The sequence below is a fragment of the Motacilla alba genome, chromosome 6, assembly GCF_015832195.1.
Source record: "Motacilla alba alba isolate MOTALB_02 chromosome 6, Motacilla_alba_V1.0_pri, whole genome shotgun sequence".
Taxonomy (NCBI): domain Eukaryota; kingdom Metazoa; phylum Chordata; class Aves; order Passeriformes; family Motacillidae; genus Motacilla; species Motacilla alba.
The window spans coordinates 25836817-26125174 of record NC_052021.1 but is presented as its reverse complement, the minus strand read 5'-3'; the positions used below and the strand labels follow the sequence as shown (position 1 = coordinate 26125174).

The following is a 288358-nucleotide window of genomic DNA, read 5'->3' as shown; positions in this document are numbered from 1 at the left end:
AACCATCATAGATAACCTGCGCAGGAGCTCAACCCAGATGCACTGGGACTTTCATCAGATACTGGAAGGTCACAAAAAACATGTACAATCTTCTAGCACCCTCAGAACAGAGGTGAAGTCTTTTGTCTTCACAGTTAGTGCAGCTTTGTATAACTTCAATTGACGAGAAAACCTTAAAAGTGCTCTTCTCATAAAAGCAACCACAGAAGAGGTATTTCCCATTTCAGTTCTCAGTCTACAAAAGTACAGAGCTGAGGCTTGCTTATGAGACAGCCCGGATATCTGGAATGAGGTAAGTTTACTAATTCTCCTAAATCATGCGTCCCAGCTCTTCAAAGAAAGCAGCAGTGTCACTAGAGACATTTTAATCACACTACCTTTCTCATGCAGAGGAAAAGCAGAGCCATTCCCCACCAGGTGACCCTCTAAGGGACATCCTGTGCAGACTTGCTGACAGACTCCCACCCCACCTCCAAAGACACCTTGAATGATCCTGCACTTCATCAGTACCTTGTCCCAAATATTGGGCTTGGAGGACACAACAAATAGCAGAGGTTGCCTTTCAGCCCTGGATGGGATACTCATGAAGTCATGTCTACACTGAAAAACAGTGTCGATTGTGTTTTTTTCACCCTCAAACAATCCTTTGAGTTGATCATAAGCCAGCCCCATTCCTGCCAGGACACAAGCGTGTCCCAGCGCCATCTAGCCAATGTGCTTTAGAAACACACAGCAGCACCTGGAGAGCAAACCCCAGTGCAGAAATTATCCCTAAAAACACAAACCCCTCGCCACCGAACCCAACACCCACAGCTGCTCTGGGCCCAGCCTACGCCTTGGCTCACTAAGTGTGCTAAAGGCCTCTTGAATTAAGTTGAATACAACGTTCAGCACCATCCAGGGACTGAATTTCCATGCCTTCGCTACCAAAGGCAAAAAGATAGCAAGGGAACCGTTGTGGCTTCAATGATTTTTTGTTTCAGGTTTTCGTATTTCCTTTGAATGAAAAGCAAGAAGTGAAACCTTAGGGTGAGAGTGCAGTGTAAATCCCCAGACAGATCAAATCAGATGAAAACTGGAGTCTCTCTTTGGCTCCATAATGTGGCCTGACCTGCCTCAAAGCCGGACCTTACTGAAAGAGAAGAATTTGCAATGAACTCCAAGCAGGAAATCTAGAAAGAACTCAAAGGTAGGATGGTTGTAACAGAGATGGAAGGAGAACCAACACAAACACAAATGAGCAGCTTTCATTACAGATTTGTTTCCACCATCAGTTTAAGCCACTCTGAGTCTGCTTCCTCCTTGCCATAGCCTGACATCAGGTCTCTTGTGTGGGTACTGATCATCACAGGGTTAATTGCAGTGCCAAACTGGCCTGCTGATCCAGCTGAAAATCTAAATCCTGAAAAGGAAAAGTCTTAGGACAGGCAGAAAGGAATCTTTCTCCCCATTCCAAGTGTGAGCACCAAGAATGGAGGTGGCAGAAAGATGTAGCCAGATGTTCAGGGGAGGGCAGGACTGCTGCTTTTGGCTACAGTGCAAACCCGAAGCATAAATCCACACTCCAAGCACTCTAGAGGATCCATCTTCATTTGGAATAGCTTGCTAGAGTACATGCTCAGCATCCCCACCGAGCATGCTCACCTCCAAGCTGAACTTTCGTGTGAAACTGAACATGATGTAGAGGAAACCAGAAACTGAACTGCAGTAGCAACATAATAGCACCACCTGCAAGGTGACATGTTTAAATGCTGACCTTTTTTACTGAAAGTTCATTCTGCATCTGTCAGACATAATAATAAAAATAGATATTTGCTTCATCAACTGCAAACCAACCTGCTTTGCATGTACTTAGGGACCTTAACATTGATACAATACAAATAAAAATAAATTCCAAGGTAAAGTAGTTTACTTATATTAACTGAGCCAATAATATTTCAGGATTAATTACATACATAATTATACATTAAAATAAGAGAATCAGTACACTGCACAATTCCTTCTGGCCTCATGTGGGTACAGAACATTAAATTTTAGTGGGGGAAGCTCTGTGACAGCAGATTTTTCCTTTTTAGCAAACATTATGCTGGACATCCATGCATGCAGTTCTGTAAAGCTGGGCTGATGCGAAGCATTGAACATCCCACTAATGAGTTTCTGAGATTATGATTTGTGAATGTTTAATTTCAGAGAATGTGAGAGTGGCAACCACATTCCACTCCCCTGAGCAATGTCAAATAATCTCAGTGTTCTGCACTTCTGAAAAGAATATCAGCCTCAAGTTGTTCCACCTTGGTTCACTGGCCATGAAAGACTGTAGCCTAAATCTGCACGTTGAAATGTGCAGAATGAATAAGTGAACACTTTCCTTCTTTAGCAGGGAAAGCTGCAAGGGAAAAAACACAAACCATAAAGAAATACTGTAAACATCAATTTAGAGACTTGAGCTTGATGTCCTCTACCTGTGGGCTTCCCTGTGCAGCAGCATAAGCACCAGTTGAACATAGGATGTTCCTATAGTAAATATCTCAACCCTGAGGGGATGGTCTCTCCCAGCAGAGACTTAGGAGCCATTTGGACTTTTCCCCCCAGCCCCCTAACACAGATGCCAGGCAGTGCAAAGGGCACAGGCGGTTCCTAGCAGTGTGGAAATAGCTCTCAACTGCCAAGTCATGGGAGAGTGACTTGAAATGTCCAGATTTGCTTGTCCCTGGGGCCACAATTTCCTCACTGCAGCATGTGGACAAGACTGATTTTTCCAAACCTCTCTCCAGAGAGACAAGGTAACTGTTCAACTTTCACCCGTTTGTCTGACTCACCCCATCTAGAAGATTCACTGGACTGGCAAAAAGCAAAAGTATATAATTTACATGGGTTATAACCCATCACACATTTAAGAATTTGGCCTTTTGATTTGTAAATGTACCTTATTTTAATTTGTAAGGATTTTAGTCCAAACTGGAATCTGTGCTATTACGAACACTCGAAAAGCAATAGGCTAAAATCTTCAGTCCAGGCCCACCTCTAGGTCAGAACTTGGTGAAGAAACCCCTGACAGGACCCAGTGTTTCCATCTTTCCATCTTTTTTCAGATCTTAATGCTGGTAAAAACCTTCCACAATGTTACATGAACTTTGATACAGCTGCTCAGTGGGCACAAAGGTGACAGTGAATTTGCAGATCTTTGTTTCACTCTTGCATCACCTGTGCCTGCATTAACCATGGCAGAGTTGGACTCTTCTGTGGATTTTCAAACAGAAAACAAGAATATATAGCTGAGGAATGTGCTTTAAAAAAACCCCCAAACAAACCCACAAAAAGAAACAAACCCAGAAGTTACTGAGCTCAGCACCAGGATGAACTTCTCTAGAAAAACATGTTTCAAGTCTGAAGACCAGCAGTTAATTTCTGTGTTGTAAACCAGGGGAAAGGGAACACAAAAGGGGTTGATTCTGAGAGCGATCAAAGTTCATGCCATTGGAGGAGAAGGAGATGTGCTCTATCCCTGATTCTGCTGTGAATATTGAGTCAATCTGGTCTGCAGCACCATGAGAACCTGGAAATTTCTCCTGGTCACCCATTTAGTTATCAGGCTGCCCAAATCAACACTTCAGGTAGCAAAATGGCAAATGAAGGAGTGATTTGGTGTCACACCATGAGCCAGGTAGGAATTTATACAGGAAGCACTTATTTACCTGTTGGCTATATCAGAGTAAGTCTGTTAGGGCCAGTTATTCACAAGTTACTAAGATCACTGAGTGGTTGCAGAGAGGGACTGATATTTGGGTAGATTCTCTCTATTTATCAAAGAGATACACAGAAGAGCTGGCCTGGCAGCAGCCTTTTCTATATAATAACATGACAGTGACAGGAAATGCATGCTGTTTTCCGGCATTGAATTTCTAATTCTGGCATCTTGCTTCCCTCAAACAATTTTTGTCCTGTATGTAGCTGCACTAAAGCATTATTATCTTTTGAAAGCCTGGTTTGCAGCTTTTTGTGCCATAGTCAGGAAGGTTTTTTGGCTTTGTAAAGAGTAGTACATTATTACTTCATCAATGGGAAATATCAAGAAATTTCTTTTGAGGCAGAGAGGAGTTCTGGAGGGAGAGAGGGAAGAAATATGTCTGTAGCTTGTTATGGGCTTAATGGACACACTCTGCTGTTTTCGTCAGTAGTTGTACAGCCCTTATATAATATTTTTGGGCAATGGCCAGCTCAGCCCCACAGAACTGTTTTGATCAATGTTTTCGGAAAGCAGGAAATGAATTGAATATATCTGATATCTGTGAGTAATGGAACAAAACCCAAAGATTATGCAGGCAAAGCTGCAGGCCACATAAACGGCTTCTAAACACAATCCTTGAGAAAGGGATTTTATCAGCAACTCTTACCTGGTTATGTGAGGCAAAAGTACGACTGAGTGCTGAAAGACTAAGAATTCCAAAAGTACCCAGGACACTCCTATAGAGGGAGATTATATTATGCATTAACCCCAGTGCTACTGGTGGAGTCCCACCTGTACCTAGCAGAGAGGTGCAGTTTGCAGAGCAGGAAGGAAATAAATTGTGTTATATAAAGAAATTCCTCTTAGAACAGCAGCACAGTCACAAGCAGCTTTGTAACTCTTATGTGGAAAACAAAACAGAAGTAAACCACACACCTGATTAGCACAGTTACACCAGTACCATGTTCCCCTGACACCTACAACAGGACAGCAGGCTGGGTCAGATGAGCACCACTGATCTGGCATGACAAATAAAGCATTTGGAAATTACTGGATAGCAGGAATCCTGAGCTGGCCACCAGGGACAAAAGTATCCCTCCATTACGTAATACCTGTATCATTATTATGGTGTACATATTTACCTGAGGGTAAAAGGGAATTAATTCTATTGTGAAATATTTTTCCTGCTTCGAAATGACCGCTGTTCCAGTAAATGCTGCAAAGCCTCTGGAGATGTCCCTGTTGATGCCCTACTCTATTAAAGCTGCTCTGGTGCAGTAATTGACTGTCACTGTGATTACTCCCATGCTTGTCCATTCAGGCAAACTAAGCACATGGCACTGTAATTTTGGACTTGCTGAGCAGATCACTGGTTTGAATAGCCTGAAGTCAGTCTCAGAACTACAGCATCAATATCAAATTATATTATGCCAATGATTCCAGGATACACCTAAAGCAACCAGCTGCTTTCTTGGATAGTCCCCTTCAACTGCACCTTCAACTCCCTCCAGTGCACTTGTGATTGTTCCAGCCCTCATTCTGAAGCCTCGGTGGGACACGTGTGTGCAGGGTGCAGCATCATCAGACTCCTGAGTACCCAAAAGTACCAGCTGACATCAGGAGGGTGAAAGGAAGTGGTGAAAAGCCATTAGTCCTGGTGGCATTAAACCATGAGACTGCATCATGCGAACAAAAATAGCCCCATAAACCCCTCTGTTCCTGCCTGGGGATTTTTGATTTCAATTTTTAATTATGAGCTGTGGCCAGATTTAGTTTCAACCTATGACATTCCTTTGTCATATTTGTTCCCATCTATATTCTTGGTTCATCCTAAATTAGCCCATGGCCCAATCTAGACTGCAACAGTCAAGGACTCAATTACAACTTGTGTTGCAATCAGGTCTGGGAACAAATTATTTCCGTTTTGTGGTGTTGATGGGAACTGTGCCCATGAATACTTGAACCCAGAGAAAGCCAGATGGTCACATCAACTCCCTTAATGGGGGAGAGGAGCAGTGCTGGCAGAGCTGCTTTTGCACTGTTGTGGTGGCCTATTATGAGAGCAAATTTCTTTCTCTGTCCTTTAACCCAATCTCACATACCCTTTTTTGGTGGGTGGCACATCTGGCTCTCAAACTTATTGTTTCTCTGACTGACAGTTGGCAGAGGTTGGTGGGTGATTTTCATGATAAAAGGGCTTTTGTTTGCCTTTCCTTTCCAGTGAGTAGATGAGAAGCAAAGACACAGAAATATTCAATGAACATAGCACAGCTTTCCAGGGATATTTTCTTTTTGAGCCTTTTCTGTAATAAAAATAGCTCCTCCACTGAAGTCTACACATTTCTGGAGAATTTTTATGTCTATCTATATATATAGATACATATACACTATTGGTGTTACTCCTCCAGAATAAACATAGATATTTTAGCCAATCTGCTGGGAAGATTTTTCAGTTTGAGCAGCCTCCCCAAGAGAATCTCAAAAATGCACTGAACAGATTGAACTCAAGTTTCAACCTCAGATTCCCCTAACCAGTCTAAGCAAATTCAGCTCAGGTCTGAATCCTATAAATGTGAACCAACTTCCTCATACTGCTCTGAAATAGGGAATGACTGCCTGCATTATATAAGATTATTTCAGTCTTGCTCAGAAATCTGCTTGCCCAAGGTCACAAGAATATTCTGGCAGAGGCAAGAATAAGAACCTTGATATCTTGTCTCCCAATCTGCCCCTTAGGCAACTAAAACCAAACAAGTACCCTTGGGAAGGAGACATGCAAGCACCATGCCAAATTGGGAAGAGGAGGGGAAAAGAATTTGACATTGTGACAGGACAAATATTCTCTTCCTCATGGGAACATGTATCTCTAAGGCCCTTTCCAGCGGATGCTGGAGCTCAAAGAAAAGGCTGATCTTTATTCTTGTACCTCAGAAGCACTGGGAACCCATAGACAAGCAATAAAACCAGAGCACCAACTTTTCCCATCCCTTTCCTGACATCCCAGGAGAGTTCACATCCAACACCAATCATACCACTCACTCCAGGTGGTTTTCAAATATGTATCAGTAAATATTTAAAGTGTGTTTTCCTTTTTAGCAAATGCTTTTCTGTATGGCTTAAAGAAATGCCCATGAATGAAAGAATAAAGGAAGAAATGAAGAGTCAGAGAAGTGTGTGACTGTTCTCCTGTCCCTCACTTCCCAAATAATTTAAATTCTTGAATTGTGAAACCATTCTTCAGCACATTAAAGCACATTAAATCAAAGCTCAGTTCCATACTTTAGGTGCCTAGTGGATGTCGCAGCCCACCAACACCAGCAGCTGGCACCCATCACCCCAGGTTCTCCCACCATCTCCAGCTGGTGGCATTGCACTGCCCCCTGTGCCACCTTCCTTTCACTGCTGTCCCCTGGCTGGTGCTAAAGAGCAGGCTGCCTTCACGAGAAAGGCCAGACAAACAGAAGAGGGGCTTCTCAGCTCTGACACCCTGGGAGGCATACTCCCCACAGCACACTCACCTCTGCACATCTGTCCCACCCAGCCACCCGCCAGTCCGTGAATCCCACTGTGCAGCAGGGCTCTTGTGAGGCAGCAGGCTGACTCCACTGCCATGGCAGTTTGCAGTATATACATTTTTCTACCTCCCTCTGAGAAAACCTCCACAAAATGACCATGTAGCACCCGGCTGCTGAGAGGAAGAGCAGGTGGTAAACCTTCATTATGCCGTGCTCGCTCAGAAACACCCTTTGACAGAGGACTGATGGGCTTTGGTTTTCTAAATCTGAGTTTGGAAGGGGCTAAGGGTATGCAGTGGGAGGAAACAAATGTCTAAATATGGAAAAGGCAAATGAACTCTAAGACACCATGCTGTCAGGAAGGTAATCAGGACTGGCTTGCCTTGATTACCACTGTTGCAGCAATGCCTAGGGACTGGCCCTGGGCTGAGCCAGCCCAAGCTCCTCCACACAGTGCAAACACAGAATAAAGTCCATCCTTATGCAAAGAATTTAGCACGGGATACACCAGCAGCAGAGAACCACCAAAGCCACTCACCTCCAGCCACTGTCAGTACAATGAGTCCTTCAGGTTAGGGGAAAAAACTGTAAAAGCCTTTTGGGATCACTGGAAAAGGCCCAGAGTCCCTCCTACATGACATGTGTAAGAAAAAATAGGTTATATTGCATTGGCCTCTGAGGATAAGTCCTCATAATAAAGCCTGGGCCTGCTTAACTTAGCAGGCATTAATACTAACAAGAGTTCAGGGTTCATCAGTCGAGCTAATTTGTTCAACATTACCCTGCTGTTGCTTATCTGGGATAATCTTTCCTGCTGGAGGAGGGTAGCTGCAGGCTAATGTATTTGGTCTCCCTTTGCATGAACTAGTTTTATCTTTCAGACAGTGTTCCTGCTCTGTGATAGCATTTCTGTTTAAAAGTGACCAGAAAGAGGAAAAAAATACATGTAGGTGTAATTTTTGTTTCTATTTCCCCATGTGCCAAATAGACAAAGAAGGATTATTCATTACTATCTTTACAGTTTCAGTGGCAGCACTAGAGGGCTGATAACATGAGGAGGTGAAAGAAAGGATTTAGGAACAAATCCATTCTGAAAAGCCTCTGTGAAACTTGTTTATGATAACCCTGACTTTAATTTATTTTCCCAATACACACTTGGGAGAAAAAGTTGTGTAGGAGATACGCCTGACTCTTATCAGGAGCTGAGAAAACTTTTACTCATTGATTCACTTGTGAAATTCCCCAGCAAAAACAACTGCTTGAAAGCTTGCAAAAACACAGACTGTGCAATACTAGAAGGAATCTGAAAATATCTCTTCTCTTCACAAAGACTTCAATGAAGGCAGAATAAATTGTGAGACCAGAGCACTCTAGCAGGGAACCATCAATGGAGTGAGGCAGGGGAACGCTGAGAGCATGTGTTCACTGAAGCATATGGTTACCAATTTGCTGGACATATGTTGTACTTCCCACAGGGCACGGGAGGACTTTTGGATTAAAGGGTGTAAATCATTGGTTATCACCATAGAATTAAGTTCTATTCTAAATGTACAGAGGCTAAATATATACCTTTTTCTCCCCAGAGATTTCTTTCCCTAGTCGCAGCTCAAAAAATCTACCAATCACACTGTGCAGTGCTTTTAAGAAAGAAAATGAAAATAACAGTTCACACAGAATTTCTTCCCTTTATTATAATACTTTTGGGGGGCCAGGAGGGGCAGAAAAGGGCAGAGAGAAAGTAGAAAGACAGAAAAATGTCTTGGGACATTTTATCCCATAATTTCCAGAGGAAGCCATTGATCACAGATGTGCTTTTACACCACAGCAGCACCTAATTATTTTTCAGGACTGTTGCAATACATGTTGAGGAATCTCTGAATAATAGAACCATATGGTAACATTGTCAGAAGGAGAAAAAAAGAACCCAGTAGGCTGGGGGGAGGGAGAAGGCATTAAAATGTGCCGGCTGTAAATAGAAAACAATTTGTCAAACAAAGAATGAGGAAAAAGCAGGCTTGTGAATTGTTGAAGATAAAAAATTTCTTTACATTCTCTGGAGAAGATTCCAAGAGCCTTATTCTTTGTCATTCCCAGAACATCTGTCCTTTGAGACTGGGTACGGAGCTGTCACAAAACTTTTGGAGGACTGCAGAGGAGCTTGGACAGCAAGGCAGGAGACCTGAACATGACATGTAGTTCTGGATGTGCCATAAGTTACGTGAGGACAGGTGTTTCTCTGAAAGCTTCTCCCGGTGTCCTGAAAGATGTCAAAGGAGCTACAGAAGTACAAGAGGCTTTGCCATGGAACCTTTTGCTTGGGACCATCTGCAGCTTCACAACCATATGAACACTGACTTGAGGCATCACACTCTTTCCCAAAGAAGATAAGTCAGGAACCACTAAGGGTTTGGCTCTCACAGGCACACAGAAAGAGCTCCTTATAGGCCCAACAATATCCCCTTTTTCACAGGGCACCTCAGAGGGAAGTAGATATCTGAGTAAGGGATCACACGAGGAGCGGGTAGTCTGGTATGTCCATGTTGGTATCAATTCCATTTTACACACCCTGTAGCTACAGTTCACCCAGAGCCCTGGGCCTTCTCATGCTCTGCCCTTGCAGATGGACTGTGAGATATCCTAAAATCCAAAACCAATATGCAAAATCCTCAAAATCCTCCTGGTCAAAATGCTCATTTAGAAAGAAGAGAGCTGCCTGAGGAATACCCATTCCCAGTAACTGGTAGGAGCACGATGGAACATTACAACAACTGATCTCCTTTCCCCTGACTTAATCTACAGCCTCCTGCAGTGTGGGCAGGTCAGAGCTCACCTTCAAACACAGCCCGGGCTCTAATGTGCCTCACCAGGTGGACAAGAACACCCAGGCCAGCAGTTGGTGTGCACTGGCACAAGGACTCCTGGCCTAAGCTTTCTAGCATCTGCAGCTGGGGTAAGTCTCCAGGGTAAACCTGAACACTGAAGGGGCATGCAGAAATGCAGGAGGAGGCTTTTTCCACCACACAGCTTGAGGTGGAGTGACTCCTCATGCTGCTCATGGGTCTCTCAGCTCAGGAAACCCTTCCATCTGAAATCAAGGCATCACAAGGTGCCTGAGGCTGTGCAGGGTGGTGGAAGGATCCTCTCCTGAACAAAAGGATGCCACTGCAGTGATCACAACGGTCCCACCATGAGGCCGGGGGAGCAGTAATTGTGCAAAGTGCTTTTCATTCATTAACATTCACTGAAGCTGTGTTCTTGAGTGAACCTCTCAAAAAAACATTAGGGCCACTTCTTTCTTGTCCTCAGCAAGGTGCAATTTCCTTTCTCCTTCTGGAGAGTACATTTAATCATTCTGCAATGGACAAACAAGTTTAATTGGCCCATGAACTAATTTTAGATCTTCATTCCTGACTTCAGATTCACTTCAAGTACACTTTAATAATGAGATAAATTTATCAATTTTGGTATCATATTTTTCTGAGGGCCCCAGAAATCTTCACTGCAGCTATATTCTTTTGCATATATAAATGACTAAAGTCACAAATGATAATTGTAAATTATCTGCCTAATGTGCAGAAAGCATCAGGTAGCCAGATCTCCTGAGGGCTTTCACTGCAACCACAGCTGATTGCAGGAACAAAATTGGAAACTGCTTCCCACGCAGAGGCCCATAACATCACTGAAGGATTGTAAAGAGGCAGGAGATATAAAGACTTATGTTCCTCCCCTCAAAAAACCCCAAGAACCTGAAGGAAAGTCAAGAGAAGTAACTTTGACAAGTTACTTCTTACTTCTTACAAGTTACTTACTTTGACAAGAAGCCTTTGACAAACCAAAAATTACTACCAGTGTATTCAAAATAGCTATAGATGACATTAAGATATGTTGCCATCATGTTTGCTTAAATAAGAGTTTCAAAGAAATAAGAATAAACTCTCCATGTTGGTTTTTTTTTGTTGTTGTTGTTGTTGGGTTTTTTTGGTTGTTTTTTTTTTTTCCTAACAATAAAGGAGCTTGTCTGGACACACATAATCTCCCTGCACACCAGGAAACTCTCTACAGGCTGGTTTATTCTGCTAAGACTCCATTTACTGCTGATAAATAAGGCAATGTAATGTTCTGTATTGGCCTGTCATTAATTTTGGCCCACATAAACCCTTCTGGGCTGCCTCAGGTGCTGGCTAAGGAAAGTAGTAAAGTAGTGATCACGTTAGTCAGGTCTAGACTTAACAGTTTTCCTTGATCAAGACCCAGACCTACCACTCTTCCAAACACTTTCCAATTTGACATTTTTGCTGCTTTTGCTTAATCTCCCTGCTCCTTCTGGCTTTCTCTAAAACTTATAATTTTCTAGATTTCTCTTTTGCACAGTATGAATTTTGAATTATTTTCTTCTCAGAGTCAAAACCTGATAAAGCCTAAACTCAATATTAATTCTGCCTACATTTTCAATCCTCTAAAATCAATTTGTACTGTATTTTTCAATGGTGATTTTCACAAAATCTCTCATATCTTGCCATGACCAGCTTTTAAGCATTTTATCAACCTTTTTTGCTCCTAGTAGAAGAGAAATATTTTTAAAGTTTTGGCTTGGCACTAGAAGACCCTGGCACACTGATCAGGGGTCAAGGCATTGCACAGGAAATATGTTCCCTATAGACATTCCTAGATGACAGAGTGGAAGTTACATGTGACAGACAAAACTGTTTTCTTAGTGATTCATACAAGATTTGCATGCACAACAGACACCCAACAAAACAATAATTACATGTCTAAATCCTCAACAAACCACACTGCTGGGAAAGATTTCACAGATGCACTTATCAGAAAAAGCTTCAAGTGACAGTTTCTTCTGCTGCTCTGCTTGCACCTCTGAACACAAACACTGCTTTCAGGCTAAGGGCAGAGTTTCAGTTTCCAAGTCTCCTGTCACCACTACTTAACACTTATTCTTTTATTAGTGAATCACAGCAAGTGCCAACGAAGAGGGTATTTCTGTAGATGTTCATGGGAACAAGACCCAGAACATCTTATAAAAGAAATTAAATACATGAAAAAAGACTTGTTGCTCCAGAGACAATGGGGCAAAAACCCAACAGTGTAGGCTGTAGGTGAAAAAATTCCTTGGGGTACTTTGTCTTATGCCTGCAGAGATAGCCCTGTTCTCTGATTAGCCAAAACATACAAAATTGCTGTAAACCCAGCACCTTAGATAAATCCTTGTTGGACAGCAGTCAGTCAGGGGAAGCCTTCTTAATGATGACATGAATTTGAAAGCACATATTTCTTAAAATCATGAAGGTGACAAGTGAATTAAGTAATGTGATCTACTATTAACTGTCCTTGGCCTACACCTGCTATCAAAATCTTCTGGGCAAGAATAGGCTCCGCGGTGCTAAGGTTGGAGGCTTGTACTCACTCTGAGGATGCCAGTCTTGGAGCTTAATCACACCTGTGCCCAGTCTTCTCCTGCTCCTTGTGTGATCCAGGAAGAAAATTTGAGGCTCAGCTCTTAAAAATGGCCACATAGAGGATGGATGTACTTTCAGACCGTGCTGTAACACGAGTGAGCAGTGGGTATGCAGCAACAGATTCACATTTCCAGCTCGTCAGCATTGCTGAGCATCCCTTCACAGTTTCTTTTCAGCACCCTGACAGAGACTAACACAGCATGAAGCAAGGTAACATGATTGAAGAGCTTGAGAGATATTAAACCAAACCAATTGCAATGAAGTTTGCATCATTCTACGTGCTTTCTTTTCCTTTTCTTGAGAAGAGCACAGGTGGGGAGAAATGTGGTACTTTAAACCAGAAAAGGCCTTAAAAGCACTTCATGGGAATCCTTTGGTGCAGTAACTTGAAAGCTTGCCTTTACCCAAGAAAGTTCCCAGCCATGCCAGTAAGAGGGAGGAGAACAGAGAGAACCTTGATGCCAACCAGGACATTCCCTGTGCTGAGTGTGGCTCTGCCATGGTTCAGTGGAGAAATCCCCAGATGACTCAAGGAGACAAGCAACATGTATTCATTCCAACCTTAATTTTCTGCCCTTAATCCCAAATCTGAATCCACTCTCTGTTTATGATATATTTCTGGTTTAAGTTACTTCAGTTTTCTTACTTGACCTTTTGCTGAGAAACTCCCAATTCCTTCAACTTTAGTATCATAATGACACAGTCTTCCTGAAAGAAAGGAACCCATGAAAGACAGAAAGGACAGAAAGAAGAAATGGAATAAAACCAACTTGCTTAGAAGTATTACCAAGATGTACTTCAAAACTACACAACTGTTCTTAAATCCTTGCATCAAAATCTAGCTATGATTAGCCAAAACAAAGCTTGTGTAGCATTGTTAATGACAATAACAGGCGAAATTACAATCAAGTTTCCACTGATTCCACAGTACTGCAGCTCCATTACAAGGGTGTCTTATTAAAGGAACCTTAGGCATCTATTTAATATTATTTTTTTCCACAGAAATACTCTTATGGGATGTCCATAAAGTTATAAATAATTAACACAATGTGATATTACTACTCCTTTGCTTTCACCAAAAAGGGGCCTGCAATGTCTGTTGACACATGGAAAATAGCAGATTTTGAAAGAAGCTCACCTTCTCATTTTTGTCTCTTCATGAAGTGATTTTCTAACTTAAGCTAGCTTAACATCTTTCTACTTCCTAATTTTTCATGGATTAAAATTTTTAATTCTTGACTGGACACACATTTTTTTAAGTTCCATCTTAACCTACTTTTACACCCCTGATATTTCCAGCTCTTTCCACAGTGTAAAAAATATATCCTTTTTTTGGTCATTCAGAACATCTTCTGGTGCTCATATTGTTCATCCACCTCTTTCAGCACTGACTCATCCCTGTGATGTCCACTATTATCTCTCCTGTCATTTCTAATTCATGCCTCACAGTATTATGACGCATTTTCCCTTCTACACTGATGGACAGATATGGCTCAAAAGAGAGAAGTTATGGGAAGAAAAAAAAAGGACTTTCCTACAGATTTCATGTCAGCTGGTTATTCCACAATGACACATTTTTCACTAGAATCCCCACCAGCACAGGATGAAACCTCTATTCCCCCAAAATAACACCTTTCTTGAGCTGGATGTCATTAATCGCCATTTGTTAATTCACTACATTCCCACTCAGTGCTGTTCTATGCACATTTTTGCACTTGTGTAACTGGAGGTTAAAGACGAGCCATTTCTCTAGGAAATGTCTATCAAACACAAGCTTTTAAAAGGTGCTTATATGTCAGGAATAAGTCCTATGGATATAGGGACCTCTGTTCTCATTGAACTGCTCCAGTTAGCAGACAGCTCATGCCATGCAGTCATGCTCTCATTTACAGTCACGTCGGCACAGACCAGGCACAAAGGTGTGCACACACCATTTCTGGCCCTGGAGCCCCCTGTGACAGTCACCAAGGGTGGCTTAACCACTCAGGGATGGAGGATTTCAGGGTAATTGACCTAATCAAAGCACAATGAATAGCTGCACTGACATGTTTAACAGAAGCTATTATGCCCATCACTGTCCTTGATAGTTTCATGGGTTTTGGCAGAAATCACATTAATGCCCATACTTGTGTGGGTTACCACAAGCCAGACTAACCCAATAAACACTGCTTCAAGGAACAGGAATGCACTAACACAGAAGATTTCTTCACATGAAAAAGATGAGTAGATAACAGGTGGTACTTAACAGCCCAAATGAGTAGTGAGAGAGTAGGATGTGCTAAAAAGGCGTTATTTAGGGAGACAGAAAAGAGACAAATCAAATCATTGGCAACAGCAATCTGAGGACAGATAGCCTCCCCAGGAAACAGCAACAGGAAAACAGCATTTTATGTTGTCACCTCCTGTTGTCCTGCATTCACCTTATGGCCTCATCTCACTGCCATCAGCAGTGGCCCGTGCAGCTATTAGCACTGCTCCCAGCTCAGCGCTCTGCTCCCTGATTTCCCACTTCAGTGCAACAAGCACTTCATGCTCTGATCACAACTCCTGTGTTGCTCCCACCAACACTTCTGATGGAGAACTCCACAGTTCTCCTGGAAATCACATGTGTGAAAGATATCCTGAGTACTATACCCACAGGCGTAAAATTAGAATAATTCCTGATAAAAACCAAGTGAATCATGGTGACCTACAGAGAAGGCTGGAGGTCATCACCCTCACTTCTTACTGGCCTACAGCACTGAGTAGGTAAATTATTGCACACTAACATCATATGTCGCTCTTCTGTGAACTGCAGCAGTAGCAGGTTCCCAAATGTAGGAACAGCAACGGACAGAAAAATAAGCACCATCTAGTCCACTCTCATGTAGGCTGCAGAGCCCTGTGAGAGCAGGTCTGTGATGGGGGAAGCTTCTGACCTCCTGTCTCACACAGCTTGTGGTCAGTGAGCATCACCCCACAGCTGCGCTCTCCTCAGCTTGAGCTGAGGTTTCAGCCACACATTTGTGTTTTGCTCCAAGATTTGGGAACTGCTTGCTGTTTTGGAAATTTGAGGACAAGAAAAGCAGCAGACTCTGCAGACTGGTCAGCAATACTCATTCACACACCCAGACAACTGGACTGATCCAAGACAGACCATGTTTGGGAAGCGGAGAACTGCAGGGAATCAGCTTTGCTCAGCAGCAGGTGATGTAATGTCTCTGGACAGCAAGATGGGCAGAGAGCTCGGAAGCATCGTCTCTCCGTCACAAAAACTGGGGATGGAGAATATTCACACGAACGTGAGAAAAAGCAGAACAGAGGGAGGAAGGAACAAGCAGACGGGGAGGAGGAGGTGCTGAAAACCGGCAGGGGAACCAGCTCTTTCTGGGAGAGAGTAGAAAGGATTTTGCAATGAGGAAAGCTGTCGCCAGTTATTTTTGTACAGATTTAAAAGTTCACCGAACCCAGCTCTGGAAGTTGCATGTTGTGTTTTTGGCTGGCAATATCAACATACCATATGGAGAAGCCTCAGCGTGAGCTTTACAATATTGTTTGGATTTGATATTGACGTATTTTCATTACTGAACCTGCCTCGAACTGTATGTTCTTTTCTTTTGATTTACTACAAATGAAACAAACACATGAAACAAAGAAGCAAAAGCTAAAAACAACAAAAGAAATGCACAGGGAAATACCTGTATTTTGAATTAGACCCACAACTCATTAACTCCAGTATCCTGTCTTTAACAGCATCTACCAGACATGGTGGCTTCCAGACAAGAGGAAGAGGCAAGAAACACTACACTGCTGTAGATACCATGGATGCTGTTTCTCCATCTGTCTGTCCCGTTACATTGGAGTGCTTCCCTATTTTAAGGATTTGCTGAACTAGTGGTGTAAAGGAAGGGAACAGTCTAAAGATATTCCCTACATTTACTAGTGTAATAAGAAATGGGCAAATGAAGACAAACTCTCACCTTCCATGCTCCAAGAAGATCCCTAGCAGAAAAAAATCGGGAAGAAAAAGTTGCAATGGATAAAAGCATAGAGGCTAAAGGGACTGTAACATACAGGGTACTGAAGAACCAGAGATTCCAGAAATATGGGAGCTGCATCTTCTTCTTAGTTTCCCTCCCTGTAAAGATATTCCACTGCTGAAATTGTGCTTTTTGTACTTTGAAAAATCCAGGGCTTTTGTCACTCCTGACTACTGATCACAGCTGCCAAAGGCAAGATGGTCAGTTAATTAATGCCATGCAGCTGCCCTGGTCACAACACTTGGCACTGAAGCCTGGGGACCCCCTAAGGTGAGGAGAACCACCATGGCCTTTAAGGGCAGCCCTGCTAATGCCAGAATGGAGCTGCTGAGAAAGAGCAGGAAAAGTCAGCGGGTAGGCTGTGAGTCTCCAGCCATGAGAATCACTGTTGAGAGGGGAGGATGGCTTACTTTACAGACCTGGCATCCTGTAAAGATACTAATGAATTACATGGGCCTTGGGCACGTGGAATAGGAGAACCACAAGTGTCGTCTGAGCTGCACAGAGGTGCTGCAAGAATTCAAAGGAATTCTAAGGGAGGCTGTCTTCCTGAGGCCAAACCCAGCATCTGGGTGCCTAAAACATGTTTGTGAATTTGTTTGTTTGTTTGATTTTGGTTTATTTTTTGTTGTTGTTGTTGTTTAGTTTTTCAAGAAGTATTAAGATTATAAACTTTTTAGCACATGAGCACTGGTGACTACTTTGCCGCTGTGCTTAACACCTTGTGTCCCTGTGCTGGATAAGGTCACTTACTGCTACTGTAATAAGAAATCCAACAGTATCCAGCAAACACCCTGGGGTAGATTTGAACCCAAGGGCTGTGCAGGGCAAGATTTTGCATTTTCCAAGTCTCACTTCAGTGAGTCACAGGCCCTGGCTAATATTTTTTGCTGCAACACACACATGTTAATAAAACTGTATCTTCCTTTGCTAATTACCATCAGCACCATGAAAGGAAGCAGTAGTAAAAAGCTTTCCCACACATCTGTTCCTCCTCCTTTCAGCCCATACTGCACCAAACCATGTATTTGCATCTTCAGAGACTGCTTGCCTGAAATGTAAATGAAGACATATAACTCATCTGTTGACAGTAACACATCACAGTAATTTCAGTGAGGCTTTAATGACAATTTTACTGCTAACATGGCTATTTTTGATATGAAGTTAAAACAGAAGATGGATGATGGCGAGATGGCCAGAAAACCTGCATTGGGTAAAATAGAAACACTGAAACACTGCAGTATTCTTTGCTAGACAAAAGATATATAATTATAAGAAAAACTATACTGTGGAGAATCTCTCTTTCCCCTTCCTGGAACTCCAGATGAGTTAGAGCTATGTGACTGCAGCACTGTGTGATACCAATCTGTAGCCAGTGTGGGTTGTACTGGGCAAGAACCCTGCTAGACATGATCCTGCTCCAAAACCTCTCTTGAGCATCTCTCTGACAGAGACTTCTCTACTCCCTTCCCTTGGCATTTCTGTCTGACTTGAAGCTGTTTTTTCAGGCTACAGAGTACATCCATCTTCCAGGTAGCTGCAGGAGCCAGGCAACACAACTTCAAATTGCTGCTGGATTCAACTCATGGGAATTTCTACTACTGGTCATGGCCTCTGGTTTGTATTTATTCAGATCTGGTGATGTGGGTATCCCAGCGCTCTGCTGCAGAGCCAGAGACACAAGAATCTTCTTCACTGGTCTCCTCTCACCACAACTTGCAGAAAACATTGTGTTCAGAAAGATTTAGAAAGAAACACAGATAGCAAAGGGAGTTTTGCCATTAGAGTTGGAACCAAAGGCTCCCTGCAGAAACAGTTTGCTCATTACACCAAACACTGGCAGAGAAACTCAAGAAACCAGAGCCAATAGAGAACCAGGTCTCTGATCTCCCTGTAAATATTCAGTGGCTGAAAAAGCTGCATCAGATTAGATATTTTCCTGTACAAGTGGGAAAAAAACAAAGGGAAAAGGCTCGGGCTTATTTTTAATCCATACTGAAGGTCACAATTAAAAACTGAAACTACATCTTGGTGAGGGGCACAAGAGAAAAACTTGATAATATCACTGATATTATTTACCTAAATAAGTTGATGGGTCTGATATCCCACTAGCCTACCTACTTGCTACTCAGTTCCTGACACTCCAGTAGAGCTTTCAAGACATTTTTCCACCTCTGCTTGTGCCAAGGTGAAGCTGGAACAGTGGGAAAAGAGAAAAAAACCTCAATGCTACCACTGTGACTACCACTACCACTCATTTCTACTTGTAAGATCATTAGTGCAACAGTAACCCAGCTCTGTCACCTCATAATCTTTAAGGTATTTATTACCACAGGCACTGCTGAGGTAGGAAGCAATCATATCATCCCCACCATGGGGCAGGCTGAACCTCCAAGGGATCAGAAAATTTTCCCAAAGACTCAAAACAACTTAGGTCTGGCAAACTAAAGCACAGAGCTATGCCACCTTCCACCTGGTTCAGCTGAACTCTGTGTTTCTCTCTTCTCCTATGCTGTCAGAATAGCCATCAGTTAACTTCCAGTTTTAAAAGACATTGAAGGAAGCAATTATTTGAACAAAGAACAATTTTTATCTATCTGAAATCACAGCTGAGCACAATAAAAGTCATTCTATAACCCATTTTCTCATTGAATTTCACAAAACGATTGGTTAAAGTTCTTAAAAATGGGCCATAGTCCAAGTCCTATTAACAGATTACTGCTGTTAGCAAAATTCTTTCATGTCATCACATGAGGGAGATTATAAAGCACTGATGAAATGATGTCGATAAATAGGATACAGCAAACATTACTTAACTACTCTGACCCCATTGCAGCGGCTCAGTTGTTTTTTACAAAGATCTTACTCAAACAAAGACAGCCGGACAACATTGTTGACACTGAGCACATGTGCATAATTGTCAATTAACTTCGGACACTAAATGTACATTTTGGCAAATGGCTATGATGAACCACAAAGAATTTCAGTATAAAATAAACAGCAATCTGACAGGACAGAAAAGTCTGACCCGTATCAGAACGGTACAACTTCATGTGTTTCCTTTTCAAGGAACAAGAGAAGATATGTAAATCAAACAGATAGAAAAATTCTACCAACAGCCTGGAGTTGTCCCATTTAAAAGGCAGCTGAGTGCCAAGAGAGTAAAGCAGCCTTGCAAAACTGACTTCATAATTTTTAGATTGGTGGGTTTTAGTTATATTTTTGAAATATTTTCCCCATCTCTGACCTTCTGGTGAGAAATGAAATGCTAATTTTCAGGAGAAACAGCCAGGTCAACCCTCCTGCACTTTTCCAAACCCACTCAACACATGGAAGGATGGTTAAGTCAACTCAGAGTCAGAGTCTGTTCCCAGCTTTCCCTGCAACCGTGGGTGGCTAAAAGCTATAAGTCATGCCTCTGATAAAAGAGAGGCTGGAGAGGAATTCCATTCATCAGCGCATGCAAATATGCTGGAAATGAGAGTATTAGCATATGACAGTCTCCATGTGCAAACTGTCTGCATGTTTTGGAGGTGTAATTACCACTGCATTAATCAGGTATGTTACTGCAAAGGCAGTCAGTGTGTGCAATAGGATACAATTGAATTATTTGCCACAAAGTTTTTAAAAAGAATTTTACTTAAAAAAAAAAAAAAAGTTACTCATGTGAAAAGAGCAACAAATGGAGGAACCAGCATAGCAGACAAGTCATCACTGCCTCTAGCCTGCAACGTCCATTACAAACACAGGAAGCCCGAGGCTGTGAAGCACAGATTGCTTCAGCGCTATTTTTACCTGCATAGCCTACAGGCATTTCAGCTTCCCATCTCTCACCTATTTACCAATTCATATTGTGTCCCAAAAACAAAGCCCCAAACGCATATTTGAGCTGGTGGCAAGCTCTGCTACCTACCAAGCTGAAGTTGAAACAAAATCAGAGATTCTCCTATAACAAATAAATTGAGATGGACTAAGCCTTAAGATGAGCCAGCAACTGACAGAGAGAGAACTCTCCTTTCACTGTCTCTAATTCTGCAGCACGTATCTGAAGATACAGCTCTGCTTCAGTCCACCCCAGAGTTCATTAGGCAGACAGTGCATGATGCATCTCATGTAGGTGTGTGTGGGAAGGAAACTTCATAATTTCACAAACCATTTTGCAAATGCTTTTCTAAGCACATGTGGTATAGTTTGCTTCAGCTGTTTAAACCTTTGCACTCAGGGCTATGGTCACCAGAATAATTTAAGGTACACAAAAACAATAGTAATTCTAGCTTCATAAATATCTCTGTGAAGAAAGTCATGTGAATTCTGTGCGAGCAAAAGGAACCAAAACTGACTGACCTCTCTGTGAGATCAATTCTTTGGTTTACTTACAAAGCAGTCCAAGAGCAAGGCCAATTTTACTCCTACGCAATACACATCAACTAGGAGGAACTTTCCAGGAAAGACAGGAAAGAATGCACCCATTCATTCAATTCTGTCCTAAAATACCAGCTAATGTAATATAGCTTGGAAGGGAGAAATAAAATAAAAACTCTATATGAGGCAGCCCCCTGCTTGTAATTGGAGTGATAAAGGCCACTGAATTATTTAGATGATCTTTATAGGAATGAACACGAACAAACAAAAGAACAAAACAAACAAACAAAAACAAACCCGAAAACAAACCAAAAAAACACCCCAAAACCAGGAGGCATTCAAACCCAAGCTTTCTAACAAGGAAAGGATAAACTCCTACCTACCATGCCCTCAGATGATTCTTTCAAAAAGAGGGATGAAAAACAGCACAAAAAAATCTTACAGTGGTGTTAGAACCATATGACCATTTCCATCATAAGAGTGCTTCAGCTTCCAGACACATTAAAAGAGAAGTGACATTTATAACTCTTTTGAAAAAAGAAATAAAGAAAAGCAATGAAGAGACCAGTTGTTTCCCCTGCCTTCCTTCCTCTCTTGCCTCTCCATAACTCATATACCCTCCAGGAAGAAAGATTTGACTCTTACTTTTCAGAACAGTTGGCCTGTCTCTAACAAATGAGGTACCCAGAAGAGGAAGTTTTGGAGTGATTGAGCTGCTGAAAGACATAGCTGACCTCAGGGCATCATCTCCCCTCTACTGGAGAAACCCAACCCTTCCTAAATGCCAAAGTTGAGACATTTCCTCACAGCAATTTAGGGAAATCTTTGTGAGATGTATATTGCTAATACTTGTCGTTCTCAAATCCCACTCTCTCTTTCATTTAAGACATGCAGGGACAATCCAGCCACTGCTGTTTTGACCATTACTGAAAACTGCTGTGAGCCTTACCCCCAGGGAGCTATGATTTTAAGTAGAAATTTTAGGGCTGTTTCTAAACAAGCAGTGTCTTCTGACTCCTTTAGAAATGTGTCATTTATTAGTTAGCTAAGCAGTGCTAGGTTTCCCCTAGACAAAGAGAATCAATAATTTCAGATCAGAAAAAGAGCTGCTGCATTTCAAACCAGATTCACAAAAAAAGCTTTCATGTCAAGTGTCGCAACAAGTGGGGAGAGTCCCACCATTCTGCCAAGAAGGAGTTTCATAGTTAATAGAGAGAGTAATACTGATAGCAGGCTATCTGCATCATTGTTCCACATCAGCAGTAGTGCAAACTGAGAGCTACAGTCAGGGCAAGCAGAGGGATTTTGTGTTCATTAAGGGCTGCAGATGGTATTTAAAACATCAGCAAAATGCTGCAAACATTCTTTAAGCACCTCTGTTCAAATAGCAAGCACAAAACACTATGGGAATTGCACATTCCTCAAGTCATTTCCAAAGCACTGGCCTCAGCAAAGACCAGGGGACCAAAAGCTGCCAATGAATGAGCAGATGGGTCTTTGAATGATGCCCCACACTCAGCGTCGAAGGTGGCACGAGATCCACGGCAATGCTTGTCAGAAACGTTGTCCAGCAGACTGAAGGACAAAGGGGAATGTTTTAATTATTATTGACAGCAACCTGTTTTTTAAGAGCTCCTAAATGGCTTGAAATTGTACCCAAATGCCTATAGATTGTCCAGAGAAGTCCCTCTTAATTGCTCCCAACCATAAACCTGCCTCCACTGTCCCTGCATCCACATGGACGACTTGGACAGCATTGCATCGAGTCATTGAACTCTACATCCAGCTCCTATTAGAGATAATTTGAAGTGGCAAATTTCTGCAAGTAGATCTTCATTCTGCTACAAACTGGCAGCAATTGAGAAGCAGGATCTGATCCCTGTCTCCTATTTCCAGCAGATGTGTGAAAAAGCTAGTTTGAGATAATCTTTTGTTCAAGCATGTACTGCCACAACATACCATGAAATTACCATCTAGCAATGACTTAATCTGTGACCTGAGAAGAAACCCCCTGCCCAGGAGGGGAGAGCAAACTGTCCAAAGGCTGTCACTCACAAACCAAGTGTAATCAGCCAGAGACATATTGCTACTGTTAATAACTATAATGAATCCCAAGCAGAGACACCTTCCCTGGCAGGCTGCTGTTTGGGCTTGAAAAAATGTTTCAGAATAAATAAAACAAAACCAGAAGCCATCACATTAGTTGCTGATTTTTCACCTCCTACTCAAGCACTCCACAGAGATCCACTCCAGGCTCTCAAAAGCAAGCAGTTACTCTCAATCAGAGATATCTGGCATGGAGGGAGTGACTTAGTACATTCCTATGGGTGGGTGGGTATTTTTATACTAATTCAGATAATGGAACTGGCTTGCTGAGTGGGAGAGAACTACTCATTTCCAAGACTACCTCCCAGCCCCCCTTTCACTCCATTTCTTGATTTTTAACATACTCCCACTGCTTTATGACTGGCGCATTACACATAACCAGCTCCTGAGGTGACTGCTGCTGGGTAATAGGAGAGAATTGTTCACATTCCAATGTTGGGAGAGCTAATTTCCTTTTTCTTTTTTCTCTTCTCTTCTCTTCTCTTCTCTTCTCTTCTCTTCTCTTCTCTTCTCTTCTCTTCTCTTCTCTTCTCTTCTCTTCTCTTCTCTTCTCTCTTCTTCCCTTCCCTTCCCTTTTTGTATTGTATATAACAACCTATTAAATGTACAGTACATTGCACTGCAGCAACCTCACATTTTTTGCCCCAGCTGCCCTCAAAGCACATGATTTAGAAAATGGAGAATGTCAGGAACAAAGAAATCACAGGATGCCATGATGCAGAAGGAGCTGGCCACAGCTAGTTGGGCACAGCTGGTCTCAGAACGTACCAGTTATCTCAGCCAAAACCAGGATGGCAAAAGAACTGATGTCTGACTTCAGGATGACATTTCTCACCTCTCTGGCCAGGGCTTTGAGCCAATATCCTGGGCTGATGTACAAATGTCTGGGCATATACAAAATGCTCCCCATTTTGCCAAGCCAGCATTTGTATTTCTGGTCCCTTTTGCTTGTTGTCAGAGGACAATGCGAGTCAAGAAAAAGCCTGCACAGGCAAGCCAGGACAGTCCCAGGCACATTTCAGGCATACTGCTGGTACAGGCAGTAATTCCAAATGACAGCCAAGACCTTGGCCCCTGCTTTCCACTTCCAGTTACCTGAAACTCATTACTCCTATCTTGAGCCCATTAAACTGTGTGTAAAATGAGGTTGTATCTCTACAGCCCAGCAAGAATTTGATGGTGTTTGTACACACTCTTCAGTTCTTTATAGCTTTTTATAAAGCCACTTATTTATTGATACATTCTTTTTGTAATCTTGTCTCTTTCATTTCAGGAAAAGAAGCACAAGGGAAATGTTAATGTCATTCCCTAATAAGGCACTCCCCTACTAAGCACAGTAGACCAATTATGCCATGTTATCAGTTATGCCATGTTATCACTGCCAGCTTCTCAGCAGAGGTGCTTTCCTAGAAGACTATTTACTAGACCTACTTTTGTTTAACCCAAAGGTTTGTCTTCCTTCCACTTTTGAGTATACATTCTCCAGAGCAGAACTAGAGAGGTATTTACCCCAGATTGTTGATGACAGAATTAGCTAAATCTCTTTCTGTGCTAGACAGCTGCCAACTGTGTCTGTCTGTGTAATCAAGGAGAGACATTTTCAGGAGCTCTACTGGCAGCACGCTGCAGCAGGAGAGCCTGCAATGTAACAGGGCTGGGGTTTTTAGTACAGAGTACTTCTCTTGCAAAAAAGCACTTCCCTTGCCTGCAAAATGCTGCCTGATGGACACCAACTGCCTTAAGAGCAAGTAAATTAGAGTGGTACATCCGAATCTCAGCACTCACTACAGGGAAACCTTGTGAGCAAGTTTTTCACCATGGGATACATAATACAGTCTTCAAATACATTATCACTAGTAGCAGACAGCTGGAAGTCAAACAGCAGCTCAAAACCCCTTTGAGATATGACAGTGGTACCTTACAAATGGGTATTGTTCAACGCTTGTTATCATTTCTACCACTTTATTTTCTCATCCATTATGAATCACGCTGGTTTCCCTGATAAAATGCACACCCCAAGCAGGTAAGGTAGCTGGCCAAAGAAAGCAAATAGCCCTGTATGATTCCACTATGATTCCACAATTAGTCATATGCTTGTTCTTATAATTTAAAACAATTCAGAAGAAGGGATGTACCTGCCATTGAAAGTTTATTTAGATTAAGATAGATAAGATTTAAAGACAATAGTAATCTTTGAACAATTTGGTGTTATTAACTAGAATAAAGGCAGGACTGCTATGATATATCTTCTTCAAAGATTTGGCATGCAAATAAAAGAAGTTAAGCTGAAGGAGGTACCATGTCTCCAGAATAATAAATTTTTATTAAATATTAAACCGCTAAATTGAATATTGTGCGGATAAATTCTCAGATTTTTTGAAAAACCACAGGTAGCATGTCAAAACAAATATGCAAGAGCAGAAGAAGAAGGAAATATAATGGAGAAGGAAAAAAGCCTTTAAATTGGATGATGCATAAGGAAACAAAAATTACTTCTCTCAACATAGCTATGCTGAGTTTTTCAGTTATATAAATTTAGGCTTCAAATCCAGACTCAGACCTGCATTAGTGACTCCCAGCAGAGTCACTCAGCTGACTGACACAGGCACAGAACTCTCCAACTGAAGAACTTACACCTTTGCCTATTCAAAACAGACACGGTCTTCCTTTTTTTTTTTTTTTTTTTTTTTTTTTTTTACATTTTGCTCTTCTTAGAAATATTGAGAGTTTTAAAATGGCACAGTATAAATGTTATAACACAAAAAATAATCATTTTGGATAAGAGCCAACCTGCAACTGAAAACAAAAGTTACATTCTGTGACAGCCTGGTTTATCTAAAGTTTAAAACCTATTTCACCACTTCTTGTAACTTCCCATGAGTAAAGCTGAAGCCTATCCCATGAATTGTGGTCATGGGAAAAGCTACTGCTGAAGCTCTATGATGTTTGACAACTGGACACTGATTTTAGTGTGAAAGATTTAGAAATAATCCCCATTGCACAAGTATTCCTGGAACTCTTGAAGGCTGAAAGTTCATTAGTTAGTTGTGAAAGATTAATGAATATTGAAAGCACTAACAAACCCGGTCTTTTGTCACTCACTTCAAGAAGTTCTGACCACAGTGGTTACTACAATGATCTCATATCATTATGTATTTAAAATGAAGGGGATTTAAATGAAAATTGCAACCCAATTGTGTATCTCACCACTGATTAACCAGCAAGTTGTCTCTTAAACCACTATTAATAAGCAAAGAGTAGCTCTTTGTCATCCTAGCAGTTGAGAGCACTTTTCCATTAAAGAGTCACTTGCCCATAAATCAGAGCTTATCAGGAGCAGCATTTGATGTGCGTAAGCAGAGGGTAAGAGAGGAGCTGGTGGAGCGAGCAGCCGGCAGAGCGAGCACACACAGCGTGCGCTACGCCGGACCGAATGTGCGCAGCACAGACGTTCAGCACAGCTAATGACATCTTTCCTTGCCAGGCTCTGAGATCCCATTAACTGGTGAATCATTCTACCATCTGCAAAAGGCAGGTCCTTCCTCCCCCATCCCCTCACTCAGGACAAGCAAAGGGGAAGCTTGAAAACAACTTTCAGCTCTCTTTATGTGTCCTAGTGAACGGTTTCATAGTCTCCCTTGGTGGTGTAACAAATGATAGCTCTGCTTCTCTCTCAACAGACTTTATTACAGAGCAATGTGACAACCAGAGACCAACAGGTTTCCAAGCTGCACATACAGCAGCATTCAAAATGTCAACCAAAACTGACACCTTTGATGGCAGCCGCACAGACAAATAGATTGTTTTGTGTTTACTGCCATTAAGCAAAGCAACATTCATTACAGAGCCAGGATTGAAGGAATACAAAATATTACAAGTTGGGAGACTAAATGATAAAAGAGAATCTAGCTACCAGCTAAGCCCCTAGTCATCTTGCAGTTTCCAGAGACCCCAGGAATCTCCTGGCAGGTCAGACACAAAGGCTTTACTTGGTGGTTTGGTGCTCAGATGTCATACAAAAACCCAGAAAGGGCTCAAAGAAGGAACTCACATCACCTGCCTATCTTGAGTTGCTGGTTGATAACCACATGCTAGGAACTGCTTCGCTTCCTTGTTCCATGGAGGCAAATTAGTCACCCATTGGGATGGCCAGACCAAGGACTGTTACAGTAGAGAGTTCCTGGTTCAAAAGCTACCGTGCTTGTGGTTCCCCCAAAATTTCCTTTGTAGCAGTCCCGTTCCCACATAATTCCCACTAGAGCTGGCATGGCTATTTGGACACCCACACTGGCAACTAGACTGGATGTATTGGATGGTTTTTGCTTCCAGATGTAAAAAAAAGCTTTTTTTTCTGTGCTAGTATCATTGGGAACCTGACATGAAAGCTGGTCGACATGACTTCAGCAGCTTTGCTGTAAAAAGCAAAACCACAGACAAATAATCTGTTGTGTCTAGGAAGTTGTGTGATGATTTTATTTTTTAAGGTAATTTTCAAAATATTGAAAGCTGCAATTCAAACTGCATTACACAGTATCTCCTCCCTCACAATTTTTTCTTTTTAATGCTCATCTGGCTTTCAGATCTAAAAAAGAGTGCCAATAATGGTCTTGAAATCAGATTAGGGGAAAAAAAACCTACCAACAAACCAATTGTCAGTCTAACTGATTCCATAATCATTCAGAGAAATTCTTTCAGACTGAAAAACAACAGCTCACAACACTAAAACCTGCTCCCTGCTCCACAAGGGTGGAGGGAGCCACTCCAAACACCCTCCCACCCTAATCTGTTATTCACATTCAGGCTCCAATTCCTATCACGATAAAGATGACACAGGGGTTGGGCTGGATGACTTCAGAAGGTCCCTTTCAACCTGAACTGATCAATTCTAAGAGAAGAGCAACCTAGTGCTTAACACCCTTTTTCCCTGACCATTTCTATGAAGTCCCATATTTAAATAAACAAGAATTGAAACAAGAAGGAGGAGGTTGGGGTTGTAGTTGTGCCACTTTCAAGGTCTTTATGCTGAACTGAACACAACACCTAAAATCATTCTTGTGCACTTGAAGGATCATACCTATCTCAAAAATGACTTTTGCAGACCTTGTGGTTTTGGCACTTTGTTTTTCTGTGTACAGACAACAACTAACTTAGAAGTTGCAGATATTGTTCAGCCAAACGCCCATGCTTCCTTATGGAATGAAGCATCTAATTTTTTCAGTCTATATTGTAAAGAATGCATCCCTGGGATTTTTGTTTTGGCTTTAAAGAGAGAATCATTAAGTGTTGTGCCAAGAAACCTGATTAAGACACTATTCTAACTTGAAAGTTCTTCTAAAACAAGCTTTCATTTGACAGCTTTAAGCAGATGACAAATGAGTTTTTTTAAAAGAACATGTTAAAATCAAAGAAGTAAACCAATTCTATCCTGCAAGAAGAAAAAATTATCAATTTGTTAGACTAGTTTGACACATATTCCATCAACAAAAGAATGCAGATTGTCACAACTGTCTTAAGCAGACATCAGGAATGAGTTATTCAGATGCACTATCCCTTCCTTGATAAGAATTATGCGAGTTATTTTACTACCACTGAGTATGATGGCACTGCACTGACAGTCTCCTGATGATTCCCCAACATCTGCAGCAGCTGGAAGTGGCAATTTTGCACCTTCCAAAAGAAAGCTCCTAAGCATGGGCGGTGCAGGGCTACTGTGGGCTATGCTCAGAGAAAAATGACATACTAAAACTTTACTGAACTCTCCAGGAACCTAGGGGTTCCTGGTTTTCCCTTTTTTTTTTTTCTTCTTCTTTTTGTTTCCTTATTCTAGGATTCCACAAATAATCCATGAATATCTTAGTGGTTTAAGTTCCCTTTCTTGGTAATGACTTCGATACTTCATGGAAAGTGCTGCCAGCAGCAGCTGCTCCGGCAGTTCAGCTGATGCTGTTTGTGCTCTCCGATGGGACGAGCAGCACTGCGCTGCCTGGCAGTCACTCTGAGGAAGCCTCAGTGCCTCTGGTGTGCCATGGGCACCACCACCTCATAGGATTTCTCTTTCCTTCCCCTGCCACCTCCTCTGGTACCTTCAGCTTGGATGCTGCCCCTTTTAGCTTCCAAACAGTCCTCACTGGGGCCATAGAGGCAGACGGAGGGATGTGGGGAGGGGGAGCAGACATCTCACTGCTCTCTCTGTATGTCGGTGAAAAAACAAACACTATTTTATTACCTGCACAGCAGCTCAGGTAGTGCCTCAGTATTAGACTCACAGGATGCCAGAATTACAGAGGTGGAAAAGGATATGAGTAGCTGGAGGAAGTGTTAATATGACGTGTTTAAAGCAGGTCTTTCTGTCATCTTGCATCAGGCAGCTGTCAGTAACCCAACAAATTAAATTTATAATTTTAAAAGAAAAAAAAATTAATTCATTCTTTTTTTTTGTAAAAAAATCTGTTGGAGTCACCACACAGAGCAAACAACTTTCTGTGCAAGTGTAGGTGGTGACTCTCCCTCTGGGAAAAGTTTTATTTTTCCCTTTGTAATTTATCTACCACTCAAACCTTTACATCCACCCCAGACTTCAGCTGCTGCCAGTTCACAAAGTGCTCTGTGACATAATCTTCACGAAGCATTTTGTGACATGACTGTCACCAATGTGTCTCATGAGGCTTTATAATGTCACCTCAACTTTCCACTCTGACCAACCCTCTCCCCCCTATACTTCACACAGGGAAAGAATTTTAAAGAAACAAAAGAGGAGTCAGTCACCTAACCTCACAATGTGTGGCTGCAGCCTGAGCTGAATCAGAGTCGTTTGAAATTGAGTCATTTTGTCTAGTTTGCTCTAAAGTGATAAGCTAGATGGGATAGAAATTCTATATATTATTACACAGAATTATTTCAAACATGGAGCTAAGATAAAAGCAGAGTCCAGGGAGGGCTAATCTGTGCCTGTCAGCCCACACTTTAATCACATGTCGATTACTTTGTTAGTCATCTCTTCATCAGTGCTCTCAACCCACTCCTGCTCCTCCTGCAGTAAACTTTAATTAACCAAAGAAACACTGGAGTTACTCACTGAGAATAGAGAAACAGAAAAATGGAGGAGCTGAATGCTAAACGCCTCTCATCACAAGTGAAAGTGAATCAGTTTGGAGGTAGTGGAAAAGACAACTCTTTAAACCCAAGCAGCAGGAATTCCTCTCTGTAAGCAAACATTTTGAAACAATCCAAAAGGAAGACTTCTGTACCATTGCACTTTTTTGTTTCTTTCCCTAGCATATGTTTTGGGTTAGCAGCTGTCTTTTACAATAAATTAAACTGAGAAAAAAGCAAGTAGAACAACACATGAATCACCTGCATGGTGAGTTCACTAAAATCACTGCTCCTCATCTGCTATGCATTATCCTCACTCTGATGGGACAACTGTTACCTAAATTCAAAAACAAGCAACTCACACAATATTGTACTTTGCAATGATTGTACTTTGGACTGAGCCATCAGTTCTTTCTAATTTTAGTGAGCTAGCACCACCCTTATGTGGTAGGTAATCGTGCAGATTACCACAACAGTAGCAGCATCTGTCATGCCACCAGCAGGTAACATCTGAGGTGTTATGGTTTTGTTGTGCTCTTAGGGACAATAATGATGGAAAGGAAACCACCACAGTAAAGGACGATCCCACTGTACAACAAGTTGAACAAGTTGCCGTGACTTGCTGAAGAGAATCCATGACAGAACTAAGGTGTTCTCTTCCTGGATCAGCATCCTTGCACTGGCACTGCACTCTTCCCCACCACATCAAAGCAGGCAGCATGAGATCTGGAAGGTGATTGGAATTCACTTGTGAACATTCCCATACCAGTTCCAGAGTGCCAGAAACCTATTACATGACCTTAGCTATCAGGTGGCATATTGGAGAAACAAAACAGACTGCTGGATTTTCCAAGAGCAGCCAGTACTGTGAGTCACACAGAAGAGCTGTGCTTTGGACAAAAGCTGCCTATTAGTCTTGCATTCTCATGAGGGATTCTGAGCAGCATCCTGCACCCAGCATGCACCTGGCACATTTGCATAATTTGCAGTATTAGAGTAGAAAGAGGATTATGAAAACAATTACTGAGGCAATATTCAGCTCCAAATGGATGTGCTGCTACTACCTTACCATAGCAGGCTGCTGACAGAATGAGCTTCAGACAGATTTGTCACATCCTTTGCTTTGGTGTCCCTTCATTCTTCTCTTAGCCTCTCCATTATTCCATTAATGATTCTTCCAGCTTCTCTTTCCTCCCACTTTTTACCATGATCTATTCAGCCACTGCACCACTCTCTCCCACTCATGATGATGCCTCTTTTTGTGCCAGTGTCTCTGCTTCAGCCACAACAAACCATGATCAACTGCACCAGGATCCTCCTTTTGACAGCAAGTACTGGCACATATATGAAAAGACAGTAAGAATCAGCCTCTTTTTCCTCCATTTAGGGAGCCATCCCACTTCTGCCCCTCACCTTGCTGTCAGTCAGCCATTGCTCTCATGCCTGATCATGTGAGGATGCAAAAGATCCTAATAACTAGGTCTAAGAGGAAAAGGAGCAAAGCTTTACAAGAGCTCACCATCTGGGCAGTACTTGGTATAGAGCTGTCACTCAGTGCTACATTCACATGTCAAGTCAGACCTATCATTACAGAGATGCCTGTGCACAGGGACCATATTCTCAGCTGAAGCAGGACAAATCTCAAAGAATTAATCTCAGTTTTCACACCTTTTCATCTCAGGCAATGTTGTAGAAGCAGTGTCCCTGATCTAGCATTTCAAGATGCTATTGCTGCATCCCAAACACCAACACAAGCTGTAATTTACTCTTGTAAACCAAGAGTAGTGAGGTACCGCCCTCTCAAGCACATTGTAAAGGGCAGAAAGAATCTTTCCCTGTTACCCTTAAACAATGTCAATTTTGCTGCAGCAAACTGCCATCTCCCTTCCCTAATTAACTCTCCAGAGTGGCAAGTGCACTTGGCCACCTCTGTGTTTCACAGTGTAGGAAAAGAGAATGCCTGTTGTGTTGGCACAGGAAGGAGGCTCAGGCAGCCATGCACAAACTTGCTGACCTGGCACAGCATTCTGCTCCAACACACAACTGTTTTCCCAAGCAACTCATTGTTAGTGTTTAATTGAGAACACTGTAGAAAAGGCCAAGGGATTTGGATGGAGGTTATGGGAAGTAAAGCATGATCTGGAATGCAGTCTAGAGAGCAGCTGGGTAAAGACAGCAGAGGCTGCCTGAGTAAATGGGGAAGGCTGGAACGAGCACCATGCAACAGCCTGTCTCCAAGTGCAAGTAAGACTGGATTGCCACAGAAACCAATTTTCATACCTACTCTCACAGCCACTATAAAAAGTATATAAATCATATCAGTAATAAATCATGTAAGGATTGCATAATTGGATTCAGGGGTGGAGGGAGCAAGGAGAAGTTTAATCTTTCTCATCTTCCTTTCATCTCTGAGGGACCCTTAAGTCCCTTCTGATACTCACATCCTACCAGGAGCTGTAATTTACCATGTCACCCAGCTGAAACCCTCCTTAGGATATTAAAAAGCAAAAATACATGCTTCTCAAGAGAACTCTTGGGATTATCTAGTTGATTTTTAGAAATTAACAATAATAATGCTAAAACATCCAGCAGCCTAATTATCAGCCAATTCTCATTTATATTCCCATTAAATTCACAGCTGCTTTGCAAAGAGATGGGCTGATGTATGTAGACTGCCTTGTATGCTCTCACCCAAGCCTCTTCCATTTATTCCACTGAGAGTGATGACACAAATAACTCAAATGCCTGCTTGGTATTTGGCAGGTGCCATTGGTGTATGACACACTATTCAGAAAGCAAACAGCAAGAATTACATGATGTTCTAAAGTGAAAAACCAGGGCATTTTATTCCTCTCACGGTAACAAAACTCTTAATTTTCAAGTATCCGCTGACTTTTTCACCATCCAAAGGAATTTTACTGTGAGCTAAATCTGCCAGCTTACCTGTCCTGTAATGAACCATAGCTGAAAAGCGGGGAGCTGTGAACACTGCAACTGCTATTGAGGAGTGGGGGGAAGAACTGACAGGCAAGGTGTCTGTGTGACTGGCACACTGCAGATAGACCCCGAGGTGTCACTGTGCCATCTTCCAAAACTCATCCAGCTGGGTTCCTTGGCAGGAACACCACGAAAAGAAGAAAGAACCTGCAATTGCATTTTCTTGGCTTTGAAATATGCTAAATTGATTGAATACGTGTCAGATTCATGCAGTGAGATATTTCAGCATCTCTAAAATGTATTTGCAGGTGTATTTCTAATTTGCAAGGACATTCTCATGCCAAGTACCATGTGGGTACTTACCTGATGACACAAATCTACAGCAAGATCAAGTCTAAGAAATGAAGTAGTTTTGCTAGACAGAACTAGGCTGATTTCAGGCAGGATGGTATAAGGAAACACAGAGAGGTGTATTATACCTATGGATTACATAGAGCATTGGTATAACTCAATCTACCAGTGCTTTAGCCCTGGAACTAATTGTTGCCTGTAAGGTGATCTGTCAAAACTGATGCAGTTTTTACACACAAATTCCTGCCCACTGACATGCAGGCTAGGATTCTCCCATCTGTTTCACATTTAGCTAAAGGCTCCCACTGTAAAATTTTATCTATTGCATATTCCAGCTGGAATAATCCAGATGACCTAAGGACAAATAGTCTAAATAAGGAAGAGACACCCTGATATGTTTTGTTTTCCAGGATCAACTAATCACACCCTGCCCAATAGCTTGATTCAGTGCCTCCAACAAAGGTGAGAAGCGCAACTGAGAAGCACGACTGAGATATTTTCAAGTAATTACATTTTCACAGCAAGCAATTTTATCACCATATAAATTGAAGTTGTTTCTATCCACTCATGCTACCCATAACTAAAAAACCAGGAAAAATACAGAACATGTGAAATACCGTTTTTATAGCAGCCCTCAAAGCTCAAACACAACCTTTGTACTCAGCTGCTGTTTGTCTATTCCTGATTTCAAAACAGCAAGAAAATGGGTTATTTGGGACATATTTGATTTATAGGTTCTCTTAAACAGACTTTTCAAAGCCAGCCATATAATAGCGAATGAAACATTTATCTGAAACATTGAAATTGCTCAATTTCTGAAGACATAGGTTGTATTCAAAGAAGAAAAGTTTGTCATGAAAGAATGAGTAAGCAAAAATGATGCTGGACTCCCGCAGAATACAAAGTAATACAGAAAACATGTTTGACAGTATCAGTTGACATGAGAGGTGACAATGCCACACTTTAGGGTTTTAAGAGTTGTAAAAAAAGCATCCTTATTACAATCAGGGCTGCTGCACTGACAGCAATACTCCCAGTACATTTATCTGGAGCAGAGGTTGCTACATTTTGTGCAGAAAGATCTCGGGGCAGGTGCAGTTTATAAACAACAAAACAACTCCAAACTGCAAGATGCAGGCTTAAATAAAAATTTGCAGTAAATACTACAACTGAGCTAAAATGAGAAAGAAAATTTGCACTTATGATTTGAGGAGTTGATTTAGCCAAAAATTCAACAAAACCACAATGAAATATGGGAAAGTATAATAAGCCTAATAGCTTTGCAGGAAGTTGTGATAAATCAGATGTCAAGTTTGGATTCAGCCTAGAATTTAGCAGGGTTTTTTTTTGGTGGGGTAACCACACTATGAATAATAGACTTATTTTAAGTTCTGTTTCCACGTCCCTCAAAAGACCCTGTGAGTTTCACAGTCTCTTCTAACTAACCTCAGCCAACATACACAGGTTACCGATAACATAAACTTGATGAATTATATCTGGTTTCATCACCATGCAGCTCGTAAAACACAAAGCAGACTGAAAGCGTGTTTTCACAAAATAATTTGCAGTCAGTCAGGTTCCAGAGCTTTAAGATTTTGAACTTGGAAATCAGGAGCCAAACACATGTGAATTCAAGGCAGAGTGTTTACTATCAATGATGTTTCCTCTCTTGCATGGCTATAAACATTTGGGTGGCTTATTTTTGAGGGAGTAAGGAAGAGGCGATGAAATTAGGTTCAATGATTCTGTTTGCTACAAGAAAACAAGATATTTTTATTTACAGGCATATAGCTGAGTGCTCTGGGAGCTCTCCTGATAAATGCTTTACCAGCTGAGTCACAGTGCGCACAGGATTAGTCACGGCTGAGGAAGAGTCCCAAGGTTTCATTTACAGCCACAGATTTACCTGGTGTATATTAATTTCTCCTGTGAGCAGCAGCTCTCTGAAGATGTGTGCTTCAGGAGCCTTGGCTCCGTCATCGCCTCCACGTCACCACACCCTCGAAGACGAGGGCCAGAGTGCCAGCATGCACAGGGGAAAGCGATGTCTGCGGGCCGGGCAGGGAAGAGGAACAGAGGAACAGAGGAACAGAGGAACAGAGGAACAGAGGAACAGAGGGCTCCCAGCCCATACATCAACATATGTTCCGTGGGCCTCAGCAGAGCCGAGCATGCGTCATGCTCACTTGACGCTATTTCAGGCGACAATGGGTAAACGAAATGACTTAGCTGAGTGACCCAGCACACTCCTTTCATTATGTGCTCCAGCAGAGAAGCCTGAACAACCGGCAGTGCTTCTGTGCCTGTGAGCTTGTACCCATTGTGTTCCCACTCTGCACCTGGGGAGCAAGGACAAGAGGTAAATAAATTAGCCCAGGGTTTAATTGCAAATCGCTGACAGAATAAAACCCCTACCACTATCTCAGGCATCCAGGTTCCAAGTCCCCCTCTCCATGTAATCCCTAAAAATCCTCTGCCTGAAGGATCTGACCTAGCAAAGCCTGGCTCTTCCATGAGAGCTGTAAATAACTGCCTTCATTGGCTCACCAAACAAATGCAGGGCATCTCTGCTACCTTTCCTCACAAGCTTGAGCAGAGTCTGAACATGGGTGCATGCACAAGCTGGCTGCATGTCTTCTGTTTTGAGAGGCTCAGATGAAGCAAAAGGAAGACCAAACCTGCCCACTTGAGCAGCTGTATAAAACCAGAAATGCAGGATTCCTAAATGGCTAAAGAGTGTAACCAGCCTCGGAAATCGAAGACAGCTGTGTTTCTGCGCCTTACCTCCAGTTTTCACACATGTATTTTATGGATATGGAGAGCCCTTGCACTGGTGCCCACATCCTCATGCTACCTGTGTGAGTGATGCTGCTTTCCAAACAGGCTGTTCACATTCTGCCCAGGGGATGTCTACATCTTTCTGCATCTCAGAGACTTGTCCCCAGCCAAGTGAACTACAAACACACTTGAAGTTTCTTCAAGTGAAAATCTATCTTAATGAAAAAAACATTGGAAAAAAAAGAGAATTGTAAAGTAAAAATTATTAAAACTGCACTTAAAGGCTATGTTATTACAGAATTAGCATCTAAATAAACTTACAATCACTGTTGAATATATTTTTACACAAAAGCAAACCACAGTGAAGCTGCTCCATGCTGGCTTGCATTGTTTATAGCTTTGAAGACAAATATAGAGGTCAATTTGTCTAATGACAATAAACAGCTTCAGGAGACAGTTCTGTTTCTTTTGAGGTGAATATACATTTTATCTAGTTTAGCATGCCCTTTGGGTATGTGCTAAACATTGGCTCAATTTTGCATTTCTTCCTGCAGCAGAGCACAAATTGTTAACTTTCACCTGTAGGTTAAACCATGCCTAGTTTCCTTCCTTCTATTATTCTGTATTCTCCTTCCTCTCTTCCTGTTTCTGTGCTAAGGAGACTGACATCTACTTACAACAAAATTTTCCCCCTTGCTTCCAACAATTTCTCCAATAGACAAATTGGAACTTTTCAAAAATTTCTCAAATCAACACATTTTTTAGAAGCTTCTTTGGGCCTTGACAGAGAGTTCTTTAATACCCTGTAAATGTAAATATATTGTCTGAAAGCTTGATGAGTTCAGAAAAAGAAGTGATTCAATATCTACCAAACACTCTGTACTAAAATTACTCGTATTATTAATACAACTGATGACAGGACTAGTCCACAGTGATTTAAAGTTTCAAAACCAATAATGTTTCCCTGCTCAGATCTATACAGATGCCCCAAAGAGAAGGAAGATTATTTCCCAACTGGTTTCACGGAAAGAAAAAAAAGGTCTTAACATAGCTGATCTAATACTTCAACCAATTTGCACCACAGTTCCTGACAAGATCTCCCTCAAGGTTAGCCTTAAAATTATATCACAGCCTAATTTTGCCTTGTTTTACATTAGTTTGAAACCAAGCCTAGATTTTATTGAACTTTGATTCTGTTATTTTACATATTATCCAGATTAAACTTTTAATATGGTTTCATGGTTTGAAAAGCATCATCATCTACTGGTAGGGAGTTTTTAGTGCAGCGGGAAATGGAATTAGGAGAGATCCACTGACTTAATGGAAGATGCCACTAAAAGCTTTGCCAACGGCAAATATCCTGCCCTTCTGACTTCAGCAGTGATCCTGGGAGAGAGTGTGGAGCAAACTGTGGTCCACGTACACAACAACTCTGCTGTGGAGGAGTCTCCGATACAGAGCAGACCTCCTGAGGTGCATCACATTTACTGCCTTCAGACCACTAACATTACCAGTGTGATTTTAGGATATGCAATAATTTGATATGGTAATTGTGCTGTGTTGTGCCTGCCAAAGGAAACATCTCTACCTTGTCCACTGCTGCAATGTATATTCAAATCACCAAAGTAACCAGAAAAGGAAAAATGTACTATGAAAACTCATCTAGATTTATGCCAATAGTATTTCTTATGGCCACCATTCTGATTTAACCAGGCAGCTACCATCTTCATTCTATTACAATAAAAGGGAGGTGGAGACCCCACATAAATTCCCTGAGTTTAGGAATACTGACACCAGGAGTGCTAGTGAAATAAGTCTGCCAGGAAATATCTCAAAAAATTAAAAACACAGAAGGAAAAAAAAGCCCTCTTTGAATTTTGCACCACGTTTTTTCTCCGTGTCTTAAGATACCAGTGTCATGACTCACTCTGGAGATTTGAATTGCTCCCTGGGCAACATGACCTTCTCATACCAGCTTTGTTCCTCATGCTAGCAAAAATTGGTCATCCATGAATACTGAATGAAGAAACTTCCTTATTAGTCATCTCTGGATCTATAAAACTAATACCGGAAAATGGTGTTTAAACAAGCCCACTGCTGCTTCAGGTATGTGGCCTTCCAACAGTGCAAATCTAAATAGTTTCATCAGGTGTGGGAGGAAGGATAGAAAAGAGGGAAAAAGTTAGATACATAAGTCATCTGTCTCTAGATAAAATCTATGGATCAGCACTACTTTCAGCAGTTTGGATCTATATTTAGGTTTTCATGTTTATATGCCTGACTGGCAAATCCCTTGGCAATTTTGAAACCAATGACTAAAAAAACCCCAAACTTGAAATCCCACCAAGCCTTCAAACTGAGAAGATTTCTGTTTCACTTTAGCTGGTTAGTTGTCCATCCTCATGTATGTTGCAAAACACTGTGACTTCTCATACTCAAGTGAAAACTGCAGTGAAATAAGATCAAATTCTTCTTCTGAACCCAGGAAGAGCAGGTATTAGTCTACACATGGTCTTGCCTGCACCTCTCCTGAAACAGTTCAGTACATTCCTGACTGCATGAAACTAAAATCTCAGAGGAAAGCATATGCATCTCAATCGTTCATATTACAGGCACATTGCCTCATTCAAAAGATAGTGCACTAATATCAAGTCATACCCACATAATGGTCACTGACAGAAAATGTCACCTTGTTCCCATGGACATTGGCTGCTTTTTTGTTTAAGCTCTCTCTGCTGGTAACAGTACAGGCTCAAATTCCATTGAACATATTGCACTCTCTTACCAAATTATGTGAATAGGATTGACCAAGGTGAGGACAAACATCCTCATGATTGCAGGGGACATAATCAGAATCCATCTCTATCCCTGAGTCAACAAAGTACTAAGCTAAGTGCTAAGTGTTCCTGCAGATCTAAAACTCTGGAAATACTTCAGATTGATAACTACACTGAAGAACTGAAACTTTCTCACATAGGAAGCACAGCACAAGCAATCAAAATCCTCATGGAAATCCTCATTCCAGTGTATGAGACAGCACAACATAGTAACTACACCTTTTCCTCTTCATAACTAAAAGATGTAGACAGCACTGCACTTAGGCAGTGCAAGATGAAACTTGAAAGAAAATTTAAAAAAAAAATCCAACCAAACCCCTCCCATAGATTTTTAGCCAATATTCAATGAGTAAAAATTATCCCAGAGCCCAAACATGGTGTTGAGATCTCTGTATGAACAAGAAGCCAAATCTTGCTGTATCTCTAAATTGTGTATATCTTACTATATCTCTAAATTGTGTATATCTTACTATACCCTTGGCAACCTGTTGTCCTGGTTTCCCATTAAGATGAATACCACAATATGCTTATATTAAGTTCAGCATTTAAAGAAATGTCCACCAGTAGCTCCACTATTTTTTCTTTCAAATGACATGTAAGTAGGAACATCGATAAAAATAGTTCTAAATGCCCATCTGCTACTCTTCTTTTATCAGCAGCCTCTGCAAAGTGCCGTTTGCTGGCCAAGGATCCAATCTGACTTCATTTGTAAACGGCTGTAATGACACGCAAGACAATTTCTGTAGGAGACACTTCAGTTTCATTTTCAAATGAAACATCTTTAGAAGGATTTCCAGTTTCTCTAAGTGTTGGATCAGCTGTAGGATGTAAGACAACATTCTCTGATTACCAAAAACTCTGATTACCAGGAACAGGATGCTAAACCACATGAAAGCAGTCTTGCTGCTCAAGTAGTGACTAACATGATGTAGAAGGAATGTTTAACAAGTTCGTTCATGCAATAGGATGGGTACATGCCATCTCTCACCACTGTGTGCACGCTCCAGAAATTCTCTCACTTCAGGAAAATGTGTCTGAAAGTCTGTCAGTAGAATGAAGGATGGAAAAATTTGGAACAGTGATGCAGATATTTTGCATTTTATGTAAATTGTACATGTTGTGTATATTACATCAGTGCATGTGAATTCTACAGCTACTATGGCATAGTTAACCTTTTTAAAGGTTCATGTACACTACAGTTAGCAAAAATAAACTTATCATAGTTCAGAAACAAAAATGTTAACTGCTGGCAATTTCTAGGTTCACAGGATGGAAGTACAATGTGGCATGAGAAAGCCAGACCACAACAGTCCTTGACACTGCTCTGATGCCAGCTAATCACCATCTGTTTCTGCATCAGTAGATCTCCCTATTTGCCATGGACTCCTTGAATTCTATTTTAGAAAGAGAATTCTTCATTTTCTCACCAGATTTCATTTGGTATTCATCACTACTATGTGGCAGCATTTTTTAATTGTTCATTTCTACAACATAAGGTATCTGTATTACCCTTGTTCTAAAGGAGGGCAAAGAAACAAGTACAGAGGTCCAAAGTTGTCCATGTGACTAATTAAAATTTTGATGTTAACTTCAGAAGAGGCAGAAAATAATCAAAACCCTCTTTATAAATAAGTAACACTGTTTCAAATCTCTTCCTATTTTTGACGGCCCCCAAACCTACTCATATTGCCTAAGTAACACTGATCAGAAGTGGCAGCTCTTCCAAGCCAAGATGCTATGAACTTTGAAAACCTAGGAATGTAAGACAGCTCCTAAAAGCAATCTAACCATGCCTCTGTGGTAGCGAAGTTACCTCCAGATGAATCGGAGCTTTTGCGGTCTGTTGCCAACTACAAGTCCCATGGGGCAATCAGCTCTAAGTTACACTCTTAGCTTTTATTCCATACACAGATCTACATCATTCACAATATGTAGATACTCCTACACAGGAGAATAGACCCAGTTCTTTACAGGGCTATTCAGTAGCCCTCTTGCAAGGCTCTCGTCCTCTTCTTTCAGCTCACTTTCCTTTAAAATTCAGCAAACAGCAATGCAGGACTCACAAACAGCTGGCTATTTTTAACTGCACATTCCTGGTTCCTGTAAATCCTGTGTTCTGAACAGTGCTCAGACCAGGCCCGTACAGCTCCTGTGGGGGAGACCACCAAGGACTGACTGCTGGCATGGAGCTGCAGCTGTGGGCCACAGCAGAGCAGCTCTCCAGCACCCAGAGGCCACACAGCTCGTGGTGGGCGGCTGCTGACCAGCTGCCACAAACCCCAGCCAGAGCGTGGCACGCAGCTGGCACCAGCCCTGTCCTGGGGAAAACACACACAGTCATCACTGCTGTCAGCCGCACCTCCTATCCCCTCCCCTCTCTTTGATGTGCTCTTTACAAGCCGCCCTCTCCCTGTGCATACAGTACCCTCCTGTTTGTCTGCCCTCACTGTGCAGGACTTGGGTCTCCTCTCCCCCGCAGCAGCCCCACAATCCATCCCAGCAGTTCATCTTGTTCCTTACTTCCCAGGTCCCGCCCCACACGCTAACCAAAATACCCCCACGCTGTTCCCATATTAACCTCAAGTTCCTGCTTCCCAAACCTCCCACACTGCTGGCTTGCTGCTTCAGCTCTTCTCCTAACCCTCCCAGGCTCCTCTACCCCCTGCATTGGCCCTTGCTCCCTACTTTCCAAACTTCCCTTATCTTCTCAGTATTCCTGCCACTCAAACACCTTCTGGACGTAAGGAGTCTCAGGAACACAATTCCTGGCACCCCAAGAAGAAGAACCAGCACATCCAGCTGCCTTCTCCTGCAATGCCCAGGCCTCCAGGGCTTACCCTTCCTGACACAGATGGCACAGTGACTCAGAGAAAGACTTGGAATATTGCTCCCAACGAAGGCTCACACAAAGCTGCAAATCCCATCTGACAGTCTGTGCTGTGTAGGCCGGATCAAGACCCAGCAAAGGGACCTGCTGCTTGTGCCAGTAAACGATCACACTGGCGGGCTGTCATTTCCCACGTAAGCTGGCATTCCCACAAGCTGTCAGTTGCAAAAGAATGGAAATCCAAGAGCCTCAAACCCCTCTGAAGAGGATGACATCATAAAGGATGCAAGTTTTCAGTCCATTCTTCCTAATTCTGATATTTTCTTCTTATCCCCATGCTGCCCCACCCTGGATCTTATTCTTCATTGAGTTCTGATTCACTTTTCCTCCTCAGTTTTAGTCACCGTGCCTTTTTCACCAATGGAAATAATTTCTGCTGTAATTCAGAGGACAGAACATATTTGAACTCTCAGTTTCTTTGCTTAGCACCACAATTTGTACTGATTACCTGGGCTGCAAAAAGTCAAATTATCTTCAGGAATGCACAAGCTACCCAACTTCCCTTCCACACAAACTTCTGTGTAAGAGGGCATTAAAAAATCTGACAATTAGGCCAAGTTTCAGGAGAGTAAAATGGCAAAAAATGGAGACTCAAAACACATGAGAAATGTGAAATTCCCCGAGAAATGTTCAGCCCACGCTTTAAAGCAAAGAGGCACTTGAACCTCTCACCAGTGTGTGTATTTTGATCAAGCGCCTGGGAAAGCAGAATTTCTTTCTATAACTTGGTTTTATAAGAGCCAAGCTTTGAACTGCTAAGTTCAGCCAGACTCAAACAGCCAGGGTAGAAAAAAACCAAAATCAAGCCATAGAAATAAATTTTGCAGAAGCAACAACCACAAAATGCCTCATAATGGGAAATACTGCATAATTGCATCTATGGACAAAGTTGACAGTTCTGCTTATAATGAAAATGGTAATCCCCTCCCCCAAAATAAAGCAAATTTTCCTTAGAGGAACAGGACGACTGAACAAAAAAAGCCTCCACCTTCAGGAAAACAATCCCCAAAACTGAAATATTAATACAATATTTTCTTAATCCAAATTAATATACCAATAACTTTCAAGATGACATACTGCCCCACTGACAGAACTATGCCTGCCATGCAGGCAGCCTACCAGAAAAGTCTAAAAAGATCCACTGTCTCCATTCTGGCCTAGACTTGGGTTGCAATTTCTGTCATGAGGACAGACTGGTTTGTTTGCAGAAGCCAACTTTTGGCTGGTGGCGAGGTCTCTGTGCTGAGCACAATAACACATCCATACAAAGCTGAAAAACAGGACATTAAATCATTTTGACATAATGACATCTTCACTGCATTAGTGGCTGCTCAGCACTCGGATTTCTGATCCTTAAGTGCTTCAAGATTTAATGTTTAGGCACGCAGAATGTTGTGGATTTAATCATACTTATTCACCAAAGCACATCCGTGTTTCGAAAGACTGTATAGTCCCAGTTGTCCTCAAAACTAGCTTCCTATATACGCTCCCATTATCTAGCCATGGAAATCGCGCAGCAGTCTGTAAAAAGAGGCGGAATTGTGGATCCGTGGCGGAGCTGTTTCCCGAGCAGCCGGTTGAACACGGCTGGCGATGCAGACGTCCTGCGCAGCACCACTACCACCTCCTGGACGAGCCGAGCGGGCTGCGGGACGCGCCAGCGCCTCTGCCTCGAGGGCAGCAGCCCCTTCCTTCCAAGGCATGCCCAGCCATCCCTGGTACTGCAAACCTCGCCTTCCCACCCAGCTGGGCCGTTCCCAGCACGGCCACAAAGGCTCCAGGTACACCACGTTTACCTCGTTGTTCCTCAAGCACAGCCAGGTCAGTCGGGAAGCTTCCACTGGGAATCGCAGCTGAAAGCCCCAATGCTAATGGCAACAGAGTTTGCCTTTGGTAAAAGGCAATTAAGTTGCCTTTTTTTTTTTTTTCTGTTGCTAAGTTATACGTATTGGGATAAGTAATGCTAATGTGTTACGATGTACATATCCGTCCAAGCAGCAAACATTTAATGAACGAAAACTACATTAAAAAAAAAAAACAAAACTACAACCTGTAAGACAGCAGGAAGACGTCCTCCTTGCACTGTTTTTCCTCAATATAGTATAAAAGAGCTTCTTTAGTCAAAGACAGAAAAAAGGTCTCTATTTTTAGGTGAAGATAAATCCAGTGTTAAGGACACAATTATGAGAATTTTTAATTTGTAAGAATTAAAGATCAGTTGTTCCAAGATCTGGGTCATTTTCCTATATATAGCATATATATATATATATATATATATATATATATATATATATACTATAATGTTAGTGCCTCTTTTTAGATGTCTGCAGACCACATAAAACTCCATACTCTACTATACAACCATAAATCTACTTCAGTATTAACTCTCACCAAACCTTTTATAGAAATAAAATGCCTCTTTATGCTTACTCCTGCTGATGCAATCACAGGAGTGTTCTCCTGTTTGCTGTTGCTGCCTTTGGAGATAGCTGGACAGCGGATGCCTTCTCGGTCCCTCTCAATCCTACAGACACAGCATAGATTTCTTGTCCTGAAGTGTGAAGTTGAAATTGATTGTACTAATGCCCATTTTAATGAATAGCTATACTCACAAAGTCATTAGGATTGCTCTGTATCAAAAAATTTGTGTGTATTTCAACAACTGCTGATCTGTCCACAAAGTCTTATCAGAAAATGTTTCCTTAACTATTTCTAGTTTATTATTGCATAAAAATGAAAGCACCAAAAGAAGGTTGCTGTTGCAATTTTCATTGTTACACTTGGTCTCATCAATCGACTCTGAACACTGTCCAGTAATTTCTGCATTTTAATTATCAAATCATACACCAAGATAAAGAAACGTGCTTCATTCGGGTCAGGATATCCTCGGAGGATATATACCAGGTGCCAGAGATCACAGCAGATATATTTTCCTCATAATACCTAAACAAATCCAATGAGTGAAGTCAGTTCCTGTGCAGCACCATGTGCCTGTGACCATGAGGGGCAGGATGTTTGCGGGAGACACTGATCCTCCTGCTAATATGAAGAAAATTTTTGGGCATCTGCTTCATTTGCCTGGCTCACAGCCAAATTAATCACTGGGTTTCCACCAGAAATATATATTTTTTTTTCCTGTGACAGGCTTGAAGAAGCCACTGAGCTTTTATCCTTTTCCCTCTCCTGTTGCAGGACGAATATTGAAACTTTCTCTCTTCTAGGTTGTTTGGTAGTAAGTTTTGCGTGGTTCTGATGATCATGTAAGTAGCCTGAGGGTGTTGCAGTACTTGATATTGTCAGGAACAAAGATGTGAGAGAGCAAAGCCCCTGGGTCCAGGCAGGGTCAGGGACTCCTGCTTCCGTGCAGCAGCGTGTGCTCCGAAGCACAGAGCCGCCGTGCTTCCGGGAGCCGGTGCTCCGAAGCACAAAGCCGCCGTGGTTCCGAGAGCCGTGCTCCGAAGCACAAAGCCGCCGTGGTTCCGAGAGCCGAGACTCAGGGAGCGGCAAAGCAGGAATTTTAAATTCCCGGAGCCGAGACTCAGGGAGCGGCAAAGCAGAATTTTAAATTCCCGGAGCCGCCCCCCCCGCCTCCAGCCGGCCCCTCAGCCGCGGCCCCGCCCCCTCGCGAGCATGTGGGCGGAGCTTCCCGCCACGTGACCCGCGGGCCGCGTGACGCGCTGGCGGACCGGTTGCACACGTGACCGCTCTCGCGAGCGCCGGCGCGCGCCGGCCGAGGCCCCGCCCCTGGCCCCCCCAGCCCCGGCAGCGGCAGGAGCCGGAGCGCAGCGGCCGCGGCCTGACGGGACCCGAGCGGCGCCCCCGGCCCGGGCACGGCCCGCACCCCGCACCGCCGAGGTGAGACCGCCGGATGGGCCCCGCCGGCCCCGCGCGCTCAGCCCCTGCCCGCTCCGAGCGGCCCTGGGCCTGGGCTGGGCCCGGCCTGGGCCTGGGAAAGGCCCGCGCCAGCGGCAGGCCCAGGCCCGTGTGCTCTCCCGCCGCTCCGCGGCCACGGGAGCCCGGCAGCGCCGGTTCCCGGAGGCCACAGGGGATTTCGGCGCTGAGGCTCGCCGTGTGCGGCGCCCGGAGGGCACACACCGCAGTGCCGGGGTTTGCCGGGACATTTTCTAAGGAGCCGGGGAGTTGCGGGGCTTGCTCAAGGCCCCGCCGCTCGCACGCCGTGAGCCGTGCGCGTACCCCGGGCACGGGCACGTGTGCCAGCCCACCGTTCTTCAGAACTCTCCTGAGAGCAGCCGGCACTGCACAAATATTAGATGAGCGGGTATCCATAGTCAAATTGCTGAACAAATACTCATGTTGAAACTTAATGAGCCGTGTTCCTAACACGTTAGTAACAGCTTTGTTTTGTTGTCGTTTCACCTCACTTGGACCACAAGGCGTGATTAAAAAGCAGCAAAGCCGTTGTTTTGATGTGGGGTCTGTATGTGTGTGTGTTCCTTGTAGATGTCGGAAGACCTTGCTAAGCAGTTGGCCAGCTACAAAGCTCAGCTCCAGCAAGTCGAGGCTGCCTTATCTGGCAATGCAGACAATGAGGATTTACTGAAACTGAAGAAAGACTTACAGGTGAGAACTTGAGGGTAGGTGAAACATCAGGGTCTTTTACAAGTGTTTTAGCTTTCCTAAATATTTGTCCTGCAACAAAAACACACTTGGTGGGCTAGTTACTTTCATTCCACATAGCTTGATATAGTCATGGTAGGCTTAGTTTGGAAAAACCCAAAGTGTGGCCTATTTTAAGTATATTTTTTGATTACTAAAAATGATGTACTAATTTATACAGCAAACTCTTTTTCTATCAACTTTGGCCAGAGAGGTGAAAGATATGCCAGTGCTGTCTTTACTGTGTGCTGGGTTTTAATTTTTTTTCCCTGAAGAACTTCTCAAAGTCATTATTTTTGGTTGCTTTTAGTAATGCTGAAGCCTCATGGTTTAGCTCACCATGATGTTCTTACTGAGTTCTCAAATAACTTGATCCAGAACCTGCTTACTCATTAAATGCATTTGCAGTGTTACAAGCTTTGGAGTGTAGTTCTGAATTCCTTGTGCATCTGACTCCTGATTGTGTTTCTACATAAGAAAGAGTTGTGTTTTTCATTTGTCACAAGAACATAGTGTGTTGCTAACAGCTGAAACCCATTTCTGGTCCTTGGGATGTGGTTTGGTGACAGGAAGGCCACTAGCCTAATTTTAAATGCATGAGTGGTCTTTTAGAGTCTTGTTCATACAAAGACACATTGGCATATAGCAAATCCCAGCAGTGCTATTAAAATCTGTCATGAGAGTGGAGGATGCTGCTTCATTTCTGTTGTGGATTGCTTTAGCCATCAGGTGTGAAAATATATAAAACTACCCAGTGCAAGGTTCAGTGACCACTGCTCTGTATGGAAATAACCGTAATAAATTGGGGCTTCAAAACCAAAACACAAGTAGTGCCTCCAAACAGTGATCTTTAGAATTCCTTTTAAACTGCAAAGGCTTTGTGCCCACAAGGCACTTTATAGATCATCTGAATGTGCTCTGTTGTACACTGTTAAAAGCATGTGTATATTTTTATATTTTTAAAATGCACAGCAAAACCCATATGGGATGATATTTCCGATACCAACACGACCTCGGCTTTGATATGCAGAGATCATTGATGTGAAAGGACAACTTGCAAACTTTTTAATAAAAGCTTTCTGCACAGAATGGGGAAGATCTTTACACTTTCGTCCCCAAAAGGTTTGCTATCCGTATGTTCCACCTTGAAAATGACATAATGTTTTGCAGACTTGATATATGCCAACTAAGCAAACAGCTGTAAGAGTGGGTTAGATGCATCAGTGTCCCAACTAAACAGCTTTTTGTCTGTTCAGAAAGATGGTTACTGTGTTACTGAAACATCTTTTTCCTGTTATAAATACTGATGCATTTTGTATGCTTAGATTATTCAAGATTAAATATTAGAAGAAATTGTTAGAAGTACTTAGCCTTTCACTTTTTGGTTCATCAGAGCATTTCTAGGACAGTGTCTGTGCACCCAAGAACCAAACTTACCATTTGTAGGCTTGATGGCAGCTGTCATCTTCTGTAATTGGAGATGAGATCTGTGGGTGTTGTGCTCTGGAGAGTAGAGCTCTGTCTGGCTTTGTGAAGACCAGTTGGTCAGCAAGAATCTTGGCAAACTAAGTAGTGTTCTCTGTGGGTCACACCTCTTATCACGGGGATGTGGCACCAAGCCATGTTGTTCGACCTGTTTGGCTGTACTGAGCTGCTGTGGTAGTCCAAGTCCTGCTCAGAAATTGTCTTGGAATGATCTCTTCTCTTAAAGACTTGAGAACTGTCTCATGGCTTGCAATAAAATTAATATCTCTATCTTGTGAGCTGAGCATTACGGTATGTGAATATCAGATGAAGATTTTTACCAAAAATTTGGTAATTTTAATAGCCGTGTGTGTGAGGGGCTTTATTAAATTCAGGGGATTCTTGGTAGACTTGTCTGAAACTATTCACATCCAAGTTCTAGAATAAGCCATCTCTGAGGCAAGAATTAGCCAACAGTTTGGTGTTACTGGTAGTTGCAATACCTGAAACACTTGTTTTCAGGAGTGCCTTGTGCCTGATGTGATGTACTTGACCTGCTGAGAGATACTTAGGCCATGATGTCTCCTGGGTTTGCAGAATACAGCTACCTGTATGTTAAGGAATAGTTTGGGATTTTGCACCTGGGAGGGGAAATTAGGCTAATGCTGTATGTTCTCAAATCAGGTAACTTGATTATCAAAATCTGTTGTGCTTCAGCTGTGGTATTAGGAAAATGGTGAGCTGAGTAGTAGCAGTAATTGTGTGTTCCTGTGCTCACAGGAGTACTTATTAACCAGCAGCTTCTCCAAAGCAAAGAGCAAAACTTGTATTAGATGTTGGAAGTTCAGACATTAACATGCTGCAAGAGAAACAAATAGTTAGGCCTTTGATGCTAGTTGTATAGTTTATGAGGTAAAAATGCTTACAAGTTTATGATGTATGAACTTAGTTGGGAAGTGCTTACAATCCTTTAGGTTCTTAAGGGATGATGAACGGCTCCTTTACTGCCTTTTCCTGAGTCTTTGTATGCCCATAGCTGAAGTAAGATGTGAAATGGGGAGGAAAGTTCAGGCTTTGAGCACTGTCTGTAGCCCTCCCCCGACTTAAATGTTTACTGTTTGTTAGGAGAGTGACTGGTTCATGCTGAGGTACTCAAAGAATTGAAGAATTTTTCTTCTTTAGGGCCAGCAAAGTTTCTTTGCATTACACAGAAAGTTTACACGGTCCTTTAGGTGCTGTCTCCTTTGACTTAACCCTAGTGAAATCCGAGAGAGGTCTTGATTGCTTAGTCTTTAATGTAATGTTTACAGGAAATTGGGAGAGGGTTTTGCAAGCTCCTGCTTGCAAATGAATCACGTGTAAAGGAACTGGGAAATTTTGTTACTTTGTCATCTTGAAGTACAACAGAAGGCCTGACCTGAAATCTCAAAGTCAGGGACACTTCTATCCAAATGACCTAAGGAAGCCAGTTCTTTAGTGTGCACTTGGATGCTTTCTAGCAAAATGAGAGGGCTTCACAGCTTGGGAGGTGCTCTGCCACCCTGACTCTGCAGGCTGCAGTTCAGCCAATAAAAGAAATGCTATAAAAAATAATAGGCTACCTCTTGAAAATTGGAGGAGGGCATGGGCAGCTTTACAGCAGTACAGTGAGGACCATACATATTTTTATCTACAATTGCAATTAATGAGTTTAATTAATTATTTAAAAATGAAAGCGAGTGTAATTCACACATCAGCAGTGAATATTATACAGTAACTTACAAAAAAAAACCCAAACCAAAACCAGTAAGCTTGGGGTAAAAGTGGACTTGGTAAGAGGAATTTGAAAAATTATTCTCTGTGGGTTTTTTGTCTTTTTTAGGAAGTCATAGAGTTAACCAAAGATCTCCTTTCAACACAACCTTCGGAAACTCTTGCGAGTTCTGACAGCTCCGCGTCCGCCCTGCCCAGTCACTCCTGGAAGGTTGGGGACAGGTGCATGGCCATATGGAGTGAGGATGGACAGTAAGTGTAGAAAACTTCTCTAACAGTTACATGAAATAGTGCAATGGTAAGAGACTTTCATTCAGTTTGAATTGACCAGGATGACTAAAAGCAAAACGAAATTACGGAGTAAATGTGGTATTAGGTGTTCTTGGACTGTTTATTAAAGGTCAGTATTTTGGGTAGCAAAGAGATGGGGGGCCCTTTTTTTCACTGACCTTATAAAAGTAGGGTAGCTTTTGTAAATTACCATTTGCTGGTGTAATAAATGGTAGATGGAAAGAATTGGTCAGTTAGGAGAGTCTTTTGTAAAGCTTTTGGGATGTGTTATTTGTGTTATTTTTATGACATGATTTGATATATGTGTGTCAGTGTTTACTATGAAGAAAAATTCTTGCTGTATGTCAGTTTATGCCTCTAATTGAAAATTACTTTTCAATTTTTAATTGAAAAAGCTGGGTTTGGCTATAAAATAACTGTGTAATGTAACTATAGAATTAACCTTGTGGGTTTGGTCTCATATATCCTGTGTAGTTCTGGAAACCCGAGCAAATAATTCTGACTCCATAAACTTAGAAATAAACATTTAGAAATTATTTTTCATGCTGCAAATGTGTAACTGTTGCAGCATTAAAAAAACTGCTTATGCAGGACCAATATTGCAATTGTTACCACTTAGAGAGAGGCTCCATTATTGGATGAAGGTGCTTCTCTTAACAATATAATAACCATGTAAAGATATTGGTGTAGCTCTTGATGTCTTAACTAGAAAACTAATCTCAAAGTGAACAATTCTTCTGTTTATTAATGAGTAAAATGTTTTTGTGTTAGAACTTAAAAATTGAATCTCTTAGTCTTAGGTCACCACTGGGTCATTCTTATTGGTCTGATCTCTTGGTTACAGGATCAGAGCTTGGGGAAGAATGTGTCAGTGTTCATGGAAGTGCATCTTATTGGACTTTATTCTGCTTTTTTTAGAAAACCCTTCTGTTGCAGCATTTCTTAAGTGAGCAATGTTTCATAAAGGGCTAGCCAGACTTTTGGGTTTTTGTGTGTTTGCACCTAACTCAGCTCAAGATGTTGGCTCCCTGAAAACACACAAGAAATTAATTTAGTAAATGTTAATTGGAATACTGTATGAAACATTTCCTCATTTCCTTTTTTTCTTTTGTGTGCTCTAGGTATATCCTTTTGCCCTTAAGTTAGACACAATTACTTTAAATATTTTTGGAAGTGTCATTTGTCTTTTTTTTTTTATTTTTCCCATTTTGAGGTCAGTTTGACTAAAGTGTTTCATACGCATAAATATGAAATGGACTGATTACTGTGAAAATTTCAAAAATGCTGTTGTAACTCAACAAGAAAGCTTTTAAGCTTTAAAGTGTTGAAGAAGGAATGTTTTGAAAGCTTCAGTTTTTCTTAATTCTTTGTCTTATGGAGAAAAATGGAACCAAAGCTTTGCACTTCTGAGCTGACATTTTCTAAAACTCCTCAATGAATTCTGTGAATGCAGCATTTTTTTTTCTGTCCCGTGACCTGCCAGAACTAAAACCAAATCAGGATAGCTGATTAGATTGGCCCCAGCATTAATCATTAGTTGTGATAGCTGTGAGGGCACTGCTTGTTGAAGCTAAAGGTCAAATACAGCAGATTCCAGTCTTTGTACCTGTGTCCCTTTGACCTTCTGGCAATAATCTCTTGGTTTGATTTGTGCATTACCCCTGAAAATGAAGGCTGGTATCTGCAGATTTTTCACTTAGTGGCATTAGCTGGCTGATGTAGGTGTTGAAGGGCTGAGTATTAAAGCTTTACTCACATGCTTACAGCCATGATATCTTTACAGGTGTTACGAAGCTGAGATTGAAGAAATAGATGAGGAGAATGGAACAGCTGCAGTTACATTTGCTGGATATGGCAATGCTGAAGTCACACCTCTGTTCAACCTCAAGCCTGTGGAAGAGGGAAGGAAAGCAAAAGAGGACAGTGGCAACAAACCCATGTCCAAGTGAGTAATGCACAGAAGTCTGAATGCTGCTTTGTGGGTTGGTTTTGGGTTGGTTGTTTTTTCCTTTTCTTCCCTCAGCTATAAAAATTGGTTAATGAAAGAGGTGGTTTTTTTTGTTTCTTTTTGTTTTAAATTTACATTTACGCAGTATCCTGCTATGTCTAACACAGGAAGGTATTTGTAAGGGCTGAAAACTTTTTTTTTACTTTGGAAAAAGAAAATGTTACAATTCATCAGAGTTTATTATAGGCAGTGATCCCTTCCCTAAAAGGTTGTTCTGAGGATGCTTCATTGTGGCATAGATTGACTCTTTCAACTTCCTTATCTTCACTGAAGTAATCTTTGTCCTTTTCCTTCCATCCCTGTCCAATAATTGGTAGCATCAGAGTCCTGCAGACCTCCAGAAAAGTTTGGGCTTTTCACTCCAATGGGTTATTCACACTTTGCAAACCCGAGATGTTTCTGAAATGTGGAAGTGCTGATAGGTCCCACTGCACCCAGAAATGAACTGCACCCAGTCCCATGGGTTGCTGTTTGGCATGGGCTCCTCAGGTGTGCTTGGGGGTTGTTGTTATGCCAAGTACATAAATAAGTAAGGTAATGCTTATTCATGCAAAGATTAGGTTTGGAATTTTAGGTTTTGGGGATTTTTTTTACTTCCTAGAGATGGTGAATATTTACAAGCTTTATTTCTGTAATTTACTTCTGGAAAACTAATGTGCATGTCTGTTTTACAGTTGGATTGTAGTTTGTCACAGGAAGAAGCACACATAAAATGTGGGGGGTTTTTTTTTGTTTTTTTTCCTTTTCTCCAGAAAAGAGATGATAGCCCAGCAACGAGAGTATAAAAAGAAGAAAGCTTTGAAAAAAGCTCAGAGAATTAAAGAACTTGAACAGGAACGAGAGGACCAGAAAGTCAAGTGGCAACAGTTTAACAACAGAGCCTATTCTAAAAACAAAAAAGGCCAGGTTTGTTTACTTTTGTCAGTATGTCAGTAGCAACAGGGCATAGACTTTCGTGCAGTACCTTGGGAGAAAGAAGGAGGTGATTTTTAAAGGGATGCAACACGGGGATTTGGGTGTCTTTGGGATTCTGAAGTGTGCATTTTTGTATTTTGTGCATTTCATATGCCTGGTTTTTTACTGGATTGTTTTGGAGGAGTGCTGCTCCTAAGAGGGTGAGCTTTCACTTGGCTGGGAGAACTAGGCTTGCATCAGTTGCCAGCTGGTGTTTGTTGGAGCCAAGAACCTGAGGGCCCCTCTAAACCTCCAAGTCTGGCTTCTTGCTGTGTTTATGACCCAGCAGACACAGTGCTGAGGACGTGCCCTGGAACAGCAGGTGTAGAGCAAAAAAGGTAGCAAGGACATGAAGTCTTATTCCATTTCTGTCGTGGCTTGACCAAGAGCTGCCAGACTTAGTGGTAAAACTTCAGTCTTCCTTTCGAGCAGTTATTAGAGATGCCCTTATGAGAGGTGAATTTTATTCCTTATTGGCCTGACCTGAGATCCTCAGTACCACAATCACATCCAGTACTGAGGTGCCAGAAGTTCCCAGCCCCATTGCTTCACTCAGTGACAACACATCACAGCTGAGCTGGCTGTTAGAACGTGTCCCCATCTGTAGGGTGAAAGTTGAGGATGTTGAAGCACTTCAGATGGTAATGATTGCTTGGTTTTTGGTTTAGTTTGGGTTTTTTTTGCAAAATCCAGTTGGTTAATTATTCAGAAATGGTGTTTTCTGTTTTATTTCCAGGTAAAAAGAAGTATTTTTGCTTCCCCTGAGAGTGTAACTGGCAAAGTTGGCGTTGGAACATGTGGAATTGCAGACAAACCTATGACACAGTATCAAGATACCTCTAAATATAATGTCAGGCACCTGATGCCTCAGTAACAGGTGGAAAAGGTGGAACTTCATCTCTGCAGGGCTTTACACTTACCTTTTTATCATTATATTTTTCTAAAAGTAAATTATTTGTTGGCACATAGTGAGTAGTCCATTTTGTCACCATCACTTTGGCTTCAGCTGATTTGAGCCTTAAATCTCCAGCTATTGATTTGAGCCCCCCCCAACCATTAAACTTTTTGTAGCAGGTCAGTGTTCATGAACTGCTGTTGCCTGGTACTTTCAAAGCAGTATTTGTCTGCAGCTTTGAATCTTTCATTCATACCAGTTGTGAAGGTTTTTGGGTTTTTTTCCTTCAAAAGAAGTGGTGGTATAAAAATGGCACCTTAAGAGCCTCCCTGGTTTCTGCAGTCACGGTGCTGTCTGTGACACGCTCAGCATTACAGAGCTGCTGCAGCTCTGGGAGAGAGCTGACATGTCACGTGGAATTGCTAAGGAAGTTTAAATAACTCCCTTCCAAATCCTCTGTGGTTAAGTTTGTACAGCTGTAAATGAGGGCAGAACAGGGCTGATAGGATCTTTATTACTAATGATCACTTACATTCTAGAAACAATAAATTTGACTTAATTCCAGTCCAAATTTCTTGCACTTGAATTTCAGCAGAGAAGATGCTGTTTCTTGTTGGTTGTTTTTCTTTGTTTGTTGTTTTATAAATACTCATCAAATTATAATAGGAAGTTAATGAAATGTAACCAGAAAACCATAGGACAAGGAACTGTACTTAAGAGTCCCCACCCATCCCCAGGGATCAGAGCTGGCGCTGAGGAAAAGAGTTATCCTGTCCTCCCTTGTAGGTCTTGTAGGTGTGTTGGTGCAGGCCAGACCTGTCGGTACAGTCACAGCAGTGACAGCCTGTGCTGGGCCCCCTCCAGACTAGGAGAAGCACAGCACAGCAGATGTGAATGCCTAGATCCCACTAGCTGTGAGTGAGTAAAGGTTAGCTGGGAGTTTCTGTCCTTACATAACTGACCGGCCCTAGTGTCCATTGTACCTTCAGCTGTATTACAGTGCTGCTGAGCCCCTTCGGTTTTCTTCAGGAATCCACGTGTAAAAGCTCTTGCTTTTTTGTACTCTCTGTGATTTGCTTTCCTCTGTTCCTTGTCTCGCACTTACGGTAGCGATGCCACCTCTGAACCCGTAATGTGTTTAAAGAAGTTAATGGGTAGCCCTGTATACAATGTAGATATTATTTTTGTAAAATCTAGGGCTGAGTTAATGGACAAGAGTACATCAGCTATTTCCCCCATTAAATAAAATGTGTGTCTTGTCCATTAACCCTGACCATTATTTCCCTGTATATTATGTTAATGTAGCTCATTTTGTAATTTGTTAACTAGATCAGGTCACGTCAGCAATTGTTGATGCACTGATTGGTGGAAATGTCCATCAGTTACCTGAGTCACAACTCAAGCTAAACTCTACAAGCAGTAGTTTAGAATCCATACATAGAAAAAGGTTCTCCCTGTAATGGGAGAAGGTGATTTTTATGAATACAAAGTGTGTTAATTTCAGTTTTGTATGTTTAACTTTTATTAAATAAAGTGTTTAAAATCTGCTGGATGTATTTGTTCAAGTGGAATTATTCATGGGGGAGGATAATGGTAAATCATCAGGACAGGGGTAAGTACAGCAGAATCTGCTGGACAGAATGTAATACTCAAAAGTGGCTCTGAAGTACAACACATCTCTGCAAGATAAAGTAGGTGTTGCTTTAATTTCTTATCTTCACTGGTAGTGGGGGGGTTAAATTTTCTTTTGCATAGAAAACATCTCAAGAGTAAAATAATCTGCTCTTTAGAAAGGGAGTTTGTACTGCAGCCTGCAGCTGCAAACGCATGTCCCAGCAGTGACACTGACTGGGTGACAGTCGTGCCACACTTACAGCTCAGTGCTGAGGAAGGTCGCCTGTTGTCTCTCTCAGGTGGCTGTGATACAGTGTCCCTTTCACTTACCCATAAGGAGCCTCCTGAAGTCAGAAGTGACACATGCTAACGCAGGCTGAACTGGAGTTTTCAGGAAGCCTACTCTGAACTCCACCTGTTCTTTTAACAGAAAACAGTCTTAGGAAAAGAAGGCTCAATCCATATCTGGCATGAGCTACATCTGCTTATCTTTAATGTAATAAATGCAATCAATAGACCCACCCAGGGCTATTTATTTGTTCACTAGCTCTGGAGAGCAATAGGGTGAGTCATCAGAACACAATGGGTGGTGTAAGCCTCCCCTGCAAGGGACAGTCCAGCCCAAGTTGTTTTAGCTGAACCTTTCAAAAAATTTAGCAAAACTCGTACCTTTCCACTGAGTAATTTACTGTCACCTCTTGGAATGGGGTTGCCTCATGAACTTTGCTGTAACTATTCTGCTGGACACTGCAAAGAAGTGCTGAAAGAAAGTTTTGTTGGCTTTTTCCTGCAACACCTTACCTGGAGTAAGTGAACCAATGAGACCACTGAGCCCTGGGGTGGTCCAATCCACGAAGAGAATACCTCTCGAGAACAACTTACAGGAACAAAAAAGCTGCCCCACCAAAACTGCTGTGTTGGGCACACAGCCATTCCTTACAGCACATCAAGTTTTTTATGCTCTTGCCGCATCTGCTGGATGGGCCAGTTCATTGTAATCTGGCTTTGGAACACAGCCTTAGTACAGTGGTTTGAGAAACTAATGTAATAAAAATAAATCTTGCGTGAAGCAATGCTTGAAATTGCCAAAACACAAGAACTTTCTTACATTACAAATTCTGAGTTGACCTGAAATGTGGCTGATGGTGTTTTAGTTGGTTGGGTTTTTTTTTTTGCAATTTATTTTCCAGTTTTATTAACTGGTCTAGACAGCAAGAAGCCTGGGCACTCATGCTCTGCATTGGGCCTTTGCACACAAATTACCTACCCCAGTGCCAGCAAATCCTGCTATAGCCAGAGACTACTTAAAAACACTGAAATGACAGGGAAAGTTACTGTAAAAGTAGGGAATTCAAACCCCCCCTTATAGAGATGGAAGAGCTATTTGTCAGAGAATAGAGATTTGTGACTGCCAGATAAGAGTACTGTGCAAAACGACCAGCCTGAGCTGCATGTTTCCTCTTCAACCATTTCCTATAAGGCCTTACTTTTACCTAGTACAGCCTCAATCCTGTGCAAATTGAAACCCATTGTGGAAATTAAACCAGTATAAACCTGACTCAGATCTAGGACTGCACCAGTCAGTTTAAATATTTAGAAGTCTCAAACATTGCAAATTGAAATTCTCATGGTCATGGCAATCCATTTCTCTTTTGCCTTCCCTAAAGCCAGTGAGTGCTGTGTCACTTATTTATGTAGCTGCTCGGTCTCACAGGTTTGTAAATACAAAAAGGGACTTTACCTCAGAGGAGTGCAATTCAAGAGTGGAGACGTTTAGAAAACAAAACCTACAGCAAACTTCTGTGCTTCCCTTTGAGGTTCTGCTCACCTGCAGCAGCTGTGGCAGGGTCTTTGAAACAATCACTCTCTTTGCTAAAGTTACGTGGAGTGAGGTTGCTGAAAACATTCCCGGGCCAGGCCCAAGAGAAGGATTGCTGCCTGGCAGCTGGTGCTGCTCTCTGCGTTGTAATTTGTCCAATCTTCATCTGGGCTCTAAAAACTTTCACTCAGATGCTAAAATAAGGAGGGATATTTGCAGTGGGATGATGGGGCCACCTACCTAAGCCAGCTCTGGTCTTGAGCTGAAGGCTCTGCTACATAAAAGCACTTGCATTGCTTCCTTCTGCAAAGCAATTCTCTTTCTACACTGAACTCACCTCACGACGACTCCTTGGTCTGAAGTGCAAAGCTTTCCCACAGTGGGTGCTGGTGGAAAAAGTCTTGCTCTCACCTAGACCGAAAGGTGCTGTTACTTCCCAAAGAGACATTATCCATGAGGAATATGAGTGAGCTGCATTTTACACCTTACCTGTCGGACTGACCTGCTGAAACTGGGATTTTCTGGGGTTATGAACACTATTTTGTACAGTTCTCCACAACTGTGGAATAGGAAAGAGCTTTTGTATTTCCCCATCAAGGCTTCCAGGAGGAGATCCAAAACTTTTGAGACATATTTTTGAAAGGGGATTAAATGGAAAGAATTTCCTAACCTTAGCTGAATGGAGCATTAGCAAGAGCAGTGGTAGCCCAAGTCATGGCCTAGGCCTGTGTACATTTTAACTAGAAACCACAATATTAAAACCACCATAAAATGCTTTAAATTCCTTCATGGCTTATTCTGCTTTGCTGCAACATCCCTCAAGATCAAAATTAATCCTTGCTGAAGCTGTATCCTTGCTGTATTAAAATAAAGCTTCATCACATGTCTGCAGCACAGAAGTGTGCAAGCCAAGATGTTGGATGACTTGCTAAAGGCCAAACTACCCAGCTCACCCCACCGCTTGCTCCAGGCCTCACTGGGGTACTACAAACCAAGGGACTGATTTTTTTCCAGTGTGATAAAAAAAAAATTGCTACCCACAGCTTTTACAGCATGGCTAATGTGAGACAACTCTACAAACAGAAGCCCTCCATAAAAGGTATTTAGTACCACAGCCACAACACCAGGACCCACAGACTCCCTGTTCCTGCCCCTGCCTAACAACTACACGATCAGTTCCCTTGGCAGGAGGAAATGAGCAGAGAAGCAAAGGCCAGTGCTGGTGTATTATTCCCAAACAACCTGCCTTTCAGTGAAAGGAAATCTTTGTCTGTGCAGACACCACTCCTGTACTCATCCTCCCAAATGTCACTCAGATGTGTTGGCACATTTCAAGAAGATGTGGCAGCACATCAGTGTTCTCTAGGTATTTTGTGTGGACTGCGGAACAGAGGGGCAGAAGGACACACTCCTCTTCCCCGAGGGTCCCACAGGACAATTCAGAGATGGCATTGCTGATGCAGAGGAGTTTCAGTCACTATCAAGTCACGGAATTTCTTACTCACTGGACAATGTGTCCATGGGAGACAGCTCCAGGAAAAAAAAAATCGGACTTTATTCTGCTTTTATACAGCTTTTCATTGTTATCACCAACCTAACCTCAGAATGAAGTCCTGTTTTTTACCATTCTCTTTCAGGAAGTGACCTTGCTTTCTCTCTCCAATGATGCATGTTTGGAGTCAGAAAAAATGCCACAAGAAAAGCTTATGATCCTGGGTGGGGAGGAAAGAGAACAACTATCTCCAGTTAGGGCACCCAATGGATCCCACTTCCACTGAAGCCAAATGTTTCACCCATTCCAACAGGCCAACACAATAAACAGGGAACAGTGAGTACAACAGAACAAAGCAGAAAAGCAGGAGGCCAGAGCTCACAAACAGATGGCAGCAAACAAGCAAACAAACAGACAAAAGGAAAACACAGTCACCAAACCCAGAAAACGATAAGTCTGTCTAGTTAACCCCCTTTCTATTGACCTACAGATTTCTTGAGACAGACAGATGTGAGACCACCTTCGTCACTGACATGCTGCTAATGGAACGGACATTAAAATGACCTTCAAGTGACAACTCGCCACAGGATAACCGTGACAAATGCAGCCAGATAGTCATCTCCACCTTGTCTGCAGACACGAGATGACATTCCATAATACACTTGTGTCAAAAGAAGGAAAATGCTGGATGGTCTTTTTAATGGGTTTGTCTGTAGCAAAGAGACCCACTGGGGATCTAATTTACAGAGGGAGGACTTGACAGAATGAGCTTATGAGGGAGCTGTGCGTGCGTGTGCATGTCTGCCTACTGCATGGGAAGGCTGCCTCAGGAAAGTGCATCCAATTCTGCTTTTACAGGAAAAGTCACCATATTCCTGTAAAATTATAGCAGCTTCTCTAAAAATTGGTTATCTTGAACACTGCAATGCAAGAGACCAGAACAGCAAAGGGAGATTTGAGGAGGATGGCAGCTGTGTGAGGTGAGAAAGGGCAGAGTCCACAAAGCAGAAATAAAGCAGGGCCAGATAACTTTGAAAGGCCGGAGAAATGTTTCATAAGAATCACATAAGAAATTACCAAAACTCGAGCTGAAATCTGCTAGGATGTGCTACGAAGAACCCAGCAGCACCAGAGCAACCAACCCCAGGTCTTTGGAGTTATTAGAAAGGCTCTTAGTTTTGTTTTCTTCCTTGACCTCCCCCGGCTGGACCACTGCTGCTGGCCGAGCAGTCAGGCAGGTGGCTGGTGATGGAAGTTCATCTCCTGTGACATTTTCCCCAATTACTTGCACTTGAGATCAGGAGCCCTTTGAGACCACAACACTAGAAAAGGTAGGAGATACCAAACTGCCCCAGAGCATTACAAACAAACATTTCAAATGCATTTATTCCAACCATAGACATGTCACTGTTTCATACCAACTAGGAGAGCACGGCCGTTCTCCATCCCTTGAACTTCAGTGCTTCTCAGCTGTTGTATTGCTTTCCCAAGTGGGCATTTAACACAAACAGGAATAACAGGAAAGAGGAGGTGCTGTGACAGCTACAGAAAAGGGCTCATAAATAAATAAAACCAACTGGTATCCAACTGCTCAGCACCAGCACTGCCAGTTGTCAACACTTCCAAGGAGAATAATAATGAATAAATAAGACCTTGCTAGAGCTGAAGTTTCCTACCTTTCACCACTCTACAGATTGTTTCAAGCCTTGTGTCATCCAGAGATCATATAGACCCCGAACGTAAATTCAAGCTGCATTTCCTCTTTCAAAGCCCTTGGGCTCCATTTGCAACCTAGAGCTTAATTCACTCAGTGGCAGACTCCTGCTCCTGTCAGGTAACCTCCCAGAAAGAACAGATGGACTGAGACACTGGATTACATGCACACAAGTGAAAACACATTTAACAATTGCAACCAGATGCAAACTTAGTAAGCAAATTAATTTTAAAAAAATCCAGACTGGAGAGAAATCATTCATTACAGCCATGGCAAGATTATTTCTCTACTCAAGCATGTGTGTTGTGCCTCTTACAGGGAATGACACATTTTGAAGGGTGGGGGAAACATCAGAGTATTTAAACACAGGCAACTTATCACAGTGCAAAAGTCTACATGAGACTCGCTCAGGATGTCACCGCAGGACCGAAGGGCACGAGAAGAGCAGCAGCTGGCTGAAGTGACAGGAATGACCAAGATGGAAGAACACAACTCATTTCAGATACAGAAATGTTTAATGGCGTTAAAGTGCTACTTTAATGGGGACCATATGCTAACATTTAAACACAATTCCACTGCACTGCTAAATATGGTTGTCTTTATTTTTTTACTTTATTTTACCTCTTTTTACCCAACCCTATCTAAAACAATAAAATAAAATCTAAAGGACTGAAATTAACAACCCATTCAAATCAGCAATAAGTTATGAATTTTATAAAGCATTTTTTCCTCTTTTTTCTTAGTAATGAGGGGTAATTAAATTACTTAAGGATATACAAAGTTTCAAACAATGCCATAGGTGAAGACTCTATTAAGGTTTTTAAAACTTGGAAAACAAAATAATCCTGGCCATTAAAAAGACAAAAATAAAAAAAGCAAAGCCCTCGAAGTGCAGGTTAGAATGCTTGTCTTGGAGAAAATTAGAAAACATTCGCTATAACAGCTCTTAACAGCACCTGCACAGATAAGGTGGCAAGGCCCTTGGGAACAGGACGTGCAGTCAAAACGTTACACTAACATGAGAGTCGTGCTGAGCTTAACTAGGTTAACTACTGGACTGGAACTTCAAAAGTCAGCAAAGGGAATGATTCTAAAAAGAAAACTGAAGAAACCCCCACCAAACCTGGCCTCTTCCAGCTTAGCACAGCCTTCATCCATTGTGTGCATGGCAAAAAAAGGATCTTTGCATTTCATTGGGTCAAGTGCTTCATCAAAACAGAGATCTTTTCATGGCATAAATTCATATAAAAGACATCTAAGGTTTCATATGGACAAGCTCTAAAAAGATGCATCAGACTTGGGGTGTTTTCCCTCCCAACACATTTACAAATGTTTATCAAAAAATCACTTCAAATAAAAAGGTCATAGTGGCTCAGTATCTGGGCATGACTGTCTGGTGTGTCACCTCTCGAGTGCTGGTTTCGTTCTGCCCTCAGCTGGCCGTGTGCCCGCAAGGGGCACACATCTACCGGGGACCCGCTGGCGCTGGCACAGCCCCAGGCCTGACAGCCCACCCTGTGCTGGTAGATTACAGGTGTGTACCTCTTGCTTCAGCCACGCTTCAGAGGTACTCACTGTTTCAATGATGTCCAACAGAAAGCTGAGTTGAATGGTGTTCTCCCCTGAACATCGCTGCCCCTCTCCCTCTGGGCACAGAATGAGACCTTCATTATCGGCACTGTTATTCCTAGGCTACGTAAGCCTTCTTAGATTTCCTAGTACATTATGACAGCATTAGATTGTGGTAAACTGTAGGATACAGTCCTTTCAGGACCACAAAAGCTCTTCAGAAGGGCCTAAATTAGGGTGTTCAATCTGAATGCAGTGTAAGAAATTTTGACATTTCTCAGATCTCATGACAGAAAGAGAGGGATGAGTTTCTAGTATCCTCTTTCAAACAATTTCAAATAAATTCAAAACAAAGTGTTTCTTTACTAGGGTCTAGATCCAGGTCCCACAGAAACAAACGGATTTCACTGACTGCAAAGGGACTAGTATTTGGCCTAACTTTTTTGCCAGCAGAAATTGGGATTGGTAACATGACCAAATGAACAAATATGGGTTTCTGGGGAGGCTTCCTTTACCCAAAAAGCTTTATATACAGGTCTCTCCAGGCCTAGCTGTCAATATGTCAATTCTGAAAGAGGATACTGGCATCTAGGACCCAGTTTGATCATCCCAGTGAAATCATTCACCCTGCACTGTTGTCTCACTTGGTTCTAGGAAGCAAACGAGAGCTTGACACTGGCGCTGGAGTAACCCTCATCACTCCCAATACTCTGCAAGCTGCTGTGATCATCAATGTCACTGATGCTGGTTGTGCTGATATTGTCCACTTCTCCATGGGAGAACTCTGTGCTTTCAACGTCCACTTCAATCTCTTCTAGAAAGGGAAACGAGAGAAAAGCACACAGGTTAGCACTACACACCCAACTGCCCCCTTCATGCCAGTGAGCTCCTGGGACTCCCCCAGCACAGGGAATGAAGTGGTCATCTGGCAAGTTCCCCTTGGAATGGGATGGGCTGTGGTCATGATTTATAAAAACACTAATACCAGCTTAGAGGTTTTTGTAGGGATTTGGCAAAGGGGCTTCACTCGTCCACATGCCAGCCACACTGTCAGCGTAGCTGAGCCTCCCCACACACTGAGCTTGTCCCACTACCTCCTTCTTTGGACCTCTAATACCCCAGTGTTAGAAAAAAAGAAGAAACAGATAAAATTGAGTGCAAGAGGGAAAATGGAGCATGAAGTTAACCCTAAACATGCTAGCTGCTTGACATTATATGGCCAAAGCCAGGACCACAACAATTACAATGCATTTCCATGTGGATCCGGGTTGCTCTTACACATGCTCAGTGGATTTTGGAACAGACATCGTGTTTTTAAGAAAGACTTTAAAAGCAAACATCTAATTAACCAGGTATCTTGGTTCCCATATTGTTCAGGAATTTTACAAAGGATTTTTGTTTTAAACTACAGACTCACGCCCAAACTACCCATCATCTTCTGGTCTGTCAGTAAATATCAAACCATCTACTGTGCCTAATGTTCTGTCCACTGCAGGGGTATTTTTAAAAAGGAAGTTATCTTAATTCAGTTAGCCATTCAGATGTATCTAGCCAGTTTTGAATGAAGAGGTGAACTCAATGGGAAGTTTGGTAGGGGGCTGGGGGGTACGTGTGTGAAACATCAGTTCCAGTCTTATTAGTATCTTCTTACATTTTCCTCTTCGTGTTGCCAAGAGATTCAGCAGGCCAAATATAACAATGAGCATCTCAACTTTACCATCTCATTCAATGCCATGGAAATCAGTCCAAGTTGACAGCAACAAAGATTCTTCCAGACTTAGAACTCATGCAAAATACTAAACTCTCCATAAGTACGTGTGTGTGTGTGCCTGTGTGTGAGCAGAATCAGCAACCTAAACACCAAAGGCCATGAGAAGGGAAAGCTGAAAGATAAGAAATGGATGAATCTCATTCTTTCACTCAGAGTCCTGGCAATTCCATGCTGGTTCAGCAACACCCACCTCGCTCCGAGTCCGAGTGATCCGAGGAAATGGTAGATCCAATGCTGTCCATTCGTATTCGTTCTATCTCCTGAGGACCCTGTAGCTGTTCCAGTCTTCTCTTTAGGAATCTTTGTTCTCGTTCCAGGTTCTCAAGCTGGTGTTGGCTTCTCCTCTCAGCCTCTTCAAGTTTCTGACAGGATCAAATATAACTCAATAATTGCTTTTATCCTTTTCTCCTTCCCTCCCACCTCCACTGCCCCGCCACCTGCCTTGCTTAGACCTTCCCAATCCCAGAAGGATTTAAGCTACAAGTGCCCTGAACCAAGTTGCCTCGCAGTCTCCAAGCACAATACCTTCTCTCCACATCTTTCCACCTCTCAGGTCCTGATAAATCACACCCATTAGTACAAAGAGTCTCTGATGACTGAGCCTCTCCAGGGGACACACCGCGAATTGCAGCAGTCTGTGGGTGATCCCATCCGGGATCGGGCACCTGCATTACCGCCTCTGCCCACGCAGGGGCCTCGCACCCCAAACCGATCCACTCCAGGGTTTGTTACAAGCAGAAAAACGTGGCCCGGGAGTCCTGTGTTCCTTACTGCATGGTTTAGAAGGATTTCTCAGAAACAGTTTTCTATTCAGTGAGTGATTTACATAACCTACTACAGATTTCTTTGATCACAGCTGGGAAATCTACCAGGGCACTGTTCTTTGTTTCCTACAACAAGCGCATTGCATAAGGAGGAGTCATTTCAGGCTAACTCTGTCCTTTTGGCAGCACTTTTCCTCCCTCATCACCCATCTTCCCTCTCTATATCCTGACCTGCAACGAAGTATTTCAGCCTCTCCCAGATACTGACAATGCTGCATTTTCTTTTCACATCTCACTTTGCCAAAAGTGGAGCTGGAAGAGCTAGGCTAGCTGGAAGGTTCACACATGGAACTCCAGCAAGCCAGACCTGTCTCACACTCTTGTGGTTTGTGCTAATGCTTCGGCAGTGGAAACTCAGTAGCACACCAGAAAAAAAGCTGCATTTCCCATCAAAATGCAGTCACTCAGCAGTAGGTATGTTTTTCCTTAAAGAGATGCAGCTGTCAACAAACGATCACAATACAAACAAAATCCTTGCTCTTCAAATCCATAATTTTTGTAGTTAGGGAGTTCATTATGGACTCTTCCAACAATGTGGCTTGTGGCAATGATAAATGGCTAACCAAGGGGGCAAGACTTGCTTGCTCTTTTTATTTATTTATTTATTTTTTAACAGCGTCACGTTTCCTTCAACAGACTTAGCTCCAGGCAGCGAGGGTGAGCAATTGCATTGCACTTCCCAAGAGCCCACGCTGGAAGCAGCAGGGAAAGGCAGCTCTTACCTTGATATGTGCTTTGGCTTTGTTGAGCAGCCCAAGCGTGGTGTGCCGGGTGCAGTCTGGTCCGAGCGGTATCAGAACTTTTAAGCGTTCTAGACACAGGCGGAGGTGAGCTCGGCTGCAAGGGGAGAACAGGAGGGTAAGAGCCATGCTTTCTGCAAGGGAATGGCACTTCTTTCACTTCTGCCCCCCTACAAGGCAGTTTTCAGGCTTCCCTGTTTCCACGCATCACAAGATTCCCCTCAGGTACCAGCACAGACTGCCACTGAACTATTTACACTTCAAACATCAGCTGCTCACCAATACTTTAATTATTGCTAACCTCTGACAGACACTGTTTATTTTCTTGCTGTCTGAACTGATAATCTGGCCCATCTGGATGAACTTTGTGCAGGGGCAAAGGCACATAGGAGAATGGTACAAGTATCTCATGGATTTCCACTCTCTCTGAGCTACTTGCTGTCTGTTCTGCTGAGAAGAACTTTTGTGAAAGCAGTTTTGAATGATTGCTACCCCCTGTGTGCTTGTTCATTGCTAGCTCAGGGACATTTGCTACGAACTGACCTGAACACCTTCTTTTTGCATGAAATTAAGATCATCAATGAAAAAATGGTCAATTCAAAACACTGAAACAATCCCTGGTGGCAATTCAAGGAGCGAGAGGGATAAGAGTTCCCAAGAACTGAACTCTTACTTCTTCCTGGGCCCAGGTCTGAAATGCTGCTAGGGGTGCAAGGTCTGTGGGAATGAGAGAACCCAAGACCTTCCCCCGGGCAGACTTCTGACCTTGGCTCACATCTACAAAGACAGGCTCCAGCACAACAGCACTGCTGGTGATATGGTCCATTTTCTGCAGAAGATGGCAACATGTTCTGGGGTAAACGGTTCAGGCAGCAGCGACAACACACATCGTCCTCAGGCTGCACAGGAAAACTGTTCCCACTGTCTCCTCCTCTAGATCACATATGCAGAGATGAACAGCAGATTTATGGAAAACTATCGAGTGTGGGTTGCCTTTTTCTCCTCCCTCTCTTTCCCAGACATTAATGATTTATGTCCAAAGTTGTCATCCCAATCAATAACACAATGACATCAGCTTTACCATTCACATGCAAGAAACACCAGTGCAAAAGACTCTTGAAAGCCTATCCCAGCCCCTGCTCATGCACAAAGAAACTGAATCTTAGCCTGATCCATCTCAATGCAGGGGAAGAAAAAAAAAAAAAGAAAGAAAAAAAGAGCATGGACAGTTCATTTCCATTTGTTTTTCAAATGCACTATTGCACCCAGTTTGAAAGGGGTGGGGGAGAAGAGTCTGTAATCAGGCAATTATGTCAGTGACAAGCAAGGATGATTAAGGGTGGAAGGGTCAGGGGTTTTGCTGATGAACTGTCAGCACAGGGGAGTGTTCACTGGCCGTGCTGTAGATGTGAGCTCCTCACGGTTTCTACCATAAATCTCTTTACGAAGGGTTCATCATTCTGTTTCAATAACAGTCACAGGGCTGCATATTACCAGCAAGAGCCTTGAAGAAAGCATGTTTTCCATTAAACATTAACAAATACAGGAGTGGGGAAAGGGAAATCATAATCCAAAAATCAAACTGAAAGAAGAGTAATCACATCAATCTCATCTCTTACTTCTCAAGTTGCTCTAGGGCAAACCTCACTGTCATTAAACCCATATGGTTGACATGGGGGGATTTTTTTCTACCTGGAAGCCAGTTTTCAACACAGAGCTTGGTCAGGAGTGTGCACCTACTACAGGTGTTTGCCCTGTGTCCCATGATGACCGAAAGGGTAAGCAATGAAAAAGTATTGCTGGTTCACACTGGCACTACAGTTTGTGTCATCCCTTGGGAGACTGGACGTTGACTTCTTGCACAGAAACGAAGAGGAGCAGGATCTTGTGGTCAAAGACATTCTGGGGTTTGAAACCAATTTTTGGATATGGCACAGACTTCCTGAATGGCCACACAGGTAAGTCACTGAGTCAGAGCACAGCCATCAAGCTGCAGCATGGAGCAGCATGTGTCTCCTCACAGCACAAGTACCAGCTCCAGCCACACATTTCAGCTACAGATCAGCCCAAGTTAAAAACACAGAGCGAGCAGAGCTCAGATCTGGGGGCTCCACCTAACAGCAGACTGCTACACAGCATCTGCTACAGGCAGGTACTGCAGACCTGGAGGCAGCTCCCAGCCCACGGCGAAAATCAAATTATTTGTGTAACAGGAAAAAAAGTTTGGGGAATCAACATCCAACCAGTGGCAAAGACATCACAGTCCACTCGAATGCAAAGAGAAATGGACAACACACCTACAGCATGAGCTTTGGGCTGATTCTCAGCACTGTTTTACCAGGAACTGGGAAGGTGCTGCACCAGGAACTGCAATTCCTGGAACTAGTGATCAGCTTCAGACAGGAGCAAGCACTGGCTGGATTGCTGAGACAGCGATCAAAAGGGTGGCACTGATCTGCCACGTCAAAAGCTGGGTTATGTGCGGACTGAACAAGATCAACCCTGCTAAGCACCTGAAAGCTACAGGCAAAGGTCCAGACATGTAATAAAAACCTGGACACTTGAAAACCTTCCCATTGTGCCCCAGGACCACGGTGAAGAAGGTTACTGCTTGTCCCAGGCTCATGCAGACCATTTTCAGAGAAGCCATCCTGCACCTGGCTCTGCTGGCTGGTGGCCAAAGGCTGTGGCCTGCAGCAGGGGTGATGGCCTGTGCCAGCACACCAGGCATCAGGAGGGGCCACCTGCCTAGGACACAAGTGTGGTATGAGCTGATAAGCTCACAATGGCACACAGCACGGCTCGGGCTGGAAGCCACTGCAGGGGCAGGTGGTGGTGTTGGCTGAGCTAAGGCAGGTTTCAAAGAGGTCTGACCAAAGCCGTTCCTTCTGTGCTGCCGCTGGATTTTCCCCCTATTTCGCACTCCAAGCTGAGCCACACTGGGATGGGAAGGAGCAACCAAGCCTACAAACTATCCTGGCATGAGAGCACGTTGCTCTCCTTCAGAGAGATCCAACTAAACAACTTCCCTAGCTGTTACCCCTCTGCAGCATTCAATACCTTCCTTACTTTTTTATTTTTAAAATCTAACCCAATCACAGTCCCTGATCTCTCTTAACTTCCAACAGCCCCAGTGGACTGTGATGGGTTCTTAAACTGCAGAGCACACACTGCAGGTCTGACAGACTGGTGGGTGCATCAGAAATAAAACTCCAGAGCCCTGGGAGCAGATGGAGTCACTGCTCACTGAACTGGATGTTGCACAGAGGGCTATGGTCTAGCTGACAAAATGGTGATCAGTCAAAGGTTGAACTCGATGGTCTTGAAAGTCTTTTCCAACTGAAATGACTTTGGGATTCTTTGAAAACCATCACAGAAGACTTAGCTAAAAGACCATTTCAGAGAGAAAGCAATTGCAAAGCCATTAATCTTTCTTATCAAGTCCTGGAGCTGCCTCTGGGCAGCTGTAATTCCCCAGGTCAGGCCATGATGTGAGTGTCTTTTCCCCTTGTTTACCTGGACTCTGCTGCAACGTGGCTTTGACAATGCTGCAGGCTCTTGTTTTCAATGAAAATACCAGCATTGTGCAGCCTCCAGACAGAGCCAGACGGCTTTCCATGTAAACCACTGGATTATGCCAATATTTGACGCATCTGCCAATATCTAGAAAAACAAGTCTAAAAGCCCATATTGTTATATAACAGAGAAACAAGGCAGGCTTGGTGCAAAGGGCTGCTGCCTCTCGCTCTCTTGATCCTGAGGAAGACAGAGGATGACAGAAGGAGAATTCCAGTTTCAGAAGAGGCCGAAGCTTTTGCATGCAAGCTGCAGGGGAGATGGGAAAAGCTGCAGCCCTTCCTCCTGTCAAAGTGGGAAAAAATCAGGCTCTTGCAGCAGCATACTGAGCACATTGTAGATGCTTGATGTGTTGAAAGAGAAATCTGTGAAGAATCTGAAAGAAGGGGGCTCTCCATTTTCCCAAGGGATGAGCCTGGTCCCCTCTTCCTGCTCAGCTTGATGAGAGGGAAAAACTCCTGCTTGAGATTCCCAAGTCGGGGGGCATCAGGATGGCCAAAAAGGAGTAAAACACCTGAGAGGTTTCAGAAACCCAGAGCCAAACACAAGCCTTGTCCCGAAGAGCTGAGGATCACCCTTTATCTTGTTTCACCTAGCCACTCTGGCTAGGACAGAGCCCCTCTGTTGCTTGTGCTTCCTCCCCTGTGTGGGGCCAGAAAGAGACTAGAAGCAAGCTCCTCTGGGATGTGGAGGGCAACCAGGGCAAGGATGGCCTCTCTTCTCTGCCAGGAGCTGCAATGGGCCAGGAGACCGTAGCAGAAGAAGGATGGCAAAGCCCAGCAGCCCCACAGCCCTTCCAGCAGATCCACAAGCTGTAGATGGCTGCATGTGGAGGAAGGGAGTGCTGGCCCTTGAAATGGCAGCCCCAGTGCTGCTCACTAGGCACCTGCTGTCTCCCTGCTTTCCCTTTGTGCCTGTGCAAGAGCTTCTGACTGTATTTGGATTATCTGACTGTATCAGGATTATCTACTTCTACCCCCCCAGCTCCCCTCCAAGGTCCTCTGTCCTGAGCCTGTATCAGAGGGGATCCTGGCTCTCGCTCTGTGCAGCCCCCCCTTGCACTTGGCTCTGTCTGGCTGCAGAGGGCTGTAATTTCACAGCCTGCTCTCCTCTCCAGCTCCCAATGACATCACCCACTCTGATTATATAAAGCACAGGGAGGAAGCCTTTATTTATGCGTGCTTTTTGCTCACAGCTTCAGCTGTCTCAGTGTACAACACACATGCAAATCCCACTGCAGGAACTGGGCTCTCTTTTGCCTGAATCAAAACTGCACTGCAGAAAAAGGTGTGGGTGCAAAAAAAAAAGTCTCTGTTTCCTTCCTCCACACCTCTGAATACATTTTTGAGGAGTTTGGGTAGGAATCAATCTAGCACAACACTCTGCACCATAGCAAGCTGGGCACAAAGCCACCAGCTTCCTCCCTGCTGGGAAGTCCCCAGAGAGCAGAGGGACCTGTGCTGGCAGCTCCAAGCCCTGTGTCTGCTGGTCTCAAAGTGGCTACTCAGGGGCTGCAAACCTAACCCCCTAACAATGCCCAACAGGGTTCCTACAAGGGCCAGCCCAGGGCTGTAAGGCCACTGGCAGTTTCCATTCCTGAGCCCTGGTGGGCTCAGCCAAGTCCCTGTGCAGCCCCTGACATGGGGTGCCCCCCACTGCCTGCTCCATCCTCCTCTGGGCCATGCTGCAGAAGCGCTGCAGACACGAGCCATCCCTGAATGCAGACACTGCCAGAGAGACAGCAGCTTCTTTGCCAGAAGTGGTTTGGGATTTGTGCAGGGTCCTTGCCAGCTTCCATCATGAGCAGAAGCGATGGAAACTGAGAAAAGAAACTTTCTCTGCTGAGGAGGCAGGCAAGCGCGCGCACGCTCGGCTCTGGAGCAGCAGGTTTACCAGACTCAGCGCTATCCCCCCATCAGACACTGCTGAGAGACTCTGCTGAATCAAGGCCTGAACATCTGCAAAACACACACACACACAGACACACACACAAACTCTCTTCCCATCTTTAAAAGATCAAGCCTCCCTCCCAGCAGGAAATGACCAACTCGCCTCCAGCAGCAGTTCAAAATGCTGAATTCTTAATTTTGTATGTTGAAAGAAGGGAGCATCTGAGGGAAAAGAAAAGCATTTCCCAGATATTTTTGTACTTATGCCTCCAGGTCTGTAGGGCTTGAATTCAACAGTGGATTTAAGCATGTGCTCAACATTAGGAATATGCTCAAGTTCCACTGAGGCTAAATCAGACACTTGATCATTGTGAGATGTTAAAAAAATAGAAGCAAACCAAAAGAAGCACCAAAAGAACCAGAAGAAGGAGGATCCTAACATGCAGAAGGACATTATCTCCTCTTGCCTCAAAGCCTTTTCAAAGTCGAATCCAATTTAACCCTGAAATTAGAAACCACCAACTTTGTTTGGATTTCAGAGCCTAACAGATTGTCTAAAAAATTCAGGAGGGATCACTGGTTAAAGAAAGCAATTCCTGGAGAAACACATGTGACCCCACATCAATAATTCAATGTACGGGAATGATTTTGAGATAAAAGTAATGAGAAACACATGCAAAAACCACAGGGCAGGGAAAATACGCTTTCCTTCTAAAAGCAGTTCACAGGTCAGAGGCTGCTTATCTCCAACAGCCATCGTACGACTTGATGTTTTTTCCTTACCCTTGTCCCTGACCCCCAGCCCTCTCAGCGTTGTATCCGCTCCCTGCTTTACCCAGCGCTCGTCTCCAGCGAGCGGGGAGGTTTTTCCAAGCACCTGGCTGCGGGCTGGAGGAGGCAGGAGCGGGCTGGAGGAGGCAGGAGCGGGCTGAGCCCGCTGTCGGTGCTGCAGCGCGTTATGCAAGCGCTGCGAGCCCTCCGGCCGCGCTGCGGCGGCGCCCGGCCAGCCTGCGATGAGCGCACCGAGCCCCGCTCAGCCCGGCTCCGCAGCGCGGACACACGCTTCACAAGGAAATGTGACTCACAAACGCACAGCTGAAGTTAATATTCTCCACCTGAATATTCTCCACCTGAGCTGTGAAATCGCTCGCAACAAACCGGGCTTTTGGATTGCAAATCAGGTTTCTCCTCACGATTCTTATCGTGCGCTTGCTCCCAGTTGGAAGAGGATACTTGCTCATCTGACCCCGTTTCCAGTCAATTTCTACCGATGGCTCCCTGGCATGTACGAGTATTTGTATTCCAAAAGCTAATAAACTCTGTCATGAAAATTAACAAAAAAAAAAATCCTTCATATTTTTAAATTTTTAGATGTAAAGTTCTGCCATTTAAAATAAACAAAGAAATGAAAATTTAAGACCAACAATAAAAAGACCTGACAACATACTATAAACAGGAATTTAAAGGAACAAAAAAGTTCTACAAGCAACATTTTCAACTTTATCTTAACCATGTCAGGTCTGTCTGCAAAAGTTAGAGATGAACATGCACCCAACTGTGTTCTCAAATCAAGGCCAAAGGAAAAACAAACTGCAAATGATGAGATCTATGACCTAACAATGGTAAAACAATAATAGGAATAATAAAAAAAAACCCAACCCCAAGGCAATGCAGTTTTTCAAAGTCACACAAATCAATGTACCTCTGCCTGGTCACAAGCCATGCACCAGGCAGATAAGGGGTGGCACAGTGCATAAGAAAGCAGAGTTGTGATTCAAGGCCGTAAGTGGAAACAAAATACAAACAGCAATGTACTGATGTATTCCACAACTGCAGAGCTTTGTTCAAAGGCCACCTCAGAGACAAAACCAAAACCAGGTACCCTGGGAAAGGGAGCATCTTACCAAGCAACTGAAATACTCAGGAAAAAATGGCCGATTTTGGGGTACACAAACCCTTCCCCCTGTCTGCAACAGAAGCTGCAAGCCTTAAGGTAAGCATAAAGCAAGGGTTTTACCTGCAAATGTACTGCCCACACTCTCCACTGTACACTTTGAAAGCATCCATGCTACAAACCCTGAGCCCTGCGTGGCCTTGCACTGCAGTGTGAGTGTATGGCCACCTTACACAGAAATTACTTCTGCCTCCAACTCTTCTAGATGGGAAGACTCATCACTGATGTCAGCTTTGGAAGAGTTTCAGGTTCTTGGCAAACAGAAGCTGCAAGACCAACAAACCTTGTGCCAAGTGATGTCTTGCCACCACTGGTCCTCTCCAACATGGATCTTTCTAGCCTACTACTGCAGTCTGGAGAAAGACATGCTCCTCCATTTCCCTCTGTATCCCACAGTTATCAAAATCTCTGCATTTCCTGGGATCCTTTTGAGTATAAAACTGAATATTGTTGAGAGGGCTCTCCTAATTATGTTATGATTTTGAAGGCAAATTAATTACTTCAAGGTTCTTAAAGAGGGATGGAGGGAGGGGAAATCAGGCAGCCTCCAATCCTTTGATGAAATATCAGGGATCTGGTTGAAAGATTTGGATTTCCTGCAGAACAGGTGTCTCCTGGGCTGCAGCATGGAGTGGTAACTGAGTCTTGGCTGTATCTCCCAGTGGCTGACCAGTCTGCTCACACTGTGCAGATGTTCAGTGCAAATCACATTGTTCAGTGAGTGCAGGGGTTGGCCTTCATACAATTTGAGTTACATGGACACAGGAGAGAGCATCCACTTCCAGGATTCAAAGCCACAGCACTGCAAACACAGCTGTGAACAGGACACTTCTGAAAACTTGGGAGTCCCATCCTCATCTCAGAGAGCACTTCAGGGAGGATGACTGCTCTCATCTCACACTGAGTCTGTTACCTTCCTTTTCACTCTCTTCTCTGACAGCACTGCAGTGCTATCACTAGCTGCCATCCTTCAGCCTGTCCAGGCCTTGTTTCTGTTCTCTTCTCTCACTGTCTCCTGGATTGGAAACTCTTTGGAACAAGCATATAGTTGTCAAATGCACAGACATTGAAACAGGTTCCCGTGACTGTGCTCAAAATTCCTAAATCAAGCAGATTCCAAATAATTATACTAAAGCAACACTATGATTCTGAAGCTGAAGTGATATATCCAGGACTAATTTTATTCACAGCATAACTTCTGGGCCTTTGGGTCCTATTTGCTGCACATCTTGAGGTTTCCTGCTTTGAACTACAGGACTAGAAGACAGAAGCTTCATTTAAATGAATAAAACAATTTCTAAAAAAGAGAGACTACCTGTAATCTCATGACTTCCAAAACTAGAAAAGGCAATGTCAAAAACTTTTGAATATTGATGCTCACAGTAATAAAAATTATGCCATTTTGGAAGGTTCCTCCTCCAGAATGAACTCACAGTTGCTTGGTAACACAACTGCTCATCCTTTCATAACCCCTTTGATCTTCAGAGGCACTGATGAGACAGGGCTGCTTCAACTCAGTAGAAAAAGATCAAATGCAATAACCTGGGCTTCACAATGAGAAGGTGATGAGAGCAGCATAGGTGGCCATCTGCCCAGCAGAGGAATGGAATCAATCAATGCCTGGCATTTTCTCTCACCCCTTCATTTTCATACAGATCTCACACTGACCTCAGTGCCCGTCCACCACTTTCTCTTCCCAACTCCCAGCTCCTCTTTATCATTCCTTGCAAGAAATTTGGACAATTATAAAGAGATGTCAAATAGCAACAGATGCTCTGGAGCAGACTTCCCCCTGAAATTATATATTGAGGATCTCCTATTATCGATCTTGGACATTATCAGAGAGTATTTTAATCCCTGGTGAATATAATTAATTGTATTTCAGTGTAGCACAGAAGACAACGTCACCAGCTAAACCCCTTTTAGGCTGAGCTGTGCTCACAGCAACATGCTAAACCCAACAGCCACCACAGGCCACAAATGCTCTACATCATGTTCTCCTTCTGACTTAAAAACCCAGCCCAGGTGCCGCTGGTATGGCCACATGTAGGTAAAGATCATTTGCCACCAACTCTTCAACGTGCTGCCAAGCATGCAGGTGTTGCAATTTCCTACCCTGGCCATAAGATATTGCTACAATATGCGTTTGACTATCAGGGAACATGCAAAGAAAGCTGTAAACATCAATATACAACCCAGGCTGGTTAATTATAAAGCCCAGTCTAATAAAAACTCCATCTTTGTTAAAAGGTGGTTAAAAATAGACCTGCTCTTTAAATAGCCAGCGGTGTCCTGTGCCCTGGTTCTCACTAATACCATTGTAATTATCCTTCTAGGGATACACAGTGTGCTCAAAGCCAAGTCAGTGCAGAGTCCTCCTGCACGCTGCCAACATGCCTGCAAAGCAGCTGTGCCATTCATCAGAAACCTGCCTCCTTGCAGAGGAAGCACTAACCTGCTTTGCTGCAATCTACGGATTTTCAGCTTTACTGCTAGAATTAGGTCACCGGCAAAGATAGCCAAGATTTCCCAAACTCTCCAGCTATTCCTGATTATTCTCTTCAGAGGTTTCCTGGCTAAGCACAACGCCTTTGAAATGAAGAGGTATTTTGGACTCCCCCAAGGCTTCTGCAGTCAAACACTGAGAAGCAGAGATGCTCTCACTCCATAATCCTTAATCGCCTCTAAAACTGCCAGGCAATGGGAAAGTTCTCCAGCTCAGATCTACTGCCACCAGGTCCTTCCAGCCTCTCCAGAAGAAATCAAAGACGGTGCACACCAGAAAACAGATCAATTAGCAAGGATCTGCAGGGACCCTTGAAGACCCATGCCTGCACTCGAGCCTGGCAGAAGCCAAGGCAGCAGACAGCTTCCCAGCAGGCAGCTGGAGAGCAGCCAGGGACTGGTCTCCTGCCTAAGCAGAAAAGCTCCCCCAGGTCCACAGGGTGTCACAGCAGTAGAAGCATACACAGTACCTCCAAGCCCCTGTTTCCTTGCAGTGCCACTGAAAGAGACCTTGGACTTTGATGCCTTCCAAAGTACAGTCAAACTTGTACTTTCATTAGCCAGCTGAAAGAACAAGCATTTGCTTCATAAGACAGACATTTGTATATCACTGACAGAGTAAAGGATGCTATTAACTTGTTACTGGGGAAAACATATTTCCTGTTTTTAAAATCATGAGTGGGAAATTTGTCAATACCAAGAATAAATTCTTTTCTGGTACCAGAAGTTCTTTTTGTCACTAACAAATTTTTTTAAATTACACAGGTAAGTTACAGCCACTAAGAATTTTTCCATCACATGCATCTATTTTCTGAAGCTTACCTCATGGAAGAAACTTCCTAATGAAAGTATATTCTAAGAATGTGACCATTTGACATACTTGTTTACACAAAATCTTTTATGCCAGAAGGAAAGCATGTGCTCTTCATCTAATATCTCTACACACTGTCAGAAATATTTAAGGAGTCATCAAATATCTACTGTACCTTTCAGGTATAGAGGGCATACATCTGGAACAAGGGAAGCAGTGCATGTAATTTCACCTTGTAAAATTATTTTAAATTTAACCTCAAACTTCCCAGAGAAAATGAATTACCAGCCAAGGTCATTCTTTGATGTATGCTTGGAAAAAAAGCAGCAGGAAGGAGAACTTAAGACATCCTAGCAGTACTTTTCCTACTGCATAAGGATTTTTGCACAGAAAAACCAGCAATACTGTATTTAAAGAGGCTAGGAGTTGGCTACCATTAAGTAACAAAATGGTTTTAACTCAAGTAACTTATACTTGTTACTCAGGAGGGGAGCCTGAACAGAGCACAGCTCCCAGCACACTGACACAGCAGGTGAGCCATGTCCTGAACTCACACAATACAGAGGTATCAGGAAAAAAAAAAAAGAGTTTTTGAAAGGAAGCACCAGAGAGTGTAAAAACACACCTTGCCTCTGTTTAGCTGGTGTGATGTGCTAATACAAACTCCTTCTCCAAAGAGGAGCCAAGTTTATCGCCTAGAAAATTAAACCAATATAAACTTCAGGGGGAAAGAACAACACAAACCCCCTGCCTTGCCCTTTCCCTTTCCCTGGGCACCTTCCTTATATTTTCTTCCTCTCCTGTAGGAGTGTGTGAAGGCCAAGAGATGCAAGATGGCTCAAACCTCAAACGAGGAAAAAGCATGGAGCTGGCTGCTTGGAAACAACTTCCCTGGGCTGGAAGCAAAAAAAACCAACAAAACTGTATCTGTAAGACATGCAAATTGCTCCATTTGCTTCAGCTCAACTACAAAACTTCTAGTGCTTTCAATAGGGCTCAAAAATCATTATATTAAGCACAGGATGCTCTACCTAGTGAACTTTTGATCAGCTGAAGACCATTACGACCCCTGTCTGGGTCTTCAATGCCACAAATGGATACAAATTTGATTCTCCAAACCAAGAACAGCTGTAGTTGAGTAAACTAACATTTGTAAGAGGATTAGCTGCCTTATGCTTGCTGACCCTGTATTTTCCCAGCAGGAAAAGGGTTAGGACCCCACTTGGAACAAACCAGACACTGAAAGGTTCATGGCTTGTTTTGGAAAGAAAAATTATTTAAAAAGACAAAGAAAAAGAGAGAGGAGCTGGAACACCTACTCCTCTGGTTTGGTGGAAACTGGTTTGCATTTGCTCTGCTATCAGAGCAGTATTAAGAAAATAGCCACATGACCTTAGAGAAATACCTGCAGCAGCACCACTTCATAATCGCAGTCACACCCTCCTTCCTTGCTCTTTCGTGGTGCTTATGTCACTCTCAGGGCCTCGTGAACTTAGGCAAGATTCACTACTTCTTCACCAATCAGATATTTTATTTTCTATGTTGCATCCCATCCTGGGATGACTCCTTGTTGGTTTCAAAAAACACTACTGTTAAAAATTATAGCTAAAAAAACAACAAAAAAGGTAATTTTCCCCAAAGAGAATTCACCTAGAGAGAGCCGATGGTGGGTTTCCTCAGCATGAAAGCCTAACTACAAACCAGGAGGAGGAACTTTCTGACTTTCCTAGTGCTGTGCTAGCCAGGAGCTGGCAGAGCTTGCAGGCACTTTCAGGAAGGGCAAAGTAGCAAACCAGAGATGACATTTCCACATGCAGGAAAGGGTTATGCAGCAGGCAGGACCTTTAAGTGAGAATCAGTCCACAGACAGCTTGCATGATCCCAGGTAAATCCTTCAGGAACTGAAGTACACACCACTCATGCACAAAATGGAGCTAATCCTAATTCCTTCACACAGTACTGCACAGCCACAGCTACTCCTGGTTTTCAGGTGCTCATGCAGCTCAGCAATGACAGTGGTGTGGGAAGAGCCAAGAGACTGGGATTCTCTGGAAGCCAATTCATCCAGCTTCCTCTGGTAGTTAATAAGGCTCAGAGTACAACATGGCCACATTTCCCAAAATGGATCTGTAATTCCTCACTATTCCATATATGCAACAAAAATCTATCTGAGGTCTTCTGTTAGCTCTGTCCCAAGAAATTCTCAAGATGGAATTTCAAAGGAGTTTAGTAATGATCAGGAAGACAAGATGAAGGCTGCATTGTTGACACTGCAAACCACGCAGTCATAAAGCTTTTTACTTCTTTAAACCCTTTAGTTTCTGATGTCCTACTGTTAATCCCATTATGGTTTAGCCCCATTAAAAAATATACACCACAGTAGCTCAGACATCACACTATTCTAAAAAGCAAATGCCTACATAGGATGTTTCCTCTTCTTTCTGTTTTTTAAATACAAAGGGTACATTGGCTCATTGGTTTTATGTGGGGGATGGGAAACACTTAACTCTGGGTTCTGGGTTGCCCCAAGTACCACCAGAATTGTAGGGAAGATTACAAGAGTTGGCAAGATTAATCATATTTTTCACTTTAAATAATAGAACAATTAAAAAAAAAACCAACTCCTTTGAAATAAAAAAATAAAAAATTCTTTAAGCACCTCATGCAATTTGCTTTCCCTGGATGGCTGAGGGAAAGCACAAGCCAGTGCTGTCTGCACAGACCTGGGAGCCAGCCTGGAGGGCTTATGGGAGTCCCCTGCTTCTGCACCACAGCTTTCCACTCTGACACTTCCACTGTGCCCACCACACAGCACAAACCCCTTCCCACTCTGCTCTTTCCTCACCACATGTACTCTTTGCAGAGACCACCACAACACACAACTCAAAGAAACTCCAACAGACACTCATGACTCCAGAGATCCTTCACATGTTTTCATGAAGTATATGACACTAGATATAAGATTTTGCTTCTCCTCTCCTTTTGCAATCCCTTCACTGAAATGTATCCCCATATGTGCTTTTTCCAGTGAATACCAAGCCTGTAAGCTGCTTTTCCAAGCCAAGAAAAGTTTAAAAGAGAGAACAGAGAACAGGCTCTGCACATTTCCTAAGAGGGTCATATTACATAGAATATCCATGGGAGATGAAGTGTTCCCATTCATTTTCCCACTTTTTTTGGCATCAAAGTTGCTCTTTGGGTTAGGTGAAGTGGGAAGTGCATGCATTGGAAAAAGAAAAGATCCATGTTTTTTGTTCCCCACATTTGCCTATCTCAGCCAGAACTCCTCAGTGTACTTTGAGGGTCTAACAGAGTGATTCTTGCTAGGAAAGTTGACTGCTATATTCAGCATTTGGGAGTCTTCACACTCACAGAGGCACTCAGCTTTGGACAGCTTTTTTTCTTCCCTTGAACAATGCTGAAATAATTTTCTTTAGTCAGACGTGAGACACAACTTTCTAGCAGTAACCACAGTTAATCAGGGCCATAGGCTGCACTGTTTCCCTATGCAATCCTGCTGTCAATGCTTTTAAGGCCATGATAGATTGGCACCTGCCAGAAAAGCTTTAGACGGAGCTTATCCTGCCTTGGGATGAGGGCACCAAACGAGTGCTGCAAGGCCCCTCTCAGCCCCATCCCTGGCAGCTTCAGAAAACTCCAGAAACAACAGAAATCTGAAGAACAGTTTCTTGCTCTCCTTTAGATACAGGGCCTGAGCCAGCTGCAGGGGCAGCATGCTGAGTCTCCAGAGACCTCTCTGAGGTTTGACCTGGGTGACAGAGTAGAAGATCTGCTCCAGAGTGGCAGTTGCAGCTGGCAAAGGGCATTAATGCCAGGAGCAAGCAGGCAAAGTAAAAGGGAGGATCTTGAGGCATCTGCAAGGCACTGTTTCCATTAGCAGAATGAGACGGCTCCCTGCAGCACACGTTGGCAAGGAAAGACCAGGAGCAAAGCAAACAACTGGAGGGATTGCAGAGAAGAGGAACCCCCCACCCAAACTGCTGAAACCAGCTGTACCCCAGTTACACAGCTGCAAACTTGGAAAAGGGCAGACAGCTCTGAGGAGCGCCAGGATCCACTCTATGAGAAACACTGGAAACAAACACAGATCAAAGGGAAACACCAAGCTGTATACACAGCTGGGGCTGTCTTCCCCCGTTAAAAAGAGATGGGCACGTAGCTTTTAACTGCAAGCTCTTTGTGAGTGCCTGCACGTAACCGTGCATCTGGGCAAACGCGCGTACTCGCCCCACGCTCGGCCTCCCGGCGTTACCGGGGTGCAGCTAATGGATGGTATTTTCCAAGCTGTATGGAACATTCCCACACAGCTGGGCAAAACCTGACTGGGCAATCCACAACTCAACCCACCCCAGGGAACAAGGCCAAATAGGTGGAAATAAAAGACATGAGAGATACAAAGCAAGCTCTGTTTTAGCCTCTGATTTCTACAATAAACCTGCTGCCCTGCTCCTCCTTTCAGAATGACTCATTTGAACTATTTCATTGAGTTTCCAGAAGGAGCAGAACAATTCCCATCTAAGGGCTGGGCTTAGACCATGTGGAATTGGAATTAATTACCCAACTCTTCAGCAGGTTGTGTCTTTATGTAGTACTGTAAAGTCTCTCCTGAGAGGAAAATGTGGAGGATGCATTGCCCAGAACTTCCTGGGAGAGCCAAAGCAATCCCTCCTGCACAATCCAGCTCTGAGGGAAAGAGGAGATTACGTACACTGCAGCAGCACACGGAAATGCTGGTGGCTCCCTGTTGTCAGGTCCTGGAACACTCTTGGCTGACCAGGCTCTTCTTCAAAGCTAGTGACAGTCACAGTGGGCTCCTCAGGGCTGATCTCACCTCTGAACCTTCCTGTTCTGTTCCTTTTCTTTCCTGGGATGCTCACAGGGAGATCTTCCCATACACAAATAAGCAGCAAAATCAAGTCTGGCATCAACTACCTTTCCACACATCCCTCCGGATGGTTGTATGGCTTTGCCAGCCTTCACCCATGTGGAAGGGTCCTTGCCCTTTTACTACCAACACACCCACTTAATCATGAGAAGAGCAGTGTCTATCAAATGCCCTCCTTTTGTTTTTGCATTATTCAGTGTCCTGGACAGTAAGGAACCCTTGGCACTGCTCCCCAGATGACTCGGCATAACTACGGCACTGTAGAGACAACCAGAGAGGAGCAACAACTGCCCAAGTGAAGGAGCAAGCATTCGCCCGAGAGCCATTAAGAGCTGTGCTTCTAAATGATTCAGATGCTTTTAGATATTCCACCCTGGCTCAGCAACCAGACAACTCAGAGATAGCAGCCTGCATCTGACTTTGCAAGCATGACTAAATTTTGTGCAGCTGTTTACTACCTTCCATGATAAAAACCACACCCGTACCATAGGAACTGCTATCAGTCTGGAGCATGTGTGAACCCGCTGATACCACGCACAGAGTCTGCTTCTATAAAAGCAACGCTGCATTTCAAACTCATGTCCTGTTTCCACTGGTGGCTTCATGAATAAGCTTTTCTGTACCAATCCTTTCCCTCAGCCCCTCCTGTGCAGAAACTCTTGTACAGACAGTTACAAGATCATTCTGTAACTGCTACATCCCCTTTCCTGCCTCACCTTTTGTGAGCTGAACATGCTCATTTGCAAAATCTACCATTCACAGCAATCTGTTCTTCATCCTGAGCCTTATAAGTACTGAACTCCCAGGGAAAAAAAAAAAAAAAAGAAAAAAAAAAGAAGGAAAAAAAAAGAAAAAGAAAAGGCATCCATGCTTTGCAAGAGCTTTTCATTTTTCCCCTAAATAAGTCATGTTGCTTTATGAATGTACTCTCAAAGGTAAATAATTAACAGGCAAGAGGGACAGAAAATCTCATTACATGGCTAATGGGAAGTGATGCTCAGGCAGCAGTGTACCCATAAAGTATAGCTTCAAAAGACAGCCCCTAGGCCTTCTTAATGGGACATTGGGCTGAAAACCTGACTCATGCAGGGATTCCTCTGCAGTCCTCCAGACTCATACCAAATCCAAAATCCAAAATCTTTATCTGAGATTTAGCCTGCATCTAACAAACGGAAGTCTGTTTCACCTCTGAAAAACAAGATACTTCAATTTTGCACAGGCACTGTAAGGAACAACCACAAAGAGCACTAGGCAGAGATGATCTGTACTTCCACACAAATTCAAACTCCCAAGGACTGAAGGAACACTGGCAGATTACACCATCTACTGCTATGTTCTGCCATGCCCCTGTCCATGTTGTCCACTTGTTTCATGTGAGAAGAATTCATGACCCTTGGTTCTACATTGCTTATTTAATTGTTTTATGGTTTTCTCATGCACTGTTTGGGAGGAAACCTGTGAGGTCTCTTTGCCCACAGTTATGCAAACTACTCAGGGTAGCCAGCACCATTTGCAGTGAGACAAGAACCACAGCAATTGCAAGATTAAGCCCTTCTCTCCTTTCCCAGACAAGGTTGTGAACACCTGTCACACACTTGCATTTACCATCACAGCACCCAAAACTAGGAGTTAGACCATCCTGCTGCCTCCCAAAGTAGCAAATAGGCCTACACTGTGTCCCTCTTCTCTTGCCTTATGGGAGAAGGTGTCAAGCAGCACCTCCCAGCCCGGGCCAACACTGAGGGGACAGAAGGACACTGAGAGGGACACATGGAGTGTGCATGAAGTTTTGAAGGAAGGTGGGAGAGGGGAAACTTGCGTGAAGGAGGGAAAAGGCAAGCAGCCAGCTAGAGATGTGGATCAATGAAGCAAAGGACTGGGTCAATGCAACCTTGTCCCTGCTCCTTTTCTTCATCCAGGCACCAGCTCTGTGCATGTTTCTGCTTCTCACCTGGCAGAAGTCACACCAGGAGACACCTGGGGGAGTCCCACTCTTCCCATCTTCCCTTGCAATATAAGGTTAGAGGTTATCAAAGCTGTCATACTTTGGTTAAAATGGGCCACATACAGAAAAGGGAACAAAAACATGTTTCCTTCATTTCCTACCCCACTTCCTTTGATTATTACAAGTCTGCATGGGCTACATTATTACATGTACCAGATGTAGATCAAACACATACAGCTCCAACTTCTGCCCCAAGAGGACACGGTCCTGAAATTTGTCATTACCAGGTGATCTGTCTCAAAATTATGTTCCTAATACCTCATCTTTCCTACAGCAGAAATCCCCAACTGGCTTTTAGCTAACAATGCTTTCAGGCCTACGAGCAACGTTAGTCACTTGAACAAGAAAAGTTGTTGCATCAGGACTGCTGGCTCTCAGTACCTCAAAAAGCACCCTGGGAAAAAAATAAATAGCCAGGCCTGCAGTCTCCAGAGATCTATTTACGAGAGAGATGGTAAGTACAGACATGACAGACTGAAAATGGAGCCAGGAAAGCTGAATGCTTGACTTCCTACTTGGGACCAGAAGTCCAAGCTCACTGATTAGAGAGAGCATTTGCCCAGTCTTTATAATTTTTTGAGGACAGCCATAAATATACAGAACTGGAGAGGGTTCAGCCTGAAACAAAACTATGGCAATGCACCCAAGAAATCTGAGGATGCAAGTTTGGGAAGAGATTCAGGAACCACAGCTGGCAACGATGCACTCAGTATCAGACTGGTGACCTCTGATTTGGTGCAGAGACCTGACTGCAGAGAATGTTTCTTTCGAAGATGGGGGTTTCCTCTCAGGTCTCCCTTCTGGGAGGCAGGATGATGAAAGGATTCTCAGCATCAGACCATTATGACAAGGCCAAGCAGATTGTGCTGACAGTTCTTTCTACACCATGAGGGAAAAACACATCAGAAAGTGCCCCAAACTCGTCTTAATTAAGAAGGGCTTTGTGATAAATATCTGTTTCTGAAAAATGGCTTATAACAGTGATTTTATTGTGCCACATTGTTGAAACAAAAACATTTTTCTTTGTGACAGTTTATCCAAAATAGTAGTATTGTTCTTTTTCCTCTTCATTCTTCAACAGCTATTGGATTCCTAAGGGAGGTGAAGAGATCTGGGAGCAGAAAGGATGACAGGCATGCATACATTCTTCACTGCATCACTTTGAGTAAAAAATAAATCATATTGAAACTAGAAATTCCTATATGAGCAGTACTAAAGGACTTGAAATGTGGATCATTTTGTTTCCTTCAAAACTTGGCATGGAGACTAACTGTCCCTTTGCAGCAGCTGTACTCAGAGTTCAGAATGTTCAGCAACCCAGCCAATGTGAAACAAAGCCTTTGCAGACTTTCAGTTGTAACTGAATCAAAATGCTGCTTCTGCTCAAGAAGGCACTTTGCATGAGCAAGTGTGGTGGTCAGCCTTCCCCAGTGTTACACCAGTGACTGGCGAGCTCTCAGAGCAATGCAAAGAAATAACAAAAGGCAGACTGACACTAAATAATGCTGGCTGGGCCTGAACGTACCCAGAATGAACAGCTCTCTGACAGCCTTACTCCAAAAACCACCAGCTTCACCCTCTCCCTCTCCCTCTCAGGTTAAGCAAAAACAGCAACAGCTCTGTAATAAGTTATCCAGATCTCCTAAAACAGAGAAACATGCTGCAGCTCTGTTGAAAATTGTTAATCCCAGCTGAAAACAGAGGCATCTGTCATCCAAACAACAGAGTTGAAGACAGCTAACTACCTCCAGCTCTTGTTCCACACTGGCCTCGGAGACAGGAGAGTTTAGCTACAGTTCCCACAAGGAGCAAGTTGGATCAGTGCATGCTCTGACCTTTGGATGTGTCAAAGAAAGATGCATGCTCAGCTGTGTTGGATACAGCTTGACTGCTGCAAGGAGCATCACAGGTTCCAAGTTTTATTAATGAGGAAAACAATATGTACTGTCAACATTTGCTACATGAAGTTAGCATGAAAACAAAGCCCACTCCAGAGAACAAATGAAATTTACTGGATTCGTTTCTTGTTCCAACTCTCCTGATAAATAGTACTGAACTCAACACCACAGTGATTAGTTGGTTCAAGACAAACACTGATCGGATTGCCTTGGCAAGTATATATAGCACTACAAAAGCACAATCATCCTTGTCTATTCAGAGTGCAAGGATTCACCATACTTTCATTTCCCTTCCTTCTATCTTTCCCAGCCTAGACAGCTTGTCTGCACTATTTAAAAGCCCTTAAAAAGCTTTTCCTAGGACACACTCAAAGCCCTTATTCTAAAAGAAACAGAACCAAACGGTGCAAATGCTGCAGAGCCTCAGAAGGCCCCCATGTTTCAGTGCAAGCTGACCCAGGTCATTGTTCTCTCCTCAACTTTCAGTAGGGTTTTTTTTTTATCTTATCCACTACCTCAGATAGGCAACTGAGCACAACAGTCAGCTCTGGGTGAGAAACCGCCTTGGAGAACCGCTCTGCAATAAACAGTCTCTCACGTCAATGAAAGAATGGGTGAGGAGCCACAAGATGGGGAATTCTGGTAAGAGTCAGGCTAAAAACCACAGTACTTGATCCTTGCTGTGTGTTTGTCTTCTTTGCTTCTGATCATGTCAAAAGATATCAGAGAAAAAGGATGTTACACTGCTTCACTCTGTGCTTTTACACAAAACAAACTTTTAGCAACTTGGTTTAGAAGTTTGTCTCCTTTAGACTTTTTCCTTTTTCTTTCTAAATGATGTACTTCTGCAAAGCCACTAATTCTGCAAGATATTCAGAAAATTCTATTTTCAGTGATCCTGAGGCCTCTTTACCTCCTTGATCTATCTTTTGTTTGAACTGAATTATTGTTACCATAAGAAAAATATGCTCTCATAACTCATTATTTACCCAATTACTCAGCTTTGTTTTCCTTCCTTCTGCTGCATTACAAAGCAATCATCATCAAAACCTAATAGAATAATCTACAGAAAAATGCTGGTGGTTTTTTAGGTTTTTATTTTTTATTTTTTAAATCCGATCAACAGCATTACAAAACTCTTTCTTGTTCTGTCAGGAGATGTAACTTTTCTGACAGACATCACCGCTGTATTGGTCTACCAGAACTGCCACTTCACAGAGCAGCAGGATGTCACCTCAGAGCTGTGTGTCTTCCCTTAATACCACACTGACCACATCCTCCTAACACTGGCATGTGTCTAAAATGTTCACAGACAACAGCTATCACCACTATCTGTGTAACACACAACATTTACCTTTAACCTGAATTTCAGTTGTTATCCTTTTTGAGAAAATAGTACAACTTGCAAACTTCATCTTTCAGTCACATGCTTTATCTTGTTTTCTTTCAGAAAACAATGAAGAGTGATGCTTACACATCAGGTTTTTTTGGTAGGCGTGTTAAAGGACTAAAAAATATCATTTTAGTTACATATTGCAGCAGATGAGAAGAATGATGGTTTCTTGTTTAAATGCAAGCTATGACTCATCCTGGGTAGAGATAAACTGAAACACATACCCATTAAATAAAATTTTTCAGTGTGAGGATTAATGACAGATAATAAGTATAAATTAACTTTAATCTTTTACAACAAACGAAGTCCCTTGTATAAATGTCACTGCAATCTTTTCAAATTAAAAAAAAACCCAAATCAAAGCCAGAAGAGGAATCATTTAAATATTACAGCATATGTTTGGTACCAAATCAAACAGCTCCTTAGCAGAACCAGTGGAGTGTTCTGGAGCAAAATATTTTCAAGCAGTAGACCTTAAAAATTGCTTTAATATTTTAAAATACATTTTTAGGGGGTTTTCTACATTAAGGAGCTACACATTAAAACATCAGCTCTTCAATACTGAGTCCAAGTTAGATCACATATTCAGAAAGGAGAAGAGCATTTTGTTTTACTAATATTCTCTTGCTACTGCTTAAAACAAACTCTGTGTAATTGCTGAATGGGTTAAACCAAAATTTAACTGAATATAAAAAGACTGCTGTTCACAGACAAGAAGAGAAAAAAACAGAGTCAGAGACCTAATAGTGGACAATTTTGAAAATTATAGTGTGTGTCAATAATAGAGATAACAGTGAGATTCAGTAGGAATAATCTCAAATAATAGGGAAAATGAGCACCTGTCAGCCACAAAGCCATTAGTATCAGGGCTTTTATATTTGCAACAGTTATGTCTGGAGACACTGACAAACTTAACAACACAGCAAATAAAACATGGAGCTGGAGAACAGAGGAAGCAATCCCCATCACTCAGAAAACACTGCTGTGGAGTTTGAAAATAAATGCTTCCAGTATGAAACTCACTGCCCAAATCACTGCTAATGAACACTGCAAACACAGCAAAGGCACCACAGCATCTAGCTGGGTTTGCAGATGTGAGTAGCTGATCAAGCCACAGCATCTGCATCAAGGGACAGACAATCCCAAACCAGGAACATCAGACTCCTGACCAAAGTTCCCAGATACAGGAGAGCACCCAATGTGATCAAATGTGTGCCCTTCCCAGAAGGATGAAAACCAAAGGCTTGTAAAACCATGTCTGAGACAGACCTGGAATACAGTGCCCCGGAATGGGAAGCCCTGGAGGAAAGACCTTGCTGAGAAGGCTGATGGTTAGGAATCTTCAACCTGGAGCAGGTGGGGACTAAGGAGAATAACAAACAAAAGGAGAGGAAGAGAGAGATATTACACCAACTGAAAATGGAAGGACAAATTCTGCAGCAAGCAAACACCTTGTCAATATTCAGGAAAAGGAGGCATAAGGGGAAGCTCAAGTAATAACACTCCTCTCACGAGTTAACACTTCCTGACATGCTAGTCAATACTTAATCCTTATGGTATCCCCACCTCAGATAATATAACTGTCCTCAGTCAAAGACAGGGAATCAAGGCAGAAATTTCCTCAACTCACACAGACAACTGGTACCCAGAACATCCCAACCCCATCGGTCAATAGAGTCCTTAGCTGGACAGTAAGTATGTAATACTGGCTGCTAAGAATTTGAAGTTTTGCTGCTTGCCCTCAGGCTAGAAGAAGATGATCACATATCCATGCAAACTTGGCCAACGTGATAGGTGATAGGACCAGGCTGGTCCAGGGAAAGACGGAGACAGCTCTGCTCTAAAGCTGTACTGAGTAAAAGCAGCATTTGCAGTAACAATTAGATATGCAAATAAGCACATTGAAGATTAGTGACGGTTTACTGTTGTCATGGAGAAAAAAGCACCTTCAGTTCTGGGTCAGACCCAAGGACTGCATTTTCTTTCCCTCACTGGTAAACAGAAGCGGAGCGAGCACTGGAAAATCCAGGAGCCAACACTCAGCGCAGCTCAACCTAGGACTGGAAAGGCTGAAGCTCAGGGAGCAACACAACCCAAAAAAAAAACCTTCCCTGCATCAACCCAGAGAGATAAGACCACAGCAATTCTGTAGATACTCAAAAATACCAGGAGGGAAAAGCAGAGGCTGGAAGAAAACACTCAGACCATGCAAAGGCTAAGCTGCTTCCCAGCATTGCTGCTGCTAGCGGGAGGCAGATGTGGGGGAAACTGAGGGCAACACAATTCATGAGTACTCAGCTCCAATTCCCTTGAAGCCATGGGGGAAGACCTTGTCTGAATGAAAATACACACTTGGCTCAAAGCCTCTGTGTGTCTTTGGCCATCCTCACAGTCCTCCCATCCCTTGTTAAATGATGGCTGCTAAGAGAGAAGAGGAGGCAATCAACCTATTTAGACTCAGCTTTCCTTCCCACTCTGGGAGTTTCTTCATAGGAGCAGCTGGCCAAAGCACCGCCTTTGTTACAGCAGCCACAAAAAACACAGACACCCACCCTCAGCCCCCCTAAAATCCCACAGAAGAGCCAAGATAAGTTTATAATGGAAAGCCTGACACAACCTTAACTATAGCATCCTGAATGGAAGGCGATAATCTGATCTGTGTGTGAACTAGCTCCCCTTGTCTCAATGGTATTTATCTTACTTTAACTCCTGTTACAAAAGGGTTGAGTCATATAGAAGAGCCAGCCAAGTAACAAAACTGCAGGGCTTGCTGAAACATCAGATTCAAGGATAAACAGGCGCAATCCTGGAACAGGTAAGGAGAGTCTCTGCAGGAGCACAGGTAGCCAGAGCTCCAAGCCTCTGGACAATGGTATTTTCTTCTGTGCTACAGAGACTATCACAGCCCAGCGCAGGGCTGGGGGGAGAGGGTGCAGAGCGCAGGGCTCTGCCCTTCTGTTCATGGTAACACATAGTACCCAGCGCCCAAGAAACCTGATCCCGTAGCAACCTCATGTATGGAAAGTGCCCCAATCAGATTTCACTGTGTCAGGAGAAGAACAGTATTTACTCTGCATACAGATTAGTCACAAAACTGGGTCACTTCTTGCCTTTTCAGATAGAGAGAAAAAAAAACCAACCAAAAACAAAGCTTCTTTTTCAGATCTTTTTGTGTCTTCCTCTCAACTTTTAAAACTACATGATGCAGTGTGGTCACTCATAGCTGTCTAAACTGATCAAACAGCACCTGCATGAGTGAGGTCAAAGCACATTACACTCACCAGGCCTACATTTTTTAGAATTCAGCTCATTAGCTACTTACCGGTTCTTTTCTAGTTCGTTGTGCGTAGACCTGGAAAATAAAAAAAAATAAAATTGGATTAGCCACCTTTGACCTCTGAGCACTGAAGTTCAACAGCTGAAAGCTGTACACATCCCCACTGGCACATCATACTGCAAAGCCAACCAGCTACATAGGTTAAAATCTATAACCTCATCCTCCTTGCTGACAAGATGTTCCCTCCCTCCTCCAAAAAGAGTGCAAATGCTGGTACCCTTACTGCTAAAGAAAATGCTCCCTAGAGACTTAAATGCACACAAAATCCCAAAGAGAGGCAATGATTAGAACAAGGGACCAGAGTCTGTTACTTCCAGACTCCTGGCACTGTCATCAACTCAGTACAGGACTGAAGTTGTTTCTTTGTGCTTTAGTTTCTTCATTCACACTACAAAAATATTGGTATCATCTTCTAACACAGCAGCTCATGGAGAATTAATTTGTGCATCAAACACATGGAAACCTTCCTTCCAGCAGAACTGGCCCTGTAGGAACAGCCCCTGGAGCCCTTCAGCCATCACATGCCAGATTTAGCCAATTTAGCAGCATTTGGGCACAAAATGGGATAGCCAGTACTGCCGTGTTTGCAAACATCTTTGGCACTGCATAGCACGTTTAGGATGCCTGGAAACCCCTTGGGAATGGGAACAGCACTGCCACACCACCAGCATGCAGTGAAGTGACCCATAAAGTGACACTGTGACACTCAACAAAGGAGGGGGCTTTGTCTTTATACCTGCCCACCACGCCAAGCACACTGCCAGTATCCCTTAATTTAGAGCTCTGCAGCTTGAAAATGAAACCAGCTAGAAACAAAAGGGAAACAGGCAAGTTCACTCTCCTTGCCTCTGTGATGATACAATGAGCGGCAAAAAAAGTTTAAATCCATTCAGGATTTCTAATCAAACCCAGGTAAGGTTGTTGAGGATTATTTAAAAGGATAGCCGTTTGTCCAACATTTCTCTTTAACAGAAGGTCACCTTAAAATAAGAGTAAAAAGAACCCAAGAGCTTAATAAAAAGGATCTATTTTCTCTAATTTGGCATCACATTTCTTCCGGAGCTCTGAGAAGATTATCCTCTATCCCCCATCTGGAGAATCCCACAGAGAATTCTACAATTAGGGAACTGAATGGAAGATGTGCTCCAAGGGAAACCCTGTCATAATTAAATGCTTCTCCAAAAAAGGAAGGAGGGGTGCCTAACAGGTGTTAGAACTGCATTGAAAATGATTAATAAACTGTGGATGTCTGAAAAAAACAAGGTAAATGAGCCTTAGCTGACCATGGCTGAGAGCAGAGGAAAAACAAAATGTTAGCATATACCTGTGCAAGCCACCCTGCTCAGCAGGACATGGGATGCCCTAAAGGCAAGGCACACTATAGTCAAACTCGTCATGTTGAGAAAACTCCTGAATTCCCTCCCTAAAGTAGTGGATGCCTTCATTCTGGTTCCCAGGAATCAGAAACATGAACACAGTATTTAGTCCAGAAAATCTCCCAAATCAAACCTACCCCCCTGGCCCCAACCTCCCCGAGTCTAAACCAGCAAAATCCATTTGTCCGGGCAATTTGGACCCAAATGAACCCATCAGGATTGAGCTGAGGCCCTTTAGAACCACTGCCCATACATAGTTTGAAACATGCTTATTGTTCTTTTTTACTGTATGTTCCTGCAGGAGACTGTGCACTCTTCTTGGCTATGACATTAGCAGTTATAAGGCCAAAGATATGCAATGGCTTGAATTCCTGTATTATATCGAGCCAATTACCAAGGCCAGCACTGAAAGAACAAAGTTTGGCCCACTGCTGTGAACAAAATTAAAACAGCAGGTTCTCCTTACTCCTCTCACACAGGAGACTCTTTATTACCTATCAGCCTTCTGATGAACAAGACAACTGAGAGAGGTCACAGGCTTTTCACCAAGTCAGGAAATATTCACTGTGACTTTTAACCATGTCTGTGGCAAGTAAAAAAAAGCATCCCCCCCCCCAACACCTTTCAACTGAAGCTGAATGCAAACGAAAGAATCTCAGCAGTATTGAATCTATCCTACAGGGAAGCTTCTTCTCTTACCTGCCTATGTTTTGCTTGGTCTCACTGGTGACCATCTGGAAAAGTTTTAATTTTTTATTTCACCCAAATTCAGGAAAAAGTCCAGCACTGATTCCCACGATCACCATTCACTAACTTAAATTTTCTGTGACAGTTTCCTTTTGCTTGGACAACACATAAAGGGAAAAAGATCCTCTCTCTTCTGTTCATTACTCATTTCACTTTCTATAGCTCCTAATCTAAAGATTAGTTTTTACCCCTCATCTTAGTAATGCATGCAGCCCAAAGATTTATTTGGAGATAAACAAGGACAGTGCTGTCAGTGAAGTGGAAAAAAGTGGAGAAGCCTCTACTGATACAACTCAGAAAAAGAATTGTCTTAAATAGGTACAGAAACAAATGTAATTGGATCTCTTTAACTGAGCTGGTTTTATCTCTTAACTGAGAACTTAAAGACTATCAGCAGACTGAAATCAAGGCCTCATCCTGGTGCACCACCACCAGCTTTTTGATGGCTACAGGATGAACACCACAGCTGAAAACTATCGCCAAAACTCGGGGAACACTCTGGCTGTAGGGCAGCAAGCAACCAGCGTGCTCAGTGTGACACTGCTGTGCTGCTGCTGCCAGTCAGCCACAGCCTGTGCCACCCAGGGAACAAGGACACTGCTGCTGAGCATGGACCACAAACCAGGGAATTCACATCCCTGGCGTCAGGTGGACAGGCAAGCAGAACCTGCAAAGCTGAAACCAGAGCCAGGCGAGTATGGACACACTCAGAGAGGAAAACAAAAGACCAAGTACATGTACCGGCACTGCTCAAAATGTCAGCTGCAATTTAAAAGTAGCTCCAGCACAAACTGTCTGCAGGGTCCTCATTTAAAAGTCAGGTTTCTATAGCAGTCAATTTAAAACACCCAAAATGATAACTACTCCTAAAAACTGAAGAAATGTTATTAAGGAGGAGGATCCTGCTCACTACATTTTGAAAACAGCTTGGAAAAAGATCAAGAATGAGTTTCAGAAGCTTAAGATAAAGGAGGCAAGCAAACAACAACAAAAATAACAGAGCAGTCCCTGTCTATGCAAGAAAAAGTTGAAAGAGGACAAATGCAAGTTACCCCAATTTACCCCAGACACCTGAAACTGCATACAGAATAGGAAAAAAAAGGGAAGCAGAAACTGTCTGTCATTCTAATCTAAGGTCAAATGCAACAACCTTTTTGTGCCAGTTACAGTGATATTGCCTGCAACCTTGCTATCCAACACAGTAACAAGGTGTTGTTGAAACATTAAGCTACACTAAAGTCCCCCAGTAAATGAGAATCTGCAAGTAATTTGCCACTTTACCCCATTTTTCTTTATTTAAATGAAATTTCTTCTACTGTGGCAGAGGCAGCCCGACTTTGCCCAAGCACAGGTAAGGCAACACAACTAACTGCAGCACAAAGGAACAAGCTCTAAAGAGCACTGAATTCATTTGTCATTGGGGTTTTTACTGTAATTAAAATCACAAAGCTGCCACATGACATTAAACACAGTTGACCTTTCTGGTTTACACATTTATTATTGATAAATGGGCCAATACATGCATTTGCAGAACATCTGCATTTTGGTTTGGGTTCTCAGTGAGGTAACTGTTTTCTACTGAGGAGAACAGTCCTCGAGAGCCCTTGTCCTATGCAATACACAGATGGCATTTAGACCCAACGATCCTGTCATCTCTCTTGAACCTGGTCATCTTCCTGCCTGTATTTGGCATCAGCTCCTGGCTCCAGAGGAGTCCACAACTATAAGAGCTCCATCTGCACCACAACAGATATACTCTTGTCTCAGAGGGTGCTGCTGGCCGTAAGTAAGGGGCCTCTTCCAGTACGTCCTAAATGCCTACACAGACCCAGTGCTTCTCCTCCAAATTCACTCACCCCACTCAGCTTTATCAAGAGTTTAATAATGAAAGAAATATCCCACCAGCTTGTGAAAATTAGGGTACAGTTACCTGAATCATGTTTAGCAAAACAAGAACGCTCATCTGCAGACCAGGCCAACTGCCTTCTGTCATTCTTCACTCAGGTTCAGCTACATCTCCTGCTTATGCATCATCACATCATACACAATCTCCTTCTTCTTCATTTTAAAGACCCTTCCCACCCTCAGCTGTCACCCATTCACTAGGCCACTAAATTCCCCTGCAGGAAATGCCTTCTTCCATTCGCCAAGCCAAGAATAACCACTGGTTCTGAAACCAGTGAACTACATTACTGCTCTCTTTTATGCAAGTTCTTCCTCAAAAATGACAAAATAAAATCATGGAAAAGAAGGGTGGTCAACAGCTTTTTTACATTTTAAATCCACCTGTGTCCACAAAACACTGGCTGAAGAATCCCAGTGTTTTGCCAGGGTCCCAAGTGGATCAACACCAGAGTAGCCTGTGAAGCCAGGGCAGAAGCCAGCCTGGGAAACCAACAAAGAACCTTCATCACCAGCAGCAGGTGAGGCTTCCAGCCCACTGGCAAGACAAATGAAGGCTGCACAAGAGTTAACTCTTCCTGCCCAGACAGAGATGCTCAAGGGCTCTTTCTAAGGGAGCTGTGAACCCTCCTCACTTCTGAGAGGCCCAGAAGTTTGGCCCTCAGAGAGCTGCAGGGGAGCCTTGGGAGCACAGCAACTTATGGTACTCAACACTGCCATTTGCTCCCCCTGAGGAGGAGCAAAATGCAGCTGAACAGAAGATGGCACAGCCTGAGCAGGAGTCCTTCTGCTGCCATCCTTATGCCCTCTGCAAGCGGCAGCCTCAAGTCTAACAAGAACATCACCTCGGTCTTGCATATCAGCAAATCTAACAAAACGTTTCCTTCCAAGCAGTACCAGAGACAAAAATTATCTTAAGCCATTACTACTTCATGATCCCCTACACTGTCTGGCCTTGAGGTCCACAGTAAATTCTTCTCCATGAGGAGTTGAGGTGAGGGGATGGAACAGACTGTTTCACCTTCTCACTGACGTCAGTGGAGATGCACCAGATTAACCTGGCCCCAACTCTGGCTAGTTTTTCTGTCGCTCTTAGACGGACACAGTATCAGATTCCTCCTAAGGCTCTGATCAAAGCTGTTTTCCCAGGATCAAGCCTTACCCTTTCCAAAGTTCACATTCTCCGTCTCCAACAGAGAAGAGAACGCAGCCGTACTGGCATCTGTTCATGTTTGTTCATCTTTGGAAAAGGAGAAATGGCCCCACAGTCAGTTTTCAGCTCAAAGAGCAGAAGAGAGCTCTTCCACGTGTTTCACAACTGTAGAAAGCCACCTACCCCCGGGTTTCTACACAGTATTGGGAAAGTCTCCTGCAAGACCCAGTCAAAACAACTTTTAAAAGTATACTGCATACTTCCCTTCAAGAAGTAAATATATTCAAAGTCACCTACAGTATTTACACAGCCTCTCTCAATTTGGTACCTGCTCCCCATAACCATTATTTCTGTTTGCAACATTTCAAAATTAAGTCTTCCATAATACTTTTTATGCAGGGGGACAACACCAACAGAAATTATAAATAATTTTTCCAAGGTCACACAAGAAACCTGTGGAAGAGCAGGGTTAATTTGAGTTCCCTGAACCCTGGGATAAGGTAGCTGTTCTCAGGCATCCCAGAGACAGCTAATATGAACAATCTTGGGTCAAATACCCCCAAAAATCACATAACCTTTGTGAAGTGTAAGTGGGAAAGTGAGAAAAAAGTCCAAACCTAAACCAGCTTTGATGTCTTGCCTACTGTCTGCCAAGTGAGCTAACCTGACTCTCAAACACCACTGTACAAAGTGCTAGAGAACAATCTAAAATGGGAGCCAATGACAAAGCAGTATTAATTTAATGATAAAACCAACAGACATATCAGACATAACCCTCATCTGGGGAAGCAACATTGTTCTGATGGTGCATGTTCTGCTTTTTCAGCACACAGGAGAAAAGAGCAGGAAGACAGCTCCTCCTTGCTGAGCACCACGAGTTTATCCCAGTTCAGAGCTGAGCTCCCCCAAACCAGACTAACATCCTAATAAGCAGCACAAGGTGGCACTCTGCAGGGAAAGGTTTTCCAAGCCAGGCGATAGAACAGCAGGAATGTTGTTTGCATTCAGTGCTGCAGTCTGGGGCCAGCAAAGAAGCCCTCAGCTGGCTTCCCTCCCCACTGTGCAGGCTGGGAGCAAGTGTGCTGGTGCGGGCTTTTTCCTGCACCACCTGAGACCCTACACGCTCATCCTAACCCCAAATACTAGAGGAAAACTGTCCTCATGCAGGGCCCTATACGGCCAAGAGGAACTAGGTTTGCTGAACAAGCAGCTATTCAATATTTTGTTTTCTCTTCATTGTTCAACGCGTGGCCTCAAGCCAAGCCCTGCTCTGAATACAGAACTGGTGCTTTCCTTACAGGCTTTTTGACAGGCTCACCGAGAGCAGTGGCTGGGTTGTTCACAAGCACATTTATCGTCATGCATCCTCACTTTCCAAACTGGAAGCTCAGAAACAGGGAAATCAGAATTGCATCTTCATGTCTCTCTGAACACTTCTGTGAAGACCCCCAAGGACCTTGTTTGCTGGGCCACTTTGCATGTTCTAAGCACCAGCCCTGCTGGTGCCCTCTCTGGCTGTGCACCACCAGCAGCTCCACAATCCAGATCCCAGGTTCTTATCTTGGAAAAGATCAGTGTAAGGAACACACAGTTAGGGTCTCCCATAACAAGCTGGCCTGAAATGGGCTTGCTGACTAGACACAGGGCAGCTGACAGCAGCCAAGAGTGAAGTAAGTTCTCCAAAGTGGTATTCACTGCTCTATTTGTCTGCCTTCTAACTCCTGTCACAACTGAGAAAAAGTCCTACAGAAACCACTTCCTTCTCTTCCCAGCCCAGTTAACCACGTCAAAAGGGGCTGGTACAGACAGATCAGAGCAAAGGCTGATGTATGTTCACTTGCTGAAGTACCTTAGCCATTTCAGCAGAGAAACCCTAGTCCACCCCCTTAGACATGCAGCAGATGACATCTTCTATAAAAATTCAGAACTCAGACAATTCAGGTAGATTCTCACATGTCAGGAAGAATATTTTTGCCTTCACCAAGGCAAGACTCCTGTCTGTGATCCATGATGCAAGGGAGTTTGAGCTTCTTGTAAACAGATTCCTGCCTTTTTTTAATATATTGACAAAATTGTGTATTTCATGATCTGCTGAAGAAAAATGTCCCCATGCACTTGCAAGCTCTCCCATGAACAAGGAAGAGCATGACAAAGAATGAGGACAGAAAAATACAAACACTTCTCCAAGTGGTCTCTGTCCTGCTGACTTCCAGCAGGATATGTGAGTCTCACTACATGGTCAGGGACTTGGCCCCTTCCAAGGCCACATCAGAACCAGTATCCCAGTTGCTGGTACCTGTATTGCAGTGGTTCACAGAAAAAGAACAAAGACACAGGAGGCAATTTTCAAATCTACCTAGAAAACTTAGGGGCTTAGGTCTCATCTTCTTTAAAACAGTTACAGGCTCCAAAACATCTACAGCTTCTAGAAAACAGGATTAGAAAAGTGTGTGCATTACCCCAATGTACAGATGGTGGGAACCATACAATGTGCAGATGGTAGGACCCATGTAGGTCATCTGACGTGCCCAGATCGTGCAGCCTTTCGGCAGCAGACTCAGGAAATGATCCAAGGGCCCAGCATGCCAGGCCCTTGCCCTATAACGTGCTTCTTCCCACACATAACATTACCCTTTTGAGGAAGATGGCCATTTCCAGAAATAGCCTAGGCAGTGCCCTCTGCAGTGCAGCAGTCTGTTTGGGGAACATGTACTTCTCTGCAAACATGCATCTTCTGCCCTCAAGAAACTGCCTTCAGATGCACTGGGGAAAGTGAGGCTTTTTGAGTAAACACCACCTGACTGAACTGCACTTTGTTTGAAAAGAAACTGATGGCATTTACATGGCTGTGGGCCAGGCCAGACTTCCTTCACTTCTATTTAGGCTTGTTAGTTATCTCTCATGTTACAACCATACTGCTGCAATACTGTGCCTGGAGATGAAGGCAGAGGGAAATATACTTTAAATCAGGAAAATGCATTGACTATACTGTTAGCTGCATGTTGTACTAGGGAAACTGAGGCACGAAGCTCCAGGCTGTAAGAAAATCAGGAAGAGAACCCAGATGTCCTTAGGTCTGGGACTGTATTCTGTCAACAGGGACACACTCATCCAGCATTTGGGAGATCCATGGAAAAGAAAGGCTGAGTAAAATGGAAGAGCTTTGATTTCTTCTGTTCTTACAGTTCTGGCTCACAAGCAGCACCAACCATGAAGGCTGCAAGGTAGCTACCTCCCACAGTTCCCAGATGGCCAGGCTGCTTATAAAGCAGTTCATGAACTGCTGCACTTTGTAGCCTCACTGTTAAAGGCAAATCAGAAGCTGTGCCATGTTACCTTACCGTGCCTATATGCTGCTTTAGTGCTGCCCGGACACCTGGGCAAGGACCCCTGGAGCAGCAGCCCCAACAGCAATCCCTGTGTCATCTGTCCTTTCTCACAACTTCTCCCTTCTTGATGGTGTAACAGATGGTAGGAGATAAATGAGAAGCTTTCAGAAAATAATCGACTATTTTATGGAGAGGAGTTTTAATCAAAACTGAGGCAAAAGAATTGCTCTCAGTCCACATGCCTGCTTGTCACAGAGCAAGCAGCAAAGCATAAACAAGTAATTAAGATAATATTGGAAATCATCTAAGGCTACTTCAAACTGGATTCATAAAGCAACAGAACTGAAGTGAAATCACTTTCATATCAGAGAATGAAAGGACTGAAAGTACAGTAGGGAACACAGAAAAGAGAGATGGGAATACATCCAGCAAGATGGAAAAAGCAGGCCTGTTCTCTCTGAGCTGATCAACAAGGCAGCGTCTCATAGAGAAGAGATCCAGGCAAAGGCCAGCCAAGTGCACAGCCCCAGAGACCCACAGCCTCTGATCAAGAGAGCCCAAAATAAGTCAACAAAAACAAATCCTATCTTTGTTGGTTCAAAGAAGGTAGGGAGTAAGAGCCAACACTCTCAGGAGGAGAACAAATAGCAGCCAGTCTTTGAATTTGGGCAGAAGTTTGTCAGGAGGGATCAGGAGATGATGAACAGCAAGAACTCCAACAAGCAAGACAATTAACTCAGCAGCAGGACATTGACCAGTCTGTTTGGGTCAGAAATAGAAATGGATTTGAAAGCTCCATCAGGAGCAGGAAAGGAAAAAGTCAGTCTTACCTACAAACAGGAGAACAGATGGAAACAACACTACAGGTGACAACCCACTCACTGCCGAACACAGCACCAGGTCAGGTTAAACAAAAGCATGAAGGATAAATCCCTGCATGTGTTGTGGATGAAACATTACACAGAGAAGATATAAAAAGGGTACAAATGTGCTGAGATGGGAAGAAAACCAAAACAACTGACAAAGAAGGAATATGACTTAAACCAGAGAATTGCCTGTGCAGTGAATACAATGGGAAGAGAAAACAGGAGAATTGTGGGAACACTTGACCAGGTTTGGCCCAAATATCCTCCCCATCACCCCAGCACACCAAATTTCTCCAGGGGCTGGGTCTAACAAGCCTCACATTTCAAAAGACCCTGAGAACATAAGAACCAAAATGTGAAGTTTCCTGTCATCACAGCAGCACTGTGATCAGTGATGCAAATCAGCCCACGGCAGCTGCAGCACAGCTCTGACTGGGCAGTGCTGCAACACCAACAGCATGAGCCCTGAGCGACTCCCGCTGCTGTAAATCAGCACACTCCTGAAGAGGATCCCCCCAAACCTGGGAGGACAAAGGGATCATGAGCCTTCAGCCACACACAGTGACACTTCACAGCAGACAGATGCTGCAGCAGAGAATTATAGCTCAGTTGCAGATAACATCAACAACTGGGCCTACTTGTAGTTTACACAAAGGCCTCTTTGCACAACTTGGATAGTCTAAAAGAACACAAATTATATTTTACAACTACTGAAAGTACAAAGTATAAATTGAGCCTAGAATTATGAGTTTCTGCATAGACTCCCTGCCACCCAGATATCCCTATACACGGCTATATTGCTAATACACAAAGGAAAACAGGAACTGCAGCTCTGCAGAATCTTCTTCCTTGGAGGCTTATAAAATAAACAGGGTGACAAAGAGGAACACAGTGGGTTCCTCCATGGAAATTGCTACATCAGCTCTTGCACTTCTGGAAGCCTCATTCCTCACCAGGGAGTGGGGTTTATGCTTCTCATGCCATTTGCTGGGCTCACCCCACTTTCTGTGTTTTCCCTGGTAACCTGCCAGCTGTACTGCAAAGCCAAGCACCACTGAGAAGACACTGTATACAAAACCTCACCTACATGGGGAACTTTTTTGTTTTCCAAATCATGTCAGGATCTCACACAATGTAGTGCTGGCAGGTTCAGAAACTCCAGCATCACTGGGAGTTGCTTAACTACACTTGCAGATGGCACTGGGGCAAATGGGCAGAGGGCATGTGGTGAGGCTGAACAGAGCTACGTGAGTACAGACCTACCTGCCAGACTTCTCTGAGCACCTGTATGCAAGCACAAACCTACCAAGACAGTGGGATTTGAATATGGGGTGATTTGCCTCTTGTGCACGGACCACCAATCCAGTTTCCCAGCCCAACATTTATACTGTCATTATGCTTTCTCAAAAAGTCATGCACATACCTCACTATACTCAATACTGCTGGCCAGTCTCCCTCAATATCTCTAGGAGAAAAGCAATCCTTAACAGCTTAGCTTTGTTCAGCTTCCCTTTCTTGAAAAATTAACCAGCACGTTCAGGTATACCCTCCACTGGGAGGCAAGATCCCGTCTCCAAGTACGTCCAGACAAAATTCCAACAGCAAGATGAAGATTCCAGATACTAATCACACTGCTTGAACATGATCAAAATGAAGCATAACTCAAAACATGGCACAGCAGATCTCACACATTTGCAGTTTTACATGTGTGGATTTGTACTCTATGAAGCAAAGCCAGGTCCTGAGCCATGAATAGAGCTTCACTACAAGGCTTGAGGCAGAAAGCAGCTTCTATCCCCCCCGCTATTACACAAGGGCCAGATTCTAACCCACCTACACACAGCGAGTCAAAACTCAACTCCCACTAGCTGTGGAGTGAGATGTGATCCAGTGCAAGAGGATTAAAAAAAACAACAACAACAAAAAAACTCACAAGCAAATAAACAAAGTATCATCCAGAAACAAGTAACAACTGTAGAGCCTAGGAAGCAGGAAAGCTGTGGACAGAAAGTCTCAGCCACGAGGTCTCTGGGACATGAAGATAGGGGTAGGGGCTTAGTGCAGAAAAATAGATTAACAAGAGCTGAGACAGCAATTTGCTCTTTCAGGAATTCCTTACACAAGACAGGCAAACCACTCAGCCACCTGCACACCCTCTCTCCCAATAAAATCATAATTACAGCACTGTCCTAACTCCAGAGGCTCTAAGAAGGACTGAAAATTGCCAGGTACTCAGTCAGCAGCACGAAGTGGGGGGAGGAGGGTGGAAACCTCCTTTGACAGAAAGATAAAATATACTGAAACTGTGCAATGTTCACCAACCCCCCTACTCCTCCCCTGCACAGTGAGGTACAGCTGCACAGCACTGCTGCTGTGGCAAATCAGCTTTCTTGTGCACCAGACACCCAAGGCTGACTCGCAGATTCACCTGCAGCCACACCCTTTGAGCTTCTGCACCCATGTTTGTGAACCTGTGCCACATTAAGCCATCACCTAAGGCACACAGACTACCTAATGCACAGCTACACACCCACCCCACAGTCCTTGCTCTGGGACACTGCGAGCAAACCAACCTTAAAGCTAAGCATACCTGAGGATTTCAGCAGTGCAGTCCCCATATCGACCCTCAAGAGAGAGTTTCAAAGGATATGAGAGCAAAGGCCGACAGAGAAGATTCAGCACAAAACCAAGTGATGGGATTTACAAGTGGGAGAAAAGTTTCATATGGGTAGATGAGAGTGCAACGACAGAGAAAATGAGAAGCTGCACCAGTACAACAGCCAGAAGGGCAAAGAACTCCAGACACCAAGATTTCCAAGATAACATGCCCAAAATGCCTTACCATACTCATCACAGCTGCTGACTCCAAGCTCTGCAAGCAACCTGCTACCAGACTGTAGGTCTGAAAGGCCCTTGGGAGGCAGCGCCAGACACAAGAGAGGATAATGGGAAGAGAGGAAAATGAAACAAAAAAGAAACTGGACAGAGATCAAACCCTCCCCCATGGAACTGAGCAACAGATTACTTGAGAGCCCTTAACAACATGGGCCTCCAGGGAGAGCTGAGGGCTCCCAGTGCTGCTGGGAGGATGCTTGGTATTTCCCCAGGATTAGACCAAAAAACAACAGGCTTTCTACATGCCTGAGAGCCTAAATAAAAACAAAACACAACTGACAATCTAATATTATAACACAATTTCAGTTTTCATTATAAATCTTAACTTCATTAAATTGATGGTATTATTGGGGGAAAAATAATTTAGCAACCCTACTGTTTATTTTATTTCCTGCTGACACAATGATTCAATTGATTAAAAAGTCTTCTCAATTATTTTCCAAAATGTATAAATACCAAGCCAGGCTAATCCTAACTAACTATAATGAACCTTTCAAATAATTGGGTCTATTAGAACTGCACATGTAGGGTCCATTACAGCAGTTTCCAGTGACATTGACTGCAAGTGAATGTACCCACAGAACTGCACTCCCAGCACAGACCACTTCTCCAGCAACCTTTTAGAACTCAGGTTCTGCCCCAGAAACATCTTCTGAAGAAAGTAACATTAAATAAGTGATACTACATGCTGTAACAAATCTCCATTCATTTTTCATCCCATTCCAAAAAACCAGAAGATAATTTTGTCAAGAGTAAATTTAAGGAGGCAATATTCAATTCAAATGTAAAACATGTTGCTTAACTTGGGTCTTCAATTTGCTTGGGTTTTTGCTTTTTTCTATGTTTTAAGTTGGATTTGCTAAAAAAAGTGTTACCCTTGTCTATTATAAACACCAGGTAACAATGACTGTGATTCTCCACTCATTTCCTGCAGGTGGATAATTTCCCATACCAAAATATCCCCAACTAAAGTAAAACTGTATTTTTAAACACATTCATGTTTTAACTCAAACTCGCTATGTCTTTCAAATATCTGCACGAAACACTGCACATTCATGTAGGTAATGATTGCAGAGGCAAGCCCTCTGCAGCAATCTCCATGCTGTAGGTTGCACAACGGAGACAAGCAAAGGAAAAGAGAACCTGAGCCACAACATCCTTCCTTAAAATTGCATCACATGAATTAGAAACTCTGAAGCAATGTTTTCCCTCTTATCTGCACACCCCTACTTGGGGTAGAAAATAATTATTTTGCTGAGACTGTGAGACTACCATAGTTCTGTAAGAATAAGAATTGCTCCACCATTGCCATCCAGAACTGGGCTGTCTGCTCCTCAGAACTTTCTGGGTGTTTGTGCAATGACAGCACAGAGCCTGTTGGGAGGAAATAGCTGTCATGTCTGGGCTGTAAATGCTGAAGGGAAATACTTGGAATTAAAATATTAATCAAACAAGCAACCAGGCTTCGTAAATACCCCATACCACAAAATCATTGATTATTTGGTTCAATAAAGACCATCAACAATGTACACGTGCCAATTTGTAAAAGAATTTGTAGAAGTGTAAAAATAAAAAGAAAAAAAAAAGAAAACATTGTCGCTTTCCCAAGGTTGCTTGAGAGACATTTTACAGGAGGCTGTTTTATTACAAGATCTGCATGAGATCTAAGTGCATTATTCCTCCACACTAATGAAACATTTTGAGACAAAAGCAATCTAAGAAAATCTCTTGTCCACACATGAAATGTAAGTTTTGTTCCTCATCAAGGACTTGATATTTAATTCAAAGTCCATTCCAACTCCACCAGACAGAACTTACTGAATTGCCCCTTTGATTTGAACAGGAAAAGATGATACAGAGTCTTCCTTAAACAAGGCTGATGCTATACTCAGCATCACACAAAAGACACTGCAGTGAATTTGGAGGCACCCTAAACTTCACAGTTGTCACTTCCCGGCACTTCAGCCATCTGGAAGGCCTGCCATCTCCTACAGCAAGTGCAAGCTGCTACGACTTGTGCTAAAAGAAACTTCCATTTCCAACTGTGCCTGTAAGGTCTGAGCACCCCAGAAGACCCGCTCTGGTCCCTGCCTGGAGCAGACCTGACACTCGTCACTCCCTGAGGCTGAAACAACCACAGGAGGAAACGCTCTGGGTAACAATGCTCTCACTCTAAAGATGCAATTTGGTCTCAGTATTCCTTATATAAAGAAGGTTTAAGTAAGACTAGAAAGTACCTCTTCTGCTTCTCTGTTGCCTTTCCCCCCACATGAACATATTCAGCCTGTCAGCTCAAGGGCCCAGCGGGCTGGTGTCAGCACCAGAGCTGCCCCGGGAGAGCTGTGCCTGGAGCTCTGTGCAGGCAGGGCCTGCTGAGCACCCTGGCCCCAGGGACTGGGAGTGCTCTGCATCCCTCTCCAGCCTACAGGCTGCTGGATTCAGTGCTAAGGAGTTCCTGAGGGGGATGTGCTTCCAGCCCTCCTCTGGAGAAGGGCAGGTTGCCATGACAAAGGCCTTTGAGACAAAGAGGTGTGGGATGGAAAAATAGTATGTGGGAAATCTAGAGAGAAAAATACCGACCTCAATTCAGCATTTGCCATCATTTTCCAACACAAAGTCACAGGACTGGGGGCTTTGGCTCACGATAAACAGTAAAAAGCTACAGCTGCCTTCAAATTAGGAGAGGCTGGATGAAGTAGAGAAGCAAATACAAACATTGAGCATACAAAGAGCTCAAGATATGCTGATCCTGAGGAAGAAAACTTCCCCATAGCAAGGTGTCCTGACATCACTTCAAACAACCTTTACTATCAAATGCTGCCGAAGCAGAATCACTGCAAGCAAAGGCACCTTTCCCTTAGGCCTTTACAGGTCCTTCCCAATGGCCTCAAGAAAACCTTAATCACCTGAGCCACCTGCCACCATTTTATGGATTGCACAGGTCTTGCTGCAGTAAAAGCAAGCTTGCAAATGCCTTTTCAAAGGCATACTTTATGTTTCTAAAGTTTCTCTATCCCAGAAGGTCTCAACAAACCTACAGAAGGCAGCAAATAAAAATAAAAAGAACACGAATGAGAGAGAAGAGGCAGATGCAACCACAGCACCAGGCAATAGGCTTAATCCTATTGTCTCTTCTAGATTTAAGAAACAAAAAAACATGCTATTGTATAATAAGAAAAGTGTCAAAAACACGGAGTTCTACAATTACCAAGCTATCAAAAGCTGGGAAATCCCACTGCCCTGAAAGGCAGACTGAAACACAGCTTTGTTTTCCTGAGCTGAATTTTTAACATGTTGTACATTGCAGTCAGTCATCTCCCTCTCTCCCATTTGTTGTAGGGGATCCATTTCAAAACATTTCCTTGCTTCAAATCATGCCTGTCATTACAATCCCAAAGCACCCAGGCTGCATTTGCACTATCCCTTAAAAGCAGTGATTTCTGGGTTGGAAAGACATCAGCTGTATATAATGGGAATAGTTATTGCCTACCTCCTCCCTAAACCTTATGAACAGATCTCCCTATTCCCCTTCCCTCTGCAGCATCTGAGACTTGGCATGGTGTCAGCTGGCAGTGCCACTTCAGATCCAGCTCCCCTGTGTCCCCTCTACTTCCAGTGCTAAGGATCCAGAATGGACGCTGCACTTGTGTGCCCCAGCTCTGAAACCCTCTAGCTGCTCAGACGCTCCCCATTTTTCCAACAGAGCAGGTTTCTCTCCACTGCCTCCAACTTTCTTCTGCAGCTTTGACCCTCAGCCAGCCCTGTCTCCTGTGCTGTCCTGCCCACACCGTACCTGGTGGCAATACTGGCAATGCTGCCACTGCCGCTGTATTTCCGTGCCCGGCTCAGCCTCCGCGTGGGCTTTGGGTCTTGTAGTCCAGGGCTTGGAACTGAGGGGAAGGTCGAGGCATAGCCATGCTCACACTCTGCAAGGGAATCAACAGGCAAGGCATTAATAACAAAAACAAAAACCAACAACCAACCAAAAAAAACCCCAAAAAACCAAAAACAAAAAGGAGAGGAAAAAAGAACAAAGAAGGAAACAAAAAGAAAGAAGTCAGCAGGCAGGCCTCACCACTAACCCGTTGGCCTAGCTGGGGAGGCCCTTATCACAACAGCTCAGGGAAATGACTGAGGATATATTCACTTCACAGGGAAGTGGACTGGGGTTGGACAAAAGGAAGGAAGGGAAGTATAAAGTCTCTGCCAACCCCGGAGGAAGGTCACCACCACTCAAACACTGAAAATATTAAAAAAAAACCAAACCATGACAGTCCAGAGAGTGCCTCATCTCTCTCCTCCTGCCCAGCCTATCTGAACCAGGCAAACCAGATGTATTTCACTGTGCCACTGACGTCTCTGCTGAGCCAGAGCCACCCACCACCATCCCTCCTGCCCAGTGGAAAACTTTCACACCAATACCCCCTTTTCCTCCCAGAAATCACATCCACGTCAATCTCCCCCACTCTGCAAAAGCATTCCGCCTCACCCACCACCTCCAGGAGGACTCATCAGCCCTATCCTTCACCCAGCCCCTCACTGCTGGGGATTTACCACCATCCCACCGGCAAACACCGGCTCTGATCCCTTCTCGGGGTCACTCTCCCCCCTCGGTGGGGATCTGACCCCAGACCCGTTCCCCTCACGGAGGGCACCCATCCTCCCCCCATTACCTCTCTCCCTTCGCTCCAGATACTCGGCCGCCTCCAGCAGCCGCTGGATGTTGATCATCTGGACCTGCTCCATGGCCGGGGGGCTCCGCAGCCCCGGGCCGCCCTCCGCCCCCACGCTCCCGGCTTCCCCGCTGGACACGGGGGCGGCTGCGGTGGGGAGGCGCCGGGGATCGCCGTCTCTGCCCAGTGCCCGGGCCTCGTCACACCGTCCCGGGGGCGGCTCTCCTGGGAGGGCGAGGGGCGGCAAGGGAACACGCGAGGAAATGCCGGAGGAAGGACCCGCTCCGGGATGCTCCCGCCGGGAAGCGGCGAGCGCTTATTCCTGCCCCAGCCCCGACCCCAGCGCCCGGCCGAGCGCTGCCCCCGCGGCCAGCCCCGCTGCGCCCCCGCGCCGGGCCCTGCCGGGATCCCAGCCCCGGCCCGCTCGGCCCGGCAGCCCCGCGGCGGGACCGGCCCCTCCGGCCGCCGCCCCGCCCGCCGCCTCGCAGCACTTTGTTTACCTCTGCCCGGCGCTCACGGGCGGGCGGAGCGGAGCGGAGCGGGGCGGGCTGGGAAATGCAGTTCCCGGGAGCACCGAGGCACGGCCGGAGCGTGTCGGGGGCAGCTCCAGGGGCAGTGGCCGTGTGTCGCCACGCCTGAGGGGATGGCTCCGTGCCCACCCAAACCCCGAGGTGGTGGCGGTCAGGTCACAGAATCACAGAGTGGGTCACGTTGGGAGGGACCACCGTGGGTCAACCTCCCAACTAAGTGTACAGGATTGCATCCAGATGGCTCCGGAATATCTCCAGTGACAGAGACTCCACAACCACTCTGGGCAGCCTGTGCCAGTGCTCGGTTACTTGCACGGTTCCTCATATTCAGGTGGGACTTCTGTGTATCAGTTTCTGTCCGTTGCCACTTGTCCCATTGCTGGACATCACTGAAAAGAACCTGGTCCAACCCCTGACACCTCCCTTCCAACAGACAGACATTAATAAAATCCCCTCACAGACATCTCTCCTTGAGGCTGAACAGGCCCAGCTCCCTCAGCCTTTCCTCTTAAGAGAGACGCTCCAGTCCCCTGATGAATTCTGCAGCGCTCCACTGCACCTGCTCGAGGAGCTCACTGCCTCTCTTGAACTGAGAACCCAGAACTGGACACAGCAGCCCAGGTGAGAGCTCCATGCCCACCCACATGGAACTGGCAGGGCTGCAGCAAGGATAAAGCAGAGAGGCTACAAAAGACAAAGCCACAGTGTGGAAACTTTCCACATCTCACCTGTGGAGATGGACCTAAAGAAAAGGTGCCAGGAATTCCCACCTGGAGTGGCTGATACATTGTTTTTCATGGGAGGTGAAGGAGCAAGGTCCATTTTTCAATGTGCACAGATTATTTAAGAGCACAGACAAGAGATACCACAGGAAGCAAATTCACTATACTTGAAGTAGCACATTAACAGGGCACAACAGTGACCATCTCAACATTTTAACATATGCTTTCAGCATGATCACTCTTTTCAGAACTTTAATAATGTATTTACATCCTGATTTTCATGTAGTACAAACCCTTGAATCACTTCTATCACCCTGAATTCTACCAACCTCAGCATTAGTTGGAATGGAGCTTAAAAACCTGGTAACATAGAATTGTATCATACAGGTCTCTAAAATATTTGACTTACTCAAAAAGGATGCACTCAGAGAACATTCAAGATCAGAATCAGAACATGCATAGTAAATATCTGAATCTCCAACTGATTCTGACTTAGAATCCCCAAAGACTGTTTTGTAGTTCTGACTGGGGTTATTTTCTGAACCTTAAGGCCATGACTGGTTACATTTGCAAACATTCCTCCATCACAATGGGAGACAGAAAAGTACCTTGAAAAAAATCCCAAAAAGCAGAGATTCTCAATCAAGGGCTTATGTCTGGTAGCAAGGGCTTTAGGCAGAGCACAAAGTATCAGGAGACTCGTGATGGAGTTGCAAGAGTCGGGAGCACTCAACTAGAGAAGAGCTGAAAAAAGTGGATTCAGGGTAGCTAACTTTTCTCTACACACAATTTGCTGATTCACCATTTCTGAGGTTTCCTCAGAAAACTGCAGGCTTGCAGCTCATGAAGGTAAAAATACCACCACTATTCAGTTCATACGCAGACCTTTTCATCTCCAAATCTCTAGGGGTTGATTTGTTTTGTTTCTCTTAAGGTGGGATAGCTGAAAAATAAAGGAAGATGGGACACCTCCAGGGACATCCCTCCCTCATTCTGGGAAAGCCAGTCCCAGCCCTTGCTTGGACAGGAGAGTCTCCACTCATGCACCTACACCCAGCCACACCACAGCACGTGCAAAGACTAGCTTTTGGCCGGGGGAGAACTCAGGGAATGAAGCATTCTCTCTCCCCACCTCATATTTCTACACTGGAAACTGCCCATTGAGGAGACTGTTAAAAGCACATGGAAAATTCCAAATTTGAGCAGTCTCAAGGACTACTCATCTTGGATTAGGGAAAAGGACACAGGTGCACAGACATCTCCACAACAGAGAGCATTGTGTTAACAAGAGCATTTCTGGGCTTTAACTGTGCTTCCTTTAACCTACTTCCAAAACCAGCGAGCCATTTGCTTCTCAGGATTAGCAACACTAAACATAAAAAAACCTAAACCACGCAACTCCAACCCCTCAAATTCATGAAGCCCCAAAACCACTGAAAAACAGGCCCTTGGGAGCATCCACTGCCATTAGCTTTTCTGATGGCACATTGGGAGATATGTCGTGCCACTCTAGGGGTTAAAAGGGAAACTCATGGCTGGAAAATGAAAGGGTAGGTTAAGAGCATATCGGAATGTCAGCCTCCGGAAGGTAAAGTTCAAGATACAAAACAAGAGAGGATGAAGGAGGGGGATCCTGATACACATGGTGAATTAAATCAGCCTGGAAAGAAGTAACAGCAGGATCACTTCTGAGTGAAATGATGTAGAATAAGCTCTTGCATTTACACTTCAGCTCAGCTTCCAAGTCTTTGTTTCTGAAGTCAACAATGTAAGTTAGAAAAAAAAAATCTGTGTGAAACAAAGACAAATTTGGGAATAAACTGTGGGAAATTTCCCCAAAGAAGGAGCCCTAGAGAAGAGGCAAGTCAACTCTGGAGCCACAGCAGATCTGTAAAATCTTGCAATTGCCATCCCAAGTGCTCGTGTGGGCAGGTCAGCCTGCAAAATGCCAGAGTGTGACAGAAACAAAAGTGGGTGGAAAGTAAACAGCACAAAGAGGCCCAATGCCATTCAACTGCTGACCAAAAAGCCCCAAAAGTCAGATTTTAAATGTGGTTGAGCAATCCACAGGCAACACTGGGGAGGGGCTAAGGGAAGAGTATTTTAGGGGAGAATGAGATCATTTAATTTAGTGGCTCCGAATGATCTGTAAGTACAGTTTTCTGATTATAAGTGCTTGCTGCTGGCATCCCTTCTGGCAGCTGTGATTCACTTTCATTGTGTGTTCTGCTGCTTCGCCCTTTAGAAAGGGGCTTTTTACATTTTATTAAATGGCACTTCGGCAACCCTCCATTTCCAGACTTAATAATGGATTTGTTAATCTCCCTGATAGCCTTTCCCTCCTCCTTAGCAATAATTTAAATATCCAAGAAGAAATCTGCAGTGCAGAAATCAATTAATATTTACATCTGAAATGCTGCTGTACTATTTTCATCAAGTATAACAGATGTGATCTGTTTTTTATCAACATCACCATCACTTACATTAAACTAGCAACTTCCATCAGGGAAATTTTCTAAGAGCTTTCCAAAAGTAATGCTTTAAGCTTCTCAAACCCAAAATTACTTTAGCTATTTTCTTTCCACTCGACAGGAAGGGAAACTGAGGTGTAAGCAGCATAATTACTCACATGAAGACACACCCTATGTCAGGGGTGGAACAGGAACACGTCTCACAAATCAAGATGCCCAGCCCTCTGCTTTGAACACAAACCTTAGAAATAACACAATGCTTTGCAACGTGGAAGTTATTTTCAATAAGGGCAATCCCTTTGGCTAAGCTGCCTTGTTTTTCATTCTGTATTTGGATTTTGCTAAAATCTTCCTGTTCCCAACCAAGTGCATTTTCTGGGAGGAACATTAAGATGGCAACAGCCATAAGCGCTTCCTTTGCCCACCTTCACACAAACCCTCCAAACTCTTAATATTGTTTTCAAATCCTTGAAATACTTGTGCAATCAAAGCATGAACAGAGATCCCCAATAGGAACCATTTTCTGGCACTCTCACAACAGTGCAAAGATTCAGTGATTCCCTAAATTTCTGGGAACAGCAGATCCACACCATTCCTGTTTCTCTAGTGAGGGGAACAACATCTGAACAACATATCAGCACACACTGTAACAAACAGGTCTCTTTCTTGTAGTCATGACTGTAATAGCTCAGTATTGCAGGACTTGCAGCAGCAGACTGGAGCACAACCCAAGTCCCACCTACTCAACTCCCTCCCAAGGCTTGCAATACCTTCACTAAGGGACCTACAAGTGCCTACAGGACATGGCCTCATTTCTCATCCGGGAGCTTCACTCTTTCGCAAGGCATCAGATAATCCATTTCAGCACTCCCACTGGTACCTGGAACCCATCCACCACTGAGGACAGACATTTCTCAGAACCAAACCTCTGGGATATCCAAGAGTTTGAGCAGGAATAAAGTGCATGCTCTGATTCAAAGACTAAGCTCTGCCAAACAATAAGATAAAAGCCACAGATCTATTGGCTCTTTGGGTCACTTGTTCCTTCTCTCCAGGAGATGTGCTCTGTTTTCAGACCTGTGCTATGCCCAAATTTATACCGAGTCAGTGACTTACTCTGTAACTTTGATTAAGTTACTTAACTGATCCAACTGCAAAATTAAGAGGAATTTCTACAAGAAAAAATATAGAGAGTCCTTCAGCTAAATAACAAGAAGGTAGGGTTCTTCAGCCAGTGGCACAAGGTGCTTCTCTTCTGGCTCTCAGGATGCTCTGCTGACAAGGGATGCGATCGCTTCTCAGCAATGCTTCTGGCACAGTTCCATGGTTCTACCTCTGCCCTATCATTTCTCCTGCTGTGGCTTCCTTCTGAATTCTATGCTGAGGTCCAAACAGCATGAGTCAAAACACCCTAACCTGGAAGTGGCTAACACATGAATCACTGTGGCCAGGTCATGAACCAGGAGGAATGAAAGGGGTTTATTGTGAGTTGGATGAAAAATATATAAATAAAGGGGTCCCACACTGCTCTCTATATCACATCACCATGAGATCCAAGACCATCTACACTGACCTTGAGCCACGTGGTCAGCTGTCATTGATACAATGGGAGCTCTGCACGCAGACCAAAGGCAGCTTCTTCTGCCCTCCGCTAATTACAGGTTTCTGACATTTCTTTGGTTTGTCAGAAAAAGACCCTAAACAGCACACAAACAATGGAAGGAGCCACATGATGAAGATACTGCTAATGCATCCCCAAGGCTCAGTTGTCTTCTCCCTCAGAGCGAATTATTCAGGAGCAAAGGACAAATCTAAGATCACACATTTCTTATTCCTGGTCAGAAGATCAATAAACGTAGCCACCACTTGAAGAAGATCTGGCTGTCTCCTGAGAGGGGCCAAAGTCCACTGTCCCGTGCCTGCACACCTCTATTAGACTTGTGAACTTGTCACCCCCGTTACAGAGACTTGATTGCCTTCATGCTTTTGGAAGAGGATATGGCAACACAGGTCTGTATCTGTAGTGAGATCAGAATGTATTACACACCATGCCTATTACAGATAAGTCATCGTAGCCGAAGGATTCATCACGTGTTTGTGCAACTCCTACTGACAAAAACATGAGTCCACACACACAAAGAGGATGCCTGGCACAATACTAAACCTCAGCTGAGTTTACTCCAGGTCCCTTAAAAAACATCTTCCAAATCCCAGCACTTTAGCTGCTACAGATTTTCAGCCCTGCTTATTCATGAAGTGGCATTTGCAGAGGTTACAGATGTATCAACAGAGCTGCCCTCAGCACAACTTTCATTTCTGAAAACAGCCACTGTAACTTTCTTCATGTGACGCTTCTATTCCTTGGATACCAAGCATAAATTTCTAGAAACAGGTCATTTGGAAACCTGTACATGTCAGTTAGCAAGGTGTGTTGGGATTGGTTTTTGTGGTCTCACCATGAGAACTGCAGCAAGAAGGCAGGCAGCACTGTTATTCACTCCCAGAGGCTCAACTGGAAAAATAATTCAGTTATACTTCAGTAGCTAAAATACTCCAGCTTACCCAAGGAGTCTGATAAGAGGATCTAACCTTCCCTGTCACCATACTGTAACACAGGTAATTTTTATTCTAATATTTTAAAATATAAGTGAATACTGTAAGGGTGGTGCTGAGAGGCCACTCCTGAATACTGCCTCCTCCTGCCATAGCCCTGACAGTATATGCAACCCTTCTCCATGGCTCTCTGCCCTGTGGTTCTGTTTCCACACCACCCAGCCAACCCATGGCCCCTCTGCTATTATTCATGGCCACAACGATAGGATGTGGGACCTATAAATGTAAATCATCATCATCTCCATATTTCTGCCTGAGCTTCAGGCAGGTAGAAAACTCCTGCCTTATCTGAAAGTCCTGCCCTAGACATGGAAGGCTCTGCTGTCTGCCTTGTACCACTGACCTGCAGACAAGGGTAGGTGTGTTTTGGAGGCTGAAAACATCCTTGTAGTTGCTCCTCTATCACCAGAAGGTGTGACATGCACGTCTGGGATATCCAAGCATATGGATCCACAAGAGAAGAGGTTGTGTCCACCTCTCAGGGGGCCCCTCTACCAAACAGCATCTGCTCCTGCTAAGGACAGTGTTTGGAGAAGGTGAATTACATGGCACAGCCACCAAAGGCTTGGAAGAATGAATGAGGACACTGAGTGTGGTTTATCAGAAACTGTAAACCTATGAGGAAAACCACCTGAGCTCTCAGAACCTTAATAGCCCTTCCTTAAATTCCTTCTTTTGGCTACTGAAGCCCTTCAGCTTCCATACCACTGTGATGCTGATCCCAACCAGCATCCTGGTGCTTTACCCAGCTCTGTTCCCTGTCACCCATCCTGGCCAGGAAGAGACAAACATCTACCTGTCACCTCTATTTTTTTAAGACTGTTTCCTTGGGGCAGGGCACCGTCACTCCCCTGCATGTACAGCACCTGGCACGACAGGGCTGTGACTCAACCACCTTCCTGATGGGAGTAACACCAAAATAGCTCATTACACCCTTTGTAACACCGTGGTCAAATGACCTGGGCATCCTGCAGGAAGCAGGCAAGCACCAAGTCTGACTGCAACCGAGTCTGGCAGTCTCCATCACCAAACTTTTTTGAGCTGCCCCCTCTATTATTGTGAATTGTGAGTTCAGAGACTGTAATGAGGAGTGACCATTAGCAACATCTCTGACAGGCTGCCAGGACTGGGTGCACTGAGGAATCACCCCTGCCCCGGCAGATGAAAGGGCACAGCATTCTCTTGGTGCAATAACCTGAGCTCTGCATGCAAATCCCTTCCCAGAAAGGAGATGTATATACATTAGGATACAACCCTCCTGCTTCTGCAGCTGTTCCTTAGTTTAAATAGGGCCAGTAAGGCTCAGAGATTGTTTTCCAATCCCAGCAGCATTTTTCTTTGTTTGGGAGCAACACGTAAAAGCTGCCTGGTTTATGACGGTCACGTTCTGAACAGCACGTTCACCAGCTGAACCTTTGGTTAAATGGGACTTTTCACCCTAAAATGTCCTGATTTCACATTAAAATACTGAAAGGTTTTGCAGAATTTCCTAATAAAAGTGATGATTTTCAACATTATGACCTCAACAATTACTAGTGAAAGCTTCAGTGAAAACAAGTGCTCAGGAATGGAGTTGTTTAGATGCAAACACCTCTTTTAAAAATCTAGCAATAAAAAAATCCTGTATCCTGCAGTCCTCCTCATTTTCCAGTTCCAAACAAGGAACCGTATAAAATGATGCATTTTTAATTGGAGCGTATAAAAGATCAGATACTATCCATCTCAACGGCAAGGAAAATTCTATCTCCCCCCACTCCGAAAAAAAAAGCCATGATTTTGAACAGTTCCCCTTCACAATAAGAGTGCTCGTTGAGAAAAAAACAAACCTAAACCAGCGGTCTCGCACTCAGTTTCCAAACCAGGGACGCTGCTGTTTTCACACGCAAACCCAGTTCTTGCTGGTGTCTCCTGTCATTTTCCTGCTCGCAGCTGCTGCTCTCGGCGCAGCTCAGCTCCTCAGACTCTTGGCTTTGCAGATTCATTGCGAAACAACAATTAGCACGTGAGAAAAAAAAATCCCACCCCAATATTAACTCAACTTTCCAAAACAGAACAGCAGCCCGGATTTGTTCTGGGCGAGCAAAGAACAAGGGCTTTTGGCTGCAGCTTTAGCGGCAGAGCAGCTCCTCCGCAGTGGGATCCCTTTCCCTGGGAGCCTGCGTGCACGCAGCTTTTCCCGCAGAACAAGGGCACCCTATATCTATACCGTCACCTGCACGGGACCTACAGCTGCCATAGGGGGTGAACGGCGAGAGAGGGTGATGGTGCGATGGGGACGCGTGGCGAGGGATCGCTGATCCCTTTGTAAAGTTAAACGGAAAACAAAACGCAGCACATGCTCCGCGGAGGGAAAAAAGGAGGGGGGGGAACCCAAATATGAAAGCGAGGAGGGCAGAGAAAATATAAATTAAAAAAAAAAAAGTAGAAAATAAAAAAAAAAAAAGAAGAAAAAAAAAAGGCTAAAACAAAAAGTAACAAAGCAAAACGAGGACAAAGCGCCGGTGGCGGAGCGGAGCCCGGGCTCCCGGCGAGGTGTCCGTGTGACACCCCCGGGCTCGCAGGTCCCCGGAGCCCCCGGGCCGAGCCCCCCCGGCCCCGCGCCCCCCCCGGCCCGCTCGGCAACGCGTGACGTCACACGGGGGACCCCGGCGCCGCGCATTGGCGGAGCGGGAGGCGCGGCCCCGCCCCCGGGCGGCGGCGGCCAATGAGCGCGGCGCGCTGGCTCCATGTGCGAACCATGTGTCCGCCCGCGGGGCGGGGCGCGCCGGGCGCTGCGCCGCTGGAGCGCGCTCCGCCACTGCGCGGGGTCCGCGGCCGCGCTCCGCCGCGGGCCACGGCCGCCCCTTTGTTCCCCAAGCGCTTCTTCCTCGCGGTGCCGCCGTCCCTCGCAGCTCGCGTGCCCGCTCGGGAGACCGCTCCGCGGGGGAAAGCCGCGGGCTACGCGCACCCTCCGCGCCCGCGGAGCAGGAGGCTAGCGGCGCGGCTGGCCACCGCCCCGCACCGGACGCTTGCCCTGCCCTGCAATGCACTGCTCTGCCCTGCCCTCTCCTCCCCGCCGGCTACCTGGCGAGCGCTGCCACTTGCCTACGTGACTCTGCCCATGCCCCGGCGGGGGGAGCGGGGACGTGTCATCGCCTCCTCCCCCGCCGCTCCGGCTCCGCCACCGGCTCTGGCTCCGCGCGGGGCCCGCCGCCCCCCCGGCCCCTCTCGGTGCCACTCCGAGCCCGCTCTCCCAAAGAACCGGAGATGCGCCCCCCCTGCCCGCGCCGTCCCGCTCCACTCTCCATCCCAAACTTTCCCCCGGGCCCGGTCTCCCCAGTGGCGGCGGGGGTCGCACGCACGCCTCTGCCGCGGGGGGTGCAGGCCGGCCCCGGCGCCCTTTGTCACTGCGTCGCCGGCCCCTGCAGCCAGCCGAAAGTTTGGTTTATTTTTCTTACTCCCCTTGACCGCCCCGCGGTCACGCACACGCGCGGCCACGGCCGCCAGCCCGCACTTACTTTTATTCTCCTTCTCGATCCGCTCCAGGTAGCTGGCGGCCTCCAGGAGCACCTGCACGTTGTAGAGGAAGGTGTCCATGCCCGCCGCGGGGCTCGTGTTGCAGATGTCCCCGAGGGGGCACCGGGCCCCGCCGGCCGCCCCTGCGCTCCGCGGCTCGCTCCGCGGCTCCCTCCGCGGCCGGCCGCGCTTCCCCATGCCCCGCCGCCTCCCCGTGCTACGCTGCGTCCGTCCCTCAGTCCGTCTGCCGGCGAGCCCGGCGGCCGCCGCGGTCCCAGCGCTGCCGCCGCCCGCCCCGCCGCTGTGTCGCCCCACGGGCCGCCGCCGTCCCGCCCCCCCCCGCGCCCCGGCGGGGCGGCCCGGCCCGGCCGCGCCTGCGGAGTGCGAGCGCCGGCGGCTGCGCGGCGCCCGGCGCGGGGGGGGAGAGGCCGGCGGGGCAGGGCCGGGCTTGTCCCGGGGCGGGGGGGACCGGCGGGTCGCCGCTCGGCAGCCCCGGGATGTGTTACAGCTCCGCAGCGGGGAACGGCCCCTTGGAAAGGGGCGCCGGGTGCTGCGGTGGCGGCACCGCGCCCCCGGGGATGGTGGCACTGGTGGGGGCCCAGCTGCACCCGCCCCCAGAACGCAGAGGCACGGCCGAGCCTGCCCTGCCTCTTGTCACCCCGTGTCACCTCCCGCCACTGCCCGAGGGTCTGTCCCTGGTCAGGGACCCAGCGTGACAGGCGGACTGGGGAGCCCATCCTGCGCCCAGCGCTGGAGGCGGTGGGGCCAGAAGTGCAGGCAAACCCCGAACTCCAAAGGGGCCCCTCGGCATGAAGCACTAGCGGTTTAATGTCAAATTACTCGTCTTCTATTATGCAGTGCCCCCCAGAAAGCTCTCTCTGGGTTCAGACTCTAAAAGCAACTAATACATTTTTTTTTCCAAAATAAATCGAAGGTGGAGAGCAGGCAAGGGATGCACCAGCCTCCCTCACTCCCTCCATATCCAACCCTGCAGACCTGGGGTCAGGGCCGGGCACACTACAGCTTGTTTTCCCCTTGTTTTGCAGTCAGGGAGATGAGAAAGAGCAGCTGCGCCCGGAGGAGAGAGCGCAGGACCTGACCCAGACTGAGAAGGGCAAGGATTTGCACTTCCAGAAGTCATTTGCAATCTCAGGTCCATGAATTTTGAGGGGGTAGGCGGAGCGGACTCCACGAGCACCAGGCTGGCAGCAAGTGACCTCCAGCACCCTCCTGGCTTCCCTTCTATCCGTGGCAGCAGCACCTGAAGCACGGCGCTACGTCTGCAGCACCAAGCCCCGCTCCCGCCCGGCCGGTCGGGTTGGGCCGGTTCCACTGAGGAGCCCTGTGGGAGCGGCTGGGGAGAAGCATCGCTCCGGAGATGGGCTGGGGCGTGGGCACCTGCTCACACCTGGCTGCCGTGGGGCTCCGTGGGTCTCGCCGGGCTCACCGGCCTCCCAGGGACCGGAACTGGCTGAGGAACAGGGAAGAGAGGTCGTGGCGGCGTTTAGGAGTGCAGTATTACTCAGCGCTAATGGGGACCTGGAGCCCGCAGCATCACGGGGACCTGAATCATCTGAGAGGGGACGGTGCCCCAGACTGCAGCGCATGCAACGAAATCCCTGCGGCACCCAACTGCTGGGGACCAGCAGGCTATTTTTGGGAAGCATGGCTGCGGGATTTTGTCTGTCACATGCCCTTCCCTCGGCACATGCCGGGGCTGGGCCAGCTCCCCGTGCCGTGCGGCTCAACACAGCCTCTCCCGCGGCCATATGGCACCTCCTCCGTGCCGGCCGCGCCGCAGGGCTGCTGCCACATCAACAGTGCCACGACTTGTCCCATCGCTGCGTTTGGCAGCCCAGAACGGGATGGTGTAGGGGGGAGGGCACAAAGCATCATCTAGATTTAGTTGTGGCCTGAAGAAGACTGAAGAAGGCAGAGCCTGGTGTGCCAGGAGTGGAGCAGGACAGAAGGCCGCTGCCAGGCTCGGGCGTGCTCAGCACCCGCAGGTGACTGGTCATCCCTAAGAGCAGCATTTCAGCTGGGAAAGCAAGGGCTGAGCAGAGGCGGAAGCCAGGCTGGGTGACAGGGTACATCCAGGCAAGTGAAGGACTCAGAATGTACTTGGCTTTTAACTCCACTGAGTAGCTGAGATAAGACATGATTCCTGCTTTACAAGCGGGCATGGGCAAACACTCCCATTAAAACATCAGTCAGAAAGTCTCTGGCTTTCTAATTGTGCAGGGATTGAGCTGGTGGTGGGACTGCTCTGATCAGCCCCAGCTGCAGCCACTGGGGACCTGGACGCAAGCAGCGGTCCAGCTTGGCTGGGCACTGAGGGCACCTCTCTGCTGGCTCACCATTGACCAAGGTTTTCCATGACCTCGCCTTAAAGTACAAGAGGTCATTGCTGAAAGCACACCAAAGGCACCAGAGGCAGCCAGCATCAGATTGCTTAAAAATCAGATGGTTTAAAAATCTCAGGCGCTCTCCCCGAGGATGAGGATGTGTATGGCCATGCAAAGTCCACGCTGTAGATCTTGTGCCTAATGGCAGCATCCTCTGTTACCTACTGCATTTCTTGGTCCTCCTTGTGCACCTGCACAATACTTCTCTAGCGTTTTTTGAATGCTTTGTATGAATTGGTGCTGATGCAGCAGGTACCACTTCTCCCAGCGACTTCCCAGGTTTGAAGCCCGAATAATCATAATTTTGATCCCTCTCCCTTCTAGTTTAATTCCAGGATAATTTTTCTTTAAAGGCACTTCCACAGAGAAAAGTATTCCTGAGAGAATGGTCCAAAGGCAGGCATTCCAAGGGAGCTGGCTCAAGAGGAATGGAGGCTTTGGGGGATGTGGGCAGTGGAAAGCACCCAGAATCAGAAAGGCAACACAGGAGTAACAAGGGAAGAAGTTTGGCAGTATTGCCAGTTCTGCACATTCAGCAGCCATAGTCCAGCACCCTCATCCACTGCAGCCTTCTAAATACAGCCAGTTAAGGGCATGCTCTCTTTATTTCCCTTCTCTTGTACTTTGTTCAACCTTTGAGCTCATCCCAAAGTCTCACTTGTCAATTTTTTCTCTGCAAGGCAACGGGGAAGCTGCTTCTCAGACAAAAGTGGAAGGTCTGAAGGCAGCCCCATGGGCCCACAGAAATGGGAGTTGGGGTGACCTGGGGTGAGCCACTGGCTCAGCCCCACGGCCCACACCGTGGGCACGGCTCCTGCTGCCAGGCACATGGCCAAGGCATCGTGGGACATCCCTGGACCTTTTGTCAGCAGCCTGTGGCTGCAAGCTGCCCTCAGTACAGCGTGGCACAGCAAGGGGAGCGTGGCCCAGGGGAGCAGAGGTTGGGTGCCCGCAGGGATGTTGCCAAATCCCCACCTGTAAAAGTGGGGAAAATACCCACCCCATCATTTGGGGATTGGATTAGATAAGGGATAAGATTGCTGGAGTGCTTTATTTTGCAGCACTGCAGAACACAGCAAGGTGTGGGTTTAGGTACATAGCTGCCAAGTGATGTGAGGTGCCATGAGAAACCCCTGGGGCAGAGAGTGGGCATCCCTTCCCCTCTGCCATGGGAATCATCTCATGTGTGTGTGTGGTGCCTATGTTGGGCTGAATGGAGGAAAACAGAGCTACTGCTGTGAGCTCAAGTGCTAAGTCCCCTTTGGTGGGCGTATTCTGACCTTGTTCTTGTGGAATCACACACAGCAGCTGTTTCCCCACGTGGCAGGTGTTATCCATTCAGTTTGTTCCAGTGGCAGCACCCTGGACAGACCTGGCAGGGTTCAGAGAGGGTTTTAAAGGGTGGGAGCCAAGAGAACCCTGGATTTTGGTCTGCAAAAGCTCCTGAAAGCACCTGCTCTCTTTCCTTTCAGGCTAATCCCAATGTAATCCTTTTAAAATTTCACTTGCCTTTAAAAGTCTGCTGCAGTCCTTTTGAAAGGACTAACTCATTTTCCAAGTGATAGTTGTGCTGTCTGCCATGAGGAGGCATTTCTTGCTGTGCAAGTGTGATACAAAGATATTGAAAAATTGTTTGGATGCTATCAAGTGTCTCCTTTTTTTTTAATGGACACAGTTGTTGTGGTGGGGAGGGGCTAGAGCTGGTCCGGAGCAGCTGAGGACCCTGGAGGGAGAGAAGATCTCTCATAAAACCTGTGTGACTCCTAAAACCTTGATTTTGCTGTTGGACCCAGGAAGTTTTTAGTGTTACTGGCATCACTCCTTATGGCCCCAGCCCAATGGTGAGTGCAGGTATTGCCCCTCTCCTTGCCCAAGCATGATTTAATTGGGGTGCAGAAATCTGCCTGCACAGAGAGATACAGAGGTCAGTGAAATCTCATATCTCTTCTTTCACTAGTCAATAATTAATACATGTAGGTCTCCCCTGGAGCACTGGCTCCAGGCTGTCCTGCCAGGGCCCTGGCTGCCACCTGCTATTGCTGCCTGCTGTCCCTTGTCCCAAGGCGTGACATGGGACCATGATTTACAGCAGGGCCACACATCCTTCTGTGGGGCTGCTAGGTGTTTGCAGCCAAGGGCTCCATGTCCTTAGGGATGCTGTCAGAGCCTGACTCTCACTTGGCCAGACCCAGAGTGAGGGGATGCATCCAGCCCTCTTATGGAGCCATCATTACAATGGTCTTTCACTTCCCCACTGCTCCCTAAATGAAACAAGAGATCAGGATAACTCAGAGGTGCTCCAGGAGAAAGGCCCATGTCAGGGCTTCGGGTGCCTGCTCCAGCAGCTGTCATGCAGGCTGGCTCCTCAGGCTTTGGAGCACTCCTGGTCCTTTGCTGGGGCTCAGGAAGCTCCGTGGTTTCACCAGGTGTCTCCTGCTGCCCAAGCTGCCACATCGCCTCTGTGATCTGTCCTTGATGCTCTCTTTTGGTGTGTGCTTCAAATAACTAAGCTACAAATAGTGGTGATGGTCCCTCTCCCCTGCTCCTGCCTTGCCTAGCCATACTGCTTCTCTCAGGTCCATTTATGATGCTGTTACTTACAGTTTCCTCCTGCTAGTACCTCTAAAGCTTCTACTTAATTTCCTTTGAAATCCCTCCTGACAATCCTGTAAGGATTGGTCCTCCTTGAAATCCTGTGTGGTGCCCCCTGATCTCCTGATCTCAGCATTCATCAGGAAAACCTGAGCTATGATCTCTGCTTTTACAATAAGGTTTTTATTTTACTTCCAGCCTTCTAATTGCCTTCCCCACTCTCCATCTTTGTAATAAATGGTAGATTTTCTGTCTCAGAGCATGAGCTCTTCTCAGCTCCTACTAGTTCTCTGCCATTCACACTTGGCCTTTCACAGTAGCTGCCATGCAATTTTGATATAAAAATAATGAAGAATTTTTCTGGCCCATCCTTAAGGGAAAGCACGCATATGGTCTGAATTTGCCTTGTGCCAGCAGAAAAAAAGCACATCTCTTGGTGGGTGGATTAAATGCTGAACATTCCTGGTGGGTCTGGGTGGCTCTCTAAGGCGTGGATGGGACCTGCTAAGGCAGGTGGGAGGATGGATGTGGCAAAAGGTCCAAGAGTGTCTCCCCTGGTGAAACGAGCCAAGTGGAGGATCTGGTTCTCTGTCTGTTCAGCTGAAAGCTTTACATCACTCCTAGGAGTACACCCATTGATCTTGAGACTGGGCTGGCAGATCAAGAGAAGGTCATTTGACATTGCTCCAGGCAGGAGGATCTTGTTGGATTCTCAGTGTGCAATTTTGCATGCTTCGGCTTTGAGTTTTTATGTTCAACTCAGGAATGCGACATCCGACATTTCTCCAACACATTTCTGGGATTTGTGCTTTCTGGGCTAGGGCTGAGGAGCCATTAGAACAAGCCCAGCAGGATTCACTGTGGGAAGAGAAGAGAAAGAGGATCCCACACCTCCCAATGGAGGTTTGAGCCTCTTCTCACTTTGGAATGCTTTGTGTCCCTCCACTCAGCTGGCCTTTTCACTGATGTCATAGCACACAACCTCCTGGTCCCCCTGTGTTTTGATGCATTAGCTCAGGATGGCCTTCCTGAGGTGGTGACTGCTATGAAACCAGGCATCTCTGAGGTTGTGTACCTGCTCAGGTGCCTCATTTTTCCCTTTCACCCCCTCAGGCCTCGTGTCTTGGCAAACTGGCTGCAGAAGATAAAGCCTAGAGGAAAAGAAAGGCAGAGGCTTTACAAGGGGAAGTGTCCTGGGAGATTTCCAGCCATCCCCACCCCGAGGTGGAGCATGCAGAAACGATGCCCAGAGTTTTGGAGGAGCAGGGGCTCAGTTTTGGCCTCCCCAGCCTGTCCTTCAGCAATTCCTTATTTCTGCTTTGCCAAAGCTTTTGCAGCTTGGACTCACCAGACAGTTTCTACAAAGAGAAGATCCTCATTTGCGCAATAAAATTAGTTTTCTTGGATTTCATGGCTAACCTGGGCTTTGTGGTATCTGGGTCTGATGTCAGGGTGGGGAAATTCATCAGGGCACAGCTGACACTTGACTCCAGCAACAGCAGCAGCTAAATAATAGTGAAAAATGACAGTCTTCATTTTTCAGAATGCTGCTCATTCCAAATAAAAGGCTTGATGAAGGTTTAACTTTAAAAATTTGTTAAACTTCAGAAAAAATGTCATGGGCTAACGAGGTCGTGCTCAGACCTGGAGTTACTGCTCACCTGTAGGCAGAAGAAGGGGTCAGTGCACAGGGAAAGAGTGCAGGAACCTGATGGGCAAAGGCTACTGAGGTTGGTTTGAAGGATGGGAGGCACAAGGATGCTGCTCTTGGCCCTAAAGCCACACCACAGTGGGCAGGGGAAAGCAGCCCCTGGCTGTGGAGCCACAGTGATGGGCACCAGCTGGGCAAGGGAGCTTGGAGGAGACAATGCTTCCAAGAGGAGCTCAGCTTTGAGAGGAACCTTGGGAGCCTCCAGTGCCACCAGCCAGCAGCTCTGCTGGTTCAGTGCAATGCATTGAGAGACAACTCGTGACTCTTGCAGTGTAATTGCTGTTGCCTAATGATTTCCTTCACTTCTTACAAGCATCTCCCTCCAATGCAGCTCACTGTGCCTCTGCAGGCCACTGGCAGGCAAGTTGTGACCACAGAAGCTGATGCAGGAGGGTTTTCTTGTGCATCCCAAGAACAGAAAAAGCACACCAGTGTTTGGATGCAGTTATTCTCATTTTTACTTGCTTGACACCCTAATATTCAAATACAAATAGACCAGCCCTGCTGCTACTCCAAGCACCTGGTGCCATAAGGGGAGGGCAAAACCAGAGGGAATAGGCTGGGTCATTTAGTCCAACTATTCTGAGGAGCCATGTCATATAATCCCCTTCACAAATTTCCCAGTCTCCCAGCAGCCCCCACCACTTAATACCCATTTGTTCATGTGCCAACATTATCTGTGGTTTAAAAGCTATTTTCTCCCCCCAGTATTTCCCTACAGTTTTCACCCCATCTTCCTCTGCCTCCTGTCATTGTAACTAAGGAGAAGGATTGTGCATCCTCCCAGGCTGATCCTGCCATCCTCTGTCCCCACCCTGGCTGTGGTTGATCATTGCACCAGCACCAGGGACCAGTCTCAGCATCCCAGCCCTGGTTTGTTGCCCACAGCGATCCCACAGGATCCAGACTGAGATCCCCACATCTTATGGCAGTCATGTCACAGCAAAACCCTCTGCTGCTGGTCCTGGCTCTTCTTTGGTGCAGGTCCCAGCTGTGCTGAGTGGGGGTGACACCCCCAGCCCTTCTGCTCCCCTCAGCCAGTGCGTTACTCACTTTGCAATCCATTTCCTAATCCTCACCTGCTCTGATTCCACTGATGACGACTCTGACTGTGCTGTCAGAAACCTGTCTGAAGAAGAGATTTGATCTGTTGCACTGCCTGGCCTAGAAAAGTCTCTGGTTGTAAAGACAATAATCAGTGTGACCTGTTCATTGCTCTTTTAACCCTCTGCCCTTCCCTGTGACTGTTGTTTCCCCCAGGACTTGGATTCTGTAGGATCCTCCAAAGAGCAAACCACTTGCAGAGTAAAACCACATAAAATGCCCCAAACCAATGTGCAGGGCAGAAAAGAGAGACTGTGGGTTCCTGATAGGGCCAACCTGGCAGAATACCCTTGCTTAAATCAGCAGCTGATTGTGGGCAATGGCTTTGGCAGGAACATGATAGTTCTGTGTTACTGATGTGCTGCCCTGCCATGGGTATTCCCCTTCCTGGGAACTCCCTGTGCACCCTTTGTTTAGGGCTCACAAAACCCTCTATAAACCCGGGACTGTTGGCTCTCAGACAGCTGGTAACAGCGAGCAGCTCAGATTATCTGCTCTACATTTCAGATGGCTGAATTTGGTGGCAGATGACTTGGTCCACACAGCCAGCTTAAATCCTTGGCTCTCACGAGACTCCAGTGGTGATTTTCTCATCGCCTGCTCCAGGTGCCAGAGCACTTCACCTCGAACATCACTTCAGCGATTCTTAAAGATGCTGTTTGCAAAGGTAGCCCTCTAAATCTACCCAGAAATTCCCTCAGCACCTGCAGGAAGTTGATTCCAGAGATCCTGGTTCAAACCTACCCTGTTTATTTGTATAACACTGAGAAAACACTCCAGGCCACAGCAAAATGGCTCCCTCCCCTAGAGCGCTCACAGCATCTGGGGAGAAAAAAATGATTCATTAGGGTGTCCAGGATTAGCAACAGAATTCGTGGTCTACAAAACACTTGGGGTGATTCAGCATTGGAGACTGAGGGATAGAGATGTGAATGTGCTGTTGATCATGGCAGGTGAAGCAGGATGGGGACAGAAAATCTCACCTGGGGACAGCACAGGAGGTTGCTGGTGGGGTGGTACTGACACAAGCTCAGTGTCAGGAGCTTGGGCACAAGGGCACTGGAGAAGATGCCATAGAAAACCAGGGTTGATTTGATGGGAAACTGAGCTGGAGCACTAAATCCTAGAGGGATGTGCAGGATGTGCCTGCAAGAACAGCCCACGGGGCTGCAACGGCTGCGAAGCAGCTGGAGGAATGCTCTGCAGGGCAAAGCAAAGTCCTGTGACCTCTGGTGACCTGACCCAGCTCCACGCAGGATGGGCACCACCAGCCACTCGGGCTGAAGTCAAACCGGTGAAAACTCACTGGATCCAGGCATAATCCCTGCCTGCTTCCTGCCAAACCCTGCCCTGCGCAGGTTTCACCCGGCCGGGCAGCCAGACACGGCAGAGGGCGAAGCAAAGGCATAAACAGAGAGGTTGATGTTTTCCACCCGTCTGTCCCAGCTGCCATGCAGATTGCAGCTGTTTCTCCCCAGTCACGCTGGCCGCAAGACTCGTTGGGTTGGTGTTTAATTGCCTCTCCCTAACGACGCATTAGGCAGGGTGTAATTTGCTGGCGCTGGTCAAACAGTACAGATAAACCCGGTTTGCACACAAAGGCAGCGGAGCGGGGAAACTCCGCCGTCTGATTCTGCTCCCCTTTGGAGCTGGTGGCTCCAGACATGGGCGGGATATGGAGACACAGACGTCTCGGCCTTGGGGAGGAGGGAGGGAAATGTCAAACGACTGGAGACACCCGCTTGCGCCGCGGCGAGCTGGGGTGAAGTCATGAGCAGCCACAACGTCACCAGGGCTGGGCTGCCGTGTGCCAGCACAGGGGCTGCCCACGTGCTGTTCCAGCTCAGCACATCCCTTTTCCTGGCTTTCCTTTTTCTTATTCCTGAATTTCAGGTGTCAAGATATTTAAGACTTCTCTTTCTGCTCTTTTTTAACCTTAGTGGTTAAGATAGGGGAGATGGCAACTTCACTCCTGCTTGGGAATGACCCAACAGGTTTTTTTTTAACTTAGGAGGCAGAAGGGCTGTCATAACACCTACGCTAGCCCTCAGTGTTTCTCAGGAGACTGGTTTCAGCAGAAGTAGACAAAATGCAACAAAAAGGGAAAGCTTCATTCATACCCATATCTCACCCTGCAGCACCATGATGCTCAGAGCATCCCTGCCCTCCCCAGCTCTGCTTGTACCCCATGCTCCAGTCAGTGGACAAAGATTTCACCCAGATGCTGTGAATATTAGGAGACAGTTAAAAATTAGCCTACCTTTGCAATGCAAGTGCTGAAAAAGCAAAACACGCCCATCCTTGTGCTGGCCCAGGGCACAGACCTGCATTTATGACCGCATCTAATACAGCCATGTATTGCATGAGCAATCCCCAGTATTGATACAGAGAGAAGGGCAGTTATATAGACCATGGGTGGATTTTAGTGTTCCTTAAATATTTACCCAAACAATGGTGGTAACCAGAATTGCTGTTAAAGGGTTGCAAATTGCTAGCCAGAAGTGAGCTTTAAAATGCCTAGAAATTAAGTATCACCATTAAAATTAATTGGGGAATCACCTCGTATTAAACACTCCAGTATTTTTAGGAGAGTGCAGGTGTGATCGTGTCTGGGCAGTGGTGAATCCTGTGGATCACCCATTTCATGCTTGGATTTGAAGGGGCCTGACTGCTCTGCCTCACCCTGTAGAGGCAAGACTTGTTTGGGACAGTACCAGGCTCCCATATTCCATCCCCAGACTTCTCAGCATCCTCCTCCCGTTGCTAACACGCTGCACATGCAATAAAACCAGCTGCTTTGTCATCGAGTTGCACATTAACACCCACACCTACAACATGGGGTAATTTATGGGAAACTGGCAGATAACCCTGTCCCAGCGCTCGGCATCCTGGCACCTGGCACCCGACGTGCGCCCAGGCACAGGCCCTGCCACCGGCGCCTGCTGCGACACGGGCTGGGAGGAAGCAAACCAACAACAAAAAAAGGAGCTGTTTGTTTGAAGGCCTCTGGAACAGGAGGAAATCAAGGGTGCGTCAAAATGGGAAAGCACAAAGACAGCAGGGAAATGGGGTTTATTTATAAACTTTGAGAGGATGGCTGTGAACAATAGGGTGGGTGGTTTTTATCCCACCAAGAGATGGAAGAGGAGTCTGTGTCTGTCAGCCCCCGGCACAGCAGGATGGGCTGGCTGGAGAGCCCTGGCCGAGTGCTCAGCCAGGGGGTCAGGGGGTCTCCAGAATGTGGCTCCACTGCCTTTGCAGAGCTGCAGCCTTGGCAGGCAGGCATGGGATGTTTCCTGGCTTCCTGCAAAGCTCCACCACACCAAAGTCCCTACGTGGGCAATGGCAAAGGGCAGCACAGCACCCACAGTGCATGTTTCTGCCTGGGGTGGTTGGGAGCACCCATCAGTGGGTAGGTTTGGGGGTAGGTCCTGTTCCTGTGCAGCAGTGCTCCTGAGCATGTTTGGGAGCAGGTGATGCAACAGCAAACCCCACTCCTGCTCATCGGCTCTCCGGGAGCTGCTGGTGACTTACTGCACATCCTCACTTCTGATGACTTTTGTCTTGTCTGCCAGGACAGTAGAGGTGAGCCACGAATGGTGGCAAATCACACCCTGGTGTTTCCCAAGTGTTGGGCTGGAGGCAGGAATGGGCAGAGGTTTGGCAGGGCTGTTGGAGCAGCTCCTGTTCACTACGTTACCATCCAAGGGGCCTTTCACCTCTCTGCCCAAGTGATGTTTAGACAAGCTCAGTTACACTCCCATTCTTCCTTGCCGTGTTAAATGCTCTCTCTGACAGCCACAGCTGGATGAACTGGGGTGGCACATGGCATCAAGGAGACTGGCAAGGTAACTCACAGAGACAGGAAATGGACACTGAACCAACAGTGGAACAAAGGGATGAAGGGAGCCACTTGACACTATCCCTGCTGCCTGAAGTGCAGCACAGGGCATCCAACAGCCACTGGCTGGCAGGGAGGAGCATCCTTCCCACCACGGGAGCTGGACCATGGCAATAGCCATCCCAGCTTCTGGCCACAGCATTTTGGTTAACACAGGAGCTAAGAGGTGCTGTCATTCCTTTATGGCTGGAGGAATTGCATTGTCTAAATCCCAAAATCCTAAAATCAATTCATAACTGCATCTATCAAATTAAAGGCAGCTGCCAAAAGTGGCACTTGCACACGTGCTCTTGTGTTGCTCAGAGCCTGTCTGGCTTCGTGCAGTAAAAGCTATTTAATTCATTTGCTGGGCATGGGCTGACACTGGGGAATGCTTCCTGCTTGCCAGACCTTCTCTTCTTATGGGAATATGCCCATACTGGAACAGGAAAGGCAGAAACCAAGCCAAGTGGAGTAAGACAGCCCAAAATATCTGTTTATAAGAAAACTACTCCAATGCCCAAATATTCTCCCATTAGACTGACAGTGGCAGAGAAATTCTGCCCAATGTGCCTCTTCCAGGTCATTTGTGAAGTTAGCTCCATTAAATAAATCCAGGAAGAACCAGCTGCTCCAGCTGAAGGTGAATGATCACATGTAGGTGACATGCCAGCCAGGAGATCAGGACTTAAATGGATGTGGTTACTTATTAGTTGTAAACACCGTTGAATAAATCTAAATAAACTCTACTTATTTATACAGCATATTCCTAATGTTGTTTGGATGCTGCCAACTTTAAAATAAAACTGAAGTCAAGCAGGGTAAATGTTTTAATGCCTCTGTAGATATAATTAGCATGTGTAATATGTATATACAAATATACATAATATATGTAATTATAGGTATTGGTGTTTGAGAGAGCTGTCTAGCCAGATGGAAAGAGTAAGTATTGAAAACACTGAACCTCTGCCTGCTAGAAAGGGGAGGATGCTTATACTCACTGGAGTAAGAAATTGGTAGTTCCTGTTTGGGAAAGGGAGTTATTGTCCCACATTCCCATTCTGCTGAGTGGATTTAATAGCCAGCTTCTGTCTTGTCCATCCACTTAAAGAAGGATTGGGGCTGAAAGTGTCTAACATCCAAGGGCAAAGCACTGTGTATGAACTGCAGCTGCTGCAGTGTTCAGAGTTTCCTGTAGGTCCTTTTTGGCACCCAGCAAAGGTACAACTCAGGAGATGAGGTGGCTTTGGTCCTCTGGAGCACCTCTGAGGCCCCAGCTCAGCACCTGTCTGGGTACACGTGTGCCCCACATGGCCATTGGTGCAGGAACCTGAAGTGTCCCCAAGCTTTAGTGCCACTGTGCCAAACACCAGCTTAAGAGACAAGCCCAGGCACGTCCCCACACTGCCTCAGAGACCCCCAATTTGGCATGTTTATTAGGGATCAGTTAGCTGCTCTTAACACCCTGGACACAGAAATTCAGCCATCTGCAGGAACCTGTCCTCCTCCATCCCAGTGGGGGCATGGAGGAGAGGGAAGGGCCTGGGCTGATAGGATGTTCACTGAGAAATTCAGTCCCTGCAAGGTCCTCAAGCACAGCTAGTTAAAATGCTGATGTTGGGGGCTACATTTCCCCTGCAGTTCAGGGATTATTTGGCTCCCACTGCATCAAGCTGAGGGCTAAACAGCTTGCTCTTCTGCAACTCTCCCTGGCGTGGCTGATTGCTCAGCTTTCCCAGAAAAGCCAGGCCATTAAGTTAAGCACCTCACTTCAGTCGATGTTTGAACTTTCTGCACCTTTGGGAGGAGAGGGATGAGTGCTGTGCCTGGGAGGTCAGAGAGCAGGCAGCAGCTGACATGCCAAAGGTCAAATCCAGCACCAGCTGCCAATGTCAGCCAGGGCTGGGAGCGGTCAGGACCATGCCCAGGACCACGCCCAGGACCACGTCACCACCACACAGAATTTCACTTGCTCCTTACAGAGTTCAACTACTCACCATCCTGATAACCCAGGGCACAAGTTTTGTTTTTACAAATAACATTTGCAAATTAAAAATTTGCAAAAGCTCCAGCAGTGTCCAGAGACATGCAGTTGTATCGAGCTACTGCTGCAAATGCGAAAGGAAAAGTGCCTGGAATTCATGACATGGAAGCAGGTGAGACAGAAGGGTGTGGGAACCTTTGGCACCAGGGGTCTTCTACTGGGGTCTCCTGTGACTTCTGCCCCACCCTCCAAAACCACTGAGAAGTCTCTGGCCTGTGGGTAAGGTTGATAGAGAGAAAACACTGAACAAATGGATATTATTCTGCTTAGTGGAGTGAGTTAAAAAGTTAAAAAAAAACTTCACCAACATTCTTAGCTTGTTGCAAAAGGATGGAGGGGAGAGGAGGAGTCTTGCCTCCCTGACAAAGCCTGCTCCATTGCTGGATTTTGAAATGAATCAATATAGAAAACGAGCCCGGCAGCCAGATGTCTGCTTTCATCTCTCTGCACGGGAACTGGAATAAAGCCCACAAAAGCTCCACCAAAAATACCTTCTTTGAAAGAGCTTTGTTGGTGGCTTTGAGACTGCGGGGAACAAAGGCAGAAAACGCGAGGGTCTGATGCCACCTAAAGGCCGCTTGAATTCTCACCTCCCAGAGGCTCTGCTTGACTTCGGAACTCTCAATCACAATTTCAGAGTGTGAACTCTTGTTCAACCTCCAGTTCCCATCATCAGGCTTTGTTTTGTTTGCGTTTAAGTTGATCAAACTTGACCGAAGCTGTCCGTGCTGTGTGCTGCTCCACGTGAAAACCACCTGGGTGTGTTTGCACGCGCTGCTGGCAGATGTAAAAAGTACAGCTGTTGTACCCCAACACTTCCAAAGGACGAGCCTGTACAAAAATCCGTATTGTATTCTTTCAATCTTTTCTCCTGGAAACCTAAATTACTGCTGGCTTTGAAATTGAGATTAGAAACTGTGGTGAAGGGCTGAGCGATGTTTACATTGAGGATGGGCTTTCTACTATTCCCCCAAGAGTCTGTGCAAGTTTGGCCACGCTGCAAGTGGCAGTTCCTGCAGGCTGTGTGACAGCCAACACACCAGAAGTGCCCACCACCACCGAATGCCGTCCCGGTGCTCCCAGCGTGCTGCCGTGCCCGCGGCAATGCCACGGCCAGGCTGGCCCCGCTCCAGCTGCCCACACACACAGGGCCAGGCAGCTTCTGGTCAGTGCCCTTCAGAGCCCGGCACCTCTGGCAACACGCTGGGTCTTTGCAAGGACAAACACCAGCCCACGCAGCAGCCCCATGGGTGAGGGATGTGTTTCCCTGCCAGTGTGCAGAAAGGAAGAGGGAGAACATCGGCGCTCACGTCAGAAGTTTCCATCAGACCCACGTGCACGGCATGGGACGCCGGGGCCCTTTCTCCTGCCCTTGGCTACATTACAGTACGTCCTGTTTGAGAAGTTTCCATGGGCTCAAATAGTGAAAACTTGACAGTTTTGCAAACTGGAAATGTAGAAAATAGAAAATCCTCAACTACTTGCCCCAGAGATGACAGCAATTTATGCCACGTGCTCAACAGTGTGTAATGGACTCAACAGGCAAGGCAGGAAAATATGAGTCAAAATGGCCTACTACAGCCATAACCAGGACATTGTTCTGTCTCCTTGTGGCATCTAAAGCCTGATACACCTCATTCTGCAGATTCTGCAAAATCTGCTTTGCTATGTAACACATCTCCAGAGCAGCTGGAAGTCTGAAAAAGACAACAACAGGCAATCACCTGGATGTACAGCTTTATAAATACTTTTCAATGTTCTCGGGTGGTAGCTTGCAGGCAATTCCTCACAGTAAACACTGCTTCTCTGTACTGCTCTCTCTTGGGTTCAGCAGCCTAATGACAATAATTATTTCCTATCATATTGATGATCCATTTTGAAGCTCATCTGTCCAAGGGCTCCTACTTCCCAAAACTTGTTTTGTTTATTATGCCTGTTACAAACATCTACTTTATTTCCATGCTTCAGCTTGCAGAATCTCAGATCCTTTGAGTAACGCTGTGAAAGAGTAAGTGAAAATGAAGGGTCTGATGTGATTTGTAGACTCTTGGGAATAAAAAGAACCTGAAGAAGTAAATTATGTATGCCCTTGGCCTTACAGTGGACACTCCTCTGGGTTGATACAGTGTTTACTTTCACATTAGTGCAGCACTAAAAAGATTGTAGATGCTTCTGGAGACAAATTATAGTCAGAAAAATACTAAAATCTTGGTCAAGATTTATTTAAAATGCTAAACCAAAATTATTCTATGACATGGGGACTGAGTTCATCAAACAATCACCAGACTCAGAGGACTGAATTTTGACTTTCTTGTAAACAGAAACAAAAGGCTGATTTGTGGAAGGACAATGAAAATAAACATTTGTGCCGTCCTTAAAGACATTTCACAGAGTTGATACAGCTACAAAAACAAAACACTGCAACTTCTGCAGCTTCACAGGCTCCGACATACACCATATGCTGGCAGGGCGTGACACAGATACCTTCAAATAACTTTGCATTAAGCTTTTTCTATAAGAAAACCTTTGTTTTATTAATAATAATTTTTAAAAGGGTAATTTCTTTGAGCTATTTCCTTGCTCTGTACTTACTCAGCACTAAAACCACCCCAGTTCCTCGTGTCACCTGTGATGTGGTGCTGCAGAGCAGAAGGCAGCCCAGGCTGGGCAAGCACAGACCCTCGTGGGCTCAGAACAACTGCCCGGCAGTGCCCTGCCTTTCACCACAGGCCTGTCCTCTTTCCTCTCCTGCCTTTCACCACAGGCCTGTCCTCTTTCCTCTCCTGCCTTTCACCACAGGCCTGTCCTCTTTCCTCTCCAGCACCTGTGACAGAGACAAAAGCTGTTCAACAGCAAGATCAGGTTGTTTTCTTGCAGAGCTCTCAGGATAAGCACAAGCAAGAAGTCTTCTCCAGAATGAACTCTTGAGAAGCAACGTGCATAATCAAAGCATCTTCTCTACAAGCAAGTGATGTAAGTGCATAAACAAAAGGCTGCTATATGAAATCCATCTATTTAAAATACTGTTTATTTGTGATTTAACATTAATTAGCATTACATCTATGAGCAATTTCAGATAACATTTATATATTTTCCACAGGACACAAGAGTTGGCTGGCTCATTCTTTATGCCAAAGCAAGTAAATAGAGGCATTAGCAAAAGGTGCAAATAGTTCACGGTTGCATTTTAAAAAATATTTATGCACATTGCATTCATTTAGATATATTTTTAAAAAAGTTATGAAAAGCGTAGTTCACAGGTTACTGTTTCTACATATGTTGTAATACAACACAAATAATGTAGAACATAAAAAACAAAGTAAGCAACTGAAAGTTTCCACTATGATTAAAAACACTGATTCCAGTATTTAGTGACAGCTAGAAAATTGTTTCCAGGATCCATTCCAACATTGCATTATCACACTTACACGGTCAAAGCTAACCAGCCCCCAAACATGCTATAATCAACATTTTTGCATGCCAAACCACTCTCCAGCCATATTTAACAATTATATATTGTATAATATTTCAACCGGTAATTTGGGAATCACATGGATCTTAAAAGATGTACTTCCTATTGCGATGACTGATTTACAGACATTTGACACAGCGAAGAAACCCCTATGTTAATTTCTATGTTTAGTTTGTATTTACAATACAGTAAAAGTACTAAAATGACAACACAAGTAAAAATGAGTAAGTGGCAGTACCACCCTTACCCATGGCACTAGGCTCTGATTTGCTCTGGGTTCATCCAAAGGACAACACAGACTCACGAGACCCTTTTACACTTTGAATGAAACTGAAGAAAAAACCCAAAGTGTTGCACTCTGCATGAATCCATACAAATTATTTAAAACATCTAATATGGAAATGTCATTCTGCTGATTTAATAAAAATATCCCGCAATCCGTATCATATATTTAAAAAAAATAATCACCGAACTTTTACTTTCTTTGTCTCCTCCTATTTCCCTACTATTTCACTTTCCCTTTTAACATTTTTGTTTCCTTCATTTGGTTATGTTAAGAGATTATTTTTCTTCATTCATTAGCAATACCATGAGAGAGAAAAAGAACAACCCACAAATAATTTTTAAACATGAATCCAGTTCAATTTTATATGCTTTTATCCTTTGATTTTGAAGTCCCTGGATTCCTGAATTATATTTAAGTATACTCTAAACCAAGCATTCTTAAATACACTCTAACTATTAAATGCTTGGTTCACATGCTTATAATACCTTTATACTGAATGGTATACAAACATTTGAACATATAAAATCTTCTTTTTGTTTTGTCAGTTAAACTAAATTATCAATGTTAAGTGTATAAAATCCCCCTTCTTGAAAAATAAGGGTTTCCCCCGCCCCAACTGATAGAATAAAAAAGAAGTCTTCAAAAATTATATTTCACTAAAATGAAATATTTGGCAAAAAAGTTATTGAATAATGGAATTCTTTAGACATTTTGTATAATTCCAAATAAACTTTCTCTTACACAGTTTTTCCCCTAGTATTATGTGCCAGTGTATATTATTTCTATATGAGCTAATCTTAAAAAAGATGTAAAGGTGTGCTGTTAATAGGTACCCACTCAAATAGGGGTACAGAAACATAAAATATATGGTCAAAAACCACAATACAAAAATGTATGATCTGGTTTCCAAATGAGACAGCAGTTTTAAAAAGTCATATGATCACTCAACAGTAACTTTAATAAAGACTTTAACTGTACTGAAAATTTTCAGGTCTGCAAAATACTCTGAGCAGAACTTGCTGCTGCATACTGTGATGGTATTTGACCTTGCTATGATGGTAATTGAGCACCTGCCAGTGTAGTTCTACATGAAACTAATCAATGTTTCCAACCCTCATAGCAATTCGGGACACAGCTAAGTGAGAGATGAATATATTTGCAATTAACATGAAAGGTTTTCTTGTTTGTCTCTTCGTTTGGTTTCTTTAAAGCAAAACCTCTTCCAGTTTCTACTTGTTTAGGTTAAAAGTCCAGTTACTGCACACCCCTAACACTACGCTGTTAATGGTCAACTTAAAGGTTTAAAATGTGCAATGTCTCCTCCCAACAGAACTGCACTTACGCTTCTACCTTCTCCTTCTTTTTACTCTTTTTCAGGAAGGATGGGGTGCGGAATTTCTTCTTTTTCTTTGAAGGGGATTTGGAAGGTGACCCTTCAGGGGACAGAGCCTCTTCTATCTTTTCAGAGCCTTTGATGGTAATCTCTACGCTCTCCACAGTACTCAACTGACTGACCCTCCTGGTGAGATCTTCTTCCACGTCGTGTGCATCTTCCTTCCCGTTCACCACCACAACTGGCATCTCCACGGATATTAGGTTGGCATTCTGGCTGTAGAAATCCTCATGATTTTCTGAAAGAGCAAATGATTTTGCAGTTATTTATGTACATTTCATGCAAAAAACCCAGCGTTGAGACAAAGCCTGCGAGTCTGGACTGTGATCCAAAGAATGAAACCCGAATGCACAGATGTGGCTTTTTCCCCTTTATCCACAGCCTTAGCTGCTGTAAGCAGACAACACAGTCAAAATGTCATTAAGGGAAAATGGGCTGAAAAATGTAACCTTATCTCTGCCAGGTGCATGCACAGCTCAAGCTGTATAAAGTATGTACAAATATAGTCTACACAGCATACACAGCCTCAAGCACAATGTCAGAATTACATTTTACTGCAAGAGACTGATTTATGAAAACACAGCCATTCCATACAGAAGACACTGGAAAACTTGCCTTTTAAAATGCCTACTTAGACTTCTGGAAAAGTCTTAGGCAAAAGAACTATTCTTAACATTTTCAGTAAAATCAAATATAATATCTATTTGCTCCACCTGGTTAATATCTAAGTTTCAGCACACCCTGAGTTGTTTTCTGTTTGTGAGAATGTTGTATTAGAAAAAATTGGGAAAAATAGTTTTCGGGACAAAGTACCACCCAAACTTTGCAAAAGAGGGCTCCTTGTGACTCAGTTGACTTCATGCAAGTGTAAAAGTGCAGCAGAAGAGTCGAGGACTTGGGTTATTGGAGCCCTTGGCATCAAACAGAAATTGCATGGAATACCTTCTAATCTTTCTGGGACATTTTGCGGGGATTGAGTTTGTGACTGAATTTGTGACACAGATGAACCGTCATCTGAGAATAATTCCTGTTCAGCATCTGCAGGACAAGATGTGAGTTAGTAGCCAAGCAAAAGTGAAAATCAAGCAAGAGTGTCAGTGTTGATGCTACAAGATTTACAGGTCTGCTACAGTTTTGTGTTGCTCATGCTGACAACAGCACAAAGTTACAGTACACAGCTGAAACTCTAAAGAATTATGGATTTGTTTTATCTGATAAAAATTGGTATATATTAGTTCTTTATTAGAAAGCATTAAGAAAGGTGGCAGGACTGCATTCCAAGCCCCATGGTTTTATCTTGTCACAGTCTGCTAGTACAGTAAGCAATTACACTATATCCTGAGTGTGACATATAGCAAAGTTGTTTTATTACACAGTATTAGTGAAGAAGAATTCACAGTAAATGTTACTGTTAAAAATTAAAATCAACCCTGAATTAGTAATTCTCTATGGAATAGTACTATTGGAAGAAGATATGAAAAGTGAAAGTAGATGAGACTTGCACACTGAGAGAACAGAAGTAAAATTAGAGAAGCCAGGGCCAAACATCTCAGTAAACTTTTGCTCAGTTGGGCACAGACTCAGATACTTGATCTAATTTTAGTATCAGCTCTGAGGAGGAGCTGGATTAAGATGACCTTTGTGGACTCTTCCACCTTAAGTTATTCTATGATTCTGACACAAAAATTCATTATGGTTAATTGTGTTTTAGTCAACCCCATTTCTCTGCAAGCCTTTAATTGCTTTAATTTCGGCACTAACTAAAATAAAAGAATGAACCACATTTAATAAAAGAATTCTACCGCCTCAAGGAATGATTAGTTCTAAGCCAGTTGCCAGCAGTATATGCTAATAATTAACATGTACACATTTTTTACAGTAGATATTTTCAAGCTTATTATTAAAATGTAAACTCCAGCAATTCAAACCACACTGCTGACCTTCCAACCCCTGCTGCTTGCGCTCAATGGTTTTCTTGTAGTCTTCCAGTTCCTTTTCAGTGAGGTGGCTGAATGGGTTGGGTGGTGCTGGCGGCGCGTGCTCATCATCAAACTGCATTGGCTGGGGAAGAGAAAGCCACAGAATTGAACAGTTATAAAATTGAAGCAACAAGTAAATGTTCAGGTTTTTTTGGTTTTTTTTTTTTTTTTTGGCCAAAGTTTGATGACAAAGTTTTGGCAGGGAATACAGAATTAAAACACAGATGTACTGACTGTTGGATAGCTGGAAACTCTTAGAATTCCAATTCACCACAGTATGTAGGATAACCTTATTAGGCATATCTCTAGTGTTTGGAAGTACATTCTATTCAAGAAAAGATTAATATGGGCAGGTAAGAAACTGGAAATCCTCTCTCCCAGTAAGAAGCCTGTTTCTAACAAAAGCTGCCTTCCACATGGTCACATCCCACCTTTTAAACTCAGCTACTTCTTGGACTCAGTTGTTTCCTTCAGCATCACTTCCAAAGACTAATGAAGGCTATTTTTGGCCCCATGCATTCCAAAGTTCTTCTTCTCTCACTTAAATGAGCTTAGACAAGGATCCTACTTCATTAACATTAATGACGGCAAACTTAACATGCACATCTCAGTTTGAAACTAACTTTTTAAACCTTTAAAATGAAACATGAATAAGGTGTATCACACCTCTAAAACTGGCATGAAAATAATCAGTTCTAACAAAACATTTAGAAGGAAAATGGCCCAAGCTGACATTGGAAAGACAGGCAGCCAAATAACCTGAATAGGTGTAAATTAGTTAATTATGTTGTACTCACTGAACTTGGCTTTTTATCCACAACAATCCCTGCGAGCAGCTGAGACTGAGGTCCTGCTGTCTTTAGGTCATATCGGTTTTGCTCCCTTATCTATAGAGAGAAAATAAACCAGGTTAGAAAAAGATATTTCTCTTTAACAAACCCTGTGCCCATCAGCTTTGCAAAGCCACTAACACAGGCAGCAGTGAAGGGCTGGAGAGTCAAGCTGTGTGCTGCTGCACCTAACAATTAAGAACTCTTCTTCCACCTCTGAATACGCAGCATATGTTGTCTGGCTCTTTCAGTACTCACAAATATTTACCCCAGTCCCAGTTCTTGCACTTCATGTAAGCCAATATTTAGAAATGAGCTCCCAGGAATAGCCCCTGAGCTGTCCTCTCCACCTCATAAAGGACACAATGAGGAAACCCTGTGGCCACAAAGGTTGGTAAAGTTTTTCTTTCTGTGAATAGTTTATTGTTTTCCCTAAACTAACAGCGCTAGCTTCTAATTGTCAGAGCTTAACAGATTGACAGATCAGATATAAATACCAATACAGATCATATTAAAAAAATCCTTCAGCAGAGAATTAAGAATAAACTCTCTGTGAGCCAGTGGCATGCATGAATTTAAAAATCATTGCCTGGGACATGTCTTATTAATCTCTGGATGATTAGAGGGTGCCTTTCCAGTTCTGAGGAAGGGAGTTGCTCCTTCTAACTCCACTTCAGTCCCCAAGGACACTGATACAGTGCTTTCCAAGAAAGAAAAAAATATGCAATCCAATGAAAAGTGCCCTGAGTATCTGTTAATATAGTTATGCTGAGGGTGGAGTATTTGGTCAGTCTGATAATCAGTGTCTTTCATGCTGGAAGGGGAAAGCATAGAGATATTTCTGTTTACAGAGAGATCCAACAATAATCTCTCATTTTCTTTTTTTTTTACTGCCATTAGAAATTCCAGCCTAACAAGCACTAGGCAAATTAAAACAGAACAGAACAAGATTAGAGTCTGAGATTGAATCATGCTGCAGATGATGCACAGCAATTCTGTTGGTGTTGACACCTAATTATCTACTAAATAAAATGCTAAATAACAGGGACTACCATTCCCAATCTATCATTTCCAGAGTTAACACTCATCTTTCGTCAGACTATTGCACTCAAAATTTAAATATATAAATATTGCATGCGTATCTACAGATGTTATGTATATCACACGTTTAAATACATGGTTTTGGTGCCAAAAATCACATATAGTGTAAGAACCTTCTTAATAAAATCAAAACATTTGAAAATGTTATTTTACTGCTCTGCTGAATCATTACTTGAACATATAATTTTATTTGGAAATGTTACAAATTTAAGTTCCTTTTACCTTATTTCTCTTTTCCAACACTTCACTTGGGTTTGTGTTTAGAGGAACAAACTGGTTTGGATCTTCAATTTTGATTGGCGTTCCTCCACTAGTCTTGGAGGAGTCATCAGCTTTCATCCACTTAAAGAGGGAAAAAAAAAAAAGACAGAAGCTAAAATACCCAGTATGATGGAAAGGAACAATTCTCTGTGTTGTCTTACTGTTACAGAAGAGATATCAAGAAAAGACTTTCTGACTTTATTTTCAATTCCACATGACACCTAAAAAATAATCTAAATTTCTTGACCGGTTTGTGTGTTTGCCCAAGAGGATTTAAGTTGCCTTGAACATGATTACTTTTTGTAAATACTGACATACATTCCTGAAAAATGCAGTGTTAGCTGTGTACTAATGATGCTGTATTTAGAAAGGATCACACTTTCTAGTGACTGGCACATAGATCCAGAGCCCTTGTTCATGCAACCAACTTCCCCCTCTGCTGACCACACATTGGCTACAGTTTTTTTCCCTTCTCAAGCAGGGTTCTGAGGGTGTATTTCCCAAACTCAAGTTATAAACCTGCCAGCAGGAGGAGCTGACGCTTTTATAGTTGTACTGGGAGTAGCTGAAGAGCATTAACATGCTCTGTAGTCCCACAAGGGCCACCTCTCTGCAGACAGGAAACTAAGTGTAAGCATCTTGCTGAGCTGCAGGAGGGGGAAAATCTTCATCATTATTAAAAGCCTGTAGCACGAACAGACCTTTTGAAAGCTGTTTTCAATAGGCTCACAAATAGAAAGAGGACAGCAAGAGATGAATTAGAGCTCGTGTCTCCCTCATGTGAAAGAACAACCCACGATTGACTTAAAGCCTTACTATATTTGGTGGATAACTAATAGCACAAGAAGTGGTAGAAAAACTGTTTTCTACTTCAGGAATGAGAAGAGATGGTTAGAACTGCAAAGTCATTGTTAAATTTTATCATGAAGTGTTACTCTCACAGTCAACCCCTCTCTCCTCAGAGAGGAGACCCTTAGTACCGATGTCATTAAGGCTCTGAAAAGCCTAATTTAAATTGCTCAAGAAACTTATTTGCTAATTCTGTTCAAGATGTCCTCATATAAACTGTGAATAACTTACTTTCAAGTAGGGCAAAACCGAAGTGACTGTCCAACATATCAACCTACCGTGATCTTAGTCCTGGGACTGGTTTCCCCGTTCCAGGACTCCTCAGGCACATTAACTTTCAAGTATGTGTTTGGAGAGTTCAGCCATCTTGTCTTCTCTCTCTGTTGCCTCTGTGCAAGGAATTTCAGGGGGGAAAGTGGGACTGTATCATCTTCAAAGGAAAAGGCAGTCACAGTGGCTGGGATCTCAACGTCACTCTTATGTCTGGGTTTTTCCCTGACTAATGGTTGCCTATAGGCATAGCCAGTTCTGTATCCCTGTGAAGGAGAAAAAGAAAAAAAGATAGTTTAAAAAAATTAAAATAAAATTTTTACTATTAAGTTGCTATACATTCGTAAGAATGGTGGGATGAAATTGAAGCTCAAAGCATTATAAATTCTTATTAAGACAGAATACTGCTGTCAGGAACAGTATGACTAAAAAATTACTTGCTTTACAAAAGGTAATCCTACACTCAAAACCTTACAGGGCTACATAGATACCACCAGCAACATGCTCTCACCAGGTTGTCCAGCATCCTCATGAGAGCTTCAAATTCTTGCTCCCCAACTTTCCATTTTTGTTGTGAAGCCATATTAACTCCACCTCCTCCCATTGCTGCCACGGCGTGTGTGGAAGGCTTGAACTTCTGCAGATCCAGTAGTAGGAGATTGTCTATCCCACCTGCTCCAGCTAATGCATGAACCTGGAGACATCAAGGAGTGTACTTCATTTGTGAAAAAGCTTTTGTATGCTCTACTTTTCTGAATTTGCAGCACAAGGTTGCTTAAATACATGCTGTGGTTACTTCTCAGGCTAGTTTTCTACTGTCCAAAAATGTATTAAAATACATAGCAAGTGACTGCCACAGAAAGCATTATATCATCTGCAATTAATTGCACTTCAAAAGGAGTAAACTGAAACACTTGCTTTCAGAGTACCTTAAAAACATCTTTCTGCATCACAAGACTAAAAATCTTTCATTTTTTTCGCTGTTTCAAAATGAAAGAGTGTCTGAACTCAATATGAACAGTAGGGCAAGGAAGGAAAGGAATGGGAGCCTGCCATTTGCACATCCAAATGCCTCTTTGGGAGGACAGGATCACTGGGGAACAAGAACAATGATGAAATTTCTGGGGATGGGCTTAAAACTCAAGAAAGGCGAGAACACTTTCAGTGGTTTCTCTTCACATGTTATAGGTAATATCTGGATACCTAACCAGGTAGCTAAAGTTAGACAGAATGGAAACACTGAATTTGCGATTCAAGTTATTTTTAAATATGCCACCCACTACCAGTGCTCTAAAGACCTTCTTTTAATTTGGTTTCACAAATCTGAGATCACAGAGAGAAGCTTCTTTTCTTGTCACAACATTCAGCCTCTGTAAAGGAGCTGGCTCTCAGGAGATCTTAAGTCACACTTCCCCATGCAGCGAGTACCAGCAAATCTATCATCTGACAGATTCCCTGCATGAGGCTCACTCTGCACAGCATGGAACAAAACCTCCTGTACCCTTGGGAGTGTAACACCACTGAGACTGTGTCAATGTTCCTAGAGAGAGTATTTGTGCCATTCCCTCGGTGATTCCCTGACCACTCCAGTCTCTCTATGACCAGGTATACAGGATTACTGGATTCCACAACTCCAAAACTGTGTGATGTAAGAGGAATTCCCATCTGGGGTACAATCTGTAACTCTGCAGCATAAGTGTTTGAAATGAAACACAGATAAATTCTCTCTCACCTGCGTTTCACAGGCCAGTTGCACATTGAAAATATAGTGGAATGCTTCTTCCAGTGTCTCTCCTAGTGTTACCACACCATGGTTTCTCAAAACTAATACCTAGTAAATGAAGACACTAATGTTAAATGGTAGAAACTGGAGCAGGACATGAGACTTGTTTATGAAGAGCATAAATGAGGTTGAATACCTTGCAACTGGGTCCAAGAACTTTCTGAAGCTGAATTCTCTCTTCCTGTTCATCAAGAGATCCCTGGTAGTTGTAATAAGCAACATCTCCCAGAATCAGAGCCTCCTGTGATATGGGAAGGATGCCACACTTCATAGAAGAAACCTGTATCATGAAAAGGAAACTAGGTAACTAGGGAAAAATGGAACTCTTAAAACTCACATCTCAACCACCCAAGCCTTAGTGGAATGTACTTTGTTAGAAAAGAGACAAACTCCATAGGGAGAGCTTAGAAACAATTCCTCCACCAGTCTAATTTGCAATAGACAGAGGTGCTGCTACCCAGTCTAGGCACATATTTATTTGAGGACATTTTTTGTGAATGTTATTCATGTTTCATTCTCAGCTTACTTAATGGTTTATCCATCTTTCTCATATTTATTACTTCAAAAAGCTAGTATAAAAGAAATTATTAATTCCTTTATATTTTGTCTGTAGCCAAGGAATATATATATATATATATATATATATATATATATATATATATATATATATATATATATGCATTTCTAGATACAATAATAAGAATTTAGTTATTTTAAGCCAATTCTTCTTTCAGGCCTCCTTACAATTCTATCGTTATTATCCAGACCATTTAAAGTTTATGTTAACTATGATATTTAAATACTGAGGTAAATCCAAACTAAGCGTAACAACGAATCAAACCACTTAAAAATGGAGCTGCATAATGCAAATGAAGATGATTTATACAGCACATTATATTACCTAGGATGCTATAAATGAGGCCTGTGTAAACTATTTGCTTTACAACCTCCTCAACCTCAGTATAATAATCTCTGAACATCAGTTTATTCCGATGCCATTCCACTGTGGTGGTCCAGCTCTCTCTCACACTTTTATTTAGCAGTGCAGAGTCGATATTAAAACAAAAATGAAACTGCTGTGAGGAGAAATATGCCCTAAGTTCATAAGGTAAAGGTGTTTTCTTTCAGTCTGTGCCAAAGGAAGGCTTACAGCAGCTGTGGCAGGGGTGTGGATGTGTATGACACATCTGACGTCGGGGCGGGTGGAGTAGATGGCCACGTGTGGACTGAAGCCCACACTGTCAATACTGAGAGCTGTGCTTCCCTGGTCCACTACATCTCCTAGGATGTTCACCTTAACCTGAAAAAGGCAGACAGACAAATGACACTCAGAAAGGTTCTGACAACTTCAGTTATCTAGAAAATAGTCTTCCTTTCTTATTTAGCATCGAATTTCCCCCCCACATTCAAGGCTCAGAGCACAAAAAAAGCAGCAGAGCAGCCACGAATGTGTGTGTCAATAAACCACCCTGCTGTACTTGCTCTTGACAGCTGCTGGAAGTTCAGTCATGGAAGAAGTAAGGATAAGACCCTGATACAACATATATTCTACTTCAGTCTAGCTGACTTTTCCTTGTTTCTGACTTTCAAAAATGCATTCCATTAACATTTCCTACATTTTAAACATGAAGATAATTCAGAGCCTGAGAAATTTCCAGTAAGAATATTCAATGCACACAGAATTTTCAGATTCATTGGAACATTAAAATAGTAATTCCTGGATCAACAAAATACCACAGCAGGGTCATGTGTCATGGTACTTTGGTTCTGTTTGCTGTGTAATAGTATCAATGGCATTTTGGTCCCCCTTTCTTCACCTTGAGGCAGTTTCTTTACAGATATGCACTGACACGGAGAGCATATGGCAGGTTCTACACCCAAAGATGTGTGATTTAGCAGCTACTACTGCCTAAATACCAGCCTGTAAGTTCACCCAGCTCACTTGCTGGGCCTGGGGAAGATTATTTGACTTTATCTCCTCACTTCCAAAGGTAAGAGGTGATTCTGATAACACTACTCCTACAGAGTCATTTCACATGCGTTGCCACACTCTCAGGTTATAAAAGGCTACACTGAGGTTACTGGTGAGTTTCATCAGACAGGAACACAAAACTTTGCTGCTCCACATGGAAGCTGGAGACAAAGAAACAGAAAGTAAAACTAAACCTGAGAAGAAATACTGGCAACAAAGGCAGCTACTATCTAAGCAGTTAATCAGCTTTTCATCTGGTGGGTAAATATTAAAAAACCCCAAACGACAGCATAATTACAGAAGTCCATTTAAGCAGCCACAAAAGTATTTTAGAAAACAGGATGAGCCTTGTTGGTTATTACAGCAGGTGATTCACCTACCAAATTAGAAGCTGAAGCTTCAGAAAAAGACAGCCCTCTTGGAATAATTAGAATGTGGTCATGTTCTTTGCTTACTCTTACCTGCAAAGGAGACAGGAAATGGATTACTGATCTAATTTACATTTATCGGGGGAAAAATAATTTGAATGAATAGATGAGATTCTAAGTCAGTTTTTTTTTTTCTCTAAAATACTTACTGTGATATAGGTATTTGGCAAATGTGCCCACCCAAACAAGTCAGCCAATCTGTATAAACTGGCTAACTTGCAACGAGTGAGTTTTTCTCCCTTAACAAACGAGGAGGTATCTACCCCAGGTAGGTCATTGATGGGTGTAATCATTCCATGGCCTGAAAAACAGACAAAAATAAATGATGGCCAGTTGGACAATTAAATATATTTCCAGCTATGCCATGATCTTCCAGATGCAGTGTATTTAAATGGTTAGCAAAGCAGTACCAGCATTTATGAGACAGAATAAAGGTTTTCCTGAGCTGTCTCCTGAATCAATATCCTACACAGCACTGGAACTGTGCTCTAAGACATTTGTCACTAATGAAGTAATTTTATGTGTTACTTTGAGGTCTTTTTTGTTACAGGAGAAGACATTCCTTGTAGACTTCTGACACCAGCAAAACTAATTTGAAGAGATACCTCAGTCTTAGCACTTCAAATCAGCCCTAATGAAGAAATTAGGATTAGTGCAAGAGTTCTCAAACCCTTAGACAGAAGGTATCAACTCTTAACAGAGAAATCAGAAAGATCAATTTCTGTCTTTGACTTGTGACTACACCAACATACCCCTTTTCCCTTCATGAATGCATGACAGCCTTTTGACAGCCCACCTTTGTTCAGAGGGAAAGTTAAGACCAAAAGAAGTAAAAGTCATTTTGGTTTTCAAGAAAAGGAGTGTGCACTTTGAGATCTGTCCCCATTGTCCCTGGCAAACACAGCAGAGACAACAGTGGGACACAGAGTCTCAGTAACCAACCAGAGACGGGAACATGGGGTTATTTGGGCTCTCTGTTCTCTTCCACTCATTTTGCTAAATAAACCCTGAAGTACCATTTTGGGACCAAATCTCCAAAGATGATGAGTGCTGACAGCTGCCACTGTACTTCAGGCTTGTAAGCTCCCATATGATGTCCACCCACAGAACTTAAATTGACTTGAATGTCTCAGTGCTTCACGACTTGGAAAGAACTTGGGTGTTAACTGCAAGATCCCAGTGACATCTTTACAAGTATAGTGCAGACTAGAGGCTGGTCTTAACTGTGGGAGCTGTTTATCTGATAATTCAGTTTGCCAGGGGATTCTCCCCACATCAGAGTTGTTGGTTTTTCTTTAGTAACAATTTATATGCAAGAGTGGAAAAATAAAGAAACTAAATGGTAATGTATTTCACATCTCAGTTTATATTCATGTTAAACTCCTAATAGTAACAGGGAACAACATTTTGTTCCCTATGTCAGTTCAACTTTTATTAACAAATTATAGAATAACTGAGTTTGAGGATTCCAACCATTTTGGATATCATTATACAAGTCAAAGAATTTGAGAGAATGAAGCCTAAAAAGGCAAATTAAGGCCACCATCTGTACTACTACACAGCTGAAGCAAGCTTTGACAGAATTTTTACTCAAGGAAAGAGGAGATCCCAGCATTCCTAAGCCCTGGTGCTTAGGTAACAAATTAAAAAAAAAAAGAAAAAAAAAGCAGTTTATGTATAATTCACTTACTGAGTGAAGATGAGGAAAAACCTGTAAAAGTGCTCGCTGTAATGTACTCAGCAATCTGCTGTAATGCAAGCAGTCCAGTGGGGTTATTGCCCTTCTTCATCTGTTCTTGAATAAGGCATTCCAGATCTTCTCTAAAAGCCTGTAGAAACATTTCAGAAACATCAAGGAAACCCGGCCTTGATAATCTTATTTCTATTATAGGTGGGGCTGGTAGTTTTGCCTCTTATTAATGTTACATGAAATTTCCCCACAGACTTTGTTTTCAGCTGTTTTAACTTTGCCAGATTAATCATCTGACCTAAACTTTGTATGCTAGGTACTAGCAATTTGGGGAGCAGAAAGGAGGAGTTTGGTCACAGAGGATTTACTATTTCCCAGTACACAACAAGATAAAATGTATTTTAAAAAAATATTAAACACATTTTTATCAGTAATGAAAGTGTTGTGCATATTTTGGAAGAGATACTTGAAATTTCATCAGGATGTCTTGCTTTCTGTGCTGGATATTTTTTTTATAATGTAATCCCTCTAAAAACCCCTTCAAATTTGATAAAGTTATAAACAGCTGGAAAACTGGAGCTTATCCATGCTCAAGTAATATCACAGACATGCGAAAACTAGAAGGAATGCTATCTCCTCTCTACTTTTCCTTCCCCAAAGGGAAAAAACCCTTCCTTCTTTTTCTGAATAAAGTGACTGCAAGCCCAAGAGATAAACTTTTGCAGAATATATAATGAAGACGTTTTCATAGTATCCAATTTAATATACTACGCACTGTGGACAAAGCCTGTTCCTTTGAGATGATAAACAGATTATTCCCTATCTACAACAAACCCCTGTCCTAGGACCACTGCAGTCCTGACATGCCACGACTAAATAATTCTGTTCCTTCAAACTTATAAGTTACATTTTCTAGCTCTCTCATTACTTCTTGGCAGCATCTTGCAGCTTTTCCCCAAACTTGCAGTACCCAAAGCTGCACACAACACAAGCTGAGGTGGATTGTGAACGCTCCTCCTGGTTCCTTCCAAAAAGACATTTGGTGTCTTTACCACGCAGCTGGCTCCTATTATAACTGCAGACTATTCCCTGTAAGTAATTGCTCCTTTCTGTTTGCCTTCCTTGGCAGAGCACTTGCTCTCAATTAAAGAAAGAAAGCAGTTCTTCATGACAAATGTAATTTCTTCACTGAATTTTAATTCAGCCCTCCAAAACACCCACTCTGTTGGGCAAAATCCACCAGAGGTTTTGATCAGTAAGAGAGAATGCTACTGAACCCCACAAAGACATCCTCAAGCCTCTACTTGATACAGCTTCCCCAGCTGGACAGCTGAGTCTCCAGACTCCTAATTACCAACTTTTCAGATATTTGTGCCCTCCTTAGAATAATTTTTATCAGGATCATGTCCATACCTGAGACTTGGTGGATTTTCCTAAGTAAAGCCTCTAAAAATTCCCCCTGACTGACTCTGAATGGATCTGTTGCACAGATCTCTCAGCGCAGACCAGAATATTCACGTGGCATCCCCCAAACAGCTGAAGAACCTCTCACCAGCCTGAAGATGCACAGGCAAAGTCAGATTTTTCTCTTTTGTGGCTGCTGTTGGTAAGGTCTATGCAGCAGGAGAAAGGAGCAGATGAGGAAAAGGAAAGAAAAACCACAGAACTGAGAGAGGAAAAAAAACCTAACTGGGGGAGAAGAAGTGGAGGACAGGGAGCAGTGGCCACAAACTGAAACATGCCAAGTTCCAGCTCAACATGAGGAAGAACTTTAGAACGAGGGTAGCAGAAAACTGGACCAGGCTGCCCAGTTCTCTGCATTATATTAAATTATTCCTCCTTCAATTCAACAAGGACTATAAAAAAGATGTGCAAAAACATTAATAGTAAACTCTTATTAGTCATATTCAGACTTCTGAAGGTCTTTTTAACCTGTACAAGTAATGTTACTTACACAGCAGAAAAAAAAAGGTAATGTAATATATTTTGGGACATTTTTGACAGAAAGATTTTTTTAGTTTGTTGCATACTGTATTTCTAGTTCTTCTGCTTTTTGGTCATGTTATTTTCCTTCTTCTGAGCTTAATTTTGCTAGCAGTAGTATGAGCTTAATTTTGAGCTTGATGCTAGCAGTAGTATGTTACACATTTGCTGAGACTACTAGAAACGAGGACTTAGTGTTGTATCACCAGCTTTGTTAAGCCAAACAAGCAGTTTCCCTTAAAACAGTTTTAGAGATAAGAGAAGATAGGTAAGAGCCAGGAAAATAGCAAATGTGGAGGTTTGGGATGAGTTGTAAAGCAGGTGAGAATATGGACGAAGTGCATAAAATCAGGTATGCAATTTATCCACATGCCAGTGCATAATGATGTTTGCCAGCAGCCTTCAGCCTGCCACATGGATAGCTACGAATATTTCACTACATTTCATCCACTGCTACAGACCTCTGAAACTTGGAACTGTATATCCTTAGGGGACCACCCCACATGTGCTAACACAACCTTCTTCCATTTCTGGTAATCCCAGTGGGCTCCTATGAAGGGCACCACCTTCTTGTGGTCAACAATTTACCTTTAATAAGAGCCATTAAATGAATGATAGTTATTGGATATTTATTTCACAGTACAAGACTTATTTCTGTAAAACCACTAGCTTGCAGGGCTCTGATTCTGGGATCTGACCAGAGCAGCAGGAACCTGCTTCTAAAAACCTAACTAGAGCCTGGAGACCAAATGGTTTGGTTTTGCTTTAATTCACGAGACTGTAATATATTTCTATATGTGTGGCATTACACTGCCCACAAGTGATCAAGCAAAAGTTATACAAGTAAGTCATACTGGAGAGAGATGCTTTCAAAGAGAGGACAAACATGCTGCTCTGGCACAAAGCAGATATTTTTCAAGCAGAAAGGTAATTTCAGATGTAGTATTTGACAAAAAAATGCTGACAAAGGGAAAACTGTACTGTCAGATGAATGAAAAATGATGTTATTCAGCTGTGTGCTCAGCATTGCTCAATCAAGAGAAAGTTTCAGGGATTTAGTAGGCTCTTTGGGTACACATGCATTGTTTTGTTTGTTTGTTAGTTTGAAACCATGACAACTTTAGACATGAGACACTAAGAGCAGTGACTTTCTACAGTGGGGTACAAATCCCAAAGTGAGCAGCACAGCACTTCTTGGCTGACCATGATCCTGCCAGCACAGCTGGACTTGACACCTGCCTGTGCCTGCACACAGCAAGGATGTAGCCTGGCTAACCCACCCCTCCACAGCTGGGAAACATTTCCTGTTTGCACAAGCATCCTTCTGTCTTCAGGGACCTCACCTGCCCAGCCAAGCACCTGTGTACCCCCTTGTTTGTGCTGAAACAGCACTTCAAGCAGCAGACTGAAGGTCTGATAGGAAATATCCCACGGTATGAGAACTGGGCCCATGACAGCTACTGGGAAGGAGGTGCAGTGACATTTCAGACAAGGTGCACAACCAGGAGGATGCTGAGTAGGGCTTTTACTTTAGCCACCCAAGAGAGTAGCCTGACCTTGGTAGAATGCAGGCTGCTGCTCTGCTTCCACCTCACCCACTTTCTGAGTGCCACTCCACCAGCTTGCTCTGAGACATGAATTTCCCCACCACTCACCAGTAAAAATGAACAGGGCAGCTCAGCCTGTTCCTGAAACTTTTCAGAATTCCACTCTTTCCAAAACTATAGTCAGCGCTTTTTACACCAGCTTAGACAGCCTTACATGATACTGCACAGCCTGCAGAACAGACACAGCTTTTCTTGATGGAGTCATTAGTGGGATGATTAGGTCAAGGTCATTCTAATATAATAAAATTACTTCTCCAGAACTATTTGCAATCATCTTCCAAATACACATCATAGATTCAGGCAGTTTAGATGGAAAAATCTTTCAACTTAGATCTACAAAAGTTCTCTGAAAGTCAAGAGTGAAGTCAACAAGCTCAGTTCTGACTCATTTACTTCTGTTTTCTTTCAGAAGTATAGTCTAACTGTGAGCTGACAGTGTAAATTTGGGCTTTTAAGAATCAAAGTAACATTTGCATGTACCAGTTGACAACTAGTATTTTTCAGTCAATAAATGCAGGAAGAACTAGAACAATCAACCTGCTAGAATAACCTATTTTACATGGATACACACATACAGAGTGCAGAATAATGCTGTTGCTAAAAAACTTGGTATTAATCTCTTCATCTTGCTAGGCAGCTCTCTAAGGACGTTAAGACGTACACAGGCTTATAAGTATTTTGACTATCTATGCTGTTCCTTTTTTGTTGACCACTTATTTCTACATGTATCCAACCAAAAGAAGTACAAATAAAATAATAAGCAAATAATAATGGTATACAAGTCATCTACAAATACTCCACACCACTGCAAACCTTTAAGAGGGGAAAGCACGTGCTCACATTAGGACTAGTAACAGTAATGACTAAACAGTTTCACATTCTACAGGAAAGTAGCTAAAACATGTATGTGAGGTCCCTACCTTCCCCAGCAGCACTGCTGTTAGACTAAAAACTGCCAAATGACACAAAAACCCATTCAACCATTTGCACTTTAGCCCATTTTGATCAGAGTTTCTAATATCTTAAATCCATTTTTAAAAAGGGCATAACTCAACTTATCTAAACGTACCCACACAGAATCTCTAAGCCAAATCTCCACCACTGAAGAAAAGTTTCAAAACTTAACTGGTATTTTGTCCTCGAGAGTGAAGAGACGTTAATTTTGGTTCCTGTGCTGTAAACACGGCTGCCTGTGAGAGGAAGACCTTCACTGAAACAGCCAACAGCCCTTAAGAGGAGCTTTCAAGACTGAAGTTTAGATACAAACAGCCAGAGCCTCAGTGGAAAAGGGTGGAGCTGGCCACAAAAAAACCGCCAGGGAGCGAAGGCTGGCGGGGAGAAGATAAGAGTCACAAAAAGTGTTTGTCAATGCTGTGAAAGAGAACAAGGGGGATGGGACTTCTGTGTTAGGACAAAAAGAAGTAGCCTTGGTAATAAGTATGGGGAATTAGCTGAAGTTATAATAATCTCTTCGCTTGCACTGAAGGGCGAGGGTACCTGGGCTGGATTTAGTGACTGGGCTGACAGCAAGGCGCTCCCCACACAGAGCTCAGCCTGTGCCAGTTTTTCCAGCTCCTCTAACCTGGTGCACACTGGCTTTCCTCCATGAGCTGCAGCAGAGTGTTCACTCCTATGATAAGCAGCCTAGAGATACCCCATGATTACAGCCAAACCTGAAGCACTGAACTCCTTTGCCAAGCCCATCCCCAGCAACCCAGAGCCAGCTACTCACACAACTGCTGCTCTGCATGGGGGGTCTGGGTCCCTCCCTCGTGTTCTCTCGTGGAGTAAAGCCATACCATACATCCTGCTAAATGGAATGTAAATGAAATGTAATGAATGTAAATGGAATGTACGATGAAATGTAAAATGCTAGATGAAATCAAATTTCAGCTCGTCAGGGGTCTCGCGCATTTCTGAGCATAATTAACTGGGATTTTCAGTAAGTGCAGGACTTGGGAGGGTGGGAGCACACATGGTGAGGATGCTCTAGGAGCGATGGCAGAGCTCTTGCAGGGTGTTCTGGATGCACATGCTCCTGCAGCCAAGGAGAGAAGTCCCCAGTCATGGCTTTCAAAGGTTTTCCAGGTATTGTTCAACATGTATCTGGTGGCATTTATAGCTAATGAGAAAAAAACACAGTTCAAACTAAGTGGAAAGGAGCAATATGGAAATAGAGTGGAGTGAAGGGAACCCAGTTTTATAGTGAGACAGGAGGGAAATTCTCACGACATGCACTCATGGTGGAGGACTTTGGTGTGAATTTACAGTGTTCCACCACAGCTACAGAAATGAATGAGAGCTGGGCAGAGGGATTTCTTGGGTTCCCACAGAGACCTAGTGGATGGCCTTGATTTGAGACAATGTTACCCTGATCACGAACTCCCTCTCACTTAAAGTGTTGTCACAGTGCACAGGGGATCTTTAAGGGACATTTCGTAGTATGCCTCCAATGACATACCAAGTTGAGCTCCTGCCTCTGGGTGAACAAAATGCTGCACAGCTTGTATGATGAAAGCATGCAACTAAATAAGCTATTGCAGTGCGAGGAGAGTCATGACTTCCCAGCAGGATACTGGAAAGATGTCAGAGAAGACAAAAGCCAGAGCAGGGAGCTGCAGGTGAGGAGGTCCTCAGGTGATGCAAAAGGTTGTGAGACCTTTGTGGCCAATGGGTGAAGCTTCTGAAGGATGTGAAAGGCTTTTGAACTTCTGAGAAAAGAGCAGTAAAAGCCAAAACATATGAGGAACTGAAAGGACTTTGATATTTTTAAGAAAATAAACTGCCCCAAAAGGGAGTGGTATTGCAAAAATACTGGATCACTCGATACAAAATAAAGTAAGCTAAACAACTGCAAAAGCTGGGGGAAAAAATAATTTAAATCATCCTTCATCTCTGTCCTGACGGTTTGAAAATAACATATCCAGGAAAAAAAATTCAAGTGTGGGTGGGATTGCTTGTTTTTGAGGAGAAAATTCTGCCTGCATGCTGCATGCTAGGCAGACCTCTGAACAGAAGAGTTGCTAAGCTGTATAGCTAGCTCCCCACGTTTTTTTGGGCAAGACCGGCTAGTGTGGGAGGCGGGGGCAGGGGAGAGGGATGTGCATGGGCAAGGCAGGAAGGGGGGCACAGTAGAGAAGTACATTTTTAACCTCAGTACAAGCCCCCAAAATTTTGCAGTCTTGATAGTTTCACCTGAGCCTTCCTGCAATGGCAGTACCAAGCCAGAGTGGCCCTGAATCCGCTGCAGAGTCACAGTGGGTTGGTAGACACTCTCTGGATCCAGCACTAAATAAAAGTAAAGCCTGATGGGATCTTGCCAACACAGAGATCAACTCTAGAAAAAAAACCCCAAGCTCCAAATAACTGTGTTTTATATGTAAAAATAGCCAGTGCACATCCAATGGGTCTCAAGAAGCCCCACAAAACTTCACTGGTAAATTAAAAACATAAACTGCACATTTAAATTTCAGTAACTGGGCATTTTTATGTTTACATGAAACAGCTGCTCAGCTCATTCCTTTAGACACAACTTCTTCTTACATTAGTAAAAATAATGAAGTACATCTCATATATAAGCACATCTTTTGTACAGGAATGCATCCTCTCCCATTTCCACCCTCACCTGTAGCTTTCCTTCCAATACACCAATATAAAGGGATGGAAGGTACTCCTCAGTGCAGCCTATGTCCTGATCCCAATTTACACACATTGTCCTGCTACCTCAAGCCTGTGGTTAGCTTTTCTGCTGGGTGGATAATAGTTTCACATGGTCTCACTGCACTGGAAGCAGTGTGACACTGCTGCCTGCCTGCAGAAACATCCAACACCTTCCCTGCTTCACCATGGCTGTGGGGATCTTCTCCCCAGCTGTATGTTCACTCAGCTCCTCAGTGCTGAACTGGCTGTTCAGTTTTCATAAACATCATACCTGCATAACACTTTTTTTAAAAAGTGTTTTAAGAGTTTCTGGTTGCTATGGTGACAGCATCAGAGAAATGCCAGAAGGAAATAAAGGCCAGAAGGACTTGTGTACCATAAGTGAAGTAAGGATTTTGATGGTATAGCAAATATATTTTTGCTCTGTGAAAAACACAGTAACTCTGTGTAACAAGCAACATATGACTGTTTAGCATACAGACAAAACTGTTTTTAATTGCAGAGTTAAGTTGGAAAATATAAAAAACCCCAAAACAACCAATCCATCTTTTCAGATTTTGGATACATTACAGGGCAAGTATCTTGGGCCCAATAAACAATAAAACTGCATGACTGTAGTGCCTTTCTTTAAAATTAACAACATGCTACCTGAACCCTCTGAAACTGAAGATGTTACTAAAATAAACCTAAATGGCTGTATGCTAAGATTGGCCAGCAGTACTTCTGGATGCTATCAGGCTGCTCAGGCCCAGCTGATTTTAATTTCTTTCCACCTTTCTAACAGACACAGAACAGCAAACATGTTCAGTTTATCAGATTCTCCAGGCTATCAGATGCTCAGGGGCTACATGCAATATTAGGCAAACACATCTGAGAACTCCATGATAATGTCAGGACATTCTCCATGGGCAATGGTCAGAAAACAACTATGATTTGTTTAAGGTTTAATATGAACAGACTCCAAGACATTAGCAAACATCAGAGGTAATGGAAATAGCTTTTCAGTAGCTTTTAAATTATTTAATTTAGGAAAAGGAAATTGCACATCAGAGAGAATAGTCAGATTGCACACTACTATGGGAACCAAGCAGTACATCAGAGAGATGCAGCAGCTTGATGTCTGAAGATGTCTGGTCAGGCCTGTAGCCCTTACAACAACATGCACTGAGTAAAATATACTGTGGTTCCTGAAATATATTCTCTAATTTATTTTCTTGCTAAAGGATTTAGATTTTCCTACTTGAAAGAAATAAAAAAAGCTTGTTAATAAAACCAGATTAAATTAGTACCTAAGCTTTCTGCTACGTGACAGTGATTAACCCTTTAGTTTTGCACCTCTGCTCACAGAAAGTGCATGTTCAAAGCTCACCTCATCACCACCATAACATGCTTGTGTAATTTTAAGACAGTTACTATCCTTGCTAGATACACTTCACATTTACTAATACTTGCTAGAAGAGGAGTCACTGACTATTTCTTTGATCTGAATGCTGTTATATATGTAAGACTGGGTGAAGATTCACCAGCAAAGCAAGCTCTTCCTTAAACTGTGTCTCATAATTTCTCTTCTTCTAAACACCTTACAACCATATTCTCTCTGTCAAGCGGAATAACCCAGAAAAGCAACAAAGTTCCATGAAAATATCTAACACAATGTAATTCTGCAGCTACAGAACAAAAACACTATGGACAACACTCATCAATTCCATCCTGAACCTGTGCTACACAGATGGTAACAGGAACCATACTTTCTGGCCATTGTGTGATGAATTTTAAATTCAAGAGAACAAGGTAAATGTTTTCAGACCTGTGCTCAGTATGGCATATAGCAGCTGGAGCCTGGAGTCTGGCACACTGCACCTTCCACCCCAAATAAATTCTGAAATTCACTTGATGGACATTTGCTCACAGATACTGTATAAAAATGCTTTCATTTCCTTGCGTGAGAAATCACTGCAGAGTTCCTCTAATTTTTCTGTACCAGGAAAAGGGAGGATAAAAGGAGATACTTGAGGGGAAGTGGGAGCTCAGACAACTCCTCTTCGTGCCTGATCCCACACTCAGCTCCCACGTTCCCATTTCTCTCTAAGCCAAGCAGGCAGCAGGCCCCTGGCTTATTTGGACAACTGTTCCCTTACACAACAAAAACTTGCAACTTTTTGGCAGCTCTGAACAGTCACTTCCCAAAAAATGCTGGGCTCAGCTTCTCTTGCAGCAGGACACTGACAGCAGCCCAGCAGCTCTCTGTCCCACAGTCTTCTGTTAAAACAGCAGGCTAAACTCAGGGGTTCATACCCCTCTTCACACCCCTTCCTAAAATCTGCATGCTGACACTCCAGCTATCAAAAAAAACCACCACAGAGGCTGCAGCAAAGGGACTTCAATTACATCTGGTAGACTTGGCAAAAGATGCCACAAAATGTTAATGAAATAGTTACACTCATCAGATCCAATACTGTCATCAAAGGGACCAAAAAACCACCACCACATGCAATACCAAATGATCTCTCCAACTTATTTTTATCTGTTAGGCTAAAGATTTAGTCTTTCTGTGAGTCCTGGATGTGAGCATTTTAACAGGAATGAGTAGACTCTGATCACATTTTACAACTGAGTATTTAACATAAAATGATCATGATTAAAACATTACAGTGCCTCCTTAGAGTATTTTCCTTATAAAAGAGCCTGGCTGAAAACCCAAGCTTGCACAAATTGACTTGAAAAATAATAAATTCCTTAGTCAACAGGTTCACGTTATACTCAAAGCAACACACAGATCCAAGAGACACTCCAGGACAACACTTTAGCAAACAATCCTGTTATTCATGGACGACTATAATAGGGTGATTATTAACAGCTGTTTGCAATCTCTTTACATATGGAAAAGCTTCAAAAAAAAATTACAGAAGCACCCCAATTTACAGAGGAACTGAAGACAGAAGGATCTGTAAAGCTGCTTAGCCCCTTCCCAGTCCCATTATCCTCCATTCTCGCATTACACATGGATACCCCTAAAGGATCATTCCACAGGTCTTACTCCCTATGGCTTCACAATACTCAAGGCAGCAGCATTACTTTCCAATGTATTCATCAGGTTAAACTCAAAGAATACAGGTATTAAAATAGAAATTAAAACTACGACAAATGTGGTTCAATAGATTGAATAGTTTTATATGTAGTCTACACAAGTACTGAACTTACACAACCAGTAGATGAGCACTAATGTGGCTAAGTAGGGGTATAATCACCCTCAAGGACATAAAAAGAACATAGTCTAGCTTTTAAATAAACTTAACCCAATTATAAATGTTAATTAAAGCATTCCTGATGCAAATGATAGGTTAATATTCAAACCCAGAAAGCAGAACACTACGTAATGCCCTAATTTGTTCCTATTTGACCAGTGACTCCTTCACTCTCTTCCCTGTCCCTAAGTTTTAATTAGGAACCCCGCAGCCATCCACATCTTTCTGTAACAATGCAATGAACCATAAGAATATAAAAGTATCAGGAGAAAAAACAACACTATAAAGGCTGCTTGTCCACAGAAAAAACACCACACCAACAAAATGCCGGATAATCTGTTTAGTGACTTTTCTTAGAAGATGGTCCAGGATATTCCATCTAGCTGTGACACTGATTCCTTTTTTTATAACACCCTTTCCATTTTACTCCCCATTAGTGGCACTCACAGGGCTCTGCAGTATCTGGGTGACCCTCTTCCTTTGCTCCATCATATTGAAGTCCTGCCTGAGGTCAGGGGACATGTTCCTCTCCCGGATGTACTCCGGGTCGTTCTCATTGATGCGATCGAAGTACCGCTCCTTGTGAGGCATCGTGGCGGGGGGAGGAGTAGTGATCACCACCTGGCTGGCATCAGCACTCATGCTTCAACACTGTGCAGGGAATGCTTCCCCTGAAACAAAAGGAAAGCGGGGAAAAATGTTAGTTCAAAGGAGGCCAGTGCACGGAACTTCCAGGTCTGGACACAGCTAATGTCCCTTTGCATCTCTGCAGATCATGTAAAATGAAAGGAGAACAAGTGAGTAACTATCACATTCAGAAAATTTAGGAAAGATTCTAGAAAAATGGTTAAACACCATTAGTAAGTTCTCTGATAGTGCATAATCACCTTTATTTGAGGTAAAATAAAAACCAAAAAGCATACAATTAAGAGTGACATTTGAAATGACCAATGTACATTTTATGACAAACTTTCCTCTGTAATTTTACACTACACTTACCACCTCCCAAGGTTTTTATACAGCTCTCCATCCCGAGCTGTTCAAGCAAAAACCCAGAAGAGAAGGCCTGTTTAATATCTGCTCAGAGCTCATCTCCCAGCATGAATGAAGAAATTCCTCAATTACAGCACTTTCAAGGCATCTCATAACCACAGCTTAAAAACAAGGCTTCAGGACACTCAAGGACCACCAGGGAATTTCCACTGAGCTCCAGCTGGTGCCTCCTCTTTCACAAAACACTTGGAGACATTGAGGGAACTGCAGAGGTTTTATCTTGGCTTACACATCCATAGCAAACAGCTGAGCTTTAGCTTTTCTCCTTTTGTGTGCAATTGTATGCAAAGATCCTCACTGAGGCTCATTACATTAGGAAAGGAAAAAAAAAAAAACCCAACAAAAATACTTTCATGTCTTGGTAGAAAGCTTAAAAATCTCATTAAAAAACCTGATAAGCATTTGTAAACACAAACAAAACTGGATCAAAAGGAAAGAAGCAGACACCTGAATTTTCATACAAAGAATCAGGCTCAAAAGCACACTCAGGAACACCATTCCTCAAAAGCTACTGAAGAGGGACACTTTCTCAGGTTTGAGGAACAAAGAGAAGTAGGATTTGAAGGACAAGATAAGTTTATTATGAAAATACATTTTAACATGCAAATATCTACAGTCAATAATACATTTAATATAAAAATATTTGCATGAAAAAATATTTGGTATGTAAATTCATATCTTCAGAGGAAAAAAGCCAAGTCAAGCAGTGTTCAAGAGTGTGGTTTGACATTCTGGTATCAGTGGATCAAAGTGTCCTTGCTCTGTGGCAGAGTTCACAGTTGAAGCATCCAAACTGCCTCCACTGTAATCTCACATATTTCCCAGGTGGAAGAAACACTGGGAACCCCTGTCAAAACCAGCTTCAGCAGCTCAAGCCCTCCTCCTGCCTGCAGTAAGTCCTTTCAGTCCTTGTAACACCCTCTGCTGCTCAGCCACACCATGACCCAGGCTGGCAGGAGGATGCAAACTAGTTTTCAGCCTGTTTCCTACACTGATTCCCAAATGGCTTTGCTGAGAGCACAAGGATGAAATCCTGGGGCACTGCAGCCCTGTAACGAAGTATGAAACTCCAGACAGAAACCACCGACAGAGCTGGGAAAGCTTTAGCAGGTAAGAGCCAAGAAAACTTATGTCTGTGACTTTCTTGTATACTACAGATTATGATAAAATTTGGGATTGAGATGAAACACAACAATTCCTACAGGTTTAATTGGTTTTGCTCTTCCTGCCATTTTTTTTTTTCCCACAGAGAGAGAGAAAAAGAAAACATCATCTGGGATGCAACATTATCCAGCTGCACACACAGAGCTCCCAGGAGGTACCTGGCATGCTGGATGAACATACCATGTTCTGGGATGTATAATTCACATCCTGGAGACAAGCTCCATGAACTCTGATGGCTTCATTCCAGAGGCTGAGGAAACACATTGGTGAGTTTTTGCATTTGCTGCTCGGGTGCAGTAGGAGTTCACTCAGTATTTGCTGACTGACCTCTGGAAAGCCTGGGATGTGGGATCAGTTTGGGGATGCTGGGGAGAAAATGGGGTTTGCTTCAAGGAAGTGAGATTTTGGGGAAAATCTGGTAGAAGTATGAAAGGAGCTTAAGTTTTTCTGATGAATTAACTCTTGGGATGGTGTCTGGGGATCTGACCACCGCTTAGCCTAGGAAAAATACCCTTACAAATGTAATTGTGTGTTGTGCCTCTGCTCCACTGCCCTGTGTGTACCTTCCCTTTATCCCCTGCCCAAAATGGTGAGGTTTACAAAGAAAAAGAAAAAACAGCACCTGGAGAAAACATAAGACCATGAGATCACTGTCTACATGCGACAAGGTACAAAAAACTCGAGACCAGACCTGTCAGCCTTCACTGCTGTCCATCTGTGTTGGGATAAGAACCTCCATCTGAGCCAGAACAGACACCTTCCATCACCTGCAGGTAACTAAAAGCAGTCTAGAAAGCCAGATAGTAAGAGCCTTGCTTGAACTGGTGAGCAGCTGTGACTCCTGCTCTTTTCCTCCTTCCCTGGAGTTGACTTAACTGGCCATTTATTTGCCTAAAACCTGAACTGTTAACCCCAAGTAGGAGACTTGCTCAGCTGCTGATCGACTCAGTTGGCTGGATCAACCGCACGCATGTCTGAACTTCAAAACACATTTATTGTTATTATTATAGGTTTATAGGACATAATTAGTTCAAGTCCATTACTTTACAATTCATTCTTACAGTGACAGAAAAGCCCATTCATCTGTAAAAATGGCACAAATGTGACTGGCAATACCCAAAATCCACGAAAGAGATTTTTCTAATTGCCTTGGACTTTAGTTTTTCCTCTTTCCTTTCAGCCTGGTTTGTTACCTCTAGCCATTAAGATTACAACACTGAAGTCCTTGTAGTACAAAACCCCTCCATTACTGAACATAATATGGGTTTTGGGTCCAGTTGTTCTTATTAGGTCTGGTTCAATGCCCGCTCTGTTGGGCCCAGGCTGACTCTCATATAACCCCTACTGTTTCCTGGAAAATTTTCAAACAAATCAACCATTCTTTTATTATTTATTTGCATCTTCTACTGATTTTTTTTTTTTTTAAGAAAGAGGATATTTGTTAAAAATGCCATCAGCTTTAGGGGACCAAAAATTATTATCGCCTTCTCAGCACAGAACCAGCAATAAGACAAAAGTATTGACAGAAAATCCAGATCTCAACATCTATGAATTATGATAGAGGATCCTCTCCCCCACCTTTTTTTTTTTTTTTTTTTTTAATTGTGTGTGTGTGAGATACTTGTGCCTAGAGAAGAAATCAGCTTTGCTGCAAGGCTACTTTTGGCTTCCACCCCCTCCAATGCTGTTTATGAATTAAAGAAAGTGAGGCACCACCTTCGTGAGCAGTACTAGCTAACATTTCTTATGCATGCTCCAGACTGGTTGCAGAGACAGGCACAGGTAGAAATGAGAGCCTATAGCAACAAGACACTATATCTAGACTGGTCAGAAAGAGAAATCAAATATATCCTCAGGTCTGATTCTATCCTGGTGAGAGCCATCACTCCTGGTCTGCTGAGGCACACATTCTAGCCCACATTTTGACCTAACATGCACATGCTGACACACTACAAAGAGATTCAAAGTTAAAGAGCAGCCCATACTTGGGCTCACAGTTTGCCCACGCTTGGTTCAATGGCTCCAGTGTGGGGCCTAACTAAGAACTGAAATTCAGAACGGATAAATTTTTGTTACACAGAATCCTCATCTCTGCTGAAAATACTTGTAAGGACCTGTAAAACAAAAAGGCTCACAAGGTCTTGCTACAATGTAACTTGTTAATCTAACATCACTTCCCCCTCCGAGCTCTGCCCTCCTGGTTCATGCTGAACTGAATTCTGATACAAAAGAAAACAGGTCGTGTCCTCCGGTGCTTTGATGCCTTATATAGCTCATGGGTTTGGCTTCCATATCCTGTTCTGTATTTTATACCCGTAACTGGGCTACAGAGAGAAAGTAGAACATACCCCCTCTGCCAGGAAGCTGTTTATCTCTACTTAGGAGTAAGTCTTATTTAATGAAAGCTTCAATTTTTTTCCCAGGAACTCGGAACTGTTGATTTTAGGTTGCAACATTACATCCTGAGCATCCCCATCTGACACTTTGTAAAATCCAAGTAACCTGCGGTGTTGCTTTTGTTGCAATAACTATCTTCAATGTCAAATCACTAAAATAATAATGAGGTCAGAGACACAAGAAGTACTAAAGTAAAAAGAAGTGCAGGAGACCAAATGCGAGGAAAATTTATATTGAGAAAGAACCCCCCAGAAAGCACTGACTTGATATATTTATATCTTTCATAATGTACTGAATGTATATAAAAAATAAATACCACCAGACAGAATAACAGCTAAGGGACCAAATTATTAGATCACCTAGCAACAGAACATTAACCTACCTTTTATGCTGATCTTTTCTGGCTGGTTTCAGACATCTCCATTTTCTCTATGCAGTGCAATCCATCTTACTGAGAGTTCCCGGCACTGCAAGCCAGCAGTGTGTGCACGGCATCATTAACTGCTGTGAGTGATTTGGGGTCTGAGCACTCGGGCTGGGCTAGCCCGCATCAGAGCGGTTCCTCTCAGGAGCACGCTGAGCTCTTCTGCTCCTGCGATTTCTCGCCTGCTTGTTTTTAAGGAACAGTCTGCTCTCTCTCCCCCCAACCCCCCCTCCAATATCTTGTCTGCCAGGAGACTTGTTGGAAGCAAACTGGGCGTCTCTTGATCTCAGTTCCAGCCTCCCCATGAAACAGGTTCCAGTCTGAATCAAAGACTTGGCTTTAGCAAACACCGTCAGCTACCTACGTCAGCTGGCAGCAGCACACACACTTCAGGAATATGGGGGAATGGTTGAGAGGGATGGGGAAATATGTAGGAGAATGTGGACTGAGAAGAGGGTCACCAATGTTATTTTCTGGCACTAGAAAGTTAACTGTTCATCCTCCCTCCTACATCTTTTAGTAATGACACACAAATGAATAACTGCAACTCTTTCAAGGCAAAAAAAAAAAACCAAAACTGGGGAAGCACCTCAAAATTAAATTTATTCTGAAATTCAACTGATGGGGACATCAAATACTATAAATACCTGAGTTGAAAGATTTTATTATTTTTTCTTTAATCTTACAATGGATTAGGGATTTTCTTACTTTACACATTGTTCAGGTGAGTAAGATGTGTGTTCAGATGCTAGTATTTCCTAAACTCAATTTGTGGAACTGAAAATAACTAGATAGGTAGCATTTGTTTAAAATTTTATTAATTGATTTTACTAATATACAGGAATTCCTTGCACTAGCACTCCAGCCATACTACACCCTTAAATTGACACAAATTAATTTGCATTTAAAAATAGTCAAATCACGTCCCAGCCTGCCCAGCCTTTCTCCCTTTATCACATCTTCAGATTCATACCAGCAAATGCTTGTAAGGGTTCTTTAAGTTGGTTTGAATTTTATTAAATAGATTGATTTTCAGCTGTATCAATTACCCTGCCAGTTAACTGCATATCTACACAAATGTTTGTTCTGAAAGAAAGATAATGATGATACAGGAGTGTCAAACACCATTTCTTCCAGTAGCAATGCAGCCATAAACAATTTGTCATACTACAGCCCAAACTGGTTACTAATCAAATAGTCTAATCCAGCACTGCATATTTAAGTCCCTCTGCTTTTAAACAGAGCAAGCTAATAAAATGATTATCTCTTTTCAGCCACATCGTTAAAAAGACTGTATGGCAGCAAGATAATTTTTTTCCTAAGAAATAAGAACTTGAGTGCATTTGAACCTTGTTTTTGTGTTGCTGTGTTAAATCTAAAGCATTATTTTTTCCCAGTAACATCATGCAATGTTAAAGTCAACACAAATAGTCAAGCTGTGCAACTCACACTTTACTCAGTGTAAACTGGAACTGAGCCAGACACACTTTATTGTCAAGAAGTGAGAACTAAGTGGGTCGCTGACAGCCACACAGAACATGAGAATTTGAGGCCTGTAGCTTTACCTTTAACTGCAGGGGTGATGTTTTTTCTCTGTTATGGAAGGTTCCTTATAATGCACTCAGCCTGTAGCAGGTGCAGTCTGCACATCCACATTTGCAGCCTGGCCTGCCAACATTTTTCAGCACAAGTGGGGAAAAAACTTCCGGAGCCCAGAATGCTGGTTTGATGTATCCAATATGCTCTACCACATGGCCATAAATGCTATTTGCATGCATGGAGTCTCACAAATGAACTTGCATGCTTAACCCTGCAGACCCAAACTATTTCCTTCACTGCTGCATGAGTATTGCATGTAAAAAAAAAGGAAGGAACCCTTGATAAGCAAATTATACAGTCACCCTTTTCTGAGAGTCAGTGTGATAAAAGACAAAACCACTCAAAAGCACAACCCTGGGAGTTCAGATCCAAGGTCCACCCTGCCCACTGTGGAACCCCTTGTGCCAAGGAAAGGCAGTACATAACCAGGATGTTGCCATCACTGCACTGCGTGACACCTGAGCAGCCAGCAGTGTAATGGTTTCCTTGTTCTGCTCCATGAAATGTTTTCTTGTTTTACACAAAAACTGTTAAGATTGTGCAGACAATATGAACATTTTGAGATTATGATGCTCTGTACACAGAACATGCAAGTCAGAACAAACCCAGTCACACATGTAAACTAGTTACAGAAAAGTAGCAGAGGAGGAATACAGTTTGTTGGTGAAACAATTTACGCAGGTGACAATGAAAAGCGCTTTATTTTTAAAGACTCACCCCTGCTTATCTACATAATCACTTGTACTTAAGTCACCTAAAAATATTTCACGAGTTAGTAGACAACAGAGAGCTAAATTAAAAGATTACGTTCTGGTAGCACTTATCCGTATTAAGCTGTGAAAGTAGGCACACACACATAGCCCACACACAGAGACAACGGCTGAACAATGTCCCTGTGTCACCTGAAAAACATGAAACCTGGGCTCCCCCACAGTATGAAATAAGAACTTCTCTGTGAAAAGAAAACTTCACTGCAAAAGCTGATGTCAGTCACAGCCTTCCATATTTCACAACACTCTCCCTCTCCCTCTCTTGCAAAGTCTCCAGCTTCCTCTGGTGACTTTTTTATTGGGCTGTCCCTGACCTGCACACATGCAGGGGAAAACAATTCTACTTTATATACAGATCTACATAAGTTTATGGAGTAGAAGAAATAAGTCTGTTATGTAAATACTTTTTTTTGAAACCCATTGAGTCACATCAACCTGGACAGAGCCATTTGGAGTAACAAGGACTACTCCCAGCCACCTGCAGGAGCCCTCCTGGGTCACTGGTACAATGTGTGCCACTGGAGAGCAGGGAAACCTCTTATCAATCCCAGGGCACACGAAAAGTCTTTATGATTTATGGCAGTTTGACTATCCTGAGAAATGCCATGGCCAAAGCAGCTGCCTGCTGGGTTATGCTGGAGGGTCAGAGGCTGCAACGGTGGGCAATCCAGATGATCAACACAAGGCAACTGCTGGATTTCACAAATATTTACACCAACAACCAATCTTGTGTATGGTAGCACGCAGCCAAACCTTTTTATTGCCCAAACCCCTGGAGTTCCTCTCTCTTCACATCAAATCCTGACCTTTAGCACCACCGACAGCTCAGTGTAGAGCCCGTTTCAGACCACCACTGTGCACTGACCATATGGAATTGCAGCACAACGCCCTCCATAACTCACAAGTGAGCACTGGGAAACCTGGCCAACAGCTAACCTCAGTAGGACAATTGTAACTGGAAACTTGAGGAAAAGATGAAATTGTGCCAGGTCTTCGATCATACAGTCTTCAGGACAAATTGTATCTTTATTAATATCATGCACCACACCCTGCACAACTCTCCCCAGTTCATCTTGGGATCTCTGAATCAACCTGCCATAAATTTTATATGAAGAGCAATAACATAAGTCACATTAATACACCAATATCAGCTTGACCATGTCAAAATAAACTGGCTAGCCTCTCAAAAAAGGAATTTTAACATTTTACTGACTTATACATCATTCTCACATTAAACAGAAAACAAGAGCATTTCAAAAAGCTGATTTATGATAGCTATAGCTAAAACTCAAAATATTTTAGATAAAACAACAGAACTGCATATATTGATTTCACATATGAAGAAGAGGCTTAGTGGAACTATTACGGTCGTCTTAAGGTTTTTAACTAGAATTTATAAATAGTAATTTTAGGGATTGAGGAAAGTGTGAGACAAATGATGCCAGCCAAGCCCAGGCCTGACTGTGCAGCAGGCACATTGCCACTGACTGGCCATGAACAAGGGAAAAAAACCTTAGGCATTGTGAGAAAAGAGATATCCCCTTACTCTAACAAATGCTTAAAAAAGGCATGCTCAAATTGAGGTGTAGAGGGAAGGCTCTGTTAATAGGACTAACAGCTTATAGAAGCCATGAGATGGCACAAGGGACAAAAAACTGTAAATCACTATTCACAGATTATTCTGAGAGTGTCTTTCTCACACCATTCAAAGCTCCAAGACTCTTTTTTCTCCATTACCAAAATTAGTCTTGCTTTAGCATATGGGACATTTTTTCCCCTCCTTGGTCCATTTACAAACGTTTGTGACTGTCAAAATGTAACAAGTGAAAAGTGAACAAACACACAGAATTTGATGTAGGTTATAGTTGCATCCCTAATACTTACAAAATTACCATCTTTAGAGGACTTAAGTTACACAGACCTTATGCTACAATTTTTCATGTTTTCCTGGCTGCCTTGAGGCGATCCTGCCCCTCCCAGTGCACCTCTGAAAATACCATTCCCTAATTGTGCTAAGCACAGCTCTCCATGAAGCTTGAGTCTACAGTGGTTACAAAAAGACATCAGGGTTAAAAATAACCTGGGAGAAGAGAGCAGGGGAAAGTGTGGAGCAGAGCAGAGCAGGGCCACAAGGACCTGGCTGACCGACTCAAAAGTTCAAAAGGCAGCTACTTTATTAGCTGCGTTCACAGCATGTTGCTTTAATTATCCTTCCCAGGGAAATCCCTAGGATTTACAGTAGTGAGAAACTCTTTTTCAGTGTATAGTCACATGGTTAATATTGTCTTCAGCTTGCTTGAAAATAATTAACCCCTCCCAACAAACTACCCAACTGGCATATGCAGAAAGTTTCACAGGCATTCAGAGTTTAACCTATACAAATATGCACATCAATCTCAATTGACTTGGCCTGAATTTGACCTCCTTCTTGTCTCTGCCACCTTTTGCTCACGGTATTAGAAAAGCAAATTGAATTTAGAGAGCCAAAGGTCTTCTACACCTTCAGGAATGGAAAACTACTCCCCTGAGATTCAAGCAAGCCCAGCTGACGGCAGAGGGTCACTTTGGACTTAACCACAGCCCTGAACAGAGAAGCAGATGTGCCCAGAGCAGCAGCCAGCACATCTCTGAACAAGTGCTGAAGATTTACTAACAAAAGCCTTGGTAAGACAAACAGTGAGGGGTAGGGTGAGTCAGCATCAAGCCCGGTAGTAAGAGCAGTATTATAAAAGTCAAAAGCAGAATGTATAAATATTTCATAATTAGTTTACTATTATTTTCCAGTACAAGCAAGCGATTATGTACTGTTATCCCATAATTCTCCTCCTCCATCATCACTTGTAAGCCCAGGAAACCTGGATAAAATAAAAGACACTCCACAGCAAACTACTCTGGTATTGAAGAGCATGAATGCATCCTGGCATGCTTCACAAAATCATGGGGACTTGCACACATTTGTGATTGTTCTTAGGATGGAACACCAGCTGACATTGAACACTTGTCCTAGAGATTCAAACCATCCTCTCCTTTGATCTCAGTTGCATGAAGCATGAATATTTCATGTCTAAAGAGGAGATGGTCCAATGTACTGAGAACAGAACTTTCCAGCAGCCAAGGTGGTACAAGCAACTATCCCCCCAGACTACTTCAGAAGACACTCACTTTATACTTCAGCATTGTCATGCAAGTGAGGAATGAAGAAAAGCTTCCTGGTGTCTCCTGTAACCAGGGACTTGAAGAAGCTGCAGCATCAGTAACTCAGAATCCCAGTTGCAAAGACTCTGCTATAGTTTTGAAGGCACGTGCAGCCTTTGATCAGTCACATACAACACTAAAGACTCTCCCTCAAATCCTTCCCCAAACAATTCTTCCAATTTTGCCTTCTACTGGTTTTTTTTTTGTTTGTTTGTAATTTCAAGAATATTTTGAAGCCAACAAATATATTAGATGGATCTCTCTTCTAGTTAAAACTAAATACTTAAGAGTAATTTTATTTGAATTTCCAAAGCTCATTAGTAAGCCTGGCCTGAAAATGCTATTGGCTTTTTCACAAATAAACCTGTGTATGTTTATACTGAGTGGAAGTATCTGACACGTTACCCATGGGCTGAAGTTCAGAGCCTGAAATGTAGAGGCAAATTCTTCTCTCAACTCTAACATTAAGAATTAAAAGCAACAAATTTAAAAGTCAATTAGCGATTTTTAGAAAAATTACATTATGTTCTGAGCTTTGGTGATACTTTTTTTTCCTCAATATTTGAATAACTGATGGAAATGATCCTAGGTAAACAGCATTTCACCTTATACCATAAGAAAATTATTGATGATACAAAAAAATGTCTGAGACTATGGATATTCCATCTACTTGATGAATAAAGGTAACATATTTTCTAGGTTTTTCAGTTTTTTGGTTTTTTTTTTCCACTTTTGTGTTGGGTGCTTTGTGGGTTTTTTATAAACATCTGTAAAAACCTAATGCTGTTCAAAGAATTAAAGGTCTCCATGCAAGAACATGCCCAAAAAATACCACAAAACTTGATTAATACAGTGCTGAATAATAGGTGATTAGATGCTTGCCAAGGGCTCCTTCATGACAGCTCTCACAGATGTGCTGGAATGCTGTGGAGGACAGCACTGACCCAGGGCAGCCAGAGCTCTGCCTTAACCACAGTGGGATGAGGAAGGACCACATCTTTTTTTTTTTTTTGGAACTCGTTTCTTAATCCAAAGAGGAAAAAAGGAATCTGCAGGACTGATCTGGTCTCAGGAGTTTGATCTCAAAGGCTTCTAGAAGAATAGGAGTAAGTGCTGCTTTTAGAGTTGGGCAGTACTTAGATTTATTTTTTTCCTGTAAGATATGTTCTTCTAACTTGCTAATTTATCACATCATTTTGGGCAGGGAGATAGCTGGATTTCTATTTCTATTTTAATTACTGAGTGATGCTTCCAGTGTGCATTGAAACAAGCATGTAAGATACCATTTGGGGGTTGCTGTGGGTTTATAATTTTGTTCTTTTTAATTCTCTGGCAAATTGCTAAGGAATTTTGATTTTGGCCTGCCTCAGTACATGTTCTCTCTCTGTGATAAATTATCAAAACTAATCAAAGTTTGTGCTGAAAAGCAGTCAGTATGATGTGATGAAAGCATGCAAAGTTTTGTGTTATATGAACAGACTTTTTCTTGAGACTTCTGGCTTCAAACTCAGAAAAGTGGAATTCATAATGAGAAACACTCCTACCTGGCACACAACCCCCGTCCCTCAGAGGGTGCAATTATACAATTATGCTGGGTGAAACCTGAAGAAAGGTTTTCATTACATCTATCCTATGTTCATTTTCATGTCATATTCAACATGTTGTTTGTAGCTGCATGATATTGGACTGGGAGACCAGTGGTTTCTAGAAGGCTAAAATGGATGGTTTATTTTTTTGAAGTTATTTTTAACTGTCACATTCACGAGGCACTGGATATGAAGCCTTCAATAATTATACATCTGATATATAAATAGCAAAACACAAGAAATAAGTAAACAAACAAAGCTATCCCTTCCTGGCCACTCCTGGCATGGTGCAGCAGGTCATGGGCATGCCTGGCTGTCCAAAAGTAAATCAACAGCCATCCTGAGCTAACAGCACATTCCACCTTTTCACTCTCTGTTAGAAACTGTCTCCCACAACAATAAGTTCTCCAAGTTGGTGGTTTCATTCTTTTATCCACAAAAAGTAAGTATTGCCTTGTGTAATTATGGCAGCACTTTCACAAGTTCAGAAACACAATGCCTTAATGTTACTTGTCTATTTAAGACTGTAATATTTTATACACCTAAAAGGTTTTTGCCCCTTTTGCAGGAAAGCATGATTTAGTCTTTAAAACGGAGAATTTAAATTATCTCTTGATTCTGCAAACTTGTGATCGAGTTCAGTTAATTATCTGCACTTAACCTGGATTTTTTTTTAGTCAGTGCCCTATAATCAGATGGACTGAGCAACTTGTACTTCAGGTACTGAGGATGCTGCTCAGCATCAAAATCCTGCATCTTTAACCAGATATCAGTTTCTGAAAAGCACAAGCAAATGATGTTTTTACCTTTGTACCAAGTTTGGCTTAAAGTAAGCAATAGGTTCAAAAGTTAAGTGGCAGGAATTAATACATGCACAGCATGATCAGGTAAGATCTCATTCTCATAGAGCAGCAGGTGAACAAGCAGTACCTGGACCTCTCTCTGACCTGCAGCATAAGCCCAGACACAGATCCAGGCATTTAAAACAACCTCCCATGATAATTAAGCTGAAGTTGTAAACAAGCATAATTTTGCAAACATGGACTATAAAAGGGGAACCTGGATATAGAAGAGTCAGTACTTTCTTTCTTCTTAATAAGCAGTGTTTGTGCCCAAGGTGGGAGTACTTCTGAAACACAAACAAAGCAATAGGTATGTTTGGAAATTTAAATCTGTAGGTTAAATTTAAAAACAGCATGTACCCTCATAGCATACTAAAGGCTAGCCAGTGTTAAAACTGGTATCTATAAATAGCATAAGCTCATTGTTCTGAGAGGAGACCAGCATTCAATATTCTCCAGGTGCCAGTGAGCAATGACCCAAGTTAGTTCTACTTCAGCAATAAAAGCACTTGACAAAAATGACAAATGTACAAGTAGAGGCTGATTTTTTTTTTTTTGGTGCCATCTTCTTCCATTTCCGATTGCATCATTACCACTAACAGAAAGATAAGTCAATTCAAATAATGACATTCAAGTGATCCCATGTAAAAAAAAAAAAAAAAGAAAAAAGAGAACCACATTTTCATTGTTATTCTTGCATCTCATCTGACCTCCTCAGTACAACCACGAAAAAGACAAGGTGGGGGGAAAAAGGAGGAAAAACAAAAGACCAAACCAAAAATCTGAACAAATTGCTGCACAGGCTCAGAATATCAGTTAAGAAATATAGCTGCTCCAAAACATTTAAAGAGAATACAAAAGGGCCTCTACAATAGTATAACCTTTGCCTCTGTCTGCCAGCATCAGAGTTTACATGGTTTCCATGGAAACCCTCTGCAAACATATGAATGTGCTTGTTGCGTTAGATGTCGAACAGAAAATCCTTTGTGGCAACTCTGGAGGGCCATGGCCAGTGCCAACCTCCCCGTGGAATAATGCCCTTCACTATGCCTTGCCCAGCAGGCTCATGACACACTCGCTCACATGGCACAGCTGCTGCCACCGCTTGTTTTTCCCCAACTGATAAAAAGAAAAAAGAAATATATATATATGTGCATATCATAACTATTAAATATTTCATCCTTCATGGAGAGCCCATTTTGCCTTCACCAAACTGACAGCAAAGTCTTTGGTTCTGGACTCAGATGCAATGCAGGAACTGTTCAGTGAGGACAGACTGGGAGACTTCCAGCAGGGCATTGGGAATACATTTGCATATTGAGTAGATAGCTACCCAGGAAGGGGATGCCACAATCCTTCATTATTATGTGCTTTGAGAAAAACACATTAAAAAAAATACACATAAAACCTCAGCATGCAATAGGTACACCAGTCCAGAATATAAAACTAGTTTCATCACCTTGTTATTTCTCATCATGGAAAGACCAACTGACCTACAAATAACTCATTGGATGGGCTCGTCTTTCAGCCCTGGAGGCAGGAAAATTCTACCCAAGACAGTGAAGTGTCATCAGGAGGGGTGGTTTATTTTTAGTGTTGTTAGGGTATATGTGTAAGTGAAAGCCGAGGAACTAAAAAACTGGTTTCTGCTTTACAAAAGAGGAGTATTGCTACTGGCAAACATCTGAATGTTGTGTCCCTTCTGGATTTTCTCAAAATTCATGTTCACTCTGTAGCTCTACATATTTTACCAGCATTGAAATATGAGCGCTTTAATAAAAGTGTACCTTCAAGACCAGCAGCATACATGCCTGGAACATACCTTGTCTGGAGGCTAAAACATTGCCTTTACATCCTTATTCCTCTGAAAAACCAAATTTTTGCTACAGCAAGTTAGACATTAGAAAAAGCTTCTTCAGCCAGAGGGTGGTTGGGCACTGGAGCAGCTCCCCAGAGCAGTTGTCACAGCACCAAGTCTGACAGAGTTCAAGAAGTGCTTGGACAAAGCTCTCAGGGACATGGGGTGATTCTGGGGGATGTTTCTTTGCAGGGCTAAGAATTGGACTTGATTTTTGTGTGTCCCTTCCAACCCAGTCTGTTCTGTGATTCTGGGACTCTAACTTCTGAGATATCAATGGCAAAATCTACCTAATTGCTCATCGATGTGCACAGATTCAGGGGGATGACCTTCAGGGAGGACGACACCTCCAAAGGCCACATTCAAGATCAAAGTCTTTGGACCCTGAATGGTATATGAAAGCCTGACTGTGTCATTCCACATAGAACTGAGGAGGTCAGCACCTTTCTGCTTATGACCAGACACTTCACCTGCCATTTCCAGCCGCTTTTACTGTCGGTGGCAAAAACCAGCAATGTAACAGTTTTGTCTTAAAAGCTGAAGAAGGAGGAAAACAGATTTTGTACTAGAAAGAGAAAACAAACTGAACACTTTCAACTTTGCCAGCTCTCTGTTTTTGTGTTTACTTCTTTCTCTTTCCCAGAGACGCCCCTCAGGGGAAGGCCTCCCTGCTCCCTCATGGCCACCCTCACCTCACACCCACCGCCAGCCCAGGCCCCCGCGCAGCAGCTGCCAAATTAACTCTGAGGGCAGCCAATCTCTCCTTTTAGCCTCGCCTGCACAGCACAGTACCGTGGGGGTCACTCAAAGCCCGTGTTGTTCCAATGCTCTAATAACCCATTGTTCCCCCGCGGTCGCCTCAGCGAGATAAAACGAAAGGCCGCGTTTTCCGAGGGTAAGCGAATTCCCACTGCCAGCCAAGGGCTCGGCCTCACGGGGGGCCAGCCCATCCTGCGGCTCGGCGGGGACGCGGTGGGTTTGTTTTTGTTAGTGGGGGTTTGCAGGAACATCTGCTCGGTGAAGGGATGGTGTGGGTCTCGCCATCGCCTTCCCCGCGGGGCTGTGCAAAGCCGTGTTCGCTCCCTTTGCGCTCAGTAAAGATACTGCATTGACGCTCCCACGGCTAAAATCTAGCTCCTACCTGCCGGATGTTTATAATCTGCTTCCTACCTGAGGTTGCAGAAGGGTGGAAAATCTAATGGTTTCTACTGTAAGTTCCATAGGAGAGTGGAACCACAGCATGGGCTCAGGGCAGAGAGCCCGACAGCAGGGCTGAAGCACCCCCAGCATCACACCAGATTCCAGGTACACAATGTGTAAGTACTGGGATGGGAGAAAGGACACAACAGGCAGAAATTAATCCAACAATACAGGAAATTATAAGATTGAAAAGTCACTTGTTTTATATTTTTACCACATCCTCTCGTCCAGTAATGAAGTTCGCTGAACATCATTAACATTCCGCTAATGAGACATCCAACTGCCCAGAGCAGCAATAACGAACATGAGCTCTGTTTCCACCAAATCTACCAGAAAGATTTTTAAGGGTCTGCTTTCCCACTGACACGAACACATGACTCCCATTAGCCTTAATAAAGGAACAGTGCATTCAGTGGGAGAGAAACTTCCCAAGGTTGCATAACTGAACTGCAGCATGCTCAAGACACAGTATAGACTGCTAAGAGAAGTTAGCAGTCCCAAAACTACAGGGACAGGCCAAATTCTTCCATTACTTTCCCATTAACTTTTGTCATAGTTCAGACTTCCTTGCTTTAGGCAGTGAGAGGACTCAAATCTTTTTTTAATGACAGAAAAATGGAAACGTAAATTTTTTAATGGAAAAGCAAATCAGACAGTGGGATGTTTAAATTCTATTTTTAGGCTGAAATAAATTAACTTCAGATATGCACTTTCTTAATTCATTGTCCCTACATACTATTCTTGACTCCACGGTATATAAATTCTTACTTTTCTAACAATGCAAATTTGTTGACAGGATGACAGGTTAAAGTTTATCTTTCAGGCTGCTTCCCTTGCCCCAGTCACAAAAATCTAGTTATGTCAATTTATGTCCCTTTCAGTGCTCAGTGAGGCGAGGAAATGGAGTGGAGTGCCAGAATGTGGAAACAATGCAAAAAAACTAATGCCAGAACTTAGTATCTGCCTCCTAGGCTAAGCTCTGCTTGCCCTCACAAAGCTTTGGGATTAATATTGTGTATCTCAAAATTGTGCTTAAGAAAAACCTTCATTCCAGATGTTGAAAGCATGATTAATCTACTGAAAGTTAGAAGTTTTTTGTTCATCTCTTCTCCCTAGTTTAAATATTTTTAAATACTTGGGTACTTAGCTCTTGGTTTTTGTTTTGGTTTTTTTTTTGGTTTTTTTTGACCAGGGTGCATGATTGCTTTTGGACACTAAAAAATTGAATTTAATAGACAATTTAAAACTGGTTGGTCATGCCTTTACCATAAGAATCTCTCTGATTCTGGTCTAATGAAAGAATCTGATGTAATTGAAGAAATTCAATACAATTGCAGCATACATTAATGAAGGCTGCCTCATGCACTCATATAGCTTTAAATGAGAATAGACTTCTCTATTATCTATCACACTGCAATGACTAATATGGGAGAATATCTAGTCTGTTACTACTCACACACATGATAAAAACTCATTAGCACACATACAGAACTCAAACTACTTTGATACAGTAAAGAAAGATGCGGAACGACATCTCTCTTTACAATTGTTGTAACTGTGTGACCAGTAATGAGCTGTTTAACAGCCATGTGTTCAAACATATCAAGATTACCTATGTATAAAAAACCCCAAAACCAGCAACAGTTAAAAAAACAACCCCAAACCAAACTGAACTCTAAACCAAAATGTAATTGATTCATTTTATTTTACAGACTTAAAAGCTGAAAGGTACAGAGACCCATGGTACTGCAGCACAGTGGAATCAGCCATGTGCCCCATATAGTTGTGCTCACTTTAGCTGCCAACAAACACTCAAAATGCTGAGCTAGTCCTACTGAGTCTGGTGTTCTCCTCGGCTTAAGCAGAAGCAAAATTAGATCTCATTTCCTTAAAAAAAAAATCAACAAAAAAACCAACAAACCCCAACCCATCCCATAATATGCAGAACAACCAATGCTAACAGACTGATTTATGGATACATGATACTAACTACAGTGGGAAACTCCATTCAAACAGAGAAACTGTAACTCACCAGTCATGTCACAACACTGAAGATAAAAATCATGCTGGTGTCAAATAGGAGACACTGAAATTACAAGCCAACTATCTGCAGCATCCATCCCCAGCCATTCTGTCAAACACACAACTGCAATAGCACAAAGCATCTTTATGACAGGAATAAAAGGCTCTTTAAATGCTCCTTTTATTTTTTATTGAATGAACCCACTCTTACGCAAAGTTCACTCAACGATGTCTCGAGCTTTAGTACTGCCAAATCCTGTATTTCATTAGTCAACTATGGCTTGTCAGTCACACAGAGAACAATCTGAAGTATTTATTGACTGCATACAATTTCTTCATGTAGTAGGTCAGGTGGTTGTTTAAGACACTGAACTTATTACTATATTGATAAATGTAGTTGTCAGGACAAGAATCTTTTCAGTGTTACACCACAGCTGACCAAACATTTCCCTGCTCCAAGTTACTGGCAAAACCCAAAGGGAGTTAAAAACCAAAGCCACAGACTCCTCCCAGGCAGTGTTAGTTTCAGCATTTTCTGTAGTTGACTCTTCTCACAGATCAGTAATCTTTACTAACAGTGCCTCCCTCCAAGGAAGCACACTGCACCACACCTCCCAATTGTTTTAGAAGTACATATATACAAAGACCACAGTTAAAAAGATACCATCAGACGTGGCGAGTCCAGAGAAATCTTGTCCTAAATATTTTTCAAGCTTATTCATGAGAAAAGGGTGGAGAAAGAAACCACAGCTGAAAGATTCACAAACATGAACTCATTTACAGGTTTGCAAAGCAAATCATGCCACCAACCTGTCACGTAACCCACAGGAAAACACAGTGCAGACAGTCTGGATCAAGATACTCACTGTTGGATGAAATTAAATTGCCCAGCTCCTATATGAGTTTCTTAAAACTGGCTGGATTTTTTTGGCACTCAATCTCGCAGTCAGACAGGCACTAGATTAAAGTGAAGGCAGAGCAGAGAACAACCAGTCTCTAACCTTTAACAACTTCTTACATGCTGGGGTAATTAAGAACACTGTTCTCATACTGTTTATTGCCTTGAAAGGATCACCGGTTGGTTACGGCCATAAAAACAACTGCAGCTCTATATTTCCTTAAGTATTTACTAACAACATATACCAGAGTGCAAACCCCAGAACTCTATTCTTGATACTCAGACCTTTCTGTCCAAACACAAATTGACAAAAAGACCTTCTGGCAAAACCACTCTGGAATGCTTTTACTCTTTGGTTTTGAAGCAGAGATCTGCCTTTTCCCCCTCCCTACAACACCACCCACTCTTCCAAACAAATAAGTAATCCAGTGTTGCACAGGAATTTTAATTGTTTCCATAACTTCTACTACCTGCCAAAAAAGTACTTAGTATGACAGATATGGAACAGGGTGCCTATGATGCATGTATATTTATAATAAGATATGAACATATATATGGATATGTACAACATACAACTTATGTAATAGTTAACTTTTGTATAGCTATAAAAACTAAAAGCCCTTCAAGGAGGCAACCTTCGTTCTTTGAAGTAACAGCCATGATTTCAGTTACTGACTCTCTGGCTCAGATTTACAATCAAATCAATTATTACAGCTGAACTTCCTGCACACCATGTGAGCCAGACTTGGGTTGGTGTCCCCTTGCGTGCTCTTAGCCACAACAGACAAGGTCGCAGAGGAAATCCCTTGCATGGAAGGCTGAAAAACTAGGATGTAAGGATGCACTCCTTTGTATTTGCTGGAAGTACAAACCCACAGCTCTCTGCAGCAGTCTCTGCAAGAGTTTGGCTGATGCGGGTGCTGAGACTGAAAGTTTGGCTCCTCTCAAGAGTTGTGCAATTTCTATTTATTTATTTATTAAAGATCTTGGTCTGTCAACCCTTCCTCACTCTGCATAGTATTTGCCACAAATAATGGCCCTGGTTTCAGTGGGACCTTTGAAATACTCATCTTACGGTACAAGGAGTTATACAACCCAAGCTGGTGGGGACGTTTTCAGCGTATTTGTACAACTTCATTTATTTAGTTATTAATACCAGGTCTTAAAACAACAAAACCTTTTTCAAGCATTTGCTTAAACAATTCATTCCAGGTATGAGACTATTCATAAATATACGGTATGCAAATACTGTGTACTAGTAAAATACTTACGCGAGTTGTAATTATTTTGGCAAAAGAGCTTAGAGATCTTCCCCTGAGTAAACTGCATGGCAGCATAAGCCTACTAGTAGGGGAGGTGTAACAATTCCATAAAACAAAAGCGCATTTACAACAGTTTAATAAACAAGGGGAAAAATATCTGTTATACTTTCATACTGGAAGTTCACTAAATATTATCTTCAACAACAGGTACCACACATTTTTCCACTGATTTTACAACTAAGCCCAGCATGCTGCAGCTTCTGACAGCATTAGGGCTTAGAACCTACTTTTGACAGCATTTTTTCATTTGTGATGGGTGGTTTGTTTTTGGATTGTTATGGGCTGGGCGAAGCCTTGAGGCAGACATGCAGCTCTGTTGATAACATATGTATTTTCCAACCCCGTGATGAATTTCCCATAACTGCTGGGCTGGAACATGACTTTCAGCAACTTGACTGTTTCACATTTGGCTAAAGCAACATCAGTCCATTTTATAAATCAGCTCCAAAAGTATACATGGAAGACAACCATTTTCATAACAGATTGCTTTCAACGCTCAACTTCAGACTCCTATGTTCAGAAAACAATGATTACTGCTTTCAGAAATCCAAATCTCCTCAGCCAGATTTTTTTCTCAAGCTGGAAATCCGAAGTTAGGAATTAATTTTGCAAGGTGCACCTGGAATTTGAATATTGATGTCAACAGCGCTGGTTGTTACATCTTAGGAGAGGTTTTACTTCTTATGCAAATTCTTATCTACACATATATTTCAGTACTCTCACATTACTCCCACTGAGAAGGTCTGCACTGTTTTCAAAGCCTTAAAACCTTGCCTTTCACAGCTGCAAAGGAAATGACAAGAGAAGAAAAACACAGCCCAGTGCATATCAGCAATTAATTCCATCCACAACTGCCCAGCTGTTTGTGCATGGAGGAACTGGGCTGTTTCCCCTCTGAGCTTTGGCCACTGAAAGCTGATAGGGCACTTTCGGAGATGTGGGCTGCTGGTAACGCGTCAGGAATGTGCGCGGGATCACACGGAGCTGGAGGGGAAGAAATGAAATCCAGACTGAGTATCTCTGTTATGAGGATAAAGTTATCTGGGGGAGAGGGAGGCCGAGGGGGACGGGGAGCTGCCAGCGAAGCCAGGCTCAACCTGCAGGGCACAACCATCACTGGCAGAGACAAGGTGGGATGAGCTCAGAAACCTGCATGTCTGTGTCAGCTCTGCCAAGATGCTTTTAGGTTTTTAGGTTGATGTCAGACAGGTAGATCCGGGGGCACCTCACAAAAGCTGTTACTTTCACTTGGGATCATGCTTTCCCAGCAAAGTTGTAATAGAGACTTGGCTCCATCCATTCTAGAGTAAGACTTATTGGTAAGTAATCTCACCAATGCTTGCAGTCCTGAGGCCCCAGAACTTAAGGCAGAATTCAGTCCTTGAGAGTCTTTCCTGTGAATGAAGTTCCCTCATGCCAGCCTTGGGATTTCAGGAAAGGCACACAGTACATAAAAGGGGGGTGCTATTTGTACCATCAAGAAACCTCACCCTGTTAGAGCCCTGAAAATTTCTTCCCACTCAAACTCACCAGTTTACATGAACAGCTCATTTTTTCCTCTAATACTTTTAATAATTTAAAAACTCAAAACAACATGTATTTTTTCCCTCCGTTAATCTAAGCTGGTCCTCATATAAAAATTCCAAATGGACTCCTTTTTGCTGGGCAAAGCCACAGACAGCAAAACACGTCTAATATATATTTTTGGCTTTTTTTTTTCTTCAGCTCCAACACCACCAGTAAAAAAAAGCTCCTTTGATTTTTGGTAGCAGCAAGTCACCTTTTCATTGGATGGAGCAATCAATTCTCTCAAAACTGCACAGATATTCAAAAGAATGACACTAATAAGAAAGCATTTTCACGTGACCATTTTCAAGACCAGTGCCTATGGTAAGAAGTAAGTATCACAGGACTATTCCCTTCACAAAAAAAGCAATGAAATACCAGCTTGTGTATTTTGCTGAATAAAATGAATCTGCTAAAACTACACACTTGTGCCTCAGTGCGTGGAAATAAAGAAATAAAACAATGAAATTTCCATACAGTAATAAAACAAATGGTAGAAAAATATCCTTCTAGCAAACAAGATTGATGAAATATTTAAACATTACCTTTTCAAGAAAGGATCTCTAAGGTTTAGAGCTGTGCTTCTGGAAGCTTGGTATAATCTCCAAAACCATGATACAAGCATGCAGTGTTAGAATTTGGAAATAGAAAAGCAGAGGACTTTCAGTAATTTACAGCTTCCCAAGGAAAGTAAATCCAAACCCTATGGTTGACTGGAAGATATGAATTTGTACAAACAGCTTAAAATACCATCCCTTTTTTTCTCTCTTGGAACCAATGACTCAATAAAGGCTACACAGAAGCAGCACATTTTTAAATCAGAAGCATAGCACAATTTAGACTGCATGTAATCTCACTATATTGCTGCATGAACAGTTCCACTGCTGCTGGAAAGCAAGAAAAGCACTGATCATTCTTCCCACAATTTCATTTTTAGCTAGTCAACATTGGAAAAATCCATTGGGGGATGATTTCCTACATTGCTTATTGTCTGCCACAGCAAAACCTGGCTTTCTCACTTATTAGAAACATGCACAGAAAGTTTCTGGAGGTGATCAGTCAATCACATCACACTGAGCAATGCCAAGACCTCCAAGGTATGTAGGCCACCTTCCCAAGACTATTAGTTCTCTTCACATGAAGTTCAGCTACGCAAATAATTTTATTTCTTAATATCCTACTTATTCTAAATACTGGACAAGACAAAAGTATTTTTAAACAGCAGAACATGGAAAAGTGTTTTAAAATCCCAGAAGGATTAAAGGCTTTTTTAGACTTACCTCAAAATGGAATATATCTCAGTAAAGAAGGGAATGGTGACAGAGCTGCAGATGCCTTAAAAAATGATGTAGCTTAAAAATTCCTCCTCCCCCAGCCACACTAACTAGAATGGGTGTTAGTTATTGATTTCAAATTTGTTTCTCAGGCTCAGTTTTCAGCAATATTTTGATAGAAGACTGTGAAAATACTGATAGATGTTAAAAGTGATAACAGTAAGTTTCACTGCATCAGTAGAACTCAGCTGAGCACTGCAAATAGAAATCATTCAAGTGAACCTTGCAAGTGCACATATGCCAACTGGCTAACTAAATACAACTCTTCACTGACTAGTCTCTTCTGTTTGCTACTTCTGCAGAGCAAAATTGTCTCTTGTGAAGCAAACCTATCCAAGATCTATGTACTCTTTAAAAGCATGAAAGCTCTATCCCAGAAATAAACCACAATTCTTTGGCTCTTAAGGATTTACCATGTAAATTTAGGCATGATGATTCAAGCTGGAGATAAATTTTAGTCACTAAGGCTAAAATTCAGATGCAAAGAGGGTTCCAAGCCCACATACCACTTATGTCCCAAACCAGACTTACAGATGAGTAATAGTGAGGTTTAGCTGTGCACACCTCTCAGATTTGATACACAGCAAAAAATTTCACACCAAAAGAATGCCAAAGGGATTTAAAAAGTCCCTAATTTTCACATCCAGCTGTAATACATGCATATTGTTTTACTTATGCTGAATATGAACATATATCACATTTGCTGGAATAATTATTGAAATGTGGAAGTTGTTTGATTGTGCCTAGAAATGCTTACATCACATAATAGTTAAGGATAAATAGCACCATCTGAACTTGCAAGGAAGTTCATACTTCACGGTTAAATAATTTGTGAGTCACTTGGGATGAGTTAAGTTCTTCTCTCTCCGAGATGTGAATCAGGAACAAAGTTGCTCAATGTCTAAAAGTTCCCAGTTTGAAGGAAAAATTCCTAAGTCCTAAAGTAACAGTTTTCATTTATCATCTATATTATGTACTAAGTACTGAAATTTAACATCTACATGTTCAGCATTTGTGTTTGTGAAACCATTAGGTCCTAGAGTGCAATTCTTTCTGCCTAACTTCAGATAATTACATACCACTTGAACTCACTGTCTAACGAAGCTCTCTCTGGCATGAAGTGAGTAATTATCCAGACTTCATTGGCTGTGCCATAGACTTAAGAGTCGTTCCAACAGAGGCATACAATCCACAAGCAGGCACTGATATTGCAGAGATCTCGAGTTATGCAAGGCACGTGCTGCTCTAAAACACTGACAAGCTACAGGCAAGACAGAATGAACATGTAAGAAGAGATCACTTAGCTATTTTATTAGCCCAGGGGAAAAAAATCCAAGCGGCAGATATAAAAACAATTCATTAAATTCTTGCAATTCACGTGCACAATGGGTAATACACTTTTCTATGCATCTCACAACCAGAGGCCTTTTTTTACACTGCCCAAGTCAACACCACATATTACAGACTAATTCTCAGCAGTGAGATACAACACAGTATAAAATGAGAACCTCAGCGCCAAGCACATCCCAAGATCTGGCAACAGTGTGAGTGTAGACTAAAATATGCTGTGAGAAACTGTTACCGGGCACAAACAAGGTTTCAGAATACCAAGTGCAAGAGCTGCCAACATAACAATCATTAAGTAAAAATATATGACCAATTCCTCAAAAAATACAAAGGAATAAAATCTCAATATGTAGGGAATACAACAGGAGGAAAAGTGAAGGAAGGAGGGATGGAGGAAAGGTAGCAGATACATTTTATTGGGTTTGCAATCAAAATATAAATTTATTTGATTACAAAAATGTTCATCCATGGAGACTACTATAAAGCAAACAAGCTTAATAGGAAATAGTGTTTAACAAGTTCCAAAAATTATTTTTAAAGTAATGACAAGGCTTTCTCTCCCTGTCTCAGTAAGTGCTTGAAACTAATGTGCATCTCAAAGATTGTCTTCTGTATTTTACTGTTGCTGTCAAGAAAGAAAAATGAGCCAAAAGGTTAGCAAATGCACTGCACAACTCACACTTCCTGACACCAGCGTGGTACTAGAGTCTCTACATCTCAGTGTTAGCATGACATGTAAATAAACAAAGCACTCCTTTATAGTAGAAATCCTTTAATGGTTCATGCTGAAAGTGGAGTAAAGGCAACAACAAACCCCTCATATCCATCAGCCCACTACAAGCACCTTGCTGTATTCATGGCAATAAAGAGTTTATTGCAGTGAAATGTATTGAATGTCCTGCACTGAAATGTATTTTGTAAAAGCTGATTTAAGCTCTCCTCCTTATATGACAGTAAGATGAGCCAGGGTTGAATTGGCATGATGCATGACAAACACGCAACACTAAGTTATGGTGAAGATGAGAGGATTTTTGAATACTTTTCTAACTCATACAAGCTTATCAGTACCCACCTACAAACATATGCTTTCTTCCATATGACACATTGTACAAAATAGCAATGGTGCAAACTTCATGTTTTATGCTTGAAAGAGAATAGCATCATTTTATCTACAGTGTATATTCCCAAAGCCTCAGGGAAAGATTTGGTGAAAGAAAATATTTCCATGGAAGTAACCTTACCTTTCTGGTAACCTTCGGCCATTTAGTAATTCTTTGGTACAAAACTGGCATAAAGCTGACAGATGCTGGAGAGGGCCTTTCGGCTGGTCTAGTAAATCTGTTTCACTTTAAAGCTATTTCACCATCATTAAGTACCTTAAAGAGGCTCTAGCTGTGAAAAAGCTTGAAGCTGCTTTTAGTCCAAACAATATTTTTTCCCTAAAGCCTGGTATGATGCCAATATGACACTTAACCTTATTTATTTTGTATCTTCTTACCAAGAAATGTGTGTTATCAGCAATGCAAGAAAGAGTCACAAACATTCGGTATGATGTGTGCCATACAAAGACAGGAGAAAATTCAGACTTGGCAGATTTCATGGGAGTCTACCTACTGGCAATGCCACACATACCACAAAGTAAACTTCACCTACATCTTGTGGTCAGAACCTGACCAAAATTAAACAAACATTCACATCTAAATTAATGTACATCAGCAGTCAAATATTTTTATTACATATGTGTCATTTAGTGTTCTTGAGGCAACACAGTTATTTTCAGTCCACTGTTTTCCACAATCCAGTTATTTATTGAGGTCCATCTAATTTATCACCAAGTTACATTGTGGTATAGTATTCTTTTCCTGGCTGTTAAGTAAGTACATTTTTCAAAAGTAATACAATTACAGAGCAAATGATTGGATTTTTTTTTTTTTTTTGCATTTCACACCAACAGCAAGTCCAACTCTGCAGGCTGAAGAGGAGGAAAACAAGACCTAAATAACTGCATGTCCCACCCTAAGGTTAAAGGCCATCTATCTGAAATGCACATGAGCACTTCCCTCAAATCCTGAGATAAGTTTTTGCCCACGCATTTGCCCACGCGTTTACCAATTTTGTGGTCTTTGCTCCTAATGAAACACACCAACTTGCCTGTACAGACCTGCAGGTCTGTGGTACCCTGGCTATTCCTGGAATGCTTTTAATACATTGAAATTGTGTTTGTCTATCTTCCTGCTCTGATCTCACAGCCATTTTAAGTAACAGATCACAGTTGCCAGATCAATGTTGTCACTGGTGGTTACCATAAGCTCTCTTGGGTAAATGGTATCTATTCCTGGCAATTTGCTACTTTTTTTTTCTATGTTCTAAAAATCTTTTTAACCAACATTTCAATTTGAGACCAATTCTTAAAATATGACCTACAAGGTGAAGTTTCTGTCCTAAAATCTCTCAGGAAAGTCAACTTGGATAAAAATAATTTTGTTTGTTTTCTGTACCTTATCTTTACCATGTATTTCTTCTATACTTCAGTCATCTATCAGCTCTCCAGTCTGTCTGGCAGGATGTTCATTCCTGATGTACTTGAAATGATTCAATTTAAAGGATTTATTGCTGGCTCTGGTATCTTTAGCAAATTGTTTCTCAGAATATCTTTTGGCCAGACTTATTATACTTTAAAATTTAATTTGGGAGAGAGTTTTTTTTTTTTCCCCTTTCTATTTTCTTCAGCAAAAACTTAAAAAAAAATTTTTGAAAGATGGTTCCTTGGTGCCAAGAGATTCCTAAACCTTGCTATAAACCCCTCCTTGCCTCTTAAAAATAAAATGTAACAACAACAAAAAGTTTGAAGTCTTCAGTAGATGGGTATATATTTTATCCAACTTCCAATTCATTCTTTTAAAAGCCACTGTACTACGTGCAGGCTTTAACTTCCTTATAACGAGCATTTTCATTTTTATGACTAGCAAAGGCAGAAGGCTGGCAGGGAAATTGCACTGCTCAGACCACTGAACTTGAATCATACAAACACATTCCTGGGAGCCAGGGAAGAACAGCTTTGCTATCCAAGACACAAATGTACTGAGAGCAACAGGGATGCTTTCTGAAATCACTGCCTTCAACAAGTTTGAGACTTGTATCCACAGGCTTTGGAAACACAAAATTGCTTCCTTCCACACCTTCATGGTAGCAGGCTGCTGCCCCAAACGTTCAATATAGTATAACCACTACTGGTATTGTGTGTTACAATGTTTCAAAACTTTTTTTTAATTAAGAAACACATACTCAAACACTGCAAACAGAATGCAGATGGGTTTGTTTTATCGTTGCTTAATTGTAATATTTGAGGGATTGACTGCTTTAGCTTATTAGAAGAATTAACTCAATCTAAAGTAACAGCCTATGTGAAGTATAAATGGTCCATTTCCATGGAGAGTGAACACATTTCATTCAGCAATTCACTCACCAACTTGTGTAGCTGCACTACTGTTAGTACAAAAACGCGATTAAATAAGTTTAAAATGTAGATAATTATAGGTTACTCCAATTACTGGTATAGATAAGCTTCAAAGTGAACTTCATGGCATGAAACCCTCCTTATCTCTACATTAAGGTGTAGACACTGGGCAATAGCAGCAGCTGTCAACCACTGCAAAACTGCTCCTGAATGCGGAGCATAAAGAAATCAAACTTTTGTGTTTTGTTAGGGGTTGTTTTTACCCCCTTCCCCTTCAGCCAAGACTCTCCGCTGCCCAAGATGACACACCACAAATCACAGCTCCTAGCACTCCACACTGATAACCACCAGAGACCTGAGTGTTGGCAAGTCTCAGTTAGCAGCCTAAGCTCTGCAGGAGGAGCAGAATGGAGCATCAGAAAAGAACTTGACTGAGTTAGTTTTAATCTGACACACAACAAAACTAAGCCTTAAACTTATTTCCACATTTAACAGACTCTTTTCCATGAGGAGTCATTGGCCATTAGCAGACAGAGAAAACCTTCATGTTACTACAACTGAATTGTCAAGAAGTTATATAAATCCAGCTTCAGCAGAGGGGAAACAAAAAACTGACTTTCTAAATACCAACATTTGCTAAGGATGTAATAATTTCTGAATAGAGCTCAATAAGTCAAGGGGGAAAAAATCACAAACCCACAGGCTGTTGCTGAAGTCAAATTGGTACTGAGTGGGAGAGTTTCAAGGTTTATAACTACTTTAGAAAAACAATCCAGTTTTAAAACACATATTCCTCATTCACTCTACGCAGCTGATTAATAAAGCCAAACCTGATAAAATCCAACAATCTCCACAGAAAACACACAATAGTGAGCTAATACATATCTAGCCACATTTGGGGTTTTTAATACAAAGATTCAGCAATTTTAAGTCGTCAGGGACAGATTTATTCCTACACAAAGGAGCAATTAAAAAAAATTAAGTACAATGTGGTAGATGTAGAGAGACACATTTAAAGCTTTTTTATTAATAGCTATAATGCTAGCAAAATAGAATGAGTTTATCTTTTGGAAAAAATATTTAATTTTAAGGTAGATCTGTTCTCTTGCAGTTATAAGCCTGATCACTTAAAATATACCAGTCTGAAACTAGCATTTCCAGCTTTAATTCCATCATCAAACAGAAAGAGCTGAAAATCTCTTCAAGTCACAAGCAACTGAAGAATTACATCAGCTCCTCTTTACAGAGCTTTCTTCATTAATTTATAATTAACAGGATGTGATAAAACAATCTGTATTACTAACTTTTAACAGCCTTCTTGTGTCAGCTGGAAAATGTTTTTGTGTGGTAAACGCCAGAGCTACAGTGCTTCTCTCCCATGCCCGGCAACTCCCTACAATTCCTGCTGGAGGTGCCCACCAACCTCCTCTGCTCCCTGCTGCAATCAGAGACCTCACATGAATGCTGTCCTCTTCCTCCTCCTGCCTCCCATGAAACTCTTTATCACATGGACTGAGGAATTTGACTGGGAATGAGATACAGAAACTTATCTGCTGCCAGCAAACTGTTTCCATGAAAGGGACCTTGGAAAGGGAAAATGGCAAAGAGCAATCCAACACTCTTCAACATGTTCCAGGCACTCAAGGGGAAAAAAAAGCAAAAGACAAAAGGTTAAAAAAAAAAAAAAAAAAACAGCACCAACAATTCAGTATTTTAACATAAGTGAAATAAAGCCTTCGAAAGCTGTGCTGTCTTGGAAAGCCTGAATGTCTTTTTCCTAAATCCTCAGCAGAAGTAAGAGCTACAGAAATTCTGTACAAACTCAGGATTAGCAGCATGCCCGAGGAGGAAGTGGGATCTTTGCTTCAAGCACCCTATTCACATGTAAAAGGTTGCAGGAATTTGGATAAGCCTTCCTTACTGCTATGGATCATCGAAGTAGCAGTAATTCTGGAAGAATCCTAGGGTGATGTTTTCCTGTTTTAATCTTCCTCATCCTCAACTCCTAAGCTACTCCATCTTTCCATCACAGTGAGAGAAGCAGTACAAGTGCTCAAATTTAATCTGTTTATGCCAGAGAAACTTTAGGTTTGGCTCTTTCAAGACAAGACAATCATCACTTGGTGCTGAGGTTACAGAGAACCAGGTTCTATTTTGTAGCAACAATCTATGCTGAAAATTATTGTGTTTTTAAAATAATGATTAAAGACACAACTAACAACTCCACAGCTCTTTCACATATGTACTAAAAGCAACAGGAGCTACACACAAAGCAAGTGTTTTTTCAGGAGAAAGGTAACAACTATAGAAATGTTGAACAGGATCTCATTTTATCTTTTTTTTTTTTTAAATTCTCTTTGATTACTTTAACTTGCACAACAAATATCCCACATTTTATTTCATTTGTTATGAGTATCTGGGCAGAGCTCCAGTGCTTTGGTGAACTGGTCACAGTGAACAGCTCAGTTCAGCATGAGCACTACCACCATCAGGGAAAGCTGGAGAAGTGGAGGAGATAAAACACCATTGTCACATCCATACAGGACAAGGTTGAGACAGCCAAGTAAACAGGAACCGAGTTCCAGAGAGTTTCTTCATCTCAACAGGAAAGAAAAGTCCAACCAATGCAGAACTTTAAATGCAAATCATCTTCACAATTAATGCAGTTACCTTTCAATCTGAACAAGAAAAACACAGATTGCAGATACAGCATGAACAAATATTACTGTCTGCAACTACAAATGTTTAATGAGATAAAAGCAAAGACTCAGACTTCTATGCATTGAAATTTCTCATACTAGGAATAAAAAAAGTTTTAAATTGATTCTCTAGAGAAAAAAACATCAGATGACATAATTGTATGAAATGTGCATAAGCCCAAATCCGTATTTAATTTTGTCTTTGTTATCAGACTGCAAGACAACTTCTTTTTACTGGAAACAGGCATTTAAGGCAGAAATACACTGGTGTCACATATTCTGTTTCATCATTCATGCAGACAGGATTATCTACAGTCACTGACATTTGAAGAGCCACATCTGGGCGACTTAAACAGCACCAATTAGAAAACTGACCAAACTCAGGAAGTTCACTGACAATGGGGCTCAGGGGGGACAATAAATTTATATTTAACCAGAGGACCCCAGGCTTCTAGGATGATTAAATATGGTTCCATCAGGGCTGGTGGCTGAGACAGAAGATGGAGAACACAATCTTTCCACGTTTGCATGAAATATTGTTCATTCAGGAGTAAACACTTGTTAAACAGCATCCCTTGCTTGATCCTAGGAAGCGTCATGCCTAAAGGGATTTTGAGCCAATGTTCATCTCAATTCCTCCTTTATGGGCTGGAAAGGTGAGGGCTGTTTGGAGAATGGGGAAGGAATGTTGAAAGATACACTGGGCAGGATGGGAGGAAAGCACTCAAGAACATGCTTAAAATAGTCCCACAAACACATCTAGCCTCTCTGGAGGATTAGAAAGCCCAGGGGCTCAAAACCATCAACATTACAGCAGCCTAGTTAGGAACATGACCTTCAGCAGAGCTGCTTCAGCCATCATGGAAAACAGGGTGTGTGCAGGTGGCAGGAATGGGACACTAAAGGCTGACACTTCAGTAGGGCACAGACAAGATTTAGTCAACTCTACACTGGTAACATGCAAAAATACTTTGCCAACTGTCCTGCTCTGCCCTACTTTGACCTCTTCCTCAGTACTATGTGTAAGGGGTTTTTAAAAGTCTAAATGAGTAATGCCACCTGCAGCTTAGAAATATGCTTCATATCAGAGAGAGAGAGATTAAAAAAGAAACATCAACTTTACCAACTTGCTGAATCTTAGAGTTCTGTGCTGTTTTCAAAAACAAACCCTTTGAATATTTCAATTGTTCAAGACCTGAGCTTTCCTCACAAAAACCATGGAGAGAGTGCAGCTTTCCCAACAGCTAAGAGACAACGTTGAATTTTATTTGACCAAGCTAAATGGTTATGGGTAATACAGCTACACTATCTGTATTTCAGGGAGGGCTTGGCGTTTTATTGTTATTTTTAAAAGAAAAATCAATTCATAGATAGATTGGAAATATTGATTTATTGGAAAACAGATTTATGTTAGTCTTGCATCTTACTGTATTTTTGTACAGTTTACTTTTAGATCGTTCTTTAGAGCAGGAAATAAAAAGGCCATTGTTTTACCATGTCCTCCCATCATTATAATGAGATGCATCAGACTGGAGTTATTGAATAAGCTCAAAAACTCCCCAGGTTACATTCTTCCTCATCTTCAGCCTCACCTTTCAAGCGATCCTTTAAAAGGATCAGAGCTGTCCTCAGGCATACTCTGTCTTTAAACATGAAGCCCCAGCCACATTTCATGGAAAAGAACTGTCAGTCTGTACCTTTGCCAAACTCCATAGCAGGTTTAAACAATTATGCAAGACAGTAGATTTTGATTCCAGGCTCCTCTTACTCAGTATCAAGTTCTAAAAATAATATTTTTCTTTCTGCTAGGGCACCTCCAAATAGTGATGATCCAAAGGCATTAAAAGAAAAAGAAAGTTACAACTTAAAGAGTGTGACACAGATTATGAACAAAGAAACCCTTCCCATATGGAAAAGTTTTAAAATTTTGACATTTCTTTTCAATATGTTAATCAGAAAGGCAGTAGTGATTTCTCACTGCTTCAGACAGAAAAGAATCAAACCTCTTGGGACACATTACACAAAAGCATTGCAAAGAAGGGAGAACAATCCTGTAGTTTCTCTTAAAACCATACTCTGTGTTTTTTAAATGGCTGGGAAAGTCAGCAGTTTGGAGCCAGCCACATGTTACTTATCAATGCTTCAAATGCAGGGTGAGTTAGAAAGGCCATGCCTGGTTCCTTTTGCAATTGGGAAAAATCTCTTTTGAAGTCTTTTTGAGGGACTGACGGGGAAGAAAGTGTCAGGAAAAGGATTTGACAGGTTCTACGCAGTGAGGGGCAAAAAAACGTCAAGAGTAAAATCCCTTGTCTAAAATGAGCAAAGAGATAGAAACCTCTCCTTCAGCACTGGAGACGCCAGATAAAATGCCTAAGAGTCCCCTGTATCTTTTTTCCAGCTACACATTAATTCCTTTTTATGCTTTTTGCCAGTTTCTCATCTTACCAGGAGCCTGCAGGAAAAGCCAGCCCGACACTGCAGGGAATGCAGCCACACTGGGGCTCCATGTCTAGCACTCTCCCAAGATCCCAGGAAAACATTGTATTTTAAATACCCCAACCATCACAGAAGACCTCAGTTTCAAGGTGGAACCAATGATCTGAATGATCTTAAGGCTAAAGTGAAAGGACCAAGAAATTACCCAGTTTTTTGAAAGGAAAGACATTGTTGATGAACACATCAGTGACAACAACAATGTTGGTTTTGCTCTCCTGTATTTTCAATTCTTTCTAAATAACAGACACAAGTAATTTAGTATCACGTGCAATGTAAGCATAATTACCACCAGCAGGTCAAGAACTGAACACATTATGTTTTTACCAGGACCATAAGTTGCACTGCCCTTTCTTTTAAATTCTCACACTCTTCAAACAAAAAGAAAAGGTCCATTATTTTTTCCATCAATCACAAAGACTTAATGTAACTTGTCTCTAAAAGCTGTATTTATAGCAGAAATTTGAGAAATTCATTCCACATAAACTCTGCTCTCATCTGTAGCAAACTGCTTTTGCATGTGTGGCACAAGCAACCTACACAGCCACAGACAACGCAAACTCAGCATCCACAGGTCAGAAAGGACCAGAGGTCACTACATCACTGCTCACAAGTAACAAGTTGATGCACTCTTAGTGGAAGAAAACAGCTTAGCTCCTCTCAGTTTGAAGTGCACAGAAGTATAAAATCAGCTTTTATTACTAAAAACCATTGTCTTTCCATTTTGATGAAGTGATAATATTTTGACTTCTTCCTTGCTTCTGCCTCATAGCGTTCCATTTGCAAGGTACGTGCAGCATCTCACAGAAAATACTTCACAGCAAAGAAAGGAGAAAAACTTTCTCCAACTAAGAAAAATCTTTCAAAAGAACCGTAACCAAGTGCTAGCAACAGGATTATTTTAATACAGTCTTTTTAGTTACATAACAGACATGACAACTCAAGTTATAACACTGTCTTATTTTAATAAAGACCTGGGGAGCTATAGAAAAGAGTGCTAGACAAAAAATACTTCAGATAAGAGATGAGACACCCAAATCCCTAAAATATTCCACTGTAAGAGTGTTTGCTGCCTATTATTATAAAGACCACAACACAATATATGTTATCTGTACCACAGACACACTTGTAAGACACTAAGAGAAGTGTCTGAAAAATGTATAAAAGAATCCCCAATTCCAGCTTGTAGAATCCAGGCTGCTGTCAGGTTCTGCCATCTTTATACCACTCCTTTTGCATCTTTAGGAGCTGTACACGGAGCAGTTAACTGCTGTTAGCTAAGTCTGCTAACTGCCCTGAAGAAAGTCAAAGCTGCAATCACCACACTTGCTCGTCTTTGATGATATTTATCATCAGCTGGTGCCTGTACCCCACTGTACAAAAGGGAATATCCACCTCACTGGGGCTGGGACTTGCAGGACACCTCAATACCCTTATGTCTATGCAGTTCTATTATGTATTTAGAGCAAGTATTAAGCAGCTTTGTTCAGACGCTTGTACACACACCAAAGCTAAGGTAAAACCATCCCACAAAAGTACTTTGCACAACATTAATGAGATTATTGTGATGGGGCTTTTTGTCTGTGGTTTTTAATAAAACCACTTAAAAAGTGGTAGTTCACTGATTCAGTTCCCTCTTCCCCCTTAATATTGTTACACTAGAACACAGCAAGAATTCAGGCAGTAAAATGTTTTGGGTACCTTGAGTTTTTCCACAGCTCTCCTCCTCTCTAGTAATACAGTTGACCTGTAAAACAGAAAAAAGACATGACTGACTCCTGGTAGGCTTCTCAACTGGAATATACTGTATACTGTACATTTAGCTTCTTGAACCCCTTTTCAGAATTTTTCATTGAATTACATTTTATTTTGTTACCATAAAATGCATTTTTCATATAACAAAATCTCAAAAGAAAAGTCTCATTTAAGAATGTCTGGTTGGACATCTCAACACTGGTTACAACTTAGAAAATCCAGACTACCTACTGCATTTTTGAAGTAGAGCATAACAGCCACAATCCACAACTCCTCTGGTAGCCCTGAGGAAGCTGAACTCCAGAGCAGTGGCTGAGCTGGGGCAGGAGCACAGCACAGGAACACAACACCTCCCTTTGAGCACTGACAGCCGCCACTGCCCAGAGCTCCTACGGAAACAGCCGCCCTGCGCTGACCCTTTCCCACCGCGAGCAGGAATGGGTTTTCCTCTTGCATTCATCTTCTAACATGAAAGTAAAGTGAATAAATAAAATAGCAATTGTTTACTTCTATCATCTTTTGTCTTCACAGGCTTTGACCACAAGTTATCTTCAGTCAAACCTGACAAATTATTTCTATCACCTTTCTTTTTCCCTCAGCCTCTCCACCAAGAAAAAACAGTTACTTCCTGGGGGACAGGGGCCAGACTCCTTCCTTTCATGCATGCATACAAAACATATGCTACATCTTCTAACATCTACACATGGCCAATTAGACATTTTATGCATTGTGAAAACACTGAGCTCAGCCTACCATGAGGCAAGGCTGGTACCTCTCAAAAACTTGTTACCCCATTTGAATTCATCAGGTTGCAACAGACTCTTTCAACCACTCTCTCCTCAAGCATTACTGCTTAGGTCTTCTCAGCATATCACACTACAAATACTTCACTAGTTTCAACACTTCAGCAGCCTGGTTACCCCATTTCCCATCAGCACTAAAAGCTGGATTATTCAACATGCTCTATGAATTTCAGGAATAAAGAACTGACTTTCAAAAAAACTAATGTGCACAAAAATAATGCAAGTAGAATTATACAAAATTACTGGAAGACACCATCGTTACAAGACACTCTAAAGCAAAAAAACAAAATTCCAAGAGAAGTAAAAATAAGATGTTATTGCACCTTGCTATTGCTCAAATTGTCTATTTTCCCTGAATTATTTACTTATATAAAGTCAATGCCATGCTCAGCAAGTTTGCATTTAGGAATGAACAACGTACTTATACAGGTGTAATACAGGTGAACAGTCACAAGACTATTTCATCTCCTTTTAGACCTGACAGGAATACAGATTTAGGGGAGATTTAGGGGACAGAATTCTCCGCCTAGGTGCTCTTTGTGGGGCTTGGGCATATTTGCTCATTTTGCTGTCCTGCCAACTTCTCCCTGGCAGAACACACAAAGCAATGGCAGTGACTGGGAAAGAAGAAGAAATTCATTGGCACCAAAATGCCGTGCTAGAGCGTGAGTACTCCACAGCATCAGGAATTTAAACACTCTAACGTGACTGTTTATTCTTGGCATGAATACAGTTTATTTTTCATCTACTTCACACTGTTAGAGATAAGGGAATACTATTTTTACGCAAGCTCCTGATACGTTATTTTAAGCGTAGCCGTCACAGGCAAGAAGAGACTCTCTTCCAGGCTAGCAGCTACTGTTTCCAGAGGGCATTGACAGACCACTTTCAGACAGGAAAATTTCAGTCTCTCCAATTTTCCAGCTTCAGGTCTAGTAGCACTGGTTTGCAGAACACAGAGGTGCCCATATCTGAGGTGTCTGACACCACTTCAGTCTCCCTAGAGTGGCAAAGCCCTGCTCCCTCCCAGGAGGGCCAGCGTAGCCCCAGGACAGCAATGGGCAGCTTGCTCAGCTCTGTCCCCACCTCTGGGCACTGCACAGCCTCAGTAGAAGGAGGTACTGTAGGAGAAAGCCAGAAACTGTGACACTGCAAACATATTATGCTATTGAGCAAATTTTTTTCCTGTTCTTTTTCATAAGCTCTTTGTTACAATCTTTTTCTTCTACTTCTTCATATCCTTTCTCCCTATTACTACTCAATGCACTTTCACAAGCTATTCATCCCTCCCCACTTCAAAATTCTCATTATTAAAACAACAACAAAAATATGTGACAATTATCAAACTAGTCTGCCATTTAGTGCCATGACTTAACTCCCTCTGCTTAATCCAGCAGAGTCTTTCATTCCATTCTACCGAGTCCTGGAGTATGAGCAAGAAACTTTGACACAGGCACTGGTCAGGAAATGTCTTCACTGCACTTTGCATTGTTTAGGTCACATTCTCAGCTCTTGTTCATCAGTTAAATGCCTGCATGCCCAAAATAAAATTATATAATCAGTATCAAAGGATGCAGATCGTATCAAGAATGGGAAAAAGAAAATCTGGGAAGGAGTAACAGTCACACATTAAAGAACAAACTCAGAGTCAGCTCTCAGATCAGGGAAAACAACAACAATATACATTCTTGGATGAATAAATTAGGAAGAGAGATAGATTTTCACTCAAGAGATGATAGCAGTAAGACAGATATTGAATATGAACAGCTTTGGAAAAATTTTCAATACATCTGAATAACCGCATATGTCAGAAATCAGACATACTACACAAATCCTAACAGGATATTGAAAATGCAAGTACAAATTAAATGCTAAATGTGGGCTTCAGCCTGTAGGACAAAAGAATTTTTGTGTCAGAAATACCATTTATCTTGAGAATTAAAGTGCAAAAGCCACTTGGTTACTTGAGAGCTACCTCTGTCTCTCTTAGAGAAGTAATGTTTCAGAGTTGCATCCAGAAACTTTGAGTAATCACAGTGATGGATAGTCCAGGAACTGTTGGGATATCCCAAAGAAACATGCCCTGGAATGAAATTATAATCTTCCTCAGCTACTCATATTATAATGGCTGATCAGTGTGCATTAGGAAAATACACTTCTGGTTTGAATCCAAACCTTGAGTATAAAAGCAAAGCTCCAGTAAATATTTAAGAAAATTTTGAGTTCCAAACTGAAGAGCTGGCAACTAAGTTCTTTCTTTTTTTTTCTAACAAACAAAACCATCAAAAGATTGTGCAACTCCAAGAGCCCTTAAGGAAACAATTGGGAATTTTTCATAACATGGTATTTCCTTATACTGCTGACCACAGGAATGCAAACAGTTCCACCAAACAGAGATTTCTTCATTGGAAACAACTGACAATCTAACCATGTTTCCATCTTTTCCATTCTCAGCACTCAGCATACAAAACAGATGATATAATAGAATACAGAACTGTCATACCAGGGCCACAAGACATCTCTACTATAAATCAGCACCTGAGAAACTTAACAAAAACATATTTCCTAGGGGTTACAGAGAGAATTTCTACCTAATTATTTAGCACCTTTGATTAACAAAACTGCAATCTTCTACTTATTTGACGAATTTCCCTTAAATACTGTTAGCATCCCTGTCAACCCAAAACAGACCTCTATCCCCAACAATAACTCAGTATATCAGTAACAAGACCCATTCCCACAGCATTCCCTGACAGTAAGGCAGGTGAGGCATAAAAACATGGGCTGGTACTCAACTGAGTAAGTGAAAGGAAAAGCAGTGCTACTCTTTGTACCTTAGAAGCCACCCCATGTAAATCTAATGGATAGATCTCATCATCACCTTCTTCATTTAGGATTATATGAGCAATGTCAACTGACACCATGAATCCCTCAAAAGGAAGCTGGAAATGTTTGTGTATCTGTACAGAACGGACATTCTACCAGAAAGTGCACAAGAAGACCAAGTACCAGAGACACCTCAAGGGAAAGGCAAGACAGGACTTACAAAGGGACCTAATTTTCCTGACAGATAATTAACAAGTCACTATCATGGAGAAAGCAATTTACACTCTGTGCTGAACTCCATGCTGTGAAGAGAGAAATATAGGATAAATTAACATAGGCAACTGAAAAAACAGTATTGTCAGAATTCAGGAAGGCACTAGGAATGGGAAAGGTGCTAAATCAGCACCCTGACCAATATATGTCCTTGCAAATTTACAACTCAATTAAGGCAAGATTTTAATCAGAGCTACAACTGCACTTAATTCTCTCCATTCGAGCTGAAGGAAAGCAAGAGGAATAAGTCATAAAAGGAGAACAAAACTGGAATGTGCTACAAGGAGACCAAATTGTTTTCAAAAGGAAAAACTAAAACAAACAAAGCCAATGAAAGACAAAGCTTTATGGAGTTAGTTTGCCAAACAAGTCAAGAATTTTGGATGACAGAAAAGACAGACAAATGTCTTAACTTCAGATAGAGACATAAAATGACTTTGCTAGTGTGGAAGTGTTTACAATCCATGGCAGAGAGACTATTACTCTTGTAGTCAAGGAAACCACTCTTACAGGATTTCCAATTTCAAGAGGGAACACAGGAAAATCCTCCATGCTCTTCTAAAAGGAGAATGAATATGGCTTTAGTGTCCCAAACAGGGCCACAAGGCTTTGACAACAAACTGGTTCCAATGGCTCCGCAGGGGAAGAGGTCACCATCATAAATGAAACATGTCAATACTGCACTTTCATATTCTGAGATCATCAATGATAAAATAGCCATTAAATCCCATAATATTTTCACACACAAAACCATTTACCATGAGTTACTAAACCAGTAGCTAAAATTTTCAAGCTAGGCTTTATTTAAATTACTCCATCTCTTAATGTTTTCTTTCAAAGGGATGCCCACTGAACTCTCAAAAGCTGACCTTTCATCACAGCACACTGCTGGTCTTGGAGAATTCAACTTTTCTGGACTTACAAACAGGTGAAACCTTCCCTCCTGTTTAGATGATTCTGAAGCTCTAAACATAAATTATACAAAGAAACAGCTTGGTTTAATTATAATAGTAGAGCAAAACTTATTTTTCCAGTATTTATCTTAACTAGATAACAAAAACCCCACTTCAGCTGATAGTTCAAAGTGTGCTGAGATTTAGAACAGAACTCAAAAACTATCTTTTATTTTTATTGCTGTCAACATCCTAAGAAAAAAATATGCACCAAAACTTTTCAATTTAATCTCCCTGGTGTTGCTAGAGAATTACCCAGACTCTGCAGACTGTAAGGCAAGGCAGCACTTACAGCACACCACGATCACCATAATTAGAACACAGTAATACCAAGTGATGCAAGAAATTATTTGCTGGTTTTCATTAAAATACACAGTTCATTTTTAATTTTCCCTACAGTTCCTGCACCAAGATGCATATTCAGAATGGCAAGAAACCACTAGGCAAAATTTATGTAGCATTCATACTCAAGTTGAATTAGCACTACAGTCAATAGAAGCCTTGGTGCTGATAAGGAAGCAGAGACTGATTTTAGAAAAATATTACAAATTAAAGCTATGAAGACTAACTGAAAAGCTTTAATTATGATTTCTGGCTGAAATAAATATATATGAAAATGGAAGTGTTAGTTCACACTTACTTTATGGGTTATTGTTTATAGTAATACTGGCTATTTAATTTTACCTTTGTCATCTGATAAACCCCACCAACAAAGGCCCAGTGCTCAACAGCTTGGTGTTGTAAAGAATAGAGTTGCTGTCTGGTATCTATCTTAATGACTGTTTCTCAGCAAGAATAAAATTAGTTTCAGGTGGGGTATTTTAAGTACTGCATTAATAAGTTTTCACGTAAATACAGTCTAAGCAATGGGAAATGACACTGTCAGAAATCATCTGAATGGCCTTATCTGACTGCTGGGTACAGTTTTGCAACAGACCTTCTAACTGGCCTCAGGGAAGTAGTTTCTGCATTATATACTTCTGCTCCCCTTGCTCCCTTCAAATGAGGTGAGGTCCCTGCTGAGATTGGTATGAGAGAAGGTGTGTGTTAATATACTGTAATGCACTGCCTCTCTTCCAGTAATGGGTATGTCAAACCAGACAAAACACATGTGCTAACTGCAGCTCCAAAAAGCCTGTCAAGAGGAGGCAGACAGTGCTCCTTTAGCCTTCCTTATGAAAAACAAAAAAGCACAGGTTAAAGCCACACCAAATCCATTTAAGTAAAATAATTTTCAAGCCACGTCCAAGATTTGGGCAATTGTGAAGAAAAAGACACCTAGCATTTTTCAGCTGCTATTTATTGCCCCAGAACCTGTTTTTTCCCCCTCTTTGCTTCTTTATTGTCTCACTCCACATATATTCTTGTATTCAGACTTCTCATATTTTAAATCTCTCCTGAAAGAAAAAAATATCTTACATTCCTTTTTAAAAAGAAAAGGAAATGTGAAGGCCTGGCATGACTCATTTCTCAGCTTTTGTTAACACAGGTTTCCTGCTTTCTTCTCCCTGAGACAAAATCTCTCTTTTTCTACCAAGCTCTCAGTGTCAACTTCAACCCAACAGCTTTTACTGCAGGCTCATTACTGTCCTCTGACTCCACCTACTAATGTATAGTGGTCATTTCCAAAGCTGCTCTTGGTTTCCCACCAGAAACCATCCTCTCCAATCACTCCTTCCTTGTGGTTTGCAGGATCCCACTCCTAGCAATAAACACTTCTTCCAGAACACCAAGACTACTAATGGTTGTAAGAAATCCTACCCTCCACCCACTGCAAGTCCCTTCTGTCATGCTACTCTGCATTCTGTTTTCAGCACCACCAGCCCATTCCTCCTCTTCCACTGCCATGTGAACTGCCCAGACACATTGTGCTGGCCAACCACCTCAAATGCACACCTGGAAGCAACTTCTTGGTGCTGTACACAGACCATCCACCTCTTACTCTGCCCAAGAGACCCAACACAGCCTCAAAGCTTCAAGAAAGGAATGGGCACTTCACAGAGCAAGACTTCTGCTCCCTTGGGTTCCATTTCCCACACAAGGAAACAAAACCAACTTCCCAACTCACTCAGGTATGTGCGGGTATTTTGAGACTCCCTTCTCACTAGATTAACATGTAAAAAATACACTTAAATATTCACACTTATAACACCAGTATAGCAGTAGCGGTCTGCCTAAGGATACAAAGCAAGGCAAGATTCATATGGACTCTTTCCATATGTTTTCTCCTATAAAGTAAAAGCAAGACCTAACACATTCTTAATCTAAGTTTAATTTCTCAGCAATTCTTTTTGCAAGTTGCCTTTGTCACATCAGTCCTAAAAATGTCCATTAAGGATGTTTTTACTAAGAAGGGATTTTTGCTAAATTGATGCTTCAACCACCTGAGCAGACACTGATTCCTTTCTACTCTCACCTTTTCCTTTAATGCTATTTTGGTTTTATTTTGCAAGCCATCAAATCCATAGCACCTCTTAACCTGCACTCACATACAGTTTGGCCTTTCAGCTCTGCAGGTGAAGTGTTACTCTCATTGTACTGCAGCAACATTACTTCTGAGCATTCCCAGCAAGGTTACTGGCACTATGCAGCTCTTTCTGACACTGACAAAACTCCGCTCACACTGTGCCTGCAAACAGGAAGAGAATGGTGGAAATAAAAGTGAAGACCTGCAGCTGAAGTTTGAGGGGGGTGGAGAGGATTTTCCCCACGCTCCCAATGGTGATTAGTGGGGCAATTAGCCCAGTTGCATCAAGTCAGGACAAAACCACCAGAAAGAATCTTTGCCTGCCAACAGATGATCAGAAAATGTTTCACAACATAGACTTCAAATGTATGATATTATTTTCTTCCAGAATTAACTTATGGATAAAACCATAGCTGGGTCCATGACACCAAATTATTGCTGCAAAGCTAATAATGTACATAAAGATCTTGCAAGACTTTTCCTCCTCTCTGAAATACCAAGCCCCTTGTTTATTAGAACAAGCTGTATTTGGAAGTTGAGGTTATGATTTGTTTACAAACTGACCAACTCCACTGGTGGAAGAAAATCGGTTTTCATCAATATTTGTCCCACTTTATAATGACCTTATGAACAGAAACATTGCCTCTTTATATTCTTTTATTTAATCATGCTCATGAAACAGTCAATTCAGCCCCCAAACCTGAGAAGGGATCAAAACCAACTACAGTTTTATTTTTTTAAACTCTGTATCTCACTTGTTCACTTTTGACTTCTGCAAAGCTTAATTCAGCCAACCTCCACCCTAACCCCTGGGAGCATCTTGTACTTTCCAGCCATCTGGACTGTATTTACGTTACTAAGAAGAAAGTCAAACTTGCTCATGAACGAAGAAAATCTCTTTACTATCTTTCTGTCTTGTCTCCATAGTTATCTTTTAAGTTCTTATTTCTTCAAAAAAATTACTCTTCTCCCTGGGGACCTCACTCAATCTCCCTCATGAGCTCTACTGATGTCATACAACTTATTTGCTTATAATTTCCTAGTGCTGCCTTTAAAAAAAATTAAAAATAGAAATTACTATTTTCCCCCTCAGTTTTCACCCTCTCTTCACAAAAGCCCTTACAAACAGCATGAAAGTCCATGAGTGATGGATTAGGATAGAAGCAATTGTACCAAAGTGTTTATTTAGAGAGTAAAAGTGACAGCTTTGCAAATAAAATGAACTATCGCCAAACTAAGATCAGAGACAAATTTTAAAAGGAACATAGACAAACATTTACTTTTGAACTTGTATCCATTTTAATGGTATTCCTCCCTCTGGCAGTGACTGCTGCATCTTGGCTCCTCCAAGACAGAGGAACATGCAATTTTTTAAAATTGCATTTTCATCAAACTATCTGTGCTGTGACCCCTCTCCCAGCACTGCTGATCCAGTGTGTTGAGGAAACTTGAAGAAAAAGCACAAACTGCAGAAGACAAGAAACTACTTCAAACTGCTTTTACTTTCAACCACATGTCCTTGAACCCCACCTATTTTTTATTTTATCTGAGCTGCAGTATAAGCCTGCCTTTTAGTATTTTATAACCCTATTTTTCAGGGCACACTATCTCTTTCAATCAAAGGTAGTCTGTAACTATAGCTTATCATTAAAAGCTATTTTGCAGATTTACTCTGCTCCAGTTGACATGCACCAGAAATCTGCATCAAGTTTAAATGAAAGCCAGATTGGTGTCTTAGTTACACGGAAAATTAATGAAAGCAATGAGCGATGCTTGACATTCATCTTTTTAACTAGAAATTGGAGAGCCCCAATGCTTTGTGATGCCTGACCCAAACACCTGACTAATTTCAAACATTAATTCAGTTAATGAACTAATTTAATATCTGTATAAGGGGAAAATATCAATGTAACATAAATTAGAAAAAACTTACTAGGAAGAAAAATACCTTTCTAGAGGGGTATTTGCTTAAAGAGAACTACCTACTGTTGTTCATTTTCAAGCTGAACCTCTGAATTTAATTCAACAAAGTGACCCTTCAGTGGCATAATGACTTTTAATGATCATGTCAAGTATCTTCTTGTTTCTTCAGCAGCTCTTCTGGAATACCAAGGAGTAGAAGTTCAATTACAGATGTTTGGTAGGCTGCACACCACAGCCACAGTAAGTTCTTTAGAGCAGGAAATACACAGCAGAGAGGTAACAATGAATTAAAAATGTAATGAATATGCCCACAAGAAAAAATAACTACTGAAATAACTCACCCAAACACTACCACATTCTGCTTGCTTGCTTTTAGAAATGCCAGTTTCTAGGATGATTCAACATTGCCCCTTCCCAGTTTTTTCCTCCTCATCTCCAAAACTCAAAAGACCAGCAGTGCAAATAAACATGGTTTGTCGTTAAAAGTAGCTAAGTGTTGTGAAGATGCAACATATCTCTGCTTTCGGGAAGCACAGCCAAATTACTTATCAGAAACAAAACCCCAGGAGATCTGTTATCAGTTGAGCAATACCTCTACTAAAAAGGACTTCCCCCCTCCATTTCAAGCTGTTCAAATTTTCCCCAAAATTTGCAATATTTTTTCTTTTGAAGACATGGACAACAAACATTCAGGCAACCCTGACCTTCCTTTTCTTGAGACACAAGCTGAACATTTTATGAAAACTACTAAAAATAAGTTTTACTTCCAGCAGTGACAACTCCTCACAGCTTTAATCAAAGGAATAGCAATCACAGCCTAATGGGCCCTGTTCTCTAGAGCATCCAAGTTGAAAAATTATCAGTAGGAGAATATTCACTGCAAAAAAGAGAAGAATCTGCCAAGAAGTGAGGACTAATATATTTGCACTTAGTCTGCCTCAATTTGGTTTTACAGGTTTCTAACAGAGAGAACAAAAAGTGACTCGATGCTCAGTCTGCAGCTATGGTATGAAATTAGTTTCTAAGGAAACAGGTCAGAATGCAAGGGACAAAATTTCTGTGTTTGTGCTGCTTCTGTAGCAAACACAGCATCAGCTGAAGAAGGCACAGGAAGCAAAACTCCAAACCGATTAAGGGACTGGATCTTTAGCGTTCTGAATGAGCAATTTAACTGGCAGCCTCACTGGTGAGGGACTCATCTGTTCGAGGGAGAGCACAGAGGAGTAAGCAGGATGCATACCAGCTCACAGCCACTGCCAGCCTACTCCTCTCAACTGCAGTGCAGGAAGAGACACTAAAAATAATACAGCTGGCACTGAATATAGTCTGCTCCTTCAGGCGTGCACAGGCTCTGCTGTGACTTTTAGAAAATCTGACTGCCCACATCTCACGGTTCCTCTTTCAGGGGAAAAACAAATCTTTAACTAGTGAGGCAGAAAACTTTTCTGTCCAAGAACCCAAAGTGGGTCAGATAAAAGGTGCTGATTTTCAAGAGAGGTTTCCACACCATGAATGCCAAGCAGGTTTCCCTGCTATGATGAGCACTGGGCTTTGGTCAGTCCCAAAAACGTTTGGAGCGTCCCTCCAACCTGATGGCACGGGGCTGCTCTGGATGCTCTCCCCAGCTGGTGCTGCACCTGCGTGCAGGGACTGCGCTCAGGATGCAGACAGGCAAGAAGGGCAGCTACACCAGGGAGCTCCAGATGATGAGATCCTCCAGGCCAAAATAATCAGAATTCCTTGGAGAATTTAAAACTTCTGAGGTACGTGGTGCACTCTGAAATGAAACATTCCTCCTATCAACCAGCCACATAACTCACTGCTTAGCAACAGAAGTTGCACACGTGTACCTGTCTGCAAGAAAGAAAACAACTCTTGTTACCCATCATTCTCACAACACAATTTATCTCTGAGTATACACGGGTTTTGTTGTTTGTTTTTTTAAAATTATTTTAAATTCACATTTCAATATAAATCCAGGGCCCCTCTACATTCAGTGAAAACTAGATCATGAATTGAAAATAGAATGTTTCTAAAGCAGTTTCAATACAGGTGTTTGAGTAAGGCTAATTTCAGCTTGAGAGGGAACTCTCCTTGGTTTGCTGTGTCAGTTTGGGCAGTGACAATTCTTTTTGCACAGTTTTCCTTTTCAGAAGGAAAACATCAACGCACCTCAAAACCCCAATGTTAAGAGTCTACTTCTAAAACTGTTTGCCTGATGGCCAGAGGTGACACTCAGCCCTGAAATCCCAAATACATTAGCACAGGCTGGGGTATTATTTCCACTGTGCTATTCCACTCCAGAACACGCATCAATACTCATCCCCGTCCATAAATCAATGGAACCTATTTTAGGCACAAAAGCTTCAAAATAAATCCTTCTCATCAACCTCTCAAATTAATTATGCAAATGCTGTATCAAAGTGCACAGATAATTTTTACTTCAAATTTTTAAAATCTGCACAGATACTCTGAAAGGAAAAGAAATGAAATGCCTAATTATACACACTGAATAATCCAGATAATGGCCTGTCACATGTATCATTCTGAATGCAAATCAGAACAATAGTTTCAGCTGTAAACACAATATGGAAACATCAGTAACTTTGATCTTGTCTTTGGCAAGAACATGCTTTCTTAAGATTACCTTCTATATTCAGTGGGATTTATATATATATATATATATAAATATAATTAAGTATTTTTTCCCTGTTGAATCTCAAAGCCTTTCCTTACCAAACACACTCCATGAGTTATTCCAAGAGAGATGAATTGTATTTCTCCAACCAGAAGGACACTGCCTCTTACTGCCTGGCTAGAAACACGAAAAGCAAAAAAAACTTGTTCAGTGCTTTACTTTCATTCAAGCAAAGTATGATTGGTTTTGTACCCAAAATATCCACAGAGTGTGGCTGTGCTCAAAAGCTCCTGTGCTGAGGAGCACATACCAGCTTAGGAGAGAGGAAGAAAGCCATACCCAGAGCAAGCAGCTAACCTCCTAATGCCTGCTGTGGAAATGAGTCCTAGCATGCACTCCAGGCATGTTTAGGAGGCAGGATTTTCTTCATTTCAGCCTACTTCTTCCTAACACAGCAAGCAAACCACGCAGAAATCAAGTGACCTACCAAAGGAAGGGCTAAAGCTGAATAGATGAGAATGCCCAGGTTGGACATGCCAGGTCCTCTTTGCTTGGTACTAAAAAATTCCTGGTACCACTGCCCATGCTGTTAAGACCAATTTCAGCAAGTGTAAAACCTTATTTCATGACAATGTTATTAAGGAGAGATTAGACTTTTAATGAGATAGTTCCACAGCTTAAGAAATTGAGGCTGGAAATTAAAAATTAGGAATTTCAGTGGCGACTATGGCTAACAGTGACTGAAAGGTCTAAGTGCAACAGCAAAGTCTGTATGGTGCAGCAGCCACCCAGCTTTGCTTTCTAACACCTTTTGCCACTTACAGATAAAATACAAGATACTAAATTTCATGTTGAGGTTTTATTAGTTTTAAGGTATGAAGAAAATCTATGAAAGTAACAATACAGGAAAATAAATGCATGACTTTAAAGACACCTCTCAGTAGCTGCATTTCTAACAAGATCCTCAGCTTAGCCTAAAGGCATTTATTGCACACACCTGGATCCCTTCAACAAAAATTACTTTAAAGGAGGGAAGGGAAGATGTGCTGATCAAACAGAACATTCCATTAAATGGTGATGCAAGACTGCATGAGATACACATTGAAGGCCAGCAGACATAATCCACACCCAGTGGCTTAAAACAAAACAGTACTACAGATTTCTAAGATTTCCTGAATATGTGCACCTCAGCCAGCTTACACAAGCCCTTACCTATCTCTGCAACTCACTTTTTTCCACTGCTGAAACTGCCAAACTCAAGGAAAAAACAGCCACTTTCAAGGCAGCCACATTGAGAACTTGTACATCAAATTCAGTTAGGAAAGTGAACAAAACTAGGACAGACACCTTCAGCTTGAATTTGTTGAATGTTTAAATGATTCAAGTCTAATTGTGAGGTTTTAACTAAGCTTTTCTTTTTACTTTTTTATACTAATATCTGCCTATCCAGACCAGGTTTCAAAATGTAAACAGGGACTTGTTACCTACTTAAACAGAACTCCTGTCCAGTGTACCATTTACTGAGACACTGCTTAAAACACTGTCTGTACTCTCTCCTCTCTGTCTTCCTGACATAAACTCATCCCTCATTTGCTGTTCCATTCAACAAACTCTTGTTACTTGGTCCATTTCTGTTGGCAAAATGCACAAGTTTCTGTGTTTGTAGGAAAACAACCATAACTACTTGACAAACACCTTAGGAATTGCAAGTCACATTTTCAAAATATCTCATGAGCTTTCTCCTAAGTTCGCATCAGCCTATAGGCTTGCTAGCAAATGGCAGTCATGCATGCAAGTTTCCTGTTTTAATATTCCTCCTCCTCCTTTTTTAAGCAAGATTATTCTCATCCTTAGAAACAGGAAGTCATTAAGTTAAAAATGTTTATACTAAATGAAAACACACATATTGCCGTGACTTCTACTCAGTGACTATTGGGTGGTCTCAATCTGAATCCACTTTCTGTCCAGCAAGTGCTTCCCTTGGAGAAATTATCAAAGCATGGACTCAGAGACCAAGGATTGGAAAGTTATAAACTATCAGCTACTATAATTACAGTTCAGGATTTAAATTTTTTTAGAAGACTTTAATATACCCCAACAAAATTCCCAAACATCTGTTTTCAGTAAGTATTTAAATAAATGTTTTTCCCGAGCTATATCAGAAATTGGCTGGGGCTGTATGTTTCTTGGGATGAGGTCAGCAGTGTGTGTTAGTGCCGAGCCTTTGCTGCAGTAATCACCATGTTTATTTGTGGCAGAGTGTGGTTGAGGGGGGAAATCCACAGCCCACTGGCATGCTCCACTGTGACCTTCAGAACCTGTCTGCAACCGCCTGCGATCAGTGCCTCCAACATGGAAACTCTGCTCATACTCTTCTTATTCATTAACTCCTCATGTTTCCTCTTGAATTTAATGAACATTAAAAAAATCTTCATTTTACTACTGTGATAATAGTACATTGATGGGTGCCCCACAAAGACTTCCCATGCACAGAACATCTGACTACAACTCTCCCCACACTAAGAAAAATCTGTCACTTGCCATTTGAGTTTTTTGTCTAACTTACTATTGTTTGTTTTTATGAATAAAAAGCACATCTCAGGAAAAACCAAACTTCAGTCCATCAGCACACATTTTCAATTGCTTTTTCAACACTACCTGTCCTTATTACAGGAAAATGGACTTCCTCCCAACCTCAATATTTTAATTATTAAATAATTGGAAGAACTGAAGAATGCTTCTCAGAAGGGAGCTGCACAGCAGTTCCTGAGTGATCATGAGCACTTTCGGGAAACTTGAATGCTCTTCCAGCACGCCCACTTGCTTCCTGTGAACAACCAGCATGCAGAATTATTTGGAGAGGTCTTCCAAAGTGCTGAGAACATGATTTCTGTGCATTTTGATGCTCTATGAATCACCAAGAACAGAATATGAAGCCAAGAAACAGTAAAAGATGCACATGTACCTACAACAAAATAAGAGCTGCTAAGACTAATAATAGCAAAATATATCCTGAAAATAGCAGGAAAAGGCCAACAGGAAGCGACACACTATGCCACTTCCACCTGAGACTCTTTACTTTTGTTTGGACCCACAGATCAATATGAATGTCAGGAATTAATAAAGCTAAGCAGCAGAGATCAGCTCTCCAGAGACCAGCCACATCTGCTCAGCAGTGCCAAGCTGCCAGCTGGACAGAGTCCCAAAAGCCTTTAGAGGGTCATCATGCACAGCAAAAGCTTGTACTCGAGTAAAAACCTTTTAGCTTAGCAACTAAAAAGGTAATAGATATTCTGTTAATTACATTAAGTAATTAAATCATGTTTAGCTCTGTTAATTAGGGTGCCTAATTTTAAAAGGTCTAATAGCCACAATATTTAAATTTCTAGTTTGTTTGAGTAATGCAAGAAAAATCTATTCTAAACCACTGTCATTTTTTTTGACTGACTCAAAAAAAGAAGTTATGCTGTTAACAGAAAAGTTAATCAGTTGCAACGAATAGTCAAATAAATTATTACTTGTTGAGTACTGCACATTCTAAGCAGTTTTAGTGTATGAATAATCAGTTAAAAAATGCAAAATGAAAGACACCCTGGATCTGAGTCGAGACCATCAAGCACACAAGGATACTTTATCTGGGTACAAATTGTCAAAATGCTCCTTCCTTGTGCACATTTGATAGAAGCCTGATCAGGAAAGAAATAAACCCTGCAGCAGATGACATTTGCCTCCCTCCCCAGTATGTCCCTTACTGACACACCAAGTCTGGCAGGGTAGAAAAGCTCCCAGCAAGCTTTTGATGCATGAAGCTATTTCTGAAATAATCACTGGCCTACGTGGAAATTGCTCCTTCCAAATATCTCAGAATCAGGAGTACAGTACCATCCATGCTCAGTTAAACACAGCTTCATCTACAGCTTCTTCTAAAGCTGCAGGTGGCTCAGCTTTCATGTGACAAAGACACAGCTGACACTCTGCAATACCTTGGCAGGCACATGCTGAGGAGATCTGCTGTTTGGGATTTCAGCAGCTGAAACCCCAGAGTGTAGCTCCCCCAGCTCCCAGGGCATCACAGCCCAACACTTTTTCATACAGGATATCACACCTCTGATGTTTGCAAGGTATTTCCAATTCTTATCTTTTGGCTTGTTTCCAAGCAGAGCCCAAGAGGTGAGTCCAGGCTGGACCACTACCAGCTCCACAGCTTGTTTTGTAAGCAAAGAAGCCACTTCTAAGAGCCCAGTAAAGATCAGCCTGCTGAAATTAGTCTGAACAACTCATGTTCAGCACAGCAACTGCAGGGCTGGCCATTCTAATAAAAGCAAACCACTGCTCTCAAATTTTACTCAGAGCAGTGGCCACTACCAGAGGGTTACTCCCAGCGCCAAAAGGCATTGTGTCTGTGAAGGTTTGTCACTGCACAGTAATGCTCCTTCTGACCCCATGCAATGCACCAGGGGCACTTCCAGCATCACAGTCCCACTACAGAATGTGGCACACTCCCCATGAAGGCACCTGGAATTATTAGCCCCCATTCAATTAGCAAATTCAGCTACTAATTTCATATGCCTTTAAGCAGGGCTTATAAACCACACAACACAGTGCCCCAAACCAGCCATCTGGAAATGCAGATGTCATCTGCTCACCTTGGTAATCTGCTGCAAGGTTTTTCAGATGAAGATGTATTTCATCTTGTGGTGCTATATAAATAAACAAAGTATTATAAACAATCATTTTATCTGACTGGGGTTATGTCATATGGTTTGCTTTCTCTATGAAAGAAAACACGTACATAAAGTGCAACCAGATGTTGTTGGCAGAGAATCCATTTAATATGGACTCATTTCTAAAAACATGATTACAGATGTGGCCTACATCCTGAACCCAGCGTTTAAGGAAAAATTCTCTCTGTGTGAATTTCACCCATTTTCTATGTTTTCCTCTAAGCCTCCTAACTCACAAAGAAAATGTTTCCTAGAACTGAAAAAGTTGCATGCCCTCTCTTTTTACAAATCCACCAAAAAAATAATTCAAGCACACCTTTATAAAGAAAACCTGAGCATGTCCTGAGGAAACCCTGCTCTGCAGCAGCTCACTGCTTACCAGCTGTGAGAAGGCAACGATGCAGGTTACAACTGAGTCTAGACTGAGCTACAAACAATACTTAGCTAGCACTGCACCTGACTTGTAATTTGATTTTCAAAGTGCAAAAAGAGTTACTACAACTCTGCTTGCAGAACTGTGGAAACTATAAACACTCTAAGCAATTATTTGTAGTGTTTTAAGAAAAGTCAACTGAAAGATACCAAAGTTTTTGATTAATAATAGCATCCTTGAAATCTCTTAAAAATTTAGAGAGCTCTCAGTAAGGCAATTAAAATATAAAATAAAGATAGAACCCTGAGGAACCAAGAAAAAAGAACAGAAACAACAGAAAAGTTTTAAATTCAAAATCAGTAAAGTCTGAATAAGAACTCCATTTTTTCATGCTTGTTGATTTATAAAATCCTATCTAGAGCCTCAAGAAAATTAGAATAAAGCTCAAACTCTTTTCAAAACAGAAGAGAAACAGTACAGAAAGACTGACTGCATCATTCCACATCTGAACCCAAGAGATTTTCACCATATTTGATATCCAAGTATTGAATTAATTAAGAACAGTCCTCTTAACAAACACACTCCTGAATTAGATCAGACAAGTTCTTATCCATATGAATAGAGAACCCAATGCTTAAGAAAAATTGTCTCTCTACACAATCCTTACTCTCACTCCACATCCGTGAGCATATGAAGGTAAAGTAGTAAACCCCCCAAGTGCTCCGTGGTTACTGAGACTGTTCCCTTAGCAATGTACTTATTGAAGGAATGAAAATACTGAAAAAGCTGGGTTGGTTAACTACCAGTGACAGCACTGAGAACCAACAGTTGAAAAGAAAGCAAATTATCTTTTGATTCGACCTTTAAAAAATAAAACTAAGTAACTCCTTCAGAGGACAGCGCCACTTAGAAGCACCTACATTTATTGGTAAAGCTCACATATTTGATTAATCTAGATTATCTTTTCCAAGCAAGGTATTAAAAAGGTCATATGAAACGATTAAAAAGTTAAAAAATAAAAACCAAAACAGGGGAAGTCCTACTTTCACCTAAAAAATTCTGTGTCAGATGATGTGAATGGAGCTGAAATTTTAAAATCCTCTCACGACCAGCCAGTTTCTAACCAACAGGTACATTGCTACTTGCTTCTGGAGGCAGGAAGATGGGACAACTGGAATTTTACACAACTATTTAAAATGTCCCAAGCGACCTTTAAACATCTGTTTTGAGAATCATTTTCAACAGGATTAAATATATATGCACGGCTGTAGAAACACTGTCTTTAATGAGGGAATCAAGTTGATTTAAAGTGTGGTTACACCTTGTTCAGAGAGGAAGCTCTGGGGAGGCTGGATAAACAAACACTCTGAGCAAGAGGTGAGCACAGCACTTGCTCCTGCTCCACGAGGAAAGGCTCTTTCAGGGAGAGAGGCTGCTGAAGTGCCCAAGCTCTGAAGCTCAGCTGTGCTCTCACCCAAGTGTTTCCAGCTACTCTGGTGGCTCTGCCCACATGCAGTCTATCTGCAGAGTATTCAGAAATTACCTCCCAACTTCAGCTGCTACAGCCTCACCTAAAAAGAGAGCCCTGATGTGTAGGTGCTCTCACCTACTATTTATAACAGAAGCCTTGCTAGCAAAGCCTTTTCTTTAAACATAAAAGAAACCCCAGTTTGAGAAGCCTACCTATGGATGGGGTAGGAGAAACAAATGAGGATGTGTATGTATTTTTCATTTTCTTCAGAGACAAGACAAATAAATGGAATTGCTTGAGAACCCAAAACATTACAGGTGGTTTCTGGACACATTAAGGAATCAATGGCAAAACCTTCATTCATCTACTAGTTGCCAGCTACTTCACACGAAGGGTTTAACTGTTGCCAAGATGGGTGAACATGAACAGCTGTCACATCAGTATGGGATAAAATATCTTAAGAGGAGAACAATAACATACTGCAGCACTTAGACAGCTTGTGTTATGAAGTTTGAAAAAAAAAAACCTCACAGCCCAAGTCTTCTCAGAAATCAAGCCAAAATGCAGACAGAATATTTAAATATAACAGCAATCTGAATAATGAGCTGAGAATTAACAGAGAGTTGTTATCTGGGTGTTGTCTGCACAGAGCTGAGAGGACCCACAGATCAGGTCCCCTGTACCAAGAATCTGTATGCAGGTATAACAACCCCAGTGTGCTTTCACTGCTTAATTAGCCAGCCAAGCCTGACTTGAGTTTGCCTTGTTTTAAGGCTTCCAGCATCCTTAGAGTGAGTGTTCTCCAAATAGCAATTCAAAGCAGGAATGTGATCAAGGGGAAAGCCTTGGCTGGCCACAAATAGTGCTGTGAATACCTCCTGCCTTTCTGCTCCCTGAAGGGCTGAGCCAAAGAAAGAGCCATGCCTCGAGAGAACATCTTGGGGCTGAGTGTGAGTCTGAGTCCAGTGCAAATTCCTCCCCACAAGATGCTACAAGGAAGTCACTGCATCTCGCAGTGATGACAGTTCTCCTTTCTGCTTTTATAACCACCACCCCTCAGTGCTGATCTCTCAAATACACAAAAGAGAGCACTCTCATTAGAGAGCTGCACAATTGCACACTTTTGGTCGTTTGTGCTAGTTCAGTTCACCACAAAGAACAAACAACTACAGGATCAGATTACCTTACACTAAATAACATCACTCAGACCTCTCAGGAAACCTAATTTCACACAACTGCAAGGTAAATAAATAATTTGAAGATATCAGCTGCAACATTTTATGTTTTTCACACTGAGTTACACAACCTTGCAGCCTCAAAACCCACAGGTTCCTCTAGATAAGTAGGATTTTATAAAGCATCCATGCTTGTGTCACCTCTGGTCAGAAGCAGACATTGCAATAAATTTCTGGACAGAGAAATCCTATTTTTACAAATGCTTCAATAACTTAGGCATTTCGGGGCAGACTTTTTTTTTCTTTCTTATGCAATGCCCATTGCTGGAATCCAGAGAAATATTTCTAAAATTTTATCCCTGGGGCAATATGTAGTTTTTACTCCTTCTGTCAGCTTGCCTTCTTTCTTTCATCAATCCTCCTTTACCACATATTGTATAAAAAGACTAAAACCACTGTGTCCAATAAATTGGACCATAAAGCACAGGGCTGATGCACTGCAAGTGCTATTCTCAAATCACATACAGCTTTTTGCTCCATGATGAATCTAATTTTCATCCTCCAAAGTGCTACATGTTAGGCCACTGTAAGGGCTTTCGTTTTTACTTCTAAGCCACTAAAGGTAGAAAAGATGCAGGAACAGAACTTAAAGTTATACCATTGAACCCTAATAAGAGAAAGAGCACTAGGAAAGCTTATCCTAGATCTCTGTGAATAAAGAATTGGACAAGGTACATTGAAGAGCACATGCAGAAAAAGATGGTAAGAGGAAGGAGTTTTGTGACCTGGGTATGATTCAACCACTGCATCCAATGCACAGAGACACAGAAGTTTTTGAGAATAAGGGTGGGGAAAAATACCCCAAAGCATTCTAAAATAATTAAAAGGACATTTAAACAACAGTTATGGCTTTGACTTCAGCTTTTCAGTATCTCTTAGTTTGTAAATGTCAAAACTAATATTACTTTTTTCTTCTTCTCTCTCTCCTTGCGAAGTATCTGCAGAAAACTGCAGCAGTGCACACTCTCTAGCCCGAAAGACCAATGTTCTGGCATAGCAGAGGCAGTGAAAAACAGAGTCAGCATCATTCCCCTTCTGGCAGTGCTCAACGTGAGAAAGAGAAAGCTACTGGCATACCCTGCGTTCCTGCTTCACACTGTATTTCTGGCTGGCAGTCATTTATTTATAGAATCTCACAGCAATTTTGCTTGCATCCTGAAGTGCATTCTGACTATTTTATCCCTATTTTAGCACATTACAGTTAATAACGTTTTATAAGTGTAGTAAAAACACAAAATATACCAATAAGAGCTAAGGGAGTTGCAGCAAGTGAGAGGCTACAGAAATGAATGTCAGGTACTCAGTGTGCCAGAAAACAGCACTGCTTCTCACTAAGCATGAGCTCAATGCTTGGAATCAGTGTTTCAGCAACCCCAGGCACAGTCAGGTCTGTTACACTGGCTTTAGTGATAGTCCTTTCAGTGAATCTGGATGTCTCCTGCTGGATTTACTGCTCTAATGGCATTTGAATCAAGGCAACTTCCTGAGCAACCTGGAATTCAAAATAAATGCATGAAGATAGGATATAGTATTGCCCAAATCATCTGCTATTGGTCTCTCAGTTCCTTCAGGCACTCAAACTGCCTCGATTTTAAACTCTGCTTAAAGTAAAATGAATGAACACCAATAAAAAAGTTTGATGGAAAATCCAACATCAGCCAAATCTGGCATTGTTTGTTTCAGTTATATGGAATCATTGCGTCCGGTCCTTGAATCCTCTTTATTATACCCTCATTTCCCCTGACTGAAGAAACCTCTGTAACAGAAAACCCTCAGGAGCCATAATTTAACAAAGACAGCATCCAAACTTGATACGACTGTATGAATGAAGCCAGTAATCTGGGTATGGTTAGAGTTGAAAAAAAATAATTTCCAATGGACAAAATGAAAAACTACATTTGATAATAAATCTTCTTTTTATGAGTAGGCTTAATACTCTTCCTCTTGATACAAGAATGTAATACTGTCTTCCTTGCCAAGAAAAAAAAAAGGACAGAAAACCCACACATGACAAGAACTGTAAAACACAGAATAAACATCAGATACACAAAGTATTTTCAAAAAATTCTCATTAACCAGACTTTTTAAGAGCATCAATGCTTCAAATGAGTCTTCAGAAAGGCAGCAGAAGTCAGAGACACACCAGGGCTGGGGCAAAATGAGACAATTGCACAGGAACTACTAGAAAGCTCTTCCACACAATACTATGACAAGAAACCAACAGGCTACATGTGTGCAAGCGTGGCAGTCACACACAGATCTCGGGCTGGAAGGTACCCACACCACCTTTTTACTACAAACATCAACCAGCTGAGCACCCAAACCCAACTGAGCACCCAAACCCAGGCACTGCTCTTCTGACAATGTGAACAAGAGCAAAACTGCTGCTACTCCTGTTTGTGCATTCAAAAGGTGCCCACTATGACAAGCTCTCTCTGAAGCCATTCAGCTGCTCACTTTTAAAATTCAGGGGCTCTGAATTTTAAATTTTGGTTTATCTAACTCTGAAATGCTACCAACAGAAACCAAGTTCACACTGAGGCAATACTGCAACAGGCAAAGTAATTTTCAGAAGCTCTTTCTGTTGAAGTCAGTATCAGGTCGTCCAACACGCTGACACAGCTAGAGCAGTTATTTTTATACACAGCCACAGTCTATTTAACTAAAGCATCTTTACTCTGACTGAGCCAGTATTACTTTGATAAGACTCCTTAAGTCTCTACAATGAAGCCTGCATATCATATGAAACAGAGAAAATGCAAACTTTGGAAGACAATCCTTCTCTGCAGCTAGAAGAAGAGCAAAAAGGAGAAGAGAGGTGCAGGAGAAAGCTGGGAGGACCTGGCACTGGAGACAATAAAGTGCTATCTGCAGGACAGCTGCTCACACTGAGAGCTTCTATCACCCGCCACCTGCACAGAGATGCACTGGAACAACTTCAGTCAACTCCAACAGCAAAGAACTTTCTGCTGTTAGGAACTCAGCATTACACTCCTAAAACAATTCTTCTGCCAGGTTTTCTTACACACTGTTTAACTGATGAGAACCTGGATGGAAGGAGAGGAGAGGCAATGCCATTGTCAAAGGCACGTAAGAGGCTGCAAGCCAGAATTAGCATTTTGGGTGGCTCGCTGAGATATGCTAAGCAACTTATTTGTATACATTTTCTTCAATGGAGCTCTGAATTCTTCATATATAAAGTTATCTTGTAAACATATGCAGAAGTTCATTACTAGAACCAAGAGCAGCCCCACCCTTCCCTCTCACCAAAGAAAGAATTTGTTTTATACGTATAGACAGTGTGGCCTCCTCGATGTAATAAAGTTCTCCTATGGCTGTATTTAGCCTCCACTTCTTACACATAACTTATGAAATAAAGAAAGAGAAGCAATGGTATACACTACTCAGTAGTGCAAACCTTTGAATTTTACTATAGAAAATTTAGTTGTGCATCTTGTGCTATGCATGGATACTGCAGGCTCTGGAGGCAAGGGAAGGCTGCTCTGGAAAGCAACACCAAGTGCCCAAGGCCAGCACACCACACAGGATTGTCATCATCCACTGGCAGCCACACAGACCTGAGATATGGGAGTCACACAGCCTAGCATGCTGAGATTATTTTAATTAAAATATTTTTGAAATTATGTCGTTTTGCCAAAACATTGCATTTTATCCCAGAATCTGCCATGACTGCTCCCTCTCAGATTCCGAGAGCGCTGGGAGGGTAAGGGGGAACCTCGCAATCTGGGGGCCACTACATTGCATCTCAAAGCCTGGAGAAATGGTTTGATCATTCCTGCTCTCCTACCAGTCAGTCCCCTTGCAGAAAATTCAGCTTACCGACACCTCCCAGAGCTGCAGACAGTGCCAGGCTGCAGAGCACCACCACACCAGGATCAAGAGGCTGGAGTCTCCCTGGAGCCTGGCACTGCAGTGCCCCCTCTTCTTACCCCTCCTTTTCCCTGCTTCTCCCCATTGCCTCCGACACCTTGTACACACCCAGCGCTCACTCTACCCTCTCCTGAGTTAATGCAACTTCTTAAAGAGAGTTAAGGCAGTCAGAGGGGGGAGAGGAGCTTTTCTGCTGCAATTCACAGCAAATTGCACAAGTTCAGCAAGAATCAAGGCTTACACAAGAGAGGATGAGGCAGGACCACAGGGCCAGGAGGGAAGAGCACGGTATCCCCTTTAGCTTGATTGTAATGTACAACCCAAATGTTTCAATCGGATGGAAACCTGTCCTAGAGAGGAGTGACTGCACTAAAGAGGTGATTATATTTATTGGAACAGTGACATGCAGACTTCTTATTCGACAGGGTTCTTAAATAGGATTACAGGGCTTTAATTTGGCTCTTTAAATTGGGTTTGGAGAGAGAGAGAAACAAAAAAAGTATAGAGAGAGGGTGGAATAACCTTGGAGGGAGTACACTACATTATGCCATGTCAACCATAATAGCTTCCCTAGCACAAATATATGCTCATGCACATTCTGCAAGTTAACTAATAAACAAAAGACCCATAAAAACAGGTAATTACTTACACTATGCATTTGCACACTGCAACCAGTAATTTTGTAGCTTTGGTTCCATCTTTCAAGTATCACTTATATTGACAAGGAACAGTGGCAGCAGTGTATATCACAAAATGAGTAAACAAATGACCTTTATCTGACTTTATTAAAGTAATAAAGGACAGACTTTTTTTTTTTTACTTACTTCAAAGAGAGTTTTATAGCTAGCTACCAGCAGGGTGTGGACTGAAGCTAAAAACTTTGAAATGGGTCCCTGTGAAATCTGAAACCAAAATACAGCAGAGGTCACCTCTCTGAAGAACAGCCTTGTCTGTATGTATACTATAAGCAAAGCTCTGTTAGCCCAGCCTCAGTAATAATGTAATTCAACTTAGCCCCTGGGAATAGCAACAACATCAGGTTTCTACTACAAAGATAAATTTACTGCACACAATATCTGTTACTATATATTTGCAGCATGTTTGATAGTAGCCAGACACTAGTGTTACATGGTATACCTCAAGCTATTTTCTCTTGTTAAAGGCTAACTCAGACTACAAATAAATTTTTATTCTTACTCTCAGCATTGGCCAATTCTTTTTAATCAACATTGCAGGTACATTAGTTTTATGCAATATACTAGCTAATATTAATAGGAAAGGAAGCGATACATGTGGGAGTTTTTTGTTTTAATTTTTAAATATTTTTTTCCCATAAAGGGGAGAATTCCAACCCTTTTCAACAAGGAAACGGATCATTTTTCCAGTGGAGAGATAGAATCTCCTAAGACAAGTATGGGGACAAGAAGACCAATATACTTCGGTCTGTCTTGTGAAACAGTTCACAGACCCAAGCTTGGTGTTAAGTGCCATACAGCACTCGAGGTCCTTGGAAAGGGACCATGCACACACACACATTGCTCTGCTGATACACATGGCCTTGGCTGTCTGTTCCTGCAGCTCTGGGAAAGGACCAGGCAGATGAAGCTGCTGGCACTGGAAGCAGTGGACGAGCCTGGGCTCCTGCTGGCCCTGCCTGCAGAGCAGAGAGCTCCTGCCTCCTGTCTCCATTCAGAGCTCTCCCTCCCTTTCACCCCGAGGTCTCTTCTGTGTGTTTGCCAAATCTCTCCTCAGATGGAAATCTCCACCACCTCTAAGCAAAGATTCCCCAAAGCACTGGACTGAAGTGTTGACCAACCTTGCTGGATGACACCTCTCCGGTACAGAAGAAATAACCACGCTTAGCCTCCATCAGCCACTTTGGGGCCATTGTTTGAGAGACAGTGCCTTGATCCAGGCAATTGGAGACTTTCAGACTTAAGATACTTTGAAGGACACAAGATCCCACCAGGCAATACATTAAGCACCACTTGAACTGATTAGAAGCATTGACACGCAATAAAACATTCGTGTTAGGAATGGCAAGGAAAAAGAACACTTTCTGCTAACCAAATAACAAAAGTTTCCATTTTGAATGGCGTGGTGCTTGAGAAGAACTAAGCAGTCTTTGAAACCCAGCCCTTAACCAGGAGCTGTCTTAGGACATGTTAAAACGAGGGGCACAGATCTTTAAAAACATCCAAGTTTAAGCAAACACCCACAAAGAGCATAATGTATATGCAACAACCCTTTAAAGAGGAAGCAGTATTTCAGTTTCTCCCCAAGTTCTTGGCTCACAGGAAAACATCTGATGTAAACAGGGAACCAACCCAATCTGCCCCCCTGCCACCTCAGGGCAAAATATCCAGGCACCTATAAAAAAAACCTCCTGATGCTTTACAGCTTGAATGTTTTATATAGTTAAACTGAGTTGTCTTGAGTTCACATACTTTATGTTATTTGATATGTTTTAACTAGGAAGCTACCTGGATTCATTTCAAGATTTTTTTTTTTTATGAACTAACCTGTTTTTGAGCACAGACTCTCTCATGCTAGCACTACACAGACGTATTCAATCTCTCTGCATGCTGCAGAAGTATTTAAACAGAGTTTGAAACAGAGTAAAAAAATGGAGAGGGGAACCTGACTGCCACACCACTTGGTTTGGTTTCTGCTTTTGTGTTGGGTTCATTTATTTATTTTGAAACGCCATAAATTTCAATGTATTTGCAAATTCTTCTGCATTTTTTTTCCTGCTCCACACCAGACCTGTAATTTTGACCAAGTTGATAAGGAGCAAACACCTAAAGATGGCTTTGCTGGATACAGACATACTTGGCTTCACAAAACATTGTACTAGCCATTATTAAAACATGCATCACGAGTCCTTTTTTCTTCTTGAGACACTCAGAATTAAATCTTCACAATAAAAATATTTATGAAATTTTGACTGAGAGATCTACTTGGGACAGTTTGTCTTAGAAGATGGAGGTTTTTGTTCCAAATCATGCACACACAGAGGTATCTGCCAAGCTCTCCAACTGTGTCATTCCAGTCCTTAAGCCATTTAACACAGAACATGCACGTGTCCTTTGGATGCCAAGTCAGCTACGTGTCAGAGACAAACAGCTCTGCACAGCCAACCCATTCCAATCAGCACATCAGTAAGAAATCTCATTTGTATTCAGTATTATGCCCACTGACGGGAAAAAAAAAATTAACACATACCCACAAATGTTTTTACAACCTCAGTAACTTTAGGAATAAGAAAGTTACACAGACTTTGGCCTGAAAATACACAGTTTGCTCTAGGGGGAAACAGCTTCTCTTTAGTGGGTGAATTAAAGACCACAAACATCTCTGCCTTCTGCCCTGATGGCTGGGTCCAAAAACATTTGAGTTACCAGAAGCATTTTGCCTTTGCCTATATGTTTAGACGTATTTAGGCATTTAAAGTTGCAATTGAAAGCCAGAAATTGTACAGATTGACTGTGAACACTACAAAGACAATTACCCCTTAACCAGGTATTTAGTGCAAAGCTTCATCTGCAATCAAGATCTGAAACAGGATGATGGGCTTGTTGTGGGTACTACACAATTTAAACACAGTAACAGAAATATATATTGAACTAGGTATCCATTTATTATTGCAATAATGCTGTATCAGGAGAGCTACATGGGCTAATGTAGCATAGGCATGCCAGGTATTCTTTTCATATACAAGTTCTTACACCCTAAATCTCAGCACCTTCAAAGAACTGCAGTCAATACAGCTGAAAATAATCATTTGAGAAAACTTCATCTCACCTTCCACAGGGCACACCTTCAAATACTGTATAACATCTGTATATTCCAAGAAAAAAAAATTAGGTTAGGTTTTGGATGCACAGCAAATATGGTATGTTGCCTGGTGTGCAGCAATAATTTAAATAATATTGAAAGGCAGCTTGCTTAAATTGTGTTTTACTCCTGTTTTAGCACTGACCAGGAGCCTGGATAAATTGTTATACAATTCATTAACACTCCTAAAAATGGTTGTGTATCTGAGTCAGGAAAAAACAGAGGTACTTGTGAGGTCAGTACTTTCAAGTTATTGTATTCAGTTCTAGACAGAGCTGGATGCACTGCCTAGTATTGTCCACTGTTTCCGTCCCAAAATTCTATTTTCAATTTCACCTAATTTTTCATGTTAGGCTGAAGGTTCCCTCTGCTAAGTGTCTGCTAGATCTGAAGCATCTGAGCCAAAACACTTCTCTCTTTCTGACATCAGGGCTCCTAAGTGTACTTTCCAACGCCATAATTTAATTTTTAAATTGAGGATATTTTCTTTGGAAAGCACTACCCAGCTTTCAAATACTTGACTTTGTGGCCTTAGTGATGCTCTTTATAAATACAGAGGTTTTTTGTATATATATCCATAAAGACTAAAACATCATATGGGTTGTTAAGACAGTACTGGGATACTGGATTATATGAAATTACTTACATTAATACCAGCAATCTCTTTGAACCCAGCCAACTTATAATTTACATTGCTCTAGAAACTATTTATTTGAATCACACAGACAACTTCAGTACCAAACTGCTCCCAAAAAAAAAAAAACAAAACAAAACTAGTCTACATTTGTAGGGGGGAATATAATATATATTTACAATTATATTTTTTCCTTCCTTGTTTACTGTATTGAATAGTTAAGCAAGCTTTACCCATCAAGTAAGCTTTCCTATTTTGCACTCTATTTACCATCAGAACACATGCAGGTGTCCTTCCAGGGCTGACATTCACTGTGCATTTGCAAACAGAATATACAGGTCCACCTGGCCTCTAACCTAGGTTGTGTTCAGTGTAATAGCAATGGATAATATGCAGAGGGATACTTCTTTTACATCAGAAAAAAAAGTCAAACAAAAGCAAAGCAACAAAGCTCCCATATCATTTAACACTTGAATATATGCATTAGTATTAAAAAAAAAAAAAGCTTGAGGTCAGTTATTACAGGTATAGATGAGGACAACAAGCAGAGATTCTCAAAGCAATTCAATGAATCCTCTTTGGCCAACACAGCAGAGTTCAGCTCCTGGCTGAAGTGCTGCAGCAACACCAGGTACTCATTCAGCAGCACAGCAGCAATGGGAACAGCAGCAAACTGCTGTCAGCTCCGTGCTGCTCAGGGCTGCCACGTACTTCAGCTGCAGAAGTAACTTCAGGAGATTCCAACTGCACAAGGGAGAAGGGATTTACCAGCTGTCAGGCGCTGTGGGTCAAGAAAACACAACGTGAAATGCTACAAAGCAAGCCCCAGCTCTCACACCAGCCTGTGATTTATGGATCTTCACCTCAGCCTGCTGACTCACAGGAAAACTGCCTCCTGCTTTGATGTCACTTGGATTTTAACACTCTAGACAATACAAGGCAAGAAAAGAGTTTCTTCCTAGCCAAGACCACAACAGTTTAAAAGACGAGAAGAATGAATGAGGCTATTAGAATATTTCCCTAATTAGCACTGTGTAACAGCTGATTGCATTCTTGTGGAATTGACATTACTACCATAAGACACAAACGATGTTTAATATGCTCCCAGAGTCCTAAATAAACAGATACCTACATCACATTCACCAGACTGTAAAGATGCAGGGGGCAATAAAACACCTGGAGCCATCGCCCTCCCACTGAGGTCTGATGCTCTCAAGCTTCTCCCACTATCCAGCTTCTCAATGAATCTGTAGAAAATGTCAAGGTTTTAGTAGTCAATATTTTCCAGTTTACTCTACAGTTTTGAACTGCCATCCCTCTGCCACCAGCCCAGATTAAGAGCATGCCACAACTGAACATACTTTCTTATCTAACCAAATAAAATTTGTTTCTCTTAATTAATAATCTGGATCACAAATTATCTGCAAAAAAAGCCATGTACTTGCTAGGATATCTTTAAATGAAATCCCTCAAAATCCATTCGAGATGATGTACAATGACATGTGTTATCTTGAATACAGAAAAGAAACAAAAGTGTTTTCCCACACGTCAAGTGACTCAGAGTTAGTATAGAAGCAGAGTAGACTCTGTGGGCAAACAGAACTAATATTAACTCACAATGAGTAAGTTACTGCTTGTTCCCTAAGGGTCAAGTAGTTTTTATTCATCTTCATCTGCCAAAAAACACTACACAAAAGACAAATAACCCCCAAGAATCTTACCAGAAGCCACACCACCATCTCTCATATGGCGACAGGCATTTCAAAACATAGCTTGAAGAAAAGCCTGTGATGTAAGGGGAAGCAGTGCCATCAAAAAAAAATATAGATTGCATTCTTCTAAGTCAATATCAAAACAATGACCAACTCAGTTTTTGAAGCAGCAGCACTATGAAAATGCAAAATTGATTTACAAGGGAAATAATAGCCAGAGGTTACTATGGCTGCTAAAGTTACAGGACATTTTTAAAAGAAACTAGAATTCATATCCAGTTTAAAAAGCACTAGCAAAAAGGCAATTTTATGCACCATCTCAAAGTGAAGCAAGTTATTCCCCTAAATTAAAATTGGTTTTTTTAGGCATTATCATTCCAGCACCATGCACAGCACAGCGAGGACAGGGCTGCAGTTTTAACTGGCAATGATGATTTTAACAAGGGAAAAACCAGCAACCTTTTGCCTTCTTTCAGCTCAGTTCTTGATCCGTAAAACATGCCCTTACAAAAGGAAACAAACTAATGCCGGCCTTTCTTAAAACAGTTTTCATTTCTCGTCTCTTATGTGTTAATTTCTCACGATTTTCGCTCTTATGTGTTAATTTCTCACGATTTTCACAGCAAATAGAGTCTTATGCCAGGCCATTTGGCCTCTAACAAGTGGAGCTGAACAAAAGCAGGCGGCCCCTGCGTGCAATGTCACCTCTAACATCACATGCAACAGGGACCGTTCCAGCACAGTTACACCGAGCCCAGCTGGGCTCAGCCAGCCCTGTCCACCGGCTCATTTCATAACCAGCAAAGGGGCACCACAAGGGCTGCAGTACACCTTGCTGGCCAAGGCAGTGAAAGTGCCCCGTTCCCCCAGATCACTCCAGTCCAACCACCCTGCAAGCACTGCAAAGCCTGCGGGGTCAGAGGCATCACCTGGACCTTCTCTTTGGGTTAGATGATTGTGGGGTACGTGACAGCTTGAGTGCACCACCCTAAAATCACCTTTCCCTTAAATAATGTCAGCTGCCTCAATCCTCAGGCAAGAGTCAAGGATAATGACTGATTTAACCAAGAGACTATTAAATCCCCAGATATCCTAAAGCATAGCAGCACTCCATCTATTGGTCAGGAATTAAGGACGTGCTTAATCATCATCATCATCGTGCACTAACCTCTATCATTAAACACCCAAGCCCTAAGCAGCCCACCCCTTCTTGCCTGGGACTTCACATTCCTCCAGCAGAAATTAAACTCAAGTAATAATATCTTCTGAGAAATAATGCAACTAACGCTAAAAGCATTAACATGACAAAATCTAAACTTAAAACTGGCATACTCTATTAGTAACACAATTATCATTTTGTTTCAATGAGAAATACGCACACTTCTTACTCAAATCAGCATTGAGGAGCTTGTCTGATAACAGCCAAAGAGCACATGCTGTCCCCTGGGTTGACACTTTCTTTCCCTGCAAGCACTGGATGCCACCAAGGAGGTTTGTACAATTTGTTCACACACAGTTTCCAGCCAGCAAGGCCGCTGAAGTGACCGGGTGTGCAGTCCTGAGAACTCCCTGCTACAAGGGAGGCAAAAGGGAGTTTTTCACAGCAGAACTGCTGTCAAAGCAGACACGTGCAGAACCTGCCCCATCTTGCACCACTCCCCCCAAGAGCCACCACCATCCCCTCCCAGCAGATCACACGCAGCCATACCTCTGCCACACCGGTGCTTCACTCCAGTCATCAGCAACTGGACCAGAAGGTAAGCGAGACAGCCTGAAGCTGCCCCAGGCGCACCAAAGCGCTCTTTGAAAGGCCGAGGTTACATTTGTCAGCTTCATTCCTCTGGTACCAAAGCTCATTTAAGCAGCAACTTCTCCCACACAATTCAGCAATTCCATACATTCATGCTTTTATAACCCTTGGCCATTCATTTTTTGGCCCAGATATTCATTGCCATTGATTTTATCTGTTTGTTTTTTTAAACTTAACTCCTCCACACAGTGGAACTACACAGATGAGGCACATGCCTACACATTTTCCCTCCACTTGGTATCACATCACTACCCTCCAGACACGAGCCCAGGACATGTGAATGAAAACCAGCAGATCCAGGCTCAACCTGCCTGTAACATAACGATCTTGAGACAGAAACAGAGGCAACCCAGCTCCACGACCGCGTTGGTGCTTTTGAGGCATGCTCTACCCTCCTTACAGAGCCACTCCAAGGCTTCCCTGCCAAAATCCCATCGTTCAGCCATGCAGACACTGCCTGCCCTGAAGTCTGCAGTGAACACTGACTGATAACTCCGCTCTGAATTCTTAAAAAAGCTTTTTAATGCGAGATGAAAACTGACCAACACCGAGGAACAAACTCCCAAAAGGCCCACGGTAAATCCTCATTTCTGGAGCCTAAAGTTCAAGGCAGCAATCTTGAATTTCCTCCTCCCTAAGACAGGCAGAGAATGGAGATAATTCCAAAGTGCGAGCAGAGCAGGGGGCTGGGTGGCCACGGCGAGCCCGCAGCAGCGAGCGGCGCTGGGCTGATGCTGCTCACGCCGGTGGGTCCGCGCTGCCGTGACCGGAATGCCTGAGCCTGCACCGGGAAGCGCAATCCCGGCTCTCCGCACCGCGATCCACAGCGAAGGTGGAGCTGCGCGCCACTACAAAACCCCCCAATAACGTAGATTTTAAGAAGTTTTCCGAGAGGCGTAGGGAGCCCCGAGCCTTGCGGCGGAGCAAGGACGGTCCGTAGTTACGACAATCACTCCCAAGGTTTTATTTGATTAGCGGAGTTTCGGAGCGGAGGCGCATTATTTAAAGCCCCGTCCTCCTCCTCAGCCCAGCGCCGAGGCAGAACGGCAGCACTGCAGCATCTCCCCCGGCGGAGAGCTGGCGTAGCCCCGCGGGCAAGTTCCCCTCGGCCCCGCGGGGGCCCCGCACGGCCCCATCCCGCCGCCGGCCGCGGCCCCGCGCTCCCCCCGCAGCCCCGGGGCGGCCGCGGCAGCGCGGGGAGCGCTCGGGGCCTCCGGCCGCCGCCGCCCCCCTTCCCCGGCCGCGGCTCCGGGCGGCCCCGGCCCCGCGCTGGGCGGGAAGGGAGATCCCCGCCACCCCCCGTGCCCGTGCCGGTGCCCGCAGCCCGGGCAGCGTTACCTCAGCGGGCCCGCGCCTTTGTGCTGCAGTCCATCCCCGCGCCCGGCGGCGGGAGCGCCAGCACCACCGCGGGAGCGGGCGGGGAAAGGGGCGGCGCACGATGTGGCAGGAAGGGACACCTGGGCTCCTCCTCCCGCGCCCGCCCGCCCAGCGCGGATCACTATCTGGCAGCGCGGGGGCTCGCCCGCCGCCCTTCCCCGGCCGCCCCTCGGCCAAGTTGGAATTACGGCCGCCTTCCCTCGCCCTTCCACGGCTGCCAACTTGGCCGAGGGGCGGCGGCACCGCCAGTATCCTCCGCCCCGGCTGCCCTCCATTGTTGTCGCCCGCCCCGCGCCCCGGCTGTACCTGCAGTGCGGGGCCGGAGCATCGATCCCGAGGGGCCGTGCCGCTGGAAAGGGACTCCGCGGTGGCCAGCGCACGGCTGGGGCGGCGGGGACATGCAGGGGGATGTGTATGCGGGAAAAATGAATCGAGAACCCACGCCCCCTACGCAAACAACAACAACAAAACCCTGGGTTGGAAGTGAAATTGTGAGAAATTTAAACAGTTGTCGGGGCTGAAAGGCGGCAGACGGCTTCTCCAGATGGCTCGTGCTGCTCAGGAGAAAGCTCTTTTGCCGAGAGCAACCCCGGCTAAAAAAAGCTGCAGAAAATGCTAAAGTCATATTGGCAAACACTGTCCTTTCTTTCGCTCTCTTTGGTTTTTTTTCCCTCCCTGTTTTTTGTTTTCTTGGCTCTCTGTCGTTGTTCCGCTTTGCGACTGAAATCATCCCTGTTCTTGGTTCCCCACCCAAAGTTACTTGGTTTCTCAGTTTCAGGGCTGGTTTTGTTGCATCTGAGCGACTCTGATCAGATATTTGAAGCCACGGAAGCACTGGGTGATAGTTCTCCTTTTTATACAAAAAACAAAATAAAACCGAACAAACAAACAAAAAACCACCTCTGTATTTTAATTATGTTTTTAATTATTTCTAAGTTGCAGAAGCCCTCAATTCAACAAGTCCTCATTCTCAACACCCCATGATCGAGGCTAGGAATGAATTACAAGCAGGATAAAGTACAAACTTTGTAAAATATGCTTGAAAGTCTTAGAAGGTCCCTTCAGCACTGCTGTTTACAGGTGTAAAATTACACATTAACTAACTCCCTGTATGTTCATGGGACAAAACCTTTAATTCTGGGTACCACTCACTTTTGAAGAGCCCCTCAAGAACTGTGGTCATGGGGAAAGCAGCGGGGCTGGAGCAGGGTAGGATGAAGACCGTGTGTGCCAGGACCCTCTTCTGATGGAGTCACCAGAGAGGCTCCAGCCCGGCCAGCTGCTGCCACCACATCAGTGTAGGAGCTACCAGGACCATCACAGAAAAGGGAGCAAGGGCCTTGGGGAGCTAGAGAGGTCCTTGGAGAAAAAAAAAAGGGCCTGAGGCACCAAAATGTCCAGCCATGGGGTGTCTGATTTGAATACGGAGAGAGTGCAGAACATGTTTTAACTTTGCAAATGTGTCTCCAGCACTGAGATGGCTCCACCTGACTGCACCAGCACCATGGGAACCTGCAGGTACTGGCCACTAATAAGGGGATGAGGTGGCACAGCATCTGTCATTTAATACAGGACTTTTAACTTTCTGGTGGCTGTTGGAAATTAAAACTTACCTTGGGCACAGGAAGAATATATAACTACATGTGGAGTGTGCTGTAAAGGTTGGAGCAATTTGCTTTCTCCACTTTGCCTATTAATTCAATTTAACACTCATGGAATTGGTAGGGCTGTTCCATCCATGTTCATTCTCTTATTTTTATTGCTTTTTAGAAAAAATTTACAGCTGTATCATGTTTTAATAAACCTTGAATCTGAAGAGGCCAATAAATTACAAACTTTAGGTGTGGTTTTGAAAGTGAGGGTGATACTGGAATGAAATTACTGGATGGGGATTTGCCTTTTATTCTGAGCTCTGGCCCAGACAACTGCTTAGCTAGAGAGGGTGCAGGCCCATGAGTGATTGCATAGGAACTGGCCACACACAAATTTCAGCTGGAAATCAGAACAGAGTTGTTAACCACTAGAGCAATCAAATACTGCCTTTTCCGAGGGGGATATTTGGAATGGAAAATCTCACTGCTTTTAAGTTGTAGTTTATTAAAGTCATTATACAATGCATTGTCTGCAGCAGCAAGGGACAGACTTGATGTCTCAGGAGTGCTAAGGTGCTGTGTGACATTGATCACACACCCTGATATTTGAATTTCAGAGGCAGCAGTTGCTTATCCCAGCAGATGCCTTTCAGGTTTATTGTAGGGTGAGTTTTCTCCTCCTGGGCATGTAGATGAGTTCTACTTTAGTCTTGGAAGGATTATGAAGCTGACATGTACTGATGATTCAGGCTATAAATGGATTACAGGCATGATCAAGGAGAAACTTTCCTGCATGGAAGAGGCTTCTCCCATTAGTTCTGGAGCTTTTGTTCCCTCCTTCAAAACAGCTGCCAGGTGCTTCTAGAGTGTCAGTGGTGTGGGCCATTCTTAGGCAGATCTCTGTGCTGCAGCTCCTGCAGGTGATGCAGCAAATGGAGACCTCTCCTGTGGGCTCCTGCAGTGCCTGGGGGCTGCTGTGCAGACATCCTGCTGTGGAGTGGGACCGGGTAACATGATGATAGGCAGGACTGTCCTTTTGGGATTGGACTGTATCTTAGCAGTAAACCCCCCTTAACAAGTGAAACCAAACACATAGCAAGCTGCAACAGCAATTTTTGGAGAGTGATCCCTCAGACATACACCCGCCTTTGTCACCCTCCCTGGACCTCTCACTGTTTCTCTCTGTTGGCCATGTCAAGGAAACCCTCTCTGTGTACATTTCTTGCTAAATGCATTGAAAAAAATCCACACAAGAATGAAAGTGTTTCCTTTTCGGGAACTCAGTGTGGCAGAAATGCTTTGCCACTCTTTGCCACTTTACATGGTGGGGCAGCCTTTTCACCCTCCAGAAAGCCACGTGTCTAATCAGTGGACCTAGCTGAGCTACTCATTAGAAACTTGGCCAAACCACAAACATTTGTTTCCTTGCTTTATGCCAAACTCAAAAGGACAAGGGAGTGGCATGGAGCTCATGTTAATGAGTCCTTCATTCCCCACAGAGAGATAATCAGAGCACTTCTCAGAGATTCATCAACTTTTTTTTTTATTAGCACTTTAATGACCTACATGTTTGGGGTTTTTTTGAGAAGTTACTTCAGCTAAGAGCTGGATAATTCCTCATGCAGCTGTGGTTTAGGAAGCAGCTCAGGGGACACACATGCCAAATTACTTTAGCTCTAGTTAAAAAAAAAATATAAATATACCACAAGGTTTCCTGGGTGCCTCCCTTTTCAATCAAGGGCATTATGTCCTCAATCCCTCTCTTCTGGGTCACGTGTGGGGGGTTGGTTTCTTTTTCAATCTTTGCAGCTTCGTGAGCTGGACAGCAGAATGCCAAACACTGGTGGTACTGCATGTTCCCCACAGACAAAGGGCTGTAAGAGCTCCCTGACCCTGGTCACCCTGGGAGGGACGCTCCCTTGGGAGCAGTTACAGGCATTTCTGGGGACCAGCACAGATCCCACAGAACCCAGCGGGCTGCCTGAGGAACAAAGCTGCTGAGTGCTGAGAGCTGGAACCATTTCCATGTTGCTGTAGGGTGAACATCTAACCAAGGGATTCCGCAGTGCCTGCCGAGGAGCCTGTGGCCCTGCACGTGTGGTGGGAACTCACTGCAACCATCAACACCTTACACTGAAGGCCAATGGCAACAAAAAGCTCTCACGGGCTTGGCAGAGGCTGCTCAGAAATTAGCCAAAGTTTGGTATTTGCAGCTTTCCTCATGTAAGGAACTGCTTATGGTGGCAGTCAATAGTGGCAGCTGCTCAGGAGTCCCTTTGGTTTAAAAGTGAAGAGCTGCTGGCCTTTTGCTGTCACTCAGGAGGGCCATCGGATGGAAAATGTTGTAAAATCTCTTCCCATGCCTCCCCTGCTCCCCAGTGACCAGATTTCCTTCTGGTCTTCTGGAGAGAGCTGTGAGAATATATACATTAAAGACGGGGATGTAGTCAAATACTGCAGGATAACCAGGGTTATGAGAGTGTTATAAAGGGATACGATTTACTTTTTCCTGAATCAAGCCCCAAGTGTTTCCTGTCAGACCTCGGTACAATGGGATACAAATGTACAGTCCATTACGTTCACATTTCCTCCAAACTGCTGTCTCTTTCCTTGAACACAGAGTACAGGAAAGGATGCTTTCTGCCCCCACTCATGTCTCTCAACTGACTTTATCTCATTCAAAAAGGGAATTGAGACATTTAGCATGCACTGTCTTCAGTAGGTTGCCTCCCTTCTAATGTCTATTGCCTTAGGATGAGAGAGGTTGTAAACATGGAGGAATGCCTTTGATATCAGAGAGCTTCACTGGAGTAACATCAGCATGAATTAATGCAAAATTAGGTCCCTGGGGAATAAAATGCGAAGCCTGGGGAGAAAAAAAATCAAGATTCACAGCACTAGTCCAGAAGAATAGTAGCACATACCATATAAGAACCCCATAGTTCTCATTTCCTCCTTATCCCTTCAGGACAGGAAAGAACATCCTGCTCTTCTAATATGAACAAAATAAAAGCTATTTTTGGAAGGAAAAACTCGTGTTCGGAGCACATTTTTAAAAAGACATCACTAATCTGTGATTCTGATGATGCATTTGGAGCACAGCACATCCCTTTGCATCAAGAAACCCACATTTATTGGCTCAGCACCATCTACACTCAGGGAAAAGGTGTTGGTTGAACAACAAGGTGGGGATTCTTTGTCAGCACATTAATGGTGGCTTGAACCTCCAGTGCCATCTCTGACATGGGTGTGCTGTCACCAGACACACACCAGCTGGGAAGCCCAGGGCAACAGCCTGGGGGAGAGGAGCGTGGAAGTATGGGAGCCTAAGGTCATGGCACACTGATAGATGTGCATGTTGACTCACTGAGTCTGAAAAAAGTTCTCTGTAACTACCCTGGAGTTCCACTTTCTTCTTCATTACCCCAAGACAAATGGAATATCGGACAGAGTCCCTCATTCTCAGTGATGAGGTATCTTGGCATGCTGTGCTTTTTGTCTTATCTCAGGACCCACAAAGGAGCATGTGGTGTAATTTCCTGGACAAATGTTTTGAAGTTTAGAGCATCAAGTCAAATTCAGAGCTGTTTGGGCCAACTGTTGCTTTTAATATTTGATGGATCATTCAAAAGGACAGCACAGCCATGAAATCAGCCTCAGACTTGTTAATATGCATAAACAATATTAATTTATGAATAATATTTTATTTTGGATTTTGAAAAGTAACTGTCACTCCCAAAGCTTCTTAGGAGGCAAGTAAGATAGAAGAATGTGTATTAGTGCAGTATCTAACAATGAGGATAAACAAATTGTAGAGGAGTTAGTAATTTACCCATTCAAGATTAGCAAACAGCTAATGTACTATAAAAAGAGTTCCACTTTCCCTTTAAAACCATTCATAGAGCATAAGATTTTAGCTCCTCTCAGTGTCAAGGGCCCCAAATACCTAAGCAGGCTCTTGGGAATGACCTCATCTGTAGTTTCTGAGTGTATTCCCAGGGATGTGTAATGCTAGGAATGGCTGGATCGAAAGCTGGGGGCAGGAGCTCTCTGCCCCAGCACAGCAGGGTTCCCCAAATTGCAGCACGGGCCAGCAGTGCCTGCAGAGAGCTCCTGGCACCCGCCTGCAGCATCCAGAGTGTGCTCAGGGCAGTGTCCTTCTGTCACTGCAGCCATCAGAGCAGGCTGAAAAAATCATCCTGAGATATTCCTATGAAGTCAGTGGATTACTCACATAGTTAAAGCACTGATTTCCCTGGTGGGACAAATTGTGTTCAGTGGTTTTCATATGAAAGGATGTGAGATTGCTGCTGCTGACTGTCTCCATTTGTTCTCAGACAGGAAGTGGAGAAGGGCAGTGGGACCAGTGATCAGGTCTGTGCAAACAGACACTGGAAACCCAAAACAAATCAGTCACAGAAGTATGTGGATAGAGAGAAAAGAGAAAAACCTTTGCTTCTCTTTACCCAGCAAATCCTGGTAATTCTTCAGAATGTGTACTAACCAGTTCCAAGTCTGTCTCTTACCCTGTGATGATTTACCCTAAATTGCAAAGTCTGTGGTTTTAACTGGGATATCTGAACTCTCTGGGACTCCACAGGGAAAAGATAAATGAATCTACAGAGCAGACTTCAGTGTCACAGCTGAGGGAGATAAGGAAACTGTGGAGAAGTAAAAGCACAAATTCCCTTTAAGAAGGGAATGAACAAGAAGGGTATGTGAACAAATTCCCTTTAAGAAGAATGCATAATTCTACACACAATCACATACGTGTCAGAAAATAATACGCAAATCCACTATCTAATTAGAGTTCTGAATGTGTGTGTTATACAGCAGATGAAGCAGCTCAAACTACTGTGCAGAAAACAGACCTTGGATTGTCTAAAGATAGATGGTGAAAAGCTATCAAACATCCAGAGTTTTCTAGACCTCACCCGAGTGAGAGATACACCAGCACAAATTGAGTCTCTGGCCTCCTGGAGCTCTGCAAATCATCAAAAAGGACATTAATGTCATTAGCAAAACCAACAAACGTGCCTATACTTATTACTTGTTTGTAATAAGATTTGGCTAGTGTATAATTAGCAGGCTGCAGAAGTCTTTTACGACCTCGGAGCACAGTGTCTGCCATGCTGAGGCTCGCCAGAAAATTCCCATTCTTTCCATGTAATTACAACTTCCCCATTGGTTTCTACCCGATCAGACGGACTGACATAAGTATATGCAACATGTCATATGAATCCATGTGAAGTATATATATACATACACATGTGTTACTTTGGTTTGATTATTTATTCCACAAGGATAATCTTTGACCAGGGAGGCTTGTTCCCCAAAAGGCAATAACACTCTTCTGCCAAGCAGGACAGTGAGTTATCTTGTTTATTTGTGGTAGGTTGACACAGATTACCCATTAGTTGGCTCGAACACATCTCACTGTGTGTGGTTGATCGAGCTGGTTCTCTGCCCTTCTGCTAGGATGCTTTTTTCTCAGGGCTTAAGCATGGCTGTAGTGAGTTCTTTAAACATGTGTCTAACTAGGGCAAGGGAGGATGGAATGGGACAAGTCACTGAGTAGCTGCTGAACTGGGGCCCTGATTTGGATCCCAGTGCCAGTTGGGTGCCAGAAAATGGCACTGAACAAGACAGCAATTCATGCCACCACTCTATAGAAAGCTGGGGGAACGTTTTTCTTTGGTTTAGGCTTGTATGATGGGAAAATGGCACACAAGTGTTCATCTGACACTGAAGCAGATGAGAACAGCGGTGTTGGAGTTGGCCCTCTGTCAAGCTGAACTGCAGCTACAGATCAGGCATCCTGCCTGGCTTTCAGATAGGAAACCAGCTCCAGACCTCGCAGCTCTGCTGCGTTTTTCTACAACGGGGGGCTTTTCAAAGCTGTTGAACGTATACACGAGAACCGGCTGTTCCACTTCCTTTTCCAACACCAGAGGTGTAAAGAGGCCAGCACACAGCCAAGAAATGGGGCCCCGAGTCAGCTGGGATTTTCTGACTGATAGATACCCTTCCTCAGATGGAGCACTCCAGCTGCTGGAGCTGGCTGCTGCTGCTAGGAGCCAGCTCTCCGGTTCCTTTAATGTTCTCTGTGCTGTGCTCTGAAGCTCAGCTCAATGATACAAGTGCTTTTGGGAAGCTGGTGTGGAGGGACCTGTTTTGTGATGCACCTTCTGTCCCTTGCACCAGTGTTGTGCCCCCCATGCTTTGGGAAAACTGCTCTCGGTTCGCAAAATGTGTAACTCAGATGTTGCCTCTCTGCCTTGCAAGTGGCTGCTTGGGACAGCAATGTGCTGGGACTGTGGGAGTGATTCCTTCCCATCTCATGGATGAACAATACATTCCCTTCACTTGTGATATTGTTATCAATGATTCAAAATGAGATAGCAAAAATTCTTTCCATGCTGTGTAACGAGCTTCCTAGCAGAGAGATCCAGCTGCAGATATGATACTCATGCTCTGGTGCTTTCAAGGATTATCAGTGTAATGTTGGATGCTAATGGAAAGATACACTGAGTGTTAAAAAAAACCCAAAACAACTGCTGTAATAAAACAAGACTGTAATTCTGTTGCTGCTACAAACTTGGTGTATGAACATGGGCAGATCTTCAGGAGAAAACATCAAATATGCATGCCCATGTCAAAATTTTCCATGTCTTGACAGATGGTCCTTCAAATCCCATTACAGCAGGTATGGCCCTAATTCATAACCTTTCTTCTACCTGGGTGCTCATTTTCCCAGCCCTTGACTAAAGTGTCCTGAGCCACTGATTTGTCTAAATGGATCCAACACCATGCTTCTGTTTCGAAGCCTGCCAGCAGGCAGGCAACACCAGCCAGCTTTACTTACAGAGCCCCTCTAGTTTCTGGGGAACTTTCATTTCTCTCAAAGTCAAACTGGTGATTCAAGACTAATGAACTGCTGTGAATGCTCTGCTTTATCAGAGGAAATAGTTGGAGGCTGAAGTCTTGGTCCCTAACAAGTCTTTGCGAAGATATTAATGTGTCTTGCCAAGACCAAGTAATTCCCTCGCAGCCAATGCAACATTCCTCAGAGGCCATAAGGCAAGACTGGAAAGGGGGATCATGTGGCTGGGCCCAAGCTGAATTAGCTACTCCAGAGAAACACCCTGAGCTTGTGACTTCTTTGCAGACACTGATCTAAAGTAACAAACCCACCTGATTTTGGTGAATCCATTCAAGACATCTATTCTTGAATAAGATGTCTTATGTAAGAAAAATAAGAATAAATTTTCCAAAGTGAAACTAAGAACTGTACATACAATGCTAAAGCCATAAGAAAATAAGTAGACTTGATGATTTGGGTTAAAAAAAAAGGAAGTGGGGAAGAGGACATTGCACAGCTATGTCTACATTTTATTTGCTTGCTCTCCTGTGAGGAGAGTGTCAAGAGAAGAAAAACAGGAAAATGCTACATGTATTCCCTGTTACTGATTATGCAAAATACTGTCCTTCTGGGAGCTGCTTACAATAAGTTAAACCTGACTTTCAGGGGATGAACAGCAGGTTTTCAATTATGGCATTTGAGACCTCTGGAATGGGGATTATGAGAAGACAGCATAAGTCAGATGGCCCTTTTGAGACGTGCTTTTTATTCAGTGACAGACGAGCCCTCACACTGGTACTCTTGCAAGCACTCAAGGTATGTACAGTAAAGGGCAGCACAAAGATCTTCAAACAGGCTCCAGGAGCAGTGGAGCATGGTTTGGGCTGGGGGAGGATCAGTGCCTTGGATCCCGGGGTGTCACCATCGCCGTGCCTCTGCTCAAATGCCATGCAGCTAATTAGCTGTGGGAGCAGCCTTGGTGCCTGCTGGTTGGGTTACCTCTGTGCCACATGCTATTGCTGAGCTATTTCTCCAGCCTGAAGGGCAGGGGGAATTTTACCAACAGGTTCAGTGAAAACAGGCCAGTAGGCAGTGCTTTGCATCTCCTACACTAAGAATCTTTACTTGGTTCACCACTCATTGTTCTGACAGTTGTCTCATTTATTCACTTTTTACATCAAAATCCATTCCTCTAAAGCTTATGTTTAGCCTAAAGCTTCAGCATGTGCTAATAGTATTAATCATTCTGGAAATAGCTCTGTCTGCTCTGCTATCAGTAGCTATCTTGATGACACACTGTCCCAGCTCCACATTGCTTCCCTGCTCTTTGGGGGTGGCTCTCGAGCAAGTGCAGGGCAGGGAAGGGAGACAGGAGGCAGAAAGAAGCAGAGGGGGATGCCCTTGGGCTGTGCATCCGTATTTCAGAGCTGTGCCAGGGTGCATTTAGCTGCAGTGCTTTCCAGCCCTGGTTCTTTCTGGGGAGTCTGAGCTTCCCCTGTGTGTCCCATCTGTCCTGGAGGAGGCATCACACAACAGGTTTGGGCTGGTAATCATGGTCTAGAAAGCTTCCAAGAAGGATCCTATTGTCACTGGCTTTAGGGGCAGATGGGACTTGCAGATAGGAGAGCCAGGTCTTGGAAGTGCTCTGGGGTCCTGCAGTTCAACTAAATGTTGATGTTGCTGTGTGACCTGCCCATATGGTTTTGCCTTTTTCCTAGCCTGACTTCTGTGTATGTTTCCCTCCAGAAAAAGGAAGGATATTCTGGAGGGCTTCAAAACCTTCTCCTGAATATATTAAGAAATAACACCACGTGTGGAATCACCAGCAAAGAAATTAAACTGAGACTAAAAATAGAGTTTCTTTTTGCTTTCTTATTTAAGAAAAATAAAAAAAAGCAAATGCCCAGATCTTGGACTCTCATGTTTCTTTATCTAATGGACAGTTTCCAAACAAAAGCATCCTCTGGGGCAATGCCATGTTCCCTTCACAATTGCCTGAACCAGTTTTTCCCTTCTTTCTGATTGTATAATATCTCATAGCTAGCTATGGCAATTGTGGAAAAATGCCAGTAACAGTAGTAAGGGTGCAAGTAACACATTGCCAGCTTTTTTGAATATAATTTAGCTGCTGAAAACCAAATGATGGCTACAAGCATATGACCAGTCACCTGCCTGCTTCCTGGCCCACGGCTTAAGAACTTCAAAACAGTACAAAAATATTTGCCAGTTAATTAAAAAAACCTGACTTCTATGAAGGTGAATAGAGATGGCTCTGCCAAAGAATGCACACACACAAAAAAATTCCAGCACAACTGGCAAACCACTTCCCATGTCTTAGTTTCCCATTTTAATGTAATACAAAGTACTTGCAGACCTGACTTTTCCATGATCCACAGCAGGTGCTAGAAGAACAAATTCCCACATAGGGCATTTGGTCAGGTAAAGTACTACTGTACTGAAAGTTGCACATGATGGAGTTGTCATTGAATAGGAAAACATGAGGTCATTTTTATTTATTGATAATTCATGGAAATGTAAAATATATGGGGCATAAGTGGGAGTGGAACAGAATACTGCTATGGTAAGTGTCCAAGAAATGTTATGCTTTTATTCACAAATCAATTGGCAAGTCAACAAGTTCATCTGAGACCATTGTGTATTTGAGGTACTTCTGCAGTACTTGAATTTTAGAACCCTAGTATCCCATAGCAATGTAAAAATATTGTATGTGTAGTTGAAATTAACGTAACTACCTGACTTCTTCAGCACTGATCTTTTATTTTGACTCTGTGGTCCTTGGGGTAATATTCTTCCTTCAATTCAGAGTATACTGTCAGCATTAACAGTGAATCATAGACAGGAGAGAATAATCAGCTTGCAGCTTCATCTCTTTTCCAGCTAAACTTTCGCCATGAAGCATTTTTAAAAGGCTGAAAATGAACATAAAATTGAAAGTTGACTGAGCTACTTCATGGTTTTTACTACAGCAGCAACAATATTCATGCCACTAAACAAATTTACTGAGAAAATTATTTTTGCTGTCAACACTGTTGGGAAAAAGCCAAAGTTCCCACTCAAATTACAGCAGTACTGCCCAGGCTAAACAAATTTTAAAAGTGAGGATTTTGTGATTTTTTTTTTACTCCCTCCAAAAATGCAGCACATTTCTTGCATCACAAGCTAAGACATCCTGTTCAGGCACATTGTTTTTTAATCAAATGCTTTCCTTTACCTGTTGCTTGACATTAACCCGGTGCTCCTCCTCTGGATCCTCCCCTCCATATCTGTGCTCCCATTTCCTTTCTGCTGCTGTGCTTTTTAAGTTAACATCAATTTTAAAAGTTCCCTTTTAATCAGCCCAGGCCTGCTGGCATGAGCTGTCAGCAGTATTCATTTCTCTAGGCTCTTGCCTTGTGTTGCATTGCCTTGGCAACAAGATTTAGCAGCAAGGCAACAGTCTTGAACTTGTCAGAGTCTGTTGCAATGCGCCGAGCATGTATTACTCTCCAGCACCTCAGGTTGCTATAACAACTACTAACAATAAAACTCATCTCCTGGCTTTTAAATACAGGAACTTCTACAGTCTGTTTCCTGGCAGGACTGCAGCAATATTATGTGATTCCTGGCTGTGCTTGTTTTGCCTCCTCCTTCCTCTGTGCACATGATAGCAGCCTGCAGGAGCGAGGAGCCGAGGCACGGGAAGGAAGGAGCTTGGCATGGGCAGCGCAGCCCGCGCTGGTGAGCGTGGCATGAGAGAGGGGCTGGGGGAACAAAATGCCAAGTGATCCCAGGGACAGTGAAGGGCACAGAGCCCCAGCAGCAAACTCTAAATGCTCCAGACTGGTGATGCTCGGCACCTGCCTGCATCAGGCTTTGGCTGTGGCATTTTGGTTTTTACCCCTATTCCAGCAAAATACACCTTGTGTGGCTGGTAATGGCATCCTGGGGAGACTGCAGCCATCAGAGAGGCACTTTTAGTCTCTATCAGCACAAAGTGTTTTCTCCCATCCTTGCAAATGTTCAGCTGGCAGTACTGATGACAATATAGGAGCAGTGTAGTGTGGAAAGTTGGGCAAGGGACCAATGACTGTCATAAGATCATATAATATCTCAAGCTGGAAGAGACCCATGAGGATCATTGAGTCCAATTCCCTGCTCCTCACAGTATTACCTACAAATAAACCCTGTGACTGAGAGCATCCTCTAGATGCTCCTTGAACTCTGGCAGAGTTGGTGCAATGACCACTTCCCCAGGGAGTCTGTTCCAGAGATCAACAGCCTCTCAGTGAAGAGCCTTTTCCTAATGTCCAGTCTGAACTTCCCCTGACACAGCTTCATTCCTATCCTATCGCTGGTCACCTGGAAAAGATCAACACCTGCCCATCTCCTGCCTGCTGTGGAGAAGCTGTAGCCTGCCATGAAAACACCCTTCAGTCTCCTCTTCTCCAAGCTGAACAAACCAAGATATTTCAGCTGCTCCTCTCAGTCTTGCCCTCGAGGCACCATCTTAGTTGAACTCCTCTTAGCACAGTCTAGTAGTTTGGTGTCCTTCTTATATTGAGGAGCTCCAAACTGCACAGAGTACCCTGCAGCAGTGCAGAGCAGCGTGGGACAATCTCCTCCCTTGACAAGCTGGTGATGCTGTGCCTGGTGCATCTCAGGACATGGTTGGCCCTTTTGACTGACAGGTATTGTTGACTCATATTTAATTTGCCATCCAACCAAAGCCCCAGGTCTCTTCCTGAGGGGCTGCTCCCCAGCCTCTCCTTCCCAAGCATGTACAAATCACCAGGTCTGCTCAATCCCAGGTGATGTTTGTACTGAGGTACCTGTGCCCTGCTCAGCGTGGGTTGTCACGATACAAATCTTGCAAATTAAGTCTTAATCACTGGTGCTAGATATTTAAAAAACCTTTTAGCAGAGACAAGACTGTTAGTGCCAGAGGAGCCCTTTATGAGGAACATTTTCAGTCAATGAAAATGCAGGAGGAGGATGTAAATTGAGCCAGTGCAGAATCAGGAAACATGGAAATTTCTCAGCAGCTCACCCAGTGCCCTGTCACATCTCCTTCCTGTGGCTTCATTCATGAGGACAGAGCAAAGCACTCATCCTTTTCCTGTATGTCACATCCATGAGTATCTCGTGCAGACTCAACACCATTCTCACTTTTCCATAACATGGCTCATATTTCTTCAAAGGGACAGAATTCATAACCCGTGACGTGAACAATGGGAAGGCCTTGTACAAGAATAACTCAGGATACAGCTCATTTCAAGCGTGGTGAGGGAGGCAAACAGGAACAGAAAAGAAGCAGCAGATCTTTCCTCCTTTATGAGTGAAGCTTAGGTTCTGCAGCCAGGAAGCACTGCCTGTGATACAGCAATTGGTGGGATGTGGGAGGAGGCAAAGCTCTCTCTGAGCAAAGGTCTGTTTGTTTAAACAGATTCTAGAATGTAAAAATGGTGCTTTTCATTTTCTGCAGTTGCTGCCAGCTGAAGGGCCATGGTTGCAGGTGACAGGAGCTGCTGGAGATATGGTCACACTGTTTTGCACTGACTACCTTCTTGTGGGACCAAAGGCTGAGATCCCTCAGGGTCTTCAAGCACAGAGCACAGCCTGGAACCTCAGGTCTTCTAGAAATGACCCAAGCAGGACTCATGTGAGTAATGCTGATGATAAAAGAATCAGTGCAGGGCACAAAAGTTGCAGGCAAGGAGCATTCCTGGATATGCAGGATCTTTCTACACAGAGAAAAGTTACCTCATTTGCTTTCTTGGGCTCCTGCTTTCTCCTGTTCAGAGTTTTGAGTAAACATTCCCTGTATGAAGTTGCTAAGAGTCAAGGGGCCAGCCTGACAGAGACACCCTGGCCCCCAGATTTCTCTGGAGTGCCTCATATTTCATGTTTCATTTGGGAAAAAAAAGATCAGCCTAGGTTTTCTCACTCCTAATCTAGCGTTTTGGTTTAACAGACAAAACCAACGAATCAAACGCGATGACCCTTTACTTTAAGGAAAACAGCTAATTTGAAAAACCCAGTTCTGCAGTTAGATGTCAGGACAGCAGTGTCTAAAGAATTGAAACGTCATAGGTGGGGTCTCAGATGTCCCAAATCTCTCACAGATATCAGCTATGGATCACTTGGGCACGAGAGTTAAGGAGCACAGCCAGACACCAAAGTAAAGCACCTAAGCCTCACAGTTTGGTGTAATGTGCAGGGCATGTGCCAGCATCCAGGTTTGTGCCCAGGTGCTGATCACAGCCTGGGAATACCTCATGGCAACTGCAGGTTTGTTCCCATAAGGCCAGGCACAGAACCTGGGCTACATTTTTAAGGTTTAAAGTTTCTACACTGAACACATGTAGAATGTTTAATCCCAACTTTTTTCTGCTTTGTACCGTTATCTGAGACAGACAGTAACCCAATACTTTGTGTCTGGACTCCTGCACTCACTGGAATAAACATCTGTTTCTTGTACTGTGATTCATTTAATATATTATACAGCTTGGGACACCAAATTATTTCAACACATTCAGGCTCAAGGGATTTTTCAGCAGGTGAGTGAGCCTCACTCACAAAGGCAGTGAGTTTGGGTGGGAGCTGGGCTTGTAAAATGTGGCTCTTTTATGTATTTATACAAATAAATATCTGTTACCCTGCAAATATTAATTAGAAACAAAATCCACTGGCAATCTCAGATGCTAAATTGGTGTTAACACTGGGAGGAGTGCCATTATCCCAAGCCATGGCAGGAGCTCACAGGAGGGCTCTCGTTTGCCTCCCAAGCAGACAGGACCTAGCAGACACCTGGCTCCATTAGTTTTATTGCTGAAGCAGATAAGGAAAGCTTGTGTAATAAAAATATTTCCCAGGTGTCAGGCCAAAACACAGGCAGGTCACTGCGGCCTGTTAATGTTTGTGCTAGTGAAGACTTTGAGGAAGAATGACATCACAGGAACTGGATAAAGTCTCTGTTGTGCACTGAGCATGATTTTAAAATTTAGACATGGAATATATTCATAAATATATGCAATTCATCAGGATATACTTCCTTGGTAGAATGGAGTTTCATGCAGGCTGAACAAATGGCCTCCTAAAGTATTTAACACCAGCGCTGCACCAGTGACCACTGTGGTCTCTTTTGCATACACTAGATCTAGCTTTTCCCATCTCTTTTCCTGCTAGAATGGACAAAGGAAAACTAAGGAGTCCTGGAAATAGCCACAAGGCTCAAATCTGGGCTATTTGCAGAGAGGCAAGTGCAGGTGACGGGGGATGTGTGTGCACTGTGTGGTGTTGAAATGGAGCCAGGCAGAGAATGCAGCAAACATTTCATTTTCATCCGCGTCGTAAAAGGTTTGCAGGCAAAACCTGAACATCTGGTATTTGACTTAAAAGAGCAGACGTGGAAGTACTCAGATATCTACCTGGCCTACTGCTGCCTCCCTTTCCTTTCCAAATGTGGCTGCTGGGAACCACCCAACCATGATCAACTTCCAGTGCTGGCCATATAAATTGTCCTCCCAAGAAAAACGAAGATAAGATCTCCAGATAGGCTTGTTTCTTCTCTCCCTGCTATCTTTTCCCCCAAACACAACATTTGTTGTAGCAGTTTCTAGTTTCACTGTTTACAAACACACAAAATTTATTTTAAACATGATCCAAGAGGACTCATGCCACATGTTTGAAACCTTCATTTAACTCAGAGCTGAGAGCTAAAAATACAAACAATTTTTTGCTGTTCTCAGGCCCTTCCTTGTCTTGGCACATTACAGCACTGCTGGTATATACTACCAAAACACTGGAATTAATTGTTGTTAGGTAATTTCCTGGGTGGAAATAGGAAGAAAACTGGACTTGCTGTCCCCCGCATGGACACAGGTGTGCCCCTGAGAATGTGACCCTGCCCAGCCAGCACTGAGATGCTCACTTGGGTTGTTGTGAGTAAAACAACTTTCACGTGACAGTTTGCAGGACACTCCCTGGAAACACAAACCCAAGAGGGTGGGTTATTGTCCAGGCAATCCCAGTGCTCACACACCGATGGGAGGGACTGCTCAGTCATGTGTGCAACCTTGTAAAAATGGGTTTTGGACCTGTGTTGGCAGGGAGGAAGTGATCCCACACTTCACCTCCAACCCCCTGCGTGTCTCCTGCTGCGTTTCCCAGCTTGGAAACAGTGCTGAGGCTGTGGCACTGTGGGGCCATGGCAAAGAGCCCAGTGGTGCTGCTGGCACCAGCCTCTGTGTCAGGGAAGCAGGGCTGAGAGCACCCTTTCATCTGTCCAGTGGCCAGGAGATGTCCCACTGGCAGACACCACTGGCCTCCTCTGTCTTTAGTGAGAGTTGTGTAGATGCTCAGCCCCCTGCTACAAATCCCCAGTTTCTATTGATCTGTCCCACAACAATCTGCATTACTTTGAGAGGGAAAAAAATTACTTGATCACAGACTGGTTGCACTTCTGACACCACAACCTCACCAAGGTGCCAAACAGCATCTGCCATCAAAAGGCTGTGGGATGCTCGAGATGGGCAGGGGGCATTTTTGGTGATTAGATTGCAAAGCAGGAGTCTAAATATCACAGGTGCCCCAAAAGAAGAAGGTGAAGGAAATGAAAGTTACAACCACAATAAAGGTATAATGGGTATAGGAGGGGTGATAAGATAAAGAAAGTTCTTTTAGGGCTTATTTCCTGGCCTTGATCACTTGATACAGATCAAGATTACAACAGTTAATGGCTGTTATTTGGTGACGTTGATCTCTGGGAATTTTAGCTGCTACTCCTCAGGTCTTTCTCCCTCACCCCTTTCTTTTGCTATCTGATGGAAAAGCAGCATTTTAAGGACATAAAAGATAGCCCCATTAGGAAAATTTAATCCAAAGCAAGGTAAATTGAAATGCTCCCATAAAATTCTTTGCATCAGAATTTTCACCATTTTATTTGAGGTCAAACAACCACTTAGCAAGGACAGTTTCATCTCTTTAAACATTTCATAACATGTATCATAGACAGCTCTGCCTGATAAATGAATTATTAAAGATTTTACATTATCTACACTGGCAAGTTCATTAGGACCACTTCAAAGCTTCCCAGAGACTCAAAATGCCCAGGAAACAAGCATCAAACCTTTTGGCTTAACCGGAAAGCTCACTCTGCCTTCTCTTATTTAACTTATTAGCCATGTATTATTCAAATGAAATAAATAGTGCTGCCTCCTCTGCTCATCCAGGCAAAGCCTTTAGCAGCAATCCACCGGCTCATTCAGCCTGGGCATGCACCAACCCCCCATGCAATCCAGACCCCCTCAGGGCTCACCCATGGGCTAAACACTGCTCCTGTTTGCTCAGGTGGTACTGAGATGCAGTGCTCAGAGCCAGGTCCCTGCAGACAGACAGGGCAGCAGCTCACATGGCACAGTCACACCTCCACCTGTGACATGGCTGCTCACTGCAGAGGACTTGTCACCAGCATAGGCAGGAGATATCTGCACAATGCTTTGTGACCTGAAAATATCTTTTCTTACAAGATCACTACTCTTCTGGAATGAAGTTCCTATGCAGAATACCCATCAGTTTGTCATTATTAATTCTATCAGGAAGGAAAGCAAATTAGTCTAAATTTCAGTGCTCAATGAGTCAGAACCAGTTAGAAGTGACCTCTGGGTACAAAAACCTTAACAATGTGGCTCTGCAATACCAGGCACTCAGTAACAACCTAGAAGCTCTTCCAGACATCAATATTTCCCCTTCTGTTTTCTGCTTCCTTTAGCACATTTTTTAGGAGATGGGAATTAAGCTTTTTTTTACCTTTATTAAATAAAGAACTTGATGAGGAAGACAGAATGGGGACACATTTTGGCCACCAGACAACGCAGTAAGGTGTTTTTGAGTGGTGGCTTAATTCATTTTAAATTATATAGAGACATCAATATCACATTGATAGTCTGTCCACAGTGATGCTTGTAATTTCTGCCCTGAGCTGGGTCCAAAGTAGAGGAAGTTAATAAAATTCAATCCTCCTGGTTTGTTCTCCTCTCTCGCTGAGGCTGTAGGAGGAGGGAGGACAGACCTGCTTTCACACTGTAGTTGTTTTCCTTGGACTGGCTGTGGACAGGCAGAATGGCATCTCTAGACCTGGAGCAACTGGGGCAAGTTCTGTGAAAGTGCTGAGCTTTCTCCTTCCCTGTCCTCCCCCTGGTACACTGGGATCTGCCAGCAGCTTATTTCATACTGTGCACGCTCCCCAAGTCACACTCCCACATACAAGAAGTATTTTCTTTCCTCCCTGTATTTGATTGCCACTGCTCCCACGGTCCATGAGCTAGCCCAAAGTGATATAATAATGATTTGCTGGCAAAAAATAATCAAACTCATAATTTCACTGGGCACAGGCTGATTACCTTGTGTTTAGCCTCTGTCCTAAATTCAAACAAACTGAAAATGCTACAGAACAGGAGAGGAGAAGGCGTCCCCACTTGGAGAGCTGGAAAGGCACATGACAAACATTTGAAACGTTTCGGACTAATCCTTCTCCCTTCCCTGGGCTGGTGCACAGCCCTGGCAGGTGCAGATTTCCACAACCCTCTATTAAGAGCCACAGCCAAATTCAAAATCTAACCCCAAATTATTATTATTACTGTTATTGTGAGTCAGAGGAGGCTGAAAGGACTATTTCACAACCCTGATTGGATTCAGCTGCAGAGTTCACCATCAGCAAATGGTGATCATCATGCCAATGTTGCAGTGCTTTTAAAATGTCCTGACACGTGCTTTAGTTTGAACATCGCTGGATTCTGGCTGGTTTCCAAGAAATTAATCTTCTCAGCAAATATTCTGCAGGGTGAGCATAATGTGGTCTGTAACACAAATGCAAAACATGGCTGTAGTTTACCCGGAGTGGGACACTGATGTGTGATGAACTAAATGGGCCTTTTTGGCCCAGACTGCCAGGATTGTAGGAGTCCCTTGTGGGCAAGGCTGAAAGGTGAGAATAATCGTGAAACAGCAATTAGTGTCACCCAAGGAGGTTAATGAGGAAAGAAATTTTCCTGTTATAACAGTCCTGGTCACGAGCCTCTCCCTCCCCTCTCTCTTGTCCCTCCTCAGGGACAGTCTGCAATCCCAGCCCCAGTCAATGACCCTTCCCAATGCTGGGATGCTGGTTGCAGAACAGACCTTTTATTCTCTTCTGTCGGATTACAAGTTTTGCTGTGCTGTGTTGTACCATGCATTATATTCCAGGGATCTGCAGTGTGGAGAACACCACAGCTCTGACTGCAGGGGAGCTGGAAATGCTGAGTCTGAAGAACAGTCTGAGAGAAAAAAAAGCCAGACCCCTTCCAGATGTGCACAGCAAAAGGTCAAGGAGCAAGCTGCAATGCGGGAAATCTGCTTGGGTATCTGAAATAAACCTTTTTGTTCCAAGGTGGTCAGCACTAGTTGCCCAGTTGCCCCGGGTGGCTGTGCTTCTCCTTTATTGGAGAGACTCAATACCTAGAAGGACAGTCCCTATACAACCTGCTCTAGCTTTGAAGCTGGCCTTGTTTTAGCAGAGGGTTGGACTAGAGACCTCCAAAAGTCCACTGATGGAGGCATACCCCTCTTGTCTGGACACAGTCACAAAGCAGAGTTTTTTCTTTTGCTATAGCCTTTCTTGGTGGTGATCTTCTCATGTCTGCATTTCTGTAACAGCCTCCTGTTTCTGTCACTAGGGTTCACTTACTGCCTAGGATACACTGCCAGGGCAGAGCAGGGCGATGGAAGGTATTTTCATTAGGAAGCATGCATGGCAAATGACCAGATTTTCAGAGAATCATAGAATAGTTTGGGTTGGAAGGGACCTTAAAGACCATCTAGTGTCAACCACGGGTACTGGACCAGGTTGTTCAAAGTCCCATCCAGCCTGGCATTGAGTATTTCCAGGGTTGGAGCATCTGCAGCTTCTGTGGGCAACCTGTTTCAGTGCCTCAGCACCCGCCAGCACAGAATGCCTTCATAGTATGTAATTTCAACCTGTCCACCAGTGTGGTGCTGGGGGAGCCGGTGTGAGCCCCCAGCCTCTCCTGCCCTGCCCCGGCTCCTTCTCCGCCTGCCTCGGGCGGCTCGCAGCCGCCGCGGCCCGGGGCCGGCAGGGCGCGGAGCGGGGCGCGCTCGCTGCATCGCTCCGGCACGCTGGGCTCTGGAAGGTCAAAAGCGAAGCGGATCGCGGAGGCGAGCGCAGAGCGGGGTGTGGGACAGGCGCTTCGCTCCGCTCCGGTCCCTCCCCGCCGGCTGCAGAGCACTCCGGTGCCCCGGGCTCCACAGCGCCTTCCCCTCAGAGGGACACGGAGCCCCGCGCCCGGTCCGGACACCGCCGGCGGGGACAGCGCCGGACGGGACGGGACGGGACGGGCGCACCGGGCAGCGCGGCGGTGGCCATGGCGGTGCCGGGGCTGATCCTGATCCCGGTCCCGATCCCGATCCCGTTCCCGATCCCGCCCGCGCGGCCCGTGACATCAGCGGTGACGCGCTGGGCGGCCCCGGCGGCCCACGTGGGCGCTGACGTGCGGCGGCGGGCGGGCCGGCGGCAGGTGAGGCGCGGCGAGCGGGGGCAGCCCCGGGGGGGGTGCCCCGAGCTGATGGCAGAGAGCGGGACCTGTGCCCGGGGCCCGGCCTGGGCATGGCTTTCCCCTCCAGCCGGTTCCCGGCGGGTCTCCAGGCCCGGCCCGGGCGCCCAGGCCCTGCAGGGGATCAGCATTGACAGCCGGGCCCGGCTGGGGTGGCCAGGCCCAGGCGGCTCCGTTGGTCCTGTGGAGGGCTGGGGGAGACTTTTAGCCCAGGTGGGCACGAACATCTTTCTTACGAAGAGATACGGTGGGAGCTGGGCCTGTTCAGTCTGCAGAAGACAAGGCTGAGAGGGGATCTCAGCAATGCATATAAATGGTTTAAAGGTGGGTGCAGGAGGATGGTGCCAGGCCCTTAGAGGTGGTGCCCAGTGACAGGACGAGAAACAATGGCCATAAACTAAAACACAAGACGTTCCACCTCAACATGAGGAAGAACTTCTTTACATTGAAGGTAGCAGAGCACTGAACAGGCTGCCCAAGGGTGCCTTGGTGTCTCGTTCCCTGGAGGCATCCAAAACCCCCCTGGATGTGTTCCTGTGTTACCTGCTTCAGGTGACCCTGCCTTGGCAGGGGGGTTGGACTGGACCAGAGGTCCTTTTCAACCCTAACAATTCTGCCATTCTGTTTGGTGAGCTAGAGGTGCTGCAGGTGCTGTGGAGAGGGGACAAGCAATGGGTTTGTGCCTCAGTGCGTGGCTGCCCTGTGTGCAGAGAAGCCTGGCTTTGAGATGGTGCTCCTGGCTCCCGACTATCCAAGCCAATGTGCTTATTTTGAACAAGACTGTTCATAAAAGAGAAAGTGGAGAGGAAATTATCACAAGGACGAGTATATCTGAAGAAAATGTGACATAGATGCTCAGGGTGGTCTACACAGCAGCCACAGGCAGACCCAGCTGCAGCCAGACCTACTGGCCTCGCCTCCCTTCCCCGCTGTGACACTGGCACACACCCTGACACAGTGGGCCTGGTGGCCCTGGCCATTGCTGGCACCAGGGCTCACAGCAGCTCATCCCTGTGCATGTGGGAGGCAGGAGGATGTGTCTGCTTCCTCTGGCAGCATTTTTGTGGTTGCTCTTTGCCCCATGTGTCTGGTGGAGATGCTGTCCAGGCAGGATCTGGTCTGGGCTCTTGGAGAGCTGCCTCCTGCAGTCTGAGCGAGGTGTAGATAATATATGTCTAGACAGTGGCAGATTTTGGGATCCAGCTCTGACTCTTGTCATGCTGCAGTGGTACTTTGCATGTTACTCGTGCTCTGCCTTAGTTTCCCCATCTGTGGTACGGGGAGTGGCCCCTGATAGAGTGACTGAGAAAACAAATTGGCATAAACCAGCACACGCTTGCAAGATTTAATCATAAATCTTGACAAGCAAATGCCTGACCCTTGACGTTCCCTGCTCCCTCATGGTTCACCCTCAGTGCATCTCTAATCTTACCACCAAGAACACGGTGTTGATGCATTTTCAGCTCATTGCTGGGAGATGAGAATATTTTATGGGCGGGCAAAGTTTGTTAGCCACTTCAGTTTTGCCCTTTGCTTTCTCAGGCACAGTGGAGCTTATGAAGGCCGAGCAAAGAGCTGGATGGTATTTTGTGTGAGCAGAGACAAGTGGCATCCAGACGTGAGGAACTGCAGAGACAGGTAACAAGGGAGCATGATACCTTTGAAAAAGTTAGGGCAGGAAATGGGGGTGGTTCTGGCACTGCTACAGCCACTAACTTCATTTCAGCTGTGTTTCATTTTAATCTCTGGACTGATTAAATAATGATAGAAATAACGATAGAGAAGCTGTTTTAACTTTGTAGAGGCTTGCAATTCTGGCCAAGGGAGGAAAAGTCACCTGCTAAGACTTATAGGAGTGACCAGAGTAAATGGCTACCAACTGTCTCTGAGAAAACAGCTTCTATTTCTCTGGGAACTGAAGGCAATTTTTATTGTAAAGTTTGTGAAGAATATATTGAAAGCCATTTCTTATAACGTGGGGGTTATCCAAAATAGAAGTACTCCCTAAGCTGGATTTTGTTGCTAACCTACCTTAGTCGTGTTTTTAATATCACAAGCAAATCTTTCAACAGTGAGAATACTTTTAAAATTATTTTTTTTTTTGTCCTTGAGAGAATCTCATCTTGCTAAGAAAACCATGGCTTGTCAGCAAGGAACTTTATTAAAAGGCAAAGCCTTGTCATGCCTTGCCTATTTGTATGAGACTTCTAGACTCCTGAAGACAAAGCACAGGCCAAGAAAGGAAGCTGTGTCCTTATGAGTTTGTGGAAAGAGATTCTTTTCTGCTGGCTAGTCACTATGTTGTTGCTCTCTCTCCTGTGTGTTTCACTCTATCTGAACATAAATCAGCAGCAATGTTATAGAGTGTTATGGCAGCTCGCTGTGGAAGACAAACAGAAACAATCACAGTATTATAACATTCAGCGTAGCTTGCAAACACTGTATAAAACAATGAAATTTGTGCTGGAAATAAATCTGAGGTGTAATCCCCTGCAAAAGGATGAGATACCAGTTTAAGGATACACTAGTATGGTGCCTTTTGAGCTTGATTTGCTTATTGTGTTCTGGGTTTTGAAAGACATTGTACCTTGTACCTGACTCTGTGGGCAGAGTCAGTCTCACACAAGTCTGGTGTGCTCTAAGCTTCCTGTGATGAGACGTATGAATGGTGGCTTTGGGTTTCCTTTACACCTGAAAGCACCAGATCTGGGTTCAGTTTGTGATTTGGTCACAGCGCTACTGTGTGACCTTGGTCAAGTCAGACCTTGTGAAAGGGAGGCAGCTTTTCTGCCTTCCTGTTCAGATGGCAAACATCTGAAGGGCCGGGGCTGTGCCTTATTGTGTTTTGCCATAAGAGTGTAATGTCATCTGGGACTTCTGGTAGCTACTGAGGTGTAAGTAGAATAAGTGGCTGGATAAGCAAAAAATGTTTGAGACTTGCATGCTGTTTGCTTCTCCTCTCTGTGACCTGTTTGTGGACATGGCTGTGAAATGAGCTGTGAAATTAACTGGTCAGAATAAAATACTTCATAGCATGGCCTTCAAGCAGCACATACCCACCTTGTCCTGGAAAGTGACAGCATTGAAGTTATAAGAGTTCTTGAGAATGTGAGAGGCCTGAGGAGAAAACTGGGAAGGGGTTTATCTCACTTTGGGCATGCTTTGGAGATATGACTGAAGAAAAAGGTGGAGAACCTCTGAGGTTCAGGCTACTTGATTTTCATAGTTTTTCTGGCCAGTCATCCTCTGCAGCCAGCGTGTGCCTCCCACTGCAGCCATCTCTTGTGCCAGCACAGCAGCAGGGCCTGACACGTCACTGCTCACAGCAGGCGCTGGCTGGGGAGGGTTTTGGGGGAGCACATTGAGAGGCTGGTGTTCATTGCAGTGCCAAAGACACATCCATTCCAAAAACAGCCAGGGAGGCTGGCCTGTGCCCTTGGTTTTCCCTCTGATCTACTGTGCCATCCAGGCTGTGCCCCACCCCTACCTGACACCAGCTGAGATCTGCAGAGCTTTTGCCAAAGGTCTTTAGAGAACATTCCCTTAAGCATCCTTAGTTGTCCTCTGGCAGTCACTTGTGAGAGCTCAGTGGGCTGTTCCTCCTGTTACAGTTGGGTTCTTGCTAGGTGAACTAGTCTGCAGCCCTGAGGTCAATGTGGCCAGTGAATGCATCCCTCTGGATGTCCTTGGGAGCAGATTTCTTTTGTGTGAGTTAATTCAGTCAGCAGTTCACGATGAAACTCTGGGCTACAGTAAAACCTCTACAAGTTACATGTATAATTGGTCCATTTCTGAGTTCCTGATGTGCATGTCTTCCTCTCCCAGCAGCCTGTGCTCCCATGGTGTATAATCCATAGCATCCCTGGCCCTAAAGTGAAAAGACTGAGAGTTTCTGTCAGTGCACTTGATAGGTGGGGTGGTTCTGATCTGTGCGTAATTGGATCCCATGCCAGGACCTTTCCTGGCTGTCACAGGGTATGTCTGAGGTGCTTTGTTCCTGGTGCTGTTCACGTGCAAGCAGGGGTTGACCAGTGCATTAAGCTTGCCATCCTTCCAGTGCATTAAGGGCATGCCATCCTTCACCAGGTGGGAAAGATCCTTTCCAGGACAGGCCAGCTTCGACTCTCTGGCCTTAACCTGATTTCTTGTTCTCAAGAAATGAAGGGACAAGAGAGGTGAAATTCTGGTCTGGGAGGGATGATGTTGGCACAAGGGGAGTTGTCCTCAAGGGGAGTTTCCAGTGGAAACAGCTTCCTCCAGCCTGTACACCTGGGTGACCTGGGATGCCTGGAGAAACACTGAAGTGTCAGGCTTTGTTTCAGTTGCAGGTAGGAAGATGAGTCCGAAAATTACAACAGAACTGCTGAAGCAACTGCGGCAGGTGATGAAGAACCCCAGATATGTACAGGAGCCTGTCCAAGCCTACATAGTGCCCTCTGGAGATGCTCACCAGGTATGGATGGATGCATTATGGGAATGATCATACTTTCCTTCCCTGCAAAAAATAAAAGCCAGGTATAACTAAAATCATCCTTTGTTCACTCACTTTAATGGTTTAGCCTGAAAGTCTGGGAAACCTGAGAAATACCATGCTAGAAAACATTTTTGGGGTCTGTTCAGGAAACTGAGGTTTTTATGTTCTTGTAACAAATCAGAGTGGATGTTCCACCAACAGCTTTTCATCAGATTTTCTTCAGGGAGCCAAAGCTGCAGAAAATGGTGTTTGCCAGGGCACTTGCTGTGCCCATCCTGGCTGTTGGGAAGAAAGGGTTTACTGCGGGAGGAGCAGGCCTTATCTGGGCTTTACTTTTCCCCAGTAGCATCTCCTGATCAATACATACTCCCAAGCAAGGTAGCAAAGTTTTAGTTGCAGAGTTTTCTCTTTGCTAGATCCAGTTGTTGGTGGAATTTGTTGCCTCATGCTAGAGCACTTCAGATCCCAGGTGGAGGGGCCTTTGGAGAGGCAGGGAAGGAACAGGCCACAGTGACACTTGCCTTTCCATGCTGCTCTGCATCATATTCTGTGTACTAAAGACAGGAGGCGAGTCTGGGCCCCGGGTGGTAACCCATGGCAGTAACTGTTGTGTGCTACTTCCACTGTTAGGAATTTTGTAGTCCGTGACATAAACTTTTAGTTGCTGAACTGCCTTTTACCTCCCCTGCTTGCTCATGTGTGAGATTCACTCTTCTGTTCACTCTGTTAGGAGACCCAAGAACTGCTGCGGGTTTTCCCCTCCTCAGCCATTTTCAGGAAACAAAAGACCTGAAGCTTTACTGGCACACACCCAAAGCTCCCTTTTACCCCAGGGTGCACAAGAGCAAAATGCAACTGAATCAGAACCTTTGCCCTTGACTTGGCACTGGGGTGAGCCGGGTCCAGACTTGCCTGTGCCCTGGGACCATATGTGCAGCATCGTGTTTCCTCATAGGGAGATCCAAACTTGGGCAGGTAGGGGGAAGGCGTTTTCTGCAGCTGCTATTGTCTGCTGCATTCCTGCCTCAAGCTGCCTCTGTCCATATATAACTCCGGTTTCATTTCACTAGACATTAAATGCTGTCATGTGAGTTGAAGAATGTGACCCTCAGGACTTCTGGGTTTTTCTGTTGCTTTCTTTTCCTTGACAGAGTGCAGTTAAGCAGAGAACCCCATGTTGCTATTTCCTGCCAGGCGAGTTGGTCGGGTTTCTCTGCAGAGGGAATCTATCTGAATAGAAACGATTACAAAAAACTGCTGATTCTGGTGCCTCCTGAATAGCTGGTGCAGGATTTCTTTCTGTAAGGGTTGGGAATTGGTGCAGTTTTTGCCAGTGACAGAAACCTGTTGATCCCAGAACAGCCTTACTGATTCCAGGTAAATTGTGATGACCTGTGATTTGAAACCTCTCCGTGTTCCAAGCAAAGGTTTGTTTCCTGTGTGCAAACAAGAACTTTACAGCCTTGCAGTCAGATTTTGCTCTTAGGCAGCTCCCTCCATGAGTCAGAATACTGTAGTTTAATGATAGCCAAGTGTTTGGTGGCCTAAGCCATTTCCTCCCAACAGTCCAAACAAGATATGTATTACTGTCCTTGCCTATCTCAGCTTTTCCTGAGGCTGTCCTGGCATCTGCATCACAGAACTTGTCAACAAATAGGGCTTTCCCTCCTGTAGTGTTGCCACAGGGTTTAGATTGTGGTAAACTTTATTCCCTTCTGGGTTGCAAAAGAACCCCTGGATTGGACCGATGCTGATACACCCTGATGCTGCAACTTGCTGACTAATTTCTCTTTGTAACGCTGGGAATGTTGATGAGCTCTGAGTTCTGTGATGCTTTTAATACTGGTTTTCCTTCAAGGCTAGGTGGCTTAGATTATCATACTGCCAGGAGTCTTGCTACCAGTTGTATCCTTTACTTTCCATATTTAGTTGTGTAAGGAACTGAAAGACTTGCAGAGCTTCTCAAACACAGCTGCCTCTGACTCAGACTTAACCAAGGCTGCCTTGGATTTGTGGCTCTTGCACTCAGCCCTGGATGTTGGCTGGCTGCTTTAATTTTTGAAAAATTTGATGCTGGTGATAAGAAGTCAGAGAAGCAGACTCTTTCCTTGGGGACTTGGGCGGTCCAGAGGCTGATGAGAAAGAAGGGCAGTCCCAGCCAAAAGTGGAATGAAGCCCAAAGAGTCCCACTTCCTTTCATGAGTGCTGGGTGGCTACAGGTGCCCAAGGATCATGAAGGGATGAAAAACCATGCTTTTAGGAATGAGGCACCTAAACCCTTTGTGGTTTGGTTAAAAATGTCAGAGCTTTTGGGATGTTGCAGTGGTAAAAGCAGGATCCATTTTTATGTTGAGTCAATGTGTGTTTACATTGAATCTGCAGCTTACCCATATGGGACTATTCAGAGACTGGAAGAGCTGCTTCTTAATGGGAGGGAATGAGGTTTGGATTAGAGCTTGGGTTTGGAGCCAGTCACAGCTTAACTGCGGCTGGCTTCACCCTCTAGGCCTTGACTCAAAACAAATTTGGTCAGATTTGGCTGGTTGTCCACATAAAGGAAGCACCTGCCCAGCTTAGGGCCCCGTGTTTGGGTTGGCAGAAGTGCTGTCTTCTGCTCAGGGCTGGCTCCTCTGACACACACTTGTGCTAAGCTGAGGAATCAGCCAAGTTATACAGCAGGAGATGGCTTGTGCACAGGTTGCTCTGGCGTGTTCCAGATCTTACCAATGCAGGTAAGATGCAGCTAGGTTTTTGGCAGTGAATACCTCCCTCCCTCCAGGTACACTGCAGTGTTTGTTCTTTAATGACACCAGTGTCGTGCCTCTAAGGGTAGCCAGATGCACTTTGCATTGCTGATCTTGGTTGACATTAGGCTAGAATGAGCTTCAACATGTTTACAGTACAACCATAGTGATAAGCAGAACTCTGGGGATAAGCAGCACTGTTTTTTGGGGTTTTTCCTGGCTTAGATGAGGGCTTTTTGTGATGTAGCCCCCAGTTTTGTCTGTGTGACTGACAGGTGTGGTGAGAAGCAGATGCGAAAGGGCTGAGGAGGGCCAGGTTGAAGGCCATCAGAGCTGCAAGACAAGCCTCAGGGAAATGCCTTGTTCTCATTGTGCTGTGGTCTTTGCTTTGTGTGGCATACACAGGTGCTCCCCATGTAATTTTAGCTTGTGCAAAACATGGGCTCATCTTTGCACAGTGGGGGTTGCTGCATGGAACAGAACAGGTGGGTGTGCAAGAATTCAGACTGACAGATGAATGAACTGTGTTTCCCTCCAGATCCCTGATACTGCCTTTTGAAGCCCTTCTGCCTCATTGTAAACACTCAAAACACTCCCTGAATTTGTCTGTGAGTGGGATAACATGAGGTTTTCACAAGCAAACTAGCCTGTAGTCTCTGCTGTGTTGGTCAAGAGAAATGGAAAAGAAATCACTGCTTTCATTTGTACTTTAAGTACATCATTTGGGATGTGTTTAAGTGATGTGATCCATGATGGGAAATTTCCAGTATCTCCTGCTGGCATTGGACCCTGGGAGATGATGTCCCACCTTTGAGCTGGGAAGTGTAGGAGAGGGGAGTCATAGCAGTCAACAAGCTGAATAGTCTCTAGGGAGTGTTGAAATGAGGAATCCTCAGCTCTGGCATCACTCTGCCTTCATGTTCTGTCCTGCTGCTCTGAGGCAGGCAGTGGAGGAACAGACACTTGATTTGAGTTTTGTCCACGCTGTCTCCTGATGCCTTTGCCATTATTTTAAAGGGGCTCAGTGGTGATCATGTGCTGTGTGGGGCTGAGGGATCCACCCCATCATCTGGAGCTGTGCCGAGGGCACTTATCCTTTCCCAAGGATGTCTATCCTGCCTCCCTTCTCCCCACACGGGACATGTGACATGCTGAACATGTCACAGCCCTGTGGGGCTGGACAAGAAAAAGCACAGGAAACTAACTGGGTCAGAGAGGAGGGCCTGCATAGTCTCTGTACCCCCCTCCTTTCTGCCAACTTTCACTAGTGTTTGGATAAAATGGAGGATTTCTTTGGAGTATATACCAGGAATCTTCCCTGGCAATTGGGAGCCAAAGCCACTCAACAGGATCTTCTTTTGGGTCATGAGATTTGCTGTCCCAAGGTTCAGTTTCAAAATGTTAGTGATGGGTGGTTGGTTGGCTTCTCCCAGGAGGGGAGAGACATGGCTGTTGTGGAAGGGGTTTGATGATGGTGTGATTTGGAGCAGAAATAGAGTTGGTCCCAGGTGCTGTGATTTGTGGTGCTCATTCACTCCTGTGCTTTGAACCCTCTTTCTTAGAACAGTGAAGAGTAACAGATTTGAAGGGAGTATATTTTAATAATCAGGTGATTCTATCACAGTCGGGACTAAAAGCACCTGAGAATTCGGCTGTGATTTCTTAGCTCAGTTCCTAAGACGTTTCTTTTGCCCCAGCACAGCTGGGGGCAGAGAAACAGACTTGGATTTCAGACCATTTGTAAGGTACAAATCCAGGGGTTTTGCAGCTCAAACGTCAGTGCTGTCAGCCTGGATTAAGCTGATTTGCTGATTTGCACTAGTTCATTAACAGGCCTACTCAGCAGTTGTGACCTACAAACTTGCCAGAATGGAATCCCATAAAAAAGTCATGTGGGTCATGTGAAGGTTCAGTTGTTCTTTTAATTTTGGCAGTTCCTGTTAATATCAGGTGTCTGTGCATTCTCAGGCTCTTCCACAACATTCTGAAAAGATGTGTCCAGAAACACAGGTTGTAACAGGTTTAGGATGAAGATGCACTAATAGCCTCTTATTCCCTCTCATCCATCAAACCATGCTCTTGTGGTTTTGGCTGTAGTCTGATTTTGAGTATGCAAGGAAGAAGTGAAAGCATCAGTATGTATTTATGAAAAGTCCCAAGCGTTAAATTTTTTACAGTCTTACCACCTTGATGATTTTCTTTCCATGTCACTATTGCAGGAAAAAAAGTCTTAAAGGAATTCTTATAAATGCCAGTGAGGGGACTTCAGTGGAGATAGCAAATTTTACAGATTTTATGTGCTGATTACCCCAAGATCAAGGAGTGCTTCTGGTTTCCCTTCCCTTCACGTTGCAGCTTCAAAGGCATGATTTGTTTGTTGCCCAAAGGGGAGACTGAGTGTGAAATAAATGTCTGCAAACTCTAAAGCACTTCAGTGTTTACAGATGTTTGTGGGAGAAAAGTGCTGCAGCTTAAAAAAACCCACCAGTTGAACATAAATACAGTATAATCACAGTGGAATAGAGCCCAGGAATTTTTAACTCATTTTGTTCACTCTGTGGTGTCCTTTAGGAGAAAAAGGTTATCAAAGTATTTGTCATCAGCTGATTGTTTTTTTCCCCTGCTGCTATAAATAATTGCTGCCTCTTTTGTTTTCTAGAGTGAGTACATTGCACCCTGTGATTGCAGAAGGGCGTTCATCTCTGGATTTGATGGCTCTGCAGGTACCTTTCCAGAACTTGAGCTCTTGCATAATTTTCCTCTAAAGAAATAATTCCTTTCATGGCATAGAGGCAGGATGGAAGAGAAAATCTATCCAGCTTGTTTGGACTGTTTTATTCCCATTTCAGCATCTGCAGAATTATGTCTTGGCTACCCACTGGAATTATGTAATATCAGCGGAATAACAAGTTTTCACAAAATGTTTGACCCCTAAATGAACCTCTCATAAAGTCAAGTCCTGTTAACTGTTTAATGTAGTGCCTGTAACCTGTGGTGATTTCTTTTGATGTGCAGCCAGTATGAACAGATTTTTACGTTGCCCGTTTGGGCTGGGTGAATAGTGGATGGGCTTTAGCTGGCCTTTCTGTTTGAACAGAGCCAGGGCCAGAAACTCTGCATTTGGAAACTGAGCACTGTGGAAAAGTTTGCTTATCTTGCCGAGACAGGATGTTTTCTTGGCTGTAGGATAGGTCTGTGTTTCAAGAGACCTAGTTTTTACCCTAGCTGTTCCCTAAGCTGTGCAAATTACTCTGTTCTGTGGTTGTTGGAAAGTCACTTTAGTCTGCTGAAGTTATTTTCCCCTCTAATTGTATATCATTTTAATAAATACTGGTACCTATGTTTGGAGGGTCTATTCATCAGTTCCTATGAGCTCTGGGACCTCATTTGGAAGGTGATAAATCCAGGGCTGTGGGCTGCTGTTAATGGCTGACATGAATCGTGTATTAATTTTGCTCCTTCTGCGCAACCTCTTCATAACCTTCCTCTCTAATTTGTGCCCTTGTTAAGTGCTTGGAAGGTCTGTTCCCAGCCTGATGCACAGCCAATCAGTGAGGTTTCACACAGGGGCTCACCTTGTGTTTCTTGCTTCATCTTTTCAGGCTGAAGCAACTTAAACTGGGGTTTGTGTTGGGGGAATTTGGTAGAAGACAATGAGTTAATAATTGGAAACTCTGTTAATCTCAGTATCAGTTTTTTGTGACAGAGGATATTGTCGAGATGCAGACTCCAAAGACTTGGATTCAGTTTCAGTTTGTGCCATGGTTTGTTTTGTTTTGTATTGTCAAGGGCAAGGCAGCTTGAGTGCCTTGCTGGGATGTCACTGCCCCTCAGCCGTCTGTTTGCATCCCTCCATCTGGAGTCAGTGGAATGGGACGGACAATGAAACCAACAGAAGTTTATATTCATGTTTCCTGTTCAGCCATCTCTGCTAGAGCTGTAACATTTGGGAAAGGGGTGCAGCTGACAGCTGGGGGTGATACCCATGTCTGTATGTCTGGTATCAGCTGTGGTTTGTGGGTGGCCAGAGCCCAGGCTTCCTCCCCAAGAGAGGCTAGGATGAAATTCATGGATGTACAGTATATGTTACTGTGACAGCAGCCAAGTTAGACCACAATCTCTGTTACAGAAGGTTTGGAAAGCCCTACTTACCCAGTTCCACTGGCTGGCTGAGATTTGCTTAAGTTGAGTTCATCTGAGGCAATTCATTAAGGTGCATCCTTGTGCATACTGTCTCCAGTAGGATTTGGAAGGTCATAGGGCAGGGGAAACAGTGAATATCTCCAATGAAACAGGAAAACTTTTGAACAGTGATCAGAGGTGCCTTCTAGGGAATTAGGGTGAATTTCAAACACTGTCCCTGCTGTCTGTGTCTCTGCATGGTGCTGCCTACCCTGAATCCCCTTTCTGCCTCCTGCCTAGGTACCGCCATAGTCACCGAGCAGCACGCGGCCATGTGGACTGATGGACGCTACTTCCTGCAAGCTGCACATCAAATGGATAGCAACTGGACACTCATGAAAATGGGTATGCAGGAGCCTGGGGTACAGCTCCACTGATCAATGGAGAACAGTCACTTCCCACAAGTACGGCTTGAGCTGTAGGGATATCCCATCATGCAGGGACTTTGAGACATATTGGGTACATAGCTTCTGCTTTAGTGTCCTGTTACAGCCCTTGCCTGTGGGTCTAGACATTCATTAGTAGACATATCTGATGCATTAGCTTGGAATTTTTGCATAGTGTGGGAATGTTTGAATGTGACTGCTTCTTTGAACTTTTTTTTTTTTTTTTAATCCTTGAAGGTCTGAAAGATACACCAACTCAGGAGGATTGGCTAGTGAGTGTCCTCCCAGAAGGCTCCAAGGTGGGAGTGGACCCTTTCATTATTCCAGCAGGTTGGTTTTACTTTATATTTATAACTCTGGGTAGGGCAACTGGATTTTTCTTCTTTTCTTCTCTGGCTGAGCTGTTGTGTGATGGTATGCAGCTAACCATCTTTCAGATGTAGTGGTGGTTAAACTGTTATGCAAAACAGGTTGGATTTTGGTTTAGCCATATATCACAAGAGTTACATAGCAGTGCATTGACTCCAAAGCACAAGGGATGAGAACTGCTTTCTAGGCTTGCAGTGACTTTACCTGAAAAGCAGAATTCTGATCACCTCTTTTTGTCTGTGCTTTGGCTTGTCATGGGCACTTCAGTACAAAGGTGCTGAATGCCTTGGTCAGCATGTGAGCAAGAACACTCAGGCACAATTCAGGCTGTTACTCCTGCTTGGTGGTCTTGGGATCTCTGCAGCTTTCCCTGTAGGAAACACAGGGAGGAGTATCATATCAGAGTATCCATTTATTCATGCTTCAGAACATGAAGCACAATGCAAAGGTCACTGGAGGCAACAGGAAATATTTGCTTGCTCAGGTGGATTAAGGACCTGTCTTGTGGCTGTGTGGAAGCGACTCTCTTCTTGTCTAGCTTAGATCTTGCATGGTTCTGCACTGGGGGAGAGGACACCCTTAGGGCAGCTTCTGCAGCTGGATCAGTTCTTCTTCAGCTCAAGCATGAGGCTTCAGGACTGTGAGGTTCTGTACCTGCCACTGGCTACCGTGGTGTATTTGTGGAACTGTAACTGCAGTAGATTTTGCTGTCTTTCTTAAGGGAATGGGAAGAAGCAGAGGCTGGAAGGAAAGAAGACTCTGGTTTTTGAGTTTGATCTTTGTGAAGAGAGCTGTTGTTGAACATATGTGTGTTCCTTAAAGCCCCCACTCTTGACTTTCTTCCCTTTGGCAGATCAGTGGAAGAGAATGTCCAAAGCCTTGAGAAGTGCTGGCCATGACCTTGTGCCTGTCAAAGAAAACCTGATTGATACAATCTGGACAGATTGTCCTCAACGCCCCTGCAAGCCTCTCATCACACTTGACCTGAGTTACACAGGTGAGGAGCTGAACTCCCAATAGACATGGGCTGTTCCTATTGCCCTATATCCCCCTTTTGCTTTTCTCTTACAAAGGAGAGAGAAAAACAGTACCACAGCACAATGTGGTCACTGTGAATAGGTCAAGAAGGTGATCAGACCTTTGCTAATGACCCCTCTGTCCTCAAAACTCCAAATAACCATTTTCTAGAACTTGGGTGACTTCAAAATAAATCTGTGGGCATCTAGAAGGTAGCTCATTTGAGATAGTTCCTATCAGTTATTAGAAAGGAGTGAGGAGCACAAGCATATTATTGGTCTGTGTTTACATCATCATCCCCAGCAAAGTTAGAGACAGTAGCTTTTCCTCTTGTGTTTTGCAGGGGTCAGCTGGAGAGACAAAATTGTAGCCCTCCGTTCAAAAATGGCTGAGAGGAAAGTCATGTGGTTTGTGGTAACGGCCTTGGATGAAGTAGCATGTAAGTCTTTGCATCTCCTTTCTCAGTTCTTTCTACAAAATAAATGTTCTTCCTGCCTTGGAAAGGAAGAACCATGCCAGGGGAGAGGCCGTTATGAAAGCATGTTCATTAGACGTTGATTAACTTATCAATGCAGTGGTGGTAACAGGTCACAAACAGCAAGCCTGTATTTCTGCACAATGCCTCATTACACCAGTGCAGCTCCTTAATACAGTTTTGGCCCAGGAAATGCAGCAAATCATCACCTTTGAAAAACAGCCCAGGCAAAGGGAGAAGGTCACATACAAAGCCTGAGGCAGTGTGATGGAAAGAAAAAGACCTGTGAGATTTTCTGGCTGTAAAATAACCTGATGCTGCCTCACCCATTGGAAAAATTGGAGCCTGTTTTCTGCTGTGGAGTCTGGGCTATAAACAAAGCAGTGCAACATGTGGCTTTGTATACATAAAGCAAGGGTGGGGTACACCACATTCACAGTAATCTTCCTAATTGTCACAACTTCTTAAGTCAGTCTCTACCTCTCCAGTGTTCAGCCAATGCTTTGGTTAAAACAAGTATGTCAGGGCTCAACTTGTTTTTCCAGATCATTTCAACCCAGGGTCTCACTAGAGTCCCCTCTGTGTTTGGGGCCCCAGGATGGCTGGGTCTCTACGCCCTGGCTCCCAGCCCAGTGTGTAGGAAGGGAGAGTGGCCAGAAACAGCAGTGATTTCCCCAGGACTGCTGTTCCTAGTACTGTGTGTCCTTTTTGCAGAAATCACCAGTGCACACACTGCTGGGGGAATGTAACACTGGCAGAGTGTGAGTGCTGCTCATCCTGTGCCCCGTGTCTGATCTGGAAAGGTAGAAATGGGGGTGCTGTTTTCCTCACTCCAGCACTGCCAGCACAATGTCCCTGGCACTGGGTGAAGCCAACTTGATGAGGTCTGTGAGCTGTTCTGGATCTGGGACACTGAGCAAAGAGCTTTTTTTTGTGAAAGAACTGCTTCTGAGAGTGGTGAATATAACTCCTCCCTGGGGAGGGATGAGCAGAGATTGTATGTCTCACCTTTTCAGGCGCATCTCCAATTAAATTAATGATAAATTGGTGCCCTGAGGTGGTTTCAGATTAAATGTCTCCAGCAAAGTGAAGCTTGGTTATGAATCAAGAGTGTTAAGATGAATCAAAGAAGGTCACGAGAGCAGCTCATTTTCGGGTGCCTGGTTGATTTCTTATCCTACAGGGGGAAGGGGAGAAGTTGTTTTAATTTTATCTAATTCAGTTCACTGTGTAAAACTCCAGACAAGTTTCTGGGGACAGAAAAAGAGCCACAAAGGAGATTGTAGCCTTCTTATTGCACTGGGAGTTAGCTGAGTGAGGAAGTTTGTGCCCATGCAGTAAAAAGTTCTTTGTGGCTCTTGCATTCAAGTGACCTACTGCTTCCCTGGAGAGAATTAAGCTCTATTTTTACTTTCATGGCAGAATTTGCACAGTTCGATGAATACTGTGCCGGGTTGTAATTTAGGACATGTTGGTTCTTTTCCCAGCTGTCCTGCTGGCTGACCTTATTGGCTTGAGTAACTCATTTCAGCTAATTGGATACCCTGGAGTTTTTATTTGACCCTAAAATCAGGATTTTAGAGATGCTGGACATCTACTTCCCTTCTTCAGTTTGTCTGGAGTTGTGTGGGACAAAATCTTTGTGAAAAATAGCTAAGACTGTGTAGTCTGAATCTGAGATATTGGAGGGGCTCAAATGAGAGGCCTTTTCGGGGTATTGTAGTCTTGCCTATTGTGTCTTCCTCTTACCTCAAATGTCAAAAGGATTGGAATGAAATGATAGTTTGTAACTTTGAAGTTTTCTAGTTGTTACAAAATGAGCTTTTATTGCATTGCGCAGACCAGAAAGGCCAGACCCTACCTTTTGTACACGTGTCCTTGTCTTTCCTTGCCTGTACCTGTTTTTTTCCAAGCCAGCCCTCCTTTAGAAGTTAAACACCAGTTTAAACACCCAGGAGTGTTCATACTGTGGTTTTGGTGCCATCTCCTGGCATAAATTTAGGATTGCCAGGAATGAAGCAGGCTGTGGGGACAGCTGTGTGGGAGCTGGACTCACAGCCTGCACCCATGATGTCTCATTGCTTGCCTGTGTTTTTGTGAGATTATTTTTGGTTTTCTCTAATGTTGCAGAAGATGAACCAGGACTGTGATTCTTGGTGTTCTTATTTTTCAGGGCTTTTCAACCTTCGAGGCTCTGACGTTGAGTACAATCCTGTGTTTTTTGCATATGCCGTCATAGGAATGAACACAATCAGGTGCTTGTATTCCCTTCCCCAAGATGCATTTTTCTGGGAGAGAGCTGTTCTAGCAAAGTATTTGTCTTTTCAAAACACCTATGCTTGGGTACTTTAGTGTCCTTTCTGAGCTCTTTTATCTCCAACATTAGTTACCCTCCTCCCTTGATCAGAGCTAGGGAGGCAGCCAAGAGCTCTGCTGCACTCCTCAGCACCGTGGCTGGCTTGCTGGGTGACCTTGGGCACGATGGCAGAATCCTCTGTCATGCTGGGATAATGTGTAGGGCCTTTGGAGCTCTGGGTGAAATGTGGCTGGCCTGGACATTACAAACTTTAGGGAAAAGTCTAATTGCTGAGTCACTTCAAAACTGCAGGGACAGTGCAGGAAAGTTTCAGGGCTGGCTTATAACAGAAGGCTTCTTTCCTGTGACTGCCCCATATATTGAGCGTCAGCAAGCACAGTTTCTTTGGAGGCACCTGTAAGCTGCTACTTAGATCCATCTAAGGTAAAACCTGACTGGGTCAGTGAGTACAGGCTGTGTGAAGGTTGAGCTGAACTTCTCAACTCAATGAAAGCGAGAGCAATGTGATACTTAGAACTACAGTAGCTTTTCTCTTTCCAGATGGTGCCCTTAAAAGTTTGAGAGTGGCTGTTACTTGCCTCTGTTACTTTCCCGTTTCAAGCACAGTGATGGGATGTAGCCATTTTGACTGTGTCATACAAATAGAAATGCTATCAGTTCTTTCCTCTAATTGGGGTGGCACATCATAATTTGAAATTGGGGTTTAAACTGTGTGAAAGCTGGTAGTTAAAATGACATAGGACAAAGTAGAGTGCTTAATTAATGATTTCCTTTCTCCCTGAAATGTTGCCAGAATGGTTTTTCCTTCCCTCCTTTACTCCAGCCACTGTTGGATGTGGTCTCACCTATTTGATCTCTCCAATTTGTTTCTCAGGCTCTTCATTGATGGTGACAGGATGATGGACCCAGCTGTGAGAGAGCACTTACAGCTTGACTCCACTCTGGAACCTGAGTTCAAAATCCAGGTGATGCCCTATGGATCTATCCTGTCGGAGCTGCAGGCTGTTGGAGCAGGCCTCTCACCCAAGGAGAAAGTGTGGCTCAGTGACAAAGCCAGCTATGCTTTGACTGAGGCCATTCCCAAGGTCAGTGGTTCTAGCAGGGGAAAATGCTTTACTCTTCTCTGCTTGGTGTGGTTAGGAAGGGTGTTAGTGAGGCCAGCTGGCCTCAGTTTCCCCTCTACAAAGTCCAATGCAGGCTGGAGCTTGTGCAGAAGGGATCCAGCCATGCTGAGGTATCGAGGGGTTGGTAATCCTGGGGTTGCTCCTGCTGGAGCTGCCCTTCCAACTCCCTAAGCCGATTTATCCAAAGAATTGTCAGCTTAAGATAAAACAAGTTCAGTGAGAGAGGGGAGGGAAGAGGCAGCAGGGTGAACTCAGGTCATTCTGCCCATGGGTGGAGCATCAGCCTCATGTGGATGAGCAGCAAGAACTGGAAACTTGCAAAAATGGAAGCAGGAAAGTTGAGCAGGACTTCTGGGAGAGTGCATTTGGCTTGATCTGAGTGTGTGAGGGTGGTTGCCCTTATTTAGTTCAGTGACTTGAGGATATCAGGCAGTATGTGATGTCCTTTACTGAAGGCAGGAGGGAGAATATGGCAGTTGTTGTAGGAGGGAATCTTGTGAGGACACAACCTGCAGACACTGGTTGTCCATGCACTTAGTGCATCTGCTGAGGGACAGTTGTAGCATCAGAATAATTTCTGCACAGCCATACATGCTATATCTTGCTATCCTTTTGAACTTGCTGTCTGGGACTCCCTCTGTCCACCTAATATTCTAGTAGGCATGAAAGATACCTGGGGAAGGACACAGCAGCTGTGGACAAATGAGCTGGTTCCCATGCATCTTGTGTACATCTCTTGTTTGCTGGAGATCACATTCTCTGAAATAGTGTCCAGTTTACAGTGATGTCTAGTAACTAACAGATATTGTGAGTAAATATACAGGTTTTTGTAATGTAAAAATGAGGTTTTTGGTCCCTGTCTAGGGTTAAATCTTCAGACACCATCAATCTATTTCTAGGCCTCCTAATGCAGAATACTGACAGCACAGTGTCTATGGAGCATTCAGGATAAATTGTTGTTCTTTTGACTTCAGAGTAGGAAGCCCCTTGCTGTAGTTGCAGTCAATGATCTATCCCCAGTTTGGGTGAGCTGCTGTAGTTGATTTATGTAGAGTATCCATATGGAGAAGTACAGAAGGTCTGAGCTAGAGAAAGGAATATAATGAGTTGGAGTGACATTATTTACCCTGTGAGCACTGCAAGTTTTGGTTGATACTGATTCATTACAGTGCTTCATGTACTCTGTGTGCAATTGGGAGAGTCCCTGCCTCAAGGAGCTCTGTGCAATTGAAAGCAGGCAAGGAGGACTGAAATGTCTTGATTAAAAGCCACTTAGAGAGTCACTGAAAGAGCCAGAGTTTTTCTAGTTCCTCCCTGGCTCTCCACCACTTCAAAGCACTCCAGGCCAGTTGCTCAGCTGGTGTGAAGAACACCAGTGCTGGAAGTCCATCTACTGTCTGTCTCCATCAGAGCCAAATATTGACACTGGCAAAAATCCATTCCATTATTAAACACAGATCTGCAAACCCTTCACAGATTTGTTTACAGCTGCATGTAAATATACTTTTCACAGAAGAATAATAGTACTTACCAGTATCTATAAAGGGCAAGCCAAACTAAGAATCTGACTATTTTTCCTGGTTGATAAAAGGACTTCTCTGACTTTCTTGTGACTTCTTCTGTAATTTAGTTTCTGCATTATGTAGTGTAGTTGCTTTGCTGTTTTTAAGAATTTGGAAATTGTAAGCCTGTAGGATTTATGTGAATTTAGTCTTTGCAGAGGATCTACTGGGCCTTTCCTTGAGTTTGAGTGATATATATATGTATACTGATGCATTTAAAGTAGGAAACGTGTTGCTTGGGCTGTGCTTCTTTAGGTGCTCATCCCATCTCCTGATATATAATGGGTAGAGCAGAAAACCGGGCAAAAGACTTGGTTCTTCTTCTGATGCCAAGTGTGATGAGATTTGGGCAAGTCACCTCAGCTAGTGAATTTCTGAAGATGTGCTGAAAGCAGCCAAGCATTCCTGCTAATCTAAGGACAGCTGGTGTTTGAGGAAGTGTGCAGTAGTAAGGGATCAGTTACTAGTTGTTAATGCAGGGTCACCCCATCCAAGCACAGGAAAGCTTTGTCTCAAACCACTGATGTAAGCTCCTTTCAGAACTGGCAGCATGTAAAGCTGAGCTTTGCAAAGGCCTTTCCTGTTTCCTCAGTTCTTGATGTGTTTGTCAGAGCTTCTGAGCATTAACAGTGGTGGTGCTCAGTGCTTGGTACCTGGGCTGGGTACCCTTTGCTCCCTGCTGCTTGAGGGTGGCTGTCAGGTAACAAATCAAGGTGGCTTTTAGGTCGTTTCTGCAGCCTAAGTTCTACTATAGCATCAGGGATTAGTGTTTCTCATTGGCCTCTGGGCCTTCAGCATCCATCAGCAACAGGAATCTGTGGCTCAGACATTGATATAGATATATGGTATTTAGGATATCCAGGTCTTCACCCTGGTTCCTGACATATTGTTTAGTTCTTTGGATTTCCCTGTGGCTGTTCTTCCTTCAGTCAGGGACTGTTTCTCCTGTCTATTCCCCAGTGCACTTAGCTGACTGCTGGCAACCAGCATCTGACAGTGCTGAAGGTTGAAAGAGGCTGCCAAAGTACAAATTGTGGCCAGGCTGAGTTATTAAATCTGTAGGATTATGTAGTCTGACTAATCCACAAGTAATCCCTGTCCTTCTGCTGCAGGCTTACCGATACCTCACCCCATATACCCCCATCTGCATTGCAAAAGCTGTGAAGAACGCAGCAGAAACAGAAGGCATGAGAAGAGCACATGTAAGTGAAGCCTTGAGTGTCTCCTTGCACATGGCAACAGGTTTGCTTTACTTTTAGGGAAAGAAATAACATTTTCCTTTCAGTTTTAATGTTTTGGATAAAAAGCAAATAAGAATTTGGATGGCAGGATAAAAGGTCTTCTGTCAGACATCTACTGCTGTCGGAGCAGGTTTTTTGCTTGGTTTGCATTCCCTTGAAGAACAACATTTGCAGTAGTGTGAGGAAACAGCCTTGTTCTGTGGGAAGACTGTGCAGACTTGAGAAATATTGTTTGCAGTGTGGGCTCTTAAAGGGATGTTTCCCCTTTGCTAGTTCTGTTGTCTTTGTCAGTGGAGTCTTCAAATTGTTTTCACTTGAATAAACACAGCCTAAATAACACACAGAAATTCTTTGACACATGGTGCAAAGTGCAGGCCAAGATGTTCAGAAGCAGCCAGTGTCCTCAAAGCACTCTTTTAGTCTTGCCATCATGACACTGGAAATGAGGCTGATTTCTCAGGAAGCTTCATATTTTCAAGCAAGGAATCTGCCTTTGAAACAGGTTCATGGTGGGGCTGAACTTTTCTCTTGTTTATCTCCTGTTAGTTTTCAAGCAGCAGTTTTCACAATAAGAGAATGTGCTAGTTGAAGCAGGGCTGGCAGTTTTGGGCCTGTCCCATATTTTCTGCAGCTTCTTGGGAACCAGTACTTTCTATTTCAATGTTTTTTTTTTCTCCCTATTAGTTAAGGGGAAGTAAAAATAGTTGTACTGAGAAGAGGCACTTTGTCACCTGCCACCTGAGGACAAAATTGTGCCTTGTTCTCGTACACATCTCCTGCTTCTTGCCCCTACATGCTGCAAGCATGTAGAAAAAAGAAAGGAACAAAAATGGGGATCATGAGGCAAGAGAGCCAGAAGCTGTGTGGCAGAGACTGTGTGGTGGCTGTGTGCCCAAAGGACATGTTCCCCTGTCACATCACCAGATGTATCGTGTGGTTGCCTTCTGCGGTCTGAGATGCAAGATCTTGGCTGCTAAAGCAAAATAGTCTTGAAAGTGATGTGTGGGGTAAAGCCAGACTTCACACAGTAAGTAAGATATGTCCGAGCAGTAATTACTAACTTTCATTTAACTCTCCAGATACATTTCCAGTGTTTATATTAATTACAGAGTGCAAAACCTGAAAATACCTCTTGGATCATCTCTTAGTTTGTGTTTCCGAAACTTGCAGGTTGAATTCTTTTGCATCAAAACCTGTTTATACTGAGGCTTGATAAATCTTGCTCCTTCTCAATTCCCTTTTCTTGTGCCTTTTTTAACATAGATTAAAGATGCTGTTGCCCTGTGTGAGCTCTTTAACTGGCTGGAAAAAGAGGTATTGTATAACTTTTTTTAACTTGGAGATTCTGTTGCTGTGCAAAATTCTTCAACAGCATAAACTTTTTTGTTAGTCTTTATAGTGGCTTTACTGAAAATGGGGAAACAGTAGGGGGTTTATCTGGTGGTTTGGGTTATTTTGTGAGGATTTCAAACATGCTTTTATCCAAGGCTGAATGAATTTTTTTGGAAAACATTCTCCCATTCATTTTATACAGACAAGTGAGAAATTACCTGAACAGGCTTAGTGTAGTGTTAATGCTGTCTTGTGCTGGTTTGGTAGTGTGAATCATGAAATAATATTCAGCTTCATACAATTCTTTGGAATTATTCTCATGATAATCAGCATTGTCTGCCAGTGTGAACAAATCTGGCATTTATGAATGGGAGGTGCAGTGAAAATGGGATAAAAACAAATTATTTGTGTATTCGCTGGGTTAGAAGTACTCAGTGGATGTGCAGAGTGCCACGTGTTACACAGCAACTTACTAAGCTGTGCCACTGCATGTCTGAGTCTGTTGGCTTTATTTATGGAGAAGGCATGATGGCTTCCAGAAGGTGCCTTTTTGCATGTCTGAGTACCTCAAGAAGTCAGCCTCAGGGGTTATGAAACCTAGCTCTTGCCCTGCTTCGCCTGTTTTCCAGTCCAGGGGAAGTTGGGTCACAGGTTTGAATTTATCAAATGCCTAAAGTGAAATTTAACACACTTTGTGTTTTCTGCAACTGCTTCCATTCCTGATTTAAAAGCATAAAATTTCTAACAGCATGGGTTGGTAAAGAGAACTATTTAAGCTTAGTGTCACCTGACTGTGAAGAGTTGTTGCCTTGTGAGAGGTTGCCTGTGCACATCTCAGTGAAGTTAGTACTGCACTAACTGCTCCCTAGTCAGGGTTCAGCAATCCTGCTGTGTCTGTCTCCACTTCCTTCTTCTCAAATGCCCTGCACAATGTTGCTGGGTTTGTGTTTGTCATTACTGAGGAATGAGGACAGAAAACCTGGAAAGAAGCCACTTCCAGGGTTTCATACGGTACAGACAAGAGCCAGTGTTTAAGCATATAGGGTTTTCTTTGCTTGTTTGCACTAATCTAACCCATGTCCTTGTTCACAGGTCCCAAAGGGAACAGTAACAGAAATAGTTGCTGCAGACAAAGCAGAGGAGTTCCGCAGGTAAAAAGTAAATCTACTCTGAGGAGGTTTTCTGGGTGGCTTTTTTTATCCATTGTTTTTATTTAATTCTTTAGAAATGCATCTCACTTGCAGATATATTTTACCTGAGGACCTTTACTAGTGGATTTATTTGAAAACTTGAAAGAGTTGGGGAAGAATTGGGTCTCTTGGGAAATACAAGTCCCAGCCCACTGGATCCTGTCCACTTGCCTTTTGAGATAGCAATGAGGAGTACTGCAGGTTAGGACACTTAAATACAAGATAGTTGTTTCCTTACCGCAGAGAAATGTTTATTTTAAAGTCAAATTTCTTCCTCTTCTGATAGGGAAAGAGCACCATTTATTTTGAGAGTTACTCCCATGTATGTATCAGCAGGACCTCTAAAATGCCTTTGAGTAAATAAGTAACAAAGTAGAAATTGTTCAGCACATCTCTTCCTGGGTGATTTGAGTTGTGAATTTTCTTCTTCTATGGAAAGAGTAGATCTGAAAAACAGATGGCTGGGAGAAGAGGGCTTCAAATGGTACATTTCTTCTACCCAAATTTGCTTGTCCAGGTGGCTTTCAAAGCCAAGGGAAAGGCTGAGGTGATGTGAAACTCCAGGTGCCCTAGGTGCTTGGTGTGCTCCTCTCACTTCTGCTGTAGTGATCACAATCTTTTCTTTCAGTCAGCAGAAAGACTTTGTTGAATTGAGTTTTGCTACCATATCAAGCACAGGTCCAAATGGAGCCATCATTCACTACAAGTAAGAGAAACACAGCTTCTCCTTTCAACCTTCAGCAAACACAGTTGGAACAAGCTGTCTCACTTCCTCATGGAGTCGCAACAGAGTACTCCGGGGAGATGTTGCTTGCTATCTTTCTTTACTCCTTACTAAGTAAAGATCTTTCCTTGCTGGCAGCATGCATGTGTTATGATGCTGATCTGCTCAGGGCCATAGAAAAGGGCTATTTCGGGGCTGGAAGTCTGGGAAGGATGAGTATGAAGTGCCACGGCTGTTCTGAAATACATCCAGAAGCAGATGTTGAGGGTTTTGCTGGAAGCAGCAAAGCTCTGTACTGTAGTGCCATTTGCTGTATACAAATCCTCTCCTCAGTATGATCCCTGGCTCAGCATGTGTGGGATTTCCATCACTGCCACAAGAAATCAGAGCCAACACATCCAAGCTTGTAGTTAATATGATTTCTGGACTGCAGACGTGGGCTGGAGACCTTAAAACTGTGGAACAAAAACCTTTGTGTTTAACTGAGCAGGCCAGTTCCTGAGACCAACAGAACGCTGTCAGTGAATGAGATCTACCTCCTGGACTCGGGAGCACAGTACAAGTGAGTGGATGAACGGTGCTGAACTGCCATGTGTTCTTTTCCCCATGACCTCTGCAGGGTCAGCTCACATTTGCCTTGGCAAGCGAGGCAGTGTGGAGGTTTGAGTAGACAGATCAGGGCTGCTGACAGGCCTTGCTGGGGTCAGGGACAAGATGTCAAAGTACAGTTCCCATCTGAGTCCCATCCATCCCCAGTGTGATGGGAGCTGTGCTTTAGCTGGTGGTTTTGGTATTAAGTTGCAGGAACAGGGAGCAGGCCTGACTGCCCTGGCTTAGCCTTGGGCTGCCTACTCAGCAGCCTGCACTGCTGGGTGAGGCACCTACCCTGCAGGATCTGCCCTGTGGGCAGATTAGACTGATGTTGAGGTCAGGGCAAGGTGGGGCAAAGAAGCAGGACAGCACTGCCCTGTGGTGCTCTCTGCCTTTTCAGAGAGACTCAGAGTCATGGTTCCTCATCCCAGTGGCCACTTGGGTCTTGGGTATGTTTTTTGGGAGGGCATCATGTCTGAAAACTCACTCAATGGTGTTTTGACAGTGCCATTCAGTGGCCTCAGTTCCTTTACTGTGGAACTCTTGACTCCATGGAAAATGAAAGAAGTGATGTTTTTAACCAGTGTAAATAGATGAGAAGTGGCTTGTTCAGGAAGATGCAGGACAATCCTGGCTGCTTCTTTGAGATGGGCTTTGTCTTTAGAGCTATGCCTTTTTGTTATGTCAGTCAGGAAGAGCTTTGAAAAAGAACCATACAGACATCCTTTGATAAGATTTTTACAAGGAGATCTTTTTTCCTCCCCTCTATGGCCTAATTAACGATTTCCTTAGTGCCACTATGAAAAGCAGCCCTTTGGATACAATGTAAGCTGGACATCAATGGCACTTACCACAGCATTGTGACAGGGATGCTTTGCTTGTCCCTGCTGAGAAGTTAAACCGTGAGCTCTTTGTGCCCTCGGCCTGTGTGCGCTGGGGAAGAGCACAGGGACAGGAGCGAGCGTTTCAAAGGGAACTCGTTATTTCAAGAGCCACTGTGTTTTTGACAGCAGGCTCAAAATGCTGTTTGCAGAAGGAACTTAGAGCCAGTTTCTGACGTATTAGATTAACCCCTATCCAAATGCAGGATGATTTGCAGAAATCTTAGCACAAGGTACCCTGAAGATGAAAGGGATACTGTTCCCCCTTACATTTCCCTTTTCTGAGCTGGTAGCTGTCAATTTTGCCCAAGTGTGTGTTTTAAAGCTGTTAGTGAATCGTCTTCCATACAAATAGGCTGAATTTGGCCTGTTCTCAATGGACAGGTACCTGTTGCTAAACCTCAAATTAGCATCGTTTTTATGAGCAGTTTAGATTCTAATTTGGGAAGAGCTTTGGGATGCTTGTGATTGAAAGATAACAGTGTGAATTGTAAATCATTATTGCTGCATCTGGGGCATTGTGTTCAGGAATTTTTGAGATTAGGAGCGGTTACATCATCAGCCTTGTGTAGCACAGAGCAGATGACTTTATCCATTTATGAGCTTGGTTGGTTTGCTGCAGTGTGACTGGGTTTACTGTGCATTCTCACTTTGATCTTTCTTTTCCCCCCATCCCTCTGGTTCCTGCATCTTTGTTTGCTTCTGAAGAGATGGTACAACAGATGTGACCAGGACAATGCATTTTGGCACACCATCAGCCTATGAAAAGGTAAGTTGGGATCACTGTGTGGTTTGTGGTCTGACCCTTATTATTAGAGATGCTTAAATTAGTAATGTGCTCTATTGCTATGCTGTCAAAGTTCTCTATGGAGTTACCATTTATTTACCAGTATGTGGCAGCATTTGGATAAGGACTGAAAAGGAGACTGTCATACTTCAGACTTCCAAAACAGAAACTGTTTTAGAGAATTGACACCTTTCTATCTTAAAATGCACAGCTCTCATCTGCAAAATAACATGCTTCCTCTAAGAAATAAGAAAATCAGCAGACTGAGGAGAAACATTACTGGTTTGTCCAATAAGGGAGCCAGGACAAAACATTACTGGTTTGTCCAATAAGGGGTCTAATTTAGTGCAAGGCTCAGTGTCTGATGCAAGACTCCAGTCAGATTGTGCGTAGTGTATGATATAAAAAATCAGTCTCAGACTTACCTGAAAAGGTCTGTGTTGGAAATTTAGCAGTGTAATTTTGTTTATTTTAAATTGCTTCTTTAACTTTTTATAAGTCTGAACAAAAACTAATTTCATTATTATAGTTCACTTAGTGACAGAAATATGCTGTAGGGTATGTCCAGGAAGTAAAAGTACAGCCAGAAAGAGAATCAGTCATGTAGAACAGGTGAATGCTCCTGCTAAACCTGCAGTCTGAATTTGTGATAGTCTCTCTGTAATTACTGGAGAGGGATCTTCAGAGTGATGTAAACTCCTTCTGCACGGTTTGCTTTGGCATTACCAGCCACACAAGGGCATGAGCAAGTTTTTCCATATCCTTTGCAGTTGGCTACAAGATGCAGCCTCTCTCGCTTCTTGGGGAATACAAAGCTTTTCCTTTCCCTCTTTACTTATGGCACACATTTCTTTGACAGGAATGCTTCACATATGTCCTGAAGGGACATATAGCTGTGAGTGCTGCCATCTTCCCAAATGGAACCAAAGGTGGGTTGGTTAGTTGGAGTATTTTGACCTCTGAAGAACCATTAAGTGGTCTGAGAACAGCGTTATGATTGACAGGTCTAGGCAGATCAGGCAGATGTTCATATAACAGTCTGTTTCCATCACAAGACTTTGGATTCTGAATTACTGATGCCTTCTGTCTCAGCATCAACCAGTGCTGAAAATTCTGAGGCAAGCAGTCTGAAGGATTTTTTAAGTGCTCTGTCTCTAGGATGATAGTGACTTTCATCAGTCAGTGGCACTCATGTGACTTTCATCAGTCATGGCACAACACATGTGCTTGGAGGTTGTCTTTATTCTTACTAATGGCCCTATCAAAGTGAGAGGTCACTCTCCAGCTTCATAAGGACTGGCTAATTCTCTTCCAGTTACTGTGGAATCTCTTGTATCAGTGGGAAAATACATGGGAATATGACACACAAAGGAGCTGGTTTTATTTTGTGCAGGAGAAGTTGTGACCTATTGTCCACCTCTGGTGAATTTGTTACAGAGTTATTTTCTCCCTGGTCACATCTTATACAAAACCAGCTCTTTTTAGAGATTTCTTCAGTTTGCATTCTTGGGTAGGCGAGTTAAAAGCAGCTGCACAGTGCTATGAGAAACCCAAACTGAAACGGAAGGGTATCTGAACTTGGATACATGGGCTTGGTGTTCGCATGAAGGCAACAGAAATTCTGTGCCCCCTGGTTGAAACTGTGTGAAAGGAGTGGCCTTCTGGGCAAAAAAGCCTGGCTGATTAGTCCACCAAATACAATTGACAGTTCTCCTATTTTCAGTTCAATAAGTGCAGCTCCTTTTAAGACCAGTACTGAATTCTCTGTGGGACTTTTAACCATTAGATTCTTTCCTGAAAATGTCAGTAGAGCATGCAGCAATGCAATGTTACTGTTACAAACATCTCTTGAAGACCTGTGTAATGGAGAAGAGAAGGGTTCTTTAGCTGAGAAAGGGATTGAATGTCAGAATTGTCAAATCTGCCCTGTAACTTCTAGCCATCCAATGACATGCTTTCTTTGTGGGTGATGAGGCTTTTTGAGGGGGTGGTGGTAGTTTTTATTTGTTTGGGGCTTTTTTTTTTTATTTATTTATGTTTTCCGGGTTTGAACCTTCAGAATGATTATCAGTGTCTCTGAGGGAGCCTGACTTGTTTGAATTCTTTCTCCTTGTCTGTCTGCAGGTCACCTTCTAGACTCCTTTGCCCGCTCTGCCTTGTGGGACTGTGGCCTGGATTACCTGCACGGGACAGGACATGGAGTTGGCTCTTTCCTAAATGTGCATGAGGGTCCATGTGGCATTAGCTACAAAACCTTTGCAGATGAGCCCTTGGAGGCTGGCATGATTGTCTCTGATGGTATTTAGCACTGGTGATTCTCTCTGGTCGCTGGGGAGGGACCAAGCTCTTCAAGATGCGGAGGGAGTAAATGTGACTGATGTAAAGGAAATGCACAAAAAAGGATCAAAAGCTCTGGGCCTGCCTCCTCAGCTTGCTGTTTTAGTTGTCATTTAAGCTCTCTAGGTAAAGACCCTCACATTGGCTTTTCACCTTCCATGAAGCACCTTTGCAGTGGGGTGCTGCAGGACTGCTTCCTGCTCTCTACAGCACGGGCCTCAGAAGAGCTGTGCTGGCCAGCTGGCTCTGGCATACAGTGCAAGAACTGGCTGCAGTACAAGGTGGACACCAAGCTTTCAGGAGCTAATCTGTCTTCGCTATGGGCTATTTGAGGCAGCTGTTAAATCTTTGCATGCCTTATTCTTCCAGCAGTAAATTAACAGTGTGCTGGGGTTTGCTGAGAGACTTACATTCCTTCAGGGCTGCAAAGTCCTCTCAGGAAGTCAGGGAAACAGTCTCTAAAAGAGTGTTTTGAGGAAGGGGTTACCTACCTGCTTTTCATGAAGACATTCATATTTTCAGAGTTTCTGGTATTTGAACACAAGTATTGCTCTCTCTTGAATTCCAAGGAGATTCTGAAGCTTGAGGGCTGCCTGTCTTATTTCTTCTCTCTTTGAGAACTTTTGCTGTCACCTTGCTCGGGGCTTTTGTGCAGATTTAGTAGCATCAGAAATTTGCCTCTGTGGTTGCCTGATGTCAAGATTGCTTAGTGACTTCAGTGGAGTAGAGACATAGAGGGGAAGTTTGGCCATAGGGAATAAGTACTTGCAGAGTGCAGCAATGTGGCTTAGTTAATTACTGTCTGTTTCTGCAGAGCCTGGCTATTATGAAGATGGGTCCTTTGGGATCCGGATAGAAAACGTTGTCCTTGTTATCCCTGCTGAAACCAAGGTGAATGACCTGCTCAAGATGCACCTTTCTCCATGACTTGCTGGTTATAAAACTTAAAGTACTGGAACTTGATGTGGGACCATGCTGCAGACAGTTAAATGCTACTCAAGATTCCTGGTCTCCAAAAACCCTTATTGATGAACGCTGGTTCTAAGTCTCCCTTGATTATGGGAGCACAGAAGACAGTTTTGCTTCTGCAGAGTTTCCATTGGTTGAAATGTGTGTGTGAGAGTTGTTTTAAGTTGTTTTCTCTCTGTGTGTTGAAGCAACTTTATTCAGCCCCTTGGAGTCATTGCTGTTGAACTGGTTGATCTCAAGCTGGGATTTTCCTCTGTGGTAGGGAGCTGTCAGTGGCAGTAGAAACAAAACTACAGACGGATTCTGACATTATAGTTGCCAGTCTGGCTGGGTTATGCTTTTAGAAATTCAGACTGAAAATGATCATATAGTCATCAAGCTGAAGTCCTGTACAATTTTCACCTTTAGAAAGGGACCATTGAAAAAAGTAACTAAGGTTTATATCAAGATTCTTTGCTTGAGCTGTAAGAAAAATGTTGTTGTAAGTTGCTACCCTCTCATCTGAATGTTACCTTCATTATTCTGTAGTGATGACATAACCCAGGAGTGTGATCTGGGTAGAGCTATTTCTAAAATTGTACAATCTCTGTCTTTCTGCTGCAGTACAATTTCAAAAACAGAGGCAGCCTGACCTTTGAACCCTTAACCCTGGTTCCAATCCAGACGAAAATGATTGATGTTAATTTGCTGACAGAAAAGGAGGTAAGTAAAACAGGTTTGCACTGCCTTCTTTGCACTGGAACCAGCTTATTTTATTCTGTTTGCTAGAACCACTGGCCATTGTTCCATTTCATAGATCCAGAGAGAAATCCTGAGCACTCTTATTTTTAAGCTTGACCCACTTTGAAGTGAGGGGATGAACTAAACCAGCTTTTCAGATGTCCTTCCCATCTACATTATATGATGAAGACAGTGAGGATCCCACCAGTTATGTTGTTTTGGTAGTTCCCTTAATATGATACTTGCTGCTGTCATCTCTTTTCCTACTCCTGCCTTGATTTGCTTCTGGCAAATGTCTGTCTTACCATGCTGTTTCCTCAAGAACAACAGTGTTGACTGTCCCATCTCGTTGTCTGCATCTGCTTGTGACCAGTCCCATTCAGGCACACCCCATTGCTCAGTACACATGAACTCTGAGCAGCCTTCTCTGATACCTGCTCGGCAGCATTTATTCCCTGAGCAGCTTCATACTCTAAGCTTTCTGTTTAAGTCTCCCACCACCTTCTCCATGGCATATTTCATCCTGTTTTTCTACTATACTCCTTATTTTACCTCAGCACATCCTCCTTTTTGGAATGATAACCCTGTTTTGCATTTCCATTTGCTGAATAGGGTTGTGAAGGGTTCCAAGATCTGCCCTAGGGTTACCTGTTCAGATCAATAGGGCAGCTTGTGCCTCAGGAGTGCATTGTCCAGTCACAATTTTGCAAAGCTATTTATTAATCTGTGCCAAGGTATTCAGACTTGCTGGAGGCAGTGATTTGCAGAGACTTGACTTGTCAGCCAAATCGACCCTTGGCTCCTCTGAAAACCCAGGACGAGTTCCTTCAGTTCCTACCCTCATCAAATGTACAAGTCCCTTCCATATAATAGAGATCTGTCTCTTCATGACAGGATTCCAGCCCAGCCTACCAGCTCAGACCCAAAGAGCACAAGGCCTACAGATGTTTTTGGCTGTACATAACTTGTAAGGTCACGAACTCTCTTCTGTGTTCATGCTGAATGTCCTGCCCCTCCCTTTCTGCAGTGTAACTGGGTGAACGAGTACCATCAGAAGTGCAGGGAAGTGGTGGGAGCAGAGCTGGAGAGGCAAGGCCGGCACGAAGCTCTTCGGTGGCTCCTCCGGGAGACAGAGCCTCTGGCCCGAGTCCAGTAGCACCTGCACTGGTGTGTGGAATGTCAGGACAGCTCCGTGTTCCGATCATCTTCCCGGAGCTCGGCACCACTGGGAGGACGCTCTTCAATAAGCATTTGGGAATCAGGAAGGGATTTCATGTAGTGTTTCTTGCCCCGCAGCACGTGCGGGTAATGTGGGGCTGAGGAGGGTTCCTGTCTGAATAAGTGTTTTGGGGGGAGGGATTGAGCATAGAAAACAAACAATAAATAAGCACGTTGCCTTTGAAACAGAGGTCTTATTTCAATAATGGTTCTAAGAGGCAATACTGGAATATTTTATACTGTCTGGTTTTTCACTGTGAAAACTCAGTATTTTTGCATACTTGGGTTCCAGTTGCTAAGATGTTACCCACACAGCAGGACTGATTACTGAATAAAAGATTCCAATCCACTGTTTGCTCCATCTGTCTTCTCTTGCAGTCGGTGATGTGTTGGGTTTGGCAGCTTGAAGAAGGACAGGAACCTCATCTTTCCACCCTTATGTGTGCATCTAACTCAGACAGGGAACAAATATGTTTAGGACTGCCTGGTGCCAGGTGCTGGGCAGAGGTTATGGAGAGAGCAGTCAGTTCTGATTTGTGACAGGTCCTGGAAGGATATGGAGACACTCGGCAGAGGTTTGTGTGTGCAGAGCGCCCGGGCCAGTACTTCTGTCTATTGTTATGTCTTACTGAGTGCTTGTATAGCCCATGGCAGTGCAGGATGCGTGGGCAGTATCGTGGAATTGCAGCTCTTCCTGGACACAAAGCAATTAGTAAATTAAATAAATAAATAAGCCCACAATGGACCAAGGGCGGGCTCCGCCGCGGGCTCAGCGCGGCCGGGCCGGGCGCAGCGACACCTGGTGGCCGAGCGAGGCAGTGCGGGCTGAGCGGTTTTCTCCGGCGCTGCCGCGCTCGCTGCAGGTGTTCGATCAAAACTCCGCTTCAGTATCAGATAATAAAGGAGCCATCGGGTAACAGCAAATCAAATTCCTAATATTTCAAAGAAATTTTCTGAGGAAATGGAAATGTTTGTGTACATAGTTTTCTTTCCCTCTTCCCCCTGCCCCCAGCTGGTTTTTTTGTTTTTTTGGTTTTTTTTCCAAGGAGCTGATAAAACAGAGGTGCAACAAGTGCTTTAAAAGGTCAATATCACCCCCCAGCCACTGCAGACAGGTACATGTATTTAAATGGTCGAGTGGTTTCTCACCACCCGCTGGAAGCAGCAGCTTTCAGCTCAGCTGTGTCTGCGGAAACCCAGCTCGCACCTCAGCCACTCCCAGGTGTCTCACGAGTACGTGCTGCCGCTTAAAACAACGGGCAAAACCTCTCTGCCGAAGGAGCCCATTGTCCCTGTGGGTACAGGCTCAAAGGACAAGCGAGGGATCTCCGCACAGGCTGTGCTGTGACAAGGCGGGTTTTCCCAGGGAAATCCGTGTGTGTCCAGCGGCGCTGAGCAAGGGACGCCGGTGCTGCAGCCTCCCCCGGCGCTCTGGAGCTGCTCTGCAGGGCAGGGCTGGGAGCTCGAACAGACTCTGCTGCAGGCCTGGGGGGCTGCACTGCTCAGCCGGGTGTTCCCGAGGTGATTCAGCATCCCGGATCTCCGGGTCATGACCCAGCCTGGAAAGGTCTCTATTCAAATGTCAGGGCAGGTGTTTCCCACAGGAAGGTGAAAGAGGAGGATTTCTACCAAACAGAGAAAAGCAGAAGCCAGGGACGCTTTTGTCCCTGTAGCCTAAAGCCAGCATGGCTGGCTTGGACACTGATGTGAAGGGGGAGCACAACACCAAAAGGAATAATTTAGGTTTGAATAGCCTTATTAGACCTTTTCTCCACGTCAGTACCGTCCTTGCAGCCAGGTGCCACCCTGGGACCATTCCCACACAGATCACAGAAATTCATGGCTCGTTCCCATCCCAAAGCCTCCTGCACAGCGTCAGGGGTAGGACAACTCATACTTGTGTTCTCCTCTCGGCACCAGTCCTGGAGTCTCAGCAGATCCCTGCCACCATTCACTCCCCAGCTCATCCTCCCTCACCACACAACCCTGTGGGCTTTCCTTGCAGGGAATCTGACACCAGCTCTTGGTCACAGCTGGGAGATCTTTGCCCCTTTCTCGGGTTTGGCAGCAGGGGCACACGGTGTTTCATAGGGCAGGGCTGCTGACACACATTCCCAACTAAGGCATTTATCTCTCCCCCTATTCAGTCCTCGAAAACACAACTGCCTTTTGTATCCTGTCCTGTCTGAGCTTTAGGTTTCCAATGGGCATTAAACTTGAATTCTCTTATTTTCCTTTTATCAGGTTTTGATTTATTCCATTTAGTGCCTGCTTTCCCTGAGTGATCTCTCCCTTCCCTTCTCCTGGAGGAAGGAAAAAGTCAAGGAAGAAAGAAGCAAGAAAAAAATTGAATGGAAACCAATGCCAGGTTTAGGGGTTTTATTTTTGTGTGAACCATGCACAGAAATAGCCACAAAATTATGTTCTTCAAATGGAAAAAAAATATTTAATTCTGGAAAAAAAAAAGTCCACAGAGGCTTTTGTTGTTGTTGTGGGAAAGCAGGAAGGAAGGAAGGAAGGGGCATTTTCAATAACAACATACTCAATGGTCTATTTTCAAACCATTTAGTTTTGCAGTACTTTTAACCTAGTGGGCATCTTGTAGCTTTAGATCATGCTGCAAAGCACATTTCTGAGTTGTGAGAGAGCCTCTTCTACAGAGGTGTTTGTGGATTCAGCCTATCCAGTCCTATCCCTGCACCAACCCAGGAGCTTGGTGGTTGTACCTTACCACCACCATGTGATCCTGTTTTTACCCTTGGGACAGGACCTCAGCAAATGCAAACCATACTGAAGGTCCACGTGGCCACCCTGCTTTATGTCACCAGAGCACTGCCCTCTCTGTCCTTTTCCCAGCTGTTTGTTAATGTTTGTGCTAGAAATTTCCAACTACACTATTGCTGTGTTCAGGGGCTCTGGAATTCTTCGTTCCCTTGGACTAAAAATGTTACAGCAGGAGACAGACCTTATTTGCCAATGAAGGAGACCCCCCCTCAGCTCCACAGTTCCACCATGAATCATGATGGCATTGGCAATGTGCCTGTTGGTGTACAAGGCTTTTGAGGCAAATAAACCATTTCTCCTTGAGCAGAGGGATTAAATTGGCAATGTGCCTGTTGGTGTACAAGGCTTTTGAGGCAAATAAACCATTTCTCCTTGAGCAGAGGGATTAATATTCATTCATCACCAGGAGCACGTGCTCCTTGCCTCCATAGACCAGGTGACTGCTTGGCTTCTTCATTCACCTCTTCTTCCTCAATCTGTGTGTATTACCTTAAGTGTGCTTGGTAGCAGTAAAATTCAGTTGTTTTTAACTTAAATGGCTCGTAACTCACCTGAAATCACCTATAATCAAAACCCCACTATTATTTGCATGACTATTAAACTGGTCCAGCAGGAGCAGGGAGGTCATTTTCCCCTGTACTCGGCACTGGTGAGACTGCATCTTGAGTGCTGTGTCCAGTTCTGGCCCCTCAGTTTGGGAAGGATGTTGAGATGCTTGAGCTCGTCCAGAGGAGGGCAACGGGGCTGGTGAGGGGCTTGGAACACAAGCCCTGTGAGGAACGTTTGAAGGAGCTGGGGTTGTTTAGCCTGGGGAAGAGGCGGTTTAGAGGTGACCTTATTGCTCTCTACAACTTCCTGAAGGGAGGCTGTAGACAGGTGGGGGTCGGTCTCTTCCACCGGGCAGCAAGTGACAGAACACGAGGACACAGTTTCAAGCTACGTCAGGGAAGGTACAGATTGGATATTAGGAAAAAAATTTTCACCAAAAGAATAATAAAATACTGGAATTGTCTTCCCAGAGAGGTGGTAGAATCACCATCTCTGGAGGTGTTTAAAAAAAGACTGGGCATGGCACTTGGTGCTATAGTCTAGTTGAGGTGTTAGGGCATAAGTTGGACTTGATGATCTTAGAGGTCTCTTCCAACTTGATTATTCTGTGATTCTGTGATTCTGTCACTTCCCACAACAGCTTTGGAGCAAGTTTTGATTTACAGTGTTAAAAAGAAGAAAACTTTTGAGAACACGGTTGCTGAGGGCCTCTTCAGCAAATCCATCAAACCAGCCTGATGTGCAGGCTGCACACAGGAAAATGATTGCCCAGAAGCACTGAAGGGCTGGGGTGTTGTGGGGCATTGGTGCTTGTTCCTGTGCTTTCTTCAGCAGGTGACAGTGAGAGCCAAGTGGTGGGAGCAGCCAACTATCAAAGCTTTCCTGGGGATCTGGAGATGCTGTCTCTTTCCTTTGCCACTTCTGTTCCTCAGGAGTCTCCTTTGGGTGGCATGAGGCAGAGGACAGCCTGGAGAATTTTGGAAGATATTCATGGCATGCTGAATAAGGCTCCGTGGTCATTCAGGCAATGGACAAAACCCCACCTTGTTGTCACTTGATGCCTGCAGAGGCCCTGTCTTTGCCCAACACCATTTCCTTTTGGCACTCAGCGGGGTGACTTGGCTGCTGGTGCTAAGGATTGTTGACATTAATTTTTGTTGACTTTTAGCAATTCACACCTTGTTCCTAGAGTCCTCTGGCTTGTTTTTGGAGAAGAAACTGCAGGCCTGGACATCTGGCAATGGTGTCTGGAGATCAGGAGTTAAATAACTTGCATGGTGTCACTGCCCTCAGCTTGTTTTACATGATTAGGACAAAACTCCCCATGGCTTTGGATGTAATAAGAAAAAAAAATGAAACAAGAACCTCTGGAGGGTAGAAATATGAACTGTGTTAGTGCTTAATTAAGTTGCCTATTAACAGTTGTGTAGTGGCCTGGAAGAATTTTAATGTACCAATTAAAGCAAGGAGCTATCTCCTCGGCTTTCCACCACCTCTGGGGACACTGTCAAGAGCGGGGAGCTTGCAGATCAAGTGTTGTTTATTTTGTTGCTTCCAGCTTGTTAAAAATCGTTCTAAATTTAGGAAGAGGTGGATGCCCATGGATGTGTTTGCTTCCACGAGGCAGCGGAGTGATGTCTGTCTGATGGGGATTCACATGGTAAAGAAGCAGGGCTATGATGCTGTCTGACCCCATGGACCCCTTCCTGTTTCTTAGGGTTCCTCTGAGCTGCTGCAGGAGGAGGAGGGGGCTGGCAGCCCTAGGGCAGCTCCATGCTACAGTGGGGTGTGCTGGTTTGGCACATCCAACCTGGACATCTGGGTGTGCCAAGTTATCCTGCCTGTTCCCTGGCTGTCCCAAGTTATCCTGCCTGTTCCTTGGCTGTCCCATCACAGTATCAAACCTTTCAGGAGTTTCCCCCTGATTTAAGCCACAGGGATGGGAACTCCCCTTTCAGTCTTGTGTGAGGTGGTCAGAGAGTGTGGCTGCTCTGATGCCTAAAATGGCTCTGATTTACAGCCAGAAGGTACTTAAGGCTATTTTAGTGCCAGCAGACATCAACCTAAGACATATCAGCAGACGGAGAGAAATGCATTTTTAAAAAAATTAATTTAAATTGCTTGTATTTTACTGGCCTGAGGGCTTGTGAAGGTTGCAGGGGAATTGGTTCATCAGGGCTGCCCACTGCCACGGGCTGCTGAAGAAGTGTTACCCTGCTCCCACGAGACACTATGTGCGCAGCAACCTCCATTCTCAAATGGCATTTGAATTTAAAAAGATCCATTTCTGTCCATTTTGCGTGTCCCCGTGGATGGATGGCTCGCTCTGGTTCCTGGTGTCAGGGCAGGGTTTTGCCCACAGAGCCTGAAGGTGGATGGCCTCCCATGTGTGTGCTTGGCTGTGAGCCCTTTCTTGCAGCTCTCAGAGCCTGTGACTGCCCTGCACCAATCTGCATTGGGCTGATCCTGTTTAGGAACAAGGCTGGGGCCAGCATGTTGTAAACATCTCCCAGAGCAGAACATGACCCAGCTGAAGGGTGCCTGCTGTGTCTCTTTGGTATCCCCCTGTCACCCCAGCATCCTGTCAGGCTTCCCTGGCTGGGTATCTCTGGAGCTGGAGGAAGTCCCCACTCACTGCACGTTGTCCCTCTGTGCATCCTCTCTCCTGCACAAATGCTGCTCTCCCCTCTGTGCGAGCAGTGTCCTTTGCTTCCATCTGCTTCTGGAACGCATCTTCCAATAAACACATCTTCCAACAAACACATCTTCCAACAAACACTACCACGTTCCTCTTGAGGTCTGAATACAAAATGAGCTGGGGAGTTTTAGACAAATGCAGCATTAGCTTGGAGCACCGTGGTCTTCCAGGAGGGGATTTAAGGAGCTTAGAGAGGTTGTGAGAATATCTGTGCTTCAAATCCAAACAGGCAGCTCGGTAAGTGCAAAGCTGAGGAACGTGTCCTCTTCTCCTTGTATTCTATTAATATTTAGGGCTGGGCTTCAATTATTCATTCCTTCAGGGTGTGCTTTTATCATCTCAGTGCTATAGCTTTAGCTTGTGCACTGTCTCTGGGCATTCAGAAAAGACCTTTTCATAGTATTTGTGAAATTTCATATCTGAGAGGCCTTTTGCAAGCAAAATGTATGCCATGCCATTAGTCAGAAAAAGCAAATCTTCCTCATCCCCACCCAAGGCTTTCCTAAGCCCACACAGAGCTCAGCCTCGGTAGATATACCGGAGATGGCCTTGGCTGGGGATGTGCTAAGCCAGCACTTGTTGGTTAGAGATTATTTGGGGTTTTTTTGGTGCAAAACCAAGGATACATATAATGATATTAGACCAAGACCAGTTCCATACACACCCTTGGCACAGGCAGCTCCTTTGTCTGAGCTGAGGACAAATTGAAATGTGCTGTGATTAAATACTCCAAATTGTTGACATCTGTGCTGTAAATACCTGACTTGTTAACAGCCCATCTTCCTGCTGGGGCACAAAGCCTGACAGTCAGTTTGCTCAAATGAGGATAATCAGATCACACGTTTCTGAGTGCAGCTTGATCAGGGCAGGGTCTGTGAACAATTCTGCCTTATTTGTGCAATATTTGGGCAAGAATATTTTTATTTCATTAAGTAAAGCCAACCATGAAATTAGCATTCCCTTTCTCCCTTCAGGAGGCTGAGTGCCTATGGGAATTCAACAGTGCAGCAATTTTTGACTTGGTCAAAACAAGGGACAAACAGAAAATCTTTCTTTTTTCTGCCTTTTGACAATATTTTGTAGGTCTATCCTGTTCTGGGATGAGATTATAGGACCATGAAAAATTTTGTTTACAACAAACCATGGAGAAATTGTTGAGCTGAAAGAGTTACATCCATCAAATATTTTAATTTTTATTTTTATTATAGAGATGTTTTGTAAATACTGGCTATTCTAACTAAACTGAAAAGATTGGACTAGTTTTCAAAGCAGTAGAAAAATATTAGTTAGAGGTTTTCCATTTAGAATTTGTTGGAACAAGGTAGTCTGACATATTTTGAAACAGTGTGAAAATATTTTTTGACATAAACCTGATGAAACCTGGCCCTAAACTCCTGTGTGGGCTGAATTTTGAAGAACTTGAACTTTTCAGACGAGAAACACAAAACATAAAAACATCCCCTGAAGTAAAACATTTTGCTGAAAATCTGCCGGAGTGATTGCAGTGCTTCTGTGAGAGAGGAGTATGAGCTGAGACATCCAAGTGCAGATTCATTCTATCAGGCTACGACCTTGTGTTTGCACAAGGAGCAGCTTACCCGGTGAGCAGCTGGCTGCACCCTGCTTGTGGCCAGCAGCTGTTTGGGCATCCCTGCTGCTGCTGAGAGCTGCTGTGGGCTCTGTGGGCAGCCAGCACAGACCCGTGTGCATCCCACCTCTGCTGCCCACAGCTGAGCTGTGTTCTGTCCAGCCTCTTGCCTAAGTTATGGCAAGGCAGTTTGAAAGGGCTCCTCACCGGGGGCAGAGGCAGCAGGTGCTGTTACTGTCGTTGGGTTGAATGTTTCTGCTTGGGAACACAAATAACCCTGGGTGTTGGTGCTTCTGCATTTCCCTTGCTGAAGGCTGTGGGTACCTGCACACCTGGCAGTGCAGGGGATGGGATGGGATGGAGATGTCTCCTGCAGTTTGCCTTGCTTCTGCTGCAGAGTGGAGGTGATGGGAGGCAGGCGTCTGGGCCATTGCGTACAAAATAGCCCCTCTTCACAAGTGCATTCTTTAAAGAAAAGTGCACTGGTTTTATTATTACCACAGAAGCAAAGTTATGTGTTTCCATACCACCATGAGGGGTGAGCTTGTGTTTGCCCCACAATAAGCAGAGAGTCAGCAACACAAACCTCTTACTGGGCAGCAAGCTACAGGTGAGACCGTGGCTATTTTGGGGCAATTAGCCCCTTATGTAGCCAGGCTGAAATACAACCTCTCCTGCAAAAACTCCTCTGACAGCATTGAGGTAATGTGAGCAGCCTGATGGAGAGACACCCAGCTCCCTCACCTTTGCTCACAGGGTCTTTCCACCAAAAGCTGCAAACCCATTTTATATTAAAGGTTCTGCATAGCTGCAAGGAAGCTTAGTAGACTCAATTTTTCTTTGTGAAATATCAGTAGAGACAGCTTTTTTTGCATGCTCTCTCCTGCTCCTGCAGCAATGGCTATGATTTCTTACCAGCTCTGGATTCTGCAAGCAGCCCCAGCTGAGCACCAGGGAGGTGTCAGTATTAAAGAGGGAGCAGTGTGGGCCCTGACACCAGGGTGGAGAGCAGGAATGGTAGCTGGCAGTAAAAGCTGACAACCATAAATTATTGTTGCTTTTAAGTATCAGCTCTCAGTAGAAATAAACCTCGAATCCTACCAGGCATAGCTGTAAAATTGCATGGATTTCACTTTAATCACCAGCTGAGCACCCTGAGCTCTCTGCTGCTGTCTCGGGCAGGGTGGCACAGTGCCCGTCTGTCCCATTGAACAAAAAGTGGAGATAATGTGAATTGAACCCTCTAGAAAAGGGTGTTGGCACTGTCCAAATGTGGGCTGTCCCCAGGGAACAGCCTTGTCCAGGAGCATTCCCAGTTGTATCAGTGTGGCCTGCTGTGTCCTGCCGTAGTCCTGTTCTGGAGCTCCAGGGCAGGGCTCATCATCCTCTCCTGCCTGTGTTCTTCCTCCTGAGAGGTGCCAGCCATCTTAACAACAGTTGGGACGCCCATCTTTTCCTTGAGCCTGAAGATACGAAATGAATCCTGCAACGTGTGTGATCCCAGGCTGCTGTGCAAGATCTGGATAAATGCGAAAACTCAGGAAAAAGTAGGAGGTTTTCTGCAAGAGAAAAGTACAAATACTAGGACAGAGGAGACTGTCTAGAAGGTGTTTCAGCTCCATTTATCTAGTTCTCTGTGTGCACTCAATCACAGCTCAGATATTCTTTGTAGGGTGAAACACTGGGGACACAGTTTGACCTGCACTAGGAGAAAAGAGTTCCCAGTGTGGGGTGGAAAAAGCGTAAAAATTCAGAAAAATTCCAGCTGCTGAATCAAGAGGAGACATGCAATGGCACCAGATAAGCAGCAGAGTCACAGCCTACCTGGTAATGACTCTGACTTGAGCAGGTTCCCTTTACCTTTAAAGAACAAAGCAAGGGAGTGTTCTGCTGCTACAGCCAAGCACTTAAAAGTGCATTTCATAAACATAGAATTTTTAATACATGTCATCCCACCATTAATAACAGTCTGCCAGCATTACAAACTGTACAGCAGATACATGGTTTTGCCAGTTTTGAAACATCAGCTAATTTAGTTTTAATCTGCTGTAGAGCTAGAAATAGTCCCTGTAAGGATGACACTGTTTTGCATTCAGTGCATTTCTTGAGATGAGAAAACCAGCAAGCATTAATTTAAAGTGATTAATTCAGTAACATGCAAATGTAAAGGCTGTGTGGAAGCAACAGATCACGTGCTGCAGAACCAGAGTTCAGTTCCTCAGCTCCCCTGGGTTCACCACCCCAGAGCAAACCTCCTGCACACAGGGAGAGAGAACACAGTCTGAAGGAAAAGTGCTGATACTGAGGGGGGGTCCAGGATGAGGTTTGGGTTGGCACCTGGGTAGCAGAAACCCATCCAGGAGGGTGCTGGGCAGTGATCTGGACATAAGCCTGGCCAGGTGGGACATTGTGGTCCAGAGACTTCATGCACAAGGGGCCTGAAAGGAATCCCACCCGAACAGAGTGCAGGAGATCTTGTAGGAGGAAGGCAGAGTGACCTAGCCCTGCTGTGTATATTGCATATTGAACATGACTCTCAGCTATCTGTGACATTTTCACAGGACTCAACAGTGCCAAAGTGCTCTTAAAAGAGAGGAAACAGCCCAAGAAGAGGAGCCTTTCCATAGCCCTCATAATTGGCTGGAGAATGGTCAAGGGACCTATGAGAGTTCTGCCCTGGTGAATGGGGCAGCAGTAGATTCAAGCCCAGCACAAACTGGTCTCAGCTACTGCTTGTTCCTAAGGCTCAGGATGGCTTTGGGAAGGTGGGAGCCATAAGTCCCCTCCATCCCATTGGGGACCCCCTCCACCCTGGCTGCAGTAAAGAAACCACTGTACTGATTTGCCTTCCACTTCTGAGGACCATACCTTGGCTTGGTCTGTAACACACACGTTCCAGCTGGCAAAGACAAACTGGGTCATTAAGAAAATAAAAACAGCGAACGTATAGAGAAACATGAAAAAATGACCCTGGGATGCATTCACATTTAATGCATTTACTGGGATAAAACCTTGAGTCTATAATATTAAATCAGAATGTCAAAGAGATAGCTTATGCTAATTTAATTAAAGGCAGCATCCTGGCGCACATGGGTAAGGAGCTGAATTAATATTGTGCACCACCCACTAATTTTGCCTGCCATGGGTGTGCTAAGGCTGGGTTGTCCTGATGTGCTCTTGGCTTTGTTTTTTCTGGACAGGATGAGTATATCCCTGCACACACAAAATTAGGCAGAATCAAATGTAACACTTTTAAATCCCAAAGCTTACAAAATCTGTGATAATTGCACCTGTAGGGACCTGGGCACTAATTTATCCACCTGTGCTAGAGAAGTGGGAGATCTTGCCTGCCCTTGCTTCCTGTCAGGGGAACAAGAGAGGGGTTTCTCAAGGAAGCCTGAAGTACTGTGAACTCCCACCCTTTCCCTTAGTATGGAACAGGATTAAACCCTTCTGGAAAAGAAATCAACTTGTTAATGGAGTTTGAGACATCATAAAGGTACCATAACCCTTCAGCTTACACTTCGCATGTCTATATCCTGATTTTGCTTTGGGTGTACTCTCTTCCTTTATATGTGTGGGAAAATCATCCTTCAGGAGTCACAGTAGGGCGTGATTATGGAAAGTTTGACCTTTACCTAGGTGCCAAAATAGAGCTTCATTAGCTGGTTGGCAGGGCCAGGGGATGGTGAGCTCTGTCTGCCTTTTAGGTGGAGAGATGCATCCAGCCACTGCTCTCCTCCCTTCCAGCCCTGGCCTCCCACTCCTGGCAGTTAGAAATTACAGGCGTGGGTGTCTCTGCTATTTATACAACAGACACATCTTTAATCCACAAAGCAGGAACAAATACTTCACATCCTCATATGCTGGACCTTATCAAAAGCTAGGTGACTCCTTAGGAAATAGGCTCTGGGT

General features: G+C 43.5%; 4 protein-coding genes and 1 long non-coding RNA gene across 16 annotated transcripts; 3 read left to right on the top strand and 2 right to left on the bottom strand.

Moving 5' to 3' along the window:
- The first annotated feature begins 45776 nt into the window (after positions 1-45776).
- Positions 45777-62162, top strand: SMNDC1 (survival motor neuron domain containing 1). 2 transcript variants are annotated; one of them, XM_038140170.1, is made up of 6 exons: positions 45777-45937; positions 46544-46663; positions 50025-50167; positions 51990-52151; positions 52967-53120; positions 53905-62162. In XM_038140170.1, exons 2-6 carry the CDS (start codon positions 46544-46546, stop codon positions 54040-54042), a joined length of 717 nt encoding a protein of 238 aa, XP_037996098.1. In that variant the 5' UTR covers positions 45777-45937; the 3' UTR covers positions 54043-62162. The 2 variants fall into 2 exon arrangements, with proteins under 2 accessions (XP_037996098.1, XP_037996099.1); XM_038140171.1 differs by lacking the exon at positions 45777-45937 and adding an exon at positions 45988-46426.
- MXI1 (MAX interactor 1, dimerization protein) lies at positions 60357-117001 on the bottom strand. Of its 3 annotated transcripts, none has more exons than XM_038140167.1 (6): positions 116655-116993; positions 105942-106074; positions 89866-89895; positions 65589-65703; positions 64233-64404; positions 60357-63085 (listed from the first exon to the last, which is right to left on the bottom strand). In XM_038140167.1, the coding sequence occupies exons 1-6, from the start codon at positions 116848-116850 to the stop codon at positions 62922-62924; spliced, it is 810 nt and encodes a 269-aa protein (XP_037996095.1). In that variant the 5' UTR covers positions 116851-116993; the 3' UTR covers positions 60357-62921. The 3 variants fall into 3 exon arrangements, with proteins under 3 accessions (XP_037996095.1, XP_037996096.1, XP_037996097.1); XM_038140168.1 differs by lacking the exon at positions 116655-116993 and adding an exon at positions 106822-107287; XM_038140169.1 differs by lacking the exon at positions 60357-63085 and adding an exon at positions 63115-64154 and having other exon boundaries at positions 116655-117001.
- On the top strand, positions 67771-77253 carry LOC119702315. The gene is made up of 2 exons (XR_005257321.1): positions 67771-73064; positions 75362-77253. It is a non-coding gene; the product is annotated as an uncharacterized LOC119702315 (long non-coding RNA).
- A 16393-nt stretch (positions 117002-133394) lies between the features above and the next one.
- ADD3 (adducin 3) lies at positions 133395-225507 on the bottom strand. Of its 7 annotated transcripts, none has more exons than XM_038140025.1 (16): positions 225087-225282; positions 192125-192170; positions 157645-157868; positions 146703-146841; positions 145162-145313; positions 144965-145045; positions 143763-143912; positions 142749-142892; positions 142562-142660; positions 141341-141523; positions 140838-141095; positions 139672-139791; positions 138316-138405; positions 137480-137600; positions 136482-136577; positions 133395-135777 (listed from the first exon to the last, which is right to left on the bottom strand). In XM_038140025.1, the coding sequence occupies exons 3-16, from the start codon at positions 157837-157839 to the stop codon at positions 135485-135487; spliced, it is 2121 nt and encodes a 706-aa protein (XP_037995953.1). In that variant the 5' UTR covers positions 157840-157868; positions 192125-192170; positions 225087-225282; the 3' UTR covers positions 133395-135484. The 7 variants fall into 7 exon arrangements, with proteins under 7 accessions (XP_037995953.1, XP_037995960.1, XP_037995954.1 ...); XM_038140026.1 differs by lacking the exon at positions 225087-225282 and adding an exon at positions 225432-225507 and having other exon boundaries at positions 135123-135777; XM_038140027.1 differs by lacking the exon at positions 225087-225282 and adding an exon at positions 224291-224315 and having other exon boundaries at positions 135123-135777.
- A 20517-nt stretch (positions 225508-246024) lies between these two features.
- XPNPEP1 (X-prolyl aminopeptidase 1) lies at positions 246025-277185 on the top strand. Of its 3 annotated transcripts, none has more exons than XM_038141060.1 (21): positions 246048-246148; positions 247727-247822; positions 250513-250637; positions 256062-256125; positions 257825-257929; positions 258208-258300; positions 259193-259336; positions 259700-259795; positions 262005-262086; positions 263023-263233; positions 265947-266036; positions 267339-267389; positions 268500-268558; positions 269226-269303; positions 269812-269883; positions 271502-271562; positions 272440-272509; positions 273705-273878; positions 274732-274808; positions 275490-275588; positions 276634-277185. In XM_038141060.1, exons 3-21 carry the CDS (start codon positions 250521-250523, stop codon positions 276760-276762), a joined length of 1872 nt encoding a protein of 623 aa, XP_037996988.1. In that variant the 5' UTR covers positions 246048-246148; positions 247727-247822; positions 250513-250520; the 3' UTR covers positions 276763-277185. The 3 variants fall into 3 exon arrangements, with proteins under 3 accessions (XP_037996987.1, XP_037996988.1, XP_037996986.1); XM_038141058.1 differs by having other exon boundaries at positions 246049-246148; positions 250507-250637; XM_038141059.1 differs by lacking the exon at positions 247727-247822 and having other exon boundaries at positions 246025-246148; positions 250507-250637.
- Positions 277186-288358: the final 11173 nt, after the last annotated feature.

Excerpts from the sequence above, each read along its gene's own strand:
- ADD3 (XM_038140026.1), bottom strand. The coding sequence starts at position 157,839 with ATGAGTGCTGATGCCAGCCAGGTGGTGATCACTACTCCTCCCCCCGCC. Across the intron at positions 142,893-143,762 it reads ACACCCCTGCCACAGCTGCT|GTTTCTTCTATGAAGTGTGG; the intron begins GTAAGCCTTCCT and ends TTCATGATACAG. Across the intron at positions 139,792-140,837 it reads GTCCCAGGACTAAGATCACG|TGGATGAAAGCTGATGACTC; the intron begins GTAGGTTGATAT and ends TCCCTCTTTAAG.
- SMNDC1 (XM_038140170.1), top strand. The coding sequence starts at position 46,544 with ATGTCGGAAGACCTTGCTAAGCAGTTGGCCAGCTACAAAGCTCAGCTC. Across the intron at positions 50,168-51,989 it reads ATATGGAGTGAGGATGGACA|GTGTTACGAAGCTGAGATTG; the intron begins GTAAGTGTAGAA and ends ATATCTTTACAG. Across the intron at positions 52,152-52,966 it reads GGCAACAAACCCATGTCCAA|AAAAGAGATGATAGCCCAGC; the intron begins GTGAGTAATGCA and ends CCTTTTCTCCAG.
- MXI1 (XM_038140167.1), bottom strand. The coding sequence starts at position 116,850 with ATGGGGAAGCGCGGCCGGCCGCGGAGGGAGCCGCGGAGCGAGCCGCGG. Across the intron at positions 89,896-105,941 it reads ATTGCCAGTATTGCCACCAG|GTCTACGCACAACGAACTAG; the intron begins GTACGGTGTGGG and ends TTTATTTTCCAG. Across the intron at positions 63,086-64,232 it reads TCACTCGGACTCGGAGCGAG|AAGAGATTGAAGTGGACGTT; the intron begins GTGGGTGTTGCT and ends TTCCCTTTCTAG.
- XPNPEP1 (XM_038141059.1), top strand. The coding sequence starts at position 250,521 with ATGAGTCCGAAAATTACAACAGAACTGCTGAAGCAACTGCGGCAGGTG. Across the intron at positions 262,087-263,022 it reads ATAGGAATGAACACAATCAG|GCTCTTCATTGATGGTGACA; the intron begins GTGCTTGTATTC and ends TTTGTTTCTCAG. Across the intron at positions 272,510-273,704 it reads CTTCCCAAATGGAACCAAAG|GTCACCTTCTAGACTCCTTT; the intron begins GTGGGTTGGTTA and ends GTCTGTCTGCAG.